This window comes from Mus musculus, chromosome 1 (assembly GCF_000001635.26).
Source record: "Mus musculus strain C57BL/6J chromosome 1, GRCm38.p6 C57BL/6J".
NCBI classification, from domain to species: Eukaryota; Metazoa; Chordata; class Mammalia; order Rodentia; family Muridae; genus Mus; species Mus musculus.
In genome coordinates, this window is record NC_000067.6 from 172,222,725 (window position 1) to 172,455,513 (window position 232,789).

The 232,789-nt window shown below is 46.7% G+C and overlaps 6 protein-coding genes, 2 long non-coding RNA genes and 1 pseudogene across 11 annotated transcripts; 5 read left to right on the forward strand and 4 right to left on the reverse strand.

Moving 5' to 3' along the window:
- Window positions 1-783: 783 nt before the first annotated feature.
- Atp1a4 (ATPase, Na+/K+ transporting, alpha 4 polypeptide) lies at window positions 784-35,700 on the reverse strand. 2 transcript variants are annotated; one of them, NM_013734.1, is made up of 23 exons: window positions 35,631-35,700; window positions 35,161-35,336; window positions 34,919-34,978; window positions 32,133-32,339; window positions 31,329-31,442; window positions 28,560-28,694; window positions 28,162-28,279; window positions 23,908-24,176; window positions 22,107-22,308; window positions 21,614-21,723; window positions 21,303-21,437; window positions 17,281-17,470; window positions 16,977-17,149; window positions 12,215-12,351; window positions 11,682-11,832; window positions 11,229-11,397; window positions 9,462-9,616; window positions 9,201-9,324; window positions 8,408-8,553; window positions 4,576-4,706; window positions 4,359-4,460; window positions 1,373-1,464; window positions 784-1,102 (listed from the first exon to the last, which is right to left on the reverse strand). In NM_013734.1, exons 2-23 carry the CDS (start codon window positions 35,308-35,310, stop codon window positions 1,074-1,076), a joined length of 3,099 nt encoding a protein of 1,032 aa, NP_038762.1. In that variant the 5' UTR covers window positions 35,311-35,336; window positions 35,631-35,700; the 3' UTR covers window positions 784-1,073. The 2 variants fall into 2 exon arrangements, with proteins under 2 accessions (NP_038762.1, XP_006496937.1); XM_006496874.2 differs by lacking the exons at window positions 23,908-24,176; window positions 28,162-28,279; window positions 28,560-28,694; ... (3 more) ...; window positions 35,161-35,336; window positions 35,631-35,700 and adding an exon at window positions 22,428-22,633.
- On the forward strand, window positions 3,515-4,576 carry Gm4816 (predicted gene 4816; annotated as a pseudogene).
- Window positions 35,701-38,785: 3,085 nt separating the features above from the next.
- On the forward strand, window positions 38,786-70,037 carry LOC115487369. Its single transcript, XR_003948776.1, has 3 exons — window positions 38,786-39,072; window positions 67,508-68,321; window positions 68,992-70,037. It is a non-coding gene; the product is annotated as an uncharacterized LOC115487369 (long non-coding RNA).
- Atp1a2 (ATPase, Na+/K+ transporting, alpha 2 polypeptide) lies at window positions 48,985-75,340 on the reverse strand. Its single transcript, NM_178405.3, has 23 exons — window positions 75,157-75,340; window positions 70,848-70,952; window positions 70,603-70,662; window positions 68,469-68,672; window positions 67,887-68,000; window positions 67,529-67,663; window positions 66,577-66,694; window positions 64,476-64,744; window positions 63,474-63,672; window positions 63,240-63,349; window positions 62,930-63,064; window positions 62,045-62,234; window positions 61,776-61,951; window positions 57,845-57,981; window positions 57,212-57,362; window positions 56,944-57,112; window positions 56,589-56,743; window positions 56,147-56,270; window positions 55,811-55,956; window positions 55,533-55,663; window positions 53,397-53,498; window positions 53,194-53,285; window positions 48,985-52,005 (listed from the first exon to the last, which is right to left on the reverse strand). Exons 1-23 carry the CDS (start codon window positions 75,166-75,168, stop codon window positions 51,977-51,979), a joined length of 3,063 nt encoding a protein of 1,020 aa, NP_848492.1. The 5' UTR covers window positions 75,169-75,340; the 3' UTR covers window positions 48,985-51,976.
- Window positions 65,168-66,570, reverse strand: Gm39704. The gene is made up of 2 exons (XR_865733.1): window positions 66,312-66,570; window positions 65,168-65,486 (listed from the first exon to the last, which is right to left on the reverse strand). It is a non-coding gene; the product is annotated as a predicted gene, 39704 (long non-coding RNA).
- A 14,302-nt stretch (window positions 75,341-89,642) lies between the features above and the next one.
- On the forward strand, window positions 89,643-97,119 carry Igsf8 (immunoglobulin superfamily, member 8). Its single transcript, NM_080419.2, has 7 exons — window positions 89,643-89,869; window positions 93,427-93,804; window positions 94,631-95,092; window positions 95,313-95,720; window positions 95,830-96,243; window positions 96,569-96,699; window positions 96,860-97,119. Exons 1-6 carry the CDS (start codon window positions 89,812-89,814, stop codon window positions 96,682-96,684), a joined length of 1,836 nt encoding a protein of 611 aa, NP_536344.1. The 5' UTR covers window positions 89,643-89,811; the 3' UTR covers window positions 96,685-96,699; window positions 96,860-97,119.
- Window positions 97,120-97,783: 664 nt separating this feature from the next.
- Window positions 97,784-106,598, reverse strand: Kcnj9 (potassium inwardly-rectifying channel, subfamily J, member 9). 2 transcript variants are annotated; one of them, NM_008429.3, is made up of 4 exons: window positions 106,411-106,598; window positions 105,274-105,374; window positions 102,982-103,859; window positions 97,784-100,470 (listed from the first exon to the last, which is right to left on the reverse strand). In NM_008429.3, the coding sequence occupies exons 3-4, from the start codon at window positions 103,829-103,831 to the stop codon at window positions 100,139-100,141; spliced, it is 1,182 nt and encodes a 393-aa protein (NP_032455.2). In that variant the 5' UTR covers window positions 103,832-103,859; window positions 105,274-105,374; window positions 106,411-106,598; the 3' UTR covers window positions 97,784-100,138. The 2 variants fall into 2 exon arrangements, with proteins under 2 accessions (NP_032455.2, NP_001347737.1); NM_001360808.1 differs by having other exon boundaries at window positions 105,274-105,404.
- Window positions 106,599-118,485: 11,887 nt separating this feature from the next.
- Window positions 118,486-151,361, forward strand: Kcnj10 (potassium inwardly-rectifying channel, subfamily J, member 10). Of its 2 annotated transcripts, none has more exons than NM_001039484.1 (2): window positions 118,486-118,727; window positions 146,197-151,361. In NM_001039484.1, exon 2 carries the CDS (start codon window positions 146,197-146,199, stop codon window positions 147,334-147,336), a length of 1,140 nt encoding a protein of 379 aa, NP_001034573.1. In that variant the 5' UTR covers window positions 118,486-118,727; the 3' UTR covers window positions 147,337-151,361. The 2 variants fall into 2 exon arrangements, with proteins under 2 accessions (NP_001034573.1, XP_006496740.3); XM_006496677.4 differs by lacking the exon at window positions 118,486-118,727 and adding an exon at window positions 119,030-120,669.
- Window positions 151,362-153,806: 2,445 nt separating this feature from the next.
- Window positions 153,807-161,375, forward strand: Pigm (phosphatidylinositol glycan anchor biosynthesis, class M). The gene has a single exon (NM_026234.4). The coding sequence runs from the start codon at window positions 153,975-153,977 to the stop codon at window positions 155,244-155,246; it is 1,272 nt and encodes a 423-aa protein (NP_080510.1). The 5' UTR covers window positions 153,807-153,974; the 3' UTR covers window positions 155,247-161,375.
- Window positions 161,376-232,789: the final 71,414 nt, after the last annotated feature.

Consider the following 232,789-nt stretch of genomic DNA (forward strand, 5'->3'; position numbering starts at 1 on the left):
TGTAGCTCAGTGATACATTATTTGCCTAGTATTTGCGTGTAACCTGCTTTGAGGCTGTACCAGAGAGAAAAGGCTAAAGGATGGGATAGCTAGCGTAGAGATGTCAATGACAGGGTTAAAGGGCAGGAATCACAGTCTGCCCCATATACATGAAGAGGAGGGAACCCTCCCACCCTACCCCACCCTGCCATTCCCCAGTCAGTGAGCTTTGCTAGATCTGATGCTATTAGGTATCCTTTAGAACAATGCTATGGCCTGTAGTCTGGTCTGAGAAAATGCAAGTCAGGATCTAGATTATTTAGCCCCACAAGCCCCAAGCATGGGTACAGATATGAGTGCCGTGGTACCCCTAACAATATGTAGCTCAGCTGCTCTTGTCTCCCTTGCAGTATCTGTTTCTAGCTAGACTTTGAGGGCAGCTATTTGTCCCTTACACTGACAAGACATCACAGATCGATCTTAAAATAGGAAATACCCTTCAGGGTTAAATATGCCTGATTTTCTGTTTTTAAAGCCAGGGTCTCACAATGTAGCCCTGCCTGGCTTGGAACTCACCAGGTAGACAGGCTAGCCTCAAATTCACAGCGATTCACCTGTCCCTGTCTTCCAAATGCTGGTATATTAAGACTGTGGGCCCCCACACCTAGCCCCAGATGCTGGATTCTAGTACATTTTTAGTCTCTTCTGAGGTCCCTGAGGTCCCTTTGACTAATTACAATGTATGTGTAGGAAGGGAGCTTCGCTGAACTCTGTTCCCTCCAAAACAGACTTCTGCACACCAAGTAACCTGAGGGTTGTTCCAAGCATTTATCTCTAGACAGGCTGCTGGATGTAACAAGACTGCACATACTCGCTGGACCCTAGGCAGAACAGGCTGGGCTTTCTTTCTCCCAACCTATTCCATCTCCTACCAGAGACTCTTCCTCCAGCCCCAGGAATGTGTCTCTCTCATCCAGAGTCAATTCAACCCATACAACAGGGGCCCCTGCTCAGCTCTATCTCAGGTGTCATTGTTATACTCAGTCCTGGCTCTCGTGAGACCAATGTCGTGTGAAGATCTTTCTCTGAGGCAGTTAGTAGTACGTCTCCTTCTCCAGCCATCCTGTGGAAAAGAGACCAAGTGAGCAGAGAGAAGGACAGCAGAAGAGCTATGCAGACAAGAAGCAAGTGGAGAGGCTGTCATGTGCAGCAGGGCCCCAAGCACTGGGAGGAACACGTGAGGTCAGGAGTAGAGGACCAGGGTCCAGGAAGAGCAAAGGACAGACAGTGAGGTAGAGAAAGTCAGTGGCTGTGGAGGGAGCAGATGGGATGGGAAAGCTCATGAGAGGGCCAGTGACCACTTGAGGGCAGGATCCAGGGTAGGTAGCCTTACCACCAGGCCGTCTCCGGATGATAAGTTTTCTGATTTCATCATAGACGAAGATGAGAACACTGTAGGGAAGTGCGCAGAACCACCAGTTTATCCTGCAGAGAGCAAGAGTCAGTCAGTGTGGCTCAAGAGGCACGAGCCAGAGAAGGCACGAGCCAGCAGCAATGGTGCGGAGGAACCATGGAGACTGAGCTGGGTGGTGAAGATGGGGAGGCAAACTGAGATACAGTTGATTTTCCATTTGAGGAGGTCAGAGCCCTAGTGCTAAGCGACTGGGGGCAGAGAGGAAAGTCACAAGACAGATATCTACAATGCCAGTGGCCATTTGATAAATGTCATGTGCAGAATTAATGTAGTTTATTGCCAGCTGACACTGAGTTGCTGAGAGCCCCCTCTTCCTCCTGTTGCTTTTCTCTGCATACTCTAAGTCTTACTGCTGAAGAAGGCAATTGATACATTTACTCACGTGTGTTTACATGTACTTCCATATGGCAAAATAGACACTGAATTTTTCCTCTTTGTGCCTCTTCTATAATGAGGGGACAGGAAGATGGATTTAACGAGTTTTATACCCTTGAGTGTCATAGAGAGCAGGGTATAAATCAATAGCACTGTTCAGTAGTTCAATGGAAATACAATGCAAGGGCTGGGAGATGGCTGGAGATAATGGTTCAGTGGGTTAGGTGCTTGCTGCACAAGCCTGATCACCTGTTTTTGGGTCCCTAGAATTCGTGTAAAAGCTAGACGCACTAGCACAAGCCTCTGTAATCCCCCAACGGGGGATGGGAGGCAGGGGCAGGAGAAGATACAGTGTCAGGTAGACCAGTTAGCCTAGTACACACAGCTGTGAACAAGGGAGACTTTTGGCTCAAACAAGCTGGAAGGTAAAGGCTAAGGCCAGCCCTTGTCCTCTGACCTTCTCATGTGTGCTGTAACACATGTGCACCTGCCCTTCTATGGGAACACACATCATATGCACACACCGACATGCACACACATAGAAAAAAATGGAAAAAGAGAAAAATATAATGCAAACCACATGTAAAATCTAAGTTCTCTAATGCCCATATTAAGATAAGTGGAACATGAGAAATAAATTTTAATAATTTAATCTAATATATCAATATAATTAAATATATATTTATTATTTAAATCAATATATCAATTATAAAAATATAAATGTACTTAACTAATATATCAAAGTACCACTTCAACATGTGTGTAATCACTATAAACACTATTTTGCTCTGTTTGGTTTTAAAACACAGTCTTTCCAGATGGGCCAATCTGCCCTCAAACCTGAGATCCTCCTGCCTCAGCCTTTGAGTGCTGTGATACAGGTATATACCCCCAATGCTAACCAACATAAACATGACTTCTCAGATAGCTTGAATTCTTCTTTTAATACTAAACCTTGGAAATCTGGTGGCGTCCTGTTCTGCTCACCTGTCTTAACTCAGTCACCAAGTGTTTCCCCACCCATCTCTGCAGGATCTCAGCATCCAGACTGGCCCTGAACTTGCTGTGATGTCAGGCAGGGCTAGACGCTCCTGATCTTTCTGGCTCCATCTCTCAAGTGCTGGGATCCTAGGCATGCATCCCACCACATTTTATAATGTGATTTTCAAATGGCTAAAAGGAAATACCATCTCTAAAAGAGTAAAATTATCTTATCCTTTCTTTCCTTTCATTTCTTTTAAAAAATATTTTTTTTAAAAATGGGGTCTGCAGAACAGGATGGCCTCAGACTCAGAGATCCACCTGCCTCTGCCTCCTGAGTGCTGGGATTAAAAGTGTGCACCACCACTACCTGGTTGTTGCTTTATTTTTTAACTCTGAGTTAAAATTAAAATTATAAATATGCATTTCATGCTCTTTAGTCATACTAATCAAGAGCTCAGTTGTCACACATCGAGAGCGGCAACCATATTGGACAGTACAGACATAGGCCAGGGTTCATTTGCTACACACACCACAAATATAATGTACTATACACACCAGTAACATACAAATACTTTTCCATTCATTGAACAACAGTTATATGTGTACCCTGGATCTGTGTAAGATACAGGGGAAATAAAAATGGTTATATGCTGCTCTTTTATCTTGAAGAGTTCAGAGAGATCAGAAAGAAGAGCTGAATGGGCACACAGAATAATAATACTAGGTACAAGTGCTGTGTCCAAGATGCCTACAGAGTGCAGTCGTCTCATTTCCATTTGTTATTGACATCTTCAGCAACGAAAGTATAGATGCTATCAGTAAAAGATTCTCCATAGACAGATATGCCCAGTGCTTAAAACCAAGTTCTCTGTAATCCTCAACACTGCCAGATTCCAAATTTTTCCAGTGCTGGAGCACAACCCCAGAGCCTCACATATGTGCAGAGAGAATCTCCTGTGTACTGTGTAAAAGCACTCACCTGTCAATAAAAAAAAGCCTTTGGCCCATGAGCTGAGGCAGGAAATAGGAGGTAGGAGTTTGGCAGAGAGAGAAAGAGGGATTCTGGAATAATAATCAGGTGCGTATGTTCACATTAAAACATACATACATGCATATATATATGCAAAAGAATTAGTTAAGCTAGCTATAAATTTGGCTCTTTGTTTTGAGACAGGGTTTCTATCTCAGATTGGCCTTCAAATGTACAATGTCACCAAGAATACCCTTGAATTCCTGATGCCTCTGTTTCTGTCTCCTAGGATTATAGGTATGTGCCACTCTACCTGGTAAATTAGACTATTGCCATGATTATATTAGGACCGAGACTCATGTATCCTTGCCCAGCTTGGTCAGATGCCGTCATAAAATTCCACTCAATTAAACACTGCTAAGTCTGCTGAATATGCAAGTCCAGCAGCTTGTGATCTCCTGACATAGTCTCCGATACCGCCATAAATAAAGGCCGTGTATTTGAGTGTGAAAGGACCTCGCAAGTCCCTGAGGGTAGCTCCACTAATCTGGGCTGGGACCCCTTCGCTTTACTCACTTGAGTGGGTACATCCGCAGGGACACATCCATGCCTGGAACGTAGGACAGGAAAGCTGCCAGGACTGTCTCCTCAAGGAGTCCAAATATTAGGATTTTGTTTCTGGGAAGACAGAGTGATAAGTGCAATAGACAGGAAGAGAAGTCGAGTAAAGGGCATGTTCAAGCGTGGGGGGAGGGGGCAGGGAGGGATTTGGTAGCAATACGTGGACACACACTTCATGCCCTGCTTGAAGAGTGAATTTCTGCGTGTCTTGCAGATGATGAGGTCAGCCCACTGCACAATCACGATACTGATGAAGAAGGCCGTTTGGCATGTGAATTCCACCACCTTCCGCTGCTCATAGGTCTGGGGGTAGGATGAGAAAAAAGTGGCATCTGGGTCAGTAAGAAGTTTAGATATACATCCAAGAGTTCCTTGTCTTTTTTGTCTTTCAGGACCCAGAGTCTGAGCCTTGCATTCTCTGGATGCCTCTAGCTCTGTGCACATAGCTGTCTTTCTTATAGTGTTTGTGTATTTTCCCTACCTGACTCAAAGTTCTCTGGATCCCTTCACCATACTTTGCCTATTAAGAATTATGTAGCACACCTCAGTAAGTTCTTAATAAATTAGGACTATGATTAAAAGAAGGTGGACTTAGGCCAGCAGAGTCCAGAGGTCTTAAGTCAGAAAGGAAGGGAGAACCAGAGGGCAATATGAATAAAGGGGGGGGGGAGAAATGTCTGAGAAGAATGGTAGACAGAAGCCCTAGGCTGCGGCTCAGTTGCAGAGTGCTTGCCTAGCTCGTTCAAGGCCCAGGAGAACTCCCTCATTCATCTCTTGGTTCTCTCCTTTATATTGTATGTGTAAGGGACTTAGAATCTGGTAGGAGGCATAACTATGCTAACAATGCCAATGCAATAGATAAGTTACAGCAGAGGAGCCAAGAATGCTGTAGGAACACAGAGGAGGTGCATCCAAATTACCCTGGGGGAAAAACTGGAGGAAAGACCCCACATCTAAAACAAAACAACATGTTTCTAAATATAGGCAATAAGAAATTAGTAGGTAGGTTTGCACACTATTAAGCTACTAACTGTAAAACCACTTGGGATGTATCACAAGTTGTATTTGGATAGAAAAAGCCTTCAATGATTAGAAAACTAAGGTTAAGGTGGTGTGCAACTGAAATCCCAGCATCTGGGAGGCAGAGGCAGGTGGACCTCTACATTCAAAACTAGTCTGCTCTGCCTAGTAAAACATTGTCTCAGACAAACAAGCAAACAAAACAGACGGGAAAACTTGTTGAGTCAAACATGGAACCAAGGCCAAGGCTAGCCAGCATATTTGTGTGCCCGCCAGCTCTGCACCACCATCTGTGCCAATCCCTGCCATTGCTTAGAGACTTTAGTGTCTGGCTCACTGTTTCTTTACTTCTTCTCTTGGCCTCTCTCTCTCTCTCTCTCTCTTTGAGATCTACATTTCATATTTATGAATAATCTTCCATTGCCATGGCTTCCCAGGTTTTTTATCCCCCCCCCTAATTCTGTTCTCCTCCACAACTCTACGTAGGCAGCTTGCCTGCACAGGATAGATATTATCCTATACCCTTTCCAATACCTAGAGATTTTCTGCAATTTAAATTTCAGGCATATTTGTCTTCCATGTTTATCCTTCTATCTCACTCCAGTATCTCAATTTCAATATTTTCAGGTCTCCCTTGGACTTACTTAAAATCTGTTAACCTGATGTGTTACACACACACACACACACACACACACACACACACACACACACACACACACACACACACACCTCTTTTCTCCCATAACTAGAGTAAGCTCCATAAGACCCATGTTTTATAGGCTGAGTGTGGTGGACCACACCTTTAATCCCAGCCCTTGAGAGGCAGAAGCAAGAGGTAGGTATCGACTTAGAGGCCATCCTTGGTCTACATGGGAAGGAGCTCATGACTTGATCATTTTGGTTTCCTGTCATATCCCAAGGTCTTGGGTCAGTTTCTAATATAGGTTGTGATAAGTAGGATTAATGAAAGTTTTTTTTTTTAAAGATAAGGAACTATTACTTTAAAACTGTAAGTAGTACACTTTCTGGGTGGGGAAGCTCACAGCTCTGCCATCATGAACTCTAACCCTCTAGAACTGTAAGCCTAGAATAAACTTTTCTTTTTTTTTTTTATTTTAAGTTTTCTTGGTCATGGTGTTTTATCACATCAATGGAAAAATGACTGAGGGGCTGAAGAGATGACTCAGTGGTTAGGAGCAGTTGTTGCTCTTGCAGTTCAGTTCCCAGAACCCATGTGGCAGTTCACAGCCATGCTTAACTCCATTCCAGGAGGTCCAATGACCTCTTCTGACCTCTGTGGGCCACACAAGCAAAACCACACATAAAATAAACATACAAGAAAAAAAAGAAAAGAAAAAGAAGAGAAATAATATGACTGAAACAGAAGTTGATATTGCTGTGTTAGACCTGACCATGTGGTTTTCGTGAAGGCAAAAGGAAAGAAAACTTTGGCACTTTGGACTAGGAATGTGACTGAATGCTGCAAGCAGAGCTTACTGGGCCAATTGAGCAGAAGTTTGGAAGACAGTAGTGGGTCAAAACCTATGTGGATCATGGATGCCCAGGTCAAGGGGACTGAGAGAAGAAGGCCATTGGACCACAGTCCGTTCCTGTGATATTTTGGCAAAGATGGTGGCTGTTTTCTGCCCTCATCCTAAGAACTGAATTTAAAAGTAACAGAACAATTCCTTAGGCAGGGGAGATTTCGAGATAGCCTAATATTGACTTTATTAGTAATTATTAGTAATTACTCTTATGTAAGTCAACAATGAAAAAGAGCAAGTGGGAAAAAAAGAGAAATAGAAAATGTACGGCTTGAGGAGAAAAGGAATTACCAGGAAGTTGAATGTTGGCCTCCAAGGCTTGAGCTGAGAGGCATAAGGAGATTGAGGAGAGACCTGACCTACATCCGGACAGAGGCAGGGGTGCCCTCAGGGTGAGACCTCGCAAGGAAGCCAAGCATCCACCCTGCAGAAGGAAAAGGCCTAGGGAATTTCCTGCTTCTAAAAAGCAGTCACAGAAGCTGCTGCAAATGACATTCAAGGGGGACAGGATTTGTCCCAAGTTGTCATTTACATGATGTTGGCTTTAAGGCCATGAAGGAAAGAAAAAGGTGTGTGGAATGTTCTGTGGATATAGAGAGCCCCTGAGGCCAGGTATGTGACAAGGTAGTCCATGCAGAAAAGCCCTGAGAGGCCATTGTATGAAGCTATGAAAGTGAAGCCCGACTTGCACAGGACCCCAACATGGTGGAGATGCCAAACAACTGTTGTCAACCCATTCTTATAATTCTTTATATGTCTTCAGTATCTAAGAGAAGTTCTTGTTGTGTAAATTTATTTATTTATTTATTTATTTATTTATTTATTTATTTAATTTTTTTTGGTTTTTCGAGACAGGGTTTCTCTGTACAGCTGTGGCTGTCCTGGAACTCACTTTGTAGACCAGGCTGTCTTCGAAACTCAGAAACCTGCCTGCCTCTGCCTCCCAAGTGCTGGGATTAAAGGCGTGCGCCACCATGGCCTGGCTTAAAATTATTTTTAAATAGATTTCTTGTACTATAAATCAGAATCATGCCACACCTTGACTGTGGGGAAGACATGTAGAATGTAAAACTAACAAGAGCTTGGGTTGAGCTTTGGGGAGGTGTTGGTACTGTGAGTGGTAAGAACTCTAGGCATCGCTGACTCCTGGAGCATGGGAGCATGGACTTCTGACTGCCTCATGGTGGTCAACTGGCTGAAGCCACAGTGTATATTAAAAGTATCTTTTTTCAACACCTAAGATTTGAACACACATTTTTTTGAGACAAAGTCTCATAGCATATAGCCTAGGCTAACCTTGAACTTACTATGTTGCCTAGATGAGCCTTCCATTTGTGGTACTCCTACCATAGCTTCCCAAGTGCTGGGATTATACTACCACACTTGGGTGACTCCCTCAGTCTGACTAGTTCCGATCCAGATCCTCCCCTTTTCACTTACCCACTGCTGCCCATAGCTGTCCTCTAGGTCATTTAATTGTGTATCATCCCAGTATAGACGGATACCCAGAAGATCAAGAGGCTTAAAACCATTCTCCGCCAGGATCACAAAATAGGTGAAAAATCCAGCCAGAGCCTGTATCATCCCTGTGAGAGACAGAGTCGTCAGGGAGGAGAGTCTGTTCAGAGAATGGTCCCAAAAGGCAGATCATAGCTGGTTAGCGTGTCTCTGCATAGTGACGAAGATTCTTGTCATCGGCGACCCGATCTTGCCATCTCTGAGACTTGCTTCCAAAATCCTGACATTTGTTTCTAACCATGTTAAGCTTGCAGAGCAGAGCTATTTAAGCCCTCTGGCACGAATCATAGAGCTATAGGATTTAGAGTTGGCCTCACTGGATTTTGGTCTTGCTTTGGTCCATCCAGGGTCATCTTTGGATCATAGACTCTTTTTAGAAACATTTTTAACTTTAATCATGTGTCTGTGTGAGGTATGTGTATAAGCACAGCGCCTACAGCTGTCAGAAGGACTTCAGAGCTACTGTAGCGTGTTATCTCTTTACTCCTTGCTTCACATATGGGAAGGGGCACTGTCACTTTATGTAGGTTTTCCCCTTTACTGCTGGTCTGTACGGGCAGCTCAGAGATCAACGGTTCTCTGTGGTCCCAGAGCCAAGTCGTTTCTTTTTTGAAACACTGTTCCCCCTGACTTCTAAACAGAGGTGTCTAAATGGCCAGCCACAGCCACTGTCACCCTCCATCACCCCTTCACCCCTGCACTTCCCTAGGCTCACCAATCTGCCCATAGGCCATGCCAATAAGACGGTTGTTCACAAGATTGTCCGTTTTGGGGTTCCGTGGAAGCCTTTTCATGATGTCACTTTCAGGTGATTCATAAGCCAGGGAGATAGCAGGGACCTGGAGGATGGATGGTGGGAATGACAGGTATGCGGGGTTCAGAAGACACTCTAGAGCTGTCCTGTCACAGGATGGTTTTTTTCCTACACTCGATGGATCAGATCGTAGGAATCCCCAAAGAGAAACCTGGCGCTCACCATGTCAGTGCCCAGGTCGATGCAGAGAATGGTTATGGTGCCCAGAGGCAAGGGTATGCTTAAGATGATGAACAGCAGGAAGGGGGTGATCTCAGGGATGTTGCTGGTCAGGGTGTATGCGATGGACTTCTTCAGGTTGTCAAAGATGAGGCGGCCTGGAGAGGAGAAACAGCCAGAGGACACACACCTCTGACAAACTGACTCCTGGGAAGAGGAGTTGCTAGAAAGGGGTGATCCATGAAAATGCTGGGAAGTCGTAGACCTTGGGAGTGGGGGTGGGGTGGGGGTGGAGGTGGGGAGATGGGGGTGGGGGCCTGTGATTTCTCTGCAAACTGTGTGCCTGTCAAGTCAAGCCATGGTTTATTAGCCATGGGCAGACTTCGTACGTTTTGTTCTTGGATTCACCATGGCTAGTGTTACCTGATCTCTGAAATTTGGGCAGAGTTGGGCAGAGTTAATCCTGGAGGTGGCTGAAAATACCAGTGTTAAAGTCTTTGCAAGATGAAGATGGAATGGAAAGAACCGGAGCTTGGGTTTGAATCTTATTTTTCTGCTTTAACTTGTGACCTTGCTTATCCCTCTGAGTGCTGCTTCTCCTGCCTTGCAAGGTGGCTGAGTCTGGCCTTGGCTACTCTGAGTGACACTTATGCCTTGCAAGATGGCTGGGTCTAGCCTTGGCTACTCTTCCACAGGCTGTCATTTCTTCCCTTAACTATCTCTCTCTCTCTCTCTCTCTCTCTCTCTCTCTCTCCCTATTGCTTTAACTTTCTGTGAAATCTGCCTTGTTCATTGTCTGTCTCTCCCCACTACAAAGAAAGTTGTTCAGGGGCAGGAATTTGTGTCTTTGTCTCCTGTCCTGGGTATAGTCATCTTGCAAATGGCGCTCAGAAAAATTTATTGAATTAAGTAGATTTAAAATAATGTGCAAACTGTCAGATTCATACCAGAATACAATAAAGTGGATTGGTATGTTTTAGTAAGATAGCTTCAGACAGAAATAAGGGACCGAAGCATGCAGCCTTATGGGGAGCCTCATGGGGCTCTGTTCCAGTCGGCATTCTCTTTGGAATTCTCTGGACTGAGGGTGATTGAGTTCATGCAGTTACTTTGCAGATAATTTCCGATTGGTCTTAGCAGGTCCGAATCATTCAGACAAACAAGTTTCTCTGGGGCCCTGCTGAAGACTGAAGCATTCAGTTTTCGAGGCAATGGCTACCTCACTCTGAAAACTGTATTGAAGTAAGTACATGGGAATCCTAGCAAGCCCATAAAGAAGATATGATGTATGCCAGGGTCTCAGTCTCCCTGGCAAATCTGAACAACGCTCCAACTTCGTCTTTAAAAAGAACACTTAAGTATTAGCTGAATCTTTTTCTTTCTTTTCTCTCTCTCTCTCTCTCTCTCTCTCTCTCTCTCTCTTTCTTTCTTTCTTTAATATAAGGTCTCCCATTTTACACAGGCAGGCCTCAGAATTGCTGTGTAGCCAAGGATGACTGACCTTCCTGCCTCCATCATCTGAGCGCTGGGGTAATAAGTATTCTATGTGGTGTTGGGACCTAAGCCTAGGGCTTTACACCTGCTGGATGAGTAGTCGACAAACCATCTTCCTCCAGCCCAAGCTGATGGAATGTTCAAGGCTTTGTCCTCTAATTTCTTGCGGTCCGTACAGGATTGGGAGGTTGGACGGTAACCATAGGTAATGAAGGTAACGTACTTTAAGCCCCACTCAAAGGACCAAATCCAGCCATCAGGTACCCTCCTCCTCACCCTCCTCCACGCCTGTCACAATGGAGGCAAAATTGTCGTCAAGAAGGATCATGTCAGCCGCCTGTTTAGAGACATCAGAGCCTGTGATGCCCATGGCAATGCCGATGTCAGCCTTCTTCAGTGCGGGGGAGTCGTTCACCCCGTCACCAGTCACTGCCACAATGGCTCCCTGGTGAAATCCAGACAAGAGTGAAAAAAAAATGTGTGTTAGATTCAGGATCAGTCCCAAAGGTCAACTCGATTTCAGTATCTTGCAGTCGTGTTTAACTGTGCTCAGCCCTGTCTTCTGTTCCTGTGAGCTATTTAAGCCTTCAGAGAGCTTTCAAACTGAAGGCGATCAACCAGGTTCAAGATGGGATTCCCTCCAGTACCTTCCTACCCATTCCATGTGTTCCCCTGCTGGCTTTGTGGCTGGACTCAGTCAGGCTCCCCAGGGCCCCTTAGCTCCCTTACCAGTCGCTGACACCCCTCCACAATGATGAGTTTCTGCTGAGGAGAGGTCCGGGCAAAGACAATCTCCTTATAGGACTTGAGGATGTCGTCCAGCTGTTGGGATTCCATGTCTTTCAGTTCTGAGCCGTGCACTACAATGGCTTTAACAGACCTAAGGGAAGGAGTTTCCAAAGGCTCGATCAAAGCGCTGAGGCCTCACCTCAGGTTCCAGCAGTCTCTACTGATCTCTTAAGTTCTGGTTTCTTTCCTACCCACTCTCCTTGTTCCCAGTGTGTGCTGTCCTCAGATTGACTCATCCCATCCTTGACCCTCTTTGTCAGCCACTCCTGCCTTTGGCTCTCTATCTTTTCCTGTTTCCTCTGAAAGCCCAGTGACCTAATTACCTAGTTACTTTTCTGTTATATTTAACTTGGTAGAGTGTCAACCCCACAATCCTTCTTGCTGCAGGAGACCCCCCCCCCAACCAGGAACTTCACAAAGTGATTTTTGGCAGGAGGTGCAAGTGTCAGGTCTGAGTTCTTTCGGGGACTCACTTGTTATTGACTTGACTGATAGGGATATTCAGCCGAGCGGCAATGTCCTCCGCCGTGTCGTTACCTTCTGAAATGATACCCACACTTTTGGCAATAGCTTTGGCTGTGATGGGATGATCCCCCGTTACCATGATCACCTGAATTGGGAGGAGGAAGGAAAAGGAGAATGTTTTAGATAAGCTCTGGATTCTTTATGCCCCTCCCCCAAGAGTAGCTCATTTAGTAGATCACAACTCGTTCACATCAAGGGTTTATTTAGTCCTTGGAGGCAGGGATGTCAGACGATGCGACACAGATGCTTCAGGTTCTAGATTGCCCAGGAAGAAGCCAGTCATTTGGAAGTATTACAAAAATCAGAATTCCATTGCACTTTGTTCCAGAAGCTGTTTTCAACTTTTAAGTAACAACACAAACACATTCCAAACATTACGAAGGGATGCCTAGAATAATATGTCACCTAGCTAAACTTCATCAGGGCCCAGTGCATATAGAACCTTACTCTGCTTCTTGCCTTGCCTTGCCTTGCCCTGCACTTTCAATCTGGAAGCTCATTGTATTCTCTTCCCACCCAAACATCAGGTCCTTGTGCTCTTAGCTTCCTTAGCATCCCGTTCTTCCCACATGCTACCACTTAGCACTTGCCTGTGTCGTGATCTCTTCCCCACTGGAATGAGAATGTTGAGAAGGGGAGGGGGCTGCACTTTGCCCCGCTACAGGGTCCTGCACTTAATAAGCCATCCACAAATAATTAAGGGATGAGGACTGAAGGGAAGATGGCTACCTAGGGAGCCCCTTTTCTCAAGGTTCCCAGATGTCCTCCAGGCATCCATACAATTTTTCAAGCTCTCACAGGAGGGATCAGTGAGACACCTGAAGATGGTAACAGCTTTCGCTGCGTTCAGGGTCAAAGACCCAGAAGAGGCCTATTAGCTTTCAAGGTGTGAATATACACACTGGAGTGGTCTTTCTCAAAGAACTCGGCTATAAGTTTCACAAACTCCATCATTCCACATCCCTAGCACCCTTGACTTGGTGGAAGACGACAGCATGCTAACTAAGCTGCAATTGCACTGAGCTGGTACCCAACCTACTGACAGTGATCGTTCAGCCTTGCTGCAGGACAGTGGATCACAAGGAGCTCAGGCTAGGGCTGCCTGATAGTGGGGAACTAGAGAGGAACCGTAAGAGGACTACCTTGTACCTGTGGCTGAGACTGGGTCCTTAGTGAGATGATTCTGGGGTACAACACAATGCAAACTTCCCAGGGGCTCACCAATGGTGGCCTAGGACCTGCTTCTCAAGGCATGCGTGTCTTCCTCAGGCATTCCTAGTCTCTCACCATGTCTGACCATGACAGGGACTGTTGTCTAGTGGCTTCAGCCATACCACCCCAATGCCAAGCCAGAGAAGCAAAAATACAATGCTAACTCTCCCAAGAGTGAGCTCTGTAGACACAATGTTACAAAACACTCGGATATTCATGGATGAGATGCACTCAGAGAAATAACAATGCTAGGATAACTCTCCCAAGAGTGAGCTCCTTAGACACAATGTTACAAAATACTCAGATATGCGTGTAAGAGATGCACTCATATGACAGAAGTGTACTTCTACAAAAAAATAGCTCCTTTTCTGGTAAAGGCTATGCAGCTGCGTTTGGAATTCATTAAGTTCTGGAAGGATTTGATTTCCCATATGTTGGAGCCACCTATACCTCTCATGTTCTCACAGAGTGGTACCAACTAGTCTTGTGTTCCTGTCCACCCTTTTCTCCCAGATCAGACCATCTGAAACTTTCAAATGTCAGTAAGAAAGCTATATCGCTAGGACAGCTTTCAAAGCTTGGTTTCTTTGTAGAGGGAACCAGGCTTATAATGCGACATGTATTTTTATTCTACTGAAATCTTACTGATAAATATGATGGGAGTATTTTCTAATTTTTTAAAAAATCACATTTGTTTCAAAGTCATGGGCATAGGGCTACCTGCTCAGTCCTGTTATCATTCCCTTGTAAAAGGCTTTGGGGCCATGCAACAATTATATGACTTCTTTTATTCTGTAGTCTGTGACAGTCATCAGCTGTGTGTCACCACCACTTGGGGCAGGGCAGGAGGCTTGACTCTGGAAGGGTTTGCTTCAGAACAAGCTCCTCTGTGTCAGTTACATTTTGTACATTTTGAAAGATGATGCTGTTCACCTGTCTTATACTTCCCTCCAGGGAGACAGAATGAGTCACGATCCCTCAACGGAATCTGCCAGCTTTCCCATCAGGTTAGCGAGCGTCCAGGAGGAGGTACACATTGTAGAGAAACCCATAAACGGGCTCAGAACAAGGCCAGCTCAGAAAGCACTGAGGCCTCCTCGCTCACAGTCAGCCCTCAGAGTCCTCACAAACTATCAGGAGCTGGCTATGCCTCGGGCGGTGGTGGCATCCTGATTCATTTGACATCTTTGGGCCTCCCTACCTGCTGGCGAGCACTGGGGCTCTTCTTGCCAAAGAGATCCACAAATTCCCCAGGTGAGATAAATTGCCAACATAGGTATATTTATCCACATGAGGTATATTTATAATTTCAATTTGAAAGATAATGCTTTTTCTGTTGCCAAAAAAGCATTTTGCCCTAAGGAAAGTTATCTTCTTCGAGTCAGTGTAAGGACCCAGAGTTGGGGGTGGGGCAGAGTTGTTTTGCTTTTATTCAACAGAAAAAGAAAAGCTAAGCTCATGAGAGCTACCATGAGATAGGGTCTCAAGCTACTCTGAGCAGCCAGTCTGTCTCCTTGGAATGTGAAGCTCCGGAAGGAGACCGGTGGCCACTCAGACCTCCCCGGAGGAAGTGTAATGTCCTTGAGGGTACGCTTGGGTGCTAAGAGGAAGGGAATTTGAATAAAGTTGAATACAGGGAAGAAAGGAGATGGAAATGGAGGAGGCCGCCATGAGAGGAGATGGACTATGAGCACGTGGCCAGGAATAACAGCAAGTAAGAAGGGATAATATGGCTGGGAAATAAGTAAGATTAGCTCCAAACCTGCCCAATCCTGGCTTATGGCTTGTAAATAAAATACCTGAATTGTGTGTCTTTTATACGGGCTAGCTGGAATTTTAAGCTTTACTGCAGCTGACTACATGCACAATGTTACTCCTCACTCCCAACAGTCTACCTCGAAGCTCAGAGAAGTCAGATGGCTGACTGCCTTCTTCCAAGATATGGGATGGGGGCTTCCAGCGCTTTGGGGAAACAGCATCCATTATTCTATGGAGATGTTCTGTAACAATGTCATCTCCACAAAGAACTCACTGCCTCCGAGGTTTTCTAAGGTGGTGATTAAACATTTGCTATGTTGTAATTTCCCATATCACTTCTTCAGTCTCCACTCCCGTGAACCATCATTTAACTAAGCGCTATTCAGACAACTTGCCAGCAGTAACAGGTCTAATATAAGAGCAGCTCCCACTGAGAGCACCTACTCCCCTCTAAGAGACTCCAACTCCCCTGCTCTAGCCAGCTCTTCCTAAGTCTTAGATGCAGGTGATCCAGAATATAAGGTATGAGCAGAAAGTATCAATATCTAATCTGTTATGTTGTGAATCTTGGGCCAGTGAGATGGCTCAGAAAAAGCACTTGCTGAGCAAGCCTGACAACCCGAGAGTTCAAATCCTGAAGCCCACAAGGTGGAATGAAAGAATTGGTTTCCAAAAGTTATTCTCTGAACTACACATGAGCATCATGGCATGTGTGTATCCACACTTACATACACACACACACACACACACACACACACACACTCACACACACAATCATTCAACATTTAAAAAATAAAAAACAGGTATGAGTCTTTGATCTAGAAACCTGAATACACAGAATCTCAGAACTGGAAAAATCCCATTGCTGCCTGCTTTCCCGTGAAGTTCAAGGCCCACCTCATCAAAGACTTTGACTCCTGGGTCTGCTCTATAGTGGAGTTTTACTCTTTGTGTCTAGCTTTCCCTCGGGGGTCAGAGGTTTATACCTGTTATTGCAGCTGTGCACTGCAAGTCAGACCCATGGAGAGGTCCTCAGCTCTGTACCTCATCCTCACTATTGCCTGGCTCCAGCTCCAGGGGCTTTAGCCTTGCAGTACCACAACCCAGCCCAGCCCTATGGTTGGTAGGGCAGCGGTAACATGGCATAGGGGCTTGTTCTCCAGGTGCCCTATAGGTACGGAATCAAGATGAGGAGAGGAAGGAGAGGGTAGAGAGGAGAGAGAAGGAGAGGGGAGAGGGGAAGAGGACAGGAGAGGAGAGGAGAGGAGAGGAGAGGAGAGGAGAGGGGAGGGGAGGGGAGGGGAGGGGAGGGGAGGGGAGGGGGGAGGGGAGGGGAGAGGAGAGGAGAGGAGAGGAGGGGAGGGGAGGGGAGGGGAGGGGAGGGGAGGGGAGGCAGGAACAGGGAGACAGAAAGGTCATTTACACATTGGTCGAAGCACTGTGTTTGACAGTGGTTTCAAACTCACTAGAGTTTCCAGAAACTTTTGAGGTACTGATGCCTAAGAGTCATCCCAAGGTCTGGAGCATAGTTTAGACAGCTGACTTTTCAAGCTTCCCTGGGGATTTTAACCCTCAATTCAAGATAGGCTGTTTGACATCTCCGAAGAGCAGACACCGTAAGCTCAAGGAGGCAGCAATCAATTAGGCCAAGAGTATTGGGCGCCTACTCTAGACTGAGCGTTCTACTTGTTCCTTCAAGCTGTGAGGAGTGGAGGGCTTTGGGGGAGGGCAGGAATTTACCTTGATCCCCGCGCTTCGACATTTGCTCACAGCGTCAGGCACGGCCGTCCGAGGAGGATCAATCATGGAGATGAGGCCCGCGAAACACAGATTTTCCATGGGAAAATTTAACTCATCGGTATTAAACTGGAACCCCTTAGAGAAATTGCTAGGCAAGTTCAAGAAGCAGAACCCTGCAGAAGAGATGAAGGGTTCAGCTGTCACCCAATGTGTCCCTCGGCACAACCCCAACACCCTGAGCTGTTCACCCCACAAATAGCCATTCTAATGGTGTCCTTTCAAAGCCCTCTCCCTGGCTCCTCACCCAGCACACGTTCGCCCAGACCTCCCAGTTCTATGTAGGCATTCTGGAAGTCCATCTTCATTTCCTCATCCATAGGGTACTCCTGCCCATTCAGCAGGAAACTGGAGCAAAAATCAAAGATCCTCTCTGGGGCACCTTTCATTAGCAGCACGTGGGCTTCGGAATTATCTTCCAGAAGGTGGATGGACATCTAGGGAGAGATGTAATGGTAGAACCAGATGGGACGGAGGGGGCAAGAATCCTGGGGAGGGTTTGAAGGTTAAGAGACTGGAAACTGGTTTCATACCCACCTCCCACCTTCCACCAAGCTAGTGAAGACTCAAGGGGGCAGGGGAGGGGCAGCCCCTTCATTTGCACAGGAATCTCTTATCCTCTCAGAAGTTCTCTGAGGGCACAGCAGGTACTCTTTCTCCCTGCCTCCTTGTTGACTGGATGGCTCACATGAACTCAAGGTCCATTGTTCTAGAGCCCACATCCATGTCTTGTCTGCTTTGTGAACTCAGCTAAGTCCACCTGATCTTGCGAAACCTTAGTTCCTATAGAGTATTCTATAGAGTAAAAATATCTTATCTTGGCTACTTTATTTTTGTTTTTAATGATTTATTGACTTTTACTGTGTGCATTGGTATCTTGCCTGCAGGTGTCTGTGTGAAGGTGTCAGGTCACTCGGATTGCACACTCTTGTGAGCTGTCATTTGAGTGCTGGGAATTGAACCCAGGTCCCCTGGGAAAGCAGCCAGTGTTCTTAGCACTGAATCATCTCTCCAGTCCCGTTTGTTTGTTTGTTTGTTTGTTTGTTTGTTTTTACAAGAGTTGCAAAACAAAAACAAAACTCAAGCTTTGAAACTGAAGCAAAAATTTAAATAATTTAGCCCTGTAGCCATTCTTCTACAGGCAAGAGATGGCACTGAGAGGCTGTGTGCGTGCTGGTCAGATGTCTGATGATAGAAGGCAAGGCAAGGTAGGTTCATGAGAAGAATCTGGAGCAAGCAGAGGGAGCAATCAGATGGCTTGGGTTTGCCGTTCCCTTGGATCTCTCTGCACCCCACAGAGTTCCTCTTTTCTTTGACTTATGGGAACTGCCTGCTATGACCCCTGTCGGAGGCAGAATCAGCAAACAGAAAGGAATTGTGGGAACACAGAGGAGACCAGACTGCATTTCCTGGATGTTGAATGGGGTGAGCTACTGGACCGTAAAATGTGGTTCCAGCTGATTTGTTAAAGGATGCCTAGTTATGTTCAAGATATGCTTAAGTCGTTAAAAGGGAAAAACAATGTTTAAGGAGGAAGCTGTTTAAGATTAACAAAGCTCAATATTCTCAGTGACCAATGAGTATTTGTTGAATGAATCAAAAAGGCTCAGGGGAGCACAAGAGCTCCTCACTCTACTAACCAGGTCACAGGGAATAAAAATCTTGATACAAGGTTACAGATGGGGGGAGGGGGAGCTGGGGAGATGGCTCATCTGTTAAAAGCACTGACTTCCATTCTTGAGCTCCTGGGTTCCTAGCAACCACACTCTCTTCTGGTGTGTCTGAAGACAGCCACAGTGTACTCGTACGCATAAAATAAATAAATAAATCTAAAAAATAAAAAAGATTACAGATGGGGGCTTACAAGATGGCTCAGCAAATAAAGGTGCTTGAGGCCAAACCTGAACACCTGAAGTTGGTCTCTGGACTGACAGTAGAAGGAGTTGACTGGTCTCACAGATTGTCCCCTGACAGCTGCGTGGAATGCATGACATACCCCCCCCAAAAAAGGGGGTTTTGGCTGGGCCTGGTGGTACATGTTTTTAATTCTAGCACTCAGGAGGCAGAAACAAGTGGATCTCCGTGAGTTCAAGGCCAGCCTGGTTTCATTAATGAGTTCCAGGCTATGTAGAGAGGCACTGTCTCAAAAAGAAAAAGAGAAAAGAAAGAAAGGAAAAAGAAATAGGTGGGGGTTTGTTGTTGTTGTTGTTGTGTTTGTTTGTTTGGGTTTTACCATGAAGCCTTGCCTGGCCTGGAACTTATTCTATAGACCAGGCTGGCCTCAAACTTACAGAGGACCTCATGGCTCTGTCTCCTGAGTGTTGGGATTAAAGGAATATATCACCATACCTGTCCCCCCAAAAATGTTGTTGTTAAAAATACATAAAGAACAGGGTGGTGGTGGTGCATGCCTTTAATCCCAGCACTCAGGAAGCAAAGGCAGATGGGTTCTGAGTTTGAGGCTAGCCTGGTCTACAAAGTGAGTTCCAGGACATACAGGGCTACACAGTGAACCCCACCTCCCACAAAATAAAGATTATATAAAGAAGATATGAAGAAGATGGAGAGAGAAAGAGAAATCAGAAATGCTCAGACTACAATCTATTTCAGAGATGGTAAGAGACTAACAGGCTAAGTAAGACACATTCCTTTCAAAGACTGGAGTCTCTGCCCTTGGAGCAAGCTAATTATAGTAGTTCACTCAAAGCCTGTCAGAGCTAGTGCCTGCTGGAGCTGAGTCCAGTGGGGCTGGCTTGTCACACACCGTGTACCACAGAGACCAGTTCTGCCACTTGAATGGTATTCAGTAGCTCAGAAGCACTCATATGGTAATTTGGTGGGGGACTTGGTTCCTTGTTAGACATTCCAACAATGTCATGAATATGTTCGACTTTTATTTTTAACCACATGGAGGGAGAGGTGCCTAATTCATCCAAAGGCCTTACTCACACTCTGCCAAGCCACAGAATTCCTGTCTGGTTAGTGAGGCCACCAAGTGTCAGGAAAAAAAAAGTAGGAATAAAGTTTGCAGCTTCTTTGCAGCTCCGGGAGCTCTTTTTTATCACAGTGACTAAGGCGAGTTTCGATGGGAAGTGTGGATCTACTTAGCCCTTAGTGCTCCATCAGAAAGTACAAGTAATTGGGTTTTAAAAATCCATATAGACTGTTATTTTGTTTATGCCTGAAGACAGAAGGGCAAAACTGACTTAGGAGTCTTATTTCGTAACCCTGTTACACTCAAATGTCTGGTCTTCATGGAAATTCAAGGAGTTGGAGGAACCATTGCCTGAGCAAACTAGCTTAAGGCTGCCTCCAGCCTCAGCAAGGGGACTCTACTTTCTACTGAAATCCTCTTTGAAGTTAGCTTGGATTCTCATCCCCTCCCCCATCCCTAGGCATGGACTATTACTGCTCCTCCTCTTCCTCCTCTTCATCTTCCTCCTATTCCTTCTTCTCCTCCTTCCTCTTCTTCCTTCCTCCTTTTCATCCTCCTCTTCCTCTTTTCTTCTTCCTCCTCCTTTTTAAGACAGGGTCTCTCATACTATAGGTCAAATTTACCTGAAATTTAGAGTAATCTTTCTGCCTCAGCCCTCTCTCAGCTGCTGAGGTAATAGGTGGAGGTTATATGAACCACCATGCGTAGCTTCTTTGGATTTCCTTATTTGTATCCCCGACCATCACTCACCCTCTCTCCCTCACCTACCTGGATAATGAATCAATGTTTTTGAAGGTGAAAAATATAACCCTGGAAGTGAGTTCCAGGACAGCCAGGGCTACGCAAAGGAAACCAGTCTCGGAAACAAAACAAAACAAAACAAACAACAAAAAACAAACAAAAAGAGAAAAATATGACACACGTGCATTCGACTCCTAACTGTCTCATGATGGCTGCCCTAGGGACTTCATGGAGGGAAGGGGGGTATAAGCTGTCTACACTGGCGAATTTCATAGCAGACACTGGTTTAGACTAATAGCTGTGTGAGACTCCCAGTATCCTGCCTCAGCTGCCTCTGCCCATCTTAGCATTTTATGACGTGCTCTCTTTGCAGGCAACATGGGTGAGCCTTCTGCTCAGACTCTCTCCCTTGATCACCTACTTCTCTCTCCTTAGCGTTTGTCACTTTCCTTGTGGTGAGCCTTCCTGTTAGTTGGGATGCCAGCGCTCCTGAACGAGTGCCCTGCTCCAAAGCTGGAGGCAAAGGCATAGCTCCCCCCACTGGCGAGTCCATGGCCCCCACCGTTCTCCCGCCACCTTTGTCAGTTCTGTACCTGATACTTGTTGGTGGAGTTAAAGGGAATCTCCGCCACCTTGGGGTTTTTCTGCCTCATTTCGCTCACGGGGTTGTAAGACTGCTCAATGAATTTGAGGAGAGCTGACTCGGAAGCATCCCCTGTTGTTGCCCGCTGCAAGGATGGGAGTGTACAGTAAGTCCCAGGGGTATACCATCCGGACAAGCAGAGAGGCAGAACGGGGAGGGAAGGGTATGTGTAGAAAACCACTGAAAAGCAGACTTTTCTGGAAGGGGACAGACAGGTGATACTAGTCACTGAGGTGCCCTCTTTCCACTTCAACTTGATACCTTAGCTATGGGAACAGACTCCTGATGGGGTTTAAAGTCGGCCCGGTTACAGAGGCCAGCGATTCGAGCCAGGTAAAACCAGGTGTCTGAGGACTTGGGAAACGTTTTCCCTAGGGAAGAAGAAGAAGAGGAAGAGCTATAAACACACGGAGTTTAAAACAAGGGGTTAGACGTTGAGGGGGAGGTCAGTCAGGGGGACTGGGAGGGCCAAGCTCATTCTCAGCTACATAAGGCGCGCAGCAGGGGTTATTCACTTTCATCTTCGCACCTAAACACTGCACAGAGATGGTATCTCTTCTCTCTTTCTTTCTTTTTGGTTTTCCGAAAAGAAAAAAAAGGCGTGTGCCACCATCGCCCGGCGTGATATTTCCTATGGCCCCCACACTCCCGCTTCTGTCCACGATCCTGCTCTCTCCTGTTTATCTGGCGTCATCTATCGCCTAAACTTCCCACCCCAAATCCTCCGCTCTTGGCTACCAGGGCCACTTGTTACCCGTGGTTTGCTCCTCACTGGTGTCGGCCTCATACACAGTCTTATCAAACCACAAATGCGCCACTGTCATGCGGTTCTGGGTGAGGGTGCCCGTCTTGTCTGAGCAGATGGTGGACGTGGAGCCCAGCGTCTCCACGGCCTCCAGGTTCTTCACCAGGCAGTTCTTGCGAGCCATGCGCTTGGCGGTCAGCGTCAGGCACACCTAAGGCCACCGAAAGGGGAAAGAATGAATCGAGGTGGAGACCGGTCAGGTTGTTTTGCTTTGGAAATTTGATTATTTTTATTTCCCTTTTACTCTAACCCGGTCTTTAGAAATCCCACCTGTGATCTCTGTAAGGGATGCTGAGGAAATGGTCTATGGCGAGAGTTTTCAGTGTGCGCCTCACTCCTGTGTCTGTCACAGAGCACAGGCTCCTTCCCCGGGACGCATTTAGATCTTTCATTCAGGAGCCTCTTTTCCATCCCAGACCACTCCCTGTCTTTCAGATCCGCTCTCTACAAGGACCACATCGCTGGGTCACGTTTTACTGTGGTATACAGTGCTATGTATGGATAGGGCATCTTGCCAATAGTGTCTGAAAAGTTTGGGCAGAAGGGAATGGTAATGACATTGGGAAAGGATGTCACAGTACTGAAAAGCCCCCGGGGAAATCATTTAAACCAGAACATTTGTTTTAAAATCATAAATGGAAGCTAAGGTGGTTTTTAAAAATTAACAAACTATTGTGCTGTGAATAGGTAAGTATAGAATCCCAATTATGGAATTACAATTTATTTACACTATATCCTTAGTTCCTAGCATTTTAAAACTAGTCCTAACACACCCTAAATGTTATCCTTATTTCTATTTTAAGATGACTATAGAAAAACCAGAATATGCTGCCTGGAGCGATGGCTCAGTGGTTAAGAGCACTGACTGCTCTTCTAGAGGTCCTGAGTTCAATTCCCAGCAACCACATGGTGGCTCACAACCATCTATCATGGGATCTGGTGCCCTCTTCTGTCTGGTGTGTCTGAGGAGAACTACAATGTACTCACATACATAAAATAAATAAATCTTAAAAAAAAAACAAAACAAAACTAGAGCAACAAGTTTCCCAAACAAGTTATTAGTAAGACAGAGAGCCAAGACCGTGTCATAGGAAGAATGGTTAAGGGATTACTTGGAGAATCTGAGGAGTCATGATGGTTGTCATGGGGGTGGAGGGCTTAGGCCATTAGGACACAAAGAACCAGCTTATTCTGGTTGGGAAAACCAGGATGGAACAGGGAATCATATTTCTGCTCAGTTTAACTAAAGTGAGCTAAGAACAAGACGGGGCTGAGACAAAGGAGCTATGTCAGTCACCCTCAGAAACAAACCACAGTTATCTTCCATGGGTTTTTATAGAGGGCATCCAGTGTTGGCTCAAAGGTTGATTTTAAGTGGCCTCGAAGTCCATTATGGTGGAATTCAGTAATCCTAAATTAATCTTGCTCTATAAACTAACAAATGCACAAGGCCTGATGATCTTAAGTGCTTTGGCCGACACAGCCAGTGCACCTGAGACCGGAGCATGATCCTTTCTCTGTTGCATCTTGCTTCCTCTTTCACGGAGGAGACAGAGTAGTCACAGCGGCACAGGTAGAGGAAGGCAGTGCAGTGCTCGTGGGAACTAAATTGCTTCTGACGCTTCTATGTATCTCAGGGATACCCCTCACTTCAGATGTTCCTTAACAACAAGTGTTAGTAGGGACACTTCCTTTCCCTGGGGTCATTTGTCTGCTCAGAGGTCACCCCTCCCCACCCTTGTTTACTCACAGTGACAGTGGCCAGCAGCCCTTCCGGCACATTGGCCACAATGATACCAATAAGGAAAATGACAGCATCCAGCCAGGTGTAACCCAAGATAATCGAGAGCCAAAAAAATGAAACACCGAGGAAGACCGCGACAGCTGTGATCAAATGGATGAAGTGTTCGATTTCGGTGGCAATCGGGGTCTTGCCCATTTGCAAGCCTGATGTCAGGGAAGCAATCCGGCCCATTACTGTGTAGTCTCCTGTAGCAATCACAATACCCCGAGCTGTTCCTGTGAATGAAGAAAGACACTATAACTCCTTACTGTGGTAGAGTAAGGATTGCCTGGGCTGGTATCACCACCCCAGTTACTGACATTGAACTTCTAAAATCTTTTGGTTGTTTTGCTAGGAGAATCTTTTTTTTATCATGGTAGGTTCCTGACACTTTATAGTTTCTGGCATGATAGGAATATCAGACAGAGAGCTTCTAAATTCCATAGAATCCCTAGGTGGTAAGAGAACCTTTTGCTTTAATGAGGCAACTCTTGGGCTCTTGGGTAGCCACTGGATGAGGAGGTTGCCAGGGGAACCAGCTATGGGATTACAGGGTGGGCTTTCAGCTCTACAACCCAACATCCAGGATGGGGAGAGAGGCTGACGGTTGAGTTGATTACCAATGGCAAATGATATAACCAGTCACGTCTATGTAATAAAACATCCATTAAAAGCCAAGACAACTGTGTTTGGAGAGCTTCCAGCCTGGCAAACACATGGAGATGTCTGGAGGATAGCATACTCAGGATACAGAAACCTCACATCTCTGCCCACATCCCAGGCCCTGTGTGTGTCTCCCATCTGCCTGTTCACTTGTCTCCTATCATCTGTAATGAGTGCAAAATGTAGGCCACGTGCTTCCCTGACTTCTGAGAGCCTTAAGGAAAAAGTCCTGGGAATCGCAGTTCACAGCCACCCTGTCAGAAGTATGGATGACAGCCTATTACTTGGACTAGAGACTGGAGTAGGAAGAGTCTCATGGGACTGAGCTCTCATCTGATGCTATTTTGAGGTAGTTCGTGGCAAACTTTGACTGAGTGAGTTATGGGGAACTGGTGGGGAATCCCTACAGTAAGACCTAGGGGTTCTGTGCAGACAGGAAAAGGAAGGGTGCAAGCCACAGGCTGCTAAGCACCCCACAGTGCTCCCTCAGAACAAAGACCTCTCCAGTCCTCAGTGTCACTATTTGAGGAGCCCCCTCCCTGCTTTTCTGACTAGAGCTAGTCTGACCTCTGCTGGGTGGCACCAGCCATAACACCTGTGCCCTGAGCCTTTCCAGGGCCTTTCCCCCCACCAGCTCTGCGCCCTATGTAGTTGACTTTACTCACACATGGTACAGGACACTCACCCACAACTTTGAAACAAGATTGTTTAAAACCATTCTTTCTGCTGCCCCATAGAGCCTGTTGTTCCTACCATTCAAGTCAGAGAATGACCAAGGACAGAAACCCATGGAAAGAACTTTCATCTCAGAAGCAGAAGGGCACAAGGCTGAACCATCAACTTTTTAAACAAGTAGTTCCCCCCACCCCAAGATAAAGTTCCATGATTCCTAAGACTATGGCTTCCTCTTATTAAACATGGGATGAAGCACAGTGCAGATCCTGTGAGTTACACCTAGAAACCCAGTATTTGAGAGGCTGAAAAGGAGGGGGGAGGAGGAGGGGAAGAAGAGGAGGAGGAGGAGGAAGAGGAGGAGGAGGAAGAGGAGAAACAACAAAGAACCCACAAAACTGTGAAATCAAATATCTCTGAAAAAGCCTAGAACACGGTTGGATGTATGGTAGACACTCAACTTTATTCCAGTGAATAAAAGATCAAACAGTCAGTGTAAAATCATACATGTGTCTCAGTAGGAGCAGATCCCACTAGCACAGGGGCGCGGGGTAGCTGGTGGTCTCCAGTTCTAAGATTGCCTTCAGCAACAGCCAAGGCACATGGAGCTGAAGAGATGGCTCAGTGGTTAAGAGGATTTACTGTTCTTGCAGGCAACTTGGACTTGGTTCTGAGAACCTACATGGTGGCTCACAGCCGTCTCTAACTGCAGTTTGAGGGATTGCCTCTTCTGATTTCCTTGGGCTCCTGAGTATATGTAGGACACATATGTAGACACAGACAGACAGACAGACACACACACACACATACACACATACACACATACACAAAACTATTTAAAAAAGAATCTAATAGTAGAGTTCTTGGATGGATTAGGCCAGTATTATGGGGAAGGAGACTCTGGCAAGGGTCACAATGTAAAACACACTGCAGACAACCTTTGAACTGGTTGACAGGTTCTCTAAACCTTTATGAAAGTAATAAAATGACTGAAAGATACTGAAAGGATTTTGTATTTTTGATAAGATGGGTATTTTGTATTTTGATAAGATGGCTACAGTGTCGTGTCGTTTAAATCCATTCTGTTCACATATCTAGCTAGAAATGATTAAATGTAATAAATGCTCCCTGTGTGTCTGGAGATGGAGCAGGTTAGCATCAAACCGGAAGAAAACTGATAAGGGCAAATATCCTGTGTCTTAGGACAGACTGTTCCCTCCCTCGTACACCTTGCATGTGTCATCAGAGAGAGATCGGGTTCCCTGGAAGCATGGGAACACAAAGAGAGAGGTTTGTGCCACTGCCTATCAAGGACCATAGTAACGAAGGCTGGGGACAGGATAACGCTGTATTTGTGTTACTAATTTGTAAATTGGTCTGGGGTGAAGGTTAAAGGGGAAACTGGTATAAGGCAAAGGCTATTACGTAGCAACTTGTACAAAACTTAGCTTGGCAGGCATGGTAGAACACTTCTTTAACTTTAGCACTCTGGAGCTGGTGCATAGGGATCTCTGTGAGTTCAAGGCCAGCCTGGTCTACATAGCAAGTTCCAGGACAGCCAGAGCTACATAGCAAGACCTGAGATATTTCAACAAACAAAACAAAATCCCTTAGCCTATCTAGCTAGTTCTACCCTCTTGGCTACATTAGGATTTTGTTTGTCTCCTATTAAATCCCCCTTTCTCTCAGATAGACCCTTGTTTCTCAGCTGGAGTACCTTCACCAACTCTTGCCTAACCCGCTTGTCAGCAGCCTAGACTTAGCTGATGAAAAACCTACTTCAGAAAGATAAACCTGAGCAAATTTTCTCCTAAAACATAACAGCTAAAATACAGCATTTTTTTTAAAAAAGAGGAGTCTTGCTAATTTGTATTTTTCTGTACATTCAATATTTATGTTTTATACATTGTGTATACATCAAATGATATAATTTCTTTCTGGTTGGGTTCTCCCTTAGTGTATATTGAACATTATTGTTCTTATTAAGACATTTTCAAATGAAGCGATTTAATGAAGAGAGGTCGTTAGCACTCTGTGTAGAGCAGCGTGGGAAGTGGAGGCAAGAGCGTGGGCTTTGGAGACAGACTTTCATTAGAATCTCTAGTCTCCCTCTTCTCTGTTGGGTCATACTCTAAACTATGGTGAGCGTGTACTTTCTATGGACTTCATAGAGTTTTGTGTGTGACATTGTGAGAGTCAGAACAAAAACTGTTTATAGTGCTTGACACTACAGTTATATACATTTATATATTCCATAGAAAGCACCCATCTTCAGACACTAAGACATTTGATCTTAAGCATTAATGATGATTTGCAAGTAGACTCTGGAGTATGTTTGGGTTTCCTTAAGGGCAAAGGGCAAAGGAGAGAAGGATGTGAGTGCTGGCTCAGGAGTGCCTTTCTTTCATCCTAGGGACAAAGCCAGTGTTTGAATGGCAGAGTTTGAGGGACAGCTCTGATAATTCAAGCTTGCAGTGTTGGTAGCTTCCTCTGGAAGGTAAAAGGAGGTAGAAGAGTGACCTGGCAGAGATGGATAATGTCCCTCTATTCTGTGCTATTTTCTCCACCAGTTCAAACCATGGTCAACAACTTCAGGATGCTTACAGTGTAATAGACCTTGTGCTAAGCATTTAATGTCATTTAGTCCAAAAGCAATCGATGGGTAGCAGTTTTTTTATTAACAGTATACAAATTTGGAAATGATGTCTTTGACCACCCCCCCCCATCCCCACCCCCAGAGGTCATTAAGCACCTGAGTGATGGAGAAGCCAACCTTGATACTGTCTTCCTACCCCGAAACCTTTAGAAAACAGAAGGTTTTAAAAGCCATGTGTTTCCACCTCTTTTTTTTTTGAGCCTGGGCTGCAGATGATATACAATACTCACCTTCTACACAGTTAGTGGAGAAGAAGATGATATTCCGTGTCTCCAGAGGGTTCTCATGAGTGCAATCAGGGCAGCGAGACTGGGGTTCTGACTCCCCAGTCAAGGAGGAATTGTCTACCTGGGATGGGAAGGAGAAGTTAAAAGGCAGTCATAGGACAAAGGTCAGATTCATGTATGAAGGCAGCACCACTTTATCTGTCAGAACCATCACGTCATTAACATGCAGAGATAAATATCTGCACTCCTAGAACCTCACCTTCTTTCCCCCAAACCACTCTCATCACTGTCTCAAGGTTCTGAATAAGAAGATTGGATTATGACTAAGCCCAGGTCTTCACCGTGCCTTAGAGCCACACATTGCCGTAGGCTCCCTCCTATAGCTTTCCTCATCTCCTCACCTTGCATCCTTGCGCCGAGATAACCCTGATATCAGCAGGGATTTGGTCTCCTCCCTTCACCTCTACTAGGTCTCCCAAAACCACATCTCTTACATTGATTTGCATTTTCTCTCCATCTCGAATCACCAGAGCTTGCTGTAGGAAGATAATGTTAGATAGCCTCTTGCACTTCCTGGTTGCGCTCCAACCCTCCCCACTTCCATCTCTGTCCTTCTGTGTTAGGTCTACTATTGCTGTCTGCACAACCTCTGCAATGGGACTTTGATGGCCTTTCCATTAAGAGGTGGGATCTATCTCTTTGTCCCTAAATGTAGAATTGACCATGTAAACTATTTTTTATTTTTGGCCCAGAAGATTTTTAGTAGAAATGATAAAAATAAAGGCTTAAAAAACTATTTGATACACAGATGCAGAGACCCACAGCCAGACATTTGGTGGAGCTTGGAGAATCCTGATGAGGGGAAGGAAGGGTCATAGGGGCCAGAGAGGTCAAGGACACCCCAAGAAAACCCACAGAATCAACTAACCTGGACCCATAGGGGCCAGAATCGACAACCAGGGAGCCTGCAGGAGTCTGACCTAGGCCTAGGCCGTCCTTCCACACGTATCTTATAGTTGTGGTCTTCCTGTGGGACTCCTAATAGTGGGAGCAGGGGCTGTCCTGACTCTGTTGCCTGCCTTTGGGACCTTTCCCCTTGAGTGGCTGCCTCATCTAACCTCGACTGGAGAAGATGCACCTAGTCTTACTGCAACTGGATGTGCCAAGGCTGTTGGATACCCAAGGGAGGCCTCTCCTTTTCTGAAGACAAAGGGAGGGGGAGCGGACCATGGGGGAAGGAAGAGGGAAAAGACCGGAAGGAGAGGAGGGATGGGAAACTTTGGATCTGGATGTAAAGTAAATAAATAAATTAGTTAAAAAAAATTGTTCCTGTTAAGGTTTGCCCTGCTGTTCCTGGGAACCCCTCTGTTCCCATGAACAAGCAAGAGCTGCGAACATCTCAATCCTTTCAACCGAGGAGTGAATAAGGTTATCTTCTATTTCTCCCTAGAGCAAGCTGAAGCCAGCTTAGACCAGAGCAGCAGCACAGGCACAGAACGGTGACAAAAGTCATGTTTGGGTGGTACATTAGGCAATCAGTGCCACCCGATAAACTCCCAGATCCCAGTCAAAACTCTTACTCAAAGAAAGGTTTAAATCATGTTGACATTAACAGGAGAAGAGCATCCTAGGGTACAGGGGTGGAACATGATGATATTGTCGCATGAGTTGGGAGACTTGATGGTTTTTTTGTTTTTTGTTTTAAAGCCTCTAGTCCTGTATTTAGGAACTCCAATCTGCTGTCATACTATTTCCAGATACCTTTAAAAACATTCAATTTAAAAAAATAAAATTTAAATTTCAGAAAAGCTTCAATAATAAGAATAGTGACAAGCACACCTATAAAACTTCCACCTGCCTTCACTCACTAACTGTCCACCTCAGTTGCTTCATTCTTTCCTGTCTCAAAGTTAGATGCATCATGGTAGTTTATCCTAAACACTTCTGTGTGCATTTTCAAAGAATTATGTAATCTTCATTCTCTTAAAAATATTATATATATACATACATACATACATACATACATACATACATACATACATACATACATACATATATATGCATGTATACACATATATACGTGTGTGTGTGTGTATATATACATATGTATGTATGTAGATATGCACCATGTTCATGCCCGGTGCCTGCGAGGGCAGAAGAGAAGGAAGGTGAGAATCCTTTGAAACTGGAGTTTCAGGTGGTTGTAAGCCACCATCAGGATGTGAGAACAGAACCCAGGTCCTCTGCAAGAACAGATTCTTAGGGTTTCTATTGCTTGGATAAACACCACAATCAAAATCAACTTTGGGAGGAAAGGATTTATGTCACTTAAACATTCCACATCACAGTTCATTATCCAGAGGCCATGGAGTGCTACTTCAGGCTTGCTCTCCCTAGGCTTGCTCAGTCACTTTCTTGTAGCACCCAGGACTACACAGTTGAGGGGTGGCACTGTCCACAGTGATTTGGAGCCTCCCACATCAATCATCCATCAAGGGAATATACCACAGGCTTGTCCACATGCCAATCTGGTATATTTCTTAACTGAATCCCTTCTTTCCAAGTGATGCTAGGGTGTGTCGAGTGGACATAAAATTAGCCAACATAAGCAGCAAGTGCTGTTATTTGCGGATCCATCTCTTGGCCCCTAGGTTATTCTTTTCTATGACAGCACAGTGATTGTCTCAAGTGGTTTGATTTTAATGCAATGCTCACATTTACTGCATACATTTCAGCTTTTGGCACTTGACCCAAAATGTCTCTTTAAGGCATTATTTCCCAACATAGCATCAGGCCCAGGACTCATATCTTTACCAGAATATTAATATCGCCATATCCTTTTAGCTTTTTAAAAACTGGAACATTTCCACAAATCACAAATACATTGCCTTTAAGGTCAGTCTCCCCAGCGGCTTCGTTTTCAATAGATGTCCTTATTTAGGTTGTGGAGGGTCATTCTTCATTTCCTTGTCACTTTCAGTGACACACTCTGTGGCTATTGTCATCGGAGCTTGATTTCCATTTCTCCTGGTACTTTCCAGGCTCCTCATCACCAGCCCCACTTAGCGCACCCACTGTGTGTGACAGTCCCCCCGGGGACTGAGCGATTATATAACTCCTCACAATCTGCACTTCCTCTCACTAGCTCTTCCCACACAAGTCCTACGTACCTGAGGCACCATGTTCTTAAAAGACTCCATGATCTTGGAGCTCTTGGCCTCCTGGTAATATGAGAAGCAGCCGGTAATGATGACCACGGCAGATAGTACAATCCCCAGGTACAGCTGAAGATGGAGAAAGTGTCATTAGCACATCCTTTTTTCCCTCTGCATCCTCAGATTGCCAAGGGAACAACTTCCTCTGGCTGGAGGAAGTCATGGGACTGAGGGTCCAGGAGGATCTGGGAAGGGTTGGCTCCCCGGCTCCTTGGTAATGAAGACCTAACCTATTATGTTGAGTGGTCAGAAAACTCCTAGAGAATGAGAATCTTCCTCTCCCTCTATCGGCAGGAGGTGGACAATGAGCCAAGGAAAGCAAGAGATGAAGAGGTTGGCATTCTGAATAAGAAATGGGGGACTACAGATGGCTCAGAGGTTAAGAGCACTGACTGCTCTTCTAGAGGTCCTGAGTTCAATTCCCAGCAACTACATGTTGGATCATAACCATTTATCTATGCCCTCCTCCTGATGTATCTGAAGACAGCTAGAGTCTGAAGATGAGCTACAGTGTACTTATATACGTTAAATAAGTAAATAAATCTTTCAAAAGGGGAAGGGAGGGACTGCAGAAACACTGTGATGGCCACTTGGCGAGTAGACTGGTAGAATAACGCCTTTTAGGGAGCTAAACTAGAAGCTTTCTAGATAGAGTTTGCAGGAGACCAAGATGGATCAAGAGCTTCCCCAGAAACTTCTGAACTATTGGGGATTTGGGTGAGGAGAATTTGGGAGTTTGGGGGGAGGGAGCAAGCTCACATTATCTTTGTTGGCGTTTTCTTTGTAATAATTTACATGTATGCCATAGGCCAGGAAGCAGAGACAGGCACCAGTCCACAGTAGGAGGGAGAAGCCACCAAACAGTTGTCTACAGAATTTGACCCACTCTGGAGTGGTTGGAGGAGGAGTTAGTACATTCGGTCCATTTTGAAACAGAATATCCTGGGCTTCTAGGATGCTAAGACCCTGTGTAGAGAAGAAATAAGGATGGAGAGGCAGCTGTGAAAAAGAACCAGTTACAGCGAGAGGACCTACTGGTTATAGCCTCAGGATAGGTCTACCCCAAAGCAGCCGCGGAAGAGCCTTCTGAAGATTCTTTCCAATAAGAATTTGTATTGTAGAAGGGGTTTCATTTAGCATGCTTACTCATAGAGAGCTTTTTTGTTTGTTTGTGCATTTGTGTGTGGATTGGTTTACAACCTTTTGAACTTGAGTATTTTATCTTGAGGCTTGGTCATGTGGTAGGAGCTGAGAATATCATCATTAATAGGAATGGTCTCCACCCAAAGGGACTCTGAGATGGCATGACAACCATCTCAAGGGAAGGGTGGTTGCAGCAAGGCATGACAACCTAAGTCTAATTCTTGGACTCACATGGTAGAGAGAACTGAATTCCACAAGTTGTTCTCTGCCCTCTGTGTGCATGCAGTGGCACAATCATACCTCCACACATAAACTTAGGTGCTCACAATAATCAATCAATTGAATGAATGAAATTCAAGAATGTTCCTTATTTTTAGGGAGCTCAAGTTGGGAAACAAACATATAGAGATGATTATAATATACTAGATTAACTGGGGCCATGATCCATGATGCTGGAAACATCTTGTCCTTCACACTTTGGCTTTCCAAATTGGAAACAAGGGAAAAATCAAACTAAAGACACCAATGTATGGATTTTATTCTGGCCTTATGCATGCGCTTCTGTGATTTTTCCTTAATATTATGTGATAATAGAATCTACCAGAACCTATCAGCCATTCCCTTAGCCTGTCTTCAAAAAGACCTAAGGGGCTTCAATATTCTCTCAAGAGTCTAAAGCTTTTAGTAACAATACTAAATCATTGTCATCTTTACTCATCCTTGAGGAATGGATGATTGGCCACCAAATTTCAGGACAGCCTGATCTACATAGTCAGGCCCTGCCTCAAAAAAAAAAAAAGTGTATGGTAAAGTTATGGTTTGACTCTTAGATATTCCCCAAATTACCTGACGCCCAGCTGATGGTGGTGTTGTGAGGGTGCTGTCGGGAGAGTTCAGGGGAGGAAATAGACTGCTGGGAGGTGCCCTTGAAAGGTATGTTGGGATTCTCCCCTCATCTCCCTATTTGCCATGAAGTCAGCAGCTGTGTTCCATCACGTGGCTTCCTTCCTCCCCACAGATGAAGTGTGAGCAGTGGAGCCAAGAGACCCTGGCCTGAACCCTCCTAGCTCCAAGTCAGAGTGACTCCTTCCTCCTTTACATTGTTTGTCTCTGTCTTAAGTTACTTTGTTCTATTGCTGTGAAGAGATACCATGACCAAGGCAATGTACACAACAAAGTGTTTGTTGGGGCTTACAGTCCCAGATGGTTAGAGCCATGACCATCATGGCAGGGATTATGGCAGCAGGCAGGCTGTAGCTGTGAGCTTGCATCCTGATCCACAGATACAAGGCAGAGAGAGAGAGACAGACAGAGAGACACAGAGAAAGGGAGACAGAGAGACAGACAGAGAGAGACAGACAGAGACAGACAGACAGACAGACAGACAGACAGACAGACAGAGCTTACTGGGGATGGCTGGACTTTTAAAACTTTAGAGCCCCAGTAACACACTTCCTCCAACAAGGCCACACCCTCTAATTCTTCCCAAGAAGTTCCACCAACTGAGGACAAAGTAGTCAAATATAAATCTATGGGGACCCTTCTTGTCCAAACACCACAGATTCAGATATTTTGTCACACTAATAGAAAGATAACACTTGAAGTTTTCCAAAGATGTCATGATACATCCCAGTAGATTTAATATCAAAAGGTATGAGAATTCAGATTTTTCTATTAGAAAACTAGAAATTAAATGCTGGGTATAGTGTCATACATAAATCCCAGCAGAGGCAGGTGGATTTCTATGAGTTCAAGGCCAGCCTGATCTACATAATAGTGGGTTCCAGGCTAATCAGAGCTACATAGTAAGACCTTGTCTCAAGAAAACAAACATAAAATAAAGTTAGGTATTAAAGAGATTTGTAAAATGTAAGATGACACTAATTTTTTTTTGGAAAAATAGTTAATTGGTTAAAAAATATTGCTGTTAGTTTATAATAAGCCTTTTTTTCCTTCTCTTCTTTCATGACTCTAGGGATCAAACTCAGGCTGAAGATGCTCTGCCACTGAGCCACATTCCCAGCAACTACTCTTTATAAAGGAACTCAGAAATACTTTTAAAATTTGCCAATTTAAATTTTTACCATGGCAAATACCAATAACATTATTTTTTACCTAAGCAAAAGCTCTTTGGAGTTCTTGATAAATCCTAAGAGTATAAACAGGTCTAGAGGACAAGACAAAAGGCATATTCCCAACCATCCACACCATCACAACTTTCTCAGATAGTTACTGCGACCATTTTTTCCAAGTAGAGTTGTGTGGAGCTTTGCGGGGCTAAGGGTAAGAGGTACACAGTTGGATCTGGAGTTGAGAGTGGGGGTCACTTTCAGCTTCTGCGCTGCCCTGGTTAGTGTCCTCAAGTCACTGAGGACTTCTGTTCTGCTTCAAGCAGTTCTTACCTTGGTCAAGTCCACAGAGTACTTGGCACTCAGCTCATCCAACGTTAGCTTGTGATCATCCTGAGGGAACAGAAGAGTTATTAAGGTGAGACGGTGACCTCAGGTCATGTGCAGGGAGGAAGGAGGGGGTTGGAGGGGACCGTCCTGGAAGCGTGCTTTGCTTCTTCTCCAGGTAGGATGTGGAAGCCATCAGGCAAAGGCTGAAGGGTCTTTCAAGGGCAGTTTGCTTTGGCCATCCTCACCATAACCACTTCCTTCTTCAGCTCTTCTAAATCTTTCTTCCTTCTTTTCATTTTCGGCTGTCTATTTGTAGTTGAGGACCTGGTGCTGGGTCTTGGTTTCTGATTCAGCTCACCAGGGGCCTCTACCTCCTTTTCTTTTCCAGGCTCCATAATATGATCTCTAGGTATAGCTGGCTCTGCTCAACCGGTGGAAAGAAAGCAAAAGAGGGTTAAGGGGGTAGGGGAGTGAGTGGGGGGAGGAGTTGAGGAGTTGGGGGTGGTGGTGGTGAGGCCAGTGTGGTGGAAAGAGCAAAGGTCAGCCAAGGAGTGGGAAGGTAGAGAGGGCTATCTATAAGCATAGGAAAGGAAAGGTGAAGGGAGCAAGTCTGAGTGGTAAAGCTGGAGAAGGAAGCGCCAAGTGGAGTGAGTCTAGACTCTGAATGAGAGGGTGAGGTAAAGAGCAGGGACTGGCACAAAGGGTACCCAGGTACCTAAATGATGAAGATGCAGGGGTTCAGCAGGTGGGAAGTGCAGTGGGAGCCGAGGTCAGAGTGAGCTTCTGGGCAGGCCTGGTGCTCCCAGCCCTGGGTCCTCTGGGTGCTATGGCGACAGCCTAGGCCTGGCATCATAATGGGCTCATGAGAGCTCTAACCAAGAACGCACAAACCTCCCTCCACCTGGGTGAGGGTGACTGGAGCAGGTTGGCTCAAAGAATTTAGATCAGACAGCAAAGTTAGAACGAAGTCTTCGCATGCATGGTCTTGTGACTTCTGAGGCTAGGGACGACACTCCAGTTAGGTGGCTCAATCAAATCAAAACAGTAATGTGTGTGTGTGTAGCCTAGCTACATAGCCCTTATTGGTTTAGAATTTGCTCTGTACTGGTATGATCTATAACGTGTGCTGATTCTCTTGTCTCTGCATCCTCTGAGCGTCGGGGTTAGTGCCGTGAGCTGACATTTCCAGCTCTACTGAGGCCCAGCTACTGGCCAATACTGTATTTATTTTTTTATTTCTAGAGATGGACTCTGTGTCTGAATACTGAGTCCTCATCTAACATCTGTGTGACTGTACAAATTCACTGCCCGCTTCTGTACTTTCCTGTTCTGTTAAAATAATGCCTTCTACCTTGTAAAGTAGCAAGAGCCAGAATTAAAGTGAGGTGCTCTACATCCTAGCTTTTCAAACTGTATGTGGCCACCCTATAACTGGTGGTGCGGCTAAATGGCCATATGTGTGTGCACTCGTGTGTGAGTGCGCGGGCAACAATAAAAAGGTTCTCAGTGTAAAAGAACAAAAGATTTGTTTGAAATCAAGCATGTAATGAATCAGGGTTCTGCCGGTGCCCACTCCTGTTCTGTCATGCAGCTTCTCTATAGCTTTGGTTCTAAACAAACGCCATGCCCACTTGGCACTGTTGTATGGGTGTAACAAATGTTGTCAGAAATACTGTAGCTCAGTTTGTGGTGTGCATGTCTCTGTGTGTGTGTGTGTGTGTGTGTGTGTATCTGTGTGTGTCTGTGTGTTCCATGCATGCACATGGCACAGTGCCTGTGTGGAGGTCAGAGGACAACCTGTGAGAGTCTTTCTCTTTTATCACGTGAGTCCCAGAGGTTGAGAGCTCAGGCCCTCTGGCTTGGGCAGCGCGTTCCTTTACTGCTGAGTTGCCCCTCCCTCATTTGGTGTTTTCACTGTACAAACAAACTTTTCTGTTCTTATAGAAACAGGAAGAAAATGACCTCTAATATTCTCATCCCATGATTCCTTGGTGTGGAAGTATTGTAATTTTGGATTGCATTGTGCAAGAATGTTTGATGCCTTGGGTTCCATTAAAATTGTATATAAAAAAAAATCACTGAGTGAGTTTTGGCTTGAGGTTAGGATAACTTTTACAGCAATCTTTGAAACATACTTCTATTTTGCACTGCATATTGGCAAGAAAAGACTTGGTTAGCACTGGTGTTTGATAATAAAAAAACATTGATCAATCAACTCTGAAAAATATTGCTGGGTAATATCAAATATTTAGCCAAGGTTTAGCTCTTTATATAAATGAGTGCATCGGTCTCATTAGTATGTAAAGTTGTATAATGATATCTCAGGAGAAAGGGGGGGGCACTTAAAGAAGCCTTGCTCCATACAAAGAATAACTTCTGGTGGTACGTGGTCTGGGTTCAATGAATAGTTTGGATTCACTGTTTCACATGCAGCTACATGTGCAGTTCTCAGTGAAAATAAAAACTGTCCCATGTGATGTACAGTCGTCCCTTACTGTACAATATTGGCTGGCAAGATAGCTCAGTAGGCAAGAGCACTGGTTGAAAAGCTTGACGACACAAGTTCGACCTCCAAGTTCAACCTCCAGGACCCATGCACGGGGTAGAAGGAGAGAACCAATTTCCTTCTGCAAGTTGTCATCTGACCTTCACATTCATACTATACACCTACATACAAAAAAAATAAATGTACACAATTAAATGATGCGTTCAGCTCTTCTGTTGACCTGCTCTAGGCTCTTACTAAGCGCCTTGACTTTTATGTGCTAATTGTGTTTAATACTCTTTCCTCTCTTCCCCTTAAATGCCCCCATCTGTCTGTCCCACTCTCTTTCAAATTCTTGGCCTCTTTTTTTTTCTCACTAATTGTTACTGCATTGTGATAATTATTTTTTTAAATACTTTATTCAAAATGGTCCGAAGCAGCTATCTATTTCTGTCAATTATATTTTTTCAGTTATAGTATCCCATACACTTCGGTTATTTGGTATTTGTTTAATTGCATTTTGGCTGGGTGGGTGTGGTTGTGACTATAAGGGTACCCGGAAACGTCTATCACTGTACTGATGTAGTTCTTCGCACCTGTTCCCTTCCCAGATGGAACCCAGGTTAGTGGTGGTGGCCCTCCCATTCCTTTAATCCTAGTACTAAGGAGTCAGACGTCGAGATTCTCTGAGTTCGAGGCCAGGTTGGTCTAGAGAGTGAGTTTCAGGACAGCCAAAGCCACATAGAAAAACAGATAGACAACAATAACAACAAAATGCCCCCCCAAAGCCAAAAAGACAAACAAACAAACAAACAAACAAACAGAGGTTAGTCTCTTCCTTTCAGAAATTTTCTTCCTTCTTTAGCAAAAAGAATAAAATAAATGGGGTTATGGCGGTGGCTCCATATGCAAAGAGCTTGCCATGCAGGCCTGAGGACCTCGGTACAGATCCCAAGCACAGAGGTTAAATACTGACTATGATGTCTGTGCTCACAGGCCTGAGAGATAAGAGGATCCCTGGAGCTAGCTGGCTAGCCAGTCTAGCCGGATTGGCCAGATCCCCAGTCAGTGAGACCTTGCCTCAAAAGATATGGTGGAAGGCAATAGAAGATTCCTTGCATCAATCTCTGGCCTACACACACACACACACACACACACTCACACATCTCTGCTATATATAGGATAAAATAATCTCAGCCAACACTCAGGAGATGAACCAAGAGAACCTTGAGTTTGCAACCAGCCTGGGCTACATAGTGAAATCTTGCATTAAAAAAAAAAAAAAGAAGTAGAAAATAAAAGCTAGAAGTCCCTTTTCCCTTCCCAAAGTTTCCCGTAACTGGCGTATATGCTGCCCAGCTTCCCAGTTTTTCCTATGTCTATTCAAATAGAACCCCAGGAGAGCTGCATTTTCAATCTTCACCCCTCTTTTCATTTCTGAGCTCAGCAGGCGCTGAGGCCCGTCTCTCGGCTCTCGGCTCCTGTAGGCTTTCTGTATGTAGTAGTCTGTATTGTTCGTGCTTGTGTGTGGTTGTTCCTGCTGCTGAGACACAGAGAGACTATTTTCCATTTGTTTTCTTAGCCGTGAAAAACACTGCCACCCTGGCAAACTGGTTAGAGGTGGTTTTGGCCTCTATTTCTGTAGAATCGATTTCCTTTGCTGAATCATAAGGTAAGCTCACTTAAAATCTTAAGATATTCTGCCAGCTGCTATTAGAAGGGCACTGCCCTGGAGCTCAGCAATAAGATAAAGAGTCTACGGTTCACTGGGGTGACCTTGGCTTCTGGGGAAGGAGGGGCTTGGCTAATTTGCATTTCTTTATTGTCTGTGCAAGTATTTTCCAATATAATGGTGGGTTTTCTGGGTTGCATTTTTCTTTTTGTGAGCAATAGTATCATTTGTTCAATTTTACATTGTTTTCTTTCAATTTTACATTGTTTTCTTTTTCTTAAATTGAGTTGTTAGACTTCTTGCCACTTACACTGTCAATGTTTTCTCACAGTCTCTGAGTTTTGTTTGTTTGTTTGTTTAAAAATATTTTATTATATAAAACCGTTTTTAAATTTTCTGGTCATATTCAATTTTAAATCATCTTCTTCTCTCCCAAGTCCTTTCAGATCTTCTCCTTCTCCATACCCACCTAACTTTAAGTTCTTTCTCAAGAACAAAACCAAAACAAAACCAAAAACAAAACCATTAGTATAAGAATAAACTCCCCAAACGGGCTAGAAAGCAAAATACATCAACACCCCCCCAAAAAAACAAAGTAAAAAGCACAAATTGTAACCAAATAAAAGTAAACACACACACACACACACACACACACACACACACACACACACATACACACACACACACCTATGGAATCCGTTATTTGTTGGTTAATTATTCCTGATCATGTGACCTCCCCCTGGTGTGGTTGATATACCCAGTGTCATTCCACTGGAAAAAGCTGATTTTTTTCCTGCTCTCAGCAGGTATAAATGACAGTTCTGCGGTTCACCTTTATCCTAGTGGCTAGATTTTCATTCATTCACTCATTCATTCATTCTTTTTTAAATAAATAAAATGTAAAAGAGAAAACAAAAGCGATCACATGGAAGTTGGGCATGAAAACCCAACAGAGGGAAAAGAGCTCAGGAGAAGGCAGGAGAGTCAGGCACCCACTCATTCACATATTTAGGAATCCCATAAAAACACTAAACTTAAGGCCATAATGTAAATACAGAGGACCCGATGTGCAGTCCCGAGCAGGCCCTGTGCTTGCTGCTTCAGTCTCTGTGAGTTCATGTCAGCTTTGCGCGTGTTGGTTTAGAGGGCCTGTTCTCTTGCTGTCCACTGTCACCTCTGGCTTTTACATTCTTCCTGCCTTCTCTTCCACAAGGCTCCCCTGAGCTCTGAGGGGAGGAATTTGATGGACACATCCCACTTAAGGTTTAGTGTTCCAAGGTCTCTTATTCTCTGTGTAATGTCTGGCTGTGGGTCTCTGTCTCTGTTCCCATCTGCTGCAGGAGGAAGCTTCTCTGATGATGGCTGAGCAAAGCACTGCTCTATGAGTATAGCAGAATGTCATTAGGAGTCATCTTACACACACACACACACACACACACACACACACACACACACACACACACTTCATTCTTTAGACCAGTCTTATTTGGTCCTAGTCTTAGGTTCCTGGTCACCCAAGCAGTGTGGGGTATGGGTCCCATCTCGTGGAGTGGGCGTTATGTCAGATCAGATATTGGTTGGTTACTCCCACAAGCTTTGTGTCCCAGTTGCCCTAGCAGATCTTGCAGGCAGGAGAGCACTGTCGATCATAGGGTTTGAGAAACGAGGGTGTTTACGTTTCTCTTTTGGTACTGTGCAGAGGCAGGGCAGAGGGGACATCATTCATTCAGATTGTTTTCGGATCGCTCATTGCGATCCACAGATCTTAGCCCAAAGGCTGACCTTTCCAGAGAAAGCTCTGATGGTGAAATACAAAGCAGGGCCTCTGGCAAGGCCAAGCCTAGATACCCTTCACAGGACACACACCCTCTGAGACGCTCCTGCCCATTATCTGTGGACTCACAAATTGCCTGCTCCCCAGGACCTTTGCTGGCTGTATCCAGGCCTATGGAGCAGGCCTGGCTCAGAGCAGCCAATCCACAAGTAGTTCCCGAATCAAAGTCAAATGGTAAGCTTTCAGATTTCATCTTTGTTAAGATTTTTCCAATAATGAAGCCACTTAGGCCAGAGTGTTTTAAAATCTGTGTGATTAAATAGGCTAAGCATCAGCCTTTATTAATTTACTCTTTAAAAACTCAGATGCTGTGGTTAGAGAGATGGCTCAATGGTTAAGAGCACTGGCTGCTCTTCCAGAGGTCCTAAGTTCAATTCCCAGCAACCACATGGTGGCTCACAACCATCTGTGATAGGATCGGATGCTCTCTCCTGGTGTGTCTGAAGACCGAGAGTGTGTACTCACATCCATTAAAAAAAAAAAAAAGTCAGATGCTTCCTGGTTACCAATACAGCTGAATGTCACAAACTGTGTTATATTTCATTAAAAATACAGCGAGGGCTTTGACTGAAGTTGGACTGACTCCTTTAGAGCAACTTGCTTCTCTTTGTGCCTTCGGTCTTCCTGAACAGCAGCCAGCAATAGCACTCCATGTATGCCCATTTTTATTTTTGTCCTCCTTATTTTAATTTTGCTTTAAATCAATGTGCTGAACACACTAAGGCTCGAGCCTGGTTTGCTTTGATTCTGTTGCAAAGGTAAGTCCTTTGTTCTCAGTCTTCTGTCTCTAGTGTTAGAAGATGCATTTGACTGAATTTTGAATCCTGTGACTTTGAGCATCCTGCTTCCGGGGCTCGTTGCTGCTGCTGCTCTTCCTCTGTTTGGGTTGAGTCTTCCTTACTTTTCTGATGCTGTGAAGAGGCACTATGGCCAAAGCGACCTATGAAAGAAGGGTTTATTGGGGCTTACAGTTCCAAAGTCTGTGATCATCATGATGGGAGCATGACAGCAGGCAGGCCTGCATGGTATTGGAGTGGTAGCTGAAAGTGTGCATATTGAGACAACAACCACAAAGCAGAGAGATGGGGGCAGGGGTAGCTGAAAACAGCATAGACGTTTGAAACCTCAAGATCCCCAGTGCCACACCTCTGTCAACAAGACCAGGCCTCCTAATCCTTCCCAAACAGTTCTACCAACAGGGACCAAGCATGCAGATATATGATAAGCCTATGGGACTATTCTCATTCAAACCACCACAAGCTGACTTTCTTGGTGTTATAGGCAGTTGTGCTCTTTCAAAAAAAATATTTTTTCATTTGTTATTGTTTGTCTCTTTACTTTCTGTGTGTGTGTGTTTAAAGATAGTCTCACTATGTAGCCCAGGCTGGCCTCAAATGTGTGGTTCTTCTGCTTCAACTTCCTAAATGCTGAGATTTGCAGATGTGGGTCACTATGCTTAGCTTATTTTTTTTTAAAGTGTGTATGTGTTCATGTGTGGGTAGGTAGATTTAAGTACACGCAGTTAGAAGTTGGTTGTCTTTCTCAATCTTTCTCCATCTTATTTATTTATTTATTTATTTATTTATTTATTTATTTATTTATTTAGTTTTGAGAAGGAATCTCTCACTGAACTCAGAATTCCCTGATTCAGCAAGGCTCACTGGCCAGCAAGCAATAGAATTGTCCCGTGTGCATCTCCCTGTGTCAGGACCACAAATGCATCCAGCCATACCTGGTCTTTCACATGTGTGCTTGGGTGGGTTCTGAACCCAGGTCCTTCATGTTCATGTGGCAAGCACTTTCCTGACACGCATCTCTTCAGCACATCTCCCCAGCCACCGTTTCCATGTTTTAAAGCGTTATTTCCTAACTCTGGGTTTCAAAGGCTGACATCAAAGTCCGGTATGTGTGTGCTCAAGTGTAGGTGTATACACTGTATGTTTGCAGGTGCCATCGGGGGCCAGAAGAGGGTGTCAGCTATTCCTTGATCTAGAGTTACAGGTATTTGTGAGTCTCTGGATGTGGGCGCTAGGAAGTGAAGACTGTGAGGAGCCGCCCTCACATTTGCCATTATAAGATGGCACTGACAGCTGTGTTCTAAGTGGTAAACATAGTCTGCACACATGCAGGGGCAGTTTTCCCACCATGTGTTCTGCCTTTCCCGTGATGACAACTGGGCCGATGGGCTGCAGCCAATCAGGGAGTAATACGTCCTAGGTGGAGGATAATTCTCCTTAAAAAGGGATGGGGTTTCGCCACCTTTTTCTCTCTTGCTTGCTTGCTCTCTTGCACTCTGGCTCCTGAAGATGTAAGCAATAAAGCTTTGCCGCAGAAGATTCTGGTTTGTTGCATCTTTCCTGGCCGGTCGTGAGAACGCGTTTATTAACAATTGGTGCCGAAACCCGGGACGGGAAGAGAAAATCCGGGACGAGAAAAAATCCGGGACGAAAAAAAAAAAAAAAAAAATACAAGAAAACTCGGGACTGGCGCAAGGAAGATCTCTCATTCCAGAACCAGAACTGCGGGTCACGGTAATAAAGGTTCCCGTAAAGCAGACTGTTGAGAAGGATTCAACTGCATGAATTCAGAACTTTTCAGCTGGGGAACGAGAGTACCAGTGAGTATAGCTTTACGAGGTAAGCCTGGCCTTGAACTTTCTAAGGAAATTCAAGACAGTCTATCAGAAGTAAAGTGGGAAATAGCTTTACAAGGTATGTTTGGCCTTGAACTTTGTCTAGTGTTAGAAGCCCTTTTGTTCCTTTTCACATGTCAACAAGTGGTTAAGGCAGGGCGAATTCTAGACGAAATTAAAGTCAATCTATCAGAAGTAAAGCGGGGAGAGAGAGTAGGAGCAAAGAGGAAATATGGTACACAAAATAAGTATACAGGCCTTTCCAAGGGTCTTGAACCCGAGGAAAAGTTAAGGTTAGGTAGGAATACCTGGAGAGAGATTAGAAGAAAAAGAGGAAAAAGGGAAAAGAAGAAAGATCAATTAGCGGAGGTCTCTAGGAAAAGGAGCCTGTGCTCATCGCTGGATGAGCTCAGGAAGCCAGCTCTTGGTAGCTCTGAATCAGATGATGAATTCTCCTCTGAAGAAACAGCCTGGGAGGAAGAAGCAGCTCATTATGAGGGAAAAGGGTACCAGCCAGATAAAATGCGAGCTAATCGGTCAAGGAAAAAGCCAAAAGCGGCTGGCAAAGGCCAGCTTGCTGCTTGGCCTCTTGGCAGTCGGCTTCAAGGTCATAGTGCACCTCCACCCTATGCTGAGCCCCCGCCCTGTGTAGTGCATCAGCCCTGCGCAGAGAGGCAATGGACAGAGAGGCAATGCACAGACTCGTTCATTCCAAAGGAGGAACAAAGGAAAATACAACAGGCATTTCCGGTCTTTGAAGGAGCCGAGGGTGGGCGTGTCCACGCTCCGGTAGCGTATATACAGATTAAAGAGCTTGCCGAGTCGGTCCGTAACTATGGAGTCAGTGCTAATTTCACTATAGCACAAGTGGAAAGGCTTGCGAATCACGCTATGACTCCTGGTGATTGGCAGACGGTAGTAAAAGCTGTAGCCCCCAGTATGGGAATGTATCTTGAGTGGAAAGCCTTGTGGCAGGACTCCTGCCAGACGCAGGCAAGGGCCAATGCCACCATGAAAGGGGATCAGAGAACGTGGACTTTTGAATTACTTACAGGTCAGGGACAACACGCTGCTAACCAGACAAATTATCATTGGGGAGCATATGCTCAGATCTCAGCTGCTGCTGTTAAGGCATGGAAAGCACTACCTAAGAAGGGAGAGGCAAGTGGGCAGTTGACCAAGATTACTCAAGGTGCACAAGAGTCCTTCTCAGATTTTGTGGCCAGAATGACAGAGGCAGCAGGGCGTATTTTTGGAGATTCAGAGCAAGCCGCACCTCTGGTAGAACAACTCATTTATGAGCAAGCCACACAGGAGTGCCGAGCAGCCATAGCCCCAAGAAAGAACAAAGGTTTACAAGACTGGCTCAGGGTTTGTCGGGAGCTTGGGGGACCTCTCACCAATGCAGGCTTAGCGGCTGCCATCCTTCAATCCCAAAAATGCTCTATGGGCAGAAATGATCGGAGGACATGTTTTAACTGCGGAAAGCCTGGGCATCTTAAGAAAGATTGCAGAGCTCCAGATAAACAGGGGGGGACCCTCACTCTTTGCTCTAAGTGTGGCAAGGGTTATCATAGAGCCGACCAGTGTCGCTCTGTGAGGGATATAAAGGGCAGACTCCTTCCTCCGCAGTCAGAGAGGCGACCCAGGAAGACCCACAAGGGTGGAGCCTATACCATCCTTGCCCCCTGGAACCATGGGCCTTATTCTAGGCCGGGGTTCACTCACCTTGCAGGGCTTAGTAGTCCACCCTGGAGTTATGGATTGTCAACATTCCCCTGAAATACAGGTCCTGTGCTCAAGCCCTAAGGGCGTTTTTTCTATTAGCAAAGGAGATAGGATAGCTCAGCTGCTGCTCCTCCCTGATAATACCAGGGAGAAATTTGCAGGACCTGAGATAAAGAAAATGGGCTCCTCCAGAAATGATTCTGCCTATTTGGTTGTAAGGAAAAGGGTTAGGATGTCAAGAGCAAGAAAGGACAGAGCCCATATCACCTAATATCTAATGATTGGGCAGTTTTAGTTACCTCCTTTTCAGGACAAATAGATAACCATTATCCAAAACATCCACTTTTACAGTTTGTCCAAAATCAATCTGTTGTGTTTCCACAAATAACAGTAAGAAACCCACTTAAAAATGAGATTGTGGTATATACTGATGGATCAAAAACTGGTATAGGTGCCTATGTGGCTAATGGTAAAGTGGTATCCAAACAATATAATGAAAATTCACCTCAAGTGGTAGAATGTTTAGTGGTTTTAGAAGTTTTAAAAACCTTTTTAGAACCCCTTAATATTGTGTCAGATTCCTGTTATGTGGTCAATGCAGTAAATCTTTTAGAAGTGGCTGGGATGTGAATAAAAGTTTCCGGGATTGTGCGTTACTTCCATTCAGTATGAGAAATTTACTAGGGCAGCTAATTTGTTAAAAGGTCTTTTTCAGTATATGTTACAGAATTGGATGGCTGAATTTGAACAGATCCTTCGGGAATTGAGACTTCAGGTCAACTCCACGCGCTTGGACCTGTCCCTGACCAAAGGATTACCCAATTGGATCTCCTCAGCATTTTCCTTCTTTAAAGAATGGATGGGGGTGGGATTATTTGGAGATACACTTTGCTGTGGATTAGTGTTGCTTCTTTGGTTGGTCTGTAAGCTTAAGGCCCAAACTAGGAGAGACAAGGTGGTTATTGCCCAGGCGCTTGCAGGACTAGAACATGGTGCTTCCCCTGATATATAGTTATCTATGCTTAAGCAATAGGTCGCTGGCCACTCAGCTCTTATATCCCATGAGGCTAGACTCATTGCACGGGATAGAGTGAGTGTGCTTCAGCAGCCCGAGAGAGTTGCACGGCTAAGCACTGCAGTAGAAAGGCTCTGCGGCATATATGAGCCTATTCTAGGGAGACATGTCATCTTTCAAGAAGGTTGAGTGTCCAAGTGTCCTTCTCTCCAGGCAAAACGACACGGGAGCAGGTCAGGGTTGCTCTGGGTAAAAGCCTGTGAGCCTAAGAGCTAATCCTGTACATGGCTCCTTTACCTGCACACTGGGGATTTGACCTCTATCTCCACTCTCATTAATATGGGTGGCCTATTGCTCTTATTAAAAGAAAAGGGGGATCTGTGAGGAGCCGCCCTCACATTTGCCATTATAAGATGGCACTGACAGCTGTGTTCTAAGTGGTAAACATAGTCTGCACACATGCAGGGGCAGTTTTCCCACCATGTGTTCTGCCTTTCCCGTGATGACAACTGGGCCGATGGGCTGCAGCCAATCAGGGAGTAATACGTCCTAGGTGGAGGATAATTCTCCTTAAAAAGGGATGGGGTTTTGCCACCTTTTTCTCTCTTGCTTGCTTGCTCTCTTGCACTCTGGCTCCTGAAGATGTAAGCAATAAAGCTTTGCCGCAGAAGATTCTGGTTTGTTGCATCTTTCCTGGCCGGTCGTGAGAACGCGTTATTAACAGAAGACGTGTCCTGTATGAGAGTAGCGAGTGTTCTTACCTGCTGAGCCATCTCCTCAGCTCATTTGGTGTTGAGATGCAGTATTGCTTTGAGGTCCAGGCTGGTCTTACATGCCTCCTACCTTAGCCTCTCATGTGAAGAGATTACTGACATATGCCATTAGGCCTACCTAGCTCAAGGATGCTTTTTAAAGACTCATTTGACTGGGTTCACCAATTTAATCCCAGCACTCTGGAGGCAGAGGCAGGTAGATCTGAGTTTGAAGCTAGTGTGGTCTATATCTCTAGTTTCAGGCATGCCAGAACTACACAGTGAGACCTTCTTTCAGAGAAAAAAAACAAAAACAAAAACAATCTTTTTGTTCAACATCTTCCTTTGCGATTGGTATTGAGCTGCTGACTTTCTACCATGTAGGGATGCATTCTTCCTATTTTGACCCTTTAGCTTGTCATCTTCTCCTGGTGAATTATCACATGTCCAGTTCTCTTGGGGAAGGAGTCATGCTGTGTGGAATTCTTCCTGCTGGGTGGAAGCCTGAACTACTTTCTAGCATCGCATCCAACAGAATCTCTTATATGTTGGCCAAGATCCTCTATCAGGCAGTTGCGTCTCTCCATATTTTTTCTTAGTCATGCATCTTGTGTGTATGGGCATGGTGGTCTCAATGAGAATGACCCCTGTAAGCTCATGTGTTTGCGTGCTTGGCTCCCGGTGATGGACTGTTGTGAGGGATGAGGAGGTGTGGCCTTGTTGGAAGAGGCTGGGGATAAGCTTTGGTGTTTCAAAAGCCTAAGCTAGGCCTGATCTCTCTGCAGGGGTAGCTCTGTTACTTCTCCAGCACCACGCCTGCTTCTGTGCTGCCACCCTCCCTGCCATGAGGACAATGGACTGTCCTTTTGAAACTGTAAGCAAGTCCCAATTAAATGCTTCTATTTGAAAAAGTTTCCTTGGTCACGGTGTCTCTTCACAGCAATAGAACAGTGACTAAGACAACGGGTACTTTGCCTGCATGCATGTCTGTGTGCCAGGTGCATGAAGTGCTCACAGAGGGGAAAAAATGTGTTGGGTTACCTGGGACTGAAGTTACAGAAAGCTGTGGGTCAACACATGGATGCTGTGAATCAAATTGAACCCTGTTCCTCTCTGGAAGAGCTCTCAGTGCTCTTTTTTTTTTTTTTTTAAAAGATTTATTTATTTTATATGTAAGTACACTGTAGCTGTCCTCAGACACTCCAGAAGAGGGAGTCAGATCTCATTACGGATGGTTGTGAGCCACCATGTGGTTGCTGGGATTTGAACTCCTGACCTTCGGAAGAGCAGTCGGGTGCTCTTACCCACTGAGCCATCTCACCAGCCCCCTCTCAGTGCTCTTAATCAGTGAGTTGTCTCTCTAGCCACTGTTATGTGCATATAACATAGCATATTATATCCATCCACCCATGCATCCATGCATCCAACCATCCATCCATCCATCCACTCATCTATCCATGTATCCATCCATGTATCCATCCATGCATGCATCCATTTTTCATAACCTAAATTTGAGTTAGTGTTTGGCTTGGTGGCACATACCCGTAGTCACAGCTATTAGGGAGGCTGAGACTGAAGGATCACTTGAGTCCAGGAGTTCTGGACTGTAGTGCACTATGCTGACCAAATGCCCACACTAAGTTCAGCATCAACATGGCAACCTTCTGGGAGCAGGGGACCACCAGGTTGCCCAAGGAGGGTGAAGCAGCCTAGGTCCAGACACAGAGTGGGTCGAATCTTGAATCTCCCGTGCTGATCAGGAGTTAGTGTTTATGAATAAAGAACAAATTGAAGAGAAAAGAAATGCCAGGAATGCCAGTGTTTTGAGGGCAGCCATGAGAATTCTTCCCAAGGAGATGTAATGTCTAATGTCAGTATGAGGCAGGAGAGCCAGGGAAGGAAAAGAAAAGTGTTCTTGGTAGAGAATCCATCAAGAACCCAGGCCCTGAGGTGCGGTCAAAGTAAACTTTAATCCGGGTTTATTCTTAACCATTACAAAGAAAACTGATGTTTTTAAAGACTCCGAGGGAGCAGCCGTCACCCTGACAACCTCTGAGACAAGCACCGTCACCATGACTACAGTGAGAGTTGTAATAAAGGGGCCGGTACACGTCTTGGACTGGGGCAGGCTTTTCATGGTTAGGCTGAGACTTGAGAGTGGGTTGTAAGAGCCAGCGTCCCCCTGTCTCCCATCCCCACCGACTCCTGCAGGAATGTTCACCATCTTGCTCCTCACCTCAGTGCACAGTGTCTCACCTTCTGCCCACCACATGCATGCTCTGCGAAAAGGTCTCAGATACCTACTCAGGGAGACCTCAATGATGTCTGCATTTTACCTCATTCCCTAAAGATGGCGCTGGGTACAGTATACGCTATTGGTCAGCACTGACTTGGCTGTTGTGGCCCCAGAACAAAACCTCTATTCCATGCCCCTAAGATTGGGAGTGGACTGATTTTGTCTGAAACAGAAAAAATAATTGAAATGTCCTTGCCTGTCATGGACCCTTAGCCACTCTTCCCTGTCTTGGACAAACCCTTATGGCTCCCGGTGGGCCTGGCTACGAGGACGAGGATATATAAATTTAACTTTCTCCCCTTTAGAGCATGGTCTGTGGCAGGATTACTTCCCTGCCGCTCGAGTTCCCTTAGCAAGCCAAGTCCTTCCATGCACACATCCAGTACCACAGTCTGAGGGGAAGGCCAATGTTAAGTATAGAAATCAACCATGGGAGCAGTTTCTCTTGTCATTTTTCATAAAGAAATGCAACTTTATTATTTTCAAGTACACATGTACTGCCTCAAACTAATGTCTCACAGAAGGTCGCTAGTAAAGACCTTGTAGACGTTCCTTTAACAGATAGATCAGGGCTGAGAATAATTAGCCGGTGAACTTGCTGATTCTAGAGGGAGATTTCTAAAGTGCTCGAGAAGCATACTCTGAGACTAAGTATACCGCTCCTAACAATATTGTTTATGCTCTTCATTTACCGACCAGATGACTTTATTGATTGTGCGGGAGGTAAACTTTTGTTCAAAGTCAATGATCTCAAATTAATCAGGCCCAAATAAATATGGTGTCCCATTTAGACTTCCAACTGAAGGCCACACATGACTGAAAAAGTTCAAGGTATTTATGGGTAAAGCAAAACTCCACTGTGGTGAGACAGTTGCCCTTGGGAGGCCCGTGGCCCTGGCCTAATGCTTGTCTTTTTCTTTTTTTTTTAATTTATTTACTTTATTTATTATGAGTACACTGTAGCTGTCTTCAGACACACCAGAAGAGTGTTTGGATCCTATTATAGATGGTTGCGAGCTATCATGTGGTTGCTGGGAATTGAACTCAGGACCTCTGGAAGAGCAGTCAACTGATGAGCCATCTTTTCAGCTCCCTAATTCTTGTCTTGACCTTCATATTCCCACCTCAAGCCTTCCAGTTTCCTTGCTGTTTCTCAGTTGCTTGGCTCATTCATCTAGGTACATCTATGCTATGGTTTCTAGGCGAGGCTTAGGGAATGGGCAGCTGTCCGAAGAGCAAAACTGTTAGGTGAAAAGGGAATAAGGAAAGAAAACTCTATTCCATAGGAACCTGAAGCCAGCTTCCCGTCTCAAGGAAAGTGAACACTTCCCTGTGTACAGCGGCCGTGCCATCTGAGAGGCCAAAGGCATAGGTCTCTTAAGAATTTCTCTCATGTCTAAAGTGTCTGACAGTGTCATGAGCTACGCTGATTCTGCATGCTCTGGAAAGCCAGGGATGTCCTGGAAACTTTTCTACACTGATTCCTGCCAATGGCCAAGAGAGCCTTTTCCAGGACTAACTAGGCAGTACCGGAAATGACGTGGGTTCAGCAGATGTGCAGGAAGCAGAAGGGAATGAGAGAGCACAGGGAGAAGTGGCAGCTAATGGGGCTCTCAGAACAGTGTGAGGCCACAGAGAACTTACTGTTCTAAAAAGGCGGGGAGGTGTTCCCAAGAGTGTGGGGTTGAGATAGCTGGACCTTCTGTGACTCCTGAGCCTTATGGACAGAGAGGACCATTACCCAAGGATCAATGGGTCACTGGGTGGCACACTACCCCCCTGGGCTTGCCCTTACTGCTACTCTGACGAGATGGGAATTTGGTTTGCTGGTGTGCTAGTCTCTAAAGGCAGGACACAGAGCCAGAGCCTACCCCACCTACCTGGAGGCTGAAGATGACAAACCTGTGGTCTTTCTTTCCTTTCTTTCTTTCTTTCTTTCTTTCTTTCTTTCTTTCTTTCTTTCTTTCTTTCTTTCTTTCTTTCTTTCTTTCTTTCTTTCTTTCTTCCTTCCTTTCTTTCTTTCTCTCCTTCCTTCTTTCCTTCTTTCCTTTCTCTCCTTTCTCTCCTTCAGCCAGCACACCCCAACCTTTCCTTGCCAGCCCAGCTCCCCTCTGGTTCCTGACTGGCCTTGGCTGGGAGACAGACCTAATCTCTCCGCCTGGCTTCCTTTTCTGGCCCCAGGCTCTTGTACTCACAGAAGGAGAATTTTGTGTTTTCAAGGTGTGAGGGGGGGGGCAGGGTAGGAAGGGAAGGGAGGCGAGAATGGGAAGAGGAATGCAGCCAAGGGTCACTGACACTTGGTGACCTGAGAGGCTTTCCTCATGGGTTAGCCGGGATTAACCTTTGGGTGTCGATCTGTTTGAATAATACAGGTGAGGGTGAAGGGCTGGGGTGACCCCTAGTTTTTCGGAAAATGTAGCAGAGTGGGATGGGAAGGATCTGAAGAGGTGATCTGTCCCAGGGTTCACAGCGGGACCTGTGGAGCAGCTGGAGCAGTCTCCTCAAGTTTATTTACCCAAGGCTGCCATCTTAGTTCCCTCAGGTGCCTCCTTCTGACTCCCCAGTCCCTCCCTTCACCACAACCCCCAGCAACCCCTCCGGAGCACCCCATCTCCCCCTGCCCCTCGTTCTTCCTTTGCCGCTGAGCTCAGTAGTACGTCTCCTTCTCCACCCAGCCTGTTGGAGAGATAGGATAAAGGTTGCAGCAGGAGCATAAAAGGAGGCAAAAGATCAACCCCGCCCAGGGCCTGAATAGTTTAGGGTTGACCAGGGCTTCAATAGCTGAGTTTAGAGAGGAGAAGAAGCCAGGGGAGTAGGGTAGAGGGAAAGGACAGCCCTGGGCTTGCTGGGTGGGCTGGATGTTCTTAACTGGGAGGGAGGGGACAAGTCTGTCTTCAGGGGAGACTTGTATTTCATGTGGTAGATGCTGAAAATGCCTGCTGGGCTTCCCAGGTAGCAAGCATTTAAGGAGGCAGCTGTCCTGCTGGTGCTACAGAGACTGACGGCCTTAATGTTTGTTTCAGAAGTCAGATTTTAGATTCCATGTGAAAACGCCAAAGCTTTAGATATTGGGCCCATTAAAACACACACATACACACACACACACACACACACACACACACACACACACACACACACACAAAATATTGGGCTACTGTACACCAAACACTGTCTGTAGCCCGCGTGTGGTAGGCCATCCATTTCAACCCAGCAAATGATCAAAGATGTGTCTAGGGAACATAAACCAGGCCTTGGTTGATGCCTGGGAATCGGGAGCTCTGTGTTTGGGTTTCCTTATGATCCTAAACAGATACATCACCTCTGTGCATCGTTTTTATCAGCAAGCGTGTAGAGGATTGGATGACCTTGAAGGGCCCTTCTAACCTGACCGTTCGAACCTGGACTTCTAGAGCAGTAGTTCTTAACCTGTGGGAAGTGACCTCTTTGGGGAGTCAAATGACCCTTTCACAGGTCAAAGCAAAACTCCACCGCTTGAAGTCAAGACAAGAACTAGGTCAGGCCCAAAGGCCTCCCAAGGTCTACTGTCTCAAAGGGGTCGCGTGCCAGATATCCTGCATATCAGATATTTATATTACAATTCATAACAGTAACGAAGTTACAGTTATGAAGTAGCAACGAAATAACTTTATGGTTGGAGTGGGGGAGGGGGTCACCAAAACATGGGGAACTGTATTAAAGGGCCACAGCACCAAGAATGTTAAGAAACACTGCTCTAGGGAAAGTGGAGGCCTTAGAGAACCCTAAGGTAGATGGGATACAGGATATAGAGGAAAAGGGCCGGGATGCTCAGGGCTCCTGGGACCTTAGGTCAGACAGACCTCTCTGCAGAGTGGACATGCTTACCCCCAGGGTACCGCCGTAGGATGAGCTTCCGAACTTCATCATAGATGAAGATGAGGAGACTGTAGGGGAAGGCACAGAACCACCACGTGACCCTGGAAGCAACAGAGGGAAGTGTCAGGAGCTTCAGAGGCTGCAACAGTGTCACAAAGGTAGAATTAAAGTCCATCTTGCTCCCTCTCCATCAGCCCTAGAGAGACGCTCACTTGAGTGGGTACATCCGGAGGGCAACCCCCATGCCCGGGCAGTAAGACAGAAAGGCAGCCAAAGCCGTCTCTTCTAGCAGCCCAAAAATCAGGATCTTGTTCCTAGAAAGACAAAAGAAAGAAGGCAGGTAGATTTGTGGGAGGATAGCGGGAGGTGGAACTCCAGGGACACCCCTGGGGATAGAAGGGAAAGGAGCCGGAAGGAATGTGAGGAAGTCCTTCATCCAAGTCCCTTTCAAACCCCCTCTCATGTTTTACATAACCAAAGGAAACAAATGTTTTCTTCTGCTTGTTCTGTTCACCTCTGATTACTGTCGCTCACTTGCTCGCGTGCAAGCGCGCGTGCGTGTGTGTGTGTGTGTGTGTGTGTGTGTGTGTGTGTGTGTGCTCATTAAGTTATTTCTTATGTAACTCTGTGCCAGAGATGTTGTAGTCAACAGGGGCCTGTCCACAGGCAACATATGATATTGTTATTGTGCGCTAGGTCCGCGGGCTGGGAAGATGCTGTCTTCCCAACAAGATGTCTTTAAAAGCTCCTCTGGACCGAGCCCTCTTTCTCGGCATCTCCTTCGACCTGGGTGGTTGCTTATCACAGACCCTGAATGAAGAGGATGCTTGTGAGATACTGATCCCAGCCAAGGCTTGCTCCTGTGATAGCACACAGGAAATGGTTAACCTATGTTGTCTGCATCAGAATTTAAAAGTAGTACCGAGCAAAGTGCTGAGGGCAGTTCCTAGAGTCAGATCTGTCAAGTGTGGCTGGCTTCTCCATTGCCTGACTTTGGGTGACTGATGAGAGCTTAATTTCTTGGAGCTGTGTGCTTGCTCTCTATGTATAATAAGGAGAAAAGAAGACAACTTTCCTTCAGTTACAAACCGCATGAGGTGAAGGCTGGAGGGGACACAGGGATGTCTCATTGTTCCTTTTCCACACAGCCCATATTTTAATTGATTTTTGTCTCCCAATTTATACTTGTTAGTGGTGAATGTATTAAAATTTATTATAAATATTCATGGGTTCCAAGAATTAATATGGATTAATATGCCGTCACTAAGGATTATCTAAGGATGACCCACTAGAAAACCTGGCAGATTCTTGCAAGTAAGAGCCTGGTTTCACATCTCCTTTTGAAATGTTGCTGACAGTATCTCTGAGGACTGCTAACGGTCTAGAGGCCTGGGCACTCTGAGGCCGCCTCTGGCGAGGTGGTTTCTGGGTATCAATGCTTCTTCCTGGGTTTAGCTTAGCTTCCTGCTCATGTTGTATCATTCTTATTTGCCTCTCTGTGGACTGACTGAATCAGTTTGGCTCTGTCTCTACTTCCTGTGTCACCCACATACTTCCTTATAAGTGTCTTGTACAGGTCTGTGCCTAATTTCTTAGATTCCCTGAGATAGTGACCTTTGTTTATGGTAGGGGAAAAAAGAGCCTGGCTCTTTCAGTACTCAGTCCCTATCTGTGTTAAAATCACGTGTGGATGAGGTGACAGATGTACGCATGACAGGTGAGATACTACAATGTGGGGTGAAGAGACCAACCCAGACAACCATGAGCAGCTGCGCAGCCTAACCATTCAACCTCATGGAACTTCTTGCCCACACAGTGTCCAATGATACCCACCTGGAGGAGCCGTTTTAAGATTAGAGTGAGACACTTGATTCCCTAGGAGGCATATGGTGCCACACTGTAGGAAGGCCTGAATGTGCCCCTAGGCAGATGCAGCACACGAGATCAATGCTATAAACCCGGCTACCTGCCAAGTGTTGGTATGGAGTACAGGAGACCTGACCCAGGATTTAGAACTGGGGAATGGATGCCATTTAACTAGGGAATGGAAGAGGAAGGAAGGAGGAGGAAGAAAACAAGGAAGATGAACATGAAGGGAGGAAACGATAACAAAGTAACTTTCCGAGCAATGTTACAACTCAGGAGAAAGAGTCTTGCCATTCCGTCCTCACTTTTGATCTGTTTCTAACACCGCCAAGGTTAAGTATGTTATTACAACCAGACAGTTCCTTAGCAAACCTGAGCCCCGGGAGCTTAGGTGAGCTGGTGTTGGAATCCTGGCCTATGTGGGTTGGTGACTATGTACAGAGGCCTCTGCCTGGTAGGGACCGGTAGTGATAGGTGCTCACTTCATGCCCTGCTGGAACACTGAGTTGCGACGGGTCTTGCAGATGATGAGGTCAGCCCACTGCACAACCACGATGCTAGCGAAGAAGGCCGTGTGGCATGTGAACTCCACCACCTTCCGCTGCTCGTAGGTCTGGGCAGAAGAGAGGAAGGGACACTTGTTAAACCTGGCACTTAGCCCATCATCAGCCTCTTGGCTGCTCCTAGCCAATTCCAACCAGGACCTCAGCCTCAGTCCCGCCCCTTCTCGTCTGCGGCACACGTCCACAGCCCCACTCACCCACTCTTGTCCATAGCTGTCCTCCAGGTCGTTGGTAGTCCGATCATCCCAGTCCAGGCGGATCCCTAGCAGCCGCGATGGTAGAAACCCATTCTCTGCCAGTATCACAAAGTAGGTAAAGAAGCCACCCAGAGCCTGGATCATGCCTGAAAGCAGTTGTAAGCAAAAGGTGGGACTTGAGTAGAGAAAGGGGAGGGAAAGGGCCATCCCTTGGAGACAGAGATGGAAGTCTCTGGCTCTCCGGCAGCTGGACTCTTTCCTGACCCGTCACTCATCTCTCTCGGGAACTAGAAGCAACCTTTAGGGGATACCCTCCCAAGCCCTGGCTGGGCGCACCAATCTGTCCGTAAGCCATGCTGATAAGCCTCTCGTTCACCAGCTTGTCTGTCTGGGAGTTTCGTGGCTGCCTCTTCATGATGTCACTCTCAGCTGCTTCGTATGCTAATGAGATAGCAGGAACCTGTACACACAGGACACAGGGAGAAGGTATCTGAAGAGGTCTGTGAAACTGCTCAGTGAAGCACCAACAGAATTCAGCACATTGGTATATAAGCTCCTGTCATCACTAGGGACATAGCTTAGGGGTGGAGTGCTTGCCTAACACGAGTGAGTTTTGGGTTCAATCCCCAGTACTAGAGTATGGTGAAGAGAGAATTCCTATATTCCTCCAGGCCTGTGCTGATCTGCTGTCTAGTGGTCAGGATCTAGTCAGATGCCTGGGTGCAGCTCACCCCACCCCTATTCTGTGGGACTGCTCGACTCTGCCCTCTGGCCTCACCATATCTGTCCCCAGGTCGATGCAGAGGATGGTCACAGTGCCCAGTGGAAGGGGGATGTTGGCAATGATGAACAGCAGGAAGGGGGTGATCTCAGGGATGTTGCTGGTCAGGGTGTATGCGATGGACTTCTTCAAGTTGTCAAAGATCAGGCGGCCTGTGGAGAGGTTCTGAGGGCATCAGGGAGATCCAAGGGACCCTCCCCACCCTAGCCCCTGAGCTGTGGCTGGCTGCTTATTTTTCTAAGAGGAAGGTTTAAAGCTGTAGCAGCGTGGAATCTTAGAGTGAAAGTCAGAGGAAAGAGAAGGTCTGCCTTCAGACATCCTGGATGTCATGTAGCCCACACAGCCTCCTCACCCTCCTCCACGCCTGTCACAATGGAGGCAAAGTTGTCGTCGAGAAGGATCATGTCAGCCGCCTGCTTAGAGACATCGGAGCCGGAGATGCCCATGGCAATGCCAATGTCAGCCTTCTTCAGCGCGGGGGAGTCGTTCACCCCGTCACCAGTCACTGCCACAATGGCTCCCTGGGATGGGGGGAAGACACCAAAGGTGCTTGAGAAGCGAGTCCTTGCCCTTCTGGCTCCTGACTTGGCCCTGTCTCTGCCTCTCACTGTCTTGCTCACCTGCCTCTGACACCCTTCCACAATGATAAGCTTCTGCTGAGGGGAGGTCCGGGCAAAGACAATCTCCGTGTGGTCCCTGAGGATCTCATCCAGCTGCTCTGACGTCATGTCCTTCAGGTCTGAGCCGTGCACTACACACGCCTTGGCTTCTCTGGAGGGTAGGAGCAGAGACAGCATCTATGCTCATGCCGGTCTTGCTGCCCTTCCCCGCCCACCCGCTGTGTGCCTTAGTTCCTCTGGGAGGTGGGACTCTACTATTGCTTCTGTGCTCCCTTTTGTGAAGCCGAGTCCTGCTATTTCTCTCAGAGGAGACATAACATCCTTCCCATGCAAGCAGAAGTACCATTTGCTAGGCAGATTCTATCCCTATAGCAACTGCAGTGTGGACAGCATCTGAATTTCATAACTGAGAAAATGAAAGATCAGGGCTGCAAGATGTTTCCAAGGTGACACAGCTCATCGGTGGCACAGCCTGAACACAAGCTTGTCTGAGGGACCAGCCATTGGGCTGTCAAAGGAAAAACTTTAGTCTAAGGGTCCCGGGGATGCTGTCCAGATATTCCCAAGGGACACTCAGGGCCTTTCTGGGAGATGATGTGTTGGCCAGCAATGCGGTCTTTGTAACAGCCTCACCTGGGATTGACTTGACTCACAGGAATGTTGAGCCTGGCTGCAATGTCTTCCACAGTCTCGTTACCCTCTGATATGATGCCCACACCTTTGGCAATGGCCTTAGCTGTGATGGGGTGATCCCCGGTCACCATGATCACCTGACAGGAAGGAGAAGGCAGAAAGAAAAAGCAGTGTTGGTTTCCCCTCCCCATTCCTTTCTCCAGATTATGTAAAGTTAAACTACTAGGTGTGTGTGTGTGTGTGTGTGTGTGTGTGTGTGTGTGTGTGTGAGTAAGGGCAAGAGACAGAAAAAACTGGGTTCAGGCTTTAGAGGGGGATGTTTAAACAGCCAGAAAACATCTATAGCAGATTGACAGGTTGATGAGGGTCCATTGGCAGAGGAGGAGAGTCTGAGTTCTTCCCCAATCCAGTCTGTCTGTCTGCCTGTCTGTCTGTCTATATCTCACTTGCTTGCTCTCTCCCTCCTCTCCCTCTCTTCCTCCCTCCTTCCCTCCTCCCCTCCTCCCTCCCTGCCCTCTAATCTCTCTAGGACAAGGTCTTGAGGTATGCAGTCCAAGCCAGCCTCAGACTCCCAGGATCCTTTTGCCTGTATCTGTCAAGTGCTGGGACTATGTGTGTACTTTATCATGGCTGAGTTGTCTGGGAGATTGCTTTAGGAGTTTGGATATGTGGAAATGGGACAGTCAAAGCTGAACAGCTTCCTTTTTCCTCTTCCTTCTATTATTTTATGTGTATAGGTGTTTTGTTGTCTGTATGTCTGTGTACTACACATGTGCCTGATGCCCTTGGAAGCCAGAAGAGGGCCAACCCTGAGTTGCCTTGTGGGTCCTCTGAAAGAGCTGTGGGTGAGTGCTCTTCATGTCTGAGCCATCTCGGCAGCCTTTAGCAGCTCCCCTGAATACAGTCAAGAAGACCAAAGTTTAGTGAGCACTCGTGGCTTCTTCAGGGTCACAGGAACCCAGAAAGGTTTGGTTTCCCAAGTATCTCCAGTGGCCACTGCAGCAGGGCTAAGATGGAGACAGTGTTCATCTGCTGACAGGCTTGTCTGCTTCCAACTGTCCTGCATAGTACGGGGTGCGGGGGGAAGGCTAGGCTTGCCTTCGCCAGGATAATTAATGTTTTTTACTGTTGCACAATACATGGAGTGGGATGAGAAGGGCGTATGCCTAGAGAGAGGCTATTATCAGCATAAAGTGAGCCAAGCTAGAAAGGACAGATTTGCATATGTGGGCTTGGAGAAGAAGTCCCACAGATCTGAAGCAAGACACACCTCTTCAGGCCCCACTGCCTTCTCTCCTGCTCCTATTACCAACCTGAACCTACCCCCAAAGTTCCTTCCTACTGAAAAACAAGAGTCTCATCAAACCTTGCTGTCCTTGACTCTCTAATGTATGGAAACCCTTCACTCGCTTGGTTTCTGCACCGCCTTCATCTCTGCCCAACTTGTACCCTTACTCCACTGCATGCTCGTTCAAGCTTCCTCGGGGTGGCAGAATGGAGCAAGTCCTGGCTTTGGATGGGAACATTTACCAGCTGTTGGAACTTAGACAAGTCCTTTTTCTGTTTCAGCACAGTGGGGCCAGGGGTGGGGGTGGGGGGCGCGGGAAGGGTAATCCACACCATCCCAGGCTGGCTTTATGTAGACAAGAAATGTTAGCTGTGTCCTACCATCCATCTTCCTCACTTCTCTTCCTCCCCTTCCTCAGAAATGTTGGTGAACCTAGGGTCTCATTCTGTACTTTTTCCTTGACTCCTGTTTGCTTTTTGTGTCATAAAATGCTCTAATAAACCTTTAGTTTATACTCATGTGCTAATGAGATATTTAAATCTCCAGTCCTGACCTTGAACTCTATACTCCAACCGTCTCTAGATGTTCATCCCCCCAGCCCCTTATAAATGCTTCAAACTTACGGTCCAGGCTGAAATCCCATCAGTCCTCCCAGCACCCTGCAGCTCCTCTCCCTCTCTTAGATACCATCTGTTCTGACCATTCTGTCCTGTTCTCTCCCATATCTTTGTACCCCACGCCCAGCTTGCTCACCGAGTTCTCAAACTGCTTCTCAAATGCAACTATGTGTCTCCGTTCCCTGTGTTGCTGTCCCATTGGGCAACTATGTGTCTCCGTTCCCTGTGTTGCTGTCCCATTGGGCAACTATGTGTCTCCGTTCCCTGTGTTGCTGTCCCATTGGGCAACTATGTGTCTCCGTTCCCTGTGTTGCTGTCCCATTGGGATCCTCGTCCTGGCCTGGGCTATTGTGCACCTTTAATCTGTCTTAATCTGTCTCCTTGGTTCCCTGACTTCAGCTCTTGCCCACATCCAGTCCATCCCCCATTAGGTAGCCTTAAAGCTTTCCCTGTGACATCTGTGGCCTTCCATGGCACACAAGTCTGGCATTTAAAGGAAATCCTTCCAACTGGCCCTGACCCAATGTCTCAGTCCTAATTCCCAGTAGTCCCCATCTCTCCTCTGCTGACCCTCATACCTCCTGATAGTCTAGGCACATCTGGGTACGGATTGTTCTTGCTACGGCTCCCCTTCCTTTAGAGCCTACTGAATCCTCATCAGCCTTTAAGGCCCAGGTCAAATATCATCCCCTCTGCTAAACCCTGTCTAGTTCTCTGAGGTGGAATTAACAGTTCCCCGCTGGTTTTCCACAGAGCCCTTGCCCAGCCGCTGTGCCATTTCTCATCATGCCGAGAGGCACCTGACTGGGCAGAAGGACCATGACTCCCAGACAAGCCAACTGGGCTTCCCATTCCCAGCTGACCTCTTACTACATTTCTATTTTGGGGAAGCTATTTACCTACTCTGAGTTTCCCTGTGTTTGTTTTCCAGTGGGGGTTAATAATGCCTATTTTCCATACTGAGTTCTTATTGTGGTCAAAACACACGCACATGCATAGCACCCAGTCTTCTGGTGTGATGGTTAAGAAACAGACTGCCTGGTTTCAAATTCTGACTTAGCAACTTACTAGCTCTGTGGTCTTGGCCTTGCTACTCTGTGCCTCGGTTTCTCTGTCTATGTAACAGGGAGATGCTGGCACTTACTCAGAAGGCAGCCATGCACAGTGCTTAGAGTAGTGTCTGATGAGTATAAGAAATTAAAATAACTTATTATTAGGGCATCTGACCAGTAGGTCCTCAGTGACCCCCAACTCTTGTGACTGTTCTGTGATGTGTTTAGAAGCATCTTCCCCTCTACCCCCCAATCCAGAGAGATCTTGAGATGTAGCTCAGTTTCTATGCATCTTTGTATCCTCAGTGGGATACAAAGACTTGGCTTTCAGGGGACAGGCTGAGTTGCATTGTTTTTTTTTTTTTTAAAAATCGTGACAGTGATGGCACCAGAATTGGTGACTGGAAAAAGAAGATGTCAGGGACCAAGTGCCCGATGCATTCTGATAAGCAATAAATATTTTCTGGATGAAGAACAAACCAAACAAATAAAAGAGAGTAGTCAGTGAGAAATGACCGGCCGCACTTGGACAAGAATTCAGTGGGGGGGTGGGGAGAGGATCATGGATGAGAGAGGAGAATATGGAGTGATAAGAGGAGCCCATTGGGGTAGTCAAGAGCTTACTAGTCCTTTTCCAAATGGATAGACTGAGCATCAGTGGGACAATCAAATAACTAGGTCTCCATGCCAGGAGTGCCGACTGGTGCTTTGAATGAGACTGAGATGGTAAGGGGGCACGGCACATGCAGACGGGGCAGTGAGCTGGGCTAGATAATAGGCTTAAGCGAAAGGCAGAAGGGAGCGATCTTGTCAGGCATGCGCCTTTCCCTACAGATGGATAACACCTCTAGGTCAGTGGGAAGGAGGCCACCAGGAGCCTGCGTCACCTCAGGACAGCAGCTGCTGCAGTCCCCTGACCTCTGGCACCAGGCATACAAGGATACGGGTGGGGTGGGTAGGAAGGAGGCCAGTACCTTGATGCCCGCGCTTCGGCACTTGCCCACGGCATCCGGCACGGCTGCTCTGGGGGGATCAATCATAGACATGAGCCCCACAAAACAGAGCTTCTCTGTGGGAAAGTTCAGCTCATCTGTATCAAATTTGAAGCCCCGAGGAAACTTTCCAGAAGGCAGGTTCAGCTGACAGAAGCCTGAGGAGGAGCAAGCGGGAGGAGTAAGAGCCGCAGAGTAGACACTACCAAGGCCCCACCTTCTCAGCCTTGCTCCTCTTTCTGCCTCCTCACCCAGCACTCGTTCCCCAAGTCCTCCCAGCTCCATGTAGGCGTTTTGAAAAGCATCTTGCATCTCCTTGTCAAGAGGGATCTCCTTGCCCTGTACCAGGATGGTGGAGCATCGGTCCAGGATGCGCTCTGGGGCGCCTTTCATCACCAGCACATGGCTCTGGGGACTGTCTTCCCTCTCGTGGATGGAGAGCTGGGAAGGGAAAGGCGGTTACAGAGGGAGCCATAGAATCTTGGTGGCTCTGTTGCTTAGCTCAGGGTCTGATAGCAGCTGTTTAGAAGGAAAACCTTCCTTAACAACTTAAATCTTATCCATCAAAGACTGTCAACAAAGGAGAAACTATGTGTGGAGGGTGTTTGCTTATAATCCTGAGTCTTAAAACCCATGGAGTTCTATGGAGTCGCTTTCATAGAACAGTGACTTGTTCAACAAATAGGTATTAAGATCAGTCGGGATAGGTGTTGTGCTAGGTAGGGGCTGGATGGCTTTCATTAGCATCTCCTAGTCCTCAATGCCCTGGGGATTTTCCCTCCATGGTGCATGCAGAATAGACCCGAGGCTATTCTTGGCAGGAACAGGTATCCTAAGGCTGAGGGATACAGTATGGGAACTATGGAAGTGTGCGTTAGTTATTCGGATGGCAGTGTTGGAGGACCATTGCCAGAGGATGGGGAGTCTATCAGAAGAGGAGAGAATGGGATAAGCTGCGTGTGGTAAGGTTTGCCTGTTCGAGGGTGATGCAGCCAGGCCAGTTGTCCCGGGATTGACCTGGGAACAGATGTTTCTCAGATGTAACCCATCCTTTCTTCTACTGAGTCTCTGTTCACCCACTCTCCCCATTCGTGTCCCTCTTTTTTCTCTCTGTGTCCCCCGCAATCCAGCCAGACCTGATATTTGTTGGTGGAGTTGAAGGGGATTTCTGCCACCTTAGGGTTCCTGTCCCTCATCTTCCTCACTGAGCCACAGGACAGCTCAATGCACTTGAGCAGAGCTGACTCAGAAGCATCTCCAGCTGTGTCCCGCTGCCAGAAGAAAAGAGAATTCAGTGTCACGGTGGGGGAAGGGAGGAGATGGAGGATGGAGACAGAGCATCAGCCGAGGTCACCAAAGCAGCTACAGGGTGAGAGAGGGAAAGCTGGGTGTCTGCAAGGAGCCCCCCAATACATCTGTGTCTGCACTCACTGGCTGGCCCCCTACCTTAGACACGGAGATGTTCTCTTGTCCAGCCTTGAAGACAGCACGATTGCAGAGACCAGCGATCCGAGACAGGGCTGTCCATGTGGGGGACCGTTTGTCAAAAGTGGCCCCTGGGAAGAAAGGAGGGAGAAGCTTGGCTCTCCCTTAGAGCATTTCATACCCCAGGATCCCTCTTCTGCGTGGTCCCTCGGCAGGATCCATTTCCCGTCACCCTTTCCGGAGCACCCAAATCACCAGACTGGTCCTCTGTGGTGTCAGCCTCATGGATCTGGTTGTCAAACCACATGTGAGCCACTGTCATGCGGTTCTGGGTGAGGGTGCCCGTCTTGTCTGAGCAGATGGTGGACGTGGAGCCCAGCGTCTCCACGGCCTCCAGGTTCTTCACCAGGCAGTTTTTGCGAGCCATGCGCTTGGCTGTCAGCGTCAGGCACACCTGGCAGACAGAGAGGAGAATTAAAAGGGCCAAGTCGAGAGTGACAGGTGTCTATGATTCTTTCCCATTCGGAAGCTCTAATCCTTTTCTATTAATCCCACTCACAAAAGACTGGGTGGGACCTAGCAGGAAATAGCGACAGTTCAACTTTAGGCATCTTAAATAGGTTCTTAGGCCGTATCTGTGGTAAACGCCCGGAAGAAAGTTCATGATATCTGACTCCAGAGCAGGTACAAAGATGTGGCAACCACCCACATGAAAGGGACAACAGAAACTATGGATGAAAATGGGTTCCTCTGAGGGCAGCAAGGAGAAAAGCTGGGGCTAGGGCTTGACAGTCACTGAGCTGCTGTGAGGACAGGAGAACCAGGATAGTGACACATCACAGTGGCTGATGAAGGACAGGGGGATGGACAGAAGTATTCATTTCAGCAGCAGCAGCATTAAGGATGAGAGCTGAGAAATGTCAATGGATTTGCTAGTTAGTCACTGGTGACCTTTGAAAGAGTCTTTATAGCACACGAGACAGGATGAACCCCAGACTGAGTCGGGCGACAACCACACAGATGGTGAGGAACACGGCCACAACAAGTCCCCAAGGAGAAATTGAATGCTCAGATACAGCTCAACCCCCAAAATTTTCAACTTCAAACTCCCAGGCATGCCCTGAACAATTTCTGCATACGGCATCTGCTATGTGACTGCAGGGACCTGAAGGGAAGAACACTGCTGAGAAGCAGTAAGCAACGGTCTGTGTCAAACAGGGAGAAGGCCCTGGTGGCAATTCAGCCTCAACCACTCACAGTCACGGTGGCCAACAGCCCTTCGGGCACATTGGCTACGATGATGCCGATGAGGAAGATGACTGCCTCCAGCCAGCTGTAGCCCAGGATGAGGGACAGAACGAAGAAGGAGACCCCCAGGAACACAGCCACCCCTGTGATCAGCTGGATGAAATGCTCGATCTCCATGGCTATGGGTGTCTGTCCCACCTCTAGGCCAGAGGCAAGAGTGGCTATGCGGCCCATCACTGTCCGGTCACCTGTGGCAATCACAATGCCCCTGGCAGTGCCTGCCATGAAGGAAAAAACAGAGGGTAAATTCCCTGGGCTTGCCAATGACTGACATCTCATCATATTTTTTTAATGCTTAAAAAAAAAAAGATTTATTTATTTATTTATTTTATGCATGAGTAGACTGTCTCTGTCTTCAGACACACTAGAAGAGGGCATCAGATCCTATTACAGATGGTTGTGAGCCACTATGTGGTTGCTGGGAATTGAATTCAGGACCTCTGGAAGAGCAGTCAGTGCTCTTAACCACTGAGCCATCGCTTCAGCCCCCTCATCATATTTTCTAAGGAGATAAAACCATCACAAAGTGCATAAGCTGAAGACTCAGATCCTAGAGGCCACTTTTAGTACACAGGGCTTCCCCTCCCTGAATAAACCACCAATCTTAGATTTAATACAATAGCAAATTATTTTCTTTTACATTTGGGCCTGAGAAGACATCTGGCAAGTACTACAGAAGTTCAAATTGAAGAGGTTCAATAAATGAAATAAAAATTGATCGCGACATTTCAGCAAATCAATCTTATAGTAGATATTTTTCAAAAGCCTATGATAAACTGGAGTAAATTACTTATTGGTTTTTGTTGGCTGGTTGGTTTAGTCTTAAGATTTTCTTGAGCCAGCAAGATGGTTCAGTGTGTAAGGGCTCCTACCTGCCAATCCTGTTGACCTGAGTTGGATTCCTAGAACCCACGTGGTAGACAGAGAAGCAAGGTCTGCAGGTCCTCCTCCACATGTGCACTGTGGTATGAGTGTGCTCACTTACACACACACACACACACACACGCGCACACACACATTCACACACAGACAATTATGAAATATTTTTTAATTAAAAAAACAAGATCTTCTCAATGTAGAATAAAATAATCTTTTATTCTACATATTTTTATCTATATATTCATTCTATATATTTATAATCTGTAAAATAAGATTGTGATTATCTAAAATATGTGACATTGCAGGGGTCTTTGGGAAAGAATGTGTGGTACTCTGGGAAGGGCATTCATGTTGAAGTCAGCCAAATCTGGGTTCAAATGACATTAGAGCTCCTACCTAGGAGTCAGTGGTTAAATGGACTAACTATGACGGTCATCTGTCACACAGCAAGCATGCAATGAATATGACTTGCATTCTTTCCCTGACCTCGCTTCAGAGCCAGTCGATGCATAAGCAGTAGGCATACCTTATCTGACCTTTTAAATGCATTCAGTTGTGGGAACGCTATGGCAAATCAGAATCCCAGTACATTAAACATTTAGGAAATTTAATGTGTAGTGATTTTTATTGTAATTCCAATTCTCTGAAGGAAGGAAACAAGCCCAAAGAACCAATGCATGGAGGAGAAGGAAAGTCGTGAAGCAAGGATGCAGGAAGGTATTCGATATCACCTTGTGAGAGGTCTATGGTCCTTGCACACTGCTCTCTCCTACCATCTCTTGCCCCTAGATGTCTTCCCAGAGTCAGTCCTGACTCAGCTCACTGCCTGGTCCAGAACCACCCTCTAGAAGACCTCACTTGACTTCCGTACTCCTAACAGTTGGGGGAGGGGGCATCCTGACTCACCATCTGAGTGTTTTGTGGAAGGCTTTCAGCCTGGGGATCAACAGAACTGAGAGCTTCCTGTAGAGAGGTGATTTCCAGCAGAGTCAGTCTGCCCTTGGCCAGTGCCCTTGGCCCTGTTCTCCAGAGATGACTACTACCGCAACGTTCAGTTCCCTCAATGCCCTTTATATGCGGAGCTTTAGCCAAATAAGTACAGTTTCAGGAGTCAGCCCCTTCCCTGCACTATGCTGGGGTGAGGAGCTTTCTTGGGAGGCTAGCGTCTCACCTTCCACGCAGTTGGTAGAGAAGAAACAGATATTGCGCGTCTCCAAGGGGTTCTCGTGGGTGAACTCAGGAGAACGGGTCTGGGGCTCCGACTCCCCTGTTAGGGATGAGTTATCCACCTGAGGAGGAAGGGGAGCCATCATTAAACTGGCAGCAGCAGCAGCTCTGTGGGCACACAGCTGTCTCCTGAGCCAGATTCAACCCCCCTCAATCTTCATGACAAGAAGGACAAAATTACACTTGCCCTCATCACATATTTATGGCCTTACTCAGCTATCACCCTGACTTTGGTTTGTATGACTGAGTCTTCCTGACTTTTTTATGTCTTTGGGTTATTTATGTAACCCACACGGCCTTTGTTTGTTCACCTGTAAAGTGGGAATGTTAGCAGGGTCATTGTGTTGCACAACTCCAGAGACACCACCAAGACTGTCTATAAAAATGCTACCTCCCAGGGTTATCAGGCTGTGACAGATAATTACATCATCTTTTTCCAGACACCCTCTCTAGGTAGGCAGGATGGGTGGACCTTGAACTCTCTCCGTCTTCCTGCTTCCACCCTCCGCCTGTGGGGAGGTTAAGATTATAGGTGTGACCCACCACACCCAGCTTCTTCATCTTTCTTTCCTTAAACTTTAATTTAGTAGGCAGGGATCCCTGTAGCCCAGGCTGGCCTGGAATCTTTCAGAGTGAAATTAGATGGTGTATGTAAAGACTTCTATCATGGAAATAGTATTCAATATACAGTGGCTATAAAATGACTAGATCAAAGAAATCCCAGGGCACAGAGCATTCCTAACAGGTAGAGCCACAGAGGTAGCATGTAGCCATCATATGCTGGAAGGAGGTATACCAGGTACAGGGGAGACCTTAATGTTTGCATTTTTTTTTTAACTTTTAAGCTTTCATGTGGGCCTCTCTTAACTGTACAGATTCAGCCGTGACCTCCTCACCTTGCAACCGTGGGAAGAGATGATCCGGAGGTCAGCAGGGACACGGTCTCCACCCTTCACCTCCACCAGGTCTCCCACCACCACCTCCTCTGCATTGATCTGCATCTTTTCTCCCTCTCGGATGACCAGAGCTTGCTGCGGAAAGGCCAGGAGCCCGTCATGAGTTGTTCATTTGTACCTTTGCTCTCCAAGAAGAACCCCCTACACCGTTAGCGGCAAAACTGCGATCTGATGTGGAGAGCCCACAGGTTTCTTTTCTGCCCGTCTTCCTTCCACCTCAGACCACAAGACAGAAAGAGGCGGACCATCTCAGATACCTTATGCCCCGACTTGGGTGCAGCCAGTCCCTGACATCTACCTGAGGCACCATGTTCTTGAAGGAGTCCATGATCTTGGAGCTCTTGGCTTCCTGGTAGTAGGAGAAGCAGCCGGTGACGATAACTACAGCCGCTAGCACGATACCTAGATATAACTGGTAAGGAGAGAGAGTGTGTGAGGGACCTGTCATTTGTCACCTCCAGAGCTGGGTGACACCTGGGATGAGCACCCAGAGTCACTCTATGTGGGATCCCCTTCCTTCACCTGACTCAATCTTGAGAATGGCACTGAGTAGTCTTTCTCCACAACCTTCCCCAGTCTCCTAACCACGCTCCTAGCATGGAAGGGGCAAAGAAGGGAATCCCCATGGCTTTGGCTTTTCTAGGAGTGAAGACGCAGGGATACAGACAGCCTATTAGTGGAAGGAGTATGTAGTATGTATCACTGCCCACATGTGCTGGAGGGTGCGTCACAGGTATGTATAGAAGCCTCACTTCTCATCAGTCTGAGCTCCTGACTGGGTCTGTGATCTTGTTCCCTGAGCCCTCCCATCACCTTATTTGAGGTTGTGAGTTGGAGGGCAGGGCTATAAGCAGGTCCAGGGGTCAGGTGCATGGCTCACATTATCGTTGGATGGTTCGTCCTCCATAGCGGCCAGGATACCATAGGCTAAGAAGCAGAGGAGTGCCCCAATCCACAGCAGGATAGAGAAGCCCCCAAAAAGCTGACGACAGAACTTGACCCACTCAGGAGTTGTGGGGGGCGGAGTAAGGGCGTTGGGTCCATCTCTAGCCAGAATGTCCTGAGCTCGCTGATTGGTGAGGCCCTGGGGAGTGAAGAAAAGTGTGGGTGTGGCACAGGGAACAAACCCAACCCTCACCACATCTCTCGGCATCTTAGAGAATCATGTTCAGCTAAGGGAGAAAATTCTCCTTTGGTTGGAAGGGGTGGGACCATCATGAGGGACCACACAGAGGAACTGGTGTCTATAATGAGACTTGGGTCTTGAAGGCTAATATGGACTCACTGTGGCTCCACCTGGGTTATTCTTGGGTCGAAAGATGTTTTTGTTGGGACAGCATGCATAAGCATGATTTCTTGTCCGGAAAAATTCCTTGTCTGACCACCCTCCGTTCTTCCTGTAGATCCTGCCTTTCTCCAGGGCTCCAGGGAAAGCCCCACAGCTTTGACCCTGGGTGTCACGCAGTTTTGGCAATCACCTATTACTTTCCAAAGAAAGCCTAGCCAGGCTCACTTCTCTTTGATCTCCCCAGCCAGGCTAGATCAAAGGCCTCTTTCTGGATCCAGGTAATCCCCCATGCTTGATCTAGAGTGGGGCTCACTATATTGCACTGGCCTTCTGTTTGTGTGGTTTTTGTTTTTGAAATTTTTGTTACTGCCTTTGAGCAGGAACCACTTGTTACTGATCTTTATGTTCTGTGTTCACCCACTTTTTGTGTGAACCTTGAGCTCCAACTGCAAGCCCGGCACTGGGAAGGATGGAGAGATGGGCAAGATCAACAAAGTACCCACCCACAATCTAAAGAAGAAACCACAATAATAAATATACAATGATGCCAGAGAGTGGAAAGCTCCTGCTAGAAAATAAAGTAAGGTTAAAGAATGGGAGCTTAGCAGTTTAAGAAGAGACAGAAAGGAGTGGGTCAGGGATACTGACCACAACATTTTGTATCTTTCTTTTGAGACGGGATTGTTCTAGCTTGGAAGTTACTTTATAAGCCCAAGCTGGCCTTGGACTTGTGGCTAGCTTCAACAATGTTTTTATTTGTTTGAGCCAAGATAGCAATAGTTTGTCTACCATGGTCTTCAGCTCTTGGGCTCAAGCATTCTCTCTGTTCTAGCCTCCTAAGTACCTAAGACTACAGTTGACCACAGTAGCGCTTGGAAGGTTTTTTTTTAAAACTAAGGATTGAATTTAGGGCATCACACAAGCTACACAGCACTCTACCACTGAACTACATCCATAGCCCTCTTCGATTTGATTTTGTGACAGGAACTCTACATTGTCCACCCCAGCCTTGAACGTGCAATCTTTTCTGCCTTATTCCCCAAGTATCTATCTGGGGCAATAGGAGTGTGACAGACCACCTAGCTTTGAGGAACAATTTAAAATATATTTTAATGGGAGTTCAGCAATCTGCCTGTATTTGTTTATGTAATTCAACTCATCCGGGGACAGCTTCTGGCCATCCCAGGGAAGGGGCAATGGAGACACTTTGGGAAAGGAAGCTGAGTACGCTTGGAAGCACAGGGTTAAGTGGGGGGCATGGGCCCGGATACAGATCCAGCAAGTCAGTCTCCCTTTCTGAGTCTCCTTGCTTTAATAAACAGGCTGACAATGCCTGACCCAGCTATGGTGAGGATTAAAGAAATGTCTGCACTGCATCTTATTACAGAGCCACTGATGTAGCAGGAGCCGGCAAGTACTATAACAACAGGGATGAGTCACCTTGCTGGTCCATGCCTGTCATTTCTAAAAGCAGTTGTGTGAGGAGGAGCACAGAGCCTTGCCAAGGTCTGGGCCCAGGGTTTCAAGGAATTCTAGATACACAGGGAAAGAGGGAGAAGCAGGAGTCCAAAGTCTACTTCTGGCCTTGCCACCAACTAATCCCATGACCATATGTAAGTCTTTCATCTCTGGGCTGCTTCCCTCACTTGCAAGGAGCGTTGTGTTCTAGTTTTGGGGCTCTCGTTCCTGAAGCTTCCTGCCTCTCTCACCTCATGGCTCCACTCACCTTAGACAGATCCACTTGGTATTTTCGGCCCAGCTCATCCAAGGACAGCTTGTGGTCATCCTGGGGAAGGGGAAATGGAGACACTTTGGGAAAGGAGGCTAGGCACACTTCGGGGCACTGGGTTAAGTGGGGAGCATGGGCCTGGGTACAAAGCTCGTCTGGGTGCTCATGGCTGCTGGTGTGTGAGTGCCCGAGCAGAGCTGCTGCTCCACAGCCCCCCCCCCTGAAAGCTCTGTGGTCCTTACCATGGCAACCTCCTTCTTCAGCTCATCGAGCTCCTTCTCTTTCTGTTTCTTCTTGCCACCCCCATTTTCCGCAGTGGTGGCAGCAGGCGAGTACTCACGCCCTGCCTGAAAAAGGAAGGGATGGCTCAGATCATCAGGGAGACTGGATGGAGCCTGTTCACACCAGACACTGAGGATGTCCTGCCATTAGAATCAGAACACGTCTTGAAAAGGATCATCCTATATTATCGGAAGGGACTTTGGGGGCGGGCAGGGATTGCGTCGATGGGTAGGGTACCCCATAGGAATGTCTGCCTAATTTAGAGAGGAGCACTGGATAGAGTAGAAGTCCCAGGAGGGAAGGGGAGAAGCAGACTGGATGGTGGAAATGGCATGGGTAGAGATGATGGGCTGAGAGAAGCTAGAAGGGATGGGTTCAAGTACAGCTATAAAATGGGAGCCCAGGGCATGCTGGGAACCCTCCCCAGCCTGCTTGGGCAGGCGTGCCTGGGACTGGACACAGGCAACTCACAGGACTTGAAACTCCAAAGCAAGAAATATATATGAGAGTAAATAGAGATCTGAAACCATGGAAGTCAGGGTCAGTCTTGGGCCATCTGTCCAGATCAGCGCCATGTTTTTTAATAGTGATCTTTTGGGGCCCCTGTCTGCCCTTCTCTTCAGGGCCACTGCAGACTTCTTTGGGCAGATGGTGAGGATTCTTCATTCTAATGGAGGCAGCCTTGGAGCAAGGGACTGGGGGGGTGGGGTGGGCTAGGAAGGACCTGGGGTTATTGATCGTGTGCAAAATGCTGTCATCTTCCTCCGTGTCTGTCTCTCCCTCCGTGTCTCTCCACTTCCCTCAGGATACAAGGGGTAGCTGTTTATGCCTGGCTCCTCCTGCTCTTCTATGGACCCTCAAGGCTACACTGAGCTTTCAGGAGTCGTTTTTTTGATGCTGTGGTTATGATTTGTGTTTTGCATAAAGAACGAATGAATACCTGGTAGACAGGCGCATCAGTGCAAGGGGAGGCTGCTTGTTTATTTTGTTTTTCAAGATTATGTATTTGGGGGGGGCTTATTATGTATTTTAGTCAGGTGTTTTTTTAAGCAGCTTTTTGGCTGACCACAAAGGTGAGTGGAAAGGAGAGGGAGTTCTCGTGAATCTTCTACTCATAGACAGCCTCCCTCCTCATCAGCATCCCACATCGTTAGAATGGCGCATTGTTTCATCAGTATCTCCCCGTGGCCAGGGCTGACACTCTTGTAGTGAGTGCATGTTCTACGGATCCGGGCAAATGCAGAGCAGTATCCTGCCATTCCACCAGCACGTGGCTGTGGTCCTCTGAGTCCTGGGTACTGAGAATAATGTATTTTCACCTATTGGAGTCAGCCGTCTGGGGGATACTGCAGCTGCTGTGATCTTAAGGAATCGTAAGCCTAGCGCCTTGGATAATAGAATTCTGTCCAGCGAAATCAGAAGCAATGCTGGGCGTGGGAGGTACACTACAAGGTGGGCACTTGTTTCAGGATGCAATGACCTAGAAGATGTGCTCTCCGAGACTGTTGCTCAGACATACTCCGTTTAGAAAAGGAAACTGACCCGTCATGCTTTCATCTGTATCTGAACTACCCACGAATGCAATCTGGTTCTGAGCGTCTAGAGGCCAAGCATCACGGGGAAACTGAGGTGGTCATCCAAAGGCGCTAAGAACAACTCAGAAATGTTTCTACCTCTCCCTTCCCCGGGCGATGCAAGAGGCTTCATTAAGTCGGGTGAATTGAAGTGTTCTGTCCTCTAGCATGCTTGGTGAGGCAGGGCTGAGTGGAGGCTAGGAGGCCACAGTAGGATTGAATTCGAGAAAGCATCTGGACAGACGTCAGTGTGGCCCTTGGGGGCTTGAGGGGTGGGAGGCTTGGGCTAGAGGTCCGAGCAGCAGAGTCCAGGAAAATCTCTGCACATTTGATATCAAACAACAGACATGAAAATGAGAATCAAATGCCTACTTATGGAGCTGGGACTGGTGGTGTGCATATCTGTATGCCCATAATTTGGGAGGTGGAGGCAAGAAGATTGGAAGTTTGAGTCCAGCCTGGGCTACATATCGAGATCCTGTCACAAACAAACAGATAGGTGTCTCTGAAAAATGCACTGGCTCTTAAGTGTTGGATTGTGGCTGAGCTAAATAACTCCATGTGGCGCTTTTTCTTCCCAGCTCCCACCCTGCTCTCCCATAAGTGCAGAGCTCGGCTGCCCTTCCCCCTTCTTCTGTCCTGGCAAGGATCTCAGGCTCCATGGCCAGGAGCCTGCAGAGATTTGGGGCCAGTGGCTGCCCAGGGAAGAAAGAAAGAGGAAGTGGGGACCCCTCTCTCCCCCTCTGGTCTCCCCTCCCTCCCCTAACACAAGTCCCTCTCTTTGGTTCTTCAATGTTGTAGGAGAACAGAGAGTTCTTTTTTCAGAAAGCCAGAGACTGGGACAAAGTGGGGGTAGCTGGAAAGCAGCCAACACTCCCCCCACCCCCACCTCAGCCTCTGGAGGAGGCTTGGCTCCCTCCCACCAGTGTGATCCCTCTCCCCAGCTCCCACGCTGCCCTTCACAGCCACACAGGCGTGGACTGGAATGGAGGTGAAGCAGACCCCAGAGTTGAGTGTGGGGAGTGGGATTGTTTTCTGCAGGGCTTTCCTTGTAGGTAGGACTCTGAGCTCCCAGACTTAACCCAGCCTTTTCCGCTAAACAGACCAGACCAGCAGAGTCACGCGCAGCCACTAGGTTAGGGGTGCCACAGGTTATGGACCCAGCAAGGGTACTAGGGGAGAAGTTCTGAATGGGGAAGCCAAGGTCAAGTTACTTTCCAAGTCAAAAGAACTCTATGAGCTGGGGCTACCTTACTCTGGGGTAGAGCAGAGTGGAGGGTTGTCTGCTCTTTCTTTCTACTTAGATGGAGGTTGGGCTTGCCTGACCTGGTTGGCCTTGGACTCTCAGAGGTTCTGCCCCTCAGCTGGATCTGCTCTTTCTATGGGGAGCAGGAACGATATTACTGAAGGTCCCAGTTTAACCATGACTCTTCCTTGGGGAAACCCATTGCCCATAGATAGTTCCTAAGGGCGGGCTTACAGCCCTCACCTTACACTCACCACCCATCACCCTGTATGCCCAGAGGCCCTTCATTTGCAAATTCTCCTGCTGAAACATAGTGCAGGTTCACCCATGGAAGCCTGCAGCACTATCCTAGGAACACGCTATTGTAAGGTTGTGGACACGTGTACACACACACACACACACACACACACACACACACACACACACAGATGCATGTATGCACACATGCGCGATGGTCTTCTATTTCCAGTTCCCACCCAAGCTCTGGATCTCTGGTGTCCAGGATTCGAGTTTTTCCAGCTGTTCAGCTTAGTGCAATAACATGTCCTTGCCTGACTCCTCCTTGGATCCAGAAATTGGCTCACAGCACCCTGTGGCACTGTCCCCCTTGCATTTTGCAATGGCCTGTCAAGCCCTTTCCCTCTGTGCCCTCTTTTGCCAGGATTCCACATGAGGAAAACTTCCAAGCACAGTATGGAAAGGGATTGGGTCCTTTTTCTTCATATGGGGATTTTATTCCCAAGAATTGGAAGCCTTGTCCTTGCTCGCCCAGATATGGCTGTTAATCTTTTCACTGGCAAATCCATTGCTTCACAATGCCATAGGCAGGCGCAGTTCTCAGCAGCCTTTGGAAAGGTCCCCAAAACCTATGGCCTGGAGCCCAGGACAGTGCTTATGGGGACATCCGGAGGGGTGCTGGGGTGAGGGCTGGGGATACATCTTTGCTCTCTCTGCCCCAGCTGACTCTGGCATGAAGAACTCTGGGAACTGGTGTAATCAACTGCTAGGTGGCTCTTCCCAGCCCCAGGCTGGCCCCTGTACTCTTGGGCTAAGGACCTCAGAGCAATAGATATTTTCAGTGGGTAACAAGGACGGCAGAGAACTAACAGTGTCAAAGATCTCTTCAGCTGGGAAGCTCGGGATTGTGGAGCGAGAGGAGGGATTTGTGGAGTAAGGATGAGTGGGCAGAGAGCAGGGAGATCTAGAAGGACACTTGGGTAGTTTCTTAGGCTAGTTGTGGGAGAGGCAGAGAGCAGGGTAGCTGCAGAACCTGCCAGTCCCTAGGCTCATGAGCTCCGTGGAACGAATCCACATGCATGTGCAGTCGGGAGACTAGTTCCAAGTTCAAACCATCCCACGCAGTCCGTCAGCGTCTCTCACCCCTCTCTCCACGTCCCATTTCTACTCCACCCTCCAGAGAGTGGCCCCTGATCTTGGAGGGATACTCACCCCACGACCCATCTTGGGGCAGAGTGGCTGAGGGGACCTAGGCTGGAAAGGTCACCAGGAGGATCCCAAGACCACACCGCCTGTCTGGGGCAGCTGGAGACCCTGGCAGACAGACAGAGACAGTCTGAGCAACAGGGTAGCTTTAAATAGGTCCCTCTCCCCCTCACTCCCGCCTTCCCCTTCTGGGGAAAGAAACGTTTGTTGAAACTGGATCCCTGAGGACTCCTCCCCTCCCCTCCCGCCTCTTTAGCAACTGGCCCAGCTGATGGTCCTGTTTTGTCCCCGGTCTGTCCCCCTCAGCTCCTCTTAGCATTTCCCCATCCCATGGGCAGCTACAACCAAGAGAGAAGCAAGGGGAAAGGAATGGGGAAGGGGTAGCTGGAAAAAGGAGAGGTGGCCCCTCGAGAGCAGCCAGCTCATGGTCCTGGGACTAATTGCCTATATTTCCAGGTGGGGAAGCAAGGCTATAAGAATTCAGCAATCTTACTGGATAAGACAGAATCTCCCTGAGCTCACATCCAAGTTTCCAGAGAAAGCAACAGCCTGCTCCATCTGCTGTAAGGGGCTGCAAGGACGTTGTGACCAAGAAAGAATTAGAACTAGAATCAGACGACTCTTGCTTTTGAAGCTCCTTGCAGAACCAAAGCCTGGAGATGCTGCACCAGGCATGTCCCACTTGTTGCTCTTGGGCTCCATACGCCACCCCACCACCACCATAGCTAGGAATTTGGCCCAATACATCCTAACCTTACTTCAAACATTGAGATGCTTTGTAACAGTGTAGCGATTTTTTATTTGTTTGTTTGTTTTTTGACACAAGTTTTCTCTGTGTTGCTTTGGCTGTTGTGGAAATCGCTCTACAGATCTGGCTAATCCTTAAATTCAGAGATCCCCCTGCCTCTGCTGGGATTAAGAGAATGTGCCACCACCAACGTTCGTTCTCTCTCTCTCTCTCTCTCTCTCTCTCTCTCTCTCTCTCTCTCTCTCTCTCTCTCTCTCTTTCTCTCTCTCTCTGGATAATGTGATTTCATAGTTGTCCAGTGTGGTTTGTAGATGACATGAATGTTGTTGGTTATAACATTGTGACATGATTTTTAATGGTGGACACACCTGTAACCCAGTGTTCAAGACAAGCAAGAGTCTCCGCACTTAGAAGCAGTTGGGAAGGTGAAGGACAGAAGATATGAAAGAGCCAGGAAGGCCGCCCAAGTCCGGGCACAACAGGCACGTGGAAGCATTTCTGCCATTCTGTGTATGAAGCAGATGAGCCTCCCCTTCACTGCTACAGGGGAGCTTTGAGTGAGTCTGAGTCGGAGGTCGGTGAATGGTATGAGAAGTCAAATCTGGAAGGTGTAGCAGGAGGGCATGGAAGTCATTATCACCTCAAATACCAACTCTGTGGGACTAGAAAGAGCAAGGACTTCCTTGGTTCCTTCTGGGAGGAAGGGGTCAGGCAGACTCCACTGTGAGAGACCTGTTTAATGGCATGGGAGATCCTGGAGGTTGGGTCTGGGGGGAGGGAGGGGGCTTCACCTCCAGCTGAGAAGATGTCTTCAACATTACTCTCAATAGAAACAGGAACAGAGCAGATAACTCATGACCAGCCCAGCCGCTCTGGGGGCGGGGGGGGGTGTTGGCATCATTCATTTGTTGAAGAATGGAGGCTGGGGACAGAGAGAAGAAGATTTTCTGCCCCCACCGACTAGGAACAGTTAGAGGGATAAAGTTCTGCAGTGTCCCCATTTCTCTGGGCACCGAAATGTAGTGAGTGAGTGGACGCCCACTGAGCAGGGGCAGGTCTGAGAACCCTGGCTGGGAAGGAGGAGGGAGGCAATGAGGCATTGGCAGGAGTCCTAAGGTGCCCGCTGGCTGGGCTGGCTGGGTTGAGCCCCCTCTGGCCCTGGAGGGAGCTCCCTGTAGAGCGATTATGGACCTCTTGTCCAGGAAATCTACTCTCAGAGCACAGGGCTCACATCTGAATTCCCTAAATAGCTGGCCACCTCCGGCTCTGCAGCTGAGATTTTTCCATTACAGACACCGGAGGGTCAGCGCCTACCTGCCCCTAACTGTTTCCTCCTGGGCCTACGCAGGAAGGATGGGCCCTATAAGCACACATGGACTTTCTCATGGTCTGTGGTCCATTCTCATGGTCTGGGTCTGGAGTAGATGAGACTGGGAAAATCATGAGAGGAAATTAAACACAGTCCCTGTGTGTCAAGGACACAGAGAACAGCTGAAGATGTAAAGCTGGGGACGAAGGCTCTAGAAGATTTACCTGAAGGCTAGTGGAGTGTGGGGTTTAGGGGTGAATAGATGATCCTTTTGGGGGGTATAAGTAGCATCTATAGGCCTGAGCCAGAGTTCCTGAGTAATCGCCCTAGCCTCTTCAAGATATAAGGTAAGGCTGAAGAGAAAGGCTCTGAGTGCTCCCCCAACCTCCTCCCACCCCTGCTGGCACCTTCTTGTACTGCCCAGGCCTTCCCACAGCCTGGTTCTGCTGTCTCAGTAACGGAAAGGGCTGTGCCCTTCCTCTGCTTGCAAAGCCTGCTAGGGCTCCCTGCCATGTCCTGCATTTGAGTGACCAGAGCCCCAAGGACACTGTGCTCTGCTGTGTACTCGAGAGGCAACAAGTGACAGCAGGCAGAGCACCTACAGCCTGCTTCTCACCCACGCCTTCCTGACCACTCCCTTCACGGACCTATGGGAGTCTGTCTCAGACCCCAGATCACAGTGGAGGTAGACATCTGGCCCTTTAATCTCTAACTGGGGATCCAGACAGGGGGACTTATTTGAGTCAAGAGAGGAACAAAGGAGGAAAACCAGAAAGACCTGAGAACAAGAGGTGGGGACGGATGGCGGGAGTGGTCTTGAGAGAAAACTCAGAGTAGGACAAGGTCACAAGGGACAAAATGGAAAAGGCCCAAGCCTTTGGTCGGCAGAGATCTGGGAAGTAGGATGTGTATACACAGGGTAGGGAGCTGAGAGACATAGGAACATGTACTAGTGTGGAGGTGGGATGCTAGTTAGGACCGAAGGGGACACTCGTGTCTGGGATTCTGTGGGTAGGAATGTACCAAGTACTAACTCCGAAGGAGCTTCAGTCTGGGCAAGTGGTTCAGTTGGGTGACTTCCTAGGAAGCATGGAAACCTGGGTTCTATCCCAAATATCCCTAAGGTGAGGGTTGTAGAACAACCCCAATGCCTGGGAGGTAGAGGCAGGAGGATCAGAATGTCAAGGTCACCCCAAGCTACATAGCAAGTCTGAGAAGCCGGCTCAGACAAGATGAGAGAGCCTGCCTCCTCCTCCTTTAAAATGATGGGGACAGGGCAGCGCTTGCTCAGATGTGTGCACCCCATTTATTACGAATTAGTAGTCCGCCTAGGAGCGTGTGGTGTGCACGTGTCCGTGTGCAGGCATTCACGCGGGCTACAGGGAAAGCTGTGCGTTACTGTGGGTGTACGTGAGAGTCCATGGGAGAGTGTGTAAGGGGGAGGGAGGGTGGGCGCTCAGCTGCAGATGGACTTGTAAACGAAACAGTTTTGTTTCCTAAGTGACTGGCCTCCTGGGGCCTCCAGCCCAGACTTGAAGGTTGTTTCAAGATCATGAAAGAGAGAATGGGAGGGACAGAGGGTGGGAAGGAAGAGCTGGGAGAGACTCCATCACTCCCCACCCCCACCCCCACCTCCACCCCTGTTCCTCTCCTGCCCCCGCCCCCTCACCCCACTCCTCTTCTCCTCCATCCCTCTTGCTTGCCTCTCCTGCTGCCAGCCCCCTGGGCTGTCCTGTCTCTCCTGGTCCCTGAACCTCTCATCTTCCTTTCTAATGTAGTCTTGTCTCAGCTGCCAGACTTCTGGAGCCTTCTGGAGTGTGGGTGACATTTTTTTTTCTTTTCTTTCAAAGAAAGACCCCCATGGGGTGAAAAATTAGTTGGGAGACTAGAAGGCCCAGGATGGCCTTAATTAATGTCTCCTTTTTTCCTAGCTCTCCGCTCACATTCCCTCAGACTGTAGTGGCCTGGCTCCAGGTCACAGATGTAGCTGCCCCAGGCCTGCTACTACCTCAGTTTCCCCACTGAAGTACAGGGACTGTGTGGGTTTTCTTCTCTTTTCCCTGATATTGGTTCTCCTGGCTAGCTCGTGGGTCTCTCTTTTCAGTGTACTTGGTGTAGCTTCTAAAAGTTCTTTTCCTTGGACTCTCCTGCCGTCCGCCATCTTTAATCCCCTCCCCCATGGTGTTCTTGTCCTTTTTTTGATTATTCAAAATACATTGTTTAGAATTGGGAAAAGAGAAAGATAAAGGCACTGAGAAGCGGCCTCCTGGTCTCCTGTATCCTAACCCATTATCTCTTTGCTTTCCTTGCTTCTCTGGATCCAGAAAGGTCTGCATTGGATTCCCATCCAATGGGACACACAGGTCGGGGTGTTAAGGATATTGAAAAAGAAAAGATTTTTGTGTCTGCTGTCTTGGGCTCAGTGGTGCACCTGCCTTTCCTGAGGCCTGAGTCATGGACTGGTGCGGTGCACACTTGCCTAAAAGTCAGGTCCCAGTGGTGCTACTGGCCACTTGGATGACCTTGGGCAGGCTGTCACCTATTTTGTCTCCCGGGTGACAAGGGGTGCCAGAAAGCCTGTGAGATCTCCTTTCACCTCTGGCGCTCCCCAAACTCTGGGCTACTTCCTCTTACTCATGCCTAGCTCAGGGGAGCAGTAGCCTGCAGTTCCCCTGGGCTGAGAGGAGACAAGGGGGCAGTTGTTCCTGCCCAGCCTTGTTAGTAGGTACAGGTGTGTCTATTTCAATTAATGTGAGTATAGGAAATGAGTCTGAACCCTTTAGCTCTTGGCATAGAAACAAAGGAAGGCCTGTTTGGTTTTGGTTTTGTTTTATTAGCAAAGATGACCTCTATATTTTACACAGAGCCACCATGGAGGTGGGCAGGGTCTGGGTATTCTTTTGGACTAGGGATCCTGGCATCTCTTGGGTGGTATTCAGGGAACATATAACAGGCGAGCCTGTCTTCGGAGATCTTTTGGACTGTGGCGATATGAAAGGTGTCAGGGAGGAGAGGGTTAATGGGGCTTGCTGAGTTTGGGGGCAGGGGTCACAGCTGGGCCCTGCAGGGTTCCTGTTTGCCTTTGATTCCATCTGTGTGGGGAAGGAATGGTCCCCCAGCCCCCTGAGGTAGGTTTGCTTTGGCTGAGGATCTGACCCAGCCGCTGGCCCAGAGCTTCCCCACCCTCCCATTCCTCCTATCAAGGGGCAGCCTGGCCTGGCCCCTAGCCTCCTCCTTCCTGCCTGCCTCCTTCTTCCCTTACCATGCCCTTCCTCCTCAGCCAGCATCGAGTTCCGTTTTTCTGCTTGTCCCCTTTGGCATTCTGTATGCCCAACAAGGACAGGGCGCCCTGTAAACATCTGGCACGCCGAGCCATGGCCTCTGTCCTATGTAACGCACTTCCAGAGTTCTAGGGAGGTTGACCTCCTCTTTGCCTCAGTTTCTCTTAGAGTCCAGGATCTTATCCCTAGAGGAATATGGCGTAATCAGCAGTGTGTGCTCCTTGTGATGCTATCGAGCCACTGAGACATTCAGTCTGTACTTGTTGAGACCTTACTGTATGCCCCATTCTGGGCCAGTACTGGAAAGACCACCATAACCCCGAGTCACGGTTCCCACACTTACAGTCCTTTTGCTTCGCACCCCAGCCTCCAAACCCCTCCACCCCATTCTTTGACCCTACTTCCCCAGAGTGGGTACTGAGCCTTTGAGATTTCTCCATTTCCTTAATCTTCCTGCAACTTCTCCACTGACTGGCTAAGTGAAGGATTCTCATCCTAGCTTTAAGTTTAGGTGCCAGGCCTGGACCTTACCCCAAGGTTCCCACTAGACGTGGCATCTGTCCGTACCCTGACATTGGATCCTCCAGACTCCGAAACTAAAGACGACGCATGTTAATTTAGTTCTCGTACCAACTCTGCTTTACAGATAGGGAAACTGAGGCACCCAATCAAGTGGGGGATCTGGGACTCAGACCTAGTCTATTTGGCTCTAGGGGCTGCAATGGTAACAAGAAAGAGCACAGATGATAAAGGGGAGGGAAAGAGAACAACAGCGCTCTGTGAGCTAGGCGCTAATGCCTGCTGATTGCACATGGTTAGACTAGAAGGTGATATCAGCTCCAAGATGAGAGAGATGATGCTCAGCCGGAAGAATCAAGAAGGTCTTCACGGAGGAGGTGGCCTTTTAATTGAGTCTTGATAGATAGGAGAGATCTGGCTCCGTGAGACGGAACCCTGTAGGTTCGGGACATCAGGGGCTGCAGTAGCATCCAGAGTATAGAGGAGAATGTGAAGTCAATCTGGGAAGTGGATACAGAGAGCCTCGAATGTCAGACTAAGTGTTATCCTAAATGCCAGCATTCTGTTAAAAAAAAAAAAAGAAGAAGAAGGAAAATAAAAACCTGTGATGCTAAAAGTCACCTGGATACGTGTTAAAAATACAGAACAGTGGGGCCAGGCTCAAAGATTCTGATTCATGAGGGCGGGGGTGGGGAGTGGGAGTCTGTATTTTTACCACCGAGAAAGTTTGAGAAATATTGCTATAAACAATATGGAGACATTTAAAGTTTCTGAAGAAAGAAATCATCTCATTCAAATTGTACCCTGGGTAAGACTCCTTTGATTGAAGGGGGGGGTGTGTGTGCGCACGTAAGCGCATGGGTGTGAGGTGTGGGGCTGGAAGGAAGAGATAGGAGCTATCAGGGAGAGGGTGTGGCAGGAGAGGAGGTGGGGGGGGAACAGCAGGGGTGAGCATTCAGGACTCCGTAGCTGGTTGCTTGCCAGGGCAGGGGAGGAAAGACTTGTGGAGTGGGGGTGTTGCGCAGCTCTGACTGTTATGAAGTTGGGAAACAAGCTATCACATCCCTGTGGTGGGTTGTGAGGCTGAGGTGTTGTGTGTGGTCAGGCTGCAGGAGGGGCTTCTTGAATAGATGAGACAGGACTGGACCTCCGCAGGGAGCATGGGCTGTGGAAGTCACCTGCATAGAGATGACCATGGAGGCAGAGGTCACTAAGGTGGGGGAATCTGGAGGACAAATGGCAAGAGTCTTAGGAAGAAATGTGTTCAATACTTAAGCCAAAGATGAGCCTAGACCAGCGGCTCTGAACCTGTGGGTCATAACCCCTGTGTGGCTAGAAAGACCTTTTCATGGAAGTCACACATCAGCTATCCTGCATATCGGAGATTTACATTCTGTCTCATGACACTAGCGACTTTACAGTTGCGAAGTAGCAAGGGGCATAATTTTATGGTTGGGGGTCACCACAGCATGAGGAACTGTATTAAAGGATTGCAACATTAGGAAGGTTGAGAACCACTGGTCTAGAAGATGGTGAGGTAGAGAAGCCAGAAAGATTGAGAGAGCTAGACCAAGCTAAGGACCTAGAGTTGAGAGAGGAACCGTTATAAGAGCATAAGAAAGAACTCTAAAAGCCAAGTTCCAGTTGACAAAGGGAAATGAGGCTGGTTACTTCTTTTTTTTTTTTTTTTACCTCAGACACCTCTGAGGTGACTGTTGTGACCTCTAAGGAAGCCATCTTCATGGCAGGTCAAACCTGGAAACAACAATCTTCCCCCCCCCCCCCAACCTCATTCCACACTAACAGGGCATGTGGTGAGGAAGCTGGAGGCTGAAGCAGGCCACCTTCTTTCAAGAAGATTGCTTTAGGAAATAGAAAGGAAAGAAGACAGTGGGTAACTGAGGAGGGGGTGTGAGGGATGCGGGGCTAGGGTCCTGTGTGGAGGACTCTCTTCTCCTGTTCACTGGGCCTACCCCACTGCCCATGTGCCATAGCACTCACCATAACTTATCTTCCTGACAATGACCAGGAAACAGTGAGGTCAGTGCGGCCATGGCTCCCATTATAGAAATAATGGAACTGAAGTTAGGGACAGTGCCCCCTGGCTGTGAGAACCAGGTCTGCCCAAAGCCTTACTGTCTAGCCCCGACATACCAGCCCCACCTACTCAGACCATACATTTTATGTTTGTTTTGGTTGGCCCCTTCATCCCAAGAACATCAAGAGGTAGGGTCCTCTGTGCCAACACAGTGCCAATGTAGAGTGGCTGGTTCTCCTTCTTGGTGTTCCCTGTCACCATGGCTGGCAGCTGGTCACACCTCCATACCCATGTCATGCCCCAGACACCAGTTTTGTGTCCACAAATGGAGTCAGAATGCCTAGAAAGTAAATCTCAGACTGACCACTAATTGGACAGAAGGTTTCCTGAACTCATTTACCCAGTCACTAACTCTGCGTGCAGGGCAAAAATGCTTAAGGAACATAGATTATTACTTTCTGCCCTCGATCTCCAAGGTCCTAGCCTTTAGAGTGCAATTTCTCTTTCACTGGATGTGGTCTCCAGCACCTTCCCTCTTTGGAGCACAGAGCCTGCCCTTGCTAGGTTGCCCAGGAAGCGGTGTGGCTTGATTTTTGAGCGACAGATGTTTGAGTTCTGAAATAGGAAACTTTCATGTGTGGGTGGAAGTGGTCAGGGCGAGATAGAATCAGAGATCAGAGGAAACAGAAGTGTCCACCATGGAGGCCATGGGGTAACCAGAGAGAAAAGACTGATTTCCTCTAGTCACTCCCTGCCCTCACACACATACACACACACACACACACACACACACACACACACACACACACACACACAGAGGAGGAGGAAGAAGAGGAGGAGGAGGAAGAGGAGGAAGAGGAGGAAGAGGAGGAATAATTAGAATTGGCAGTGGCCTTGAGAAGCTCAGTCAAAATAAGAAGGCAGATTGAAACAAGCTCTGTATATACAGTTCAATGTGGAAAATGCCATCCGAGGGCCAACGGCAGATGTTGTGAGTGCGTGTAGAAATGTGTGTGCGCATGCGTGCGTGTGTGCGTGTATGTGTGTGTGTGTGTGTGTGTGTGTGTACGTGTGTGCGTGTGTGCATGTGTGTATACGTGTGTGTGTGTGTGTGTGTGTGTGTGTGTGTGTGTGTGTGTGTGTGTCTGGGTATTGAGGATTGTCTTACCATCGGGACCCAGCTCCCACTCGCTCCCATGGCCAGCACTCTCACCCCCACTGCTCCATCTGTTTCTTTGTTTTTGCAGTTTTTATTTCTGGCTTTGTTTTTCCGTTACTTTCCTAATAGAGAGCCTTTGGAAAAATTCCATCCTTGTTTCAGTTGGACCAAGCAAAAAGGGAATTGTCCACTCTTCAGCCAGAATAGCCAAGGGGTACTGGCCTCCTTCAGAGTCCAGGTGGACAAGTGGACAGGCAAGGACTGATGGGAAAGAGGCCGAGGAAGACGCTCAGCTGAGACCAGGGAGGTCTAAGCAGGAGCATCAGAGCTTGCGTGAGCTGGCTGGGCAGGCTGTGCATCCCACACCACCCCTTGCACCTCCCTGCCTTCTGTTCTGGTTAGAGGGGAGAACAGAGAAGCCCTTCCATGCTGGGGTGCTTTGGACTGGGTCTCAAAGCTCTTTCCTCGTCTGGGAGGCTGTGAGGAGCTGAGACCCCAGAGTCAGAAGTCTTTGGCGTGTGTACATGAAACCTGTTCTTCTCTCTTTCCCTCAAAGTCCCAGCACACAGCTCTCATTGTTTCCTCTTATCCGGGACCTCTAGCCCTGCACTGACTTATTCAAGAAATACTTATAAAACACCTACTGTGTGCTACATACACCATACCACATATATCACATACACCACACACACACATACACATATACCACATCACACACCACACATATCACACACACACACACACACACACACACACACACACACACACACACACACACACACCACATTACACACCGCACATACATCTCACACACACACATACATATACCACACCACACCACAACCATACATACATCACACACCCACCCACCACATTACACTATATATACACACACAAGGCACGCATATTCACACACACTGAATGTATGCAGGTCACCATACAGGAGAGGAGACATATGTTCAGGACATTTAAGCTCATTTGCCTGTGAGCGTTCCTGTTTATTTGCTATGCAAACTTGGGTAAATTGCACAAGGTCTCTGCTCCCGCTTCCTGGCTGTAACATGGAGGGAGGTAAGCACAGTTCTTAGCTTCCAAGGCTGTGGCGAGGACTGAATGAGCAAGCCTAGTGTGTACACAGCGCCCAACACAAAGCCGCCTTTCAGTCAGCCCAGCGTTTGTTCCTCACCTCACTCAGCTGGAGGCAGACAAACCCGTAAATGACCTGTTCTTCAAATTTGCCTCTTGCTCAACCTGGTGACTCAGAAGCAGTCACCTGGTGCTAACCACCTCTTGCCCCCGAGGCTCAACTAACACCCAGTCCGCAGAGCTGTCTACTGGACTGCTATTTCCTGACTTCATTGCGGCCTACTCTGCTCGGGATCTCACAGAGAGTGAGAGTGAGGCCTGCTTTTGCTCTTTGACACCCTCCAGATGGGATTCTGAACCAGCGGGTCCCTCTCAGCTGCCTGGGGACAGAGCACAAGTCCAGGGAGCCTGGGGGGGTGGGGAGTGGGTGGTGGGGGTGGTGGGTGGAACCCAGATACCTACACCATAGGGCTAATGAACACAGGCCTTGGCAGGGTAGAAAGCTGAGGGGGATTCCAGCTCAGAGGGATCCATGAGTAGCATTCCAAAGTGGGCAGCAGCTGGCATTCACTCTGGGAGAAGCAATGGCTAGGCCCACTCAGTGGGTCAGAACCAGGTCATGCCAAGGCCCAAGTAGTATAGTGGCTCCTCTATTCTTGAACAACTGTGCTGCCCGCTTGGCACTGGGCTTGAGAACTAGAAGTGTGAGCTCTGTCAGGGCAAGAGGAGGGACCAGGGCACACACACACACACACACACACACACACACACACACACACAGAGGGGGGAGAGAGAGAGAGAGAGAGAGAGAGAGAGAGAGAGAGAGAGAGAGAGAGAGAGAGAGAGAGAGAGAGAGAGAGAGAGAGAGAGAACAGTATAAGGCTTTACACAACTTGCTCAGGGGAGAAAGAAGTGGTAGAGTATGCTTGGGGGGCCACTTTGTGGGAATGTGTCTGGGTGTGTTTGATGCTTGCATGTTTGTGCTTGCTTACACACCTGCTTCATCCCCTGCGTGAAGTTGTGGTCCAGGTGATGGGTAGGGTTTTTCTCTTCCTTTGACTCTGACCCTTTCTGTAACCGCTCAACAATTCAGCAGAGAGAACTTCCCCTTCGGTTCATCAGTTCATCCAGGTGAAGGCTTTGTAAACACACACAGACACAAGACATTCTTGTGTGGGATCTTAGGCTCCCTCCGAGCTGGACTTTACACATACTAAGGAGGCAGGGGATACCATACCATTATGTGTGTGTTTGTGTCGTTTTCTTATTAGCTTAGTGGCTGGTGTGCTTGTCAGTGTGTCTCTATAGCTGTGTGTGTGTGTGTGTGTGTGTGTGTGTGTGTGTGTGTGTGTGTGCTGGGCTTATATTTCTTTTCTCTTTCTTTCTGTGATATTTGCTTTCACCACGCAACAGGCTAGAGGATCCTAGCTCAAATCTGAATTTGGACTCCAAGAAATCCAACACTGGACAGCGAGTCTAACACGCCTTAGGTCCTCCATGCCTCGGTTTCTATAGAGATGAGAAGTGCTAACCTCACAGGTTCTGGGAAAACGAAATCAGTTCACGTTACAGAGCCTGCACAGGGCAGAACACGTCACCTCAACAGTCTTGTCTTTGAACATGCTTCTCTCTGAGGGGCATTGTTCTCTTGCTGTGACTATAGCATATGACATTTCAGCCAGATTATAACTGTTTCAGGGAAGGCCTTGGGTCTTAATTACCTCTAACGATACTCATGACACCTTACTGTCATCTAGATGCTTCATACACATGCCATCTGGAGGCTGAATGTTGTTAAATAACCACATGGAACGAGACTGGTGACTGAAGTCTGCCCACATGTGGCAGTACGTGGAACTGTGGGTGGGGATCTGGTTTGATGGTCACAACAGTGTCCACGTCTCTACAGTCTCAGGCTTCCTCTCAATCCATGCTTTAGTCTAATCTTAAGTCTGCCTGGAAAGGTCTCTTCCTTTTTGCCTCACTCCACCCCAGAACGCCAGTTTCCATACTGCATAAGTCTGTGTGAGTGTGGGGTGTCCTCCAGTCTTTGACGTTGATCTGGCCCTCCTTTGCCGCATGTGCGTGTGTTTGAGCATTGCCCCGCTGGGTGTGTGCGCAACACCTTTCTGTGTGAAGCCCCTTGGTTTCAGTGGGGAGCCATGTGCCTGCATGTGGTGAGCCTCGTGCCTGGCGTTTACTCCCCTCCCCCAACTTTCCAAGTTACATAAGCATCTTAGGAGTGAGACAGTCCTGGACTTTGGGCTCCCTCTGCTGGCCACTGCTGGACTGCACAGTTTTGGGAGGGGTGTGTAAACGTTCTCCTAGCCCAGCCCCTAACCCCTGTGTACTGGCACGGGAGTCCCTTTGTCCCAAGCTACAAGGTAATCTCCTGGAAGAGAGCTCCTCCTACTCCATCCCATATGCTTATACCGAGTGCTGACTGTTAACTTGTTTATTCAAAACACGCAGGATATCCCTGAGAGTTGGGGACCTTGAAAGCCTTGCTGACTAGGGCACTACTAAAATCCAGTACAAGGTCTGGCCCGCTCAGTACCCTGCAACATGAATGAGTTTTCGCCCTTAACAGAGTGAACAGTGGAGTACAAGAAAAGATGGGAACCGTCAGACTTGAGGTTTTGTGGATTTGTTTTGTTTTGCTCTTTTGTTTGTTTTGAGACAGGATATATGTGGTTTTGGCTGGCCTGGAAGTCACAGAGATCCATCTGCCTCTGCCTCCTGCGTGCTAGGGTGTGCACACCAGACCTGAGCTTTAAAGTAACACTTTAGTTACCTTAAAATCTGTGTGGCCTTGGGCAAGACACATAACTATTTTAAAAGGCCAGGTCTCTCTTGTGTTAAATGACTTTGCTTGTAAAATAACCTGTAAAGTTTAGAAAGGATATCTTCAGGTGGTGGCGGTGTTATTGTGAAACCATCCCATAAATGGCTATGATGATGATAATCATGATGTTGTGATGGTGATGGTGATGATGATGATGATGACCGACTTTCAAACCGGTACCAGAAAGTCATTCAATCCACTCAACCTCCAGCTAAAGGGAGAATGCTTTCTCCCAAAGTCTCCCGGTAGCTTGCAGTTTTCACATGGCTCAACATGGCTTCTAGAGAAACAGTGTGAAGAAACCAGGCTTGGGATATATCCAGGTGACAAGGAGCAGGTCCCTTAGCCTCTTGCTAGGCAGTCTTGGGCGACCAGGGTTGGAGTTCTGACTTCCCTATAGATTCCCTATCAGTGTTTCTCTGTGGTTGCTGAATGTGGCTTCCACTGGCAGCCCCACGAATACGACTTCTGAGAAGAGGAAGTCACCGCTGGCCCGGATCTCTTTTCCTGTCTGTGCCTCAGTTTTCTCAATAGGAAGCAGTAAGCGAGGGAGCAGGGGTGAAGGGGACAAGTAGGGAATGGAGGTGAAGATCTAGACGTGTTCTAGGCCACTTCCCCCTAATGGGCACTTCCGCGCCCTGGTTTTGCAGGCTGAGCCGCCCCTTCTTCCCATCCTGGCCCCACCCTACTCTCCGCCTTTTTCACAGTTGGAGACATGGCTTTGGGAAGAGGTTTCTCTTCCTTTTTCCTACCTCCAGGCTAGCTCCACCTTCCCCAGCAAAGAGGTGTGTTACGTCCTCTCGTTGGAGACTCCAATTGGTAGAAAGCAGTTTAACGCAAAAACAAAACACCCCCATAGTTACCGTGTGCATGAAACGTATGTGCATGATCTCAGCTAATAATCGCCGTAACTCCTCGAGTGTTTACAATCTCTGTTCCGTACGTGGCGGGGGGGGGGGGGGAAGTGAGCTTGAAAGCATTGAGCTGAACAAGGATCTTCCAGCTAGGAAGTCTGGACCGCTAACCCACTTCCCTTTCGCTTTGCATTCTGACCGGGTATTAGAACAGATTTCCAGCGATCTTCCAGGACTCTGAAGCCCCTTTGGGTCCGCTTCACGTCCAGGAAACCGTGGGTCAGGCCATGCCTACATAAATCAGCAGGGTTTGCTGCCAAGACTCAGTGGCCCACATCACCCAATTGGATTCTGAGTGCGTAACCACAGTCACCCCATCATGCATCCCCAGAGGCCCTGCAAGCACCCCATTCTCCCTGGAAGGCTGGCAGGTGCAGGGCGGGGTGCCCTCTGAGCGAGGAAATGGGGGTAGAGGAGCCCAGGTGCCGCCAGTTCGCCCAGCCTGAGGCCAGAGGCGGAGCCACCATCAGGGTCGAAGTCTGGCCCAGGCGACGGCCTGGGGCGGGGCGAGGCGGGGGCGGGGCCGGGCAGCGGGGCGCGGCTGGGACTGGTCTCCCGAGCTGCGGAGGGCGGGAAGAGCGGCGGGAGGAGGGGAAGAAGGGTGGAGGGCGGGGAGTTGGCGGCTCCCGCTCGGCTGGGCTCTGCGCACCCACGCTTCACTGCTCCGCTTTCTGCCCCCCACCTGGGCATGCGCCCCCCGCGGCCCTGGCCCCCCAGAGCCCACGCCGCCCCCAGGAGTCTCCTCAGAGCCGCCTACGCAGAATGGGCGTCCCTAGCCCCACGCCGCTGAGTTCGCTCCTGCTGCTGCTGCTAATACTTGGTAAGCCAGGTGGTGGTCGCCGCGTCCCTGTCCCGGCCGGGTAGGTGCCTAACACCGTGCAGCCCACCAGCCCACCTTCCTAGCATTTCAGAGCTGGTTGCATCCCTACTTCTCCAACAGACGTGCCTCCACTGTCTCTGGGCTCGGCGTCTCGCTTCCTTTTGCGCCTGTCTGCCCAATCAGTTATGGGGAGGGTGGTGGTGTCCTCGCTCTAGGTTCCTAGCTGGGGCATATGGGCGACCTACTGAGGTATCCCCTGAGACACCATCGGGCCTCCGGAGGCAGGCACCACTTCTCATCGGTTACACCCAGCGTCTGGGGTCGTTGCTACCAAATACCGTGACAACCTTCTGCCCCACTCTCGGCTCAAGGCCTGGTTTTGGGTGTTTGCTCTGCGTGGGCAGTGCCTGGCGGTCTTCATAATTGCCTAGAGTTGGCTGGAGGCCCAGGGGCTGATTCTGACCACGATCTCTGAAAAAAGTCTCCCCAACACCCCCACCTCCCAATATAACATGTCACCATCTGAGGCTTCTTCCCTCACGTGTCTCCACCCTGGGCCAGTTCCCTCTTTGCCCTTCTTCCACGCTCCCAGATATTTGCCTGGTTGTCAGACTCAGTTGGTCCCAACATCCCTGCCTCAGGAGAAACCAGGCTCCATGGAAACTGAACCTGGGATCTCTAAGCACCCAGTGTCTGTCCTGGTGGGTGTTTATGATGGTGTGTTTTCTGGGCCAACCTTGCGTCATGTCTGGTGTGTGTGTGTGAGTGTGAGTGTGTGTGTGTTGAGGCCTGTGGAGGTTGCTAACATTACCATGTTTGGGGTCTGACTTGGAGGGCTCCCTGTAGGAGGTGTTCTGGGAAAGATATGGCATGGAGCAGTTGCCAGGAGACTGAAGCCCTTGAAAGGAACGTGTGTGTGTGTGTGTGTGTGTGTGTGTGTGTGTGTGTGTGTTATGCATATGGAGAAGATACTATAGTGGGGCACCCCAACCTCCTTCTCTGGTTTATACCAGAACTGCGCAGTGTTGTACAGAATGGTTCCTTGGGCTTCTTGGGGCCAGGATGAAAACTCCTTTGGGAACAAGGCGGGAGGCAGAGTGATGTAGGGAGTTGAAGGAGCTGTGGGGCTTGGTTGCCTAGCGATTGCTTCTTTTCCTTTGGGCTTAACCCGAGCAGGGATGAGCCCAGGGGTGGTTGGGAGGAGTGAGTGTTATTCAGGGGCGGGAGAGGAGCTGAATGTCATCTTAGCCCACTGCAGCCAGCACTGGCATTCACTTCACAGATGATGTGAAATACCACTGTGTATCCAGTGAGGGTGGGGGGTGGATTTGAACTCAGAACTGACTCCAAAGCAGACCTTTGGCTGTTAGAAAGGAGGCAGCCCAGCCATTGAGAACCTTGTAGCAGCCTATGTTCTGAGGCTGTGGGGACAACTTTCCCATGGGGATCTCCAAGCATCAGCTTGTGTGGAGCCAGGAAGGTGGGAGGGGACCTTCTCAGCAGAGTTTACCCATGGGCAGCCAGGATGGTGTCAGCTTGGCTGCCTTAACCATCCTCCTGATTATGAAATGTGCCTGGAGCGATATGTGCCTGAGTCACACACATATACTCACGGGTTCAACATCAGAACTGGGAGCTCTTAGTGCTGAGAGATAGAAACTGAGACCCAGGAGAGGAAAGGGTTGGTCCCATGTTGGCTTTCTGACTCTAGCCTCTGCTTCAGGCGGTGGTCATGTGTTCTCTGCGTGACGTAGCCAGAAGAAGGAAAGGAGCGAGAACTGTAGAGCAGGCTCTCAGGCTCTTGGGTGGTTTCCTCCAGGGCCAGTAGCAAGCTGTGGACTTACCCCTGGAAATCCGGGAAATTACAGTTTTGTAAACCAGGGCTCTCCTTGGAAGCATCTCCGCCTTCTTGGTTTTGTCCCTCTTCAGGGGTGTGTAGAGGCCCTCCAGAGAGGGCAGGGACTTGGCCACAATGTCACATTTCACTTTACTTTTCTCATCTAGAAGAGAGATGGTTCTCACGGCCAGGCCTTCCGTGTTGGCTGGGAGAGAGCTCTAGACTCACATCTGTGGTTAGAACCTAGTGGCAGTGCTCCCTAGAGGTGCTCTCTGGGAGTTTCTTCATTTCTCTCATCTGAGGAATGATTGACAGCCCTTCTTGCATTCTAGGGTTCTGCGGTCTTACCTAGAAGTAGTGGAGAGGAGAAAGAAGCTGGACAGTCCAAGGTTTTGGAACCGGCTGTCTGTTGGAACAGGGGGTGGGGTAAAATGGGTGGAGGGAGGGAGAGAGAGAGAAGGGGGAAGGGGGAAGGGGCAGCAGGTGTTTGGGGTCTCCTTATTGAAAGGAGGTCTATGCAAATGCTGCGCAGATAGGCAAATCATATGTAAATGAAAGCTTTTGTTTGGGGGGCTGTGCATAGTGCATCATCTGGGTTAGCCAGAAGGTTGACAGATTCTGGGGGCGGGGAAGGGATCTTCTGCCCCAGGCCTGGGCAGAGCCTGGTTCTTGCCCCAGAAGCCACAGCTGCCTGTGTAGCCTTGTGGGCTGGGAGAAGCAGTGAGCTCATGGCACAGCTGTAGTGGGGAGGGTATTGTGTAGTGAGGACTGACTAGGTCCGTGCCCTGTCCAGCATGGTGCCCCATCCAGTGCAGTACCCCAGCCAGCCTGGGCCACTGGCTCCATTGTCTAGCCCAGGTGACAGAGCTAAGCCAAGCAGCCTTTCTGTAAGATGTTGTCAGCTCCCCTCCAGCAAAAGGCTCAGAATCCCTTAGCTAGAAGTTCTTTCTGAGCCCGGAGAGACGCCACACATGGCAGGGTAGGAGCGATAAAGATCCAGCCACGAGCTGGAGAGTTGGGAATCAGGCATGCTTCTTTTATTTGTTATTTCCAATTGCATGTGTATGAGGGTCCACATGTATGCATGGGTGCAGGTGCGTATATGTGAGTGTCTGTGTAAAGGTCAGAGGTCAACCTCAGGGGTCATGGCTCAGGAACCGTCCACTGCATTTATTCATGTGCGTGTGCGTGTGCGTGTGTGTGTGTGTGTGTGTGTGTGTGTGTGTGTGTGTGAGAGAGAGAGAGAGAGAGAGAGAGGAGACAACTTTCAGGATTCAGTTCCTTCCTTCCCTTGAGGGGCTCAAACCCAGGTTGTCAGGCTTATGTGGCTACTCACCAGCCACCGTGCCAAGCTTTTTCCATAGTTGCCGGGAATTGAACTCAGGTCCTGATGCTTGCATGGAAAGCATTTTACTTACCGGGCTGTCTATACCCCAGACTCCGGATGGACTCCTCTGTTCATGTAGGTGCTCTGCCTCTAGTTAGCTAGAGTATTCCTCTGTTCAGGTGGATCTGAACCTACGTGATGTGCTGGGATGCTGGTGTCTCGTGTCCCATCTTGTGTTCCCATCTGTGTCTTCGCCCAGCTATGTTCTAACCATCCCTAGGTTTCCCTTTCCTTCACAGGCAGCAGTCAAGAATGGTGCTGATGATACTGGCCATCAAGTGGGGACTCGTTCTCTCTAAAAAGATTCCAGTTCTTTCTGCTTTTACCCCACAGGAACCAGGTGCTACGCCCGGCAGGTGCATGTCCCCAGGGGACCTCTTTACCGGGTGGCTGGCACCGCTGTCTCTATCTCCTGCAACGTGAGTGACTATGAGGGCCCTGCCCAGCAAGACTTCGAGTGGTTCATGTACAGACCAGAGGCCCCAGCTACGTCCCTGGGCATTGTCAGCACCAAGGATAGCCAGTTCTCCTATGCTGTCTTTGGGCCTCGTGTGGCATCTGGTGACCTGCAGGTGCAGCGCCTGAAGGGAGATTCGGTGGTGCTCAAGATTGCTCGCCTGCAGGCCCAGGACTCTGGCTTTTATGAGTGCTACACCCCCTCCACAGATACGCAGTACCTGGGCAACTACAGTGCCAAGGTGGAGCTGAGAGGTACTGAGCTCTGAGCTAGGTGGTGAGAGAGCCTCACAAGCACTGGGGTTATAGGTATAAGCCAGCACGCTCAGATCTATTTTTGCTTCGTCTTCCTCCTTCTCTGTCATCTTCTTCCTTCTCCTCTTCTCCCCCCACCCCCATCTTCTCAGTACTGGAAATTGAACCTACAGCGTGGAACATACCAAGGGAGCACTCTACTAAGCTATATTCCCTGTGTTGTCTTTTGAGGGCTCACTCTTGTAGCCCAGGCTAGCTTACAACTAGCCTAGGTTGGCCTGAAACTGGTGACAAAACTCCCACAATTCACTGTGTAGCTCAGGCAGTATTGTGTCAGCTCCGGTGCCATCAAGCCAGTCTTTCCAGCAGTTTTTTTTTTTTTGGGGGGGGGGGAGATGGGCTGAATCAGAAACTTTCCAAGTTGACCAGACCAGCACTGAACTTGTTCTGTAGCCCAGACGGCCCTTGAACTTGACTCTTCTGCCTTAGCTTCCTGGGTAGTTGCGATTATAGGCCGGCACCATCAGGTCCAGCCTCTTAGTCTTTAGAGAAGGAAGACAGGATTACTTTTTTGAGTATTTAAAATGGGTCAGTCTTAGACATCAGAGTAGGGGTCAGTAGGCTTGCTCTGTGACATTCAGCAAGTAGTTATTGAATATCTTGATGTGCCCAGACCAAGCTTGGCATCTCTGCGGTATAGAAGAAAGCTACAGAGCACAGTTCTTACATTCTAGAAGCCTATAGAGTGTGTAGTGAAATAGGATACACACAGGAAACAGGAGGGATGCTGCTCCAAGCCCTCTCTCACTAAAGCCTTTCTCTCCAGTTCTTCCAGATGAGCTGCAGGTATCTGCTGCCCCTCCAGGGCCCCGAGGGCGCCAGGCTGCCACCTCCCCCTCACGCCTCACAGTGCACGAGGGGCAGGAGCTTGCGCTGGGCTGCCTGGCTCAGACCAAAACAAAGAAACACACACACCTGTCGGTGTCCTTTGGGAGAGCCATTCCGGAGGCGCCAGTGGGGCGAGCCACTCTACAGGAAGTAGTGGGACTGCACTCCGACATGGCGGTGGAGGCTGGAGCGCCCTACGCTGAGAGGCTAGCTTCTGGGGAGCTTCGGCTGAGCAAGGAAGGGACTGATCGGTACCGAATGGTGGTTGGGGGTGCCCAGGCTGGAGACTCGGGCACCTACCACTGTACGGCCGCTGAGTGGATTCAGGATCCTGACGGCTCCTGGGTCCAGGTCGCAGAGAAGAGGGCAGTCCTGGCTCATGTTGATGTGCAGACTCTGTGTGAGTGCAGCAGCATAGCCCACTGAGAGGGGGGGTGTCTCTCAGTTGGGCATCGGGAGTACCGCATAAACGTGGAGATACAAAGGCTATGGGGGGAAGGGTGAAATTCGGGTCCTGGGGTGAGGGAGATATAAGAGGCCTCTAAATTTCTGCAAAGAAGAATTACAGGTGGGGGGCCCAGGCATCTCAGTGACTCCTCCCATCTCCTGCTGTGTTTCAGCCAGCCAGCTGGCGGTGACCGTGGGACCTGGTGAACGTCGGATTGGCCCAGGCGAACCCTTAGAACTGCTGTGCAATGTGTCCGGTGCACTGCCCCCACCAGGCCGTCATGCTGCGTACTCTGTGGGCTGGGAGATGGCCCCTGCAGGGGCTCCTGGACCCGGCCGCCTGGTGGCCCAGCTGGACACGGAAGGTATAGGCAGCCTGGGCCCTGGCTATGAGGACCGGCACATTGCCATGGAGAAAGTAGCATCCAGAACCTACCGACTGCGGCTGGAGGCTGCCAGGCCCGCTGATGCAGGCACCTACCGCTGCCTCGCCAAAGCCTATGTTCGAGGGTCTGGGACCCGGCTTCGTGAAGCGGCCAGTGCTCGTTCCCGGCCTCTCCCTGTGCATGTGAGAGAAGAAGGTAAGAGGATGTTGAGCCCTTGACGGGGTTCAGAACTTATAGAGTTTATTTCCTAACCTCTTAGCCCCTGGGCCTTCACCTGGTAACCCCCGTGTTCTTTGCTCTGCAGGCGTGGTGCTAGAGGCTGTGGCGTGGCTAGCAGGGGGCACTGTGTACCGGGGAGAAACGGCCTCCCTGCTATGCAACATATCTGTGCGGGGCGGCCCCCCAGGGCTGCGACTAGCAGCCAGCTGGTGGGTGGAGAGGCCAGAGGAGGGCGAGCTGAGCACTGGCCCTGCTCAGCTTGTGGGTGGAGTGGGTCAGGACGGTGTGGCAGAGCTGGGAGTCCGGCCTGGAGGGGGTCCTGTCAGTGTGGAGCTGGTGGGACCCAGAAGTCATCGGCTAAGACTGCACGGCTTGGGGCCTGAGGATGAAGGCATATACCACTGTGCCCCAAGTGCCTGGGTGCAGCATGCGGACTACAGCTGGTACCAGGCAGGCAGTGCGCGCTCCGGGCCTGTCACAGTCTACCCCTACACGCATGGTGAGTGACAGCCACCATCTACCCACCTGTTCCTGCTCTGTTTGCCCCTTTCCATCTTCCTGTCTTCCCTTGCAATCCTTTTTCCACATCCCTTTGCATGAAGGGTCCCAAGCCGGCCTGAGTGCTGAGACCGGGGGTGGGGGGTGGTGGTGGGGGTGGAGGGGGGTGGGGGGGATGGGGGATGGTTGTGTTTGTGTGTGAAGTGTAGGTAGGCAGGACTGGCGCTTAGCTCTCCCTTGGGGAGGGCTGAGTCTAGAAAATCTGCAGGGGAGAGTGTCAGAGACCGTGGTACTCTCTGAGCAGAGCCTGTCTTCTTTTCTGCCAGCTGTGGATACCCTATTTGTGCCCCTGTTGGTGGGTACAGGAGTCGCCCTAGTTACCGGCGCCAGCGTCCTGGCTACCATCACCTGCTGCTTTATGAAGAGGATGCGGAAGCGGTGATCTGTAGCACCCCAGGTGAGGGAAAGGAGCTGCCTTCCTCAGGCTTCCTGTGCTGAGCTGTACCTGGCCTCCATCTGGGGGAGAAGCAGCCAGCTTCACAGTCCTGCAGGATCGTGTAGCAGGGTAAGGGCCAAAGGGAGCCTCTTCCTCAGCCGACTCCACATGCTCTTTCCAGTTCTTGCAGGTGTTGACTGTCTTCCAGCCAGTGCCACCCCTCCTCTGGTTGCCTGGATACCCTCTCCCTCTGTCCAGCCCACCTTTAATTTATTTGACCAGCCATCACCTAGAGTGGGAGACATGGCTCCCCTGTTCCCTCCTTCCCTCAAGTTTCCTGGCTGCCGTTCTTAGTCCCACACTCATGTTGTAGGAAGTCCAGTTCCTGTCCTCAAACTAGTTTTTCTAAAATGTGAATAAACTGGTTTTGTAAAATCGAGGCCTGTTGTGTCTTCTCTTGCGGTGAAGCTATAAAAGGCAGCATTGGGGGTGGGTGGGGGGAGTGGGGTGGTGGTAGGGTGGTTGCTGGACAACCTGGGCCTCTCTTCCCACCATAAACACCATCTGTCCCTTTGTGGGCCTTGTTACCCACCAACTGCATGAGGGGATGCCGGGGTCCCATCTGTTGTCCAAAATGTCTGTGCTGAGCCAAGTCCTAATGGGGCTTCTATTTGGGAAGGGGGACCTAGGAAGAGGAGGGGTGAGTTCCAGCTGAGCTCTGCCCCTTTCACAGAGCTCCAAGGGACGAGTCTTTTCTGAGCTCTCCAGACTGGGGCACACCCTCCTCTGGTCCATTTCTCCTGGTTGAACTAGTCTTGGACCAGACTCCTCCCACAGGCCCTGGGGCCTCAGTCTTTTTCCTCCTGCCCTTAATTATTCTCTGACAGCAGCCGAATAGGAGCTTCAGAACACGGCTGCCTACTTAAGGACAGCAGCAGTTGGGAGAGCCTGTGTCCTCTGTGTACACAAGAGCCGCCTCATCTGCTTACATCTGATGCCAGGACTTGCCTGCTGGCTAGCCGCAACTCCCCGCCTAAAGGGTTCTCTGGTCCTAAGAGCCTCAGCTGTCCTAATACTTTGAGCAGCATCCAGTCTACCTTTTTCATTCAGTAGTTGAAAGTTTATTGAGCATTATTGAGTTTGCCAACATATCATTTTTTTTTTAACAGATAAGGAAGCTGAGGCCCAGAGAAGTAATAGGTCTTGCTGAGAGTCGTAGAGGTAATTAGTGACAATCAGCATTGGTGCTAGAACACAGGTCTCCTGGCTGTGCCCTGGACAGCGGTGCCCTGAGTGACCTCCAGGAACAGCTTCAATGTCTCCATTCCATTGCTTCGTGTGCGGATACCAAGCACCCCACCCCTCTTGTCTAGACACCTCGATTTTCTCTGAATTCAAACCCTGCTCACTCCCTGTGCTCAGGTCCAATATGTGTTCGTGGGATCCCAGCAGGTTCATGTGGGCCTCATCTTTGAGAGTGACCCAGCTGGTCCCGAAACCTGTGGCCATTGCTAGACGGAAGGGGAGAGGCAACAGGCAGCTTGAGTCCTCTCTGCGTGGACCCACTCTGAGCTGGGCACTGGGAGGGAGGCCCGATGCCCCATTGGATGCTGGCTTCTTAGCCTGGGACAGAGCAACAGACTTTTATTCGAGGGCAGGAATGGGTATAGCCAGGGCCAGAGTCTGAGCCAGTCCTATCAGGTTACGTGCTCACTTGGGCTACACTTAGCTCCAGGGGGGCCAGCCTCAGGTCCATTGCCATGCTGTTGCTGTCCCCTCAACCATCCCAAGATGACTGGGGCAAGACAAGGATGCAGTGGAGGTGGAATGTCTCCAGGGTGCCCTATCCTGGGAGGACAGGTGGCAGACAGCAGACACCTGCAGGTACAGGCTCCATTTTCTCCCCTAGTCAGTCTTGCCTTGTGAGTCTCTTAAGAGAGTTGGTCTTTTGTGGTAAAGCCGATTCAGCTACAGACCCCCCACTGCCTCCTTGGGGGTCCCCAAATGGCCTTCTCCTATCTCTGTTGGCCTCTCGGGTGCCACTGGCCAGTTACCAATGACGTTTCTTGGACCCAGAGTTAAGCCCTTCGAGTCTGGACCTGGGTCCCCTCTCCCCAACATTTCCCTTCTTGTTTCTCTGTTCCTCGAGGAACCTGGGGCGCTTTTCAGTTCCTCCAGCTTCTCTTCCGCTTAGATGCTTCACCCAAGTGCAGTCCCCAGACAGACAGTGTCACCGTGATCTGGGAACCTGTTAGGTCTGGGAACTAGTTAGACGTGCAGATTTTTTTTTTGGTTTCCGTCCCGGACCTACTGAGTCAGAATGCAGGGAGTGGGGCTGGTAATCTGTGTTTTAACAAGCCCATCCAGGTGAGTAAAGCGTTGTAACTGCTGGCTCCCACCATTCCCCATTGCCTTACTCAATCCTTAGCTTCCTGTTGCTAATGCCCTCTCACTTGTGGCTATAACCGCTTGTGTGGGCTCCTAGGGTCGAGTCTTTTCTGAGCTCTCCAGACTGAAGCCATACTTCCTTCAGTGGCTGGGAGTTATTTCTGACCTCCACCTTCGCTGTGCTCTGGTGTTAGGAACCAGGTCTTTGAATATCACACCTGACACTTACTCACCGTTCTGAATGAGCCCTGCCACTGTGCCCCAAGGATAAACTACTTCCCCCTGGGATCCAGGTACCCTTGTAAAACCCTTTATTAAGTCTCTCCATGGCCTTTCCTCTGCTTCTTGCTTCTGTGGCAGGACCTGCAAGGTTTCATTCCTCTCTCACAAAATAGTTGTCCTTGGCTGTCCCCAGGTCCTGCTTCAGGGCCCCTCCCTGCTCAGCATCTACCCCCATTGCTTGTTTGCCTTTCTGACCTCTCGCCATGGGACAGTGATGCTGGGGAGGGCACCCACACCTGTGCCCACCTCTACCCAGTGCTCTCTTCTCTAGTTAGGCAGGCGTGTCACACATAGGGAGGCCAGTTGAGGGGAGGTGAGTGGGGATGGTAGTCCACCTGACAGCCTGCTCCCTAAGCCACGCTCCCTGGTTTGAGGCTACCTATATCTGGAAGAAAAGGATGCCCATGGATTTCTCACAAAGGTGTGCTGCAGGTGACAATCATCGACTGTCAAGCCACTTACCACCTGAGCTATCCATTGGCTGTCTCTATCTGCCCCACCTTCCCGATCAACCCCCATGAGCCCATCCTTCTGTCCATCCATCCACCCATGAACCGATGTGAAGGTCAAACACAGACAGACTGACACGTTCTCTCACCCCGCCCTGCAACCCTCTCTCTTCAAACCAGGACCTCAGCCTTCCCTACTCGATCCTGGACTCAGCGGGCCTCTCCCAACTTTAGCTGTTCCTCGGGACACTGCCTGCCTCCTCTTCTTCCACCTCCACTCGCAGCTTCTGTGTACCTGAGTCCGGCCCCCTGGTCTGCCACAGGGGGTGGGAGGAAACCAGTCACACCTTGGACTCACTCTCTGGGGGTGGCAGGCAGCCATTGTGCTCCTTGTCAGCTCCATCTCCCGCACCTGCCCCCTCCCCAGCCCCTTCTTCCTCCACCTTCTCATCCAGCCTGCTGGGGATGGACCAGTAGAGATGGGCATCGAGGCGGGCCGCGGCTTCTGCCAGTTCCCGAGCACTGCACGAGGGTGTGGGCACCTCAAAGGTTTCGTGGAAGCTGGCGTAGTCCACCTCATAGAAACCATCCTCCAGGGTGAGCACCGATGTGAACCGGTGGCCCCACAACACTTCATCCACCAGGTACGAGCTTCGAGCTTGGCACGTCATTCCTGGGGGGTGGGGGGAGGAGAAGCGGCATCAGTCAAAGGGGCCCCTGCCAGAGGATTCCTTCTCCTGTCTGTCATCCCACAACCCTCTTCTCTCTCTGAGAGTCCCACCTCTCTTTTTAGTTAGCCCTCTTCTCTATCTGCCAGCCTATGTTTTCCCCTACTCTCCATTGAGAAGCTTAACCTTAAGCCTAACCTTCCTGTTTCCCACAGAGCCGCCTCTACCCACCCCCAAGCATTCCCAGACAATGGGCTGAACTGATTACACCCCAGGATTGAAAGCTCACCATCTCATTAAAAGTCCAGTCCTTTGTGCAACGTGCCAATCGTCTTTACAAATGTGTTTTACATTTATGTGTCTATATGCGTGCATATGTATGTATGTGGAGGTCAGAGGACAACTTGGGGAGACAGTTGACTCCCCAATGTGAGACCTGGTAATTCAACTCAGGTCAGTAGTCAGGCGTGGTGGCAAGCTGAGACATCTCTTTGGCTCTGGGTTTTCTCTTACATAAACTAAACTCTGTCTCCTAGGACCCGTGGTCCCTGGTTCCATTCCCTTACCACCTGACACCCCCTTGAGTGTAAATATGGGGTTCCCTTACATCTTCTCTTCCTCAGATTGAACACTCATGGCCATTTCTTACTTCATCTGACTCCCCCAAAGCTTACAATCTTCATTGCAAATCAGAATGGCCACCAGGCCCAGGTAAGGGCTCATCTGAAGTGCTTTTTCAACTGTGGCCTTATCTGTGCATAAAAGAAGGCTTACTATCTCTTGCTTCTCGCCCAGATGCTTTGGTGAAGCGGGCCCGTGATTACATTACATAAACGCCTTTGGAAGCTGCATCACGTTGCTGCAGCAAAGCCAGTGGCCAACTAAAACCCCCAGTTCTTTCTCCACCGGAGCCTTTCCATGCTGTGCTTACATAAGTGATTTTTTTAAAGCCTAAATGTAGAATTTTATATTTATTCCCCTTAAATGTCATCATGTTGGGTTTTGGCTCATTATTCTTGCTTTTCAAAAGCAGTTTGAATCCCAAAATACTACCATCCTTCCCAGCCTTATCTCTAGAAAAGTCAAGCAAGCTCCCATCCCCATGTCCTTTACACTGCCCCTTCCCAGTTCTTGCCCTGGGCCTGTGTCCTGTCTTCTCTATTGGGTTTGTGCACCCTCCCCTCGGGGCAGATCATTTTGTTCCTACCTCAGAATCTTCCCCAACCGGAATCCATCTCAGAAACAGAGGAGTAAGCATTCACTAATCAGAGACCGGCTCTGACATTGGAAGTCTGGCCCTGAGACATCTTGGGGTCATTGGTATTCTTTGGCAAAGCTGGAATAAGATGTATCAGGGAGGGTAGGGAAGGAGAGGCCACCGGGGCCTCTGCAGGGAGAAGGCCTGAGAAGCAGAGGTAGGGCTTGGGGGAGTAGGGATAGGTGCAAAGTGGAGGCAGAGGCAGAGGGGGAAGAGAAGGCAGATGAAAAAGTCCCTGATAGAAACCTGTCCGAGATTGTGTCAGAGAGAGGGACAGCGCAGAGACAGAGGGAGCAGTGCGGAATGGGCATGGGCTAGAACCAGCCTAGTTGGAGTGAAGGAGGAGAGGGGAGTGGGAAGACCTGAGGTGGCCATGGAGAAGATGATGTTTTTGTCTAGGCCCAGGAGCCAGGTTTCAAGGCTAGCAGCAGGGAGCTAGCCTGTCCGTAGCAGCTCCGCAGCTCCTCCTAGTGGCCTCTTGGTTCACCTGCGTCTTCCTTATGCTCCCTGACGGCTAGGACCTCTTCAAGGACCTGTTTTTGCTCCAGTACTACTAGTCTTTTTCCTACCTGCCCCCAAGCTCTTGACAGTGTAGGCCTGAGTGAAAGTACTGATGTCACCGTTCCTTCTGGAAAGGGGCTAGAAATGGCAACACCAGGGGAAGTTAAGAGTGGCAGACGGGGTAACGGGGACAGAAGGGAGACCAGTTATCCCTCCCTACCCCTAAGTTATTCCTTGGGAATAACTTAGGTCAGTTAAATTCCAGAGCTATGGACCTCTGGGCTTCAAGAACCCTGCACTTAACCTTCATCCCAACACTGTACCAGGAAACACTGAAGATAGATGTCCTATGTTCAACCCAGGCTGTGCTATTTATTGGCTTGTGACAGCGGGCTATTTATGGGACCTTTCTTTGGGGCTACTCATTCTCTGAAAACCGAGCACAGTCAAAAGTAACCTCCAGGGGAGCTTTGCTGGACTTAAATGAATTCAGAGATGTAAAATGTAGTTCAAAGTGACATAGCTGTCAGGCCAGGGCCTCAAGCTAGTGCCATTTCATAGACCTCTTCCAAGCTTTTCTTGACTCTGCAAAGTCACCCTGTCCATCCCTGTCATCTCCCGTCCTCTCCCCGGCCCCCGCTACCCCTCAGGCCTGTCACCCTACACTCCATTCTCTGTCCATCTTTCTGCGCCTCCCCTGGCTGCTTTTCTTGCCCTTGTCCTGCATCCCTGCTCCCATCCTCCAGCCTGCCCGCACCCGTGGCCTCCACCATGCCCTCGAGAATGACTACGATCTCGAAGTCGTCCCTCTCGAGGGCGCGGCGCGATGCCTCCCAGAAGGGGCTGGCGGCATCGATTTCGTGGCTGATGACGAGAGGTGAGACGAGAAAGAGGCGGTCGTCCCCCGTGTCAAAGCCCACGCTGAGGTCGGTCTGGTGCAAAGGGATGAACTCGCCCTCGAGCGTCTGACGGGAGCGGATGAGCTTGGCGCGGATGGAGGCCTCGACGATGTGCGAGGATCGCAGGTCGCCCACGCGAAACATGAGACAGAGGCGCCCGTCGCGCAGAGACACCACGGCGTGCGAGGAGAAGACGAGAGTGGCGGCGCGCTTGTTGGGCTGCGAGATCTTGACGAACATGCAGCCCACCATGAAAGCGTTCACCATGGAGCCCAGGATAGCCTGCAGCAGCAGCAGCACGATGCCCTCGGGACACTGGTCGGTGATGACCCGGTGCCCATAGCCGATGGTGGTCTCCGTCTCGATGGAGAAGAGGAAGGCGGCCACGAAGCCGTTGAGGTTGTTGACGCACGGGGTCCACGCGGTGTCCTCCAGGTGTTCCAGGTCGCCGCGGCCGTAGGCGATGAGCCACCAGATGGCGCCGAAGAAGAGCCAAGTGAGCGCGTAGGCGAGCACGAAGAAGAGCAGGCTGAGGCGCCACTGCAGGTCCACCAGCGTGGTGAACAGGTCGGTCAGGTAGCGGTAGGTCTCGCGGACGTTGCCCTGCTGCACGTTACAGCGACCGTCCTTCTCCACGTAGCGCTGGCGACCGCGGCGGCGTGGCGGCTCCTCCGACCCGGGAGAGAAAGCGGCGTTCTCCTGCGCCATGGCGGCCGCAGCGGGGATCCTGCGGGGTCTTAATAAAGGTGTGCCGAGTTGATGGATCTGCCCCGAACTCAGGGCCAATGCTGTGAGACAATCTCCCTTCCTGTCTCTTTAGCCTTAGTTTTTCCCCACTGGTGGATTGGGAACGATAATCCCTAACATCCCATAAATCTCAGAAAGTTGGGGGACAGGTGCTGGGGAGATGGCTCAAATGATTCACTGGTTGCTCTTCCAGCGGATCTTATTTCGATTCCCAGCACCCTCAAGTCGGCTCACAACCGGCTGTAACTCGCACTCTGCTGGCCTCCGAGGGTAATGCACAGACGTACATGAGGGCAAACTATTACATAAAATAAAACAATGGTTAAGAAAAAGTTGTATGGCTGGAGAGGTGGCTCAGCGGGGTTAAGAGCGCTGCCTGCACTTCCAGAGGTTCTGAGTTCAATTCCCAGCAACCACCTGGTGGCTTACAACAATCTGTAATGGGATCTTAGGCCCTCTTCTGATGTGTCTGAAGACAGCGGCAGTGTAATCATATACATTAAGTAAATAAATCTTTTAAAAAAAGAATAAAGAATTATGAGAGAGAGAGAGAGAGAGTTGTACAGATTACACAGATAAAGAGCACAAACTGGGTGTCGAAGTTCAATAAGAGGCATTAGCCATCTCGATGTCACAGATCTCAGCGTCACTACCTCAAGCTGGTGTATGTAGCAACTCACAGGCACCCCGGATCAGACATTTAGGGTACTGAAGAGGTAGACTTCTTGGCAGTTCCTTCTCCATGCAAAGCCCTCCCTGCGATGAGGACTTCCACAGCCCTTTCCCTGGCAATTATCCCTTCCCCCAGCACTCTTCAGCATCCTGCCAGAAGCCCCACCTGAAGACTGTTCCCTCGGTGTTCTCCCTGGCCTCACTCTTTCTCCTGCTACATTTCCCCTCCACCCCAGACTTCCCAAGGAGAAAGCAATGCAGACTGTGCACAAAAACCTCCAGTGTGCAAAGGTTGGATGTCCTCAGCATTGGGAACTTCCCACTGGCAATTCTAACTGCTTCACCGTGGTCACTGATGCTCTGATACCAGCCCATTTCCTGCCAGGGCTCTTTCCCACAGGAGACACGCTGAAAAGGGTTGGCAATAGGAGATTGGGGGCCATGCGTGAGGTCAACTGCCCACGGCAAGGATGACGAGTGAGGTCAACTGCCCACGGCAAGGATGAAGGAGGCGCCAAGCCATCCAGAGTTACGCTAGTCTAGTATCTCTCAGATTCGTATTCTTCTAAGAGATAAGAAATCAGACCAATCGAAACACCAAACACCCACATCGACCCCCCCTACCAATTTCCTGATTTGCATTTACTACCCTACCAGCAACCCCACCCACTCCTGCCATATGTCCCAAAGCCCACATTCCACACAAAGCCCAGATTCCAAGCAAAACCCACCTGGTTTTGCTTCAAATTCTTCCCCCCTGAGAAGCACTCTGGGTTATAATCTTCCCGGAGAGATGGATGGCCAGAGTCGGTTCCTAGGCTTTCAGGGTCCCCTAGGAGATATGGACCATATGAACAGAAGTCTGTAGAATAAGGATTAAGACTCATCAACCTTCCTTTCTCTTTCCTGGGATTTGCCATCTCCTCCCATTCAGGGTGAGGGGTGGGGCAGGAAGGCTGGGGAAGTGGGGAGAGCAGGTGGCCCTGTGGGGGCAGAAATGTGACATAAGGATCTCAGATGGTTTGGATGTTTGACCAGATCCTAGGGAGAAACTGCATGAATATATACCCACAAACCCGACATTCCATTTTTAAACTTTGGAGCCAAGTGTTCTGTAGCCAGCAGACCTTTGGAGGGTGTGTGTATGTTAAAGAAAGGCACAAGGAAAAAAACCCAAAAAGATGGTTTGTAACCCCACACACTTATTTTCCATGGAAGTCAGGAGACATGACCTGGGAACACTTCGGCAATGGCAGATTAAGATCTTCCCCTCCCCCAACAGCAAGCAGGCTTGTTTTTCCCTCTCTGCAGCCCAGGATGTCCTCTGCACCTCATCTGTAAGTTTTCAGTGCCTCGAGACCCCAGGTCTCTTTCATCCTAGTATTAACTTCAGGTGGGCTTCTAGACAGTCTTCGTAGGGTCTAAGGTGATCTGACCTCCATCTACGGCCAGGAATGGGGAAGGATTCCCAGTGTCTGATCATCCCCAGAACACGACTGCCCAGGGAGCCTACTGATGACATCCTAGCCATTGCCATCTCGAGAAAAGCTCTCTTCTTCATGGGACAGGAAAGGTGTGCGGTGTCCACCACCTGAAGAGCAACGTCTTCATTTCTTCCTCTTCCCTCCAAATAACTCCAGTTCTTCCGACCACAGTTCTTGGGCATGCTGTGACCCCTTTCAGTAAGATCCGAGCACCACATTATCTTGGAGTACTCCACCTCCCTCTAGAGAGCGCTGGCCAGTACAGGGGGCTTATCTTTTGGAAAGGGGTCTGTCGGGGAGAAGTCCCTCTGGGAGCAGCTCCACCCAAACCCCTCTTGGCTCAGAAATAGGGGCCCAAACCCCAAGTCCCACAACTCAACTCACAGAGCCTGGAGAGAAGAGTAGCCAGCAGCAGGGACCCTTGGGGGTTGGCGTCCATGTCCCTGACACCATCTCCCCCAGTACCCTAGGTTCCCTCTGAGATTGGGAGCCGCCGACACTGCTGTTTCTCCTGAATGTAACGGCAGCTCAGACTAGGACTTGGTATCTGTGTCATCCCCACTTCCCAGGTTCCCCTGCTCCTCTCTCGTTTCTATGGCAACCAGTCTGGCTACAGCTCCACAGCGTCCCCCTCCCTTTCCCAGTCCTGGGTACCACTCTGGCTAATCCACACGCCACAGCTATTTTTAGCCAAAGTCCTTCCTCCTGGACACGGAGAGTCATCTCCTCACCTCTTTATAGGGACGAAAGCAAGTGTGTGTGTGGGGGGACTGGTGTGCTCCTCATTCTGGGAAAATAGAGGCATTGGAAATAAAATATTTGATTTCAGAGGCCATCTGGGAGTTTGCAGTTCACAATCCCCAGCAGGGACCACTGGGCAAAGGTGCTGCCCTCCAGACAGCGGACAGAAGGACCAGGCCCAGCGTGACAAGGCTGCAATTTTTTTAAGAGACCTCTGATGCAGAAGGCAGCAGACAGAGAGAAAAAGGTCTGCAGAGGTAGGGGCTAGAGAAGCAGGGCCAGAGGCTCCGCCATCGTCATCACCACCACTGATATACCTGTGACCCGAAGAGGTCCCTTCACTTCTCTGAGCCATAGTGATTCTGTCTGTCTCAGAGTGTGGGCGTGGGCAAACAGCCCTCTTCTGCTGGCTTCACCTGGGATGCAGATCAAATTAGGTGATGTAAATAAAAGAGGTTTGAGATGTACTTTGCTCATAGCAAAAAGTTGAGAAAACCCTCAAATGTCCAACAGAGAGAGAGAGAAGTCTAGGCTAGCTCTTACCATCAACCCAGCAGACTTAGGGGGCTCAAACACCACATACTGGGCTAGGTAGAGGCGATTATGAAATGAACAGGTCCTTGCCCAGCAGCAGCCTATGATGCCATCAGTGGAAAGACACAGAGTTGCACAGGTCTGCTGCTACATGCTCCTACTGCTAATCCATCCAGCAGAATCTCATTTAATTTCTGTGACAATCCTGTGAGACAGTTATCCCTTTTTCTATTTATGGATGAGGAAAACAGAAAAAGTAGCCTATTGAATTCCAGAGTTGGACAGAGATTGGGGAGTCACGTGTCTTGTCACTGCCCTGGCTCTTCATTTAATGTTTTTGGGTGTTTTTTGTTTTTGTTTTTGTTTTTGTTTTTGTTTTTGTTAGGTGTTCCCCACCCCCAAGACCAGGTCTTACTGTCTAGCCCAGGTTGGCTCCACTTCCTCGGTGCTGGAAATATAGGCATGCATATTTAAAAGACTTTTTCAAAGAGTACTTTTAATTGTACAGCAAGAGAAGAGCCTGGGAAGATGGCCCAGTCAGTTAAGTGCTTGCCCTACTGATGAGGACCTGAGCTTGGGTTCTCAGCACCCGTGTAAATGCAGGATGTGGTGGCAAACACGTGGAATCCCAGCTGAGAAGGCAGAGACATGAGGATGCCCAGAGCTCACTGGCCAGTTAGCCCCAACAAACTGGTGAATTCCAGGTTTCATGAGGGACCCTGTCTGAAAAACTAAGGTGGAGAGTGATATAGGAAAACATCGACTTCAGACTTCTGTGTGTACGCACGTGTACATGCACACACATACACACAAAGATGTATACATACACACAAACACATATAAACTGAGAGAAGGCACTAAGAGTTTCCACATGCCTTCTGCCTGGCATACACAGTTTCCTCTACTCTAGACATCTCCAGTGAGAATAGTAGCTTGTTTACGACTTACAAATCTAACTTGGCACAGCATGATCACTGGTTTCTAGTTCACATTAGGACTTTCTCTCGGTGTGGTTTCTCTTGCTGTAAACCCAGAACGGCCACGAGGATGTGTATCCGCTATGATGGTGTGGCCGATACTTTCCTCTCTGCTACCCCCAGCCATCCACTCTCCCCTTAGCCTTTGGCAATCTCTGATTTTTTAAAAACCTGTTTCTGTGGTTCTGCCTTTTCCAGGATGCCATGGGGTTGGAATTATACAGTATGCAGCTCCTTGGATTGGCTTCTTCCACTTGTGCATTTAAGGTTGCTTCATGTCTTTTTTAGCTCCACAGCTCATCTCATTTTGGTACTGAATGATGGTCCACGGCCAGGAAGTACCACAATTCATTTGTCCATTGAGCCACTGAAAGTCATTTCATTTCCAGTTTTTGCCGATTCCAAATAAAGTTGCTACAAACATCTGTGTGCAGGGTTTTTATTTAGACAAGTTTTCAGCTTTTGGGGGTGCGGTAAATACCAAGGAGTATGGTTGCAATATCATATGGAAAGAGTATGTTTAGTTTTTCAGGTGACTGCCAAACTCTTCCAGAGCGACTGTACCATTTTGCAGTCTCACTGGCAACACATTCGCGTTCCTGTTGCTCGGCATCCTTGCCAGCATTTGGTACTGTCAGCTCCAAGAGCTCTGCATCACCGCAGGGATGTGGTATCTGTAGCATTCAGTATAATAGGTTACTGTGCAGCCATTGCCATTGCTATGTTATGTATGCGAGTGTGAATGTACGCAGTGCTGCTACATAAAAAGAGGAACAAAAGCCAGAGTTTCAAGACCAGCCTGGGCTGAGGAACACATCAAGTCCAAAGCCAGCTGTGGTCACATGAGAAAGTTGTCTTGGAAAGGAAGGAAAGAAGGGAGAGAGGGAGAGAGGGGGGAGGAAGGGAGGAAGGGAGGAAGGAAAGAAGGAAGGAAGAAGAAAGGAAATCAAGACATAAAATATCTGTACAAGGGGGCTGGAGAGATGGCTCAGCAGTTAAGAGCACTGGCTGTTCTTCCAGAGGTCCTGAGTTCAATTCCCAGCAACCACATGGTGGCTCACAACCATCTGTAATGGGGTCTGATGTCCTCTTCTGGTGTGTCTGAAAACAGCTACCATGAACTTATATACATAAATTAAATTACTAAAGCTATAAAAAATAAATTCAAGCTGGTGTTATTACTATTGCCAATATTGTTATGCACAAGATATTTTATATCCAATCCCCTAAGCCTTAACACTGCAAGAATACATAACTAGAAAGAACAGGAAGAAACAGCACAATAGAAGACTAGAAGTTTCTGAAATGTGCTCACGAGCTATGACAGGTGTGTGGGGTAATACAAGCTTCAGAGGCAATGACTTGAGTTCAAATCTTACTCTCTGATAGCAGATGCATGGCTTTGAGCAAATAGCTTCATATAGTCTCCTTTTCTTTCTTTTCTCCCTCCTCCCCCTCCACTCTTTTCTTCCCTCCTCCCCCTGCACTCCTTCCTTCCTTCTTTCCTTCCTTCCATTCTTCTTTCCTTCAATCTTTCTTCCCTTTTCTTTCTTTCATCTTTGTTTCTTTCTTCCTTCCTTTCTTTCTTTCTTTCTTTTTCTTTCTTTCTTTATTTCTTTCTTTCTTTCCTTCAATCTTTCTTTCCTTCAATCTCTCTCTCTCCTCTCTCTCTCTCTCTCTCTCTCTCTCTCTCTCATCTTGTTATGACTCCCTAATGGGCCAGGAGTTCAGTACATAGTCCAGGCCAGCCTTGGACCTGCAGTGGATCCTTCTGCCTCTGCCTCCCTGGTTCTGTGTCTACAGACATGAGCCACTATGTTTGGAAAATGTTAGTTTTTTAAATCTAAGAGATGAGACTAGCCATGTTATATTGCTAGCTTTTCATTACTGTAACAGAACACCCAAGTCACACTTAAAAGAGGAGGAATCCAGTCCAGGGTTGTTTGTCTCCATTCTTCTTGGGAATATGAGATCCGGCATTGTGGTAGATAGCAGGGGAAATCAGATTTCATGGAGAGTGGAGAGGTGAGGAGTAGGGAGAGAGAAGAGAAGAAGGGGAGTGCAAGGGAGAGGAAGAAAAGAGAATGACAAGGAGAGAATAGGAGGTGACTTCCTTCTAGAGCAGTGGTTCTCAACCTGTGGGTCGTGACCCCTTTGGCAAGCCTCTAAGCTCCAAAAATATTTACATTATGATTCATAACAGTAGTAAAATTACAGTTATGAAGCAGCAACAAAACTAATTTTATGATTGGGGGGCCACCACAACATAAGGAACTGTGTTGAATGAAGGGTCACAGCATTGGGAAGGTTGAGACCCACCTTTGAGAGCACACCACTGGTGACCTACTTCCTCAGACAGCTTTCACCTCCTTACAGTCCACCGCTTATCTCCTCATCAAACAAAGTCGCCATCAACAAAAGTCACCTCTCAATAGCACCACACGCTGGGGCTCAAATCTCCAATACCCGAGCCCTTGGGGGAGGGGTGTTTCATATCAAAACCACAATAAATAGTATCTACTTCATGAGGATTATTTATTTAAAGCCTGACATTGTGTTTTTCTCTTTCTTCTTTTTCCTTCTCCTTGCCACTACTACTGTCATTGTCCCTGTCACCATCACTATTACCATCACCGCCACCATCACCATCATCTCAGGAGACCCTGTCCAGCAGGGGCTGCCCTCTTCTGTTCTGGAATCACCCAGCACGACCTGCAGAGGGCTCTCCTTGTCCACTGACCTCTCTCCAATCCTCTTGGCTGTTTCTTGTTATTCCAAGTGGAAATATCAGGTTTTTGCCCGAGATTGGCATCAATAGTGCTGTTAAAGCCCCAGTCAATATCCCTGTCTCCTGGGCCTGGCTCTGTCACCTGAGCCTGAGGACTGCTAGCTTGCTTTTCTCTGCCCTGCCAAGTGACTGCTCACATTGGTGCCACTGTGCCAGGTGCTCAGAGAGAAGAAACCAAACTCCTGGACAAGAACATGTTTGCACAGAACTGGCCCCTTTTTCTGGAGGGAAAGTCACAGAGCTGACAGTGGCCCCTGGGTGTTGTCAGCCACCCCTCTGACTCCATCCTGGCTGCCCTGAACCTAATCTAGCCAACAGAGGACAACTCTTTCACCCAGTTTCCAGATCCTCCAGGTCCTGGGCTTTACTTACTAAGCTTAATCTCAGCTCCTTGTTCGTCTGGCTTGAACTGAGGCAACAGAGAAGAAAATTTCACAAGCCATCAGTGCACAGAAAAATATTTCACCAAGAGAATAAAAGCAGCCCTCCAAGAAATCAACCCCAATATGTCAGCGGAGTTGTAATAAACACAGATTGGAAATAGAGGACAGTGAGGCCACACTGCTGGTCCTATAAAGAGCCTAGGTGCAGAGCTTGGGAGACAGCCTAGTGGGCAAAGGACTTGCTGTATGGATCTGGGGACCTGAGTTTGGATCCCCAGCATCCACAGAAAGGCTGGGTGTGACAGTGTATGTCTATGATCTCCTCATTCGTCTCTAGTCTCCACATATGCATACACAGTGAAAGCAAACACAGACACAGACACACACAGAGACACACAGACACACAGACACAGACACAGACACAGACACAGACACACACACACACACATACACACACACACACACACACACACTTTGGTGCAAACTAGAGAAAAAACCCAGCTCTTTTCAAACATCTCAGTTCTTATAGGTTTGCATCTTGTTGGTGCTGGTTTGAGGGGAGGGGAGAGACATTCCCTTTCTCCACCCCCCAACAGTTCTGAGTTTGGGTGCAGGATGAGTGCACTGTAGCCTTGTGTTCACCCCTAGCAGTAGTTGCCTTTGTTGCCAGCTATGGGGTCAGCCAACCTGGGAGAGCTTCCTTGAACGAGATCATGAGACTTCTTGAGCAAAAGCGTGGAAATGGGGGAGGAAGTCTGGAGGGGAAGGCAGGGACGGTTGAGGATGTGAGCTGAGGGGAGTAGGAAGGTCAAGTTAGTCCAAATAACAATTGATATGAATTCATGGGGTCTGTGGGTGGTGGCTTACGCTTTTTACCCCAACATTTGAGAAGCACTGGCAAGTAAATCTCTGAGTCTGAGGCCACCCTGGTGTGTGTGGTGAGTTCCAGCTCATCCAGAGGGACACAGTGAGACCTCATCTCTAAATAAAAGTAGGTAAATTCCATGTGGAATCAGCCCTAGAAGAGTTACGCACCGGTCCATCTTGTCTACCAGGTCTACGGGGCTGGATAGAGTTAGACCAGGACTTAACCATGGTCATTCAGAAGTGATCTAAAGTAGTCATTAGTTTATAGATGAGAAGAGCATCCCAAGAGAGGTCAGGGTTAAGACAGCTTCCCCAGTTCCAGGCATCTGGGGGTTTCTGTTCTTCCCTCTCCATGGTGTATTTGAATGTTAACAGAATTGCCACTAAAAGGACCAATTAGAAAGATACTAGATAAACCTTATAGGTAAAGAGCATCTTCCTTTCCCTCCCCTCCCCACCCCTGCCCTCCCCTCCCTCCCTCTCTCTGCCTTCTGTAGTCCTTCTGTAATGTAATTAGCCATTTATAACTTAAGTCTTATACACATACAGGCTTATATAAATCATGTGTATTAAAAGGTAATGACTAACCCGAGTACTGATAGGCTCTCCTCTGTGGCCGCTCATCCTGCTGAGCGTATCTGCTTTTAGTGGACCGTGTTAATACTGTGGGACCTAAGCAGAAATGTGTCCCTTGGAGTCCCTGGGACTCATGTTCATGCCTAGTTCTTCCTGGCCAGCTCTGATGACTCCCCGAAAACTCCCTCTCCGAGTCGCCCCCCCCAACCCGCCCCGTCTGAGGATCTGCCTTGCCTCTCTCAGTTGCTTCCCTTCATCCGAACTCACCTGCTTCTCCCAGCGAAAGCTCCCTCGGCCTACGCCCAGCTGTGGATTTTCCCTCTGCAAAGGGTCTTCGCCTCATGTTCCTCTTTTGTTCTGAGGGGGAACTGACCCCATTTTGAATGAGGAAGTGGAAGGAAAGAGATCTGTGGTGAGAGGATCAAGTCTGAAAGGAGCGATGAATCAAAAAGGAAAAGGATTGCTCTGTCCTCCTGTAAGGTCGACGGACGCTGCACAGCGCATCTCAGCAGATTTATTCATACTGACATTTGGCCACCAGAACCTCTTGGTTCTCTTGGGAAAATGAGCGTCTCTTTAAGTCATGCAAGAGCGCTGTACTATTACCCTTTGACAAACTCTGGGGTCAAACAGGTGGATTCAAATGCCAGATTTAACACTTCCTGGGCATGTCACTGTGTATAGGTCAGCCACCTAAGGTCCCTGACTCTGGGATTTCCCATCTTACGATCTACTGTACACAGTTAGGTGTGGCGGTGCACACCTATAATCCCTGCATTTAGGAAACCGGGGCAGGAGCATCAGACAGAGTGAACTGAAAGAAAACAAGAAAAGTCAAATTTATCACGCCTAGTAAACACTCAGAAACATGAGCATGCTAAGCATCCTTCAGCAATGACAATTTCTGCTTGTTGTATGTTTCAGGAACTCTTTTTGGAAAACAAAAAGTTAAATATTAAAAGCAAACACAATGGATACAGAGTTATAGTTGCTAATAAAGTGTGCTTCTTTAAGAATGGAATCCTGATGTAAGTCACTCTTGAGTGAGAACATCACAGGGCCACAGAAGTCACCACAGTCCTGCTCTCCTGTGGCTCTACAATACCTAACTCTTTCCAATTGTCCAGTTCCATCTCGTGCCACCTACCCTCACACTGAGCTTCACCAGATGGCTTCTCATTTCTATTTGGAAGGAGTTTATCCAGAGACCTTGTATTTATTTATTTATTTATTTATTTATTTATTTATTTATTTATTTGGTTGGTTGGTTGGTTTTTTTCGAGACAGGATTTCTCTGTGTAGACCTGGCTGTCCTGGAACTCACTTTGTAGACCAGGCTGGCCTTGAACTCAGAAATCCACCTGCCTCTGCCTCCCAAGTGCTGGGATTAAAGGTGTATACCATCACACCCCACTTTGTTCAAAGTTTTGATTCTAGGTTTTTTTAAATACAGTACATCTTTAATAAAAACAGTTTGTCTCCCTTTGATACTGGAAAGAAGGGTGAGGGATGGGTCAGGTCCTGGGCTAGTGGTAATTTTATGATTCTGGCCATAGAAATGAAAATGTGTATCCTAGAGAGATATAACCAAGGGAGAGTTAACAGAACTTGGTGGCTGAATTGTCATGACACAGAATGGGACATAGGCAAGCATAAAGAACAAGATGTAATGTCGGTGTTTCAGTCTGCTTGACAGGAGTTACACAGAAATCAGGGAGCTGTGAGCATTCCCAACCTTGGTGAGAGGGAAAGAGGATGGGTTCTGTCTGGGGCCTGTCATGTGAGGGCATTAATCCCTTGCAGGTACTGGAGCCTAAGTAGAGCTCCAGAGAGATACAGGAGTCAAGAAGAAGAGGTTTACACAACACTCAGTGACTTTGGTCACTGTGTGACCAAAGGACAAGGACCAACATACAGAAAGAGAACACAAGACTTAACAACCTTGGGTGTTAGAGGAGGAAGCAGCTATAGAGTTGGATGTGAGGAAGACAGGGCAGAATGCCCAGGTTATAATTAATGTGCCTTCTGTTCTGTGCTAAAGAATATGGATGGATTCTTCTCTAAACGTTACATTTCTCTCTGTGTGTGTCTCTGTCTGTCTGTCTGTCTGTCTGTCTGTCTGTCTCTCTCTCTCTCTCTCTGTGTTTGTGGGTGTACCACAACACACATGTAGAGGTAAGAGGATAACTCTTGGTAGTTGATCTCTCTCCTACCACATCAGTACTGGAGATTGACCCCAGGTCATCAAGTTTGGCAGCAAGTTGCCTTTACCCCTCTGAGCCATCTTGCTGAGCCTTAATTGTTTTTACATAAAGGAGTTAGTGACCTGAAGCATTATTGGAGTGTAGAAAGACTGGAGGGGATAAGGCACTAGATGGCTGCTCCAGGATCCCTGCTGAGAGGTGCATCTGCTGTAGACTGCAGCAGCGATAAAGGAAGAGGGGGGGGCAGGAGGGTGTGCTCAGTGGGAGATGCTTTGGTTAGAGGATGAAGTTGCTGCTGTAAGGAAGACTAAGGAGGCTGAGATGACTGCTGTGTTTCTAGTTGGATAATGGTGACATAGTCCCATGAGGAGCGCTCCTGTGGGTAAGATGTTCTACGCTGGACTAAGTTTGAGATTTCTGTCCAGGTGGACACTGACATGTAGGTGGCGATGGATGCCAAATGCTTGGATAACAATTCTGGAAAAATAATAAATTCTTGTGTCTTGTAATGATTTCATAAACCCCGACAGTTCTTGGCTTCTCTCCTCTGTGTTCCTTCTTCATTTTATATTGTGGTCTGAGCTCAGCCCCATAATCTTCTCCATCTCTAAATGTCAAGACTGTGAGCCCTGCTAAGTTATTCACACTGGCTTTGAACTCATTCTGTAGCTCAGGCTTTGAGCTTGCAACCCTCCTGCTTCCCCTCCCCAAGCAGCTGAGATTGCAGGCTTAAACTACCAGGTCTTCAGACCATCTTACTGTAGCCGTTCCTCTCTAGGAGCAGAAGATGACAGAAATTTGAAAAGACAAAACAGGCAGGAAAATAGTTCCTGGTCCATTGCTTTGGTTATGATTGTGGGTTTTTTTTTCCCTCTAAGCAAAGTTTTTAAAGGGTAACCGTTAACATTTTCTCACTTTGTAGTGCAGCACCTTGTAATCTGGTCTTCCCTTGGGTCACTATTTTGAAATTGGGCAGGGGTGATGCACACCTTTAGTCTCAGCATTCATGAGGCAGAGGCAGGCAGATCTCTCTGAGTTCGAGGTCAGTGCAGTTTACAGAGTGAGTTTCAGGACAGCCAGGCTGCAGAGAAAGAAAAAAGAAAGAAGAAAAAGAAAAAGAAGAAGAAGAAGAAGAAGAAGAAGAAGAAGAAGAAGAAGAAGAAGAAGAAGAAGAAGAAGAAGAAGAAGAAGAAGAAAAAGCAAAAGCAAAAGAAACTGCTCTCAGATGCCACCAATGACTTTTTCATTATCAAACCCAATTCTTCCCTTTCTGCATCAACTGACATTGTCCTAAGTTCCTCTCTTTGTCCATCCTTCCTTCCTTGGTTCATTGACAGCCTGCTCTCTTATCCCTATGACTTCATAGGGGTTCTTCTCCTTGTAGTCCTTGAAGCGCAGGTCTTCCTCGATCTGGGTCAGTCTTATCTTTCCAGCATGCATGGTCCTCATTGAGAACGACCTGGTCGTCATGGCTTCAAAGCTGCTTTGGCAGCAACAGTTGATTGACTACCTTTTCTTCCCTCTGACCTCTGCCCACCCCTCTTGGCTCCTGATTTACCATCTTTGCCTCTGTTACCTGTTTCCTCAACAGGTTGGGTGCTCCCAGAGGTTCAGGGATCTCTTAGTTCTCCTAGTATGCTGTAGGGTCTGGAACCAGTGTGATCGCCGAAGACTTTCTCTTTGCTCACCAGGCCAAGTTGGTCCTTTGGAGTTTTTTTTTTTTTTCTTTTGGTTTTTGGTACCCTGGTCCAGGTCTCTTCATGCCCACACTATTGCTATTGCTCCCAATCTAATCTAATTGCTTCCTGTTTCCACTCACACTCAAACCATCTTGCTCACTTCCATATTAATCCCCTCCAGCTTCTTTCTGTATTTTTTTTTTTTAATCTTCACTGCCCCAAAACTTGCAGTTGCTTTCCATTACCGATAGTCATTTCGGGCTATACTTCATGTGCCAACCAACCAATCATATATTTAGTCTGGGTCTTCCATCCTTCTTGAACAAGCCTGGATTCTAAGAACTAACCTTTAGCCAGCCCTCTCCTTGTTCAAGTAGTTCCTTGCCTACTTCTCTGTTTTTCCCTTTCTCCCTCTCTCCTTCTTCCTTCCTTCCTTCCTTCCTTCCTTCCTTCCTTCCTTCCTTCCTTCCTTCCTTCCTTCCTTCCTTCCTTCCTTCCTTTCCTTCCTCCCTTCTTCTCTCCCTCCCTCTCTTTCTCCCTCCCTCCTCCCCCCTCCCATTCTTCTTTCTGTGCTGGTGATGAATGGAACCCAAGACAAGCATTCTACCTCTCAGCTACAACACCCTCAGCCCCAAAGAGGCCTTTTCAAAAGGCACATGTATTCTTCATCTTATGCATTTTGAGAGTTTTAAGCTAAACTAAAATATATATAGTTTCCCTGCTTTCAATCCTGAATTTATATTAACACAGTAAGTAAAGCAGTCTATTGATATGTAGTTCAATGTCTGTTATGAATAAAAGTGGGACGTCTTTATTTTCTTCTTTAGTGTATGCCATGCATCAGATAGAGGGTACAAATCACTCAAAACAGATCAGATAATGAGAGTACATAGTGGATGGGAAGAGTTTGACGCTATTTCCTAAGCTGATGTGTCTGTGTTCCCACAGGACTTCACAATGGCAGTTCCTCTGTCATCAGTATTCTTTCTGCCATCTCCTTGGACCTGGGCCTCCTGCATTCCTAGAACCTACGTAGACGTTATCTCTTTCCTCGAACATTTGTGGGGAACCCCCTAAATAGTGACCCTTCCTTCTTCTTCCACAGCTTTGGATGTCTCCCACACTTTGCACCGTACTGCGGCTTATTTTTCCTTGCAGGAGAAGTTGCTGCAGATGGAGATGATGTTTGGTCCTCTTTTGCACCCCACGCCGCACTCTCTACACAGGGAACAGCGAATAACTTGGAAATTGTACAGGATGCCAGAGCCCTGTAGCCCCAGGAACCCAGGCCAAGTCTGCCACAGTCTCGGTCCCAGTCGCAGCCCGTCCTGAATTCATTTCCACCTCATTAACTGGGGCCCAGTCCCGCCCCCGCGGCCCTCGTCCTGGTTCCTCCATTCTGACACGGCCGCCTCACTTTTCTTCTTTCTCTTCCCCCCTGTCATCTTGCCAGCTCGGCTTCTATCGCTACGCGTATCGTCTCTTCATCTCTCTTTCTCCGGGACTCTGTCTGGGTCTCTGTTCTTCGAGTGTTTCTGCACCCTAGTCCGTCTGGGTTTGCGCTTCCTATCCCCTAAGCCCCGCCCCTTGCCTTGCCCAAATCTCTCCAATCCCCAGGCGCTGATCTGGCGCTCCGATCTGCCATTGGCCGGCTCCAAGCTCCCCCCTCTGCCTCCGCCCTCCCGACCCCCGCCGGGCCCCTCCATTCACACAAAGTTTGGCTTCGGCACTGCAGAGGGAGGGGGCGGCCCGGCCCGGCCCAACTCTGCCCCCGGCCGGCCCGACCCCGGCCCCGGCCCCCGGACAAACCCTTATCTGATTCCAGCTCCGGGTTTAAGAGTCTTGGCCCTGCCTGTCGCACAGCTCCGCTCGCCGCTCCTGCCCGCCCCGTCTGTTCATCTGTCCCGCTGCCCCGCGATTTATCAGAGCAGCCACTTCACCTTCGAGCCAAGGTAAGACTCTGGCCCTGATAAAGGAGTGCTGGGTCCTATCCACTTATCCATCGGATCCCCCTAACCCTTTGGTCCCTACGGAAGCTGGTTGTACCCTATCAGTACAATCCGGGTCTCCCTCCTTCAGTCTTGGCAGTTCCAAGTGGACTTTCCTGGGAAGGGCCCCTCATCAAGAGTACTTTACTCAGGTTATTCACCTCGGGTCTTCCATCTAAGAAAGGGGCTTCCATGATATCCCCTCCTCATGACACTTGGCAGACCTGCAGTTGCATGGGGCTCATCCGGTTACTAGAGTAATTAATTACCACACATAAGCCTGCACCCACCCACACAGGAATAGAGACACTGCCCCTTGCTCCCAGTAGAGATAAGTTACTCCTGATTCCAGCCCTTCCCCCTTGCAGTGACATTCACACAGTGACACTCATTGACGGTCTTCTGAGCACCAGTTTGTTTACACATGGGGAGAAAGACAAGCACTAGATTAGAAGACGCAGTCACCCTGATGTGCCTGGGACCCTCTTCATTTCCTTCTGGGTTCCCACTTTGAGACCCCCTCCCTACCGACATCCCTCAATCCTTGAAATTGCCTCACAAGGACAATCTCAGAAGAAGATGTTTCTTCTGGAGCAGGGTAGATTAGTGCCTATGAATTCATCCTTTAGGGATCCCCTCTCCCACTCTCTGTCTTGCCCCATCAGGGACTGACCAAGGGCAGTCATGTTAGGATGGAACTGATTCTAGGGAGGAGACCCGAGGCCCAGAATGGCCAGAAGGACAAACCTGGGAAAGAAAAAATTTAGGGGTAGGACTTCTGGTATCTCGGGATTTCATTTCAGTAACTGAAGTGCCCTGGGCAGACTGAGGCTGACGGAGAGAGGCGAGGGTGCACAGAAATAAAGACAGATTTGGATCCAAGGGAAGGCAAAGCTTAAAGCCTGCTTAGGTTGCGTATCGATACAAATTCTGATGAGAGGTTTCTGGCCAGAGAGCCCTTGCTGTGGTGTTTGAAATGTTTTTCTCCCTATGGGACAGGCGGCTTTAGGTAGTCCAAGAGGACAGGAGATGGTAAAAGACGCCTTGGGAGCCTCCTGTTTGGGGTTACATGGAAGGCACAGAGTGGGCATGGAGAGACTGGCGCCATGAGCCGGCAGTTACCATGAGCTCAATCGAGTTTCATCTTGAACACTTTTCCCTGATCTCCAAGGAGTTTTGAATATGTTCCTGGAATGATGGAGATTCTAGCCTCTGCCAAAGTGCAGGGTTTGTCAGGTCCCCGGGGGGGTAGACTGAGTATGGGGACCAAGTCTAGAAGGAACCAGGTGTCCTGGCTCCTAGCTGGTTCTTCAGGGAGGAGGAAAAGGGGAAGAGGGGGCAGGGAAGGCACTGTGCCAGGGAGAGGGTCCAGGGCTGGACTGCAGAGGCAGTAGGCTTGACCCAGGCGGTGCCAACCCCTTCACCACCCTCCCGGTCTTTAGTGTTGGTGGCAAGGGAGGAAAGAAAGGAGGGGGGGTTAGGGGGTGATCTGGGCCAGTCCAGCCTCCCAAAGCCCTTGCCAACCTGGGTCCTGAAAGGACCTGCTGTTTTCTGAGCCATCCCCCCAGCCCCCAGCCAGAGCCCAGAGCAGCCAAGTTGTCTCAGTGGATATCAGATGGCAATGACTCCACTGGCTGGGGGTGATGGGGGGGGCGATGGGCCCATTCCTTGTGTAGCTCTAAAGCAGGATCCAACTGATTTCCCTTGCCTTGGGGGCATGGATAGCATCTCTCCAGCATGTGCCCATATACCTTGGGGGGGGGGGAGCATATATTTATGTGGGAGCTACGTGAGTGACATTTCCCAAATTCTCTCTACGGCCCCCTGTACTCTATCTGCATGCGCTCATTTGTACTCCAGCGTTGCTGGCTTGGGCCTGAAGGAAAGTGACTGGCAGAAGACCCAGGTACCTTCCTCTCCCTCTTACCCCTAGGGACCAGGGAGGCTGGGATCTGTATGACGTTCTTCTCCTTTGTGCTGGGACTGGTGGGATAAAAGTTTCAAAGGTTTTGGTAGGTGGGTTGTGTAGCCAGGTCCATTTCCATGAAGGAGATCTTCGGGCATCCTAGGCTGGATTTGTGTAGACAAGATGCAAAGATGGGTTGAGGGCCGAAGCACTGATGACGAGGGAAAGTGATATGAGTCCCTAAATTTTCCTGCAAAAATATTTTTTAGGGATGAGAGGAAAACAGAACAAAACAAAAAATCCAAACAACAACGAAAACCTTCATTCCCCTACCCTTCTCCGGCCTAGATTCTTCCATTGCCTGACTGGTGCTACTGTCCGGGCTGGGGCCAAGCTGTCCAGGACGGTAGTGAGGCCCTGGAAGGGGCAGAGAGAAAGACTAGCATGAGGCACCCCATTGGGATGAAGCTGCAGGAAGACTGGCCAGAAAGGGGAGTTGTGGACTCCAAATATCTTAGCACAGAATCAAGGTCAGTTGCCTAGATCCACTCCCGAGAATGGGGAACTTTTGCATTCATCTCTCCACCTCAGTCCAAGGCCAAGGGATATTTTCTCCCCCGTTGGAGACTAGTGCCCATGTTGTACCATTCTTCATAGAGAGAGTACGTCCTGGGTGGCCCCTCTCCACCCTTCCCCCATCAGAACCTTGAAAGGGCAAAGAGAAAAGGATTGTGGGAGCAACCCTCCTGTGGGTGTCTGCCAGCCTGGAGCCCAGGATTTGAGGTGGTGGGGAGGGGAGGGGCTGTCTCTGGAATGTGGGAGAGAGGTCAGAGCTGAGCTGTGTGGTCTGCAGGAGAAGCTTGGAGAAGTGGGGGCTCCAGGAGACTGGATTAATACATGGTACTTCTGCAGGTCTTCCAGTAACAAACAAAACAAGCAAGCAAACAAACAAAAAAAAACCCAGGGAAAGAGATCAGGCTCTAGTAGGAAAGACACCCCATAAAAATGACAACCGGGAAAGAAAAGGAGACACATTATTTCTGGTGTGTGTGTGTGTGAGAGAGAGAGAGAGAGAGAGAGTAAGTATGCTCCAGGGTCCAGAGATGGCTCAGTGGTTAAGAGCAGTTGCTACTCTTTATGACTCTTTATGGAGGACCTGGGTTCAGTTCTTCAAACCACATGGCAACTCACAACCATCTGTAACTCCAGTGCCAAGGGATCTGACGCCCTCTTCTGGCCGCCTGTACACATGGGTTGTGTGCTCTCAGGTATACATGGGACCCTGTCCTCCATGATAAATAAATTAAAATAAATAGCCCCAAACCAAATAGCCCACCATGAAGGCTTCTGAGAGGAGCTGCTACACAGAGCTCCTGTGTAATGTAGAGCTTGTCTGTGATGACACGAGGCTTCTCACGGATGGCGGTGGAACCCTTGTCACCCTGGTCTCACTGAGAGATGATACACGCAACGGTTCAGAGCACAGCCTTGGAGCCCTGCTTGGTGGGTTTAAGTCTGGTTTGACTAGTTAATAACCACACAGTTTCCCTCACACTTTCGTCAGGGTTAACAACATTTGTGAGGATTAAAAGAGTCAATATTTGTAAAGGACTTAGGAGGTGGGTGGTGCGTATAAAGGTGTGTGGCTGGCTGGTGGCATTCTCTAGACCTTCCAAGTCTTTCCACTCTGTCATCTTTATTGGCTCTTGGGACTAGTCCCCAGACCACTGTGGCGGTTTTCTGAGACTTCGCCCTTGATCTGGGAAGGCAGAAGAATGATTGAGAAGTTAAACACGGGGTCCCATTTCATGCCAACAAACCAGCTGTTACCAGAAGCTGTGCCTTCATGCCACAGCTCTTTCTTCCCATGAAATTTGTGCCAAGTTTCCTGTCTTCAGATTGAATAACTGATCTGTTGAACACCACCCCCTCCCCTAGATAATCTCCCTTTCTTTACCACCTCTGCTTCTTGGCCAATGATAGCAATTTCTATCCCTCCATCTGCGGATATTTATCATCCTGTGTTTCTGTTCCCCGCCATGGCCCTGTCTCCCCCCCCCCTCTTTTGTATGGTGTATGTATGTGTTCATGTGTGGACATGTGTGCATGTACATATGCATGAATGGAGAGGGCAGAGCTTGATGTTGGGCACCTTCCCCAATCTTTGTCCACCTTGTATTTTAAGACAGGATCTCTCATTGAATCTGGAGTTCACCAATTTGGCCAGACCGACTGACCAGCAAGCCCCAGGGATCTTTGTGTTCTCCCCAGTACTGGGGTTGTAGGCATGCTCACTGTGCCTGGCATTTTACGTGGGCGCTGAGTATCCATTCATGTTTGTGTAGCAAGTACTTCACTTAATGAGCCCTCTCAGCAGCACTGTGTGTGTGTGCACGCGCGCGTGCGTATGTGTGTGTGTATGTGTGTGGGGGTGGGGGTGGGGGTGGGGGGAGGTCTTATGAAGCTCGCTGTGTGTCAAGTATGACCTTGAACTTCCAAATCTCTCATCTCTGCCTCTCGGGTGCTGCGATTGTAGTCACGGAGGTGTTGCCACATCTCCCTCAGGGCCTGGTTTTATGTGGTGCTGAGGGTGCTTGGCAAACACACGCTACAGCTGCGCTTCACCCCTAGCCTGCCCACCTGTCTCTTGGTCTCTTCATGTAGCATCTCTTCTTTTTCAGCTGGCTCCTATGCCCTTCTCTGCCTGTCCATCTCCTCAGTAGTTGCTAATGATAGCCTCCATGGAGGTCTCCCGACTCTGGCCTCTCTCCTTGATTCCTTCCCTTCACTGCTCCGTGATTGGCTCTGTCACCGTGGAGCAGTGGTTTTTATCTTGCCCCTTCCATGCCTGTTAGCATCAGATGGAGATTTCCAGTGACAATATTCAAGTGACTTTCTGCCTTTTCCACCTCCACTCCTGAACCCCATCTCTTCCTGGGTCTGATCCTGGGGACACATGCAAGGGCAGTTTGTCCCTGAGTTCTCTCTTCTACCAACTCCTGACCATTGCAAGCCTTTCCAAGGTCCAGTTGCCTGACAGCTACCACGCTCTTCTTTCTCTTTCTGTTTCTCTTTCTCTTTCTGTGTCTTGTTTTATCTTTCCAACTTTGACTTTCCCAGGACATCTCACACATGGCAAATGTCAGAGGTGTCACCAATCCTGTCCTTCTTATGCTTATGACTTCCTCTAGGACATGCTTGTGTTTCTGTTATACTGAACACCTTCTGCAGCAAAGGCACCTTTGGCTTTTGGAAACCCAGCAGAGGGCTCCAGGAATGAAAAGAGGCGCTGTCTTCTTTACCTCTAGGCAGTCTCTGTGCTTGCTCATTTAGGAAGAGTATTCTGATTTTAGAGACTTACGTGGGCATTCTTCACACACCACAGACCCCGTTACCTAACTCTCGGGGGAGCTTCAAAGTGACTCCTCATGGACCCACCATGTCGTCCGGTGGGGACAGCGCCACCCTAAGATCAAAAGCAGCAGATGTTTGGACACCATCCAGTTCCTTGTCCTCTAAGCATGGTTGGTCCCTCAGAGGGAGGTCAGACTCCAGCCTGTAGCTAGGTTTGTCAGCTGGTCAGAGTCCAGTCTGGGACTGTCCTGTTGTCCACACTTCTGAGCGGGGGTGTGAAAAGTGAGAGATGTGTAGACACCACTCAAAAGGGACGTCGGTATGGCCTCTTAGGGTCACATTCTCCCTAGAGTAGCCGTCTCAGTTCTTCTCTTCCCGGTCTTAACTCTGAGATCCAGGTACACATCTCACCCCATGCCTAAACCCTGGCTCGTCTTATGATTGAAACATACACATGGTCATCATATGCCAGGTGAAGTGTCTGAGGCTGTCTGGAGCGGTGGCTCTCTCTCTTTTTTTTTTAAAAATCTCAGTATCCCTTTACCTTTAAATTTTCCTGAGGGCTCCAAAGGGCATTATTTTCAGCTTGTATCTGTTGATCTGCAGTAGGTTAGAAACGAATGCTGAGGAGACTGAAGACCATTCGCAACTAACTTTAAAAACAATGACGACCCCCCTTGCCTGTTGCTGTGAGGTTTTAGGTGAAACCAGCTACGCTTTATAAAGCTAAAGGGTTAGTAGGAATGCTGCTGGCTTTTACTCACACAAATCTTTCTGATGTCTAGCTCAGTAAACAATCACTTGGTTCCTTCTAGTCGCTTCTGCATTTACTATGTTGCAATATCGCGTGCCATGTGCCCTCCCCTGGGAAACTCAGCTGATCACCCTTGAAATAATCAAAGTGGGAAGGATAAATAATGCCACGTTAGCATGTTGATAGGGATGGGTCCGACCTCAGAAGGCCTCCAAAAGCCCCTCGAGAACTGCCAGTTTGAGCGACTACGGGGGACATTTATAAAGATCTGGGTGTCGTGGCTGATGCCCCTCACCAGGGTCTTCACTGGGCTGACGGGATGGGCGCAGTGGTTAGCTTATGTGTGCTCTGGAGGGGGCTACCTTTTTTGAGGGCGAATCTTAGCTCCTCTATCCACTAGCTATGTGACCCCACGTAAATCCTTAACATCCCATCTTTCTATTTTCTCCTCTATAAAACCGAGCCTTTAAAATGCGTCTGCTGCCAGCCGTGGTGGTGTGTGCCTTTAATCCCAGCATTCAGGAAGCTGAGGCAGGAGGATCACAAATTCAGGACCTATCTGAGCTACACAGTGCATTCAGGGTCAGTCTGATCAGCTTGGTGAGACTCAAAATAAAAAGGAGAAATAAAGACTGGGATATGGTTTAGTGGCAGAGGCCCTAGGCTCAATTCCTCCGACAGAGAATAATTAAGTAGGCATCTATTGTTTAGAGTGCCCCTGACCCAGTGCTAGAAAGGTGGTTAGGACAGTACTTAGTACTCTGAGCTGCTATATTCCAGTGTCTTGTCTCTGAGTTCACCGTCTAGCGAAACAAGAAGTGGTAAGGCCCAGACGAGGTCTTCCGGTGACATAGAGGACATCTCTTGGCTCAGAGAGCAAGTGACCCATACTAGGTTCCAGGGAAAGTTGGGTTGTTTGGTCTTGAACCAGGAGTCTGATTTAGGTCTAGCCTTGTGTTCTCTCTATCACGCCATGAGCTGGGGGGTTAGTTTTCAAAGTGAGAAGAAAGGAAGCAGGTTTTACCTCCCCTTAGAAGTCCCTGAGATAGAACCTAGGGGAAGAACTTTCAAGTATCAACTACAAAGAAAGCTGGGAAGACCTTTTTGTTTGTCTTGTTTTTGTTTTATGAGACAGGGTAGCCTTGGCTGTTCTGGAACTTGCTCCGTAGCTCTGTAAACCAGGCTGGCCTCTAACTCAGATCTGCCTGCCTCTGACTCTGGAGTGCTGGGATTAAAGGCGAACTGGATCCATCATTTCCCAGTGGAACAATATTAAGCTCAAACTTTTGTATATCTTTAAAAAAGGACCCTCCACTCTCTCTCTTAGGGCTTGTTGGTCCAGTCCAGAGGAAATCTGATTAAACTATACAGCAGCTTGGGGTGGTATCCTTCTCCTCTGCGTGTCGCCTGCAGTCCCTTGCAGGTTCTTAACCTCTTCCTAAAAGCTCCCATCAACCCAGGCCTCAAAGCCCTTGCCCTGAACCCTGCCCCGGACCTAGCTGGCGTGTGTTGAGGTGAATTTGAATTGGAAATAGGTGTGAATAGCTTTGGGACTAGTATCTGGTTTGCTGGTCCTGTGGCTAATTCCCCTTACCTGGGCAGGTGATGGTACTTTGTGGGTTCGGCCTGATCTCCCCGGAGCACAAAGGGCAGTGGTCGTTGCTTGTTCTTGGTTACTGTACCTGCTTTCTCTGTCCCTGCAGCAGCAGCAGCAGCAGCAGCAGTATAGAAGTATTATAAGAGGGCAGCACTAGACTGGGGAGATTGCTCAGGGGGAAAGTGCTCACTCTGCGTGAGGACCCCAAGTTTGGATCTCCATCACCCATGGAAAACATGGCATGATGTGGTGACAGGTAGATCCCTACAATTTGCTGGCCAACCAGCCTAGTAGAAACAGTAAGCTCCAAGCTTCAGTGAGATACTTTCTCCAAGCGTAGAGAGCCTGGCGTCAACCGTAGGCCTCCACACACCAGCTACCTACCCATCCATGCAGAATAAAAGCGCAGCACACAGGAAACGGCAGACCAGAGGCCGCCTCCTAAATCTGAGCATCCTGAACTTCAGATGTTCGAATCCCTCTACTCCTGAAGCCTGACCATTCTGGCACACAACCTTCACCAGCTGTGGCTCTGGCCTCTGGCTTGGGTCCTTACCCTCTCATGCTAGTGTTCATAACCCACACAGTTCCCTTGACTAAGGGCAAGACAGGAGGTAGGGTGGGTGGACTCAGACTGCCCACCCACAATCCTTCTCCCCAAGGCCACTTCTCCCCACTTGTCCCCAAGGCCTTCCCTGCTTAGACTGTCCTCTTCGGTCGGCAGAAGGTTTGGAGACCCTAGTCAAATCTCCTTCCCCTGGCTCTTGGTCAGTGACCCCCTGGGGAGCTGCTAGGGGCTAAAATCTCCCCGGTCTGAGCCTTGCCCCACCCTGTCTCCCACTGCCAGCAGCCCTCCAGCTCCCGCCCCTGGGCTGTGGGACAGTGAGAGGGCTGAAGGGCTGGCTCTGCATACTAATGTCCTGCCCATTGTCAAAGCCCCTTTGTGTCAGAGAGCTCCATTGAGGCGGCTCCGGGGAGGGCACAATGGGGCTCTGTCCCCAAGTTCCCCCAAACAGTCACCTGCTTTCAGAGCCTCCCCCCACCACCCCTCACCCGCCCCATGTCCAGAGAGTGTGGGGGAGTGGACCCAGGGTGAGGGGGGGTGAGTATGTAGGCAGTACAACACTCCCCCTTTGGACGGGCTGGTGAGATGGGCATTTGACAGGGCTGACTGTGGAGGGCAAAGCCTGGACCACAGGGGTGGGGGCGGTCTGTGGAGGGAGATGGAATGCAAGTCTGTGAGGCCCATGACAGAAGAGGGTACACACAGCCTGCCCATGCTTCCTTCTATATCCCAGCCTGGATTGGTGACTGCTCAGCTCCCTCTCTTATCCCAGCTCTTGGACACATGGCTCATATATGCAGAGACACACAGGCACGCACTCATCTATGCGGCCCCACACCCGCTCCAACCCCACAGCCAAGCAGATGTGCCCTGGTACAACGTGCAAACCCGGGCTCAAGGACCACATGTCCATACCGCCTTCCGTCAGCATATGCACCTGCATACCTCCTCTCCCCGCCTCACCCCTGTCCCTTCCACCCTCCTCCAGCAGCCGCTGGCGACTCAGTACCATCCCCCTCCCCACCCCTCGCTGCCCTCTGCTGCTCTGACACAGGTTTTAACAAGTTTGCACTTGTTGTGACCTCAAGAATGTGGCCCTGGGGCGGGGAATGTCCTGCTGCCCCAGACTGTGCCTGCTTATACGTTAACCATGGGCACAACCTCCGCCAAACTTTGAGTACAACTTTCTTACCTCTACCCCAGCCCTGGAGTGAGGCTGGTGGATCAGGACCCCCACCAGAGCTCAAGCACACAGATATGTATATACATGGGTCGCTAACATAGCCTGATCTGGTGCAGACCCTGGCGGGGCCATCTTTTGCATTTCCCTGGGGCACTCCGGAACATCCCAATCACTCATGGGTAGACAGGACAAGAATCATTTTCCAAGCAAGACTGAATAGAAGGTGAGATGAAGTGCCAGAAGTAGCTGGTGACCAGCCTGGGGCTGTCTCTTGCCTCTAGTTTTGTCATTCATTCATTCATTCATTCATTCATTCATTCATTCATTCATTCATTCATTCATTGTACTGGCTGTTTCTGGTTCTACTCAGACAGTCCCCTGCTCCTATGGAATTTTACCATAGCTGTCTTTCACTCATCCTTTTTCAGAAAGAAGTTGTGGTCGTGGTAACAGTTGGGAGTAGAGAACAGCAGGTAAAGGGACCTTCACTTGGCTTCTGGGTACAGAAAGGGTTTCAGAAGGTCACTTCGGGCAGGGTGAACCCACCTCTTTCCACTTCCTACTCTGTCACCAGCCCTACTCCTGCTGTGACTCTGGAGAGCTGGAGAGAGCAATCCCTAAGCTTCAGAGCTGGGTTTAAAGCTGGAAGACCACTGTTCTCTGCAAGGCTTTGTGGTGCTCAGCTCTGCCCTTTCCTATCCCTGTCTGAACAGCGTCTGTACAGTAAGCATCTGTGCCTCCGCTAGGATTCTGATCTGGGGCATCTCTCTAGTAGCTTAGAGTGGATGCCGTAAAGAGGGGGAGAAAGGAAGGCCTCTGGCACTTAAGACCTTAGGGCTGAGCTGACTTCCAAGGTTTGCTGGGTCCTGGGAGGACCACTGGGTCCTGGGAGGGTAACCACTGCAGTAGCTTCAGCAGAAAGTAAGCCAAAAGTGGTTGCTGCGCACTGATCTCCATGATGCTTTCCTTATGTAAGAAGTGCTCGAAAGAACTGCAGGCTCCTCTATTCCCCCGCTCTGCCCCTGATCTAGATGCTCCCCCCTGGCTACTGGATTCAGCCTAAATCACCTTATACACCAGTCTCTGTACCTCATCTGTCCCTTTGCATTGTGTTCTTGGGCCCCTAAATGTCTCTTTTGTGTGAATGGAACCTGCTCACAACCCCTTCTGCCGTGCTAGAGCAGTTCTGTGTTTTTTCAGAATCCGCATGCCACCCACCCTCACCCTATCCCGTCCTTCTCAAGTGGAATATGGCTAGAGTATGGGGGGAAAGTCGGAAGTAGAGAGACTGCCTCCCGGGGTGAAGGCTGACCTCCTGGAACTTTTCTATGAGTCAGAGGTTGCTTTCCATATTTGGAACAGTAGCCTTGAGGAGGAGATGGAGCTGAGAGGACCTGTCCAGGAGGTAGCTCAATTCCCTGGGTATTAGTCGTAGGTAGAGTACTCAAGGGTCTTTGCAGCCATCAAGGAAGCAAAGGAGAAGAAATTGCTTGCCAGGCAGTGGTGGTGCACACCTTTAATCCCAGCACTTGGGAGGCAGAGACAGATAGATCTCTGAGTCTGAGGCCAGCCTGGTCTACAGAGTGAGTTCCAGGACAAGCCAGGGCTATGTAGAGAAACCCTGTCTAAAATTAAAAAAAAAAAATCAGAAAAAGAAGAAGGAGGAAAAGGAGAAGAAGAAGCAGCAGCAGCAAAAACAGAAGCAGAAGAAATAGAAATTGCTTAAGCAACTGGAGGTTAGCACTTGCCTTAAAACATTTCCTGGGTTTGAGGTATTAGGAAGGAAAGAAGGGAAGTCTGTGGTAGGAAGATCTCCCTGTAATCACCAACTCAACAAAGGATGGGCGGCCTAAGCAATAGTCCAAGGGACTTCAGAACCCCACAGTGGGATTTCCAAATGTCTCAGAGGAGCCATTTTCACAGTCTGAAGAGAGAGCAGCAGCACCCTGTGCGTCCCCTCTCTTCTCTAGGAGCCTCGCTAACTTCTGTGTCACTTCTTACAGTGTGTTTCTGGGTTGGCTACCACAGGAGGTACAGAAAGCCCTGAGCCGTGATGAATGAGAGAGTCAGAGCAAACACATCCCAGGCTGGGTGAGGAGAGGGAACAAGCTCCGTGGATAACATTCCAAGTGCAAACTACCTGTCCCTTCAGGACCCCAGGGTCAGATCTGATAGGCAGAAAGAAGGTGGGATGAAGGTGGGCCAGGGGTCCTTCTCTGATGCCAATGTAAAGTAAGATGCCCCGCTGTCAAGCAGTGTGAGCTTGGGAAAGATGCACATCTTCTCTAAGCCGAGTCTTCTTTTCTCAATACATCGAGGGGACTCAATGGGAATGGGCAACCCGGCACCAGCATCCTGTAACTCAGGGCAAGATGACCAGCACAGACCGGGTTCAGCTTGCAGGGTCCCTTAGAAGCTTTCCTGAGGAGGTCAGTTAATTCTCTAGTCTAGTTTTCATGCCATTATCAAGAAGGCAATGCTGTTCCCAGCTTCCCGGGGAGGAGTGAGTGGCACACCATATCACATGGAGCAATCAGCTAAATACCAGCATGTGGGAAAGGCTGAGAGAGGGCCGTTGGTGAGACCATGGGAACACGGATGAGGTGCCGCCTGCACAGGAGGCTGGAGGCCTTCTGAAAAGATTTCCAGAGAAAGAGACATCCAAGATGAATCCTGATGGAAGAGAAGAACTTAAGACAGCAAAGTGGGCTTGGAAGAGGCCCCATTTTTTGCAAAGAACCGTTTGTTGGAGGATGTTCTTGAAGCAAGAGATGTTTGATATGACTAGCAGATAGAGGATGTATGTGAGGAGTGGGACAGAGAGAGAAAGGGGGAGGGAGAGAGAATATTGATGCTTGGGAGGTCAGCAAAGGTCAGGCTGTAAGAGACATCATCCTATCTGTCTGCTTTAGAGACAGGTCTCCCAGAGGCTCCTCAACCCTTTCCTCGAAACTTGTTTCGCTCCCTTTCTCTCTTCTTGCCCTGGTCTCACTGCCTGGAGGACATCTTGATCTAGGATAAAGCTTCAACACTTTTAGGTCAGGGCTTGGCATTCGCTTTTCCTTCTCACACCATGGAAGCATCATCTACCTCCTGTGGAAACTGGATTGCTGGCATTGAGCGTGCTGACTGCAGCCTCAGTTTCTCTGTACGCCTACCCTCACTCTGAAAGCAAGGGTGATTCTGAGAAGGCGAGGCTAAGAATGACCTGCAGCATGGTCTGGAGCATTAGCTGGAGCACAGCTCTCAGCCCAGAGTAAAGGCTGGGGTGGGGGTGGGGAATGAGTCAGCATCCCCCCCTGCAAGTGCCCAGAGATTCTAAGGGGCTAAGAAGGAGGGTCTGTCAGAATAAAGCATGATACCCACTCTGCACGGGCGGCCTAAGGGAGGCAGAAGTATGGAGAGCTAGTCATGTGTGCTGTGCATGGGTATGTGTGCATGTGTGCATGAAGGGCAGATGATAATCTGTGGGAGCTCGTTCTCTCCTCTGCTATGCAGGCCACACTCAGCACCTGCACCCACGGATCCGTCCCATTGCCCACTTACGGGGGCTCTTTTAAGTCCATAAATAACCAGGCCCTGAGGAAGACACAAAAAAACTGAACAAAAGTACAGGTGAAGAGTCAGTTCAGGGACAGGAGAAATGGCTCCGCAGTTTAGAGCAGTGTCTGTTTTTCCAGAGGTTCAGGGTTCAATTCCCAGTTTCTCCACATGATGATCCCAATGTTCTCTATTCCAGTTCCAGGGGATTGGAGGCACACACGTTCATGCATACAAAACATATATACTAAAAATAATCATTAGAAAATTAAAAAAAAAATAAGAATCCATTCAGACAAGCTTCTCGTTTGGGAGAAGATAGAGGTGGCCTTTAGTGCAAGGACAGGGACAATATAGAATCCCATGGGGAGCTGTCCTGGCATGGTGCGTCCACACCTGAGAGTGGCTCTCCTGCCTCTGCTTTTGCCTCTTGGGCTCTTCATCAACCAGGCCAAGCCCTCCCTCATCACTAGACAGTATAACTAACTTCAAGATGACAGATTAGCAGATGCATAGAGAAGGGACCTTTAGCAGGGGTCCTATTCTCTCTCTCTCTCTCTCTCTCTCTCTCTCTCTCTCTCTCTCTCTCTGACAGAATTTTACTATGTTAGTGCTGGCTGTTCTGGTACTCAACTATGTAGACCAATCTGGCCTCGAACCCACAGAGATCCGCCTGCCTCTGCCTCTGCCTCCCAAGTGCTGGGATTGAGGGCCTGCACCATCTCACCCTGCTCTCTCTTTAGAGTGAGGATTGTGACTGGGATCACAAGACTCTTGAGGAGTAAATCCTGTCAGCTCTGTCAGAGCCTGTCTAGTGTCTCAGGTGCCAGAGTATAGTCTTCTGAGGGCCTGGGCATCCTAAGCCTGGGGGAGCCTGCTGGTTCCCTGGAGCCTCTAAAGTTGGAAGTCGGTTAGGTGGTGAGGAGGGGCCAGAAAGCAGACATCCAGGAACTCTGGCCGGCATCCCTTGCTGCATGCTTGCCCTGGCTCTCGGCAGGCTGAGGGGGTTCTGGAGGAAGCCCCATGTTGGGAATGAGGGGGGCTGGGATAGAGCAGTGGATTAGAAGCCCCTAATTCAGAGGCTGTAGTAAATCCTGCCCTGCCAATAACAGTTACCCTAGAGAAAGCAGTAATAAGGTCTTGGTTCAGCTTGAGTGACACTAAGCCCTCTGGGGTACAGAGAGGCAATATGAGCAAAAGTCCCGTGAGAGTTGGAGAGTGCTTCTGGCTTGCTATTAAATAAATGTCAGCCAGCCACCTCACCTTTCCAACTCTTAGCTCCTCTAATTCTGGGGATTTTTTTTTTCTTCAGCTGCAAAGTGCAATCATAATGATGTCTTTATTTGCATAAGGGCCTAGCAGATTTCACATACTTCATTTATCTCTTGTAATCCTGAGCACACAATCAAAGTGTATTGCCTCCTTAGATTAGGAAAGCGAGCCTTAGAGAGATTAAGAGATTGACTGAGGTTCCCATGACTCCTGCCTGACAAAGACCAGAATGACAAACAGTGGCGATGGAGAACAGAAGATTTTTTGGCTGTGACATTGGAAACACTGGAGGAAAAAATTAGACTCCAATTTTTAGCCTAACTCCATTTGAAAATGGGTTTCTGTATCACTGTGTTAGATTCTGAGGCTCAGCCGGAAAAAAAAAAATGTACCTTTATGAATCAGTGATATCTGGTGTGTGTGTGTGTGTGTGTGTGTGTGTGTGTGTGTGTGTGTGTGTGTGAAAATGGCTCATACAGCCTGTATCATTGACATCTATAGCCCAGAATCCATCCCTACATATCAAAATTAAGTCCTTATACACCTGGAACAATTAGATGAATATCAAAAGTACTAGCTTAAATATGTGCCTGAGGTAAAGTCTCTGACTTTGAAAAGCTGTGGCGCAATGTCTCTGGAGCACAGTAGGAGTCTAAATATTTCTGCCTGGGAGCCTGGAGCAGCCTGGGGCAGAGAGACCACTAGGACTAGGGAGGGGCCTTGAGGGGTGAAAAGATTTTAGAGCGAAGAGGGGTGTGGGAGAGAGTTGGGGCAGAGGTGGCTTTCCATGGAGAGAGCTGCAGGGGAACAGGTGAGGAGACAAGTGGGGGAGGGTCGGCAGTGTTCTCCATGGCAGAAACAGGAGCCCAGGGAGAAGGAGAAGCTTCCAGAGAGAGGCGGGGCAGATGGCGGTGGAGGATTCCGGGTACCATGTCAAGCAGTTTTGTCATGAAAGTTCAAATAATTCATTGAACAATCTCAAGCCCGTGCTGAATGATGGACCAGGCTGGGCTGTGGAGCTCTGAGGTAGCTGTGGGGTGGGGGTGGGGGTGGGGAGGAGAGTCTGCGTAGGAGGAACGGGGAGTCGCTGTACCATTTCAGGAGAAAGAGAACACAAGATTGAATGATGGGGACCTCAGAAAATGGGGAGATTCACAGAAAGGCAGAATTGATAAGACCTGGTGACCAATGGGCTGGGGAGCAAGAGAGACCAGATATCCAGCCTGGGCACTGAGTGAACGGATGACAAGTCTCTGAACAAGAGGAAAACACACGAAGGCTGGTGAGCTGGCTTAGTGGGGACCGGAGCCTGCAGCCAGGCCTGGATACCTGAGGAACTGCATGGGGGAGAGAGAACGAACTGACCCTTACAAGTTGTTCTCTGATGTCCACAGGTGTGCTACAGCACCCAGATAAATAAACGTAATAAGCTTTTAAAAAGAGAGGCAGAGGGAACCTAGGAAGTGAGATGTCAGTGAGAAACAAGACTGCATCTCTAGCCCTCCGGAACTCATGAAGAGCTTGTATGTTCGTGACCTCCATGTCGTTAGCCCCCCTTTTGCAGATGAAGGGGCAAGGAAGCTCAGAAACTCTAGTGATTTGCCTAGACTCTTAAAGCCTAGTAGCGCTACAGGTCAGGGTTTCTACCACACTTCATGCAATTGAAGCAGCAAACAAACAGCCAACAACAACAACAACATTCCAAAGAGTGTGTCAGGAAGGGACCACCTGTCATCAGTCTCCAATGCTGGGCTTGAGAACTGAGAAAACGCCCTTAGAGTTAACAAACGGAACACATCTCCGACCTTGGAGAGAACTTCCCGGTTGGCCCAGAGTGGCTGCATGGATCAAACAGAAGCGGTCTAAAGTTGTGTAGGTGCTTCCCCGAAGGCAAATTTTCTGCTCTCCTGAGGTGGTTGCTACTATTACTTGAATTGCTAGTGTTATTGAACCATTTCCTATAGATGCTCTGTGATCTGTTTAATTTTTAATTTGCAGTTACATGTAGTCCAACCTAGCTGCAAAAGGAGTGGGTTAGTGTGTGGGTAGAGGGTAGGAGACGCTGAGGGCACCCTGCCAGACTAGGGAGCCCTGCCCCCTGGTGGCCAGGACTTAAACCTGCAGCCTAGGAGAATGGTAGGTCAAGGCCAAACTTGAAGTTTGTAGTTTTGAAGTTCTCTCCCATCTCTGAGATGGGGGGTTTATCTGATACATAAATAAGTTTTATTACTTCAATCAATAGCATTAAACAGAAGTTGGACTAGAATCTATGGAGTTCAAGGTTAGACTGTGACTGATTTGAGATCTAAGGCAGAGGCGACCCACAAAGGAGAGATCTAGAACAGATATGTTGCTTAGCATCCAGTTTCTTCCTAACTCAACCTAGACTTTAGCTTTCCCCCAGTGTCCCTGGGAACGGTTCCAGTGTCTCATATCTTACTGATAGAAAATATAAGACGGGCTCTTGCTTAGTGGATAGAGTGCTTGCCCGGCATGCACAAATCCCCCAAACACCACATTAGTGGATTCTGCTCAACTGCAACCCTGGCATTTGGGTGATAGAGGCAAGAGTCATCTTTAGCCGCATTATGAGTTCAAGGACAGCCTGAACTACATAAGATCCTTCTCCCTCTCTCGGGGGGTGTCTTAGGGGGAATGGAGTTTTTCCTATTCAGTGTTTCCTGCTAAATCATTCTGTTAGTTGACTTTTCTGACTTTTCCATTGAGGCAAAGGAAGATGGGTTAACGACTCCAAGCAAATGTCCCGAGGTGAAGATTCACACGGGGCCAGGTTTGGAGACTCTCCGGACCATTGGAGCTGAGACTAATGAGGAGGCAGTGGTACAGCTCTGTCCTCAGTTGAACTCTACACGGTGCCAAGTCCTCACAAAGGACTAGTTTACTGAAGAGCTCAGGATGTGCAGTTCTGTAGACGCAGACAACAGCTAAGAGCAGATACCATGTCTGGACCACACAAATCAGGGAGGAAGTGTGCTGAAGGTGATGTGGGAGATTGAGAGGTACACAAGGAGGTCGTGTGCCACGGACGGGGTCATCCTCCCTTTTCAGCCAGGGACAGCGGGTTCTCTGAGATGCCACCCTCTGGAGTCCCCTGCAGGGAATGTGGTTCCCTTCCTGAAGGGGGTCAGAAGGCATTGTCTGGGGAACAAGCTGAAGGAAGGGCCAGGGGTCCTGATCAGCCCACACTGACAGACAGTGGTGGTGTCTAAACTCAGGAGAACATCTGACATGGCCTCATGTCTTTGTCCCTCCCACTCTTGACTGGAAAGCACAGGGCGGGTGGGGGTGGAGTGGGTCAGGAGGGCCAGCGAGAGGTCACAGACTCCCAGGAAGTACTTTGAAGGCTTTAAGCCTTCCTTCTGATCAAACTATGAGAACTTTCCAAACGTTGACACAAGGGAAGAAAAGCCTATTCTTCCCTGGGCCAGGACATTGGTGTCAGGCTGAGGCTAGAGGATAGGAGGGCCAGGGGGAAGGAGGCTCCAGGGTGGGGGACAGAGGCAGCGGTGACTCAGCTGGGAAGGCAGGCCCCCGGACACAGACACTGCCCCCTTTTCCCTCACCTCCAGATTTGTGTGCATCTGGCTCCATTTCTATTTGTCTGTTTTCACTGGGGAAAGGATAGGAGAGATTGATGAATAGCGACAATAAGCTTTGAAAGAGCCCACATCCAAGTCCATTCTTCTAACCTCGAGGACTTACATAACCCCGGGAGCTTTTCTCGTTACCCTTTCCTTTTCTACCCTCTCCTTTCTCTTCTCTTCCTCTCTTTCACTAAGAACATTTGGAAGCCCAGAAATACTTCTTTTTAGACCTAGCCACTTTCCCCCCAGGAGGTCTCTAAGATCACTATTTAAGTGGGATTTGGCATTCAAAGAAGAGATGATACGGTGGTAAGAGGGGCCTGAGTCGCTGTTTCCTTTGCCCAGTGGGAGGAATGGAACCAGACCTCATTAGCCGGATGGCAAGGTCTTTTGGTTTGTTTGTTTCTGAGATAGATTCCTTCTGTATAGCCCAGGCTGTATAGCCTCAAATTCACCATCCTCCTGCCTCAGCTTCTGGAATGCTGGCACCACAGGCATGGGCCACCATCTCACCAGATGGGGAGTTTTACAAGAGAAAGTGTCTTTCCTTTCTTCTAATGCAACAGAGCCAAACTGACTCAGCAGTCTGTTCTGAGTGACAGAGGACAGGAAGGTGTCCGTGAAGAGCCACAGGTGCCATGCTTTGGACTGTGTCGGTCCTAAGTAATGTAATGGTTTCATGTTATCCTACTGTCCTTTGCTTATACAATATTAAATATTATTTTTCTAAGATCTCTATAGTCTAGATCCACAGAGAATATGCTGGGGTGAATCCTGAGGCTACCGGTGTCTCTGGGTGCAGACAGGTGTGTGCTAGAGCGGAGGCATTGAGGGTTTGCTACAACCTCCTTCTTCCACAATGAAAGCTATGGCGGCTTAGAGAGCGAAGAGCTTATCCAAGTTCCCAGAGTCTGGAAGAGTGAAGACCAGCATTCAGTTGTCTGCGTCCCAGGGCAGTGCATTTTCCCAGCAGGCAGAGCTGGGTCAGTTCCCAGGCTGGACCTTACTCATCCTGTGTCCGACGATTTCACTTCATCTCCAGAACACGCCGCATGAACACATGCCTAGGACATTGATTTAAAATGCACATTATCTAAAGTTGACCTGCCCACGGGTTGTGTTGGTGGGCTTGTATTCGTTACAGAGCTTATTGCTGTGACCAAATAGCTGGCAAGAAGCAACTTAGGAGGAGAGAGTTTCGTTTATTCTATCTCTGACATTGCCAGTGCTGTATGCTCCTGTTCACTATTCTCCCCTCATTGGGTGCACTATCTTTTGGTTTTTCATACAAAACCCAATCGAATTTTGCCCATCCTTTAGACCCCGAGTCATCTCTCTCTTCTCTTCTCCCAAAGAGACATTTGGGCATAGCGGGAAAAGTTCCAATCCTGGCTGCTCTTTACATTTCCTGGTCCAGATGAAAACCATTACGGTTATATATGGTGGTTTGTAAATCATATTAACGAAATCATTAGTCATTATTAGTTTTTATTAATGTTATATTTATTATTATTAATAACAAAAACATAGTTAAAGTGTTAGTGCTCGGTCCCTCACCTACTGCACACTAGGTGCTTGGTATTAGTTATCCCCCAGTGCTCATCCCTTGGGCTACGGGCATCCTTCCCCTCCCTCACACATACTGAGCTGTGCATCCCTGGTCCTGCCTGTTTTATCATTGATTCCCACGTTAGGCTCTGAGGTCTTCAAGGAAAGGAATTTATATCTTTGTCATCTCCATAACTCCAGTGCTTTGTTTAGAATCTGGTACTCAGGAGATACTGAAAAGAAATTTATTAGACAAGTGCATGAAGACCAAACGCACACTGCACACGCAGTGAGCAGCAACATTACAGATTAAAAAAAACTTTGGGTTTTTTACTTATACTTATTAGTAATTCTAATGAACTATCTGGGGTTTCCATGTGTATGAGGGGGAAAAAATTCACAGGGAAAATCAAGAGAAGACACTAACAAGAAGGGAGGAGGAGAAGGTCCGCCAGGCCCTGGGCCAGAGTTCCATTCCTTGTACATAGAACAAAAGGTTCCATGGTCCCTCTGCCCTACTGTGCTGGCAGCATCTTCTTGTCCTCTTAGATGGGCCTCTACACCTAGAAAGGGCTGTGCCATCTTCTGTTCATTAATTCCTTTTCAAAATGCTTCCTGGGCCCTCTCTATGCATCACATAATTGTTAGCCATATCCGTTGACTTTATGTTGCTCTGACAAAAACAAACAAACAAACAAACAAAAACTTTACAGGATGAAACGTTCGAATTGTAGTTAGAGCTGTTTCAGTCCTGGTGGTTGCTCTTTTCAGTCCTTTGTTGCTCTTAGGCCAGTGGTGTGGCAGAAGCATCATGGTGGAAGCCTATGGAGGAAGAAAATTGCTCACTTCAGGGAAACGGGGGAAGTACAGAGGGAGGTTTGGGGGACATGATATGGTCATGCCCCAATGATCTGCTTCTAACTAGGCCCCACCTCTTAACTCCCAGTTAATCAATCCACTGATGAATCCAATCACTCACATGTCAAGTCTCTACCTCTGAACACTGCTGTGTTGGGGACCAGAGCCTTCAATACATGCCTTTTCTTGGGAGAATATTTGGTATCTCCATCACAAGATACTAGAAACAAGATATGGTAGATCTAGGTGCTTCCTTCAGTAAACTTGTTTTTACTCAATAGATACATATACCTGGCAAGTCGGGAATAGGCTGTGGTTTTCAGTGGAGGTTTTATGGAATGGGGGTCATGAACTCAGGTAGCGTGGAAGACAGAAAAAGGATAGGCGAAGGCAAGAAAGCAAGAAAGCCTGTATGAGCACAGAAAGGCTTCAACTACATGGCGTCCGTTTGCTTGAGTATGCCCCAAGAAAAGGGGAGTAGGAAACAAGGCTTGGAAGGAGGGTTGGCAGTGATCACATAACTCGTCAGGTGGAGACTAAGTCTGGTCTCTCTTTGGTCACCAGTGAAATACTTTCTTTGAACTGGAGAAGGAACTGGGACACATACAGTGTGATGAGAACGTGGTGCATCTGGAGTCAGAAGACCCTGATCGTGAATCCAGTTCCATGATTGACCGAGTCATATCTTGCTGAGCCTCAGTTTCCTTGATTATAAAATAAGAACGATGATTTTTTTTTCTTTCGGTGCTTGGGGTCAGACCCAGAGCCTCAGCCATGCGAGGCAGGCACTTTAGTCTTTCAACTCTGTCACCTCCCCAGCCTCGGGACCCTGATTTGACCCTCTCCTAGGAATGCCATGAGCAGGAAAGGTGCGCTCTTTGGAAAATATCAGATCAGCGTTCATTGGTTCATCATCAGAAGTGTAATGAAGAGTAACATGGTAGGGCTGGAGAGATGGCTCAGCGGTTAAGAACACTGACTGCTCTTCCGAAGGTCCTGAGTTCAAATCCCATCAACCACATGATGGCTCACAACCATCTGTAGAGCTACAGTGCACTCATATACATAAAATGAGTAACATGCTAACAATGTAGGATGAGTTACAGGGGGAAAAATGGAGATATGAGACAAATCGTAGGCGCTTCAGTGGCTCCTTAAGGCCCTGGAGGACGGGAATGAAGTAGAAAGAAGGAAGCATAGGAACACATCCACAGCACCGGGCTGAGGAGGAAGGAGAGTCTGAAGTGGGTCTAGAACTTGAGTGTGAGGAGCTGGGAGGGCCAAGGCACCTTTAATGATTTAGGGAACAGTGAGAGACTGTCTGCGGTTGGAAATGAGTGAGTTTAGTGCTCACGTGGGAAGCTCCTTCCACTTGGGTTGCTTTTGCTACAGAGTAAGCTCTGTCTTTGGGTTGAAAGGACTTTTTCCCCACGTGGTAGGTTTCAGGAAATGGTACCATTCATCCCCTGCCTTTCCACCTGCTGTCCCTGGTGTGGAGTTGAACCATCCTTTCTAGCCACCTAGAAAGATAATAGAACATAGTACACGTCAGGGCTAATTAATCAACTCAATTAAAAATTTTGAGACATGATTTCCCCGTAGCCCAGGCTGGCCTTAAATTTACTTCATAGCCCATGATAACCTTGAACCTCTGATTCTCCTGTCTCTATCTTCCTGAGACTGAGATTACAACTGTGCTACCATTCCTGGTTAATGCAGTGTTGGGGAATCAAGCCCAGGGCCTCCTGCATGCTATGCAAGCCCTCTGCTAATTTAACTCCCCTCCCAGCTCCCATCTACAGCGAACTAAAAGACCCACTCTCTTACCATGCTCCTGAAAAAAAAAGAAAGAAAAGAAAAAGAAAACAAACAAACAAAACAACCCAAAAGCAAACAAACAAAAACCCAGCAGACCCATACAAGGGCTAGCATTGACGTCTTTAAGCTGTCGTTCCTCTACTTTCTGAAAAAATCTGCAAGCATCTGCAACATCAGTCATGCCTGAGTGAACCTGGATCCCCTTCTTCCCTGCCATGGCTCCTCCTGAAGGGCTACATCAAAGCGGCAGCCTCACTCAGACCTGTCCAGACAGATGACGCCTTCAGTCATCTCCTCCTCGGTCTTCAAAACCATACTTGCTTCTGGTGAAACAGATGTAAGCATATTCCCTGGCCTTCAATTAAGAGTTCACAGATGGCAAACAACGGCAAATAAACACTGCAAAGCACTATGGTGTTAGAAAGTAGAAACTGGGCCAGGGCATGCTTAGAAAGTGCATGTCAGAAGGAGTAGGAGTCTAGAGAAAAGCTACTTCTTTGAGGGCCATGAAGGCATGCAAAGGCATCTCTAGCACTTGGTCCAGGCTTTGTCAGGTAGGCAGGAGGTCGTCAGACAGCCAGAGATGTGAGCAAAACAAAAGAAGCTCCAAAGGTAGAAAGAATCAGACAGTACGCTTTTCTGCAGAGCCGGTGTCTAAGGATGTGTGGAAGACTGTCAAGGGTAAGGACGAGGAGTAAGTAGAAGCCAGGGTTTATGGCACATGCTCTTAGTCCCAGCACTTGGGAGGTAGAGGTGGACAAATTCTCTTTAAGTCCAACCTGGTCTACAGAGTGAGTTCCGGGATAGCCAGGGCTACACAGAGAAACCCTATCTTGAAAAACAAAACAGAAGAGGAAGAGCAGGAAGAGGAGGAGGAGGGGGGAGAAGGAGGAGGAGGCAGTAGCAGGCAGTGGCGGCAGCAGTAGCAGGCAGAGACTAAATCATGGAGGATCTTGAATGCTATACCAAAGGCTTGCAGTTTATCTTCAAAACAATGAGGGACCTTGGCCAATTTTAGTCACAAGAACGGTGTCTTGTCTCATGAGCAATCAAGCACTCGAGAAAGGTTCTGATAAATCCATTCATTCCGAAGCACAAGTCACTGGCACAAAATAAAAGTGCTTGTAGGTAAGGAAACCCGGCTTTAGGGGAAGCTGACAGTGTGAAACAGAAGATAGGCACGGAGCTTGCTGGAGAAATGAACATCACTATCCTTTTGGAAACGAATTAGCTCACTTCTTAGAGGGCAAAGGTGGTAGATAGCCTAGTCCAATCTCACTGTTCAAGCTGTTCAGTAGAACGCCGACCCCAGTGCGCCGCTGGCACTGTTTTGGAGAAATTGCGCCCTCTAGAGGAAAAAGGATGTGTGGCTTTTGGTAGGGCAGCAACAAACCACTTTCAGAACTTTGGCTGGCTTTCTTTCCCCAGAGGCCAGGCCAGCTTGGGGGTGGAGTGTGCTGATTGTTTATCTGTTTCTGAGTCTGGCCACCCCTGAGAACAAAGTGGCCTGGCTGTAGGAGGTGGCATAACAGCTGGGAACTTTGGATAACAGCTGGAGGTGGCAAATACAAGGGCTGGCAATGGTAGACACAACAGTCAGAGGCGGTAAATACAGCAGCCAGAGGCAACAAAAAACTTAACTAGTAGCCAAAATCTAGTCCGTAGCCTCAATCTGCTCTCTCAAAGCCCCAGGCTCTGTCTTCTCTGTCTGGTTGAAGCTCCTCTGTTCAAGGAACCAGTTGTGGATCAGAAGCCAAAAGACCTGGGTTTGGCTTCCCATTTGACCACTAAATTTGCTTTGAGTGATTTTCTCTGAGCCTTAGTTTCTAACGTTGTCTTCTTTCCTGTCTACTTCATAGTGTGTGTGTGTGGGGGTGGGGGGAGTCAGATTACATATTTTATAAAGTAGTAACTAATCATGGACTTAGGAAGGATAAGCTAGGTTTTTGAGAGCCTCCATTCTTCCTGATAGGTAGAACCCCCTTTTACTACAAAGCAAGAATTTAGGTGAGAGAGATCCCTGAACGTTACCACAGAAAGCTCAGGGATAGAGCTGGGGAGAAGGAAGCAGGCACCCTGATGCTGCCCATAGGTGTGGCTGAACGCTTCATCTTTCTATATCCATTGAGAGCTTGTTTCGTAGATGGAGATGAACCCTCTGACAATACTGCATAACTTCTCCTTGAGCATCCGGGGACAGTATGTTCTTTCTAGGGACTCTTCCCATCTGTACCATCCTGTACAGTAGTGTTCTTTTTCCACTATAACCCTGGAATCTCTCTCCCTGGAGTTTGAGCACCCTGCTCCTGTTTGTTCTTGGAGCTCAGAACCTTCATCCATGCGACAAATTTTCAAGCCCAGTATTCTGTACACATGTGTTCTTTCTTTCAGACCACCTCTTGACAAAATCCATCCGTTCCCTTTATCCACTACCCACGTGATCTGGTCCTGATTTATGATGATGATGATGTATCTCGATTGCTGCTTGAGATGAACGGAGCAGAGTGGAATCAGTTACCTCTTTAGTTCAGGGACTTCATTCAACCAAAGTGGCTTAAGATTGTGTTGCTTTTTCGGCAGCCAAAATACGTGAATAACTCATACTGGATTTTTTTTTTCTAAAATGTTTAAGTCTCTCCTTTCCCCCCATGGTAATGTGACTAACTTAGATCTCCGTAGTCTTAAACTTTCTCAGATAATTTTTGGACTCAAGCACATACCCCCAGCTTTTATCCCTTTTGTTAGATTTGCCTCGCTCATCTGGTTCTTTTTGGATCCCAGTTCTGCCCAGCCCTTGCAACCTGTCCTGGGTTTGTGTCATCCACATGATTGATAGCCACAGTGTTCTCTAGTTTTGAATGGAATCAGTGTTAAGAGCATTGAGTAGGGCAAAATAAAGAATAAATCTCTCTGCTACATCAATAGAAAGTGAATTCTGGCCTACTGGGGTCTACTCACTAGCACCACTGAATTTTAAAAACCACCTAATTGTATTACCCTCTAGCCATTCTTCTCTATCTTATCCCCAAAGAGATAATGATAGATTTTTGTCCCAAAACTTGCTGAAGCTTTAGTTACACATTATCTGTATTTTGTTGGCTTGCCAATTTAATAACCTCATCATAAGAGGAAATTAAGTTACTTTGATATGACTCAATCTTAGTAAACCCACAGAGGGTTTTACCGAGAACTTTTCTTCTTGTTCTGTCTAGTTACACATAATCTCCATATTTTATCTGAGAATTTTTCTTAGGATCGCTATCACCTGTTTGTCTATATCTTTTGAAGTATATTTTATTTTTATTTTTGAAAATTGAAATTATATCCTCTCATCTCTAACTGTGCAGTCAAAAGTCTTATGTACAGGTTCCACATCCTTAAGAGTTTGAGGATCAGGGCTGGAGAGATGGCTCAGCAGTTAAGACCCCTGACTGCTCTTCCAGAGGTCTTGAGTTCAATTCCAAACAACCACATGGTGGCTCACAACCATCTGTAATGGGATCCGATGCTCTCTTCTAGTGTGTCTGAAGACAGCTGCAGTGTACTCATATAAATAAAATAAGTAAATCTAAAAAAGTTTGAGGAGCAAACATTCTTTTGTGCAGACTCTACCATGGTGTACACATGCACACACACACAGACACACACACACACAGACACACACACACAAGTTGTGGTGGGAAGTTGTTATTATTAGCACTTTTGAGTATTGAGCAGGGCTTTATTTAAATTCCAAAACTGAAATTATTCAGAGCTGTAGTGCTTCCTTCTTGCTTCAGAGGAACCAAGGCCATAGGGCAGTGAAGAGCACTGGGGGGTCTGGCTGAGTAGCAGTCTTCCGTGGACAAACACTTCAAATGGTCTCCGGGCTGGTAAAATGGGCAGGCTGGCTCTGGAGGTTCCCAGGGCCCTCATTCATTGGTGATCTTTGGTTCGGTTCCCTGCGTGGGCAGGAGTTTATGGACAGGCTCATATGACTTAGACTCTTCCAGAGACAAGGTAGTGGGAGAATGGAATGATGATGAGATGCAACGGTTCAGACATATGAGGTGGGGGTGCGATGGGCTGTTCCGATACCCAAAGATCCCCAAGTCCCAGAAAGCATCTGCATTCTTCTCAGGAGTTCCAGATGTCAGACTCAGAGTCTAAATGACTAAGTTTTTCTCTACTGGAAAAGTACAAAGTTACTTTTGGGGCAGGAATGCCAGGCACCTTGTATTATGTGAATGGTCTCCTCTTTCAATCCCTTGTCCCACTTTCTACTATCAGGACAAATAGGCATCTTGAATTTGAGCCTGTGAAGACATAGCTACTAACGACTATGGAGTCCACCCTCGCTTCATTCACTCAAGGCAGTTTTGCTGCCTACAACCCGGTGTCACCTCCAACCCATAGAGAGATGCCTTGGGGCTGGCGGGAAGCAGCAGCCTAGTGCTTCCTTCCTGCTTCCTGCTTTTGCTCAGACCCCGTCTGTGCTCTCTCCAACATCAGCCTAGACCCTGACCCAGATGCCACGTCTCCTTGGTAGTGCAAACAAATGATGACAGTAATGGTGGCAGTGAAGGAAGGAGCCTGGATGCCCGCAGGGTGGAAGGATGCATTCCTTCTGCCATTTTCTCCCCAGTGGCCATTGACTTGGGGTTAAGAGAGACAGTAGTGAAATTGAAGACACATACACATCTTAAGCAGTACTATCCTAGAAAGATTTCAGTGGGATATATTTTTTTTGCTTTAATGTTCATTCGAAGGGAGGGGTTTTTATTATAAGTTAGGTATCTCCACAGGAGTGGTTGTGTGGGTGGGTGGGTGGAGGTGTGGGAGTGGGTGTGCGTGTACATGGACACACACGTGTTCAATGGAGATCAGTAGAGCTCTCGTCCCTCCCATTCCTCCTTTCAGCAACCTGTGAACTTCTTTACTCTTTCTTCTCTGCTACACCTCTTCCCCAAATCACAGAGCTCATTTCACTGCATTGCATGTATTGCAATTATGTGTCTAATTCACATGGGTCTGCCGGGGTGGGGGTGGGGGTGGGTGGGGGGGTGTCTTAGCAGGAATGATGTTGTTTTCATGTTTGACTTATAGGACCTCACGCTGTCCCGGGCATTTAACAAGGGCTCTGCAAATATTTGCTAAGATCAATGCCATCAAAAGGAAGGTTAGAGGCTGGCTAGATGACACTCACGCAGCAAGGAAAGGCATTTGCCACCAGGCTTGACCACCTGTGTTCAATTCCCAGGGCCCACATGGCAGGACAAAACAAAAATCCTGCAGTTTGCCCTCAGCAGTGACACTGAAGCACCCCACCACCTCCAACATGAATGTAACACATTTTTAAAAGGACGTTAGTTAGTTTCTCTTCTCACTGGGTGGCGGCTAGGAATTAGCTGGATTTTGGCAATAACTTTCTATATGCCATTTTACTTCCTGCAGATGACGTCGGTCGCTAAGGTCTATTACAGTCAGACGACTCAGACAGAGAGCCGCCCCCTAGTGGCCCCAGGAATACGCCGGAGGAGGGTCCTCACGAAAGACGGCCGGAGCAATGTGAGAATGGAGCACATTGCTGACAAACGTTTCCTCTACCTCAAGGATCTATGGACGACCTTCATTGACATGCAATGGCGCTACAAGCTTCTGCTCTTCTCTGCAACCTTTGCAGGCACGTGGTTCCTCTTTGGTGTGGTGTGGTATCTGGTAGCTGTGGCCCATGGGGACCTGTTGGAGCTGGGACCTCCTGCCAACCACACGCCTTGTGTGGTGCAGGTGCACACGCTCACCGGAGCCTTCCTCTTCTCCCTGGAATCCCAGACCACCATCGGCTATGGCTTCCGCTACATCAGTGAGGAATGCCCACTGGCCATCGTGCTTCTTATTGCGCAGCTGGTGCTCACCACCATTCTGGAAATCTTCATCACAGGTACCTTCCTTGCAAAGATTGCCCGGCCTAAGAAGAGGGCCGAGACGATCCGCTTCAGCCAGCATGCCGTTGTGGCTTCCCATAACGGGAAGCCTTGCCTTATGATCCGGGTTGCCAATATGCGGAAGAGTCTCCTCATTGGATGCCAGGTGACAGGCAAACTGCTTCAAACGCACCAGACAAAGGAGGGTGAGAATATTCGGCTCAACCAGGTCAACGTGACTTTCCAAGTAGACACAGCCTCAGACAGCCCCTTTCTCATCCTACCCCTGACTTTCTACCACGTGGTAGATGAGACCAGCCCCTTAAAAGATCTCCCGCTCCGCAGTGGGGAGGGGGACTTTGAGCTGGTGCTGATCCTGAGTGGGACAGTGGAGTCCACCAGTGCCACCTGCCAAGTTCGCACTTCCTACCTACCGGAGGAGATCCTCTGGGGTTACGAGTTCACGCCTGCGATCTCACTGTCAGCCAGTGGCAAATACATAGCTGACTTCAGCCTTTTCGACCAGGTTGTGAAAGTGGCATCTCCCAGTGGTCTCCGCGATAGCACCGTACGCTATGGAGACCCCGAGAAGCTCAAGTTGGAGGAGTCATTAAGAGAGCAAGCTGAAAAGGAAGGCAGTGCCCTTAGTGTGCGCATCAGCAACGTCTGATATCCTGTTCTCTCCTCCCCAGCCCTCTGGCCTTTTCCTCTTCCAGTGCTCTGGGAAAAGGATACAATCTGGGTTCGCTGGAGAGACCCTGAAGCACCCACCCTCAACTTCCCCTTAGCCCGGTGGCCTGTGAGCAGTCGGGGCCTGCTGGAGCCCTTCCTTTTCCTCTCACTGTCCCCTTGTACCTTCCTCTACCACTACACCAATGTATATGACTCTTAAGCCAGCTTGGGGGAAAGAGAGGGAAGATGAGGCTGACATGGCTTGGAAGGCCGCAGCCATGCTTGGAGATTCACATTCAGAGGACCATGTGACTGGATGGATAGACTCCCCCCCAAACGCCCACCACTAGAAAATTTGATGGCTTGAGACTGGAGCTTCCTCCTTTTCTCTTCCATCTAGCTAAGTTCCCTGAGGCAGAACTCTCTCAGAGAGTCACTCTATGGGCTCTGCCCTCAGAAGTACTGGGATCTGAAATCAGTTTTCCCTGGGCTATCAAATCCTGAAGAAAGAAGCCAGAGTTTGTCATGGTGTTTTAATTTCAGCTGGTAACTCCTGACAGAGCCTGGACTCTTGGTCACCACCTAATTTTCCCTCTCCAGTTCTCAAGTGGATCTTCTCAGCAAAGCCGGTTCTCTCTCAGCTTCTGTTTCTGTAGAACTGGGGTTGACTCGAGAAACACAAGCAGCCACCTTTCCTGCACCCATCCTGGATTCTGAGAAATTCAATTTTGGAAATACTGTCTAATACTCTGGCCCTGTCCTTTGGGCAGCTCTGTCCTGAAAAGATATGTTTTAGTGTTTCCTGGGAATAGGAAGACCTTAACCAATGCTCTCTCTCTCTCTCTCTCTCTCTCTCTCTCTCTCTCTCTCTCTCTCCCTCCCTCCCTCCCTCCCTCCCTCCCTCCCTCCCTCCCTCCCTCTCTCTCTCTCTCTCTCTCTCTCTCTCTCTCTCTCTTTCATGGGCTGTCCTTGAATTTACTATGTAGACTAGGCTGGCCTTGAACTCACAGATACCTAGCTGCCTCCGTCTCCCATATACTGGGATTAAAGGCATGAACCACTATGCCAAGCCCCCAATGTTCTCTTGAATAAGTCCATTGCACATACCTCACGAAAATATCTAAAACCATCCAGATTACACTGTACCAGTTCCATTGCTTCCTTTTCTCCCACCCCAGACCTTCCCTTAACTCAACCTTTTGAAGTAAGAGAGGGAAACATGGTCATTTGCCTTTCTTAACATCGATCTATTAAAACTAGTCACAGGGCACAGATTCCCCAGGAAAGCTGAACCCACTTCTCAGATTTCCAGATTGCTGTACAGAGCCTCGGGGAATTTGTGATGTTTTGTTATGGTTTGGGCTGAGGCAGAACTCTGGCTGACAGCCACTATTTTGTTCCATCTCCTGGTGCCCTTCTGAGAAGTGCCAGCTATTTTATGAGGCAATGCTGAGAGGAGAGGAACTTACATTCTGATCTCTGCCATTCTGACACCTGGCATAAAATGATGAAAACCAGCGCCATCTCTCCTCTTTTCTGCCTACGGGCCAGTTCCAGGCAAATTACAAAGACAGCTTAAGATCACACCCAAGCCATTCCTAGTTCTCTGGTGAGGGTTGTGGCAGGGGTCATGGAAGGGCATTTGAAGCACCAGGTCCTGTCCTAGTGAGCTTTGGCTCCACTTGGGTACCCAGGAAACCTCGCAAGGTAGTTTGGCAGGAATGACGTAAGCTGTAAGGTGGACTTGACAGATGACAAGCGACACATCTATACAGAATGCATGCCCGGATCTCTGGGCAAAGCCTTGCAGAGAAACTCAGAAGATCCCAAGACTGAGTGGATCTCAACTGTGCACAGTCTTTTTACGTTGGTCTTCCCTTGAACTCAATTAACTGTAGCCTGAAAACGAAGAGCCTTTGGTCTCTCCTTACTGTAAAGCTCACCGTTAGCCTCCAACTCTCATCAACAACCAGAACCAGAAGAACCTGAATGTCTGAAACAAAGAGCAGAAGGCAAGAGCCAGCTTATGTGCTTTCAAATACATTCAACGCTGCGCTTACCTGATGTGTCCAGTGTGCAAGGACCATGTGTACTGCTGTGTGTGTGTGTGTGTGTGTGTGTGTGTGTGTGTGTGTGTGTGTGTCTTCTTATCCTGTGGCAATTTATCCTCTGTCCTGTTTCTTCTTCACATTGCTGCTTCCCTTCTGAGGGAATGACCCTCGTCCCAGAGCCTTGCCAAGGCCCAACTCTCCTCAGAATCTTGGATAACAATGTGAGAGAGCATTTCCTGCCTTAACCCCTTTTGAACTTCCTCTACAATCCCAGGCTTTGCTCTAAGTTGCACTTTAAAATCATTTAAAAATCATTAACATCTGTCCTGTTAATTCAGAATTCAGAACGGCACCTTTCTCCAACAAGCCTTATGTTCTGCAGAACAACTCCCACTCACAACCCTAAGTGGTTCTTTAGATCCCAGCCCGACTCTCTGACCTGAAATCCTTTCTCAGGATGCAGGGCAAGCTTTACTAACAGCCACGGCTGATGAAAAATGGGTTCCCTGTCTGTACCAGCTAGAGACTTGGAATGTCAGGAGAATAACAGGTGCGCCAATTCTAAGTGGGATGGGAGATTTCAGGTGAGCAAAACGACCAATGGGGAAGGATCTCCAGAGTGGGGAAAAAGTGAACGACGAGGCTAAGGGGCCTAGGGAGATGAAACTCAGAGTCTTACTTACTTATGACTGACACACAGGAGGTGGGGGGAAACTTGGGAGATTGAGATATGATATATGTTTATCTAAGGAGAAAAACAGAGATAATATATACAGAGAAATGTACATAGATGTACATATACCCAAATATACGGACTGTACAGAAGGAAGTATTCAGACTTTAACAAAGGGACAAATATTTTGCCTTGGTTTGGGGGAGCAGGATAGCTGGATCTTCTGTGTTATGGTCTGAACAACAGTGACAGTAGCTGATGGTTTTAAGTTTGCTTGATGGAAAAGGGAGGGCTAGACCCTGCCCTTTTCATAAATAAAGGAGCATCCGTCGAGGTTTGATGAATTGTGCTGGCAGGACAAGAGGAAAACTAGGAGGAAATGGGACACAGGGATGCTCCACTCATGGAGAAGTAGGAAAATCTACCACTCACACAATCCCTGGCCAACAACCTGCCGCTGAACAAGTTCTAAAACAAGCAAGCAAGGGAGCAAGTAAGCGATCGAGCAAGCGAGCAAACAAAAGCATCCTTCCATTTTCCTCTCTTCTTCCACCAAGATGGGAGCTGTAGGTCTAGGCCCCATCATTAAAAATTGAGAAGCTGAAATTTTAGTACGGGGGGGTGTGTCAAATGCAAACACTAGAATGCAAGCCCTAGGACTGATGAGCTGTTGAGCTCAAGATACTCTCAAGGCAGAGGCCCAAGCCTATATAGAGAAATCCTAAAGAGGGTACTTCATCTGTCATCGTCTCAGCCCCGGCGTGGAGGCAGGTGAATGCGATGGCTACAAGGCTTCTTGATGGAAATGCAGAATTCTGCTTTCCTCTTCCCCAGAGGCTGATGCAGTTCTATGCAAAGCTTCTGAAATCCCTAACCTGGGCTTCACTTCATTCTGGCTGCTCCCTACTGTTCCTCCCACTCTCTGAAACCCACACCAGCTAGCACTATGCAGGGATTTCCCTGAGGTCAGCAGAAAAAGAAAAGCAGTCGTAATGTGGCTATTAGCCAGGGACATTGCACATTCTCCAAGGCTTGCTACCACAAACCTTTACCCATGCTAGCTAACCTAGTTTCTTTGCAAAATAACACATTACCTATGCTGTGCATAGCTGGGCTTGCAGGCCCAGTATTGGCCAGTGCTACTGAAACAGAAGAATCTAGGGATGATTTCTCTACACGCTGCATTAAAGACTAAACCAGGTCAAATGTATTTAGAAAAAAAAAGATGTGTGAGGCATTTTTGGTTTATTTTTGTCTGTTCAGAACAAACTACTAAATAAACTGGATGCATCTCTTGTTCTCACTGTGTCTCCTTTTAGAAAGGGAAACCTATCTTGTTATCAAGGTTTGAACTCATAGGCTGAGTTTGGGGAGAGGAGGGTTCAACTAGGCTCTGTTGGAAGAACTTCCCATCCAGTGGCCAGCCCTTCCTGCTGACTTTTCCTCACACTGGAACATTTCAATAATGGTTTCACCCAGTCCTTTTCTTGCTCCTTCCCTTGTTAAGGTAAGATCCCTTAACAGATACATTGCAAATTCAGGCAAGCCAGGGGAAGCGAGCCAGTAAGGAACATCCCTCCATAGCTCTGCATCAGCTCCTGCTTCCTTATAGAACCCAGAGATAGTGCCACTCACAAGGGGCCTGCTCCCCTTGATCACTAATTGAGAAAATGTCCCCAGAGCTGGATCTCATGGAGGCACTTCCCCAACTGAAGCTCCTTTCTCTGTGATAACTCCAGCCTGGGTCAAGTTGACACACACAGCCAGCCAGTACAGTGGGGAACACTTCCCAGGTTCCGACCCCACGGCAGGAAATAGTATCTGTTCAAAAGCTCTGCCACTTTCTGCAGCTCGCTCATGCGACTCCAGGGAGAGACTGATTCTTTTGATTAGCAGTTTCCTTTCCTTCCTGAATTGGTGTCTCTCCTACTTATTAGGCCAGCCATAGAGGGAGAACTAGCTGAGGCTTTTCTGCCAGAATACAACAATCACAACAACAACACCTACCAAGAAGAACCCTTTACTTATATTCAGACATCTCTCTTATATTCTTTATGGAGACTGAGCGTCACTTACCTATAACTCACAAAGGAAGAGAAATATCAAACCAGGGATATAAAGCATAACAATGAGAGAGAATATCAGAAAGACTTAAAGAAGAGATTGAGAAAAAGAAATGGAAATTAGAATTCCATATCAGCGTTTTATTTGAACGTTTGTCGCACAATCATTGTTATCCTGGGCTAGACAGGCCTACTTTCAATTCCAGTTCTGCTACTAGTTGGCTATGTTTTATTTATTCTCCATAAATCCTGATTTTGCTCATTGATACAGATAGGGATATCTACTTTACATTAAAAAGTAGTTAGTATGTCTGACAACTGGGAATAAGTCCTTAACAAATAACAATTATGATAATTTAGGCCACGTATACTGTGATAACACAGTATCATTCAAATAACTCTTGACAGGCTCGACTTCTAAGATCAAGCCAGACAGTCTGTGTCAGTTACCATGTGCCTGCAACTGTAATGCAAGGAAGTACAAAGAAATACATACTTTCTACTCTCAAGAACCCTACAATTTAGTTATAAGGTTATTTGAATGGTAATGTGTTATCACAGTATATTATGGGCAATGCATAGTAAAAAACCAATAGAGGTAGTTATTAATCTACACCATGTAATTACATCAAAGCACAGACATACCAGACTATGACTAGAGGTTAATACGGCTCACTCAAAGGATAAATGTGAAGTGTAGGATGAGAGATGTCTAGGCCGAATGGAGCCACTTCTATGGTAATCTAGAAGACATTCCCTAGGGGCAGGCTCAGTTTGTAAGATCAAGGCAGTCTGCGTCAGTTACCATGCGTCTGAGACTGTAATACATTACAAGAAAGTACAAAGAAATAAAGAAATACTTTCTACTCTCACGAACAATTTACTTGAAACTGAAAACATTGTAAAATAAAGTATGAAGTTCTTGGCCCGGCGTGGTGGCGCACGCCTTTAATCCCACCACTTGGGAGGCAGAGGCAGGCGAATTTCTGAGTTCGAGGCCAGCCTGGTCTACAGAGTGAGTTCCAAGACAGCCAGGACTATACAGAGAAATCCTGTCTCGAAAAACCAGAAAAAAAAAAAAAAAAGAGTATGAAGTTTTAAAAAGTCAATTATAAGTGCAGTAAGAAATCAGGAAAAGAATGAAAGAGTTGGAGTCTTTGGCAAGAAACTAATAGTGGTAGGGTGAACGGAGTGGGTTGACGGCCGATTTTGACCTAGTTGAAGAGTTCTTGAAAAGAACGGAGTTGACAGTACTCCAGGGGAGACAATCTAGACGTATTTCGGTAGGAGGAACCTTCTTATCAGGGTAAAAAGACTATTTTATTTTAGGCTTATTCTTTCCATCTGTATTTCCCACTCTCAGTCCTCCAAGCCAGTTGGGCGGGATGTAAGTAGCAGCAGGTAGCAGCTCACTGTGTTCAGCGTCCTCCTCCGTAGATCTGAGCTGGGAACGCGGAAGCTCTGGTTACTAAAAACAAAGTTCACCCAGGTCCCAGGTCCACGACATCTCAGCCACTCCGGGATTTCCGGACAGCGGAAGCGTCGCCAATAAGGGACCGGAAATCCCGCCTTCGCCGGAGGAAGCTGCGGACGCTAGACAGCCAATCCCGAGGAAGGCAATCGTTCCGCGGAGACAGCTGAGAGCCCGCGCGGGGCTGGAGGCCGGAAGTACCGTGGGGGCGGGACTTGGGGTGCCGGAAGTGATCATTCCTCGGTTCTTCCTGTCGGTGCTGTAGCAGAGGAGATGCTCCCGGCGGCTGAGAGGCGTCAGCCCGAGGACGGTTAGCGAGAGGGGCGCAGTGTGGACCCGGGGCCGGGCCGGGCCGGGCGGGTGGCCCGCACTCGGACCATGAGCTACCCCATGCACTGGGGGGAATGGATCCTGAACTTTCGGGTGCCGCCCGCCGGGGTGTTCGGCGTGGCCTTCCTGGCCCGGGTCGCCCTGGTTTTCTACGGTGTCTTCCAGGACCGGACTCTGCTGGTGAGGTACACCGACATAGACTACCACGTGTTCACGGACGCCGCGCGCTTCGTCACGGAAGGGCGCTCCCCGTACCTGCGGGCGACCTACCGCTACACCCCGCTCCTGAGCTGGCTCCTCACCCCCAACGTCTACCTCAGCGAACTCTTCGGCAAGTTTCTCTTCATCAGCTGCGATCTCCTCACCGCCTTCCTCCTGTACCGCCTGCTGCTGCTCAAGGGGCTGGGGCGCCGCCAAGCCTGTGGCTACTGCGTCTTCTGGCTTCTCAACCCTTTGCCCATGGCGGTGTCCAGCCGGGGCAACGCGGACTCCATCGTCGCCTCCCTGGTTCTCTCGACCCTGTACTTCATAGAGAAACGGCTCATCGCGTGCGCCGCGGTGTTCTATGGCTTCGCGGTGCACATGAAGATGTACCCGGTGACCTACATCCTCCCCATAGCGCTCCATCTGCGGCCCGAGCGCGACGATGACGAGCGTCTCCGGCAAGCCCGGTTCTCTTTCCAGGCTCGTTTGTACGACTTCCTGAGGAGGCTGTGTAGCTGGGCAGTGCTGCTTTTCGTAGCAGTTGCAGGGCTCACGTTTGTTGCCCTGAGCTTCGGTTTTTACTATAAGTACGGTTGGGAGTTTTTGGAGCACACCTACTTTTATCACCTAACTAGGAGGGATATCCGCCATAATTTCTCTCCGTACTTCTATATGCTGTATTTGACTGCCGAGAGCAAGTGGAGTTTTACTCTGGGGATTGCGGCGTTCCTGCCACAGTTCATCTTGCTGTCAGCCGCATCTTTCGCCTACTACAGAGACCTTGTCTTCTGCTGTTTCCTTCATACGTCCATTTTTGTGACTTTTAACAAAGTCTGCACCTCTCAGTACTTTCTTTGGTATCTCTGCCTTCTGCCTCTGGTGATGCCACTGGTGAGGATGCCTTGGAAAAGAGCCGTAGTCCTCTTACTGTTCTGGTTCATAGGACAGGCCTTATGGCTGGCTCCTGCATATGTTCTAGAGTTTCAAGGAAAGAACACCTTCCTGTTTATTTGGTTAGCCGGTTTGTTCTTCCTTCTGATCAACTGTTCCATACTGATTCAGATTATTTCCCATTACAAGGAGGACCGCCTAACGGAGAGAATCAAATACGACTAATGTGTTCTGGATCTTCTGCAACATTCTGATTTTGCCGTATGGACTAGGAGGCTTTGGAATTTTTCTCCTCCCTGAACATTCTAAGCACTCTAGTGAAAGTTCCTTTGTTCCAATAGAAATTAAAACCAGTGTTGGCCTTATATATAAAGGGGGCCCAAGAACTGAGGTCCATGGTCCATCCTTTAGAAGTCTTAGGGCTCATTTGCTTGATGAGAAGAAAGCCATTCCTGTTTCACAGTTGAGAAGCCGGTGAAGCTAGAAGATGCTGAAATATTTTTGAACAGTAGAGGAATAAGGTCTCTAGCAGCGTTTGTTCCTGTCACATGGTGCTACTGTTGTACCTTCAGCCCCTGCCTTTTTTTTTTTTTCCTGCAGTTCTGACAGCGGTGGAAGTTGACAAAATCCCTAAAGCACAACATTTTTACGTATTAAGTATTAACAGTTCCATGCTCGGTTGGGAAAGTCTGAAATTTTTGTAGTAAGTGTGGGGGCTTAGAAGAGAACTAATCCAAAGAATCTAAATTGTGATCATGTATTTGTTTTGTAATTGAGTTTTTCAGTATTAGTACCAGTGGTATTCATTTTATATAAAAAGATTAAATTTAAACTCATCCACTGTAGACCTGAGTTTAAGAAAACGAAATGGAGCATTATTAACATGTATATGCTTATCCTTTTTCTAACTGCTAGGAAGACTTTTCCTCTAGAGTTTCCTCTGAGAGCGGTGTGTTGTAAAAGTGGTAAAATTTAGATGCTAAAGCCTAAGTTTTGAGTATAACTTCACTTGCTCTCTTCTGGTTTTATCATCTAAATTGTTACAAAGGAGAACATTGTTTATAAGGCATAAATCCTACACTCTGAAAATTCCAGGATAGAAAGGAAGACTGCTTGCTGTAAAGCATGAGTGCTGCGTGCTGTCATTGGACAATCAAGAGGTGGTAAGGGATTTGAGGAATTACAGAAATGAGGCTGTGAGGAGCAGGTCTTTCTACTTATCACTTGAAGTAAACACAGTGAAACTGTATGAATAAACTTTCTCAACTGTATGAATAAACATTCTAAAATATTTTTAGAAAACATAGAGCCTGTCTGTGTTGAGGGTTTTCTAACATTCAAAGATGCAGTAGCAATAGATGAGTATAATTTTTTTTTTAAAGAATAAAATTATCATCTTTAAATGCAAGTTCAAGAGAAGATAGGATTTTTGTTTGTTTGTTTGTTTTTTTTTTGGTTTGGTAGGGGTTGGTTTTTCCTTTGTCTGGTTTTTTTTGTTTTTTTGTTTTTTTTTTTTGACCCAGGGTTTCTCTGTGCAGCCCTGGCTTTCCTGGAACTCACTCTGTAGGCAAGGTTGACTCAAAGATCTGCCTGCCTCTGTCTCCTGAGTGCTGGGACTAAAGGAGTGTGTAACCACACTCAGCAAGAAGAAAGTTTTAACAGGCTTTAATTTATTTTTACTTTTAATAAGAATGTTGATTTTGAATGTTTATCAGCTAGTTCTGATTGTTTTATTTTTCTTTGAGATAGCACTCCATTCTACAGCACAGGCTGGCCTCAAGCTCACTGCACTCTTCTTGCCTCTGAAGTGCTAGGTCTACATGTCTGAGCCACTATAACTGGCTTTCTGATTGTTACTTCTAAAGCAAGATTTTAGGGCTAAGAGAACAACTGCTGAAAGTTGTCCTCTGACTTCCACGAGCATGCAGTGACGTGTGCTTGTGCACGTACATGGGTGCACACACACAAACTAATGAGTGTATTCTCTCAAGAAAGCTATTTAAAACATGAAAAGGTCTAGATGTTTTCAGATATAAAATAAGTTGTCTCAATGCTGATGTCTAACGACTTTTAGCAAATGTGGTAGTAAACAATCACATAAATATGTTTTTGGCTTTAGGAAAAGGACTTTGTTTTTTGGAGCCAAAGTCTCACTGTGGTAGCCTCGGATGCCTCAGACTCAGTGTGCAATCCCGACCAACCTCCAACTCATCCTCCTGCTCTAGCCTCTTGGGTCCTGGGATTAAAAATGTGCCAGGCCAGTTTTTACTTTGACTGCCATATGCATATCCTTACCATGTTTTTCTCTTTCTTTGTAAAGTTCCAGCTTCCATGCATGTACCTGGGTGACATGAGAATTCTAAAAAAAAACAAGCTAGAAAATAGTTCTGTCTCCAGCCTGCATAAGCGTAGATGGCGATAATACAGACTCTCTCAGTAGGTCCTCTAGCCGCTTCTGTTATTCCACCTTTGACTTCGATTCCTCTTCCAGCTGCTTACCCAGCCTTTCACTCTGCTCCGCCTTCTGCTGGACGGCATCCAACTCAGCCAGGGCGAGCTTTAGCTTTTCCTTAAAGACATTCTTTTCGGAAGTCATTTCCTCTTAGAGCAGAGCATCAGAGTGTCCTTTCCTAAGGCGCTCCTGAAAAGATTCAATGACCCTTCGGGTTGTGCTCCATCTCCAGGTGCTTATGATGGTAAAACTTGAGAAGCAAACTCTCCATGAATATAATTTTTGTGATCATGATGTTTTTGTTTTTAAATTGGATTCTTTTCCAGGGTCAGCAACAACAAAAAACTCCTGAAAAATAAGCACTACTCCAGAAAAGTAGTATTCTTTCCCCCTGTCACGGCAAGCCTAGAAAGCCTTTGAGGATAAAATCTTTATAGGCTGGTCATAATTAAAAATTCTCTTAGGGGCAGCATTTCTTTGCTGGATTCCTTTTGGGATTGGCCTTAGGAAGAAGAATAGGTGGCTTTTCTGTTGCTTACTGTATGTGAGAAAAGTGGTCAATTGTAGAAAACAGTGACCTTTCCTAAAATGGCAAGATCCATATTTCTATTTAGCTCCTAACAGCACACTGCTTAAGACAGTTTAAGAAGTGGCTTTCCAATTATGGTACATGAACCTTTTAAAATTATTATGGTGATTGAAACCCCTATTCTAGGCAAGCAGTCTGCCACTGAGTAATGTACCCAGCCCCAAGTGAATATTTGAAATTGAAAATTTGAGCAAGGAAAGTATATATTCATGTGTTTTTATAGGCCTGACTTTTGTTGTTCTTTTAGACAGTCTTAGTCCAGGCTGGCCTTAAACTTTGTTTGCCCAAGATAAACTTGAACTGATCTTCATGCCTCTACCTCCTAAAGAGCTGAGATTACAGTCCTGTGACACTGTGCTTGGCTCAGAAATTCTTTATCAAAGAAATGCAAGTGTTTCTTAAGGGATGCAGAAGATATTTGCAGTTAGTCTGCTGCAAACCTTTATTTTTTTAATTTGCTTTATATGTATAGGTGTTTTGCATATATGTCTGTGCACCATGTGCATTCCTAGTGCCCAAGGTGGCCAGAAGAGGGCATTGGATTTCTAGAATAGATGGTTCTGAGCCACCATGTGGGTGGGTACTAGGAATCCAACCTGAAAATCTCCGGGAAGAGCAGCTAGCACTCTTCACCACTGAGCCAACTCTTCAGCCCCATGCTGCAGAGACATTTAGTAAGTTAAGCGGAGAAAAGACCTGATTTGATCTTTTGGCTTTTACTTCTGTTTTGCAGCTTTTAAAGTTTTATTTGGGGAAGAGGCACACATACCTTGTCCTGTGTATGCAGGTCAGATGCACTTGTGGACGGCAGAGGACTTGTGGTAGTCCATTTCCCTCTTTCCATTATGCTGGCCCTAGGATCAAACTTGGGTTGTCAGTCTTGGCAGCTGTACCTTTTTACACTGCACTGTCTGGTCGCTTTGTCTTTTTTCCGTTTATGATATCTTTTGTTTCCTTATAAGTCCTTAAATAATACCTTAAAATTGTGTCGCTCTTTGACGTATTTTCTGTGTAATTCTCTTGTTCTTATACTACCTGCATTATCTTTATGTCACTGTAGCAAATGCCTATCATAAGTCAACTCTCAGGAGCCATAATGGGACAAGCTAATAACTAGCAGGTGATCATCCTGAAGTGGCCTGCCTCGGATTATTATATAATCTGCGACAGGTGCGCCCTTATTAAGAAAGGCTGTAAGGGACTCATTTTAGGAAAGATGCCTGCTATTAATGTGCTTTTCCTGTTACTATTAAACATATATAACAATCACTAAGTAGTAGCACACCCCTGTGGAGCAGATCTCTGCAGATCCACAAAGAGCTTGTCGTGTTGCTATATAGACAAATAGATGACTTAAGTCTTCATGATGATCCTATAAGAATTCCTAAAATTATATCTGTGTTTATTAAGCTCTTTTATAACAGGACTGCTATTAGGTCCTTTTTTGATAGTCAAAGCTGCAATGAGAACTCTGCCCAAGTGTCCCCAGTTAATTGCTCTTAGATAGTAACCAGACTTTATCCTATTCAGAGTACACTCCAAGAAGTTGTAAAACAATTAACCAAAGGTCATAAAAAGGGAACTAATGATTTATTATAGGTGTTAGGACAGAAGATAAAATATCTATTGGGCTTATCTATACAAAACTTCACTGATAACTTAGTTATGGTTTTAAACCTTCAGGGACCCTGTAGAGCTGAGACAAGTGATGGATGTTTAGCCAGATAATTACTCCTAACTGTTAGGAGCGTGCATGTAAACATTCACTGTTGTAAACTTCTATTTCAGTTTATGATTTGATTTTATGTGTGAACTTGTGATGAACTTGTAACATGTGATCATGTATTCTGGAAGATATATAAGTACTGAGGACAGAGAGATGAGGGGAGAGAAAGGAGAATTTTTTCCCTTTCCCCACTTAGAGAACTTTTTCCCTTTCCCCACTCAGGATCTTTTTGCTTAGATAGCTTTCATAGGAAACTTTTTTACAACTTAGTAATAAACTCTATAACCACTTTTCTAAGTGTCCTTTTTTCTCCCTGCAACTTCCAACTAGCAGGCTGAAAGTTAGAGCCCAGCAGCAATTCCTGCTGCGATAGAACAAAGGCTATTAACTTAATCCTTTGTGGTTTGAGGAAGAGGTGCTAAGTGCCAGAAACTGCAGTCTCTGCCTCAGAGGATCACAGAAGGCAGGTCAGCTACAATAGCATAGTAACTTAGAATTAGACAAGTAACTTTTTAGTATATAGCAACCCTAAATATAAGAACCAAGAACCCTCCGCCTACGCGCTCCCCCTCTGCTGTCTCAAGAAGAACCAAGAAGAAAGAACAAAACCCCCACCAGAGCTGCCCCCCCCAACAGTCAATTTATAGAGAGAAAAGATTTATTTGGGGCCATGGATTAAAAGTTTAACTTTGAGATTGGTTGGCCTTGTGGCCACAGGCCTGTAGTGAGGTAGCACACTGTAGCATGAGGACACGATAAAACAAACTGTTGACGTTATTGTGGGTGCAGAAGACAGAGTCTGAGACATGGGTCTCTGAGATCCTTTTGAGGGCACACCCCTAATGCCCTAAAACCTCACACTGGGCTGGCCTAAAGTTTCCACAGTTTCCAGTAGTGCCGCAGTCAAGGAAACAAGCTTTTAACACCTGGGCCTTGGGGAGAGTTCAGATCCATACTATAGCATTAACTGTGTAGGACAGACTGACTGACAGGCAAGCAGTCATGATTAGATTAAGAAGAATGTTTCTCCACACAGGTTGTGATTTTTTTTTTTTTCTGTAACTGCTTTTCTGATGTCCCCAAAATGTCATTAAAGGTCTCAAGTTCCCTGGATTGGGATCATTATCGTCTGTTTTGTTTTTTAGTTGTAGGAGATAGGGTCTTATATAGCTCAGGCTGGTCTCAAACTTGTTATGTAACAGAGGCTGGCCTTGAACTCAGCCTCTTGAGTCTACCTCCCAAGTACTAGAATTAACAGGTGTGCTGGACCATGCCTAGTGTGGATTAGGTTCTTTGGAAAAGCTGTGAGAAATATGTACACTACTGGGCAACTCAGCAAAAGGATTCTTAAAACTGTAGATCTCAGTCACTGACATCTCGCCATCTGGATTTTATAAGCTGTATAATGATGTTTCATAAGTTGTATAAAACTTGAACTTTAATTTATGGCTGAATATATTGTTCTTTTTTTCTCTTAACATCCGTTATTTTATATTCCTACCTACACTCTCTTGCCATCTGTGATGTAAGTTATCAGTAGAAAAGAAAAACCTGAAAAATTCTACCTGTGGTGGTCTTTATATCCAATCTCTTGTCATTTCCCTCATGCTTTATTATTTGTGTGTGTGTGTGTGTATGTGTGTGAGTGCGCACACCTTTGAGCTGGCCAGATTGGCTAGGTTGACTGGCCAGCGAGCCCTAAGGATCTGCCTGTCTTTGCACTGGGATTCTAAGTATCTCCATACCTGGCTTTTGTTTTTTCTTTAAACATTAGCCATATAACCATTACTTTTCTCAGTCTAAACAGAATTGGCAGCTAAGTAACCTTTCCCCTTCACCAGAGTTGAACACATAACTTTTGTGGACAATTCTGTCTCCCTCCTAAGAAAACCAATTTATCATCCTTGTGTTTTATGGCAAACTTCAAGATGAGAGGAAATTTTCATCTCCATCCTTCATCTCCATCCTTTTGTCGGTGACAATAATTGCTTAGCTGATTTTGTAGCATGGTGATGGTTTTTTCATTGTTAATCAATTTCTTTACTCTGACACAAGTTAATTTTTATGACAACACTTCAGATTTGGTGTTTGGACTTACTTTTATAGACAAGCTTAGTGGTTTAAAGATTAAATGGCTGGCTGATAAAGCCAGCCAGAACTAGAATTTAAGTGAAAATTTCTGACTAAACTAACATGCCCTTTTCACTGTTTTAGACGTTTGTTTTTTTTCCCAGAGTGCCCAGCTCCAGCAGATGATTTCTGCAAAATAAATGGGACTCAACACTTAAGTCTGGCAGATGTCCTGCCAATCAATTTGACCTTCTTGATGTGTAAGGGACAGTTCTTGTAAAGGACAGTTCTTCACTTCTACCAAGTTCCTGTGTGTGCTTGATGCTCTCAGAGGCCGAAAGAAGAGATTTGGCTCCTCTGGCTATGGGATTACAAGTGTAAGGTACTGGGAACTGAACCCAGGCCTTCTGGAAGACCAGCAAGGGCTCTTAATTTCAAGCCTATTTCTATTGTTCTTAAACATTTCTCTTAGTGACTTCTAGATATTTAATAATTTTTTTCACATGCAAATCCTCTTGTAGCTGGTCTTTGCTACTTTGTGGGTTCTTTTTCCTACTCTTTATGCCCCTGGTTTCACTCCCATCACTAGATAGGAGAGAAAGGATAGAGGAAGGAGAGAGTGTGTGAGATTCCTGAATTGAATTCCCTAATTAGATGATAACCTAATCTTTCTTCTTTGAGTACAACTACTAACGAACCACAACCAACCCTGCCTCTGGGGGCGCTAGGATTTATACACCCTCGGAAAAAGATCCCTGAATTCCAAATGTCACACAGTCTCAGAAACTGTCTGCAGCTGACAAAACCATGCCTCTACACGAGGCAAATCATAGCTGCTGGAGTCAGAAGCAGCCCCAGATCCTTACACCTGGGATTAAAACAAGCACATGCGTATGCTGTTTCTGTATCTTAAAGAATCCCAAATTGTCACTACATCCTCTTGCACCTAGTTACATCTTTGTTACTGTTCTTTCCCTCCATTCACCCAGCCTATGAAGTCAAATCAGTGAATTAGATCTGATCTTAGCTCATTGTAAACCAAGCTACAGGTAGTATGTGGTTATAATTCCCTACATTTATTCAGTTTTTTTTGTGTGTGTGTGTGTGTGTGGCTGAATAAAATTCCAGTGTGTGTATCACATTTTCTTTATTCACTGGTTCCACTTTTTAAATCATTGTAAATTGTGCAGCAATTAACAAAAATGAGCAAGGATCTCTGTGGAAGAATTTAAAAGTCCTAGTTTGACTTTGGACCTAGGAATATATAGTTGATTCCTCTGGTGGCTGTATTTCCGTTTGAGACACCAGCATCCTGATGGCCACAGCAGCTGCCCCAGTTTACTGTTACAACAGTTTACAACCTCACCTGCATCCATTTTCTTGACTTTCGCCATTCTGACCAGGGTGAAGACAAATTACATTATACACTGCAATGCTGATTTGTATAACAAGCCTCCATGTGGTTAAAAGAATGTTCTAAGCTGATTAAGACCCTAAGAGCTCGTGGATCTACACCTAAAGAGCTTAGGTTAGATCTTGAGCAAGATCTCCACATCTAGATATATTGTTTTCCATCTGTAAAATGGGGGCAAACATATAATCAGAAAATTGCTTGGTAAGGAATTAGAGAGGCAGGCAGATTTCTGAGTTCAAGGCCAGTCTGGTCTACAGAGTTCCAGGATACACAGAGAAACCCTGTCTCAAAAAAAAGAGAAGAGGAGGAGGATGAGGAAGAAGAAGAAGAAGAAAAGAAAGAGAAGAAAAGAAGAAGAAGAAGAAATTAAGCCAGGCATAGTGGCACATGCCTTTAGTCTCAGCACTTAGGAGGCATAGGTGGCAGATATCTGAGTTCAAGGCCATTCTCCAGGACGGACAGCTACATAATGAGACCCTATCTTGAAAAAAGAGTTAATATGCTTAACATTCTTGTGTTGGTACTAAATATTGAAGGCAAAACAAACAAACAAACAAAAACAGTCAAATCTCGTCAGTAAATGGGCTAATGACTTGAACAGCAGTTCTCGAAAGGAGAAGCAAACGGACAATAAACCCTGAAAGGGAAATGCATCTTAAAAGTGAGGCTTGTCCTCACCCGGGACAGAATGGCTTAAGTCAAAAAAATGAACGCAGGTGAGGAGGCAGACTGCTGGGACAGTAAACTGGGGCAGCTACTGTGGGCATCAGGATGCGGGTGTCTCAAACAGAAATGCAGCTACCAGAGGAACCGACTATCCCACTCCCAGGTCCAACATCTAATTCTACAGAGATATGGTTTTATTTCTGTTTATTGCTGCACAATTTACAGTGATCTAAAAGGCAGAACCAGTGAATAAAGAAAAGGTGAAGTCTACATACCAGAGTTTTATTCAGCCATGAAAGTTATGGCATTATCAAAGCAAAGGATTCGATTGGAATTATATGTATATATTATGTATATGTGTGTGTGAGTTGGGATTATATATTATGGATGTGTGTGTGCGGACACAGGAGCACACATGCACACACACACACTAGATGGTGGAATAAGAGGAGGGAATTATTCTAGAGTTCCAAAGGAAATCCAGACAGGATTTCTCTGTGTAGCCCTGGCCATCCTGGAACTAGCTCTGTAGACCAAGCTGGCCTCGAACTCAAGAGATCCACCTGCCTCTGTCTCCCAAGTGCTGGGATTAAAGACTTGTACCACTAATGCCTGGCACTAATCAGTGGAGGTTTGGCTTGGGCCGCCAATCTGCATAGCATTTTTTTCTCCATTGTGTGGTACTGGGGGGCGGAGGTTGTCGTTCAAAGCTTAGTGCTCTGTGGATGGAAGTACATGTCTTCTGCCTGGGTCAGAAGTATCACAATAGCATGAGCACATTGTATTCAGCACCACTCTAGCAGAACCATTCATTTAGTCAAAACGCATTCATATTCATTATGGTGAATAAAACCCAGACTAAATGGCAATGTTTCTAGCTGTGCAGACACAGTGCTAATTGCAGCGTCTGCTATCTAAAGTGAAATGACACTTACAGTGACTATTTAAAATAATTTGGAGCATGAATATTTGAGGTTCAGTTCATTTCACAAAGAACATTTTAACCTGCTTTGCTCTCCATTCTTTGGGCAGTTATTTATAGATCCTTGCCATGTGTCAAATATGGTCATAGATGATTCAAATAAAATAAATGTTCTGATTTTGAGGAATAGCAGTAACATTAGAAACATACTCTGTTAGTAAAACCTATGTGAGACCCCATTAAGCTTCCATAAACATACTGTGATTTTTAAGATGAGGATGGGTAAACGCTTGGGTGGAGGATGTTCCTATGCTTATTTTACAGATTTAAAAAAAGTCTACTCAGAAACTAGTGGCTTTCAGGAACTAAAGAGCTGCTTGACGCAAGGCCAGAGTTGGATCCTGCCACCGCTGACCCCAGTTCTTTATTTTCTAATTATTTTGCAAGTTTCTCTTAATGCTTCATGAAAATGGCTGATTTCCTAGGGAAATTTCATTTGTGTAGAATGGACTAAACTTTTGAACTGTAAGCCAGCCCCAGTCAAATATTTTTCTTTATAAGGGTTGCCGCTGTCATGTCTCTTCACAGCAATGAAACCCTGAGACAAAGGTCATGTTTATTTTTTTAAAGGTATGTTTAATCACTGGCTGATTTTTTTAAATTTTAATTTCATTTATTTTACACCCCAATCAAAGTTTCCCCTCCCTCCTCCCAGTCTCTTCCCCCCAATGTCCCCTCCACCCCATCCACTCCTCCTCTGATACCCACGATAGAACCAAACACAATTGGAAAAAAAGTCAATGAAATGACTCTTAATGATATTCTGTAACACTCATAGATTGGTGGTTAGCCCAGTTGTCACCAGAGATGATTCACGTAGGCTTAGAGTTTTCAAAACCTTCTTCAATAAGGGTTCTTAAATGCTTCAACCTCCCTTCTAGCCCACCAGCCACCAGAGGTAGTGGAAAAGAAAGGTTAATAGGAAACAGGGGTTGTGGACCTGTTCAGAAATAGTTCACTGGGGCAGTTCCAATCCTCTAGCAATCAGCAGCTGCAGTCCAGTCCACTCAGCAATCACCACTCAGGAATTAGCATGGCCCGAGAGGCTCTGCCAATCGGCCCAGGTTGGAAGAAATGTCAAGAAGCCTCTGGAATATCACGAGAAGTTCTTTGGTGAGTTGGTTTCTACAAGGTCATGACAAGCCAAGATCAGTGACACACTACAAGGTTGACCAATGCCAGAGCCACCTTCCACTGTCTGTGGAGTCATAGTCTTTCTAAGCATCATGTGTCCTCTTACATGTCTGCTTCAGCAAAACATCTTCTCACTTATATCTGCTTCAGCAAAACATCCTTTCACCTATTTGCCCCAACAAAACATCATATGACATATCTGAATTTCCAAAGAAACCAGAAATTTCCACTTCAGCTTTACCCAGCAACTGATGGAAACAGATGCAGAGACCCGCTAAACTTTAGGCAGAGCTTGGGGAATCCTGTGGAAGATGGGAAGGAAGGATTGTAGGGGCCAGAGGGGTCAAGGGCACCACAAGAATACCCACAGAACTAACCTGAGCCCATGGGGCAGACAGAGACTGAGCTGCCAACCAAAGAGCCTGCATGGGAATGACGTAGGCACTTCGCATGTATGCAATTTCAGATATCATTCTATTGACCTCTTGATCCTCAAGACCCACACACTACAAAGAGAACTGACTTGGGAAAGCTGTCCTCTGACCTACACATAAGCACTGTAGCATATATGCCCCCCCAAAAAAATCAATAAATTACTAAAAATATGTATGCTTTGTCCAAGGTCCAAGATAGTATATTTAGGAGGGCTGGAACCCAGATCTTCCAGGATGGTCCTCATTCCTTCCTCTGGCGAACATTTTGCTATGGTGAACAGAAAATGATCCACTGGGCTCTAGAAGTCTGGAAGTGCAGGAAAAAGATTAGTTCAATGATTATTCATTCATAGTGGATAGTGCTAGGTATCAACTTTGGTTTCATACTCAGGCTCTTGGAATAAAGACGATAAAAATAACAGTTCTCTCTTCAAGGGTTTCATAGTCTGATACAGGCAACTGATGGAAAAGTGATTGTAACTCACAATTCAATGGCTGAAATAAATGTCCACATAACTAATCCATCCTCGGTCTGGATAAAGCTAGTGTAGAACCTGGGATAGGTGGGTACTAAGATGTTATCTGCTTCCCTTTAATACTGGATAATAGCAGTGGCTTTTAAAAATTTCCTTCTTAAAATCAGTCTCCTAGCAACAGGGGATACAGTGCCTGAACCAGCCATCTCCTGTAACCAGGTAAGACTTCTAGTGGAGGGACTGAGACACCAACCCAGCCGTAAAACCTTTGACCTACAATTTGTCCAGCCTACAAGATGTGCTGGGATGAAGGTGGTGCAGAAATTTGAAAGTGGCCAACTAGTGACTGGTCCAGCTCGAGACCCATGCCATGAGAGGGAGCCCACCCCTGACACTGCCCAAGGGGTCAGGAGCCAGAGGCTAGATAGCCCAGAGACCCACCAGAGAACCAAACACGAATGGGAAAAAAAGTCAATGAACTGATTCCTGATGATATTCTGCTATACTCATAGATTGGTGTCTAGCCCAATTGTCATCAGAGAGACTTTACCCAGCAACTGATGGAAACAGATGTAGAGACCTACAGCTAAACATCTGGCAGAGCTCGAGGAACCCTATGGAGGGGGTGCAGATTGTAGGAGCGAGAGGGACCAAGGAAATCACAGAAAGCACACAGAATCAATTAACCTAGGCCCGTAAGGCCCACAGAGACTTAGCCATCAACCAGAGAGCCTGCATGGGCTGGACCTGGACCCTTTGTACATATGTTACAGTTGTGTAGCTTGGTCTTCTTGTGGGACTCCTAACAGCAGGAGCTGTCTCTGACTCAGTTACCTGCTTTTAGGACCCTTCCCCTTACCGGGGTTGTCTTGTCTAGCCTTCATAGAAAAGGAGGTGCCGAGTTTTACTGCAACTTGATATGCCGTGGCTGGTTGATATCCATCCAGGCCAGCCCTTTTCTGAAGAGAAACATAGGGGAGTGAATGGGACAGGAAGGGGCTGTTGGGAGGGAGGTCCTAGGAGGAGAGGATGGAGGGGGAAGCCATGGCTGGGATGTCGGTGATTAAACAGGCCTTTACAAAATCAACATGATCTTCTTTGTCTTAGTTAAGGTTTCACTGCTGTGAAGAGACAACATGACCAACAGAAACCCTTATAAAAGAAAATATTTAACTGGGGCTGACTTACAGATCAGAGGTTTAGTCCATTATTATCACTGCAAGAAACATGGTGGCATGCAGGGAGACAAGGTGCTGGAGAAGGAGCTGAGAGTTCTACACCCAGGCAGCAGGAAGAGAACTGGTTTGAGTTTCTGAGCCCTCAAAGCCTGCCCTCCCAGTGACTCACTTCCTCCAATAAGGCCACACCTACTCCAACAAGGCCACACCTCCGAATAGTATCACTCCCTGTGGGACTAGCATTCAAACACATGAGTCTATAGGGGCCACACCTATTCAAACCACCACAACCTTTAAAAGAGAGAGAGAGAGAGAGAGAGAGGGAGAGAGAGAGAGAGAGATAGCTTCATGAAGCCCAGCTTGACCTTGAATTCACTGTATCACCAAGAATTATATATGAGTGCACTATTGCTCTCTTCAGACACACCAGAAGAAGACATTGGATCCCATTACAGATGGTTGTGAGCCACCATGTGGTTGCTGGGAATTGAACTCAGGACCATTGCAAGAGCAGGCAGTGCTCTTACCCACTGAGCCATCTCTCCAGCCTGCCAAGAATCATCTTGGCTCCTGACCCACGACTTACATGTAGGTATGTGCTCCGTGCCAGGTTTACACATAGTGATGACTGAACCCAGGGCTTTGTGCGTGCTAGGGGAACACTCCACCCACTAAGCCATTGCTCCTCACCTGACCTTTATGATTGGTTCTTCCCTGTTCTGCTTCATCTACCTCCTCCCAACCACCTTACCCAAATTTGCCGTCTCTTCACGCTTTGAAAACATGTGCTGCTCCTGTGGTAAAATGCCCTTCTTGTCTCTCTCGCCAGTTCCTGTTTAAGGGTGACCTTTGCAAAGCATCCTCCGGTACAGCACTTTTATTTTACAGTGCAGGTCATCTTGTCCTACAGTTTCAGTGCGTGACTATGCCTTGAGTTCTATAAGGACTGGCATTCTCTCTTACTCCCTTATTTTCCAGGGGTTTTACAGACCCAAGCAAAGATGGGCGAGAGTAGTCAACGCCATTGAGCTACTAAGGTGCTCCACCTACTCTCCCTGGTTTGTTGAATTGAGTTATACAGGAGTACATCAAGTGGGAGGTGGGGACAGTTGAGTTCTTCACAGGGTGTCCATGGTGACAGCTGTGCAAAGGGAAAGAAAGCACTTTCTTACTGCCTGTCATTTCCAAATGCCATCAGGGTCTGCCTAGTTTTCTAAGTTAGAAGTTTATAATCACCTCCTATTCCTTCTCTTACTACCCTGCCCCCGTCTAATCAGTCACTAAATCCTGTCGGCTCTACCCTTTAATGTCCCCAGAGCCCGCTGGCATCTTGCCATCGCCCGTTGCCAGTTCTCCAGCGCAGGCCCTCATTATCCCGCACCTAGAATCGATAGCTCTGACTGGTCTCGCTTTCCATCTCTCTTGCCCTTCATCCCACCTCTCATCTATCCTCCCCTCTGCTGCCACCGTCTGCTTTCTAAGGCACATCTGTTCCTGTCACCATTCTGATGAAAGCACCGGGGAAGCTCCGTGACCTGCAAGAAGTCCAACCGCCGCTGCAGCGCCTTCTGTCTCCCACTGCTTTCCCTCCCTCCACCTCACTCTGGCTCACCGGATAATGCAGTTTTCGGGAATGACCCCAGTTGCAAAGCCCTCATTTGTGCTGTCTCTCTGTCAAGTGGGCTTGCCTGTCTCCTGGCGTTCAGACCTTGTGCCACCCACTCTTCAAGGCCTAACTCACAAGCCTCTTTTGAGCGATAAAAACTCCAGTTATAAAAACCGGAGAGGTTAATTAGTAAGGAAAAATGTGGGTGTAAGGCTAATATTTTTGAGGTATTATTATATTTCACTGGGCTTTTATTTCTTTCAGATAGATTAGCTCCTGAGGACAATATGTGTTGGTATGTATGTGCATGCATGAGTGTGTGTGTGGTGTGTGACAGTGTGTGTATGAGTGTGTGTGTAGTATATGTGGTGTGTGAGTGCGTGTGTGTGTGTGTGTGTGTGTGTGTGTATGTGTGTGTGGTGTATGTGTGAGTGAGTGTGGTATGTATGTGGTATGTAGTGTGTGTGTGAGTGTGTGTGTGTGGTGTATGTGTGAGTGTGTGTGTGGTATATGTGGTGTGTGAGTGTGTGTGTGTATGTGGTGTATGTGGTGTGTGAGTGTGTGTGTGTGTTATGTATGTGTGTGTAGTGTATGTGTGAGTGAGTGTGGTATGTATGTGGTATGTGGTGTGTGTGTGAGTGTGTGGGTGGTGTGAGAGTGTGTGTATGTGTGTAGTATGTGTGTGTGGTATATGTGTGAGTGTGTGTATGGTATGTGTGTGGTGTGTAAGGGTGTGAGTATGTGTGTGTGATGTTTGCTGAGCACCATTTGTGAACCTATGTATGTCTCATAGTTTCCTTTAACTGCCAAAATAATTTCTTAAAATATAACTGCTATTGTTAACAAAAATAAACAAATAAAATAAGTAAATAACTAAGTAAGTTCAGAGGAAATAATTCTGCCTTCCACAAGGTTAAAGGCTGTTTTTTGTTTGTTTGTTTTTGTTTTTGTTTTAAAGGACTGGTTTAAAAAAAACCCCACAAGGGGCTGGAGAGATGGTTCAGTGGTTAAGAACACTGACTGCTCTTCTAGAGGTCCTGAGTTCAAATCCCAGCAACTACTGGGATCACAAGCATTTGTAATGGGATCTGATGCCCTCTTCTGTTGTGTCTGGAGAGAGTGACAGTGTAATCATAGACATAAATTTAATAAATTTTAAAAACCCCACAAAGCTGTCCAGTTTCTGACCTGTATGCAGTTTTATGATTCTTTTTCTTTCTAGTCTACCGAGTCTTTTTTCTTTCCATCTTTCTTCTCCCTACCCTTTCTTTTCTAATTTATCTTGGAGAAGGCAATCCAGAGCGCGCCGATGTTTTCAAACCTCTTTTTCTAATTAAAAGGAAGAGGCGGTCCATAAGACGCTGCAGGTTTCAGACTGACAAGGTCTCTAGAAGCTGGGAACAAGGCCAAAAATGTCACCCTCTGAAAGTGACAACGAGAAGTCGATGAGATTAATCACTATGATAATCTTCCCAGGAAATAACCACCTAAGAAATTCTTGTTAAGTCTGTTGCTGGTAGGATTTGGCTGTTTTGTAATCTCAGCTAGGGCCCAAGATGTCTCCCTACCAAGGAAAGCATTTAAGATGCAGCTTGTGTGAGGTAAACTGTAATCTAGGAAATTACAAGTGTTTGTCCTGGGGTTATTAATGGGAGCGCCAGTTAGGGACTTCTAAGCATGACTGTAAATGTTGCAGACAGTCTGTAAATGTGGCTTTAGTTTCTGTTGTTCTTTCTTATCAGGGTAATAAACCCCAGGAGGTAGAAACTAGTTTTGTTTTATCAGCAGGGGTATTGCTAGAAAAAGAGGGATTAGTAGGGCTGTTAGATGCTGTTGTAGTTCCGATGCTTCCTCCACCCATGTACCAGGGTCGGAACCTCAGGCTTCTGTAGCTGTGGGGTGTGGTAGGGACCATAGAGAATAGGGGAAGTCTTAGGAATAGGGCAGCCACTTGGTAGGACTGTGGGACCCTCCTCTTTGGCTCCTACTGTGTGACTTCTCTCCTTTACCTACATTCTTGGTGTGACTTGACACAGCCAGGGTGGTCACCAAGCTGAGCCAAAGAAACCTCTTGTCTTTGTACAGTTAGCTCGCTTTGAGTATCTTCTTGTCATGACCAAAAATGAGCTGATACAGCTGGGAATGTAGTTATTAATTAGAATCCCAGTATCCTGGTTGCTATGCATAATTTTACATGCACGTGTCTTCATTTTTCCCCCCTTAGGAAAATGTCTGTAGCTCTAATCAAAGGAATTCCTGACCTCTCGGAGGTTAAGCCCTTGCTTTGATGATTAAAGTTACAAGGAACAATAAAACAGGAGACAAGGGAAAGACACAGACATGAGATCCTCCTTGGAGAGAGAAGATGCCTTTTTAGAACTCCGATTTATTGGCTTTGCACGCACAGGGCCCTGTTGTGTATACAGAGAGAGTTCCCAATTCTCTCACAAAAACTTCGAGTGTGTGGGGAAATGAATTGTGCGCAGCAAGGGAGAGCAGGGATCCAGGATTAAGGCTGAAAAAGACGAAAGGGTGCTGAAGGGCTTGGGGAGGAAGCTCTTGTGTTCTCGTGCGCGTGAGTGCAAGCACACGCACACACAGGTACATCTTAAACTGTCCCACAAGTGCTAAGTTAATGCAGAGTTTAGATTTCATAGACAGTCTGGGGTAGCCAACAGTCATCACTAAGAAAAGAGCTCATGAGACTAAACTCTAGGTAACAGATAATTAAAGGAATTAAGACGAGGTTCCCTCTAAGGCTTTGCAGATTATAAATTACAGAACCTAACTTTAGCTAAAGGATGTATTTAAACACTACAGGGCAGTTAATGAACTTGAAAGGCGTGAACGAGCAAGCGTGGGAAGGAAGAAACTGATCGGTCTGTAGACTTCCACATCAGGGGACAAGCTCCAGAGAGCCCCAGTTTCTAGATTTCTATTTTAGGTTTTAAAATTTCAAGAACAGAGTTCACCATTGGCACTGATCTCAGAAAAGATCAGCTCCTTAGTCAGGGAATGGCTCCAGCTATTCAACACACTCATGACTGTTACTGGTATTCTATCTTGAAAATGATGGGAGACTGATGGGAGACTAGCATACAGGCACCCAAGTCTTCAGATTACGGGCTTCACATTGCAAGTTTTCAATATACTTTCTCTCTTTTTAAAAATTGAATATATATATATATATATTTAATAAAATATATTCTGATTATAGTTTCCCTTCCCTCGTCTCTGCCTGGATTGCGTCAGGTAGTGGTTGGTTACTTCCACAGCTTTTGCGCCGCTGCTGCACCAGCATATCATGTAGGCAGGTCGACACTGTAGATCAAAGGGTTTCTGGATGGGTTGGTGTTTAGTCTCTTCTGGTAACATCAATGCACTTTTTTTTTTTTTTTTGAGTTTAATCACTTTTTTTTTTTTTTTTTTTTTTTTTTTTTTGGTTTTTGGAGACAGGGTTTTTCTGTGTAGCCCTGGTTGTCCTGGGACTCACTCTGTAGACCAGGCTGGCCTTGAACTCAGAAATCTGCCTGCCTCTGCCTCCCGAGTTCTGGGATTAAAGGCGTGCGACACCACGCCCGGCTATCAATGCACTTTCTTAACTTCTACAGTTCAAAACCTAATTGTTAGCCACTTATTCTTTCTCTCTTGAGAACTGAATCCAATGCATTTGCCCATTTACTGATTGGGCTATTTATTCTATTGGTGTCTAATTGTTTTTTTAATCCTTCATATAAAAAAAATGTGAACGGCTAACAAATACATGAAAGAATGTTCAGCATCCTCAACCATTGGGGAAATCAAATCAAAACAGCCTTAAAATTCTGTCTCACTCTCGTCAGTCTGTCTATCAGAAGGAAAATAGGGGCTGGCCTGATGGCTCAGTGGGCAAAAGTCCCAAATGAAGGGGTCAAAGCACTAATTGCGCAAGCCCGATGACCCGGGCTTGAGCCCCAGGACCCACGTATAGGTAGAAAGAGAGAACCAACTCCACAAACCTCTGCACAGCGCGGCAAATGTGCACCCTACTCGCCTCTCATCATTGTCACCATCAAAACTAAAAAGAAGACGGAAGTGCAGGAGAATACGTGGAGGGCAAGAGAAGCCTTGTATACTGCTGGTGGAAACGTAAATCTGTCCAGCTACTATGAAACCATAGATGTCCCTTGAAACACTAAAAACAGAAGAACCACATAGCTCAGCTAGGTGCATGTTCGAAAATGTCATATTGAATTTTGTGCAATTAATATTTTGCTTTAAAAGCCCCTAATTAATATAGAGAAGGGGGAGGAAAGGGGAAGGAGGGAGGGAGAGAGAGAGACAGAGACAGAGAGATAGAGAGAGAAACAGAGACAGAGAGAGAGAGAGAGACAGAGACAGAGACAGAGAGACAGAGAGAGGAGGGAGGGAGGGAGGGAGGGAGGGAGGGAGGGAGGGAGGGAGGGAGGGAGGGAGGGAGGGAAGACTGAATTCTAACTGCTAAGTTGCCAGGGAGCATCAAAAAAAAACAAAAACAAAACAAACAAACAAACACCACTCAAATTAATTGGAAATTAATTAATTCTGAAAACCAGTACAATAGTTAGGTCTGCTCTTGGAAATATAAAACCTAGAGATGGAAAGGGAGAGCTGGGGGTGGGGTGGGGTCATGAGAGCTGTTCGCCTGCTGTGGAGAGCCACAAACCTGCCCTCAGGTTCCCTTCTTGCTTACTCCCTTCGCTGGAGCTAGCCAGCGTTCTTTAAGGAAGTCCTTCGGCAGAGGGCGGAGGCGTGAAGAGGTGTGCTGGACTTTTAGGGAAGATGAACCTGGCTGGCATTCCAGAAATGGGAGAAAACCCTGGGATAGAAGGAAGGCTTGGCTTCACCCTGTTGGCTGTGGGCCAAGGTGAGAAATTCAGGCTTGTTTTTTGTTTTGTGTGTTTATTTTTTATTTCCTCTCAGGCCTAATAAAAAGCCACTGGAGAGATTTAAATAGAAAAGAGTTCTATTTTTCATAAGGCTCCGCCCCCTAGATAACAAGCCACAGGCAATTAATGTCTGCTGAGAGAGAGGGAGAATTGGTCTTTCCCTTGGATGTACTTCCTCATGGCTATCCAATACCAAGTGCTCATCTCTGAAGCATGCGTATGAACAGCAGCACTAAACAGACTCAGGAGGTTGTCTCATACTGTGGAGGCTGGGATAACAGTTCAGTGGATCACGTTTTTTTCTGCACATGCCAAAAAAAAAAAAAAAAAAAAAAAAAAGGAGTTTAGACCTCCAGCACCCATGAAAAAGCCAGGAGAGTGTGGCCAGCCACTTGTAATCCCACCACTGTGAGGCAGTGACTGGGAAGCCCTGAAACAAGCTGGCCAGCTAGACCAGGTAGAATCGGAGAGCCCCAGGTTCAGTGAGAAACTTCAATAAAGTACAAAGAAGTTAAAGAGGGCTCCTATCATCAGCTTCAGGCCTTCACACAAGTGTGCATGCACGCCTGTACACTCACACCCACACATGTGTACACATAGAGATTCGAAACCGCATATGCACCTGCAAGCACCCGCCACTGAAGCTGAGTATAATGCTGCATGCTTGTAATCTCTATACTTAGGAGGTGGAGGCAAAATGATTCCCTGGGCTAGATAATGAGATCTTGTCTCAATACCAGAACTGTCCAGACCAACCAAACAGAGAACACGACGATGACGACAACAACAACAACAAAAATGGGGTGTGGTTCAGTAGTGGAGCCCTTGTCTAGCGTGCTAGCATGTGCAGGCCCTTAGGGTGGATCCCTTGCCCTGCAAAAAATAGGAAAGAAAGAAGGGCAGCGTTCAGAATCACTGTAGATGCTTACTAGAGTGTGGATCCTGCTAAGACCCACAGGAAATACCCAGATAAGAGACCATGATGGTAGCTGTCCTGACTACTTTAATGTCTGCTTGACTCAAGTTGAAGTTATTTGGGAAGAGCGTGGGAGGTGGGGCTGGGGGTGGAGGTCTCAACCGAGAAAATGTCTCCATAAAATCCATCTGTAGTGCATTTTCTTAGTGATGGATGTTGGAGGGAGCAGCCCACTGTGAGTGGGGAGGCGGTGGTCCTGGGATATATAAGGAAGCAGTGGTGACCGGCCAGGGGAGCAGCATTGCTCCATGGCTTCTGCTCCAGTTCCTGCCCTGGGTTCCTATCCCGGCTTCCCTCAGTGATGGTCTTATTAGCTGCAAAATGGAATAAACCCTTTCTTCCTCGGTTGCATTTGGTCATGTTGATTTATGCCAGCAATAGAGTCCCCAAGACAGTGGCTTAAACTCAAGTAGAAGCAACGGCTGGTTTTAGCACACGTTTGTGTATTTTGGAGCGAGAACCATCAGGACTTGCTGATGGATTTCGTGCCCAGGCGAAAGAGAAGGAAAAAAAGGCTGTTGGTTTGACCAATGAGATGGTTAGTGATGTCTTTCACTGAACTGGAGCTGGGAAGGGATAGATTTAGGGAGGAAGACAGAGTCTAGAATCAATCCCGCCAGGTTTGAGATGTTGATATCTTGGTTAAAGTCAGGGGGCAGTCAGACAGACATCTGGGAACAACCAGACTAGATGTACTTACACACAAGGGCCGGACCGAACTTGTGCGCGAGGGTGTGTATGAATGATCTCAGGGCACTCTAACGTTAAGAAGTCTGTCTTTCTTGGGGGTTGGGACTGAGGAGATGGCTCAGTTAGGAAAGTGCTTGGTGCGAGCATGAAGACTTGAATTCAGATCTCCAGCCCCCGACTCCCACCCCGCCCCCTTGTGAAAGCTCTATAACTCCAGAGCCTGTGTGGGTGGGTCTGGAGACAGATTGAGATTTAACTATTGCATTCTAGCCAGTCCAGTAAGATTGGCTCAGTGAGAAATCTTGTATCAAATTATAAAGTATGGGGTCAGCAGGATGGCTCAGTGGGTAAAGGTGCTTTATAACTAAGGTGCTTTATAACCACTGCTAAGCCTTATAACCTGTGTTTGATCCCTGAGACTCACATGGCTCACTTTCTGGAAGGACTCCAGAAAGTTGTTGTCTTACTGTCTTACTTCTATAATTATGCCATGACACACATGTCCCTAAACACACATGCATCACACACACATACATCACACACATACACACACACACACATACTCACAGCTTTCTGGGCCAACAACAAGCAAAGGAGGGTGGCTGATTAGACAAATACCATACTATTTTAGAAGAGTAGGCTCTTACCTTGACATCTTAATGTGCAGAAACATCTTAATGTGTTGTTTATCTCCGACATCAACATTCTTATTTACCAGTGGACTCTTAGATGGGTGTAGGAAACATCACAGCCTTTGGAGGGCAGACTTTTCCTTCCTTGAACCAAGGAAGGCAAAATCTTTCTGGCTTTTCTTTCCATATATTTGAGGAGTTGACAGGAATCCACTGTTCACTGTGACTGGAACGAAGGCTAAGTCTGTCAATAAGTCTCTTTGGGCCTACATATTTGTGGGAGTCCATTAGCTGTACTAACTGGCCATGGATAAACCACATATTTTACTTACACACAACTCTAGTGAGCCACGGGCAGAGAATCTACTCTGTGGATTATTTGCAATAAAATTTAATTTTTTTCATAGTGTTAAATTAAAGCCTGTCTAAGCTCTCTTTGGGTATTTCATATATTTCTGGGGAGGCTTTCTTTATTAACAATCAGCATATGAGTTTATTTTAGAAGTGGTCTAAGCAAAATACAAGTAGAAAGATGGGCCTGCTGCTTATAAATAGTGTATATATTTAGTAGAAATAACACACACACACAGAGACAGACAGAGACAGACAGATAGACAGACACAGAGACACAGAGAGAACAAAGTTATATAAATGGTATTTAGCTCTTTCTAGCACAGCTAAGTAACCATAGCAATCAATTAGTTCATGTGATAACTCCAGCTTGCTTTATTTTTAAATAAAAATAAAAGTCCCTCTTGGTATCAAAACAATATGTTCACTATGAAAAACAGGAACAAAATTTCTTAAAAGAATTATTTAATTATATATATACACATATACATACATATATACACACATATACATGCATGTATATACACATGCATATAATATATATACACTGTAGCTGTCTTCAGAGACACCAGAATAGGGCATCCAGATTCCATTACAGATGGTTGTGAGACACCATGTGGTTGCTGGGAATTGAACTCAGGACCTCTGGAAGAGCAGTCAGTGCTCTTAATGGCTGAGCCATCTCTCCATTCCCAGGAACAAAAATTTTAAATGAACATTTAGAACACAGAAACATAACTCCACAGTCCACTGAAACATGCTGCTAATACCTTCGGTCCAGATCATTGTATATAATCTAACTATAATTCTAAATAAAACTCAAGCCATATGGGCTCAAAGGCTCTCAATAACAGAGTCTTGAAGACCTCCTTCAGACCTTACGTGCTAAGCATTTCGTCATCCATCTGGGTTGGTTTTGTGGGCTTGTTTTGTTTTAGTATTAAACTAGTGGCATTCTTGTGTGCTTTGTTTCTTTAGACTAAACTTTTAGAAATGGGCTTCCTGAGTCAAAGTGTTCTGACGTGTATTGTCAAATTGCTCTACATGGTGTATTAAGGTAGACCACTACCAACAACAAATGCCTTTGTCGATGCTAAACCGAAAACATAATTTTAAGAAATCTTTGTGAAGTCAGTAGGGAAAACTCAATTTGATTTCTTTGATTACTAGTGAGGGTTGAACATTTCACTCACTGGCCTTTGGCACTTCTTATGATTCACTCTACCACAGCCTGTGTTCAGTATTCCCTGAAGACACCTGTTATTGATTTCCAAGGCCAGCTTCATTATATAAGGAATATTGATCTTTTGTGTTTAAATATTTTTCGTTACATGAATTCTTTTATATTTTGACCTGAAATGCTGTGGGGGAAAATGTATATATTTGGGCGGGAGAGACGACTTGGCGCTTAAGAACACTCATTGCGCTTCCAGAGGTCCTGAGTTCAATTCCCAGCAACCACATGGTAGCTCACAATCATCTGTAATGGGATGCCCTCTTCTGGTGGGTCTGAAGAGAGTGACAGTGTACTCACATACATAAAATAAATAAATAAATTTTTTTAAGTGTATATTCAAGGTCTGTTTTCCCTTTTATGATTTTTTTTGTATCTATGGCTACTTTTAGGAAACCTTTTTTCATCTATTGTATAGATGTTTATCTACATATTTTTGCTACTGCCCTCTCCTCCTCCCCCCCCTCTCCCTCTTTGTCCTTCTTTTTCTTCTGAGATTAATATCACATAGTCAGGGTAACCTCAAATTTGCTATGTAGCTAATACTGGCCTTGAACTCTTGACTGCACCTCCTAAGTGCTAGGATCATAGGCAATGCTCCACTATTCCTGGCCTAGTTTCAGTTTCTTTAACTTACAAATTTTATTTGGTGTGACATAAGAAATGCTTGATTAGCCGAGTGGTGGTGGCGCACACCTTTAATCCCAGCACTTGGGAAGCAGAGACAGGCGGATTTCTGAGTTCAAGGCCAGCCTGGTCTACAAAGTGAGTTCCAGGACAGCCAGGGCTATACAGAGAAACTCTGTCTCAAAAAACAAACAAACAAACAAACAAACAAACAAACAAACCGAAACAAACAAAAAAGAAATGCTTGATTATATTTATTTCAGATGGTCCGCTATTAAATCAATTTTGCTTCATTTCCCCTTTCTCCTAAGATATTGACACATTAGTTACATAATAAAACACATTTAATTTAAAGTTGCACATTACTAGGGCATGGTGACACACATACCTTAATCCCAGAGGCAGGCAGATCTTTGTGAGTTTGATGCCAGCCTGGTCTACATAGTAAGTTCCAAGCCAGCTAGGACTACATGTAAGACCCTGTCTCAAAAAAAAAAAAATTGCACCTTAGAGGCCCATGATCATATCTAGCCTATGGAAATATATGTGTGCATGTATGTTCATACATACATATGTGAAGATGTATGTATTCTGTGTATATGTATGTGCACTTGTTCTTGTGTGGGTGTGAATGCCTGTGCACATGTGTGTTGCCTTAGTTAGGGTTTTGATTGCTATGACAAAACACTGTGACCAAAAAGCAGATAAGGGAGGAAAGGATTTATTTGGTTTACACTTCCACAGCACGATTCATCTTTGAAGAATTCAAACAGGGCAGCATCCTGGAGGCAGGAGCTGATGCAGAGGCCATAGAGGGATGCTGCTTACTGGCTTGCTTCCCACGGCTGGCTCAGCCTGCTTTCTTATAGAACCCAGGACCACCAGCCCAGGGATGGCACCACCCTCCATGGGCTGGGCCTTCCTCCACTGATCACTAATTGAGAAAATGCCTTACAGTTGGATCTCATGGAGGCACTTCCTCAAAGGAGGCTACTTCTTCCCTGGTGACCTTGACACACAACACTAGCCAGTCCACGTGTGGAGGTTAGTCAGTGTCAGGTGTCTACCCCAGTCATCGTTTACTTTGTTTTTTGAGACAGGGTCTCTTGCTGAATGTGGAACTTGCAGGTTTAGCTAGACTTTCTAGTCAGCAAGCCCCAGAGAGCCTCCTGTCCTCTGTATCCAAAGGACTGCGGTTACAGCCTTACCCTTGCAAACTTGGGCCCTCAGGCTTCCGCGGCGAGCAATTTGCAGACTGAGCCACCTCTCAGGCTCCTAACCTACAGAAGAGTTTGGTTCAGGTAGTTTTTGAATTGCTTGTCTAGAGGTAAAAACCAGGAAGTTTTATTCCAAAATCTGGCTTTACAAATGTCTCTGGAAGAAACTACCCTGTCTGGCAATACAGTGGTTGTTGCCGGACTCGAAATCACTCCGGACAAACACACAGAGCTGGTGACAGTAGATTCTAACAGTCCCCATGAGCTTCATTCATGTCTGGTGTCTGCTGGTTCCTTGTGGCATTTAAGATTACAACCACTGCTGTTAATGTCTACGATCATCTTGGCAATTGAACAAATTATGAGAATTAGGAAAAACTGAAGTTAGTTCTGAGTTTTCAAGTAAACTACACAAAAATTATAATACTTACCTTTTCAGTTTGTACACTTTCTCAGTCTTTCTTCTTGCTGTATTACACTTGGCTAGAAGCTTTGTAACAAAGGCCAAGCATGCTAGCCCACACCTTTATATTATACCTGTCTTGATGTCTGGGCATCTGACTTTTAAGTATGCAGTAAACATTTTCCACTGTCAAAATATATGTGTTCTATGAGTTTCTGATGCCCTGTGTTTTATTAATATAAGCTGTGCTTGTTGAATTTTACCACATCAAATGACTTCCATATGTATTGATATCCTGTGGCTTTTCTCTAAATTTAATGCTTTATAATAAGATTTTCTAATGTTGAACCACATGCATTCTTTTATTATAAATCCTAACAACATTTAACACTACCTAATGTACCCTAATATACTTATTAATCTAATTTGCCTTTTAAAAATAATTAGGAAATTTGCATCTCATTTCAAAGTAAGATTTGCCCATTGTAATGCCCTCGCTCATCCCTCTGTACTCTGCCAACGTTATCCTAAATGTACATAGTCAAGTCTTCGCTGTTGCTATGGTGAATTTTTTTCTTGCATTAACTGATATGTTCCTTAATTTCTTTGAAAGTTAATTTTCATGTATACACATATGTATAGCAATGACTAATTTTATATGTCATTTGACTGAGTCAAAATTGCAGAGGTAGCTGGCAAAGTGACATCTCTAGGTCTCTTGGGCCTTTGAATCAGTCAACTGAGTGTAGCTCTCCCTGCCAAGGTGGAGCCGTCACTAGCGAGTTAAGGGCCTGCATAGAACACAAAGAGAAAGAAAGAGTAGATTTGCCAAGAGGTAAGAATGAGAGTGCCTATCTTTCTGCCCCTAGGCATGGTCTTGGTTCTTTTCCACGAGGACCAAGACTGGGACTAATACCTTTGTGGGGCCTGGTTCTCAGGTCTCAGGCTTTAACTAGGACTACATACTTCACGGGACTCTAGCCAAAGAAGGCAGCTACTAGGACATTTCTGATTCCCCAGTGGTTTGAACCAGTCCCTCATGAGAAATCATTTTCACGCACATCTTTTCCCTGCATCCATCCTTGCAGCCCTGTGTCTCTGGAGAACCCTAATAGATACTATTTTCTATTTGAATGACAAATAATATTTTGTTTGTTTGTTTATTTATTGCGTGCATCCGAGGGTGTGCAAGCCTGTCACGGCACATGTGTGGAGGTCAGAGGAGAATGTTTGGTTCTTTTCCTTTGACTACGTGGATTCAGGGGTTCAACTTCAGGTTGTCAGGCTTGGTCAGAAGTGCCTATATCCACTGAGCTGTCTCATCAGTCTTTTAAAGCAAAATTAAAATGTGATATAAATCATATATATGGAATAACCTATGGGATGCAATTATGTAATTTATTACTTTCTTCTCTGAGACAGGGTCTCACTGTTTACCTCTCTGGTCTGGAACTTGTCATTCAGACGAGGCTGGCCTTGAACTCATAAAACTCCATCTGCTTCTGCCTTCTGAGTATTAGGATTAAAGGTGTGGGCCACTATGCTTGGCCATTTATATAATAATAATAATAATAACAACCCATAAATCACTACCCAGCAAAGACATATCACCAGTACTTAGAACTTGCTTCCAACTGTACCCCCTTTCGGTCCCCCAAAGGAATCCACTATACTGATTTTTGAAACAATGTGTTCTTGATTGCTGGTTACAGTTTTTACATCTTACCTGGGTATCCTTTAACTAACTGTGTCTTGTCTTATAGATTCGTGTTTGTAGGAGACTCTTTTTGCTCAGTAGTATGTGTTTGCCTCTCACCTGCACTGCCTCGCATCCCGGACTGCACTCGTTTTCACAGCTGTATCATTTTCCATTATACAGATTTATTATCTGTCCTGCGATTGAGTGACACTGTTCCATTCAAGGTTGCAGAAGAGAAATCTGCTATTTTTCTCGGCGTGAACAGCTTATTTTGTTTTGTTTTCTATCTGGATGATCATAGGATTTTTTTTTTTTAAAGTGCCGTTGTCATCGTTTACTAGAATAAATTCAGACAGCTCTTTTAAATTTGCCGGGCGCTCTCACGGTGGCTCTCATCTCGTGCCTGCTCAGTTTTCTCTGTGCTCTCTCCCTCACAATGGACGAGCTTCATCTGTCTAGATGGGGACGGATGGTGGGGTCTCCTGGAGATGATGGGTCTCTGCAGAAATGTTTCAGTCTCAACATGGGAAACAAATTTATAATGTCCTCACTAAAACCACCCTTGAAGTGACATTGCATGTGAGAGGTGGGCGGCCTCACCTAAACCAGAAGGGACCTCTTATGACTATCATGGAACACTCCTGTGTCCCACCTACTCTCCACCCTCACCCCAACCCTCTCACGCTCTACCAGCACCCATTTACCCTCCACCCACACCCTCCACTCCACCCCACCCTCCACACCCCCACACCCCCACCTTCCACCCGATCCCACCCACACCCTCCACCCCATCCCACCTCCACCTTCTCATCCCTTGCCCTCCACCCTCCACCCTCCATCCGCTATCTGCGGATCTGACAAGGCAGCTTTGCCTGGAAGCAAATCTCCACTCTTTTCTCAGTGGTAGCTCCAACAAGCCTAGAGCAGCCTGGGGTCGAGAGCGAGCTAGCAAGCAAGCACTCCAGCCCCAGGTGGTGGTGGTGTTTGACTTTGACAGCCCAGATGGTGGTGGTGTTCGACTCTGGGCGACAGCGTGACTTGTGACTCGCACTCCTCTGTGGACTCTGTCACACAATGATTTGTTTGTTCTCTTCTACCCTGTAGGTCGGTTCATCAGAGAATCCCCAAGGGAAAGCTTTAAATGTATTGGCTTGGGTTGCCCCTGTGGGCTGGAAATACCACCTATTTAGCTTGTATTGATCCTCAAATTGAAAAGTGGGCCTCTTGTGCAGCAAGCTGCCTCCCTGAGCCGGGTAGGAGGGCAGAGTGGACGGAGAGTGATGGGCAGCCTCTGTTTTCCCGTCGGTACCTTGAGAAAAACTCGCGCTTATTTAGCAGGTTGGCAGGGAAACCGAACACTACCCAAGATTTATAGTCGCCCGAGGGACAAGCTCTTGTTTGTGGTGTTGAATAAGACAGTCTCTTCCTCAAAGTCTCTGTACAACAGGCAGGGAGGCCAATCATTTGCCAAACATCTTGTAGAAAAGAAAAAGAAATGCATCAGATGGGAGACTGGACAATGTCCTTAATATTCTTCCTTTCCAGAAATCTTGTGACTAGTGTTTTCTTTGGATGCTCAGGGCACGTGTGTGTGTGTGTGTGTGTGTGTGTGTGTGTGTGTGTGTGTGTGTGTGTGTGTGTGTGTTTATTTCTCCAGTCCTGTAGTCCTGAGTTGTTTCTGCTTCAATGTCACCTAAGGATTTGTAGTCAGACTGTGGTGGGTTTGCCTCATCGCTGCATATACAATATTTTATTGCCTTAAAGGGTCTGACAAATTAGGGATAGCATTCTTTTTGGAAGACTTCTGGTTCAGTTCTCCTCTGTGGGCCTTGAAGGGCCTGTATTAGTCACTCAGCAAGCAGTTAAGGTTTTCTCCTTCCCTCCTGGGAAACAAAAGTGATTAGGAAATTGTGACTTTGCTATTGTTCTCAAGAAAATTGCATTAAAATTTACAGGTACCTTTCCAAAAGAAGACAAATTATACACATTACAAGAAGGGAAGAAAAGACTTGGTGATTATGTCATTCCTCTGAGAGCAGCTCATTGTTTTGCTTGCTACAGAATGTATCCATCGGAGCAGACCTGTCCTTCTGTGGGTCTGTGATGCTGGTAAAGTCTGACCGGGAGAACCAACCTACTGGCCCCATTTCTGGGAAGATAATTGAAAAGTTAGGACACCACCCCCCCCCCTTGAGAATTGTCTGTGCCCTTGGAGTACGGGTCTTCCTCCTTGATTGGAGACACTGGGGGGGGGGAGGGTGCGGGGGGGGGGTGTCCGTGGCAGTGCTCTTAGGTTAATCAGATATTTGAGAAAAAAACTTTATTTTCAGCCAGGACCTGCAAACCACATATCCTGTCTAGTGTTTCTTGAACTATCTAGGATAGGGAAGAACAGGAGAGGTATCGTCACTCTGGTTCTGTGCCTGTTAGAATGTGGCACCTGCCAGCACGTTCTTTCTAACACCACCCAAGTGGGCCCAACCTGAGAAAGAAAACGAGCTGATTGGTGAAGTTACAATGCATACTAACTATTCCCTTTGGTTGTAATAGGGCACAATGGGCAGATGCTAAGAGACAGGGACGTGAAAGCTGTTGACTGACTCTGTGTCCTTGCATACCACGCTAGGCAACAGCCAAGTTGCTCCTCTGCGGTTCCTAGATTTGTGCAGGAGGAGGCTTCTCTGGCTTGTCTGAATGGTCAGGGAGCCTGCAGCTGGAGTCAGGACATAACTGTAACTTCATGGTTTATTTAATAAGTGTGTTTCAGTCTCTTCTTCTGGAAAAGGGGAACAAAATGGGGGCACTTTCTGGCAATGCTGTGAATAATAAATAAGCTGTAGTTGTTAGAAAAACCTCAAGATCAGAGAAAATGATTAATAGTAATTAGTTGGAATATGATTGTTGCCTTACTTGAATATTTGAAAAAATAAATTCCTTCCCAATCTCCAGTAGAAATATTTTTTAGAAATCAAACAAGTTGGTCTTTTAAGAGAAACTGAACTATCGTGGGACACTTGCTGCTATTTTATATGTATGCCCTTGATGATAAAGAGTGGATATTTGTATTAGGACACCTGAATCTTATATACTTTGCTTAACGCAATAGATAATGCCCACAAATCTCTTAATCGCTTCAGTTCCCACGAGAAGAAACACAGCTACACGGTGATGGCCTCCGAGCTCAGCTCTGTCTCGAGTTCTCCCCCCAGAGACTCCTGAAACACTAGTTTTATAGCAAAGATGCCTTCCAGCTAGATTGGCTATAAAAAGATCTCTTTCTCTCTCTCTCCCTCCCTCCCAATCTCTCTCTCTCTTCCCCCATTGACTTTTGTTATAAAATCAGAGATAATATCTCATGGGGGGGTCCTCCAATTGATGGACCAGATTGTTAAAGACCGGGAAGATGACGCACTTGCCTTATCCTGCAGCCAACATCTGAGTTCTTCGCTGGGACTCCTGTTTTTATAGCTCATAAAGATTTAGTGTGGAGCCTTAAAAAGTTGTAGGTGCAGTAAATGTTGATATGGGCTGACCATAACTACACACTCTACACACACACACACACACACACACACACACACACACACATGCATAGATGAAATTTATTGAAGCGTTGTGGAAGTCTTTGCGAAAAGAACTTCATTCAAAAACTTGTATATGTGAAAGGGATAAGACTTGCCTGAATTTGGGTCTGAAGAGGAAGTCACACCACGGGCTAACCTTTTGTAAAGGGGTCTGGCAGTGAGCTTAGTGTTTTGAAGAACATAACTGAAAAAAGCCTCGAGACAAGGTACTTAAGATGGAACGACCTACCCAAATCTGTACAGCTAATTATGGAAACCCAGGACCAGGACTCAGTACTTTGGCTGTGCTGGGAGATATTAAAGCTACTTTTCTGTTTTCTCTTCAGGAAAAGAATTTGTTACTCCGGAGATCATATTATTTAGTCCCAACCTGCTCCTTTTAGTTCCAACCCAAGATGGCTGCAATACTACAAACATACCAGTAGGTGATGCTACAGGCTACGATATTGTATGTCTGTCCCGAGCTGACTTTTACTTGGAATTTCATCATTTGGGCGTCTGAAGACTCCTTAGAATTCCTGCAAATATTTGGGGGAATCCAAAAGAAATATGAAAATTAAAAACAAAACTATACTATAACAGTGATCGAAAATTTAAAAGGTTATATGACTAGTAATACATACAAATCTTAGTTGAAATCAGTTTTTAACAGGTAAAAAAGGGGGGTTATTTTACGCTAAGCTCCCCAGATAGAAGCAGAGTTTCGCTGTTCCAAGTGGCTCACATCTTCATTTTGTTCAGCAAAGCCTTCCACTGTGTCAGAGACAGAACTCTGAGGAATTAGAGAACGAAGTGAGATCCAGAGCACATTGCCTAGCTGTGCTATCCTGGACTGGTTCTTTAACCTCCTCTGGCTTTGACCTAATAACACGATTACACCCTGCTGTGAGAATGAATGAGATGACGTGTGAAAACAAAGATTAGCTGTCACCATTAACTACCTTTCTTTCTTTCTTTCTTTCTTCCTTCCTTTCTTTCTTTCTTTCTTTCTTTCTTTCTTTCTTTTTTCCTTCCTTCCTTCCTTCCTTCCTTCCTTCCTCCCTCCCTCCCTCCCCCCTCCCTCCCTCCCCCCTCCCTCCCTCCCTCCCCCCTCCCCCCTTCCCTCCCTCCCTCCCTCCCTCCCCCTTCCCTCCCTTCTTTCTTTGTTCTTTCTTTCTTTCTTTCTTTCTTTCTTTCTTTCTTTCTTTCTTTCTTTCTTTCTTTCTTTCTCAGTTAGAAACCTTTGAAAAATACTGACGACTTTAAGTTTTTCTCTTTAAAAACCTGGGAACTGGGCGGGGGGTGGGACTTAAGAGGCTGTGTGGTTGGGTTCTCAAATCAGGTTTCACAATTTCATGATACAATACAATTATTTATGTAAAACCGGACACTCCACTCCTAATCTCCTACAGGTGCACCTTGCCCCCCTCCACTTAGGGGGAACCTGATATTTCTTCTTTGGGTTTAAGAAACTCTCGGAATGCAAAGCCATCCTTTTTATCATTTATCGTGCAAAACATTCCGCTTTAGTTTTAAATGTAGTATTCGTTTGTTCTATTTATAAAAGTAATCCAGAACAAATTTGTTAAATTCTACCAAGTGATGTGCTTATGCAAGGATTCTATTAACACGGCCAAAGAAGTTTAATCAGTAAATACAGATGTTTTCCTAACTTTCCAGCCAGTGAGCCAAGGCTTTGATTTACCTGATCCAATGCTTAGAAAAAAATATTTTGGTTAGAAAAGTTCCAGTTTATTAAATAGCCGAGCAGGCTACTGAGCCCTGGCTTCCAAGAAGTAGCAGTGTTTGGTGTGAGACCTTATGGTACTGACTGCTTTGATGAATTAGACGGGTCTCTCAGTTTTGTGGGCCCACCCTCATTTAGTTTTATCTCTCTAATGATAAAAAAAAAAGTCTACCATGTAGATATGTAACCCTAGCTTATTTTGAATTCATGGTTCCCTTGCCTCAGCCTCTCAAAGTGATGGGATTAGGTCATGCAATTTCACAGTGATAGAATTCCATCCCAATGCCATAAACTCTAATCACAGGAGAATATATAGATTCTGGAAACAACAAGCCAAGGGTAAGTTAGTTGATTGGATCTTTGATTTTCTGGCTATTTTGAAGATTTCCATACAGAGAGGCTATCAAGAACCACGGGCCCCAACACTTTTTTACAAAGTGACCAAGACTTCCCTGTGGTCCTAGAGACCGCTATTGCTGCTTCTACCGGCAGGGGGTGCAGCAAGTGTTTCCCTTTCAAGATACAAGGGCCACATTGATTAACATGTGGTCTAGGGACCAAAGACTTTCTAGGGGAATCATGAAATAATTTTAAGTAAAAATAAGTGTAATAACGAATATGCAACCAGGATTTCAGCCTAGATTACATTTGCTTTTATATGAACACATAACTGAATTAGAATAATAGTTTTTGCTAAAGGAGGAAGGAAAACACAAATAACCAAAGTGTCTCCGGCCCATGAGCAGAATAACTAACCCCAAATTGTACCTCCAAACTCAGAGTTCTAAATTTACTGTAAAAGGCAGGGGAAGCAGAGACTGTGGGAGGGGGGAAATTCCCACCTTCTCCTGAGGCTGACACTCTTCTATATGCTGGGCTCTGGAAGGCTGTAGGGAGGAAGCCTGGACCATCCACATAGTTTTGAGTTGTTTGGCCCAAACTGATAGGTCAAATAAAGATATTTCTGACCTTACGGCTATCTAACTCTTCATCTCTAACTCCTTCCTGAAGCAGAAATAGGCTCTAAAACAAAACAAGTCTGGGCTAGACAATGCATGGTCAAGAAACTGGATGCCTCCTCCCCATCCAGGCTTCAGGCAACCCTACTTCAGGCAAACTATAGATGAGTCAAACTATAGATGAGTCAGTTTCCCCCTCCTCAGGGAGTTACTCAGGAGGTCTCAGAGATTTCTCTGAAGGACACACGAACCGACAAGAGCCCCACCTTCTGCATGAGTAGCAGACCTTGCTGGTTGGCTGAGGACTGAGGGAGAAAGTTCCAGACATCGTGGTCTAATGCCTCAAACCCTGCTCTGGCTGCCAGCGGGGAGTACCTGTTGATGTGTTTATAAAAAGAGAAAGAGAAGAGGGAATATGTTCTAAGGAGATGTGGTGAGGTATGGGGGAAGGGTGTGCCTCAGCAGGCCCATGCCAACACATCCCTTCCCCTGAGGGACCAGCCACACAACAGTATAGTATAGAATAGAGTTTATTCAGGGCATGGGGAGGGGAGTTAAGAGGGAGAGAGAGAGAGACAGACAGACAGAGAGAGAGGGAGAGAGAGAGAGAGAGAGGCTGGCCATGATCACGTGAAGAGAGAAGGGGGAAGACAAGAGAGAGGCAAGAGACCAAGAGAGAGAGAGAGGAGAGGGCAAGCAGCCCCTTTTATAGTGGGTCAAGCCTACCTGCCTATTGCCAGGTAACTGTGGGGTGGAGCTCAGACAGAATGCTAACACTTGTACCCCTTGGTCTGTGGTTCCACAGCCTAGGGTCTTCAAAGGTTTTCTTTCCTAAGCGGGGTGGGGTGGGGTGGATGGGGAGTGAGAGGGTGTGAGTGGTGTGCAGGATAGCAGGGAAAACTGGGAGGCCTGATTGGAGGGGAGAGGGATGAAGAATTTGACCACTAGGTGGCGCTAGGCGACCAGTCAGCGGCTTGCAGCATTGAGAGCCACAGTATGGCAATGAGGGGGTCTTGGAGTCTGTACCTTCAAGAGTTTGGGCACCAGTGTCCTTCCATTTGACCCCAAAGAGGGGGGGGGGCTCCTTCCAGCAGCGCAGGAATAGGCAGAGGATGAAGAGTCATCCTGACTGAGGGAGGCAGCAGAAAAGCCTGGGGGATGGGGAAGTGTTGGCTGCGGAGATATTTCCAGGTCCCTTGCTTCTCGTCTTTTTGAAGAAGCAAATTCAGAAGAGACATATGCAGTTTCATCAGTTTATTTAGCAAAGTTAAGCAAAGCAAACACTCCAGTGAATTTGCAGTAGACAACCTCAAGATGCGAAGCAACCCAGCATGTTCTGATTGTGGTTTATAGAAGTTTTGGGGTTTGTTGTTGTTGTGTTGTTGTTGTTTTGTTAATGAATATTTAGGAGGAGGGTGATGTATTGGTAGGGTTAGGTGGCACTTTGCCTCTCCAAAATCATGGTGGACCTCTTAGGCTATTTATTCTCACGACCTTCCTCCTGTGTAGTGTAGAAACTACAATGTAACAATGTTATGAGAATGTTAAATGTTTGGAGGATCCTTGGTTAGTGCGTATGTGTGGGAGAATGCCCCCGCATCTTGGTCTGTGATACCGCAGAAACAACTATCTGTACCTTTGAGGGTCTCTAACAACAAAGTAACATTCTGACTGTCTAGGGAGCAGGTGCAGTTTTCTAGCCCTTCGTGTCTACCTCCTTGCCCACCCAGTTTCAGATGGGCATAGTGTGATAGCAACTTAGGGCAGGAGAAGGGAAGAGAGCTGGACTTTAGTGCTTTGTAGCATAAGAACCTATTAGGGAGATAGGTGTGAGATCTGTCTGTGGAGTGAGGCTTAATCAGGATGTAGGTGCGCTTACTCATTTCCAAAGATGTCACGCCCACTACCTCCTGCAGAATAAGCTTCATCCATTATGTGAAGCCCCTAGGACCAAGTGATAACTCTCGTTGCTTAACTACTGCCCCATCCTTGTAGCACCAAAGACACCCTGGTCTTTTCACTAGGCTGACCCTGGTAGGCCACAGGGAAAAGTGCTCTAGCAACACCATTCCCTTGTCCATTTATGGCTGTATCTTTTGCCTTTGGTGGAGCTAGGCCTGGAGACAGAAATGAATAATACATAACCACTGCCTTCAAGGAGCTCAAAGTCTGGTGGGAGAGACAGAAAACAAACAGGCTGTTGGCACACAGTGATAACTGCTGGGCGGGAGGTGTGCCCAGAAGGTGGTGGCAGCTATGACTGGTACTAGGACAGGGCTGGCATTCCAGGGAAGAGAAGTCTTGAAGGGCTCGAAGGTGTTAGCCAAGCAGCAGCCAGGGAAGGACACATAAGTTTCCACTGCCACAAAAGCAAGTGCTTGGGGCTGCAGGTGGGTGTTGCAGGCAAGTGTTGCAGCAGGTGGGAATGGGTTGTGTCAGCTTGACACAAACTAGAGTCCCTAGAAAAAGGGAACTTCAATTGAAGAGTTGCTTCCATCACACAGGGACATGAGGCATTTTCTTGATTGCTGGTTGATGAGTGAGGGCCCAGCCCATGATGGGCAGTGCCACCCCTGGGCATGTGGTCCTGGGTTCTACAAGAAAGGAGGCAGAGCAAGCCGTGGAGAGTAAGCCACTAAGCAGCACTCTTCCATGGCCTCCACATCAGTTCCTGCCTCCAAGATCCAGTCCTGAGTGTCTATCTTGTTGTCCCTCAACGATGGGCTGTAACCTATAAGCCAAATAGACCATTTCCTCCCCGAAGTTGCATTCAGCCAGAGTTTGATCACAGCAAAAGAGAAGCAGAGTCTGACACGTGTTAGACCAGAAACTGAGCGTCAGAACACAGAGAGGCAAGGCTGGTTATGCCAAGGAGTCAGGCTCTCTCCACTGAAGGACTGGGGCGTTGTGAGATCCCCTCATGCTGAGAGAGATACACACAGTAGGATATGGATGGCATGGTGACTTCATCAGGGAGGAGAGGAGTTGGGAGTTGGCAGCTCTGCTAGAGGGCCATTGCCAGCAGGAAGTGATGCGAATCTGATAAGGGCTGGGAAGGTGGCTTGTGAGGTAAACTACTTGCTTCCCAAGCATGCCTTCCGATCTCCAGGATTTACAAAAAACACTCAGGGGGGGTGGCATGCGTTTGTAATCCCACTGTTGGGGAGGCAGAGATGGGAGGATACCTTGGACCATCTGGTTCAGTGCCTCAAACAATATGGTGGGAAGTGAGTTTGGAGCTCCTGGTCACAGAGGAAGGAGTCCACGCACGTCTCAGGGATGGAAAGGGCTTTCCAACACTCCTCATCTTGTCTTTCTAGGGAGGCAAGTATGCAGGATTGTATCCTGTTGGCTATGGTTGGAAAGCTCACACGTGCATGCATGTGTGCTTGTGTGTGTGTGTGTGTGTGTTTGTGTGTGTACAAGTGTATGTCTGTGTATGGGATGTAGGAGAGGAGCAGAGGGCCCAGGAAGCCTAAGCTAGCGACTATAATCCAGTTAGTGAAAGGGTGGGAAAGCCAAAGAGGTTTGGGGTAGAGAATTAATTCCAGGCTGGTTAATGATTCAGTCTGGTAAGGGCCTAGTCTGAAGCACAGAGTGAGAAGGGTAGCCTGGGCTACCCAACAAGAATCTGTACGTATTACTTTCCTGTTTATCTATCGGCACAGAGTTTTTCTGTGTAGTTCAGGCTGTCCCGTAACTCATGATCTCTTCCTGCCTGTGCCAAGTTTGTGCCAAGTGTCACTGTGCCAACCAAGCTTGTACTCGCTGTAAGAGCAAACCTCAGAACTCTCCTGCAGACTGGCAAGGCAGTCTAGACGGATAGGTAGACAGCCTGGGATGGAGGACGGACCTTCTTCCCTTCCTGGCTCTTTTACCACTAAGGTGGGTGACCTTGGGAGGGGGACTTGACCTTTCTAGATTTTTCTTTTGTGAAATGGCAGTGGGCCCCATGTATGGTAGCGAGCTCAACATGAGAATCTTCTTTAAGATTGTATACCCCAGTACCAGTCAGGCCAGAGAGGGCGAGCCACTGAGGTAACAGGGGAAGGCTTACAGCGTAGAGATGCTCAGGCAAATGCTAACTCCCTCTCACGCAGCTCAGATTTCAAACATGGTTTAGTCCCAGTCCCCTCCACTTTCCTCCACGTGCCCTCATGGCACATCAAGATTGTTGCTTCTTCTGCCATCGGTCATCAGTAAATGGTGCCCGGTGGCTCCCAGCCTAGACACTGAACTCATTCCCCACCCTCCTCCGAGCTTTGGAAATGCTGGGGTGGGGGCGGGGCTTGTTTTGTTTTTGTTTTTTTGTTTTTTTTTCCTCTAGGAGATTTTTACCTTGTTGGTTAACAGTTCTCTTACTTGGGTCCTTGAATATATGCTATCATTCATTTCACAAATGTTCTGCTTAGATGACAGAGAGATCTACTTGGACTGAAACACACACACACAAACAAACCAACTCATGGCACTATCTATAGTCCTTCAAGGAAATGATCAAGATTTCACTGTAAGTCAGGTAACTTCACTGACTTGATAACCTAGATTTGAACCCCCCCCCCCGGGGGGGGGCCAGGAACATCTCAAAGGGGTTAGGAGCCCTTATTTGTCTAGTTGTGGGGCCACTGGCTCTGCCTCCTAAGAGCTTGGCATGTGTCACCGTGCCATCAGCTGTAATTGAACACTTCCCATGCGACATGTCTTGAATATAAAAGTAGTGTCTTGATCCAAGTTTCTCTCTTTCTCTCTCTCTCTTCCAGTAACAGATAAGTACAGAGGTGAGATTCATGCATTGTCCGCTCAGTGTTTGAAATCGGTGCCTCACACTGATGTCACTGGACCTGAAGTGGTGACTTCCATGTTCCTTCCAATGTCAGAGCCCTCCCCCACCCTCCCATCCCCCACCCCCCCACCTCGCTGATGCACCTGGCAGACACTTCTTGTCCTCAGTTCCCTATCAGTCTTGATCCTCAAGGCCTCAGTATTTCCTATCCAGTTCCCAGGGCCGCAGAGGGTGCGTGACTTCCCATGAGAAGGGAAAATTACAGTGTGAACTAAATGGCTCCCAGGTCTAGGCCTACGTGGAAATCCCTCCTGTTGAATGCTCTGAGCAGAAGTTTAACCCTCCTCCAGCCCTGCCGGAGAGAACTCCATCTTGACTGTGGATTTTTATTCTAGTCTCTCCTCCCAATAATCACATATCCTCATTTTATCTTCGATCAATCAATTCTTTTCTAAGTTCATAATAAGTTAAAAACTTATTGGCAAAGACCCAGTCTCCAGACGAGAACCCATCCTTGTAGCATAAACTTTGTAAGATGCTGTTCAGCCTGGGACACTCTCCTAATGCAATACATGTATCTCCTACATATTTGATCTCAGGCTGAGTCGATGGTCCCTTAAATATTTTATGTAGATAAATGGCTGACATAAATATTTTTGGAAAACTAAGCATTGAGATTGATAGATTTTATCAAATTTTATCTCCTGTTAAAATTCATGGGCCATGAATCTGGCCAAATGTCAACCCATTTGATTGAATACTACTGAGCAGATACACATGATATAAATCCAGAAAATGCATGGTGTAAATCCAGAGCAGGCGTCACCCACATTTTGGACCTAAGGATCAATCGTCCATTAGTTGGCAGTTGCTTATTTCGTCTTTGTCTCTTGGCCTCTTTGAAATATATGCTTCAGACCTTAATTATAGCTGTTTACAAACCTGTTTTTTTTTTTTTTCTAAGTCTATCATCGAGAACTGGGAGGTGAAAGAAGCGTAGGGATTTGCGTGTAAATAGTAAAAAAATTATTTTGTAACAAAAAGAATGGTTTTGTTTGTTGTTCTCACATCTTATTGCTTAAAAAAACCACATTTTTTCATAAAATTAATAATAACTTATTTCAGAAGACTTGGAAGAAGCACATAGGCACAAAAGTGAAAAGAAAATGTCATTGTAATCCCAACAACCAGAATAGTTGATGTTAGTATGGTGGAGGAGGCTTTTCCAGTCTTTTTCTTTTTTCACCATATATATGTGGAAATATGAGGTGCAAAGAAAAAGACCTACATTTACACACGTGTGCTGTGAGCACTGAAGGTCCTTCTGCCTTTTAAGGATACGATCATCTCAAGGAAGACTTTTTTTTTTTTTAAGAGAGACATTCCTAACAGGCTCATGAAGTTGAATAATGATCACTAATCACCCCTATACCAGGACATGGTAGGAAGAAAAGAACCTCAAAATATCCTAATTCATCTTCACAGAGCAATTCGGATATTGAGAATTTGCTGGCTGCTCAAGGGATTGTGTGTGGGGCTCGGAAGATGGCTCAGTGGCTAAGAGCACAGACTGCTCTCCCTGAGGATCTCAATTCCCAGCACCTACACCAGACAGCTGATAATGGCCAGTAACCCCGGCTCCAAAAGGATCCTCTGTGGGCACTTGAATTTATGTATACATAACAACCCCCCCCCCACACACACACTCTCCACAGCAAATACATAATTAAAATAATAGAAATGTTTTTTAAAGAGAGATTGTGTGTACTAGTTTCTTCTGCTTCATAGTAACCAAAATGCTTGAAAGAAACAGCTCAGTGAAAATATGGATTTTTTTTAGGGGGGAGGGGGCTCATTGTTTCCGTTCAAAAGCCCACTTCAAGCCCACCTCCTTACCCCGCGCCCCCCTCGCCCTCCTCCACCCCCACTCCCACAGTGACCCTCTAGGCCCCATATCCTGACTCAGTGCCACTAGCCAGGGAAACCATACTCAAAGCATGGGTTTGGGGGAAACATTTCAGATTCAAACCTTAACCCTGGGGAAGGTGAGGGCGAACAGGGCGGAGCCTCTGGAGAAGCCTGACCCGTGGGGAGCTTCCTGTGGCTGGACTGTCAGCTGTGTAATGCAAAGTGGTTTCCTGCTGTGTGCGGTACTTACTCTCACCTCTCAGCCCTTCAGGAGGCGTTTGCTGTAATTACACCCTTGGGTCCAGCGTTGCTCAGCTTAAAGGAGGCATGGGGTGAAGTGCAGTGGAGACAGAAGAACTGAGCAGACATTAGGGAAGATCTAGAATGTTCTGTGAACACAGAGTTTTGTGGTAAACTTTTTCCATTTAGGTAAATAAACAAATAACCAATCAACAGCATATCTTCATATCACATTACAACCTTGCACACCACCATGATATCCAGTCTTACCTTTCCAGCACTCTTGCTTGGATAGTGGAGCTGTTAGAAACACTCAAGGCAGGATGGAGAGACAGCTCAGTGGGTGGGTGAGGACGAGAGTTCAATCCCCTCCCCATTTTTATTTATTAGTTATGATTATTATCTCTGTGTATGTGTGAGTGCAGGCCCGTGTATGTCAAGGCAAGCGTGTGGAGGTCTGAGGACATTTTTGTGGAGTTGGTTCTCTCTGTCTATCTGTGTGTGGGCTCTGGGACCAAATTCAGACCTCAAGCTTGGCTGGCAACACTGGAGCCATCTTATTGGCCCCTTAATTACTTTTTATTTTTGAGATATACTCTGGAGATTTATTTTTCCCTCTTTTAATGAAAGGGAGTTTTTTCTCCCATGATTTATACTGATTACGGCTCCCCTCCCTCTGCTCCTCCCAGTTCCTCCCCACTTCACTTCACATCTGTTTGTTGTTGCTGCTGCTGCTGTTATTGTTTTTTCCTCTTATTGAAAACAGATTTTGCCCCTTATGTAATATATACTGATTATGGTTTCCCCTCCCAGTTCCTTCCTGCTTCCTTTCCCAACCATTTCCACCCTTTTTCTGTTTCTTATTAGGAAAGAAAAAGGCTGAGAGCAGGAGAGATGGCTAAGCGGTCAAGGATGGTTAAGACCCGCTACCAGAGGATCTGATTCCCAGCCAACCACAGGATGGTTCACAACCATCTATAATGGGGTCTGATGACCTCTTCTGTCATTCAGGCATGCATGCAAATAGAGCACTAATATACACATAAGTAAACCTTTTTTAAAAGAAAGAAAGAAAGAAAGAAAGAAAGAAAGAAAGAAAGAAAGAAAGAAAGAAAGAAAGAAAGAAAGAAAGAAAGAGAGGGAGGAAGGAAGGAAGGAAGGAAGGAAGGAAGGAAGGAAGGAAGGAAGGAAGGAAGGAAGGAAGGCAGGCAGGCAGGCAGGCAGAAAAAAAGAAAACAGGCCATGGTAGCATAAACCTTTAGATTCATTCCAGCACTCAGGAGACAGAGACATGTGGATCTGTGAGTTCAAGGCCAGCCTGGTCTACAGAGTGAGTTCCAGGACAACCAGAGATACACAGAGAAACTGTGTCTTGAAAAACAAACAAACAAACAAACAAACAAAAAACCAAACAATAAATAAACTTTTAAGGGATGATAATAAAATAAAATATAATAAGGTTAAAAAAAAAACCAAACACTTCAGAATAGGACAAAGTAAACAAGGGAAAGAACCTAAGAAAATGTAAAAGGAACAGAGAGAGACAGAGACCCAACTTTTTAATAAATGCAGGCATCTCATAAAAGTACTAAAGTGGAAGCCATGATATATACCCAAGGATATGTAGAATAAACAGAGAGAAAAAATAAGTAAGTAAAATAAAATAAAAATAAATATGAAAAAATACGATAAAAGAAGAAGCCCTGACATGACAGTCTGAGGAAAGGCACCTCTGACGGATGCTGTCAAGTTCACCTTCTCTTGGCATCTCCTGCTGGGCACGCAGCCTGCCCTTTAAGAGTGCTTTCCTTCCCCAGTGAGACTCCCTTGGAGAAAATTAAATTTTCCTTTGCTAGTGGTTCTCAACTGCAGATATTCTGTGTTGGGGGTTGGGTGTGTCCACGGCTCCTCTCAGCTCTAGGACCCCATCTGGTGCGAACCTGTGAACGCCTTGTGGTGCTGCCTCAGTCTGTGTCCCTGTGTGTATCGATCACATTTAGAGGATCTTGTTGTCTTGGTGTCCTCCATCCCCTCTGGCTCTTAAACTCTTTCTGTCTCCTCTTCCGAAGGGTTCCCTGAGCCCTAAGGGGAGGGATTTGATGGAGACAACCATTTTAGGTCTGAGTGTTTTAAGGTCTCTCACTCTCTGTATATTGTCTGACTGTGGGGTCTCTGTATTTGCTTCTCTGATGATGTCTGAGCCAGGCATTGGTCTATGAGTATAGCAGAATATCATTTTATTGCTATGTTCTTTTAATAGAATGATAGTATTTGGTTTTAACCTAGGTTCCCAGGCTATCTAGTCTCAGGTTCTTGGACACCCAAGCAGTGCTGGATATGGATTCTATCTTGAGGAGTGGAGTTTAAGTCAAATCAGTTATTGGTTGGTTACTTCCATAAGTTTTGTGCCACTATTGCCCTAGCCTAAGCTGTAAGCAGAACACCATTGTAGGTCAAAGGGTTTGGGACTGACCGTGTTGGTGTTTGTTTCTCTTGTGATAGCTTGAAGAGTACTGTATTCTACCGAAGACACTAAAACATAGGTGGCTCTTTGTAGGCAACAGCTCAGCTTCTTTGTGTTCAGTGAGCTGTGTAGTTGTTGCTTTCAGCAATAGGACAGAGCTTTCAATTTATGGAGAGCAATCTATCGTCTCAGTAACATCCTGGGTTGTGTGGGGATGCCCTTGGGACCCCTTTGGCTAACAACTCCTTAGATGTAACCCATTCCCAGTACTGCAAGCTTCATTTTGTTGGGACTCTGTCTCTCCATTATTTGGAAATTTCATTTAGATTGCCTTCATATACGTCTGGGTCATCAATTGATTCCATTGATCAGTGTGTCTGTCTTTGTACCAATACTATAGCAATACAAATTGCTATAACTCTATAGTACAACTTGAGCCTGGGAATGATGATACCTCCAATAGTTCTTTTATTATTTAAGATTGTTTTAGCTATGCTGAATTTTTTGTACTTCCATATGAAGCTGAAAATTGCCCTTTCAAGATCTGTAAAGAATTGTGTTGGATTTTGGTGGGGATTGCATTGAATCTGTAGATTGCTTTTGGTAGAATGGCAATTTCTACTACGCTAATCCTACTGATCCATGAGCATGGGAGAGCTTTTCGTCTTCTGACATCTTCCTCAATTTCTTTCTTCAATGTCTTAAAGTCTTTATCATACAAGTCTTTCACTTGCTTGGTTAGAGTTACTCTAAGACATTTTGTATTACTTGAGGCAGTTGTGAAAGGTGTTGTTTCCCTGACTTCTTTCTCTGTTTATCAGTTAATATTATAACCAGCTACTTTTTTTGGAAAGTGTTTATCAGCTGTAGAAGTTTCTTGGTAGAAATTTTAGGGTCATTTATGTATACTATCATATCATTTGCAAAATAAAACTACTTTAACTTCTTTTTTTTCCCAATTTGTATCCCCTCAATTTTCTTCAGTTGTCTTATTGCTTCAACTAAGACTTCAAGGACTATATTGAATAGGTATGGAGTAAGTAGATAGCCTTGTCTTGCTCCTGACTTTAATAGAATTGTTTTGAGTTTCTCTCCATCTAAATTGATGTTGGCTGTGGGCTTTTTGTAAACTGCCTTTATTATGTAGAGGAATGTCCCTTTTGTCTCTAATCTCACCAAGAAATTTATCATGCAAGGGTGTTGGAGCTTGTCAAATGCCTTTTCTGCATCCAAGGAGATAATCACATGGTTTTTGTCTTTCATTTTGTTATATGGTAGATTGCGTTTATCGATTTATATATGTCAAACCATCCTTGTATCTCTGGAATGAAGCCTGCTAGATCACGGTAGATCATATTTTTGATCGCTCTGTTCTTGGATTTCCTTTGCAAGTATCTTGCTTAGAAATTTTACATCATTGTTTATAAGGAAAATGGGTCTGTGCTTCTCTTTCCTTGTTGGGTCATTATGTGGTTTTATCGGGGTAACCGTGGCCTCATAAAACAAAATTGCACAGTATTTCTTCTGCTTCTATTTTGTGGGATAATTTTAGAACTATTGGCATTAACTCTTCTTTGAAAGTCTGGTAGAATTCTGTGCTAAAACCATCTAGCCCTGCTTGGGTTTTGTTTTTTTGTTTTGTTTTTTTTTTCTGTTTGGGAGACTTTCAATGGTTTTACTTCACTAAGGGTTATAGGTCTATTTAGGTTGTTTTTCTGATCATGATTTAACTTTGGCCAGTGGTATTTATTGAGGAAATTGTCCATTTCTTTTAGATTTTCTGGTTTGGTGGAGTACAGGTTTTTTAAATGTGTCCTTATGATTCTCTGGACTTCCTCCTGTTGTTATGTTTCCCTTTCATTTCTAACTTTGTTAATATGAATATAGGTTTGTGACTCTTACTGATTTTTGAAATCTTTGTTTCATTGATTCTTTGTATTTTTGTTGTTGTTTGCTTATTTCTATTTTATTGATGTCAGCCTCGAGTTTGATTATTTCTTGCCACTCACTCCTTTGGTATATAACTTCTTTCTTTCTCTCTTTCTTTCCTTCCTCCCTTCCTCTTTCTTCCTTTCTTCCTTTCTTCCTTTCTTCCTTCCTTCCTTCCTTCCTTCCTTTCTTTCTTTCTTTCTTTCTTTCTTTCTTTCTTTCTTTCTTTCTTTCTTTCTTTCTTTCTTTCTTTCTTTCCTCCTCTCTCTCTCTCTCTCTCTCCCTCCCTCCCCCCTCCCTCCCTCTCTCTCTCCCTTCTTTCTTTTTTCCTTTAGGGTTTTCAGGTGTGCTGTAAAGTTACTAGTATGAGATCCCTCCAGGTTTTTTTGTTTTTGTTTTTGTTTGTAGACAGTGCTATGAATTTGCCTCTTAGAACTACCTTCATTGTATCCCATAAGTTTGGGTATGCTGTATATTCATTTTTGAAGGGACCCACACACCATGGGGTGTTCCCTCTAGACCCTGGATTAGGCACAGATCATATCCAAACATCAAGAAACTGTTTACTAAGCAAGGCAAAGAGACAAGGTGGCTGAGTCTGAATCAGGCAGACATAGCAGCAAATAGCTTTGCAGGAGTGATTTTAAAGGAAAAAGGGGAAGTCTGTGTTAGAGTGAGCCAGGGTGAGTTGGTAAGTCCTGATTGGGCATGCTAGTCAGGGTGGCCAAGTAGGGATCTGTGACTGCAAGACCTTCATATTTTGACAGTTGGGTCTTGGTGATCAGCTTTAAGAATGAGTCAGGCTTAAGGAAGTGGCCAAATAAGGGAACAGAGCTGGGTGGCTAGCTTTAGGAATGTGGAAATGCCTAAATAAGGGAATCTAAAGATTCAGCAAGGGAGAGGGAAGAGGGGAGGGCAAGAGCTGCTGGTGTCATGTTGGCCTTGCTTGGGCCGATTAGAGCCCTCCAATTTTCACTCAATTCTAGAAAGTCTTTCTTCTTCCTTTCTGTCTTGACTCACTGTTCAGTCAATAGTGAGCTGCTAGGTTTCTATGCGTTCGTAAGCTTTCTGTTGTTTCTGCTGCCGTTGCTATCCAGCTTCAGTCAGACAGGATGCTGTAGCATAAGGTTTTTACTACTCCACTTTATGCTCCTGGTGGATCGAGCTTCCTGCCACTCGCCCCACCAGGGAAACACACACACACACACACACACACACACACAAGCTTATTTTTAATGTGCTGTTTAGCTCAATGGCTGGGCACGTCTTATCGTCTGCCTGCTACCCTGGGCCCAAACGGGGAAGTGACCAGTGGCCACTTACCTGAAATCTCACATGGCTGGTTGGCTTTATTTCTTGGTGAGTGGCGGGTACTGAAGTTTCCCACTATCAGTGTGTGAGGCTCAGTGTATGATTTAACCTGTAGTAATATTTCTTTTACAAATTGGCTGCCCTTGTGTTTGGTGCCTAGATGTTCAGAATTAAAATGTCCTCTTGGTGAATTTTCCTTTGACGAGCATGTAGTGTCCCCCTACATGTGATTAGTTTTAGTTTGAAATCAAATTTGTCAGATATTAAAATGGCTACCCCAGCTTGTTTCTTAGGTCCATTTGCTTGGAACATCTCTTTCCATTCTTTTTCCCAGAGGTGATGTCTATCCTGGTGTTAAAGTGTGTTCCTGGATGCAGTAGAAGGATGGATTCTGGTTTTTTACATCCATTCTCTTGGTCTGTCTTATTATTGGGGACTTGAGGCCATTGGTGTTGGGGGAGTGGCGGGTCCACAGGTGGGAGGAAAGCAGGTTTCCATCAGGATTTGCTCGGTCCTCTGTGGATCGGGGTAGAGAGTGAGGAGAGGCTGTAACAGGTGGTAACAGGTGGTCCGTTACAGAGCTGAGGACGAGACGTGGGGGTTGGATATGGAGAGGAGTGCAGAGCTGGCACTCACCAACCTGATTAGTTACTGATGGCCTACTTGTTTCTCTCAAGGTGTGGTTGCTGGTACTAGGGTGTCTGCTGGAGTTCGGGACTGGGAAAACAGGATGAGTAGGGAGGAAGGTTGGAGGAGAAGGTCTCTGTGATGGATGGAGATGGGAACAGAGGGGGTGTATAGCAGGTGGCCACAGAGCTGAGAGTGAGACAGAGAGACTGGATCTGGAGGAAAAGGTGAAATCTATAGTTAACCTACTTGCCCAGTGTGCGATTTAATATTTTTTCCCTGAGGTTTTGCTTATGTCTATATGGGGCATACATATTAATAAGCTTAATTTTGTCTCTTGTTTTTCTTATTTAAATCACTGTTACATTATATTTTTTTTATTGGTTATCAGAAGTGAACTTAATCTTAAGCTGGGCTTTCTATAACAAGACCGTGTAATTTGATTTTAACATGGAGGGATAATTTAATATGTAGCAACGTAACAACGCAGTTCTCTGTGTTAGTCTCTTCTCTCACTTCTGTAACAAAATGCATGCAGAAGCGACCTGACCTTCGGAGGGGAGGGGTTATCTTGGCTTACTGTATAAAGGGACACAGTAAAGGGAAGGTATGGTGGCAGGTGTCTCTGTGGTGACAGGAGAGTACATCAAAGCCCTCCCACAAATCCTGGAAAAGGAAGCAGAGAAAAATACTGGAAGAGAGGCCATGCTTTAAAACCTCAAGGTCCAGCCCAGTAACCCATGGTCACCATAAGGTTCTACCTCCCACAGCTTCCCTAAACAGTAAGCTGGGAACTAAGTGTTCAAATACCTGAGTCAGTGGGGGACATGCCATATTTAAACACAACAATATTGCTCTTCCTTCTCCTCCTTTTCCTCTCCCTCCTCTTCCTCCTCCTCCTTCTTTTTTCTTAAAGATTTATTTATTATATGTAATTGCACTGTAGCTATCTTAAGACAATCCAGAAAAGGGCATCAAATCTTGTTACGGATGGTTATGAGCCACCATGTGGTTGCTGGAACTTGAACTCAGGACCTCTAGAAGAGCAGACAGTGCTCTTAACCTCTGAGCCATCTCTCCAGCCCCAATATTGCTCTTCTTTATCAATTTTTTTTTGTTCTTATCTGTTGTTTTTGGTAGACTTCATATTAATTATGCTAACTTGCAAAAGGGACCCTTTGAGATTTGCATTAAGGTCACATTAATTTTATGGGACAATATAAAAACACTGATGTTGGGCTGGAGAGATGGCTCAGTGGTTAAGATAACTGACTGCTCGTCCAGAGGTCCTGAGTTCAATTCCCAGCAACCACATGGTGGCTCACAACCATCTGTAATAAGATCTGATGCCCTCTTCTGGTATCTCTGAAGAAAGTACAGTGTACTCACATAAATAAAATAAATAAATCTTAAGAAAAAATTGGTGTCCTCCTTCCCCTCTTCCTCTTCTCACTCTTTACAAGTTGAGTTTTGCCATCTACAAATATAGTATGTCGCTCAAGGTTTTTTGCACTCCCTAAACAGGTTCGCAATTTTTCTTTGTATCAATTTTATCACGTTTTAATGTTCACTTTCAGATATCTTTTGTTTGTTGCATTATTTATGTTACAAGTGGAATTTATTCTGCAAATTATAGCTACTAAGAGACAGTCAACTTTTTTTTGACAACTTTGTGTTGTGTAGAAAGCATCTAAAACAAACAAAAGAACAAAAAAAAAAAAAACAAAAAAAAAAAAAACAAAAAAATTAAGCAACTGCAGCTTCCTGGGGAATGTCCAAAGTCTAGATCTCAGATCCTGTCTTAAGTGGTAAGTCTCAAAGCCAGGACAAACAGCGGAGATATCATTAACATATCAAAGCAGACCTGGCTGCCAGGTTCTCCCAGCATCCCTTAGTCCCTACCTGTTACAGCATGTGGCTGGCACATCACACCCCTATCCTAAACTTCCCCAGCCTAGGGGCTGGGCTGCCCTTCTCCTAGCTGCCCTTCCCTATATAATCCAGCCATTTTGCTATGCTGGGCCTTTTTTGGCCTCCAGGCCCTCTCTGTTTTCTGGCTCTCCCCTCTCCTAAGCCCCTTCTCCTCACACCGCCCAGCTCAAGGTCATGTTCACTTTAGACTCTCCCCAGATGTCCCTGCCTCAGGCTATGTTCTTCCTCTTAACTACAATAAACCTCCTTCACCAAACCTTGGAGCAGTCATGTCCTTTAACCTGTTTTTTCTTCCTCTTTTTTTTTTTTTTTTATTCTTCTAGTGCTGAAACACACAAACCCAGCCAGTACTGTGTAGAAGGGTGTGAGAGATACTTATGCATAGACAAGAAGAGAGACAACCTGTCCTGACTTCCTCCAGTGATGGACTATGACGTGTTCTGCTGAATAACCCTTTTTGCTTTTCGGTCACGGTATTTCATCTCAGCAATAGAAATCCTGACTAAGACCAGTTGGTACCAGCAGAGTGGGTTATTGCTGTGACAGACCTGACATATTTTGGGGAAGATTGTGGAAGTTCTCTAGAAGTTTGGGCAAGAAAAGCCATTTTGGGCTGACGTGCTCTTCTGGTGTGTCTGAAGACAGCTACAGTGTACTTAATCATAATAATAACTAAATCTTAAAAAACAAAAGAAGAAAAGAAAAGAAAAGCCATTGGGTGTTAAGAGCTGTGAGGAATGGTCTGTAGGAGCCTGGAAGATAAGAACGTTGAGAGCAGCGCAGAAGAGGGAGTGAAATTTCAGAGGGACGATTAAAAACTCTATGGGGGTTTGGGCTGGAGAGATGGCTCAGTGGTTAAGAGCACTGACTGCTCTTCCAGAGGTCCTGAGTTCAATTCCCAGCAACCACATGGTGGCTAACAACCATCTGTAATGGGATCTGATGCTCTCTTCTGGTGTGTGTCTGAAGAAAGCTACAGTGTACTCATATAAATAAAATAAATAAATATTAAAAAAATAAATAAACCTCTACCAGGGCCATTTGCTGTTTTGATTTAAGATTCTGTGGTTCTGATCAGCTGGGATTGAAGAATCAGTTATGGTTAACAACAAACCAGAGACACTGAAGGGAAACTTTTAAGTTACTGGAACAACTGATGCTGGTTAGCTTGAGGTAAGAAATTAGTGGTGGTTAAGAAGAGACCAGCATCACTGAGGTGAAATCTGGGAAGTGTTTTCTGGGGGTACAGAGAAGCAAAGGATGTACCTCATGCTGCAGCTGGACTTGGTACTGTGTAAGATGCACCCAAGTGGTACTGGGTTTGAAAGCTTGGAGGGCTCATGGAGAACGGCAGCTGAGACTTGGCTCTGTGAGAGGCCAGGAGAGGCCACTGGTGAAGGTGCAGCCTCAGTGACAGTTGAAGAGCCAGGACTGAAGGGGTCATGCAGTGAAGTTAAGGCTTGGCACCATGAAAAGAGCCTAGGAGAGGCTACTGGTGAAAGTACCGCCCAGTTGCAGCAGAAGACCCCAGTGTTTTGGAGATGCCGAAAATGTGAGATGACTACCAAGAACAGCAGCAGAGGTGGAGTGGAGTCAGCTTTTGCCTAGAAGACAAGCTGTGTGCTACAGAGTACAGAGCAGGAGAGATAATCCAAGCCCATTGGAGCACGCCAGAAGATCGTGAGTGGATCCTAGACACTGGACAATTGGAGTTTGATTTTGATTTGATTTGATTGTGACTATACCCTGGTTTTTCCCTTTTGAAATAATAATAATAAAAAAGATTCAGTTTATTTTTTATTTTACTACAGCCCACACTTGAGAGACTTTAAGTTTTTAAAAGATGCCAAATTTTAAAAGAGATTGGCTATCTTGGAGTGATTGAAATTTTAATGTATTTGAGTTCGTAAAGACTGTAGGATTTCCAACGTTATTTATGTTCTTAATGTGAGATCTTGGAGATGAGTAAGAAAGGAATGGGTTGTGGCTTAATAGTGATGTGTTTGTGTGTCAAGTTGACAAGGGGTCAGTTGTTCTGGCTGGTTTTGTGCGCCAATTTGACATAAGCTAGAGTCATCACAGAGGAAGGAGCTTCAGTTGAGGAAATGCCTCCATGAGATCCAGCTGTAAGGAATTCTCTCAGTTAATGATTGATGGGGGAGGGCCCATTGTGGGTGGTGTTAGCTCTGGGCTGGTAGTCCTGGGCTCTATAAGAAAGCAGGCTGAGCAAACCTGGGGAAGCAAGCCAGTAAGTGGTACACCTCCATGGCCTGTGCATCAGCTCCTGCTTCTAGGTTCTAGTCCTGCCTGAACTCCTGTCCTGTCTTCCTTCAATGATGGACTATGAGGTGTAAGCTGAATAAACCTCTCCCCAACTTGCTTTTTGGTCATGGTATTTGTCACAGCAATAGAAGCCCTGACTAAGACATGCACCCTCCCAAGGCGGCACTTGTCTAGAATCTCTCAGTTCTGCCCGACTAGTCTGGGTCTCTCTGCTAAAGACACTTACTGTCTCTGGTGCCCTTGCTCTCTTGTCTGCTCTGTCTTTTTCTTAAGCTCTCCTAGGCCTCTCTACTCCCTCAGGGTTCCTCCCACAGCATCCCTAAACTGGAGCCCACTAGGCCACTATTCTCTCTCTCAGCTCCCCCTGGGAGCTTATGGAAATTCCTTCCCACGGGGTTCCATTTTTTCACACACTCTCTCTCCATCTTGGACTACAAAGCGCTTGGCCTCAGTACAGATCAACGGCCAAAGACAGGCACAGTTGGTTTTTCAAATTTTCTCATACGGTGACAACCTGTGCCACTGCACAAACAGATGATCCCCAAATCTCTTCTATCTAGACTTGCTCCACTCTACACTTTCAAAGGTCTCTTATCTCTGAGGGTTTTCTGCTTCCCACTCTTAGAAATCTTTTATCTCCGAGATTTCTCTGCCCTCTGCTCTCAAAAGAATCTTTTGAGTCTATGCTCTCAACTCTGCCTCAAGATTTGTAGGTTCATTGGGTATAGTTAAAAGTCTGTAAAATCTGTAACAGAAAAATTGGCTAGAAATTTATAACAAAAGGCTTATAATTAAAAAATCTATACATGGGAAATCTTAATTTGCTATAACTTACTATATATGTGATTCAAGTCTTGATGAGAATATACTGTATATGTAACTTAGATTCAGCTCTTGTTTAGAAATAGATTATTTAAACATAGGTTTACCAAAAAATAGATGTTTTAAAATAACAGTCATGTGGCTGGCAGTCATCTTTACTAAGGTAAAAGAGGGTACATACCATATGACTTCACTCCCATCTGAAGATGGCCACGTGTTAGAAAGCAGCTGAGGTGGCACCTTGAAGAGAACACTTTCTGAGAGCTGCTTAGTCCTACTCAGCCCTTGGTTTATCACTGTGTCCCCTTTCGGATTAGGATTTTTATATGATGATAAATTCCTAAGGTTTTAAAGGCACACGCAGGTCACCAAAAGCTAACTTAAAACTATATGGCTAACTATTTACGTCTTTGTTAACTCTGCTCAACCTCAGGCTTCCAGAAATTTTAAAATGAAAAACAACTATATGTGTGTGTGTGTGTGTGTGTGTGTGTGTGTGTGTGTAATCAAATAATAAGTTATATTTGCTAAGTAAGGTTTATAAGCTCCTAAGATCTACTCAGGTTCACAGTAATTATTTGTCTAGCCTCTTTATCTTTGCTTGCTTTGTTGATCTTTAGCTATCTGGATAAACTGAGTCATATGAAAAAAAACCCTGATATTCCGTAATGATACTATAAAAGGAACAAGTTCCCAGTCTCTCTATTTTTTTCTGGTTTAAGGTTTTATGTTGATGCTAATGAATCTTCAATTAAATCTTCAACTAAAACCTTTAAGTCTCAAACTTAACCCAGGTACAGCTGTAAAATCCTAATCTTATAAAAGGCACTAACTTGTAAATCGTTATGTAATTTACTTACTGACAAGCTTTGTTTAGCCCCCTGTATGTGTTTTCAAGGTCAAGGCTAAAGCAAGTAACTGCCAACTCAGGTATATTTAATAGATGGTACTCAAAGTCTTCAGACATCTGCTGGTTATGACATTTTTCGAGTTTAATTAAAAAAGTTTCCGTGATAGACAGGCACAGCAGATTCTGGAGGGAACCCTAAGGTCTCCATAGAAGACAGATGGGGCAGGATGCCTGAATGATGGTAACACTAACCACTGGGAAAAACCACTGCTCCACCCCTCACCTGCCTCCAGGGCTCTGCACAAACTATGAGCACTTTTGGGTTTATTGTCCTACTCTGCCTGGTCAAAGCCAGTCCACCAAGTTCCTCATTCACGGGGAAATCTCTCAGACCTGGGTCTGGCAGCCAAAGGCGGCTGCTGCCCCGTGTGGCGGCTGGAGACTGACCACTGTCCCTAATGAAGCCATGGAGACCACAGGAGCCTAGGACAACCGGCTAGGTAGTGGGTAAGTCTCTGTTATTTTGATTGATAGATATGCCATGATACACATGATATCTCCGGCTATGATGTATCCTTCTCGGCTCTCTGATGATATTGGCTGACTAACTGTCGCTTTAACAGCAGCAAGCTCCTCCCTAAAGGCGACAGCTGCCTTCTCTTCCTAGGTAAAAATCAGGCCTCAAGCTTTGCTTTCCTAGAGCTACTTACTGAGAAAGACAGCTTACCTTGCCCAGACTTGGAAAGGAGATCAACTCCTAGAGGCTTTTAACCCTGAATCATTTTGGGTTCCCAAACTTTTACTATGACTCAAAGGCATAATAAGTCAACTGCTCTTTCTACAATGTGGATTTCAGTACGGATTACAAACAGTGGTAATGCTAACATATCTAAAACTTTTTAATCTCCGTAAAGTTAAAAAAATTTTTTTTCATGTAAACATCAGGGAGTTAACTCACATCTGCTTCTCTAAGAGGTCCAAGGGACTCCAGATAAGCACTCACAAGTGTCCCACCTTCCTCTTCCTGAGGGGGGGGATGAGATCTCTCTCCTGGTCTTGGGGCTCCCCTTCCCCAGATATCAGGACTGTTTATCTACTGTACATCTACCTGGAAGTTTCAAATGTACACCCAAGATAAAAAATTTTTCCTTTAACCCCTTAACTTTACACTCTGTCCCTAGTCTCTGTCCCAGCAGATTTCAAATCAACTGTACTCTTCAGCAGTTCCCCAGCCCCAGGTATTTAATTTCCTCAGAATCTGCAACCCACACAGCTCCAGAGTGGCTAGCTTCAGGCAGTCCAGCCTCAGCTTCAACTTGGCCCGCACTTCCCTAGCTTCCAATGATCCCACACAGCCTGGTCAGCAGGCCAAACAGCTTGCATTCTCCAACCCCCAGACATCCCCACCCCCTCCCTGCACCTTGGCTAGAAGTCCAGCCTTCTTGGCTCCTCAACAACAGCCAGCAGGCCCCAGCAGACAGCAGGAAGTTGTCGGAGAAAAGATTGTTACCCTTTGTCATTTCTTATCAACAAAAAGACTGGAATGTTAGGTCTCAAACCTGGGACAAACTGCCAGCTGATATGTCTATTTAATATATCAAAGTGTCTCTAGCTGCCAGGTTCTCCCAGAATCCCTCAGTCCCTACCTATTATAGGTTATGGCTGGTGTAACCCACCCTACCCTAAACTTCTCCAGCCTAGGGGCTGGGCTGCCATTCCCTATGTAATCCAACCACTTTGGCTTTGCGGGTTCTTTGTGTGCCCTCCTGGCCTTTTGGTCTCCTAGTCTCCTAGCTCCACCCCCTTATCCTCACATAGCCCAGCCAGAGTCATGTTTATTCTGGACTCTCCCAGATGTTTCTGACTCTGCCTATTCTCTCACTCTTATGCACAATAAACTTTCTCCTACTTCATCGTACCTAGGAGCAGTCATGTCCTTCCTTCTGTCCTTCCTTCCTTCCTTCCTTTCTCTCTTTCTATTCCAATTCATTAATCAAATGTATGGATGGAGCTTTTTGTTCAAGAATGGTGTAGCCTTGTATGGTCTGACAGGACCTGATGAGGGCTGGATGACTGTTGTATTTTAAGTGTTTGCAAGTGGAGTGAGGGATAGAGAACGGGCATGTGGGAGGAATGGGAAGAGGCCAGTGAGAGGGATCAGGGGGTAAGCACATTTGCGGCCAAGCCTGAGGAGCCGAACTTGATTTTCAGGACCTACATGGTAGGAGGAGAGAACCCTATGAATTGTCTTCTAGCTTCCACATGTGTGCTGTGGTGTGTGCATCCAAATAAACAGATAAATAAATAAATGCAGTGCAACTTTGTTTAAAGAGAGGAGTGTCAAGCGTAGGTATAGAAGGACAAAGGGAGAGGCTGCCATGCATGGTGCGCTGACATTTAAGAAGAGCTGTGGGGAGCGAGAAAGTCCCTGTGCTGAGAAATGGAAGCTACATTTATGACCGGGGGCTTCCGACTGGGTATTGCTGCCTACGTCTGAGATAAGTGTATTTCTTTATTTTCCCAGTCGTTCTGGGGACTAGTCTAGTCTGCTCTGTACAGCAGGCCTCCCTTATCAGTGGTTCCCCCTCTCGCCACCCCCACCCCCGTGATGATTTAAGTTATCTAAGGTCAAATGTCCAATGGAAAATTCCGTTGAAATAAATAGCTCTCAGGCTTTGAATTGCATGCTGCTTTGGGAATCGTGATGAAATCTCATGCCGCCTTGCTTCATCCTTCCCAGGTAGACTTCCCTCGTTGTCCGGGGTATCCATGCAGTATGCACTACCTTCCCATTGGCCACTTAGCCATCTTGTTTATAAGGTCAACTGAAGGTCTCACAGTGCTTGTGTTTAACTTCGTCTTACTGAGCAGTGGTCCTGAAGCACATGAGCAGTGATGCTGGCAATTCGGACACCACAAAGTGCAGCATCACAGGGCATCCTTTATGAGAGAGGGTGAGGATACAACGAGGTATTTTCGAGGGGCCACATTCACAGAATCTATGTGATAATATATTAATCGTTATATTTCATTATTAACTGCTAACCTCTTACTGGGCCTAATTTAGAAATTAAATGTAATCACAGGTATGTACAGTATGATCTCTGGCCTCGGACTTCTATCTCCTGGGGGCGGGGGCAGTTTTAGAACACAGCCCATGGGTAGAAGAGCAAAGCCCTCTGGGAAATTGCTGCTTTGGTGAGTGAAGTTACAGGTCCAGCATCCCCTCACCTCAGAGAAAGAATAAAATTGTTATGAGAAGCCATTGAAGCATAAAGACTGAGAATTCAGCGACAGAAGTCATAGCTAAAAATAAGCAGAGGAAATATAAAAGTCCCCAGAGAAAAAGACTCAGTGAGGAGGACCCTGAGTGTGCTACTCCGGTTGGGGTGGGGATTGGGTAGGCGTTCTGAGTTATAGAGAACAATAATCAAAGAAGGATGACTGACAGAGCTAGGCATTGAAGATAGTGGGGGGTGGGAGTGGAGCTTGGGGGTGTGTGTGTGTGGGGGTGCTATACCCTCGCAGTCAGGAGGCTGAGGCAGGATAGTTGGGAGTTCAAAGCTAGCCTGAGCTATATAGTGACATCCTGTCGCAAAAAAGCTAAGAAAACAAACAACCCCTCCCCAACCTAAAAACAACAACAAAAAATAATAAAAACAACCAAGAAAACAAACCAGAAGGCTGAGTAGCTCAAAGGCGAAATTCTAGGTTGTAACTGTATGCTTTATTTTCTGGTTGTTGTTAAGGAACAGGGTATAAAACAGGCCGTGGCTGGTTCATATATGGCCACAGATAGTCGACCTACAGCCTTTGCAGCAAGCAACGGAAGAGTCAAACCAGCTTTGCTGCATTAATGGGCACAAGAAAGCCAGGACTCAGCTAAAAATAGCATTTCTCCAAGGTTTGGCCTCGGTTTCTAAGACAGGACCGACCAGGGAAAGTGAAATATGTTCCTGGAGACAGTCCCCTAGGTACTTCCGGTTAGCCTGCCTCCAGCTTCCCAGACCAGCAATTTTATCAGTCTTAGTTCTTGTTGCTCTGACCAAGGGCTGCTCTATGTGATTTATACGTGATATCCATTTATTTCTCAACGTTCCATAGAGGGGAAGCCTGGGGGCCGAGTGTGGCACCGCTGTGTTCCAATGAGGACAGTGGAAGAGTCCCCCACCCCCAACGGCCCTCTCCCCTGCAACCCCCCAGCTTCTAAGAAAGGTACTAGCTCCATTTATGATGGCTCTATCACCAGGGTCTGATTGCTTCCTATAGGCTCAACTTTCAAACACTGTAAGATTAAGGTTTTAACATACAAAGTTGAGGACAGCTGGGTTGGGGGAGATGGACAAACATTTAGTCCCTGACAGAGAGCGCAGAAACACTCCCACAAACTATGAAGCTTCCCTAGTCTCTTTCCTAGTCTCTTCCTGCCGCAGAATCTTCCAAATGCAATTGATGACTCCTCTCCCTGCTAGTAGCAAGCCCAGAGTAGATGGTCATGTGGTTTGAATAGGAATGGCCCTCATAGATTCCTGGGTATGAATGTGTGATCCATAGAGAGGGGCAGTATTAGGAGGTGTGGCCTTGTAGGGGTGGGTGTGGCTTTGCTGGAGAAAATGTGTCACCATGGGGGGCGGGGGGAGGCTTGAGGTCTCATATATCCTCCTGCTGCTGGCTGCAGATCAAGAACTCTAGGCTGCTCCAGCACCATATCTGCCTGCGGGTCACTTTGCTTGCACCACGATGATAAGGACCGAACTTTTGAAACTGTAAGCCAGCCCCAATTAAATCTTTTCCTTTATAAGAGTTGGCTTGGTCATGGTGTCTCATCACAGCAATAGAAACCCTAAGACAGATGGTTTCTGGTTATCTGGGTAATCTTTGTTTATTTTTACAGTATCTTTGGCTTTTAAGGCAGACAGGTATGTTAACTATAGTTAAGGCATTCTTTCAGAAAGCTGTGCATTTATTGTGTTTCTGACATGATGACTGTACATCTATATTTTTGGTAGCAGCACATATCAAATGACCACAACCATACGATATGCCGATGGCAATAGCAACCATTTTGATCTTACTAGTAACTTTACTGGGAAATTCTCTAAAACTACCTCCCTTGAAATGCAATGTCACCTATTGGTTTGAAGTAGATATTCCTCTCCTATTAAATAAGTGTATTTTCATCTCCAGATTATTTTTTTTCCTTTTTTATTTGCAAAAAAATAAGTTTTAAGTGTCTATTGAGTTAATCTTTTTATTCGTATGGGTAATATCATATTAATAGAAATTCTAATTTGGGTCCTTACTTGTATTCTTATAAAAATAAACCTCCTTGATCATGGTACATTATTCTTTTTATCACACTGCTGCATTTAATTGGCTAATATTTTATTCAGGATTTTTGCATCTATATTCATAAGTCAGGTTGGTCTGTAATTTTCTCTCTCTGGTGCTATTTTAGTTCCATTTATGACTGGGAAATCTATTCTGTCTGCTATTAATATTATAGGCTCTCCTTTTCGCTAGTTTTAACAACTGGCTGTGTGTTTGAAGTGCACACACACACTTCAGTCACGTTAGGAGCTCTACCCTGACCATCATCCCCCGAGGATCCAGCTGTCTGGTAATGTTGTTCCGGTCTGTCTGTCCAAAGCCAATTAGTTTTTCAAAGCCTTTGCATTCTTCTAACCCAATTTTGATTACTTATATTCTTCCATACCTCTGTCATTTTATCAAGATTTTCAAGTACACTGACATAAAAATTTACATGGAAATATTAAAAAAGATTAACCCGTCTACCCTTGTGTGCTTATGAGCCGTGGTTCCAATCTGTGGCCAAGTAGTGGTCCTTGCTAGCTTGGTTTGTCCCTGTTTTCATCTCTCCCTTTCTATAGGTGTAGGTTTCTCACATTATTTATCCTGTGTTTGTGAGCATGGGTGCACACACTTGTGTGGAGGTCAGAGGACACTTTGAGGGAGTCAGATTTCTATTTCTATCATGTGGGTCCTGAGGTGAGAGCTCAGGTCATAAGACTGGGCAGCAGATAGCTTTACTTTCATAGGTATCTTGCAGACTTGGTATATGGACTTTAAAAAATTCAATGTGCAGCTTGGATTTTCCTATGAGATAAGAATTTGATTTTGGTAGTGTATTTGGTTTGGGCAGAAGGATACTGGAGGGGAGCAGGGAGGTGCTATGGAGGTGGGAAGGCAGCTAATACCATGGGCTCTAGGATCCTGGGAGTATCTGAGGCATGGATGCATGCCTTAGTCGGGGGAGTCTCCCACAGGGGATGACAGTGAAGTTATTTATACACACTCCCTAGGGTCATTGGTTGAGCGTAACTGAGTGTGAAGGCGGAGTGGGTGGCATGTGAGGGAGTTAATTCCTGTCTTAGGTGGAGGCAGAAGGGCCTCCCACAGCCCTCGGGAAAGCTGTTGTCTAAGGAATGCGGCTCCTGACACTAGAATTCTTCTGCAAGGCAAACTAGTGATGCTCTGTGCACATGGGAGGGGCGGGACACCTGTCATTACATCATCTGGGGCTCAGGTGTCATTTTTTTTTTATAGCTTTCAACTAGTTTTGTCTTGCTAATATAATCTTCTGTTTAAGATTCATTTAATTAAGCTGGGGGTGGTGGCACATGCCTTTCATCCCAGTACTCAGGAGGCAGAAGCAGACAGAGATCTTTGTGAGTTCGAGGGTAACCTGGTCTACAAAGTGAGTTCCAAGAGTATACACAGAAACCTTGTCTCAAAAAATTTCATTTAATTAATTAATTTATTTTTGTGATACTAAGGATTGAACCCAAGTAGGCTGAGTAAATGCTTTACCGTTAAGCTGTACCTACAGCCCTTGTCTTTGTCTTTTTATTTTGAGATGGGATCTCATCAAGTTGCCCAGGCTGGCCTTGAAGTTACAGTCCTTCTGCCCTAACTTCCCCAGTATCTGGGATCATGGGCCTGGATTATCAGGTCTTGCAGGAAAGGGCTTGTTTGTCTTACATGTCAGGATCACAGTCCATCCTTGAGAAAACCAAGGGGAAACCCAAGCAGGTCAAGATCCTGGGGGCAGGAAACTAAACTAGAGGACATGGAAAAGAGCTATGTATGGCTTGCTCCCCATGGCTTACTCAACCTCCCACCCCTACCCCCATTGATCTGCATTTCACTTTCATTTATAGTAAACATTTATATCAGATCACAGCTCCCCTCCTCTCCTTTCCTTTCTCTCTTCCCCTCCTCTCCACCCTCCCCTCCCCCAGTCTTGCCCTTCCCCCTTCTTTCTCCCCTTCCCTTCTCTCTTTCCCCCTAATTTCTTGTCCCTCCTCCTTGAACCCTACCCTCTTCTTTCTTCTAATCCCCCCTTCCTTCCTTGTTTTTTCTGCTCTATTCCAGGGGGGCCTTGATCTCAGTGTTTCTGCTTCAACCTCTTATGTGCTAGAATTATAAGTGTGCACTGCAATGTCTCAGGTTAATACAGTTAAAATTTTAAAAGTGCTGTCATATGTAAAATTAGTATGATGTGTGTGTGTTCAAATACGCGCAAGTGTGTATGTGTCAGTGCAATTGGAGGCTAGAGATCAGCTTTGGTATTTTCCTTTAGAAACTACTTTTTTTAACCTGCTTTCTTAATAGCACCCAGAACACCTGCCCAGGGGTGGCACCACCCACTGTGGGCTGGGTCCACCCACATCAATCATTTATCAAGGCAATCCCCCCACATACTTGCCTATAGGCCATGTGATAGTCATTTTCCCAATTGAGGTTCCCTTTCCCAAATTGTATCAAGCTAACAAAAGAACTAGCATCTATCTCTATCTATCTATCTATCTATCTATCTATCTATCTATCTATCTATCTATCTATCTATCTATCTATCCATCCATCCATCCATCCATCCATCCATCCATCCATCCATCCATCCATCTATCTATCTATCTATCTATCTATCTATCTATCTATCTATCTATCTATCATCTATCTTTGGGTATATGTGTGATATAAGCATGCATGCAATGTGTGTGCTCATTTACCCATGTGGGTGTATGTGGAGGACATAGGTTGGCATCCAATGTCTGCCTCAATCACTTCTCTATTGTTTTGAGACTGTCTCTTGCTGAACCTTAACCCTCTTTCAGCTCCAGGGATCTGCCTATCTCAGTGCCCAGTGCGGGGGTTTGCAGAATAGTGTATCCACACCTGACTTCCTTACAAAGTGCTGGGACTCCAAACTCAGGCCCTCATGCTTGTTCAGCAAGCCATTTACTCACTGAGCTGTCTCCCATGTCCTCCGTTTTGAGGCAGCATCTCTCACTAAGCTGGGCACTCACTAGTTTGTTTAGACTGGCAGGTCAGCAAGTGCTAGGGGTCTTGCTGTCTTAGTCTTCTTTAGCACTGGTATTATAGGTGTAAGCTGTCGCACCTGGCTTTTTCCATGGGTGCTGCGGGTCTGAACTCAGTCTTCATGTTTCTACAGCAAGCATTTACTGACTGAGTTATCTTCTCAGACCCTCTTTTTAACTTCTTGAGTTGTATTCATATCTTTTCAGTCTTTCTCTTTAGTTAATGCAGTAAAAATGGTTCAGGTGGCTGAGGCCAAGTTATTGAGATACTAGTTATGCAAGTGCTTAAAGCACAGTGTCTGAAACAAAGTGTTCAATAAATGCTAATGATGGTTTTGATTAAACACTTTCTTTTCTTTCAAATATATATACATATATCATCTATCTATCTATCTATCTATCTTTGAGACTGGATTTCTCTGTGTAGCCCTGGTTGTCCTGGAACTTACTCAGTAGACCAGGCTGGCCTCAAACTCACAGAGATCTGCCTGTGTCTGCCTCCTGAGTGCTGGCATTAAAGTTGTTTGCCACCATCACCCAGTATTGACTGAACACTTTCAAGTTGCTCACATTATCAGAAGCTAAGTTTAAATGCAATAAACTAATTTGAAAGAGGATAGCTCAGGATGGTATAGTACTCAGGATGTAGCATGGATTAGTGCAGACTGCTTTTAGCCAAGTTTATGGTGAGGATCAGGAACAAAATACAAAGCAGAAGGATTGGAAAAGTGAAGTAGTCTAGCCTGAAAAGGAGCAAGCTGAAAACCGTGGACAAGTAAGGTACGTCTGTGCAGGAGATTAGTGTCACTAAAGAGAAGTCCTTTCAAAGGGATGTTAGACATGGCCTGAAGCCATTCTGAGTGATGAGATGGGCTGAGGGCATTGCTACTATTGTGTTACTACTGACAGAAGTAACTTGTAGAAGGAAGGAGGGATGGGTTTATTTTACCTCGCAGTCTACACTACAGTCCATCTTGGTTGGGGAGTCAAGGCGCAGGAGCTTGAAGCATTCGACAGCATCACATCTACTAGAATAAGGAAGTGTAGGAAGTTTTGAATGTACCTGCAGCTCTCTTAATTTTATACAGTCCAGGATCTTCACATAGGGAGTGGTCCTGCCCACAGTTAAGATGGGTCTTCCCAAACATATTAGCTAAATCTAGGTACTTGCTCACAGACATTCTTATAGGCTCACCTTAGTGTAGATCTCTCCAAGGTATGACCAAAGTGCCATCTCTTAGGTGATTTCAGATCCTGACAAGATGGCTGCCCATGCTGGCCATCACACTAGGGACAGAATGTTGTTGTTTGAAATGGTGTGCTTGGGTGTCAGGCAAAAGGTAAGCACATACTAAAAAGACTGAGCCTCAGATTCTGGGGAAGGAATCGGTGCATTTTCTATTGTATGTTAGATAGTTTTATCATAGTAGGTGGAATTATGACCTTGTTAGTATGTTTGGAGATTAAGCAGGACATAATGAGATGTGTTTAGGCATCTGTTTGACAAAGGAATAGAATTATGATGGCTATGGCTGGATGAGAAATGTCTAGGATGTGCTTCTTGGAGGGCATTTATAGAGACTGACATATAGGATAGCAACTGTTCTGGATAGCTTTTACTCGATACAACCTAGTCACCTGGGAAGAGGGAAACTCAACTGAAGAATTGCCTCAATCAGATTGATTTATGGCCATGTCTGTGAAAGATTGTCTTGATTAATGATTGATGATGGAGGGCCCTGCCCACTGTGGGAGGCACCACACCCTAAGCAGGTGGGTCTGCATTGTTTAGGAAAGCTAGCTGATCGTGAGCCAATGAGTGAGTGAGTGAGTGAGTACGGATCATTCCTCCATGGCTTCTGCTTGAGTTCTTGCCCTGATTTTTCTCAGTAGTGGGCTATGGAGACATGAAAATGCAAACTGAAATAAACCTATTCCTCCCCAAAGTGTTTATCACGTCAACAGACAACAAACTAGAATAGCAACTGAGGGGGATCCACCAAGAATGTAAGTGCTACCACCCTGCAGACTAAGGGCCCAGACGGAATGACAGGTGACAAAGGAGAAAGCAGACCAGTGACAAAAAGCGGACCCCTTCTCTCTGCTTCTTGGACTTTTTTTTTCTCTCTGATGTACCGTGCCTATAAATGGGCTAACACCTCTGAGACCATGAACAAAATGGTTCCTTCCATATTTCAGTTGTCTCTGTTAGCATTTATGCAGCAATAGAAAGCAGTTAACACATGCACCAACCATGCACCAGCCCCAGCTTTCTCTTTCTTTCTCTTTTAATCGTTGCCTCTGAACAATGTATAGTTGGATCCCATATAAGAATTTTAGTCATTTAACAGAGACATATATAGCTATTTGTATAATATACATTGTCACAGCTATGGACTTTCTGGTGGAATTATCTGGATCTGTTAATGAGATGCAGTTTTTTTTTAAGGTAGTTTTTTGCCCCTTGTCCCTAAGTATATTTCAATTGTGTCTATAGTTTTTCTAAGGAGGTGACTCTCAGTAGAGGCCCCTGGATTGACTCAGGATGGGCACTAGACATCAGAGACCAAGCCTTGCAACTTTCAGTCCTACCCCCGTGGCTATGGCCATTGATTGCATTAATTAAACCTGCTGACAGGTCTGTCTCTTAAAAGCCCCTAAACAATGGGGCGCAAGAGCTTCTTGGATGGCAAGCACATTCGTGTGCAGGATGATGGCATGTCCCAATTCTATGGGGGACAGAAACCACTGTGCTCAGGACCCTCCTGAACCTTCCACTATGAACCCTTCCTGTTAGCTGTTCATTGAGTCCTTCATTATAGATTGGGAACTAGGAACAAGGTAACTTCTTCAGTACCAGGTGTTGTACTAGCAAACCACTGAGTCTAAATGTAGACAATCTGGCAAACCAAATTCCTGTGATGAGTCCCTGAAGGGAACTGAGCCCTGTGGAAGTCAGTCTGCAACTCCAGGTAGTCTGTCAGAACTGAGTTATGAAAGCTCCTGCTGAGACAGGGAAGCTGGAGTAGAGTATGGAAAACTCTTCTACTTAGAAAATGCGACAACCTGCTTTTGGTATATGTATTCGCTAATACTTAATACTTATTTGCTATGTAGAGGGAGGGACCGGCCCAGACTAGTTCCAACCCATTCTCATTGATACAGTGCGTAGGACTCAAGTGAGTCACCTTACTAGGAGCACAGCCCTTTGTGGGTGCTGCAGTTGTCTTTTGTTTGTGATTCTTACTCCCGCCCTGGGCCTTTTCTCCTGATTTCTCATGAAGCCTTCTGTGGCTGCCATGCCCAAACAGATTCCACCTGGACCCTTCCCGGATTGCCTCCTGGCCAGCCTTTGCCGCTGGAGGCTTTGTTTCTTTAACTAGGGATGTCTGAGCTTTTTGGCTCTCAAGGCTGAGGGACGATAGAAGCCACACCTATTAAGAGGAGAAAGTTTTAAGATCGATCAGAGGTGATAGCCGTCATGACACTTTCTTCAGTCTGGAAACCATCGAGTGCTATGGCTGAAGCTTCTGACATGTGACTGGCATTCTGCTTTGGCCATTGGCTAAAATGTAATTTTCAAAAAACGTAAAAATATGCAATAAGAAACTAGATCACATCAAAATTCAGCTCTTTATTCAATTAAGTCCTTAATGCAGGAACCTGTTAGAACTGGTTTAAGGAACATCTGAAAAATTAAACATATTACATATAGCTATTCACCCTAATATAGAAATGTTGATGTAAGCCTGGCATGGTGGTGTATATCTGTCATTTCAGTAGTTAGGACATAGAGGTAAGAGAACTGCAAGTCTGAGGCCAGCCTCAGTCTCATAGTGATCATGAGGCCAACCTGGGCTGCACAGTGAGAGCCTGTCCCAAAGGACCAAGGGAAAGGTGTGGTTCTTTGTTTTGACTTTGCTTAATAAGAAGACAGCATTTAAAAAGCTGTTCTGTAGCATGCTAAGTAGCTTAGTCCATAGAAGGTAGACCCTCACTTTATATCACTTATGACACATTTATACTGATTTCATGTATTACCAATTGTTATTTTTGAGTGTGTGAGCTGAAAATGCAGGATTATCGCCAGTACCTTTATTGCCATCTTTTACAGAGATGGAAGAAAGTCCTCAGATGTGGTACAGCTTCCCTCTGAGAGCTTGCTTTGCTTTTCTTTAATCAATGGACTATTGGCAGGTTCCATCCACTCTTTGATAAACTAAGCCTCTTAAAGTAAAAACAAAGAGACACTCCTCCAATACTTATCCCAATTGTCTCATTAATTTAAAAGTGCAAACACAAGAGCTCAAATTAGTGAAGGGCCGCATGATATTCTTGTCCAACTTATCTATTTTAGCAGTAGCATGCTGTAACTACATAGGGCATTCCTTGCTCTTCCGTTAAGTGCGAGCTGTAGAGTGTGGTGTGAAGGAGACACCAGCTTTCCTCTTCATAAATGCCAATTTTCTTGTGTGATAGCTTGATACAATGAATGTGAGTCTAATGTTTCAAAACACATGTAATTTTGAACTGAATGGTCCCTGAGAGAAGCTGCTTGTTTCCGCTGGTGCTATATGCTCTAATCTAGAAGAAAAAGCCCGTCTGTGTTGGGCATTCACGCCAGCTTTCCTGAGGGTTTCATGGATAGTTTAAACATTACGTTTAATTTGCCTCCGGGGCAAATTAAAGCTTTTAGAGATTGCATTCATTTTCTGTTGCTGTGTAACAAACTTGCCACATGTCCAGCAGCTTAAAAGGGAGCGCATACTGGCTCCCAGTTCCTACCAGTGCCTTGGCTTGGCCTATTAGTACTCTGTACAGGGCTCCTGAGGTGCCTGTCAGGATTATAACTGGGATTTGTTTCCTTGCCTCTGGAGGCTCTGCTGCAGAGTATCTTCTGCCCATCTCTTGGAGTTTGTTGACCAAATTCATTTTCTTGAGAGTGCATGGTCTTATAGTGTGGCTTGGTGCCAGCTGGAGGCAGGTCCCAGGTTCCAGATGCTATTCCCTAGCTGTTTACGGTTAAGGTCTCTCTGACCTCAGGGAGGGCCTGATTCTTCTTTTATAGGGTTTCATCTGACCCATCAGACCCATCTCATCATCTTCCCTTTTGTGAATGCAAACTCAACTGTTTAGAGACTTTAATTCCATATATTAAGTCCCCTTCGTTACATTCTGTGCTTTAGACTTAGGTCGCAGGCGCTTTTCCCACTTAAGGCGAAGGAAGGTTCTAGAATCTCTGCCACAGAGAGGAAGAAAAGGTCCTTACCCACTTAGCTAAGTCCCTCTTCCTCACTAGTTCTGTGGAAGGAGGAGCCTGGCAGAGCTCAGATCTCTACACATATGTGTCACCTGCCTGTCATAGACACTCCAGAAGGTGACGTGAGATTCCCCTTGGGAGCGCTGATATGAGCTTCAGACCAGGTAGCTTCAGCCTCCTGGTAGAATGACCAGGAACAGCCAGCCCGTGGAGCAGCCAGCCCGTGGAGCAGCCAGCCCGTGGAGCAGCCAGCCCGTGGAGCAGCCAGCCTGGAGAAAGGGCAGTTCTTCCTGCCGCCTTCTTGTTTCTCTCTAGCATCTATCCCTCTTGGCAGAAATTGACCATGAAGAAGCTACTAGTGGAGAAACATGCTGTGCTGACTCCTGGACCCGCACGTCCAGAGCTAGGGAGCTATCCTAATGACCAGCTCGTCACAACTGCTTTCCCTAAGACTCTGAAACATGGCTCAGGACCAAGCCCTGGCTCTGATCATCCACTCTGATGGAGAGTTGGGATTTTACCAACTTTGTCTGAGTTCTGCTTGAGTTCTCAACTAACAAGTGAGGAATTCTGTAATTAGACACTGGTAGTAAAGACTATCAGTTTATAAAGCCAGGTGTGGTAGCACATACCTTTAACCCCAGCATTCAGGAGGCAGAGGCAGGCAGATCTCTGAGTTAAGAGGCCAACCTGATCTACAGAGTACATTCCAGGACAGCGAGTGGTACACAGAGAAACTCTGTCTTGAAACAAACAAACAACACAACACAACACAACACAAAAAAACCTAGATAAATAAATAAATCAGCTTGTTTACTAAAAAGTCTCTGGTGTCAAGTGTACCTCTGATCAGACTTTGCCAGCATCCTGTAACTGTGGCTTCTTGGGCCAAGGCCTACAGACTTAAGGAGGAGGAGAATGTATTTTTCAGGTGGCCACCAGGCTTCAAGGAGAGGCAAGGCAACACCTGAATGAAGCCTACCATGAGGGAACCTGGTGCAGAGGAGCTGAGGACGCCTGGAGGGTTTCCCCGGTGGAGGTGAACAATGAGGACTGTGTTTCCTCAGACTGGGAACCTGAGATCTGGCTCTTTTTATGCTGGAGCTTAGATGGCAAAGTGCTTCTGTGATATGCCCAGAGCCCAGGTTCAATCCATGCACCCCATAAACGGGATGTGGCAGAGCACACCTGTAATTCCAGAACTTGGGGAGTGAGGGCAGGAGGATCAGAAGGTCAAGGCCAGCCTTTGCTGCAAGTTTGGGACGATCCAGGGATGCATGAGATCTTGTCTCAAGAAGGAAGAAAGAAAGTAAAGCATTCAGGAGCACATTATCAATGGTAAAAGGAAATAGATGAAATCAATAATATATTCTATGAAATCCACTCTGCCGAATCCATTTCAGCACACAGTAAATGTTAAAATGATAGAGCTACTTCACAGGCTTCTTTGGTCTTCGCTAAGTGCACTAGTTGGGGGTTCTCCAGAGAACAGAATCAATATGATATGTATGAAATGATGAGGGCATTTATAAACTAGCTTTAATTTTTAAAAATTAAAACATAATTACATCATTTTCTCTTTCCTCCCTCCAACCCTCTTCCGTGCACTACCTTGCCCTTTCTCAGATCTGTGGCCTCCATTTCTATATCGGTTATTACAGACATACATATTGCTGTTACATACATACGTATGTGATAACAATTAAAGAATATATTCCTAGTATATATTTCTAAATATAGACATGCATCCTGCTCAGTCCTTACAATGTATTTCAGTGCTGATCTTTGCATTGGCTGACCGACCAGGGGCTCTTCCCTTGGGAGACCTATTTCTCCCACTCTCAGCATTCTGGAGTTGTCTGTAGTTTTTTCCCCTTTTTTTGGTAGGGTTAAAGTCCTATGAGACCCTTCCCTTTTCACCTACATATGCCCATTGGCGTCCTTGTTCAGGTCTTGTTTAGGCAGCCATTTTGTTGAGACTTCACGTGTGCAGCTTCTCTAACAGTTCCACGAGACACAATCCACAGCAAGCTTCCTGTTCCCCGGCTCTTAAAAAAATCTTTGATCAGCTTTCCTGCTCAGAGGTTGAATGGCCCCACAAAGTCCATCTGCAGGCCGGAAAGCCAGATGAGCTAATAGCTGTTCAGCCCAAGAAGCTAGAATCCTCAGAAGAAAGGGACCCGCGAGGCAGCTCCAGTCTAAGACTGGAGGCCTGGGGAACTTCTTAGTTAGTGATGCAAGTTTACATTCAGTGGCAGTGGCGCCCAAGTCATCATGAGAAAAACCTGCTCAAAAGTTGAGAACTTTGGGGCTGGTGGGATGGCTCAGTGGGTAAGAGCACCCGACTGCTCTTCTGAAGGTCAGGAGTTCAAATTCCAGCAACCACATGGTGGCTTACAACCATCCATAACGAGATCTGACTCCCTCTTCTGGAGTGGCTGAGGACAGCTACAGTGTACTTAAATGTAAATAAATCTTTAAAAAAAAAAAGTTGAGAACTTTGGGGCTGTGACTGCTAGCTCTGTGAATTTGACAGGATTTAGAATTACCATCAAAACAAACCTCTAGGACTGTGCATGAGCCAAAGGGAACTCCTGTGAGTTGCTTTTTTTTTTTTTTTTCTTTCTTTCTGTTTTTGTTTGTTTGTTTGTTTGAAGACAGGGTTTCTCTGTGTAGCCCTGGCTGTCCTGGAACTCACTCTGTAGACCAGGTTGGCCTCAAACTCAGAAATCCCCTTGCTTCTGCTTTCCAAGTGCTGAGGATTAAAGGTGTGTGCCACCACTGCCTAGCTTGTGAGTTGCTTTTTGCAGACATTTCATCAATGATGAGAAAAGAGAAAAATTCTTCCTCCTTCCACTTTTTGTTTCATCTAGCCCCTCTCAGCCTAGTAGATGGTGCCACCCACATTCAAAGAGAACATTAGTCTCTTGATTCTCTGACCCTCAGGTCAGTCTTCTCTGGAAATACCCTCATTCGCACATCCCAAAGTATGTCAAATTGATAACTAAGATTAACCACTATAATAAACATTTAAAAATTTGTGTTTATTTTATATTTACAACACACCTTGAGTCAGAAAAGCCACATTTCAAGTAATTAATAGTCACCTGTGGCTTGTAGTCACCACACTGGAAACTCAACTTGAATAGAGCTGGAGATGTAGCTCACTTAGTAGAGTGCTTTCTAGCACATACCATGCCCTGAGTTCAATCTCCAGAATTTAAAGGGGGTGGAGTGGGAGTAACTATGATAGTCAGCATTTATTGGGTGTACCAAGTAATTTCGTTTTCACAGGAACACTGCAAGGTAGCTGCTATCTCCTAAAGAATACAAGGGTATTTCATGGTCTGCCATTGTGCTTCCCCATGTTTAAGAAGCATCTTTCATCCCTGGGTGCTTCCCTCTGTGTGAGCCTGCCATGTTTGCCTCTTCCAGCGCTCCTACGATTACATCCGTCTTGTGCGGGAAATCCAGGATAATCTCCCCATCTCAAGATCTTTGGTTTAGTTACATCTGCCAAGTCTTTTCTTACCCTTTAATATAACATTGACACATTCTGGGAATTAGGATGTAGACATCTTTGGGGACCATTATTCAACTTATGTAGAAGTGACTTTTTCACAATTATATATGGAAAGCTGTGAGCTGAGTCTGCAGTTTTCCTGCTTCCGCATCCAGATTCAGTGAACTCAGCTCACCTCGCTCCTCTGGGGGACGGTTGCCTTCATCCCGGCCCATCTGGAGCACTGCTGGTTGTTAACAGAGGCACAGTCTTTTATCTCCTTGTCCCTTGTCTCCTTGTCCTGCTCTCTTCCCATCCCAGGTCTCTTACTGCCATGTGTGCTTCTTCAGGGAACTGAATGCCACCCTTTCCCTTCAGACTTAGAGACTCTCAGGAAGTCTTTTGTTGTTGCCCTCTGCTTTTAATTTGGGTGAGAACATGGAGGTGAATGGCTACAACCATTGACCAGAAGAGGGATCTATGACCTCATAGAGAGGCCAGCATGCTATACTTGCCCTGCTTTTCAGATCCACTATGCTCTCCAGTGTCCTGGCCAACAATGACCTTCAACCCAAGCTTGCTCACGTCAGAGTCTGCTACAGGAGACTTGAGAGCTTCAGTTTAGCATAGAGGCCCCCAGCGCGCCCAGTATGAGCTAGTCAAGTCAATTTATTCCTAATAAACATCTCTCAAGTTAGCTCATTGAAGTCTTCTAATTGTTAATAATAGAAATGAGGGCTGGAGAGATGGCTCAGCGGTTAAGAGCCCTGACTGCACTGGAGGTCCTGAGATCAAATCCCAGCAACCACATGGTGGCTCAAGACCATCTGTAATGAGATTGGATGACCTCTTCTGGTGTGTCTGAAGACAACTACAGTGTACTTACATATAATAAATAGATAAATCTTTAAAAAAAATAATAGAAATAAACTTGGATTAACTTAACACCAAAAAATATATATATATAGTGCTGATAGAACCTTTCCTTTGAAGACCCAGTTTTTGCTTTTCATGATACCTTAAGGGTCCCTTCTTTGGGAAAGGGGACTTTCTTTGTTCCCTTCAGCCTCTGAGGCATGTTGGTTGTGAGGTTCAAGACCAGTCTTCTTCAAACACCTACCAGTCCCATGTGTCCATACAAGTCCATCCAAAGATTGAAGAATCACAAATCCTTGATGGGACCAGGCAAACGGAGGCTGGGCATGAGGTGAAGTGCTGCCAGAGAAGCTTGGCAGGGCACACATGGCTAAGAAAGTGTTGGGATATAAGCTAGAAACTTTACTGTGATGTCATACAGACACGTGTGCGTGCACTAAATAACACATGGAGGTACACTTACCGTCCCACAAACTTTGAACATCTACTATGTATGTGTACTGTACTAAAGTTAAGAATACAGAAATGATTTGTACTCTAATGGTTTTCCTAAGAGAAAGAATTGTTGGTAAGTTTGGGGCAAAAATGTGTTAGGTGTTAGTGTTGAGTACACAAATAGAACAATGGGATACGGTTTTGTTTGGGTGGCTGTGTCCTTTGGGTGGCAGTGTCTGCTTGTACCTTAGAATGTGAATACAAATGAATATAGGGTCTCTTAAGGGCACTTTAGATAGATAGGTCATTAGAGTTAGTCCTAATCTAATATGATGTGTCTTTTTAAGAAGAGGGAATTGGAAGACTTTAGGGGTTACTAGGACAGAGGAAAGGCCAGGTGAGCTCCTTGGAAGAAGATGGCCCGTTACAATGCAAGAAGCAAGGGCTCAAAGGGAACCAACCTGGAAGCACCTGTAACCTCTGGAACTATGAGGGAAAAATGTGGTCCAGGATCCTAATCCCTGCTATTTGTTAGGAGGCTGTACTGACTGGTTTTGTGTGTCAACTTGACCCAAGCTGGAGTTATCACAGAGAAAAAAATCCTCCCTTAAGGAAATGCCTCCATGAGATCCAGCTGTGGGGCATTTTCTTAATTAGTGATCAAGATGGGAGGGCCTAGCCTATTGTGGGTGGTGCCATCCCTGGGCTGGTAGTCTTGGGTTCTATAAGAGAGCAGGCTGAGCAAAGCCAGGGGGAGTAAGCCAGTAAGTAACATCCTTCCATGGCCTCTGAATCAGCTCCTGCTTCCTGACCTGCTTGAGTTCCAGTCCTGACTTCCTTGGTGATGAACAGCAGCATGGAAGTGTAAGCTGAATAAACCCTTTCCTCCCCAACTTGCTTCTTGGTCATGATGTTTGTGCAGGAATAGAAACCCCGACTAAGACAAAGGCTGTGGTGTGCTCAAGAATGAAGAGTGTGTGTGTGTGTGTGTGTGTAGAAAGGCTGGGGAATGGGGAAGGATGTTCCATGAAGGGATCTTTAGCCAAAAGCCTTGATATAAAATAGCACTTGGGCTTACTCGAGTACAGAACATCACGGGACTAACAGAAGTGGGTAGGGATCGGAGCCGGGAGAGCAGACAGCTGGGCACAGGCTGAACCCAAAGAGACTTGTGTTCTTTAACTGTATCTTGTAAATGTCCCAATATCTTGAAAGCAGAATGCAACAAGATCAGATTTGAATTTTAGAAGGTCTCTGGGTGGTGTGGAGAAGGGATTAAGGAAGGAGGCTGGGGCAGCCTGATCAGTCAAAAGAAGCAGAGAGGATAACAGAATTAGCCCTGCGGGAGTTTCTCTGGAGGAAGTGCTGCCCCTATGAGGCTGGCATGGGGCTGTGCAAAGAGAGGCTTCAGCTATCAGTGTAGATAAGACACCTATAGAGAGACTGGGTAGGGAAAGAGGGCTGACAGGAGGAGTGGGTTGAGAAAGCCTAAGCTGGCTCAGGGTAGGGGTGTCCCCGAACAGAAACTGTGTCCTGGAGAAATTCCTGGTCACACAGAAAATAGTATTGCTTTTCTTTTCTTTTCTTTTCTTTTCTTTTCTTTTCTTTTCTTTTCTTTTCTTTTCTTTTCTTTTCTTTTCTTTTCTTGATATTTTCTTTACTTACATTTCAAATTCTTTCCCCACAGAAGCCCCCCTATTCTATCCCCTCTCCCCCTGCTCACTAACCCACCCACTCCCACTCCCCTGTCCTGGGATTCCCCTACACTGACTGGGGCATCACCCCCTTCAGCTCCTTGGGTACTTTTTCTAGCTCCTTCTTTGGGGACCCTGTGTTCAGTCCAATGGATGGCTGTGAGAATCCACTTCTGTATTTGTCAGGCACTGGCAGAGCCTCTCAGGAGACAGCTATATCAGACTCCTGTCAGAAAACAGTATTTCTTGAGTACCCAGCTGTGTTCAATAATTGACTAGAAACATCTGGGAGCACTCTGAGTAAGCCTCAGACCCGTCCAAAGGTGCAGCGACTGGAGGCCGTTCATCCAGCTGAGCGCTACAGGAGACTAGAGAGCTTCAGTTTAGTGCAGAGGGCCCCAGCATCCCCAGCATGAGCGACAGCGGTAACTGGAGAATAGGGCGGTGGGAAAAAGGTTTCCTTCACCTGCAGTCCGTGTTTCCGGAGGACCCCGTTCGGGGATCCATACGGAAGCTGTCGTCTGCTCGCCCCTTCTATGGGCTTCAGCTGCTTCTCCTGTTCATATGATTGTGGCCCGCTTCCCTTTTTCAGTCAGGCCAGGATTTCCTCTTTCATTCTTTTTTGGAACACCGCAGCCTTAGTAGAATTCAGGCTTCCATAACAAATAGCTTGGGGGTGGGAGGAGGGGTGGGTGGGTTGAACAGGTTAACCTCCTCATAGTTCTAAAGACCGGAAGTCTGAGAGTTGAGGGGTCAGCAGGGTTGGCATCTTCTCAGCGCTCTCTCTCTCTCTCTCTCTCTCTCTCTCTCTCTCTCTCTCTCTCTCTCTCTCTCTGACTCACAGATGGCCATCTTCTCCCAGTGTGCTCATCTGGTCTTTGCATGCATATCCCTGGGGCTAGATGTCCTTTATGTAGAAGGACATCCATAACAGATTATGTCCTATTTAATGACCTTATATCTGATTAATGATTTCTTTACTGGCCCTGTATCTAAATAGTTACTCTTTGAGGCGCTGAAGGTCAGGATATCAGCATATGGTCTTGGAGGGGACCACAGATCAGCCATAGAAGTGATCAGTCTTCTTTGGGCTGAGAGAATAGTGTCAATCTGCCAGGCTCTTTCCATTCAGCTTCTTAGTCCCTAGGACTTTCCTGCTGTCCAGATTCTGGTTTTTGTTTGATGATGGTGATGGTGGCGGTGGTGGTGGTGATGATGGTATGTGTATGCCATGGCATACCTGTGAAAGTCAGAAGACAACTTTGTGTGTGGAGTTAGTTCTTTTTTTCACCTTTACATGGGTTACAGTGATCAAATTTACTCTTTTCTCCTTCCTGGGGGGGGGGGGTGGTCAGCTATCTATCATCTTTCATTGCCTGCTTACCAGTTCTGGGACTAGTTTATAAGAAACTTTCTTTCAAACTTACTACTTTCAACTTTCTCCTTCAGTACACTATGTGGAATGCTGATTTTTATTTTTGGACACGTTGTCACTCTGTATATGTAGTTCAGGATAGTCTTGTGATCCTTCTGCCTCTGCCTCTGCCTCTGCCTCTGCCTCTGCCTCTGCCTCTGCCTCTGCCTCTGCCTCTGCCTCTGCCTCTGCCTCTGCCTCTGCCTCTGCCTCTGCCTCTGCCTTCCAAGTGTTACAGGTTTGTACCACAACACTCAGTTTATCCATTGCTTAAGGTCAAACTCAGGGCTTCAGATATACTAGACAAGTACCCTGAGCTACTCTGAGCTATATCCCAACCCTCTCCTCTGTCCTCCTATCATCTGTGTGTGTTCCTTATTTTATATGCATATACAAAAGATGAAGATTTGTTCTTAAATGTTTTCATATCAAATGGGTAGTTTATAACTTGTTCCCTTTGAGACAAGTTCTTTCCTTTCAATTTCTGGTGTACACAGATCTGCTATGTTGAGTAGTTCCTGATTGCAGATAGGTGCAGATAGGGTTGCAGATAGGTGTTGGAGTTAGTATCATTCTCGAGAAGATAATTACACACTAAGCCTGAAAGACAGCATGGTTGTTGTGGCAGGGTAGCAGCCCAGATGGGCAGCCTAGTGTCTCAGGCTTGGGAGCGTTCAAGCAAGCACTAAGGAGTAAGGGTTCTTCTATATTAACAGTTTCCTAGTCTGGCCTCGTGGAAGAGTCAGGACCACTTCATGACACTTTGGCTGTACAGAGAGCCTGCTGTCCCTGTGCTGAAGGGGCTTTAGTTATAGTTTGTCTCCTTCCTCAGCTATGCTGTCTGCTTTCATTTCTTTCTGGATTCCTAGCTGATGTTCAAAGGTCTCTATGAGAGCTTGGCTATGTACAAAGCAGAGCTCTCCTCTGAAACCACTATGCTAGCCAGGTCTGTGACCCCTGGCCTGTTCAGTGATATCTGGGGTAGCTGGACCATAAAACTCAGGATCTGGCCAGTTTTGCAAGTATCAACACAAAACGGGCTTCTTCAGAAGAGGCACGTGGATTTGGCAGGCTCTGAGGATATTATGAATATCTCTTGGTCCATCTGTAATTCAGCATGGTTTTAAGAGGCTCAGTCAGTTTGCTGGGATAGCTATAAAAATATACCATAGACATAGGGGCTTAAGAACCACCCGATGGAAGGCTGAGGATGAAGCTCAACTGATAGAGTGTTTACTATCTCATATGAAAGTCTGAGTTTGATTCCTAGCACTGTGTAAACCAAGAGTGGTTCATGCCTGTAATCCCAGCACTTAGGAGATGGAGGCAGGAAGATCAGATGTCAAAGGTAATCTCTGGCTATGTAGGAAGGTTGAAGCTAGCCAGGACTATATAAGAAGAGGAGGAAGAAGAAGAAGAGAGGAAGAGGAGTCAGGGGAGGAGGAGGAGGAGAAGGAGGAGGAAGAAGAGGAGGAGAAGAACTGGGATTTTATTTTCAAACAGTTCTGGGTAGGTCCTAGAAGTCTGAAATCAAGATGTTATCAAGTCTATTTCTTCTGAGGCCAGCTGCAGCTGAAGTACCATCTTTTCCCTGGGATTCACATGGTCTTCTGTTGTGTCTCTATCCAAGTGTCCTCCTTATGAGAATATGAGTCCCAGATTGGATTAGGGCCTGTCATAGTTAGGGTTATGGCAATTGTGATGAAACACCATGATCAAAAGTAAGTTGGGGGAAGAAACAGTTTGTCTTACTCTTCCATATCACATTCCATCACTGAAGAAAGCCAGGGCAGAAACTCCAACAGGGTAGGAGTCTGGAGACAGGAGCTGATACAGAGGCCATGGGCAGTGCTGGTCACTTGCTCACTCCCATGGATCTCTCAGCCGGCTTTCTTATCGAACCCAGGACCACCAGAATCAGCTTGGATTTTCCCAATCAATCATCAATTTAAAAAATACCCTATAGGTTTGCTTGTAGTCCCATATGATGGAGGTATTTTCTTAATTGAGGCCCCTTCCTCTCTGATGACTCTAGCTTGTGTCAAGTTGAACATAAAACTAGCCAGCACAGAGCTCATTCTAATCTCATTTTTATTATTACCTCTTTAAAGACGCCAATATGAAATACCAGGGGCCAGAGCTTCAAAAATGTGAGTTTCTGGAACCCATAAAAGGAGGCAATGAATACACTTGCTCCCTCACACATGGATTAGTGCTAGACTTGTGGTGGATGTGGGGGCCTTGGTCTGTATTTCCTGCTTCTGACATGGGTCATGGGGGGGGGCACTTGGGTAATAATGCAGGACATCTATCACTGTCACCTCTGAGAGACATCCAAGGTAGCTGTGAGGTGAAAAGACAAGGGGTTAAGTTGTGCTTAACTGGCCGAGGGAGCCAGGGATATGTGGAAAAGGAAACAGTCTGGGAAGAGTGGTAAGACAAGGAAGGCGGAGCCAGATGTGGCGAGAACAGATCCGAGTAGAACTGTGGATTTGTTCATCGTGGAGGGGCTTGGGTGGTCCATAGGTCCACCCTGGGATCACTCAGGTGGTGATGGAGAGCTTCCAGTCACTGGAGGAAGCTGTAAAGAGTGGAAGGCACAGTTATCGACTATCCCTAAAACCCCCTCTGCTTCATCTCGGTCCCGGGGACAGTTGTCGCCCACTCTCATTTTCTGTCACCTCTTTACTTTTTTATTCCATGCTCCATCTAGACATAATCACGTTTTGTTGTTGTTGTTGTTGGTTGGTTGGTTTTTATTTTCTAAAATACCATGTGAACCCCCAACCCCACGCCTTGACCTTGCCAGTTCCTTCAGGTATAACTTACAAGTCCAGTACAGCAGCTTTCTAATCCTCCTTTGAGCCATTCTAGAAACTTCTACTTTGCTCTGGGCCCTTATATCTGCTTATTTTTTCGTGGCTTGCAAGGGTTTCATACAGCCTTGTGGAGCATTAAACAAAAAACAAAAAAAACAAAAACAAAACAAAACCAGTGTTGAGTAGAGTAAAAAGAATTGCTTTGTGCTATTTTCTTCAGGTCATTTATAGTAGAGAGTTCCATAAAATTCCTTTCAGAAATCAAGAAAACAACAGCTACAACCACCACTACCACCACCACCACCACCACCACCACCACCACCACCACCACCACCACCACCACCACAACGCCCCTGACGAGGCCTTGACTGTTAACTTCTGCCTTTTGAAGCCGGGATGGATTTAAAGTACTTTGTTTCCAATGCTTATGCTCGCATTTAAAAAAAAAAAAAAAATGAGCTCATAGTTCCATCTAAGCCTGCTTACCCAAGGAGATTTACACTTTTTTTTCTGAACATTTATAAACATCTAGAACAGTTTCTAAA

Bases quoted from the DNA above. Each gene is read 5' to 3' on its own strand.
- Atp1a4 (NM_013734.1), bottom strand. From the start codon at position 35,310: ATGGAGCCTGGAAAAGAAAAGGAGGTAGAGGCCCCTGGTGAGCTGAAT. The intron at 11,833-12,214 runs GTGAGTCCCCGA...TCCTTCCCTTAG, and splicing joins ATCAGTCAAGTCAATAACAA to GTCTGTTAAAGCCATTGTAG. The intron at 1,465-4,358 runs GTGAGTAAAGCG...TGCTCTCTGCAG, and splicing joins CTGCGGATGTACCCACTCAA to GATAAACTGGTGGTTCTGCG.
- Atp1a2 (NM_178405.3), bottom strand. The intron at 70,663-70,847 runs GTAAGGACCACA...CCCCTTCCCCAG, and splicing joins TGAAGAAGGAGGTTGCCATG to GATGACCACAAGCTGTCCTT. The intron at 55,957-56,146 runs GTGCGCCCAGCC...AACTGCTTTCAG, and splicing joins CATGGCTTACGGACAGATTG to GCATGATCCAGGCTCTGGGT.
- Igsf8 (NM_080419.2), top strand. From the start codon at position 89,812: ATGGGCGTCCCTAGCCCCACGCCGCTGAGTTCGCTCCTGCTGCTGCTG. The intron at 93,805-94,630 runs GTACTGAGCTCT...CTTTCTCTCCAG, and splicing joins TGCCAAGGTGGAGCTGAGAG to TTCTTCCAGATGAGCTGCAG. The intron at 95,721-95,829 runs GTAAGAGGATGT...TTTGCTCTGCAG, and splicing joins TGTGCATGTGAGAGAAGAAG to GCGTGGTGCTAGAGGCTGTG.
- Kcnj9 (NM_008429.3), bottom strand. From the start codon at position 103,831: ATGGCGCAGGAGAACGCCGCTTTCTCTCCCGGGTCGGAGGAGCCGCCA. The intron at 100,471-102,981 runs GTGCGGGCAGGC...CCCACCCCCCAG, and splicing joins GGGCATGGTGGAGGCCACGG to GAATGACGTGCCAAGCTCGA.
- Kcnj10 (XM_006496677.4), top strand. From the start codon at position 120,379: ATGGCAATGACTCCACTGGCTGGGGGTGATGGGGGGGGCGATGGGCCC. The intron at 120,670-146,196 runs GTACCTTCCTCT...TACTTCCTGCAG, and splicing joins GTGACTGGCAGAAGACCCAG to ATGACGTCGGTCGCTAAGGT.
- Pigm (NM_026234.4), top strand. From the start codon at position 153,975: ATGAGCTACCCCATGCACTGGGGGGAATGGATCCTGAACTTTCGGGTG.